Source organism: Lepidochelys kempii, chromosome 1 (assembly GCF_965140265.1).
Source record: "Lepidochelys kempii isolate rLepKem1 chromosome 1, rLepKem1.hap2, whole genome shotgun sequence".
Taxonomy (NCBI): Eukaryota; Metazoa; Chordata; order Testudines; family Cheloniidae; genus Lepidochelys; species Lepidochelys kempii.
Window position 1 is genome coordinate 211,759,873 of NC_133256.1, and position 288,358 is coordinate 212,048,230.

Sequence of the window (288,358 nt, forward strand, 5' to 3'; positions counted from 1 at the left end):
GGGGGAGAAGTGGGGACTCTGCAATGTGGGAGGGAAAATGGGGATCACAGAAAGTTCTGGGCATGAGGACAAGAATTTCAGGGATTCCCTGAAATAGGGAAGAATGGGAGGGTGGCCCTGAGCTTGCCTACATCAGTTTTTATGTGTGCACCCCCTCTGGTGTCTATCAGTGCAGAAGCAGCCCTACAGAGCAGAGCCATATAAAACCCTTCGCTGGGGAAAGGCCCCAGAGATGGGGATGTGGTTAGTCTGGTGCACGGCTGCCCTGTGCTTCTTGGGAGCAAGTAAGTCTTTGGTGTAGCCATGAAATCCCCTTTCTGGTGTCTGCAGGTTACAGCTCCTTTGTTTAACTGTGTTTGTGTCTTTTGTTTTGTCTCACAGGACATACAGATGCTAAAATCACCCAGACACCAAGTCTGGTACTGAAGAAAGGACAGACAGCCCAGCTGACATGCAAACAAACTGATAAACATGACTATATGTACTGGTATCAGCAGCAGCAGGGGAAGGGGCTGCAGCTGATCTATTACTCTCTTGGTAAAGATAACCAGGAAGATGGTGACAGTGACATTAAAAATGATTTCACAGTCTCCCGGCCACAGATCAAAGTCTTTGACTTGAACATCACCTCTGTGAAGATGGAGCACTTGGCTGTGTATTTCTGTGCCAGCAGTTTAGACACAGCGCTTCAGAGTCACCTCCTCCTTCTACAAAAACCTCCCCCCTCCAAGAGATCTTCTCCTCCCATCTCCACATAACAGGGAGATCAGGCTGCTCTCATGCAGACAGGAACAGCCTATTATGCAAAGAAATACCAGCAAAGTGCTGCTGGGGGAGAAGGGAATCAAAGGCAGAGCAGCTCCCTTAAGTATGGGTTATTTCCCAAACCATATCCCCCCTTGGTGTTCAACTGGCTAGTCCCTTCTTCAAGATGTCACAGTTGCAATCATGCAGTTCCCATCATGCAGGCATGAGACAGGGCAAATAGAAATCATAACTTTGTATTCCAAAAACCCAATACTCTCCCTAGAGCCGTTCTCATAGCCAACAGAGCAGAGGTACCCAAACTTTTCTTATTGTGTACCCCCTTACACACAGAGGTGGATTAACATTTTGTGGGGCCCTGGGCCACAGCAAGTGGGGGCCCCTCCCCACCCCTTCCACCTACAGTCCCTCCTCCATTCCCCCCCGGTGCTCCTGCTGGGAAGCGGGGTCGGGGTGCGGGGACTTGCCTTGCTCTGCCCACCCGGCACTCCTGTAGGGAGCAGGGGAATCCACAGTGCCCTGACCCTGTGTTCTTCTTAACACCACTTGTCTTAAGCCATCTGTCGTTATTTCACTGTTATGTACAGAGATACTTATAGTGCAATGTACGCAATTGAAAAAACCTCAACAACCCTGACTAAGTTCTGTGCTCAGTTAGACCAGACAATTGCTAGGCAACTGAACCTGCGCTGTACAGTGATTGGAGGGGAGGGCACTATACATCAGTGTTCCTGTGTATCTGAATTATCGCTGGTGCATCTTGAAGTAAATTAATTACCATATTTTATATAACAAATTCCTACAGAGTTTTAAAGCTTCGTCTGAGTAGCCTATTATGAAAATGCAATAAATAAAAGAAATAAAATCTACCATTACACAGATTCTCCCATGTATCCCCCGGGGATGTCTCACCCGCAGGGATATGCATTCCACAGTTTGGGAACTCCTGCAATAATGGGTAACAAAGTGAATGATAAAAGGTTACAGGTCCGAAACAGCTTGTCCAGTAGGGACAGTGACAGCCATCTATGGACACCTACATGTCAGAATGTTACAAGTCAAGGCAATCTCAGGACATACATTCTGCACAGCACTTTGAAAGTTCACCCCAACCAGGAAGAGTTCAATAGACATGGGAAATTAGAGAACAACCACAAAACTCATTAAGTTGTCTTCAGGCAAGATGTTATAGCAGGAAAGCTGAAAAGAACTAAATATGTGTAAGTCACCCTTAGCACAACCTTAACTCCACCTCCCTGGAGTTGGCAATAGCCGCTGGGAATGATCTGCATGTGCTCCAGCTACAGCCACTGGGTTAGGGTTAGCCGTAATGAACGGTAGAGGGATTAATTGGAGCAGCTTGGCAGAGCTGTGTTTGTGAGATGAGGGTATCTAGGGGGAAGCTGTGCTGCTTGGGGGAGAGCCCCTCTCCCTGACCCCCGTGTGTGTGATCAAAGGAAAGTGGTGCACACGTACCTTGAGAGATCCAGAATGCCTTGGTTCAGCACTGTGTAGGTCATGTCAGCTGTGGGGCACAGGGGTCTTCTTGCCATGGGGACTGTCAGCAGTTAGGTGGGAGTCAGGAGATGAGTGTGTGCTGTGGGTTTAATGAAAGGTCAGTGAAAGCAGAGTGGTAGATGGCATCTTGTGTATAACAGTGAAGGGGTCGTAAAAGGGGTTGTAAAATTTAGCAGTCCTGGCATTCTGTCTATGTGTGTACACTAATCATTCGAGTGTAGGACAGGTGTGTGGAGCTCCTGTTCAATGCAATGCAAAGGCAGGGTGGTGAGTATATGTCATGGTGCTTTGGGAAGAGGACAGAGTTAAGGTTACATTTACCTTAACTTTTCCTTTCCTGGTTTTCAAAAGTTTGTGTTTTGTGGCACTCAATGTTCCTGAAGGGCACAAAATGTCCTAGTTTATTTTGTTTTTTTTTTAACAGCAAGAGAAAAGTAGGAGTTAGTGGTCATTTATGTTTCTGTGGTTATCATGCAGGTATGCAGCTGAGATGCTACTGTGGCCAGGTAATGAGATTAATAACTAGCTCTGACATAGTGCTTTTCATCAGTACATCTCAAAGAACTTTACCAAGGAGGGAAACATCATTATCCCTCTTGTATAAATGGGGAAGCTGAAGCAAAGCAAGTTGAAATGACTTAGCCAAAGCCATTTAGCAGGCCCATGGCAGAGCCAGGAACAGAGCCCAGACTGTCTGAGTCTCAGTCTACTGTTACCCCACGAGGCCACACAGCTGCTATGTGATTGCTAAGTGTCGCTCCCCCCCGCCCTGCCCCCTTTGTTATTGTAGAATGGGGGTAATGGTCTGGCTTTGAAATGTTTGGAGTGTGTCGTTTCTTACAAGGTTGGTGAGAGAAAACTCACGTATGGTCTCCATCCCCAAAACTTGACTGTTTTTTTACATGGGCGTGATAGTCACTTTAAGCATAAGAGAAAAGACTGGTGTATCTCTCACCATCTCCACCTCCACCCTCACCATCCCCCACAACATATAGCTTCACACCATCATTTCCAGCTCACCTTCCCCTTCCCATTCCATTAAGCCATTAGTACTTTAAAAGCCCAGTCTGCAATCAAAAAGTTTGTAAAAGCTGTGAACTTTAAGAAAAACTGTTTTTTCAGGGTCTGTATCTTGGTCAAATGACTGTAAATTTGGATCACTAATCCTACCCCACACTCCTATGAGGCACACCAAATTTCAAGCACTTCAAAGCATCATCCTTTAATGAGCAAGTGACTCTTAACCTTAATTGACACTCTGCTATAATCCTAAAATCACAGAATCCATAGAACTGGAAGGGACCTTGAAAGGTCATCTAGTCCAGTCCCCTGCACTTGTGGCAGGACTAATTATTATGTAGCCCACCCCTGACAGGTGTTTGTCTAACCTGTTTTTAAAAATCTCCAATGATGGAGATTCCACAACCTCCCCAGGCAATTTATTCCAGTGCTTAACCACACTGAAATTTTTCCTAATATCCACCCTAAATCTCCCTTGCTGCAATTTAAGCCCATTGTTTCTTGTCCTATCCTCAGAGGTGAAGAAAAGCAATTTTTCTTCCTCCTCCTTGTAACAAACTTTTTATGTACTTGAAAACTGTTATCATGTCCCTCTTAGTCTTCTCTTTTCTAGACTAAACAAACCCAATTTTTTCAATCTTCCCTCATAGACCATGATTTCTAGACTTTTAGTCATTTTTTGTCACTCTTCTCTGAACTCTCTCCAGTTTGTCCACATCCTTCCTCAAATGTGATGCCCAGAACTGGACACAATACTCCACTTGAGGCCTATTCAGTGCAGAGTAGAGCGGAAGAATTACTTCTCGTGTCTTGCTTACAACACTCCAGCTAATACATCTCAGAAGGAGGTTCACTTTTTTTGCAACCGTGTTACACTGTTGATTCATATTTAGCTTGTGGTCCACTATGACCTCCCCTCCTCCCTGCCACCCCAGATCCCTTTCTGCAGTACTCCTTCCTAGGCAGTCATTTCCCATTTTGTATGTATGCAACTGATTGTTCCTTCCTAAATGGAGTGCATTTGTCCTTATTGAATTCCATCCTATTTACTTCAGACCATTTTTCCAGTTTGTCCAGATCATTTTGAATTTTAATCCTATCCTCCAAAGCACTTGCAATCCCTCCCAGCTTGGTATCATCCTCAAGCTTTATATGTGTACTCTCTATGCCATTATCTAAATAATTGATGAAGATATTGAACAGAACCGGACCCAGAATTGATCCCTGCGGGACCCCACTCATTATGCTTTTCCAGAATGACTATGAGCCACTGATAACTAGTCTCTGGGACCAGTTTTCCAATGCTAAAGACAAAGAAACAAAGGGTGAAACAAACAAGATGCATATGTAATTATATGCATACCATGATCTCTCACTGCTGGAATTCTCATTCCCCTTTGTCCCCACCAAAATGCCTTCCATACCTCAAGAGCTATCATAAATTTTCAGTGTAAGAGGTAGATTATAGCACCCTTGCGTAGTACCATGTTTCACAAATAGTGCCATTGACTTCAGTGGTATTATTCATGGTATAAAGTACTCTTTGATGTTAGGGAGCCAAAAAAAAATGGCCCAAAATGGCTGCAAAATAAGAAAGCACAAAAATAAAGTCTCCATAAGAGAGTATGGTGTGTGTGTCACCTGTGGAACATGCTGCATTTGAATTAAACACAAAGAAGCACCTGGCTGCAGCAAACTGTAGATTTCTGGAAAGACAAAGGTGCAGTACATGGAAAACAAAATCCTAACAGTTATAGACATGTATACAGCACTTTCAGATTGTTTGCTTATTGTCATCCCTTGCTGAATTCTGTCTAATTAAATTGTGAGATCTTAAGTCAATGTTTTCATGCCATAAAGAATCATACACCTATGGTGCTGTTTCATATATACATAGTAATAATGACATTGAGCTACAAGGGAAAATTTCAGGCTGGATAACTAGGAAATATTCCCTCACAGTGAGAAAATGTATTATCCTGTGCTCTAGTTCCCCAGGGGAAAGGTGGAAGCCCTGTTACTTAGATATTTAAAACTAGCCCAGAGGCAGCCCTGGAGAACAGAGAGTAGGGAACAATCCTGCAGTGACTGTGAGGAAAGAGTGGGTGCTGAGGCAATATGCAATCAGCAGTTCTCTTTCAATCCCTCATGCTTGTCATTCAAAAGAGACCCAGAAAAATCTTGTTTTTCTCATTTTTGAAAACAGGTCAGTAACCTACAAACACCCCCTAGTTTGTCGTGTGACACATCAGGAGCAACGGCTGCTCCTGCAAACACCCGCTGCAGCCTTCTGTGCAGCAAGATTATGTGATAACACAAGGCGGCAAAACCACCAGCCTAGCTGGGACAGATAGACACTGCGATTTCAGTCTAACATGTGCCTCAGAGTGAGGTGCGGGGGGTGCTGTGGAAAGAGGTGATGATGAGTTACAGAAACGGTTTCACAAGCAAATGTTAAACCGCATCCTGTTATGTATAAAACTCAACTGCTATTCTCGTAAATGAACAATATCAAGGTTGGTTAGGCTCATAATTTGAGCCATTCCCTTTCCTCTCTTAATCTGCATACGAGGCCTTTTGAAATGTTCTATTCCATCCCATGCTGAGCTCTCCAGCTCCATCTCACCCTTGAACTGCAGCACCCGCTACTATTGCAGCCCTGGGCTCCCCACAGAGCCCTGCCAATGCCCCTCAGTCCTGCCCTAGAACCCCCCTGCTAGTCCAGTACTGGCCTCCCCACACAGCTCTATCACTGCCCCTCAATCCTGCCCTGCAGCCCCCTGCTATTCCTGTCCTGGGCTAATCACACAACTCTGCTAATGCCCCTCAGTTCTGCTCTGTAGCTCCCCTACCATTCCAATTCTGGGGTCCCAACGCAGTTTTGCCAAGGCCCTCCAACCTGCCCTGCAGCCCTCTGCTAGTCCAGTGCTGCACTCCCTACACAGCCCTGCCAATGCCCTTCAGTCTTGCCCTGCAGCCCCCCTGCTATTCCAAACCCTGCTATTCACCTTCCTTTTTTAGGAGAGATTACTGATAATACTGAAGTGCACAAATGGGGATTAGGGTGATTTTAACCAAGCCTGTCTAGGCAGCTTTGAACATTTTTGGACCCTAGTAATCATTTTCCCTTAGCCTTTTTGCAGCTGTCCTTAGATCTGTATTGCATTGAAGTCCTTCAACAATAATGATTGAACTCTTTAAAAAGATATGGAAGTCATGGCTCTATAAGTAAGAATTTATCCTCCCAAGGGGGAGTACTGCCATCTGAATCCCTGCTCATTACCACAAACATAGCAATGATATTGTTCCATTACTAGATGGAAAAGATAGAATTATTAATAATAATGCAGAAAAGACAGAAGTGTTTAATGAATATTTCTGTTCTGTATTTGGGGAAGAAACAGATGATGCAGTCTAATCATATAGGTTTCAGAGTAGCAGCCGTGTTAGTCTGTATTCGCAAAAAGAAAAGGAGTACTTGTGACACCTTAGAGACTAACCAATTTATTTGAGCATAAGCTTTCGTGGGCTACAGCTCACTTCATCGGATGCTTATGCTCAAATAAATTGGTTAGGCCCTAAGGTATCACAAGTACTCCTTTTGTTTTTTCTAATCATATAGTGATAACACTCTTGCCATTCCACCAGTATCTCTGGCAGATATTAAACAGAATGTACTAAAGTTCAATATTTTTAAATAGCAAGTCCAGATAACTTGCATGCAAGAGTTTGAAAAGATCTCACTGAAGAGCTCTTAGTGGACCATTAATATTGATTTTGAATAGATCTTGTAGCTCTCGGGAAGTTCCAGAAGACTGGAAGAAAACTAATAAATTTTTAAAAAAGGGTAAATGGGATGACCTGGGTAATTACAGACCAGTGAGTTTGACATCGATCCTGGGCAAGATAATGGACAAGCTGATACAGGACTTGATTAATAAAGAATTAAATGTGAGTAATGTAGTTAATGCAAATCACCATGGGTTTTTGGGAAATAGATCCTGTCAAACTAACTTGATATCTTTTTTTGATTACTGGTTCTGTGGATGAAGGGAAAGCAGTGGATGTATTGTTTCTTGACTTTAGCAAAGCTTTTGACACGGTCTCCCACAGTATTCTTGTCAGCAAGTTAAGGAAGTATGGGCTGGATGAATGCACTATAAGGTGGGTAGAAAGCTGGCTAAATTGTCGGGCTCAACGGGTAGTGATCAATGGCTCCATGTCTAGTTGGCAGCCGGTATCAAGTGGAGTGCCCCAAGGGTCGGTCCTGGGGCCGGTTTTATTCAATATCTTCATAAATGATCTGGAGGATGGTGTGGATTGCACTCTCAGCAAATTTGCAGATGATACTAAACTGGGAGGAGTGGTAGATACGCTGGAGGGGAGGGATAGGATACAGAAGGACCTAGACCAATTGGAAGATTGGGCCAAAAGGAATCTGATGAGGTTCAATAAGGATAAGTGCAGGGTCCTGCACTTAGGACGGAAGAACCCAATGCACAGCTACAGACTAGGGACCGAATGGCTAGGCAGCAGTTCTGCGGAAAAGGACCTAGGGGTGACAGTGGACGAGAAGCTGGATATGAGTCAGCAGTGTGCCCTTGTTGCCAAGAAGGCCAATGGCATTTTGGGATGTATAAGTAGGGGCATAGCGAGCAGATCGAGGGACGTGATCGTTCCCCTCTATTCGACATTGGTGAGGCCTCATCTGGAGTACTGTGTCCAGTTTTGGGCCCCACACTTCAAGAAGGATGTGGATAAATTGGAGAGAGTCCAGCGAAGGGCAACAAAAATGATTAGGGGACTGGAACACATGAGTTATGAGGAGAGGCTGAGGGAGCTGGGATTGTTTAGTCTGCAGAAGAGAAGAATGAGGGGGGATTTGATAGCTGCTTTCAACTACCTGAAAGGGGGTTCCAAAGAGGATGGCTCTAGACTGTTCTCAATGGTAGCAGATGACAGAACGAGGAGTAATGGTCTCAAGTTGCAGTGGGGGAGGTTTAGATTGGATATTAGGAAAAACTTTTTCACTAAGAGGGTGGTGAAACACTGGAATGCGTTACCTAGGGAGGTGGTAGAATCTCCTTCCTTAGAGGTTTTTAAGGTCAGGCTTGACAAAGCCCTGGCTGGGATGATTTAACTGGGAATTGGTCCTGCTTTGAGCAGGGGGTTGGACTAGATGACCTTCTGGGGTCCCTTCCAACCCTGATATTCTATGATTCTATGATTCTATGATGAGATTACAAGTTTTTGATAAAGGTAATAGGATGACATAATATATTTAGATTTCTTTAATGTGTTTAACTTGGCAATGCCTAACATTTTGATTAAAAGACTAGAATGATGTATTAAAAACTGGCAAATGGATAGGTCTCAAAATGAGAGAGATCAGGTGGGTGAGGTAATATTTTTTATTAGACCAAATTGTGTTGGTGAGGGAGACAAGCTTTCAAGCTACACAGAGTTCTTTTTCAGGCCTGAGAAAGGAACTCCCAGCATCACAGCAAAATGCAGAGTGGAACAGATTGTTTAGCATAAGTAGTTAGCACATATTGTAAGGGATCATTCAAGGTAGAGTGGCCTAAAGCTTGTCTCTCTCCCCAACAAAAGTTAGTCCAATAAAAGATATTACCTCACCCATCTTGTCTCCTGACTACCTAATATTCTGGGTCCAACACAGCTACAACTACACTGCATAGATTTCAAAATGTAATTGTAACCCGGGAATAGTCATTGAGTGGATGTGTTTCCAGTGGGGTCACATGGGATCAGTTCTTGGCCCTATGCTATTTATCATTTTTATCAATGACCAGAAAGAAAATATAACATCATCATTGATAAAGTTTGCAGATGATACAAAAATTGCAGACGATACAAAAATAGCAAAGACAACAGGTTGAGAACAATGTGAATTGCTTGCTAAACTGTGCACAAGCAAACAATATGTGTTTTAATATGACTAAATGAAAATGTATACATCTGGGAACAAAGACTGTAAATGTATATATCTGGGAATAAAGAATTTACATAATGGGAGACTATCCTGGGAAGCAGTGACTCTGAAACAGATTTGGGGGCATTGGGGATAATCAGCAGAATATGAGCTCCCAGTGTGACTCTGTGGCCAAAAAAGCTAATGCGATCTGTGTTGTATAAACAGGAGAATCTCGAATAGGAGCAGAGAAATTATTTTATCTCTGTATTTGGTACTTTTGCGACTGCTGCTGGAATACGGTGTGCATTTCTGGTGTCCACAGTTCAAGAAGTATGTTGATAAATAGGAAAGGGTTAAGAGAAGTGCCACCAGAATGATTAAAGAAAACCTTCTTTATAGTGATAGATGCAATAGGCTCAATCTATTTAGCTTCAAACAGAGAAGTTTAAGGGGTAATTTGATTACAGTCTATAAGTATCTATGTGGGGAACAAATATTTAATAATGGGATCTTTAATCTAGCAGAGAAAGGTATAACATGATCCAATGGCTGGAAGTTCGATCTAGACAAATTCAGACCGGAAATAGGCGTAAATTTTTAACAGTGAGAGTAATTAACCCATTGGACCAATTTACCAAAGATTGTGGTGGATTCTCCATCACTGATAATTTTTAAATCAAAATTAAATGTTTTTTTCTAAAATATCTGCTCTATGAATTATTTTTGGGAAGTTCTATGGCCTGGGTTATACAGAATTTTGGACTAGATGATCACAATAGTCCTTTCAAGCCTTGGAATTTATGAATCTATGAAAACATAAAACTAGAGATGGGCATGAGTCACAAAATTTGTGTCTGGATTTGAACTTCCAGAATCTGGGGGTGTTTGGATCCTGGGCTTTGGCTAGGACACATCTCTACATAAAAGATGTCCCTGCTTCCCTTCACCGTGCCTCGGGATTGAGTGAGCTGCCTCTGAATCACTCCGTATTTAACCTGAGGCACTCACTGCCAAAGGATATTAATTTAGTAAGAGTAAAAAAAAAAGATTAGACAATCTTATGAATAAGGATATCTGTAGAGACACTGTCTGGGGTTATCAGTTCTCATGATTCACTGTCTGTGATTAGGAAGAAACACCTCTTATTGTACAATATTGTACCATTTATGATGGTTTCCACTACTAATCCCCATTCAAAACCAAGAAATGTATGAAACAGAACAACTTGTGTTATCTATTTTTCAAGCTTAAAATAGCACTGGCTGCTGAGCAGTGTGTGACTCCCATTTGTCACTATTGTCTCTTCCCCTCCCTTAGTTCCACACCACTATAATGATAAATGGCTGGAAACGAAATGTGCCATTACTAGCTTTTATGAGAGCCCTTCTAGTGGTAGCAGTGCTACTTTACATATGGTGCAACTCAAAATGCTACATGGTAAAAGAAGAACAGGAGGACTAGTGGCACCTTAGAGACTAACCAATTTATTTGAGCATGAGCTTTCGTGAGCTACAGCTCAAGAAGTGAGCAAACATGGCTGCCTCTTCACTACAAAACTCACCATAGCCTGGTGTCATTATTTGTTGTGTTATCTTCCAAATTTTGCCTATGTCTACCGCAGCATAGCCTCCTTGTGTAGACATAGCCCATACCAACAGGAGTTTTTCTGTCCATGTAGGAACACCACCTCCCTCAACTATGTTAGCTATGTCAACAGAAACAATCTTCTATAGGCATAGCTGCAACTACACTGGGTATTTTGTCTGCATAGATATGTTGGTTTGGGCTTTGGTTTTTTCACATCCCTGACTGACGTAACTATGCTGATATAACTTTTTAAGTATAGATCAAGCCTGAGAGTGTAAGCGCCTGGTGTCAGGACGCTTTTCTTTTTACCTGTAGAGTGCCATGTACTCCTGTGGGTTTGTGTAGAGATACTTAAGATAGATATTTAGATAGCTGGACAAAACGGGGGAGGGAGAGTTAAGCTTTCATTTGAAGCATGTGATATTTTCCATTATCAAAAACAGGATGGGATGAGATGGAACAGTGTTTTTTTCCAATACAGCAAGAAGTAAGATACTAGTGTAGATGGATGCATGGCTCTCTCCTGGTAAACTAGTAGACAGGATGACACTGGACTAGACGGTCCAATGCTTTGATCCACTGTAACAGGAAGGAGAAAAACTGACTAGTGGGAACACTGAGTTTCTTTCGGTAAAGCAGGAGGTGGGTTCCTCTTGGCAAAGCAGAGGGTGCGATACAAGAGTAGGTGCACAGTGGGATGACATCGCATGGAGACTCCCTATTGCAATGAACTCATATACCGCAGCCAGTACAATTGCTACATAATTCACACATAGAGACCCCTTGGGAGATTGGACTACAATTCTAGCTCTTCAGCTCAAGAAACACAGGCCTCTTCCGTTTACACTACGAGCGACAACCCAACCCCACTCCCCCACTTAGCTGAAACAGTAGCATTAGGTCCCTTATCCTTTCTGTGGCCTGACATCATTCACTTATGTATTCACAAACAAAGCCAGTCTAATACACTATGTTCTCTAAGTTCTGTGAATGTTACAGGCATTTTTGTTTCGTACTTCAGCGGCTGACAAAAAAAATGCAGAAAACCTCATTAAGGATTCCATAAGTGTTTATTAAAAGCTGCTGTTTCAAACAAGCAAATATAGCTAGACAACCCCTAATTGCGGTCTTTGTACATTTATTGTAACAAAAGCCTAAGTGCTGTGCTGATTTCTGAAACAAATCAGGACTTGTAAAACGAATGCAGCTGCAGCTCCTTCTTTCGCCAGGCAGCTGTGCCATCCGCCTCAGGCCAGCTTCTTCTACTGCACTTTCTGTGGGAGGGAAGGGAATAGAACTGGAGATTAGTCATGGGCCACCGCTAACCAGAACCAAGCAATGATCATCCTGTGATTGAAACACCAGGGGGAGGAGCAAACAGTCAAGTTTTCCATAATGCAGCTTGTTCATGCACAGCCATCCCCATCTCCATTCTGGTTCATAAATTAAGGATCTAGATAGATTAATTGATGAGGAGACATTAAAGGAACTAAAAATGTACTGGGTACCTAACTGAGAGAAGGTTGATCAAATTATATCAATATTTTAGTAGATAGATAGATAGATAGATAGATCAGCTGTTTCTCCTTTCACTGATGCTGGTGTAAATCAGGGATAACTCCATTTACATTAATGGGATTACACCAACATAATACTGGTTTAAGGGCTGGTCTACACTAGAAAATTAGGTCAGTATAACTATGTTGCTCAGGGATGTAAAAAATCCACACCCCCGAGTGACAGAGTTAAACTGACCTAACCCCTGGTGTAGACAGCACTAGGTCAACAGAAGAATTTTCCCATTGACATAGCTACCACCTCTCAGGAGAACCACTCTCACCAGTGTAGGTAGTGTCTTCTGAAGAGCTGCAGCGTTTTAAGTGTAGACAAACCCTTAGTAACAGAAAAATCAGGGTCACTGTGTTTGAATGGTGTACACCTCAAGGATAGACACAAATTGAGTCCCTGGGACTAGACCTCAGGGAACAACCCTCTATTGGTTGGTGAGGGGGAAGAAAATGGCAAATTGTGACCAAATGTATCTTTTTATCTGTAATTTCTCAGATTCCCACTGCCACCAGCCAGTGCTCTAGCTGGAGGGGATTCACTGCTATTTTACAGTTGGTGCTTCCTGTTAAGTAGTGGTCAGGGGCATATCTGACGGGTGAAACCTTACATTGAATTTTCCCATGCAGTCACTAAGGCTATGAAAGTTTCTGCACAACAGAAACAGTGTGGTTTTGCTTGACTATGCTGAAGGCCTCATGTGTGATTGGAAAAGAGTCAGCTCAGAAGGTCTCAAGATATTTCCGATAAGCACTGTTAAAAACGAGAAAGAATGGATGACTACAAGCACACCACTAGATAAACAAACTTTCTTAACTCACTCTCTCTTTCATTTTTTATTCTTTCTCTCCACATATCTATTTATCTCTCTTTTTCTTTCTTTCCCTCACATCTTTTCTGATTCTCTCTCTGTTCTCTCATTTTTCCTGTTGTTTCTCTCTCGTCTTTCTTCCTCTTCTCTCAGTTTTCTCTCATTCCCCATCCTTTGTCTATGTCACATTTCACTCTTCCTCTTCCTTCTTTTGTTTCTCTCTTGCATTCTCTCTCTCCCCTTCTCTCTCAACACTTGCACTCTCTCCATCACTCTAGCTTACTCTCTTGCAAACCAAGAGGTGCAGAGACATGGGGAAAAAGAAAAAACACTTCACTGAACTTTTTTGCATCTTAAAAGTTGTGGAGATTTCTTTTTGTGTGTGTGTGTGTGTGGGGAAGATAGAGGTTCATGGCTGGTTCTCACTTCGTCCAAGCTAGTCCCCTCCCCACCCACCACCTCTCTTCTAGTTAGAAAGCACCTGGCCCAGTGTGCATAGAATAAGAAAACACCTCTTACCTTGTTCCTTAGCATTAGCCCCATCACAAAGACCCCATACAAGGCACTCTTGAAAATGAGCAGAACATACACACTCTTGCCTGCCATGGCACTTCTCAGATATGACTCTAAAAAGCAAGGGGGGAAATAATACATCAAAGCTAACAGATAAGTGAAAATTTCTTTGGAGAATTTATCCAACCCAGGGGGGTTCTTTTAATCCTGTAGATTAGCAGAAGATGGTGCAACGCTTATCTGTAAAATCCACTTACTGTCCATTTGGCTGCCTATGGCTGTACCACCAAGGAGGGCTGGATCTCCAAAGCTAAAGATTGTCAGCCCTGGCCAGCAATTGGTTTGGAGACTGCTAAGGAAAACCTAAGAGTTTGAAGAAGTGGTGGTGACGCTGAAGGTGGCAGCCTTCCCCCAGAGATAACATTGATCCCAATACATCAGTGTGGTGCTAGGGGGTGCTGTGCTGCAGAGAGCGGGGTAGGTGACTCAGTAGGGGGTACTCTCCCTTCTAAGTCAGTACTGACCCTAATGACCCAGTGTGGTCTGATGAAGTGAGCTGTAGCTCACGAAAGCTCATGCTCAAATAAATTGGTTAGTCTCTAAGGTGCCACAAGTACTCCTTTTCTTTTTGCGAATACAGACTAACACGGCTGTTCCTCTGAAAAGTGTGGTCTTAGGGTCTCTGTGCTGCTGAAGGTGATATCTTTAGCATGAGATCTAAAGCTGAGGTCCTGGCCACTGGTGGTTAGAACAAGTCCCACAGAAATTTTTGTGCGTTCAGGGGTGTGAGTCCCAGTGTGTGTGCCTACGCACATACTCACACGTGCACACCCACGTCTCTGTGAAACAAGAAATATGTACACGCATGTGCACCCACACATACAAATATGCACATAAGCACATGCACACCCGCGCCTGACAGCATGAATACACATACCCCCATGCACACCCCCCCCAGCAGTACCTCAGGGTACACATACCCCCATGCACACACCCCCTCAGCAGTACCTCAGGGTACACATACCCCCATGCACACACACCCCCAGCAGTACCTCAGGGTACACATACCCCCATGCACACACCCACCCAGCAGTACCTCAGGGTGCACATACCCCCATGCACACACACCCCCCCGCAGTACCTCAGGGTACACATACCCCCATGCACACCCCCCCAGCAGTACCTCAGGGTACACATACCCCCATGCACACACACCCCCAGCAGTACCTCAGGGTACACATACCCCCATGCACACACACCCCCCCGCAGTACCTCAGGGTACACATACCCCCATGCACACACCCCCACAGCAGTACCTCAGGGTACACATACCCCCATGCACACACCCCCACAGCAGTACCTCAGGGTACACATACCCCCATGCACACACACCCCCCCGCAGTACCTCAGGGTACACATACCCCCATGCACACACACCCCCAGCAGTACCTCAGGGTACACATACCCCCATGCACACACACCCCCAGCAGTACCTCAGGGTGCACATACCCCCATGCACACACCCCCCCAGCAGTACCTCAGGGTGCACATACCCCCATGCACACACCCCCCCACAGCAGTACCTCAGGGTGCACATACCCCCATGCACACCCCCCACAGCAGTACCTCAGGGTACACATACCCCCATGCACACACCCCCACAGCAGTACCTCAGGGTACACATACCCCCATGCACACACACCCCCAGCAGTACCTCAGGGTACACATACCCCCATGCACACCCCCCCAGCAGTACCTCAGGGTACACATACCCCCATGCACACACCCCCCCTAGCAGTACCTCAGGGTACACATACCCCCATGCACACCCCCCCCCCTAGCAGTACCTCAGGGTACACATACCCCCATGCACACACACCCCTAGCAGTACCTCAGGGTACACATACCCCCATGCACACACCCCCCCAGCAGTACCTCAGGGTACACATACCCCCATGCACACACACCCCCAGCAGTACCTCAGGGTACACATACCCCCATGCACACACCCCCCCAGCAGTACCTCAGGGTACACATACCCCCATGCACACCCCCCCCCTAGCAGTACCTCAGGGTACACATACCCCCATGCACACACACCCCCAGCAGTACCTCAGGGTACACATACCCCCATGCACACCCCCCCACAGCAGTACCTCAGGGTACACATACCCCCATGCACACACACCCCCAGCAGTACCTCAGGGTGCACATACCCCCATGCACACACCCCCCCAGCAGTACCTCAGGGTGCACATACCCCCATGCACACACCCCCCCACAGCAGTACCTCAGGGTGCACATACCCCCATGCACACCCCCCACAGCAGTACCTCAGGGTACACATACCCCCATGCACACACCCCCACAGCAGTACCTCAGGGTACACATACCCCCATGCACACACACCCCCAGCAGTACCTCAGGGTACACATACCCCCATGCACACCCCCCCAGCAGTACCTCAGGGTACACATACCCCCATGCACACACCCCCCCTAGCAGTACCTCAGGGTACACATACCCCCATGCACACCCCCCCCCTAGCAGTACCTCAGGGTACACATACCCCCATGCACACACACCCCTAGCAGTACCTCAGGGTACACATACCCCCATGCACACACCCCCCCAGCAGTACCTCAGGGTACACATACCCCCATGCACACACACCCCCAGCAGTACCTCAGGGTACACATACCCCCATGCACACACCCCCCCAGCAGTACCTCAGGGTACACATACCCCCATGCACACCCCCCCCCTAGCAGTACCTCAGGGTACACATACCCCCATGCACACACACCCCCAGCAGTACCTCAGGGTACACATACCCCCATGCACACACCCCCCCAGCAGTACCTCAGGGTACACATACCCCCATGCACACACACCCCCAGCAGTACCTCAGGGTACACATACCCCCATGCACACCCCCCCACAGCAGTACCTCAGGGTACACATACCCCCATGCACACACACCCCCAGCAGTACCTCAGGGTGCACATACCCCCATGCACACACCCCCCCAGCAGTACCTCAGGGTGCACATACCCCCATGCACACACCCCCCCACAGCAGTACCTCAGGGTGCACATACCCCCATGCACACCCCCCACAGCAGTACCTCAGGGTACACATACCCCCATGCACACACCCCCACAGCAGTACCTCAGGGTACACATACCCCCATGCACACACACCCCCAGCAGTACCTCAGGGTACACATACCCCCATGCACACCCCCCCAGCAGTACCTCAGGGTACACATACCCCCATGCACACACCCCCCCTAGCAGTACCTCAGGGTACACATACCCCCATGCACACCCCCCCCCCTAGCAGTACCTCAGGGTACACATACCCCCATGCACACACACCCCTAGCAGTACCTCAGGGTACACATACCCCCATGCACACACCCCCCCAGCAGTACCTCAGGGTACACATACCCCCATGCACACACACCCCCAGCAGTACCTCAGGGTACACATACCCCCATGCACACACCCCCCCAGCAGTACCTCAGGGTACACATACCCCCATGCACACCCCCCCCCTAGCAGTACCTCAGGGTACACATACCCCCATGCACACACACCCCCAGCAGTACCTCAGGGTACACATACCCCCATGCACACCCCCCCACAGCAGTACCTCAGGGTACACATACCCCCATGCACACACACCCCCAGCAGTACCTCAGGGTACACATACCCCCATGCACACGCCCCCCCAGCAGTACCTCAGGGTACACATACCCCCATGCACACACCCCCACAGCAGTACCTCAGGGTACACATACCCCCATGCACACACCCCCACAGCAGTACCTCAGGGTACACATACCCCCATGCACACACACCCCCAGCAGTACCTCAGGGTACACATACCCCCATGCACACACACCCCCAGCAGTACCTCAGGGTACACATACCCCCATGCACACCCCCCACAGCAGTACCTCAGGGTACACATACCCCCATGCACACCCCCCACAGCAGTACCTCAGGGTACACATACCCACATGCACACCTGAACATTCATGTGCACATGCACACAGGTGTACAGTACAGAGGAACAAAGGGCTTTAACTGACCTTCTGAGACACTGCAACCTGAAAGGAGAAACAAGCAGAAGTTAGTATCTGAGCCCAGCGATCTGTGCTTTTTACAAGGAACTCCCAGTTTCCCACAATTAATTGGGTTGGGGAAGGGCGGAAGGGAGAATTATGTGTCTATTCACTAGCTTGTAGGAGAGCAGATTTGGATTCCAGTCCTGGTCTCAGATCCCAAGGGCTGGCAGAGGCTGGAGTGTGGCATACAGTGGTCTTGGTGCCCCAGGGTTTAGCAAATTGCTCTGCTTTGCAGAACTCTGAGGTGACAATTCCCACTCTTGGACTATCTCTTGGGACAGCAGTGATTTAAGTGGTGATGCCCTGATGTGCTGGGCAGGAGCCCTGCCTTCCTTTCCAACTCCTAATCCCAGAGGTGGGAATGCTGCAGAGGCCAGACCCCAGCACCCTAGGGCTTTTGTGCTCAGTACTCACCAGCTGCACCATGGATGACTTCATCATATCTTTGCGTGTTATTCCCGTAGAACTCAACAAAGCACTGGAATCTATTCTTGGAGTTGGAAAATTCCTGGTGTGAGATCCTCAGACGGCTGGTCAGTGAGTATTTTTTTGAGGTTTTGTCCATGATAGATTCATCTGTCCTCACCCCCTCTTTCCTCTCAACATCGTTCACCCGCCAAACCAGCTTGATGTGGTCAGGGTAGAAATCTGTGACCAGGCACACCAGGGTGGCCTTCCTCTTCTCTTTGATCTCCTGCTTTGACGGGGGAAAGATGGCCACTTCGGGGGCGGTGATAGTGAATCCATCCTCTGGAACAGAAATCAAGATGACACAGAGAGCCCTACACAAAGCTTCTCCTGCCTTGTGACAACAACCCCTCCCAGATCCATGTATTTGACTCTGTATGTGTTGTGTGAGGAGGGAGATGCTTCTAGAGGCAAATTCAATGCCCTCTTTAGAAATCTACACAGGAGGCCCATCATTTTAAACCAAAAGAGAAAATTATATTTTTTGACTATACTGTACTCGAGTCTGAATCAGTAGCTACTGTATATGTACCACTTCCACTGAATAGAAAGTGTTGGCTGCAGAATCTGGCCCCAATATTTAAAAAAGACAGCTACAGAGTAAATGTAAAGTCTCTATATCCAGTCATTCATTGAGGCCTGTTTCTCTTTAATTCTTTACTGCACTGGGGTGCCCTGTGTTTCACCTCAGAAAAAGATGCTGAAGACTGCACCCTCCTTTTGCTAACCCAAACTTTCCAATCTCTCAGCAAGCTCTCCTTGCTTTTTCTCCTGCAATTTTAAAAAGGACAAAAGAAATAAAAAATCCAGCCCACAAATATCCAAAGAGAAGCTTGAGACAGAAGCCCAAGACTGTGAATGTTTTGTTATTTAGCAAACAAACAAACAAACAAACCAAGAAACCCTTCCTTACCCAGGACAGTCAGCTTGGTTCCTGTGCCAAAATACTGTTCATATCCAGAGCACAGAGACAAAGGGCAGTAGTAAAACTCAGCAAAGTAGCAACTTACGGTTCAAGGGCTTGACTCTACACACTCCTCACACAGGCTGAACTCTCACTGAAGTCAATGGAAGTTTAGCCTGAATAGGGACTGCAGGGCTAGGCCTGTGGTGTCTCTCTATAGAGACAAAGTGAAAACCTGGATTTGTGCAGGAAATAGCCCAACTTGATTGTCATGCACATTGTGTAAAGAGTTGTCACTTTGGATGGGCTATCACCAGCAGGAGAGTGAATTTGTGTGGGGGGGTGGAGGATGAGAAAACCTGGATTTGTGCTGGAAATGGCCCACCTGATGATCACTTTAGATAAGCTATTACCAGCAGGACAGTGGGGTGGGAGGAGGTATTGGTTCATATTCTCTGTGTATATATAAAGTCTGCTGCAGTTTCCACGATATGCATCTGATGAAGTGAGCTGTAGCTCACGAAAGCTTATGCTCTAATAAATTGGTTAGTCTCTAAGGTGCCACAAGTACTCCTTTTCTTTTTACATGTGAGTACAAACCTATATGACCATGAAATGAGCACATAGGGAGGATCTCTGCTGTTGATGTACTTCCCACTTTCACAGGACTCATCAGCTCCATTCCTGCCACTACAGTTTTCTTTATCCTGCTCTTAACTTTGCAGTGGCAGAGGGGATCCTTCACCCACTCCACGAGGGGAGTCCATTCCATGGCCCACTTCCTCTGGCTCGTAATAAATTTTTCCTATTGTTTAATACTAGCTTTTCCTTACTGGACCTTAGGTTTTCCATCTTTGTCCTGCCATCTTTTGAAAGAGATCCCCATTCTTCCTCCACATATATTATTTCTTCAAGGGAATGATGTCTAGACAGTGCCTTACTGGAGAGAGGAGGCAGTGTGTTGCAATGAGCAGAGCACCAGACTCTGTGGGCCAGATTTTCAAAAGAGCTCAACTCGCATTTATGCAGCAAACTAGGAGGCCAGATTTTCAAAGGCTCAGCATATTGGGTGGAGAGCTCTTTTGAAAATCAGGCCATGAATAAGGAGGCTTGGGTTCTGTTCCCAACTAGGCCACACTTGTTATGTAACCTTGGGCAAGTCACTTAACTGCTCTGTGCCTCAGTTTCCCACGCTGTAAAATGAAGCTTGTAATGTCCACCCATCCTAGTGAAGTGCTTTGAAATCTATGGATGAAAAATACTAAATATTATTATGAAGAGTTTCAGAGTAGCAGCTGTGTTAGACTGTATTTGCAAAAAGAAAAGGAGTACTTGTGGCACCTTAGAGACTAACCAATTTATTTGAGCATAAGCTTTCGTGAGCTACAGCTTCCTAGTATATATTATTAAATTAACATGTTATCTGTGGACCTCTATGAATATAGCCTAAAAATCAAGCTATTAATTATGGATGGTTGAAATTGTTTTTATTTCTAATTGTTTTATCAAAAAATTGGAAACATTCTATAGAAATGTCGACTGAAATATTTTTTTTTGTTTCCTTCAACATTTTTCTGAGAAAAGAATTCCTATTTTTAACTAGTGCTCCTATTCATCCAACCATCTCTGTGTCTCTTCTACCAGCACTACAGAGGGATTGTATGGGCTACTCTAATATATTGCAGAACCAGGAGCACATGGGAAAGAATTGTGAATAGAAAAAATAAGGCTGACCACTCCATTTCCTCATGGTGAGGGTCTATTAAGCTGTGTCTGCAGATAAGTGTGTCTGAGTGAGCAGAATCCCAGCCCTTAGACGTGGAGAAAAGACTTGTTTCATTACACCTACTGTACCCTCTCTTCTCAAGCAGAGTAAGGCTACTCCTTACAGCAGTGGCTCTCAACCTCTCCAGACTATTATACCCCTTTCAGGAGGTTGATTTGTCTTGCGTACCCCCAAGTTTCACCTCACTTTAAAACTACTTGCTTACAAAATCAGACATAAAAATACAAAAGTGTCACAGCACACTAGTACTGAAAAATTGCTCACTTTCTCATTTTTACCATGTAATTATAAACTAAATCATGAGCACCAGTTTGAGAAACACTGATATAGTATATAGCGCAGTATAAACAAGTAATTGTCTGTATGAAATTTTAGTTTGTACTGACTTTGCTAGAGACTTTCATGTAGCCTGTTGTAAAACTAGGCAAATATCTAGCTGAGTTGACATACCCCCTGGAAGACCTCTGTGTACTCCCAGGGGTATGTGTACCCCTTGTTGTGAACCACTGCCTTACAGTACACTCTCAAGGGGCTTTGACCATTTCCCTTTGGAGACTATTTCAAGATCTCTTCCCCCCCTACTCTAGAAATTATTCCTGATACATTATGTGAAGGATTTCTCTTTAATTCAGTTCCAGCCCCTTTATCCCTAGCTATTCCCTCACGGACTACACTAAAAAAAAATCATCTTCCTCCTTAGTATTTCATCCTTCCCTGTCTTTCTCTCTTGTGTGTCTTCTTTGTCTGTTTCCCTTTTTATTCCTTTTTTCCCGTCACCTTTTTATTACAAATCCAGCATACTCTTCTTAAATATGCTCTCCAGACATGTCCCAGGCAGATCACATAATGTTAGGCACAGAATTATCTTCTTTCTGACATAGGTTGGTACAATCACATACCAGCCAGAAAAAATCTCTGGGGGTGAAATCCTGGCCTTATTAAAGTCAGTGGGAGTTTTGCCATTGACTCCAGGGGAGCTGCGATTTCACGCAAGTGTTTTCCTTTTGCGGATCCTATCTTCCCAAAATGAAGATGCCTTTTATTGTCTATGGGTTTCTTAGGAAACGTACAGATCCCACTGGGTTGCTAGAGACAGATCATGAGATGATAAAAGTATTTATTTTTCTTACCTAGAACTGTGAGTCTGGTCCCGTCACCAAAATATTGCACCAAGCCAGAACCAGAACACAGCGTTTTCCTCCCATGCTACAAATGCCCTGGAACCGGGACTCGTTTCTACTTACCTGTGTTTCATTATTTTATGTTTATCTGCTTTGTCCCTCACTGTCTGTCTTAATCTCTGTCTGTCTGTTTCTCTGTCCCTCTTTTCTCTAGATTAACCCCGTTAGAGACAAGTTCATCAATTTGGCTGCCACCAGAAATGCTTCTAAAAACTGGGTTTTATTCCAGTCTCTTTGCCTGCTATTTTCTTTCTTTCTTTCTTTGCTTCCACTCACCCAGAACTGTCAGCTGTGTCCCTGCTCCAAAGTACTGCGTTCCAGTTCACAGCCTCTTGGAGCTGAACCAAAACCATCCCTCCCAATCCTCCTCCCCATCCAAACCCCACCAAAACCACTCTACACTCCTTAGGGACTGGGCAGAACAGGGCTGCTTTGGTGGGGCTAGGGAATGCTGCCATCTCCATAAAGTGCCCTTAGATTGTATTTAGTCTATTTTCTCCTAGCCAGTGAAGAATTGTTCTCTATATTCTATTCTCCTAGACTTTGTCCTGCCCTAGCTTTAAATAACTCAAGCAATGAGATATCCTACAGTTCACTTGCGGAGAATATTTTACATTCTGCTATCCACCCCAAAGGCTTCCCTCTTCATTCAGTTTCACCGATTCATGCTTCAAGAATCCTGCCCCTTTCACACTCCCAAACCCAGTCCTCTCCCAGCATGGGGTGTAGGTTATGTTATTTTGCCGTCATTTTCACTCACCCAGAACTGTCAGTCGAGTTCCAGCTCCAAAATACTGGATGTCTGTGGAGCACAGCTTTGCATTGCAACACCAAAACTACTCACTACCCAGTCCTGGGCTGATCCCCATAAGATGCCATTGTTAACCCTTAAAATGCTGGACTCTTCCAGAATCGTAGCCAAAGGCATGCTCAGGAGAAAGTATATGCACTAGCCATCTAGCTGTGCTGTCTCAGCAGCATTTAGAAGACTAATATCTTGTATGTGCTCCCCAGTGATGATTTGGATATTTCAAAAGATCCCTCATTTCCCTTTCCACAGTAAAGTACCTCATCCTCTGCTTCTGAACCTCAGCATCGCCACACACTCCCAGGGTCAGTGTTTATCCTTCAAGCTCCTTCTCCCGCCTTCCCACCCCCCCTGCTTTATACCCTCATCCAATCTCTCTGTTTGTTCTCCCAACTGCTGCAGGATAGTCCTATTATTAATGAATGTCTGGCTTCTGACCTCAGTCTTCTTCACCTCACCCCCTTTTCAGGGACAGATGCTCCCTTAGATATTGCAATGGGAAGACAGAGTCATCCCAGGGATTATACTGGATCGCAGTGGGGGAGGGGGCAGATGCACCACCTCTGAATAGGTGTAGTCTAATTTTGGGGTGCTGGCACTGCATGGGCTTCATTTCTAAGAGAATCCAACCAGCACCCTAAGTGGGCACTGAGCAGGGCTTCCCGGAGTTTCCACCAGATTTATATTGCAATCTAGATATAGAATACTACTCTAGGGGCCCGTGTGCTCTCCCTTCTTTCTCTGATTAGATTTGAGATCTCCTCCTATTCCAGACTTGAAGGAGATGCTCCAGACATTAACCACGAAATTAAAACACTTTCTTTCTTTCTTTCTTTCTTTCTTTCTTTCTTTCTTTCTTTCTTTCTTTCTTTCTTTCTTTCTTTCTTTCTTTCTTTCTTTCTTTCTTTCTTTCTTCCTTAGCATGGCAAGAAAATGTTGGCAAAGTTAACACTGCAGTTGTCTGTGCCCAGGACAAATTTAATAGCAGTAATGGGTTTGTTCTTTTCCCCAGTCATCAACTGCTTTCCTTTCCCTCTGTCTCTCTCAGTGTCTTTCCCAAAACCCTTTTCTTGGTGTATTTGCCAGCCTATGACCTGCTGGCTGTGGCCCAGACACAACTGCTGGTATCTCTTACCTAGAACTGTGAGCCGTGTTCCCTCTCCGAAGTACAGTATATTTGTAGAACACAGCCTGACACCCCTGTCAGAAAAGTCCTCTCTGGAGAGGGGAAGGGAGGGAAGGAGGCGGTGGGCTGCAGTAATGGAGAAGTTCTCTTCCTCCTCTTATCTGTCAATGAAAGAGCCTGAAATCTCCCATCTCTCCTCCCCCAGGAGAGCAATTCTTGGCCTCTGGGTGATGAGGGAATCTGCCTGTTTGGGAGTGCTGAACACAGCATTGTGGTCCTAGAATCAGGTCACATTCCATCCAGATTTAACCCTTTCCAGCTTTCCACCTTCTTTCCACCCACTCCTCCAAGCCCACACAGGAGGGCTTCTCCTTGCATAAGGAGTGGGAATTACTCCCAATGGGAGTTACTTGTACCCTGTTTGTATTGTGCTTTATGGAATCCTAGCCTTCATTGTCCTAAGCAATTCCCACTTCTCGTGGGCCACTCCCCATCCCATATCATGCCATTGCACAGCCTGACAGATCTTCTGATCTGCCTGTTAAGACATACTCACCCCTTTGCAGCCCGGCATTCCCCCCTTTTCCTCAGTTTCATCCTGTTGACCCTACATTTACCCCCTTGGAGCACCCTTAATAATTCCTCCCCCTGCCTACCCTTCCCATGTATGTAGAATGCTTAGCTGGCATTTAGTCAAGTGAAACATATTTTATCTTAATCTTTTCCCATCCTTCAGTCCCTCCTGCTCTGTCAATATCTTTCTGGCATTGAGGGACCCAGAAATGAATGCAGTTTTCAAGGTACGTTCTCAGCGGAGCTGTAGAAAGGGGGTCTATACCATGCATAGCATTCTCAGTAGGGTCCGAGCACCACTGACTGGTAAATACTGGTCTGTGTCTATCTGTGTGGAAGATGACAATGTGTCACCATAGAAGCCTCTCCCAGGGCCAGTGGGAGACAATTGTTAGATCCCTGCAGTTTTTCTGGCTGCCTCCACTTACCTAAGACAGTCACTTGGGTCCCTTGGCCAAAGTTCAGTGGGGAATTGTAAGAACACAGCGTGAAACTGTTATAATCAAAGTGAACATCTTCAAAGGCAGAGGCAGCCCAAAGTGTAAAGCCCAAGGGAGCCTTGATCTTGTCTCATCCAGCAGTTGCTGGAGGCTAGTAAACACTAGTCATAGGAGTATCCCAGCGGGGGGTGAGGGGTGAACCTGTACATTTTGTGTTCTCAGGGCATAAGCTGCTCACTGGCTTGTGCCAGCAGGTAATTGTCCCCCATGCCATGTAACACTAACACAGAAATATCTGTTCACAGCCTGCCCTAAACCCTTCCAACCGTTGCTTCAGGCAGCTGCCTCCTGTTTTTTCTGTCTCCAGATCTGTAGATAATTCCCTGTTCCTTTGGAGGGATCTACAGACTCTGATCAAGTCCCACCACCACCTTGAGCCAGCTCTCCCCTGGGTTACATACACTGAGCTCCCTCAGTCTCTCTTGAAACACTCAGATCATATCATAAAGGTTTATTGCCTTGCTATCTATATTATCTCCAACTTTGTTATTTTTAGTTCAAGTAGCGAGATGTTTCGGGGAATTCTCATCCCTTCTTCAAATGGCTTTCAGATTCACATTCTCCGACTCCACATGTCTCTTTGCCTCTGTCCCTGCCTGGGTTCTTCTGTGTGTTTTCCTTGTTCTCTCCATGTCTTTGTTTAGTTAAATGACCAAGGACCACTTTTCATCCTGCCACCCACTGAAACCAGTGCAACTGTGGGAAACATTAACTACTAAGGTAAAATTGAAATGATAAGGTAGAATATCCACCTTTCTCATGGTTACATTTTAGACGCTGATCTTAACAGGGTTAAAGGGAAAATGCCCACTCTCCCTGCAATGTGTCTAACCAAAAAATAAATAGTTATATGGGGACAAATTCCCCCAGACAGGAATTGTAGATTTTGCTAAGTTTGGTTCAGAGATACTTTGGAAGATGCATTTTCTTACCTAGAACTGTGAGCCTGGTCCCCTCTCCAAAATATACCGGCTGTGTGTTTACACAGACAATTTGCTCACTGCTAAAACCTCCAGGCAGCAGCCCAAATGGCAGTGATTATTACCCTGAAACTTCTGCTAAGGTGAAGAAGACATTAAACCAGGCTTCCTCTAACCTCTAATTGGAGCACCCAGTGCTGGCATAGCATCAGTGCTATGGGAAAGAGAGGATGATGCCTCCTTGGAAGGCACATTAAACTGCTTTGGAGGACATATTAAACTGAGTTCCCTTCTGCTCAGCCCTCATGGGCTGTTCCAGGTGGAGATTTGAGACCCACAGGGCGCTTATTGGAAAGAGATCCTGTCCAGACAACATTTCTTCTCTTTCAGCTAAAACACATTGTAATACCGGAGGCTACATACCAGCGATAGTTGAGTTCAGAACATCAGCTACATTTGTTTGCACAATATTCAATGTGCTGCACTTAAAGTGCTTTAGGGAGACAAGGAACGTGACAAGCTTTGAGAGAAAAAAAATCCTTCTTTAGATCTTCCCATGGCCTCTTTGCCCACCTGCCTCCCAACACTGAGCCATTTCAAGCTATGCACTAGAGGAGATATTCCAGGACACCCCTGATTCTCCCCAAACTGATCCCTTCCAAAATTTGCCAGTGCCTTTACAGTGGTGACTTTTAATCTGCTTGGATTTCACTTACCTAGCACTGTAAGCCTGGTGCCCTCGCCGAAGTTAGCTTCAGCATAGTTACACAGTGATAGACCCACAGCCTAGAAAAACCAGTGTCCCCCAAGGGGCTGCCATTTCTCAGGTGGACTCTATTCTCTGCTCCTTTTACCCTTCCTTGAATACTGAATTTACCTGATGAAATGTCAGCCTGTTGCCTATTTGCAAACCTCTGGGAATTTGGGTATTTGAGTCACATCATAGAAGTTAGAGATGGCAAAGACTTACCTTCCTTCCCCAATCCCATAGCCAGGGCAGGATTACCCCCTACAGTGCAGTCTCTAGGTCTTTGTCGCAGTACTCACTTTAAATGGTCCTGGAGATGGGGCCTCCTTTCCCTCTTTGCACCCTTCTAAATGGTTCTCATACCTTCCGTTAGCCACCTTTATCCAAGCTATTACATTCATTTATTCCTGTCTAGTAAATTAACCCCTTACTGCTGTCAGTTGCTCTTATCAGACATCTCTTCACTAATGGACTGTGTTTGGGATAATAGACAGAATGGCCACAAAGAAACTTACCCAACACTGTCAGCCTGGTACCCTGGCCAAAGTACTGTGGTGTGTTTACACAGTGTTATGAAGGGGTACAGGAATCACCTGCCTTCAGCTATGGGAATAAGGCAGCCTCAGGGAAGTTACCAGTTGGGGGAGGGGGTGTGGATTATCCAAGGAGACACAACAGATTTAGGTAATCTTATATAAAATAATGTGTCTGCCGCTCCCCCCACCCAACCTCCAAGCACTGAGTACAGTGTTAGAAAATGCTGTGTTTATGGAAGACAGATTTGATGAAAAACCCCTGTATTCACTTGGAATATCATCTAATCTATCTATCTATCTATCTATCTAACTATCTATCTCCACAATCTCAACCCCACCCTGCAACTGAGTCCAGTCTGAGACTCCTGTTCTCGTGTAATTTTAGAAGCAGTGACCCTTTCCTGCGGTCAAAGGGCAGTGGTGGTGGTGTGCATGGGGAAGGGAATTCTTCTGGATTTCACCCACCCCATGCTGCAACCTGTTCCTTCAGACCCTGTTCTGGACAAATTTGCACACATGACTTTTTCATTTACTCTTGAAAAAGGTATTTCATTGTCACCAATTATTTAATGCCTGAGCTTCTTTTCCTTACCTAATACAGTCACTCGTGTCCCGGAACCAAACTGTGCTGGAGATGAATCACAGCACTACAGAGACCATCTCAAAATACACCGCTCCCCAGAGCAAAGGTAGGGACAGGGAACTGTGATAATCATCTTGTAATACCCTGGGAGGAGAGGAAACAGACCCTGTTTGGGATAATAGACAGAATGGCCCAAAGGAAAGTTACCAAACACTGACAGCCTGGTCCCCTGGCCAAAGTATGGCTGGCTGTGTTAGGAAATAACTGTGGGATGGTCTCCCAAAGGGAAGTGGTGGAAGCCCCTCATGTAAGACATTGAAAACTGGTCTGGACAGAATCCTGGAGAATCTCCTGTAGGGTATACTCTCACCTGGGAGAGTTGGGGTAGGAGGATGGAGAAGATGGGAGGTGATAGGCTTTTTTAGATCCCTAATTCCTAGAAGTCACTTACCTAAGACAGTGAGTCTGGTCCCCTCTCCAAAGTACACGGCGCTGCCAGAACACAGTGTTGGTAGGCCTGGCGAAATCAACCACAGTTTTCCCTAGCCACCTTGGGGTGGGATTCCAGCGACACTGGCCCCTCTGGGAAAGATACTTTGAGACACTGATGGAAGGTGCAGAAAAGTGGCATGTGGAGGAACGTGGCTGCCATGTGTCTTGATTTTCAAAGGCAACCACCCGCATTTTATTCCTCTACAGAGGATGCCCATCTGGTAGAGACTGTCCTATCCTGGGGGGTCCCATAGATAGAAGAGCTATTGGGTGAGCCAAAGGGAATCTCCTCCCACCGGGGTCTGCTGTGTGGTCTTGGTTAGGAGTCATTCTTTGTGGCCCAGGAACACGTCAGGGTTAGGATGAACAAAACCTTGAAAATGTGCAGGCAGCTCCTAGTGGAGCCTTGGGTGTCAAGAAGTGCACATACCCCAGGGGGCCTTGCATCCTATCCACTACATGAGGGAGGTTTTTGTAAAGGCCTCCCTAGGGAATGTATCACCGTGGCCCTGCTGTCCCCACAATCGTTCAACCTCATGCAAAAACATCTCCTCCCTCAGCCCCGCCCCAGAGTCACCCAGCAGAGGCAGGGCCTGGGGAAATGGCAGGGTCTGTGCTTATACTGAATAAACAAGGGAAAACGGATGATGTTGCTGGGGGTGATCATACCAAACAGACACCTGGCCGGATAGAGGGGTTCCTAGGTTTTTCTAAGCAGGAACTTGCTATGCTCCCTCCCCACTACCCCTCACTAAGCCAAACTGGTATTTATAGCTTACGAGAGGGAGAGGGGAGCTGTGAGAGGCAGGAAACCACACAGAGGTACCCAGCCTAGACACACACGTACAGACAGCTGCACAGATACACATAGATTGTAGGCAGTGTTGTTGTAGTCATGTTGGTCCCAGGATATTATATGTAGCTATGACGCTTTAAGTAACTTTCCCAGCCCCAAAGAACAGCTCTGTGTAGCTGGAAAACTTGTCTCTCTCACCCAAAGAAGTTGGATCACCTCACCCACCTGATCTCTCAAATACACATAGAGACATGAATACAAGCACAAACACATGATACAAATGACACATCATACCGAGTGGTTACACAGGCACAGGCAGACATATACACACAGAAAATGTGCCGACACACCCCCAAGAACATGCAGAGAATAGCAAAGGCACAAATACACTGCAGAAGGATATGTGCTGTCACACACACTCAGAGGCAGGTATGGAGAGTCACATGAATGGCCTCTCCCTCTCCCCATAGAATCATATGTATAGATGCAGATGTAGAGTCACAAACAAACATGCACATACCTAGTCAGACTCGCCCCCACAGAGAAATTAACTGAGCTGGTCAGAAAATGTTCATCGGGAATTTTATCTGATAAATCTTTGAATAAAAATGTTTCCTGGGTTTTTATTAGCTCTAGAAATTCAGCACAGCTACAGATGTATGCATTCCCACCCAGAAGCCCATGGACTGACACACTCAATCCCAGCAGACCAGGAGATTATTCATACAGGATCCATGAGATCAGGTGAGAATACTGGGAAGACACTATGGCTTTGTTATTCTTTGATCATGAAATCAGACTCTCAGCACTTAGTTTAATGGAATAAGTCAGGAATGGGGAGAGCCAGGTCAGAAGAAATAAAAAGCCACCCACTGAGCCGATGTAGAGGTTTAACAACTGTGTGTGTGTGTGTGTGTGTGTGTGTATGCAGAGCATGGTTTCCTACCCTTGCTCATTTCATCCCAAGAAGCCTGTCTCTCTCTTACTCATGCGGTTCCTCCATCCACTTGTATAAGCACTATGGCCTATCTCCTCAAATCTAATTACCTTTGAGGATCTGGGCCCACATGACTGAGAGACCAGCATTCCTATAGTGTCTTTGAACCCAGAGATTCACAAAGTGCTTTACAGACAATACACAGGGGCCATTCACTTGGAAGGACACTGCACAACATTAGCACAGAGAGAGAGGAGTTAATGCCATATCCCCTGATGCTGCAAGGGAAATCTGAGGTCAGAGGAATATAGTGCACCTGCTGGAATTTTTCCAGGAAACAGGTAACCATAAAACCTTAACTCTTGCAAAAATTGCTTTGGGACCTTTAAGCATCATGAGTGGCCCTGGGCTTTAGCTCTTATATTGCTTCCAAATAATGGCATCTCCAGCAGCAGAGCACCCCTTAGCATCACACTGGGGCATTGGGAGCCGTACTGACTAAAGGGGAAGAAGTCACTGATCCCACTCCCTGCTTAGCCTTGGTTTTGCTTGGAAGGCTCCCATTCATATGCTGATCAGGGCTAATCCTGCTTGGTGTATGAGTTCTGAACAGATCACAGCCACCCAAGGTAGTATATCTGTGAGTCCCAAGGTCAGTTTTTGTCTGGCAGCTTCAGGGTTTTGCAATAGTGTGTGACTGGTGGCACAAAAATACAGGGCAGCTATTTTGGGGTGTGAGTTGGGGGCATGTATTTGGTCCTTACCTTTTGAACTTTCCTCAGTGGCAGCCATAATCTGTTACCTTGAAACTTCTCTCTACAAGGTTTATAATATCTTCAGTTTTCTTAGCCAGTTCTTCCAGATCCAGCTTCCCTTTTCATTTCCTTCCAGCCTTTCTCAGAAAGGTCAGTTACCCCAATTTCTAGGACTTTTTATGACCCCTCATCCCAGTTCAGAGCAGTGCCAGGCATTGCAGAACTGTGAGTTTATTCCCTAGTTAACTAAGATCAAAACATCACCTCTTTCTTTCTAATCACAGATGACGACTGAAGCGGTTTAGTGAGTCCACTGATTGGTTTTAAGGCTACAGTGAATTTGGTGCTGGGAAAAGATGCTGGACTGACATTCTTTGGATCCTGAAGTCCACCCAACAGGGACAGCATGGGCCGTGGCTGGTGTAGGCTTCTTCACACACTGCTCTGTCAGCATGTCCCATCCCTGACTTGCAGTGACCACCTCCATGAGTGAAAGGGGTGTTCAGTCTCCATGACCCATTTACTCCACGGCTTCTCTGCTGAGAATGGCAGCAAGGAGACCAAATAATAGCACCTGTAGGGGGTGGGGTTTGTGATGCATGCCTGGTATATAGATTGCAGGGTTTTGCATGACCCTGGTGAGAGCGATGCTGGGTCGACACCCTGTTTATTATCTGTAAACCACAGACAGAACAATGCTCGGAAGCGTGGCCCACAGAACAGTACCACCTGCGCTGTGACCTCTTGGCAATGCTTTGTATCATTGTCATCTCAGTGTTGCATGTGGTTTTGAGAATAAGACCTACATTGGCTGACAGGTGGAATGGAATGGTGACTCACCAATCACTTGTGACTCCGAGCGTTTAACCACATGCAGAGACCAAACCCCCAGGGCCTTGTTATTGAAACTTCTGCTGCCTTTTCAATTCTGCACTGACACAATATGAACAGCTCCTCCCCTCATCTGCTATGCTCTCTACCTTCACCACATCCTCCCAGCTCTCTGCTGCTCCCCACCACACATCTTCTTGGCTCCCTTCCCCCATCTTCAGGCTAACTGACTTGGGCTAAGATTGTGTCAGGTTTCTCATGCTAGGAAGGGTCAGTACTTAGACAGAAGACTTTCAAGGAAAAAGCAATTGGTACAGGGAGTGGTTTGGGTGACTCAGTAAGGGGCCTTTTCTCCTGTAAGTCAGCATTGACCCAAAGGTCCCTGCATGGTGCTAAGGGGTGCAGGGCTGCAAGAAAGGGTGTGGGTGACTCAGGAGGTGACTTTCTCCCATGTAAGTCAACACTGACCCCAGTGTCCCACCATATTGCTGGGTAAAACAGTGTGGCTAGAGCTGAGTGGTAAAGTGAAGATACTAATTATTTCTAATAATTGGAGGTCCCATGCTGTGGCAACTTTAGGGCTATGTAACCTGTGCAGTTGCATTGGCCCACATACTTCTGTGTCCCATGGCACATTCACACACCAGACAGTGTCACTCCAAGTTTCATGTGTGTTTTTGTGGCACCCACAGGCCATGGTACCGGTGCATTTCCATCCTCACTCCCTCCTTGGTTAGTTGCCCTTCCTCTCCACCTCTTGGCTTGTACACACCATGAGGTTTTGAGGAATAGCCATGGGCTTCCTAGTACAGGGCCCCATTCCCGCTTGCTAGCGTTGGAGGCAGAGTACCCTGTCCCAGTTGGCTCCCTAGACAAAAGCAGAGACTTACCCCATAGTAACAATCCAAAACACTGAATGTAGCCAAACACGTTCATGAGCTACTTGGTGGACGATGACAAAACCACACATGTAAGCAGGGTTACTAGACAGTGGCTGTTAAGTAGTTATCCTGTACATAGTCCCCCTGGCCCAGTGATGTATCCTGGAGAGATTACATCAAATAATTGCACAAGGGATGTCCAGTCACAATAGAACAAGGAGAGCACTGTCTGTTTGGCTGTCTGTCTGCCCTTAGTGGTCTTGAAGGATGCTTGGGTGAGGTGTCACCTTTTTGCAGGAAGTTCAGATCGTGGCTGGCTCACTAGCTAGAAATTTGCTTCTGAGTCCTTTGGTTGGCTTGCACTGTCTATACAGCTGGAAGTCAGGCATCTTGCGTGGGTCTTACTGGAGCACAGAATGGAGACTAAAGTACAGTAACTCCTCGCTTAATGTTGTAGTTATGTTCCTGAAAAATGCTACTTTAAGCGAAACAGTGTTAAACAAATCCAATTTCCCCATAAGAATTAATGTAAATAGAGGGGGTTAAGTTCCAGGGAAATTTTTTTCACCAGACAAAAGACTATATTTTATATAATATAAGTTTTAAACAATTTAATACTGTACACAGTAATGATGATTGTGAAGCTTGGTTGAGGTGGTGGAGCCAGAGGGTGGAAGAGGGTGGGATATGAATGTCTTACTGCTAAATGATGACCTAGCACTTGGCTGAGCCCTCAAGGGTTAAGACATTGTTATTAATGTAGCCTCACACTCTACAAGGCAGCACGAATGGAGGGAGCGGAGACAGCGCGGCAGAGAGAGACAGAGACACACACCGCACCGTGTGTAAGAGAGAGACGTGAACGCTGGCCTCACTCTAAGTACAGTGCCTGTTTAAGTAGATCAGCAAGTTGAGACAGCAGCTGCTGCCAGGTCCTGAGCCCTGTCGTGTCCTGCTCTGTGTATGGGGTAAAGGAGCGGGGGGAAGGAGCAGGGGGAGAGGGATACCCTGACATTAGCACCCCTTCCCCCCCTCCCTTGCACAGCAAGCAGGAGGTTCCCTGGAGCAGCACACGGCAGTGGGGGGAGGGACAGCTGGACTGCCGGGCAATTGATAGCCTGCTGGGTGGCTGCCGCACAGGGAGCTTAGGGAAACTGATAGTGGGGCTACCGGCCCACCCTGGTTCCAAGCCCCGCTCCAACGGGCTGCTTTTTCTGCAAGCCGTGGACAAAGCAGGCGGCTGCCCAACAACGTTATAAGGGAGCACTGACCAACTTTAAACGAGCATGTTCCCTAATTGATCAGCAACGTAACAATGAAACAACATTAATCGGGATGACTTTAAGTGAGGAGTTACTGTACCTGCTTCAGCTGTCTCCCAGCTTGTCCCTTTTTACTATTCCAGCTCTCTGATCTACTTTCACCCCTTGGTCCTGGCATCCACAGGCTAGTTTCTGTGCCTGCCCTTATGCCATCCATGGCTGGGCCTGGCCTAAAATACAAAAGGCACAGAAGTGGTGTAAAGCCATCTTTTTCCCCTTCCCCTTGTTCCCTATGCTCAGCTCATATCTGGTGCAAGGGAGAACTGGGCCCAAGATGTTCCTACCCTGATCCACCTGAGGCCATCCATTCCTTTGCTCATATAGAACAAAGCAGAAGAGAAGAAAAAAAGCACAGTCTTCAAATAGGACATTTTCCATAGTTTTTCAGTAGGTAAGTGAAAGTAGGCGCCTAAAGACCTCTGAGGGTCTTGGTCTTTGTATAGCTTCCCCAACTGCAAAGCCCTGGGAAAATGCCATCTAGGCATACAATGACCCTCTCGTCTGCTATCCTGTCTCTGATAGGGTAAATGCTGAAAGCTTCAAAGGAAACTGCAATACATCTCATTATTATTATTTTTTACTTTGTCCAAACTATGTAAGGTACCTTGCCAAATAGAAAGATATAATCCATGCCCAGGAGAGCTAACAGTCTAATCTTAGATATAAATAATAAAGCACCTAATGATACAGTATTCAAGGCCCTTCATTTTTGCTATTTATTGATTTTCGCTGAAAAATTCCCAGGTGTGCAAAAAGCCAGTATTTTGGTTTTACTGATTTTCACTCAGATTTTGGCTTTTTCACACCTGGCATTGCTTTGGAGACGCTCCTCTCATGATACTAGCCCTTCAGCATGGCCCAGGGCACACAGCCCCATCCACTTCCCCTGCTGGACAGAGCCTGTGCAGGGCAACCGGATGGGGTTGTGCTGAAGGGTTGGGGTCAGCAGGGGGCTCTGTCCAGCAGAGGGATCCGTACTTATAGGGGTGCAGCCTCCTGATCCCCTCCTGATCCTGGCACTTCTGCGCAGCCCCAACTGCTTCCTCTCCACAGTAGGAGAGTGAGAGGGGCAGGGAGCTGGGTCCCAGAAGCTGAGACCACCTGACCGCAGCAAGGAGTGGAAGGCTTCCTAGGGTAAGTACCCTCCCCCACACCCTGCCCACTGCACCCTGTGAGTACCAGGCACCCCTCCCCTCCCCTCCATGTGAGTATTGAGCACTCTTCCCCTACTCACCCACTGCCCTTCATTTTTGGTTTTTACTGATTTTCTCATGTTTTTTTAAATTTTTGAATAAACACAAATACATTCCCAGGAAATTAAAAAACAAAACCAAAGCTGAAAAAGAAGGACCTTGACAATATTATACCACTTTATTCCAGGAAGGAGGTCAGCAAGGACTGTGGGTGGAACTTCAGTGTATATCCGGATGCATGAGAACTCGAAGACCCCTGTATTTTCCTAACTGCAGATGAGATACTTTTCTAATCCCGGTCAATGAATGCAGATTAACGTGGGCTCTGCATGATGATGTGTGTCATTGCATGCTGTAGTGTGTAGACTCCAGCCCTGTAGCTATCAGAGAAAAGACACAAACTCAGGTTTTTCAAATGAAAAGAAACCAAGACTTTATTACGGCTTCAGGGGGCAGCCCCCTCAGTCTCTCACAATGAGTAGCTATCTAGCTTTTAAAGCTCTGGGGGAAGGGGGAGCCATCAGTGACTACTGAGAGAGATGGATAGAGAGGAACTACTCGACCCATCAAACCCCTCCAAGGAATGGAATATAGGCAGGGTGCAGGCAGAAGCAAAATCCTTCTCCCTGGAGGATTCGGGGCAGTAGATAAATTTAGCTGTGTTCCTCCTGAGGTGCTGGAGACGAGTCCCAGTTTATTCTCTGCTCAGCTTGTCACCAGCCTAAACAGAAGAAAGAAAAACACAAACAAAAGTGACCACCCTATAGAAACAATGGTCCAGATTCACAAGGTGCTGTGCATCACAGAGCAATTCAAAACAGTCAGTGCATCATCTGGCCCAGTGCACTTCCCCTGTTTGTTTTCAGTAGAGTCTTCACTGCCTTACATCTGGTGTCACTGCCATTCTGATTTGGTAGAGTTTTACACCCAACTTTTCACAAGTTGTCACGGTTCCACAGGTCTGGTGCTCTCAAACAGATCTGGAACAGTCCCTGGGAGGATCCCTTCAGTGTGTCAGCCCCCTTAGGGTCACACTCTCTTACTGGGGTAAGCCACTCGGCTTTATCGCCTCCTGGGACCCAACCTCAGAGCCTTCAGCACCCCTGCTTCATGCCGTGAGCTCCCTTCAGTGAGTCCACCTGAGTTGGACACATGAGGGAGACTTACACACCCAAAGGGAGCAATGCACCCCCAACTTCCCGACTCTGCTGTGACTCTCAGCCAGCATAGAAAGTCCTTAGTTAGCACAGAGAATGGAAATTTACAGCAAAGTCCATCTGGGTCAGTCTAGAACCCAGAGCCCTCTGACCCCTCTTTAGTCCCAGTCCAGAAGCTTCCCTCTGACTCCAGCAGCCCACACAATACAACCCCCCTGGTCCCTCCCCAGTCCTTTGTTCTCCAGTTGGTCACACCCAGCTGGCTTCCTAAGGAGGGTGGCTGATCCATGGTCGTTTGTTGCAAGGTACCAAATGTCTGAGTGAGTGGAGCGGCCAGTGTCTTCTGGGATAATCCATGGGCATGGGGACAGGGGACCTAGGCAGCTTGGCATCAGTTACACCTATATCTCTGGGTCTCTGCAACAAGTAACTACACTTTTCCTCCCACCTATTTAAACATGCCCCACATACGGGAAACTGAGCCACATACAAAAGTCGTCCAAAATGCTGTGAAAAAGTCCAGTGCCATCACACAAGTGTATTATTATTTTTTATTGTTTGTATTGCCATTGTGCCTAAGAGCCCCAGTCATGGACCAGGAACCCACTATGCTAGGCACTGTACAAACACAGAACAATGACTCAATACATTGTGCCCATCTGTCTATAACTCCCTGGATCAGTCCATAAGGTCTATGTTCTAGTGCTTTGTCCAACCTGAGGTTTAAATGAGTCATGTAATGGTGCTTCCACCACACCCCTCAGGGAGATCATTCAACCGAACATCATTCAACAGTCAAAACTCCCCCCTGTATTCAAATTCATCCCATTAACCCCAGGATCTCCTCAGAAACCACTTAGCTATTCCTCTTCAGGTGCACTCTTTCCAATACACGTAGAATGTTAACATGGCCACCTTAGTCATACTCTGGAGAAGCTATAGTTAATTCTTTTGAGCTTTCCTCATGTGTTAACAAGTACCCTGAAAAGGAATATTTGTGTTGGGTATCAGGAAACGTTTCCTAACAGCAAGTTTCTATTAGACTGTGAAAGGGAAGTGGTGGAAACCTCATTGTTTGGGACATTATACTAGACTGGACAAAGCCCTGCAGAATATATGGAAAACAACCTTGCAATGGCTGGGAGAAGGAAGGATAAGATTGTAGGTCTTTGCCCATTGCTAGCATTCTCTGCATCCAATGTCCCTGTTGCATCCTTGAACCTCTGATTTTGCCAACCCAAACAAAAACCAATGGCCAGCCTACCTTGACTCTCCACACCAGAGTGCTCGCCAGCAAGGCGTAGAGCATGGCTTTCCACAAGAGCACCAGGTAGGTGAGCTTTGTAGAGTTGCCAGATCGCATGTAGGAGTCTGTAAATCAAACACTGATTATTTATGGAATTATATAATCTGGGGAATCTGCATCTAGAGTATCAACAGTCGAATAAGAAATCCACAGCGAGGAATAGAAGGTCTTACTATACATCACTGAAAAACTGGGCTGGATATCTGATTACACCAGGCACTCAAAGCTGAATAGCATGGCATTTGTATTTATATTCCTGATATTCACTGGCTCTTTAATGCTTTTAATGACTCACGGAGCCATTGGGAAAATACCTGTTTCATAGATGGGCCTTCTATGAGTAATGACTAAGCCGGTAACTTTCCAATCTGAAGATATCTGCTGTTCATAATTATACTGAAGGAGAGGGAAGACCGAGGGAGCAAATCTGATTGGATGACGAAGGTCCCATGATCCCTTTTGTGAAATTTACAAAGGGAGCCCCCGCAGGTGGCAATCTCAGTGCACTGTCTCTCACATGCAGGTTTTTCTTTTGTACTTTTTAGTTATCTTTTCTTCATATACTATACCGGACATTTTAGGCTGGAAGTTCTTGCTTCTCTCTTAGCGCAGAGAAACATAACACATTTCCTCCACGTACTAGTCTAGTCTCCTGTGGGCTGTAGTACTTTGGTCTAATTTTGGTTGTTGGCTTTAGTGTGGCGGTGTTGGGTGGTGTTGGTGGCCTGTGATATTCATAAATAGATGATCCGGTGGTCCCTTGTGGCCTTAAACCCTTCCTGACACACCCTGTACATAGTGTCTGCTAGTAAGGGAGTTTAAACTCCTGGAGAGATAGAGGCAGTGAGAGGAAATGCCTACCTTCAGTGATGCCACATCCTGAAAGGCAAAGAAAGGATTGTAAGTCACAGCTTTCCTCAGAGCTGACAGAATACAGGCTTCAGAGTTTCTGGGATGTTACATACTGATGGTATTAGTGGTACTTACTCATATTATTTAGATTATAGACTCTTCCGAGTGTTTCTTAGCTAAATTCTATAGAGAGCTATGAAAATGTACTTGACTATATACACGTATAAAAAGACTATGCACATGCAAATATGTATCCCTGTGAACATACACATATAGTCCTGGCACATACTCATACATGTACATGTATATGTGTGTCCATGAACCTGCACATTTGCAGATGACACTGTCTTTCTCTTTGTATTTCTGTCAGGATTATTTTCTCTCTCTTTCATCTCCTTTTGCTTTTGTTTCCACTTTGATTGTTTTCCATTTCATACGATAACGTAATGCTCAGTTGCTACTCACCATCTCCACCTCTGATCACTTTATACTGGATCTCATCCAGGTGGAACTTCACAGCACACCGGAAACTGTTCTTGGAGTTGAACCACTCTTTGGTTGAGATCCTCAGGCGGCTGGTCAGTGAGTATGATTTTGATGTTTTATGCCAAGTGGAAAACTCATCTGTCCTCACCCCATCTTCCCTCTCAGCATCATTCACCTGCCAGACCAGCTTGATGTGGTCGGGGTAGAACTTTGTGGCCAGACACACCAGAGTGGCCTTCCCCTTCTCTTTGATCTCCTGCTTTGATGGAGGAAAGATGGCCACTTCGGGGGAGGTGATAGTGAGCTCATCCTCTGGAACAGAAAGCAATATGGCACAGACAGCCCTGCACAAACCCTCTCCTGCCTTGTGCCAACAATCCCTCAGGGTACTGATTGTGTCTTTGCTCTCTATACAACATTGACAATGCAAGGAAACCACACAGACACAGCTGGATCCCAAGGCACCATGTTTACTAACTAGATCAGAACATAACAGGCCTAGCTACATACAAACTATGGCTGAGACAGAGTTCTGGTGCCTTCTGCAACAGAAAACTGGGAGGCACACTAGGGGACTCCAAATTCCCAAATTATTTAAAGGGATACTACCAAACCCATTCCTCCATCCTGACAGGGAAAAGTATCCATGGGTATTATCAGACAAAACATGCAGGGTGTTCCTTGTGGGCAGTGTGCTGCGTCGTAAGACACAAGAAGCAATATGTTCTTGGCAATTACAGAGTGTTTTGGGGAGGTGTAATAAGACACAATAGTGTATTACTCAGAATTATACTACAGTGTGATCGGTTCACAGGCCCCATTCAGGCATTGGCGGGAAAGGGGTTAACCTTCCCCCGTTGGCTGGAGGAAGGCTCTCCAGGAAGAGCCCTGGAGCTGAGCTGAGAGATGGACCCTCACCAAAGTGATCAACTCCTGATCATTGCTTTAGCCTTAACTGGCACAGCCTTACATCTTGACTTTCAGTTTTGGCTGTTGTATGTGTGCTTGGCCCTTAAAGGGGCATCACATTCCTTACAGAAGCTTCTCTGTTTTATTACAAAGGTGCCAAACTCCTGCTAGAGATGTAGAATCTTTTCCTGACTTGGCTGGCCTGTTGTGGCAAACCCTCAAGGAATAGAGTGGAGACATGGAAACAGATAGAGGCATACAGACAGAGAACACCCCTTTGGGAACGTGGCATTCTGAGATGCAACATGCCCTGAGTTACTGATGATAAGCTCACATCATCTTATTCTCCCCTTAAAATGTTAGCATTAGTTTTGAAGCCACAGTATCTAGTATTTCCTCTTCCTTGTAGGCACCTCTCTGCCATATGAGAAAACCCATAAGATGAGAAATTCCACATTGCCCAAGGAGTGAGAGAAATTGTTCAAGGACACCTGAGGTGAATAGCTAGGAGCAATGGGATGAAAATGAGCAAAATGAAATGTTTCCTGAATGGCAGGAAACATGACCTGATACCAAGGTTCTGGAATAGCATGAAATAGTCTACCCCAGGGAAGAAATGCTGGAAGCCTCATTACTTAAATCATGTAAAACTGGGATTGGACAAACCCCAAGGGAACGATTCTGCATTGGTGAAAATGTGGGGGGAATGAACTAGGGGATGGACAAGATGTGACCTAGATATGATTTCCATCTCTACTTTTTTAAATTCTTCACCCTAAATTAGCTTTATCCTCCCATTTATATCCTCCCTGAAATAAGAATATCCTTCTTGTAGATTTGGGGACAAGAGTGATGAGGACATACAACTTTGTCTTTGGTCTACTTGCTCAATAACATTTAGTCTATAGGATAAGAGACTTCAGTAGAAGTCAGCTGGGATTTTATGTATTTTATTTGGGGCACAGAAGTTGCCATATCAATGGTCTGTGCAGTCTGGTCTCCAACACTGGCCAAGTCAGGCATCAGAGGAAGACTTAACCACTTCATCATGCATAAACACACACATACATTTGCACAAGCATGCATAGGCACACTTCGTTCAGTACTTTACACTTACTTAAGATTTGTGTATTGTTTTGAAAATATTGTATAAGTGACAAATTTAGGCAGGGAGCATTTCTAAAGCACCCACCATTATAGTACTAAGTTTCTCCCTGTTGGAACCCTTGCAGTGAAGAGTTGTGTAGCAAAATCAAACAAATCACTGATCTTTTTGCAGCTCCAATATAATTACTGAGAACATGAAAATGCACACTGCATTTTTTCATGTTCTCTGTATATACATGTATCTTCCTACTGTATTTTCCACTGCATGCATCTGATGAAGTAGGCTTTAGCCCATGAAAGCTTATGCTCAAATAAATTTGTTAATCTCTAAGGTGCCACAAGTACTCCTTGTTCTTTCTGCTGATACAGACTAACACAGCTACCACTCAGAAAACTACAATTACTGTTATCCCCTAATGAAATGGGTTCCATTATGAATGCTTTCCAAGATCCCTGGAAGCACCATACTGAATGAAAGGCAATAGGTTAAGCATATCCTACGGGGATATGTCCATTTCAGAGAGCTAGCATATCACGCAGCTCATTGGGTCTGACTGGCTCCTGTAGAGGAACCATTTCTAGGGTGCGTGAAAGTCAGTGGAGGTTTTTATCTGACGTGGAACCTGACTTGGAAGTTTTAATTTGGATTCCAAATCCTGGTGCTTTATTTCAGCAATTAATATTAACCACGACAGTCAGTGCTCACCTAGTACAGTGAGATGGGCTCCCTCCGCAAAATTTAGTGTGCTGGCTGCAGAGCACAGTAGTAGGGGTCTGGTAGGAAACTGAGCAGCTGCCTCCCCTTCCCCATAACCAATACTGTGACTATGGGGGAGCTATGATCCCTTTTCCTGTTCCCACCATCATAATTAGTGTTTTGTTTTACAAACTGTTCTCAGTTGCCTTCAAAGCCTCTCTGGCATACGTAAATGCTCAGCGTGCTTATAGATCCTGCCCTCAAGGAATAGAGAGTGGAGGAGACATGGAAACAGAGAGAGAAACAAAGACAAAGAGACAGACAGAAAAAAAGAAGGACAAAGAGAGAGGGATGGAGAGAAAGAGAGAGAGAAAGAAAGGCAAAGAAAGAGACAGAGCTAGAGAAGGACAAAACACAAAAAGACAAGGTAGGTGAGCTAATATCTTTTATTGGAACAACTTCTGTTGGTGAGAGAGACAAGCTTTCAAGCTCCATAGAGCTCTTCTTCAGGCCTGGAACCAGACTTCTCTCACCAACAGAAGTTGGTCCAATAAAAGATATTAACTCTCCCCTCTTGTCTGGGACCAACACAGCTGCAACAACACTGCAAAACACACAGAAAACATAGAAGGCCAGAGAAATGGGTGGACTAGGAATGAAACAGAGAGATTGAGACATACAGGCAGACACATAGAGAGAATCTGAAAGAAATCTATTGATACAGTAGCCTAGGAATAGTCTATTTTATATACCCACTTGCCAAAGTCAATGTTTTTTGATGGGTGAGTACACGATCATTGTTTTTTTCCCCCTTATTTTCACAGCAAGAACAATTGGGTAGAGACTGTGCCTTGAATAATTGTCTTGCCAGTTTTCCCTCACTTCCACTTGTGTGAATGCTACATGTCACTAGCATAAGCGAAACTTTTAAGCGTCCTTCAGGGGAGTGAGGAGATAAATCATGACCTCTTACCTGTAACAGTGAGCATAGTGCCAGCTCCGAAGATAAGGGGAGAGGTATTAGAACACAGCTGTAAGCTGTCAGAATAAAACCCACAACAGCTAAAGCCTGGCCCAGCCCCCACTGCTCCCCAACTCAGGAAACTTTGTAGCAATCATGGCTAGATTGCATTATTGGAGACTGCAATCAGACTATTCTCCGGCATTTGAGAGCAAAAGACAGGAGGCAAAGAGGAGCGTATGATTCTACAACGTCCTTCCTATGTTATCTATCTCAAAACAGCCCTCAGAGAGGGTGAAAGAGAGGGACAAGAGAGAGGAACTGTGTGTGGGAGACACAGGGAGACAAAGAGAGAGAGAGGGAATAAGAACATTACAGAGAGAGGAAAATCAAGAAAAAGATAGAGTGACAGACAGGCAGTCGGACATTTTACTGGGGTCAGTGAGAGAAGAATGTAGTGGAGCGCAACCGTCCCAGAGATGCCATCAGGCTATGCTCTCCCTAACTACCCTCCCCCCCATGGCCCACAGCCCAGGAGCCAGTAGCCCGTTACTTACCCAACACCGTTAGCCTGGTCCCGTCTCCAAAGTACTGCTCACGGTTGTTACACAGTGAGGCAGGAGAGTTGCAAAAACCACATGGACTGGGGACGAGTCCCCCATCCCCAACCTCCTTACTCCCTTCAGAAATGGCTGGAGAGAGCTGTTACTTCTTCCTTTCTCCTGTCATAGGACTCCCAGTGAGTGTTCATGTTATAATACACCTCAGCCCAGGGAGGACACGAGAAGTGAGTCACTGCAACCCCCCAACCATCTCATTTTATCTTTTTTGGCCCTATGTAATTGCTCTGTAGAGTGAGGAGATTGACCTAGTCCCATGGCTGAATCCAAAATGAATTAGACACATATATGGCTCAGAATACAACATGCAATAACACCAGCTAGGGTAAAAACACCAAAACTATCAATCCACAGGTTCCAAGGCTTGTGTTGGCCATTGCTTGGTGTCAAGCCTGCCACTATGATACCAGATGGCACTAGCAGCTACTTTATGGATGGGGTGGGGGTCACACATGCCTCTGCAGCATCTAGTATTAGCTGTGGGTCACTGGACTAGATGGACCAGAGGCCTGTTCCAGTAAGTGGGACATAGGACTAGGTGAAGCACTGGTCAGGTCTCCAATGGCAATACCTCAATAATATCACAAACAACACACAACTCAGGCCTCTCTCTTACCTAGGACAGTGAGTTTGGTGCCATCGCCGAAGTATTGTCTTTCAGAGTTCACACCATTATGCAGCTGCAGGAAAACCTACCTCCAAACTCACTCTGCTGAATCACCCTGCAATCTATCCCCCTCCTCGCCATGCACCAAAAGAAGGAGAAACCAAAGGCACAGCAAATTATAATGCCATTGAAATAACAGATGGAAACCAGCTGTTAGGTCACACCAAATCCATCCCTGCTGTGGGGCAGCGCAGGACAGGTCCCTGCAGTGTCTTCTTCAGGGCTCTATCTACTCCAGGTTTAAATGACTCAACTGATGGGAGACACAGTCAGACTCACTGTAGGAAATACTTTCTAATATCCATCCAGAATCCTTCCCTTTGCTCATGGTCATCTCTCTCTCCCCTCTCCCCCATCTAAGTTTTATCTCACTTAATGTTTATGCTCTGTTAAAACAAATATTGATTCATTTAAGGTTGGCGGGGGCCTTCCAGATCATTCCCCTCCATCGTGGCAGGACTGAGTTCACTGTCCCTAAACCATCCCCAATAGTTGGGCTTCTAGTGTCTGCCTTGATCTCCAGAGATAGTGATTCCACATCATTCCTTAGCAGCTTGTCCCATCCCCCAGGCTGTTCAGAGTTTCCTGAACACAGTAAGAATAATGGTTCCTCAGCAAGCACCGGGGGGAGACCCTCTCTGCTCCATTAGTTTTTCTTCCCTGTCTTGACCAGAAATCTTCAAAGTGCACCTTGCAACTTTGTTGGCTGCAGTCAATCTGGGTCCTACACCTTGAATTCCTTGAGGCCAGGTACCTGAGACTTACTCACATCTCATAAAGATTTATTAATCACTGAAAAATTACTATAGGACTCTTTGTGACTGTCCCTGTTGTGGAAATCACCATCAATAACCTGTAATCCTTCTATATCCTCATTACAAGGGGGCTGGTGCAATCAAAAAACTGTTGTTAGTAAGTACATTGACCCTGGGGAGAACTGTGTGCCAGTGACAACACAATGGCCATTTTTCAGGATTATGAAGGCAACCTTGTTTTGTCTATCAAAGTTGGGGACTCCAAATCCAAACAGAGGGCCTACATGGGAGTATCCCCCAAAAGCGTTTTATTGTGTTTGAACCACATGCATTAGACCTGGTTTTCTATTGTCAGTAAGCAGCATCTTCTTCTGGGATTTTTGGATTCTCATTGGACTAAGCTTTCCCATTGGTTAAATGATCCCTTTTCCTAGGATAGCTGTGCCAAGAAGTCTGCCCCATTTGGTCTGTTGTTAGGGGCCCTGTGTCCCAATGGATGGAAAAAGAGCAACTGGGAATTAGAGCACAAGGCATCTGGGAGCACAGCTTGGGATAAAACGGATCGTTTGTTTGTTGTTCTATTTTGTCTGTTAAAAATATCATGCATATTTGTTTGTTACCTTGTCATCCCAGACAAAACATGTGTATGTTCAATCCCAAAGAGACCAGAGTTACTGAAGTTAATGGACTCTGGTTTGATCCCTACACACTATTGTTTGTGCTATCTAAAACATGATTGTAACTCAGTCCCCTCTGGATAGATGTGCTGATGCATGTGTTGGTTTTTAATGTTCTGTAGCCCCAGAATAACTAGCTCTCTAGGGGAATACTTACACCTTTGTGGATCAGAGAGATTTTTCAGAGGTTGTTATATTAATGCAAATTTAGGATACACAAATATATCACAGCCCCTCACCCTTCCTAATTCTTTGCCAGGGCAGCCCCATTGTCCACATATATTACATTCATTCAGCAACCCACAAGGAATTTTATGTCCTTACCTAGAACAGTGAGTTTAGTCCCTTCTCCGAAGTAGGCTGGGTAATTGGCACACTGGGAAAACACCAGCTCAATAACCAAAGGGGGACGTGGATGGGGGGGTTATTCCCAAAAGGGGAAGATCTGGGATTTCAAAGGATTATAAAGAAAAATGGGATTTTCTTACCTAACACAGTGAGTTTTGTGCCTGCGCCAAAATAGACTTTATCGTTGGTCACGGTGACAAGGGGCTGCATCATAAGCAGAAGAAAGGGACATGCTGCAGGTGATGTGGACAGACATAGGAGGTGTTTACTCTATCTAAAATCCCAGAGATGTGAGGGCCACTCAGCCCCGGTTTAGTGACCATTGGCATAAAAACAGTTCACATTGCTTATGTGCAACACTTAGCATTCACTAGAGCACTGTTCATTATTTATTGATCCTCTTATTGTTTTATTTATATTTCACACTCCAATTGCTTTATAGACATTATCTAAATCAGTAGTTCTCAAACTTTTGTACTGGTGACCCCTTTAACATAGCAAGCCTCTGAGTGCGACCCCCCCCCTTATAAATTAAAAACACTTTTTTATATATTTAACACCATTATAAATGCAGGATACAAAGCGGGGTTTGGGGTGGAGACTGACAGCTCGCAACCCCCCATGTAGTAGCCTCGTGACCCCCTGAGGGGTCCCAACCCCCAGTTTGAGAACCCCTGATCTAAACAGTCCTCACCTACCCCTGTGAGATCAATACATATTGTCCCCATTTTATAGATGGGGAAACTGATGTGCCCAAGGTTATCAAGCAAGTCAGTGACAGTGCCAAGAACAGAACCTCCTGGTGACTAGTAGCTCCAGATTCCCAGTCCTGTGCTCCAAGGAGTAGGCAGCCATTCGCTCTGTAACTAGTGGGTGTACAATGGTCAATGAAGTAGTTACTTAATGGAACCTAGGAATAACTATAAACAGGTGCTTGCAAAGAGTGTGATGTTTTCACCTTTTTATCCCTGAATTAAAGCAAAGAGCTCCTGATTTCATCTCCTCTACTGTCAGAGTGCCAAAGTCCTAGGAAGACCCTGATAGAACACTATGGGGTTTCCTAATAGATTAAAGAAATCAATCCAAAGCCCCAAAGACAGTCCAGGAGGTTCAGTCACTGAGAGTCTAACTTCTGCCATCCCTGAGTTAATAATGAGGAGGGTCAAAGAGAAGCCTTGAGCCTGTCACTATGATCAGCCAAGCCCAAAGGAAGCTGAACTGGAGAGTGAAAGATCCAACAGAGTTTTACACTTACATCGCTACTGCCTCTGTGTTTTGCATCCGACACAGCAAGTCATGTTTCTATCAGGTCTCTGTTATGTTTTGGATTGTCTTTTTCTGGGAGGGTTTTCACATGAATAAAGGGACACTTATTGCAAGACTTTATCACATCAGCAAAAGTCTCTCCCACTTGCACTGACATGCGTTTTAGGTATACCCCAGCTGAATCAGTTTGGTTCACATATGTTTTAGCTCCAACCCAGGACTGGCTGTCCTACCAAACATAAATACTTCTCCGGTAGAATATGCAGGCAGAGCTGCTGATCTTTCTGTTGCCTCCCCGCTGGAGTGGAGCCAAATGCTCTCGATACATCCCAGACAGAACCCATGCTGTGCTGCAGTCTTCTAGGCATATCAGGCCCAGGTGGAGAGTCCCTGCTGCGCGGTAGAATGGTTTAAGTATGCCCCAGATGCAATCCACCTGCCTCGCTGCCGCACACGCGAGGCACAGCCCAGGGAGCATGTGCCTGCCCTGCTGCAGACTGCGCTATTGCTGTCCTGGTACACTCTCAAACGGGAAACCCACCGGGAGGTTTTTGTAAAGGCCCCCCTAGGGAATGTATCACCGTGGGCCCCCTGTCCCCACGACGTTACAATCTCATACAAAAACAATCCCACCCAAGGCTCCACCCCTCCAGGACTTCAGCCAATCACTGTCAGAGAGCTTCTCCGAAACCACAATCTATTTCCTCAGCTGCTCCGTTACTGCATTTGTGGAGGAAAGTGTGTGTGTGTGTGTGTGTGTGTGTGTGTGTGTGTGTGTATAAAGGAAGGATTACGTCTAACTGTAGCCATCTCTTCATAACACATATTTTTAGCAGAAGCCTTATTGCATGGCTAGAATAAGTCAGTGGCAAGCTTTTTCGTTAGTGAGCTGTTTTCAGAGACAGCTATTTTCTACCTCCACAGCATTCTGTGTGTTCCTGTTGCACCCCCTTCTCCCTCTGCCTTTCCCATTCCCTGTGAGATTGGCAACCCATGTTCAAATCTACCATAGATCTGATAGCACTGAGCCATGAGGCCCTGTGCACGCCTGCCAGATGGGAGCCTTTGTTCACAGCTTTTCCAGAGCCTTGATATTTTCTCTGAAAACCTGGGCTGTGTTGTATGTGTTTATGCCCAGAGTGTGAGCGCAGTGCTAGAGAGATGCGCTAGATTGACCGTCCCTGGAGTCTCAGGCTTCTGTTTACCCTCGGAGTGGCAAACCTCGGAGTGGCATACCACAGGCAGTGGCAATGCAGGTTTCTTTCACTCCCTGTGTGTTGCAGTCCCTACCCTGAAGAGATCTCATCTGGGAACATGAAGAAAGCTGAGCCGCCGTGGCCCATTCAGTCCTTCACTTTTTTCCTGAGACGATCAGTAATGTGGTCAAGCAACAGAGATGATGATCGATTCTGTGAAGCACCACCGTTATATAGACGTTCTGAGTGGGCATGAGGTCAGGTCACATGACATCCCGTTTACCTACATCACACATAAAATAGCCTTTGGAAGTGAGCCCTTCCCCAGAGGCTCATTTACAGGGGACTTGTGGTGCATCCCAGGAAGGAAGATGTCATGTCAGCTAAGTCTAAAACCTGCACACACTGAGCCAGCCAAGGGAAGGGGTGGACACATAAAAAAGCTGTAACAGAATCATCCAGTAGGGGGCATACCCCCCACCCCCAAGCCAGTCCAGCCCTCTTACCTATTGGACCAGCTCTTCTCAGGCAGCCAGAACTAGGAAGCGATACACACACAAGAAACCCTGACATAGCCTATTCAGCAGGGAGCAGCCGGTAAGGCCTCAGCAGGTGTGCAGAGGAGAGAGGGGCTAGCAGCAGTACTTAGCATCAGGGCAGGGGGATCCAGCTGGGCATTTGGGATGCTGGTGAAATGCAGTGCTTAAAGAGTGTGTGTGTGTGTGTGTGTGTGTGCGTGTGCACACGGGTGTCGCAAGGGGGTCACAGATTTGCCCTCCATAAATAAATAGAGCTGGGTTGTTAAGGGGCACACCTTAACAGTCTTACCAAAGCCGCCATTCCCACATTGTGATAGAGACACACTTTTTTCAGACCAATTTAAGCACTGGCTCGATGAGCGCTACATGTGCGTCTCTGCAGTAACGAAGGGTTTTCAGCACTAGTGAAATGTGAGCATCTCTGCAGCAGCAAATGTTCTGCACCACCAAAGCTACATGCTTCTGCACAAGTGGGGGCCACTAGCCTGTGGGAACAATTGTGTGTGTTTGCCTTGTCAAAGTGGATTACATTAAAAAACTACTGTTTGGGGACATTATCGAACAGTCCATTTGTCACTGTCTCGTCTCTGGACAGTGACGAGACAGTGTCTTATCTGTCTTTGCCTTTCTGTCTCTCTAGCTATTAATACAGGGACCATTATCACAACAGCGAAGTCTCTATAACACTATGCTTTGATTTGACCTTCTCTGGACTACTACTGCTACTTTATTAATAATAATAACAACAACTATTATTCTTATTATTATATAAAGAGGCATTTGCATTATTTGTATTCAGAGCCCCAGTCATGCACCAGGACTGCATTGTGCCAGGTGCTGCACAAACACAGAACAAAAAGACCCTAAGGAGCTTACAATCTAAGTGTAAACCAAGAGAAAACAGATGGCTACAGTAAGTACAAGGAAACTATAAAACAATATTGGTCAGCATGACAGGCTGTGGTTTCTACACAGCAGCAGCGTAACCGTTGTCAAGTTTTTTGTAGTCAGGGAAAAGGACAGTTTTCAGGATAATAATGAAGTGACTTTGTGGCTGTTAATGTCCTTAATGTCACTAATGAGCCCCAGCCCACAAGCTACGTGTCCTCTGAGTTGGAGATCTTTTGGCCAATCACTTTGCTCCCTTTGTTTCAATTTAACTTTGTATCATGAGTTCCTGTGGATGATGTTGGCGCTTCACTTGGATATTAACTTTAAGAGGTAATTCTCCAGAGCACCAGCAGAGGGAAACCTTCCTCCACTTTGGGTTTGAAATTGTCAAGGTTTCAGATTGTATGTGTGACAGTCAGAGGTACAGGAGTGAAAGTGTATCCATAGGCGCGGGAACTAGGGGTGCGGGACCTGCTGCAGCACGCCCAGGTTTTGTTCTGGGTCCCAGCCACTGGCATCATGCCCAGGGTCCCGGTGCTGCCAGCCCTGCACCTGGGGCTCTGCTCCTGGCCATGCACCTGGGGTCCTGCTGCTGGTCCCTCTCCCAGCCTCAGTCTCCTTACTCCTGTCGAGGCCCTCCACTCCCGGAGCCATGGCCGGGTTCTGGCCTCAGCTCTGGGGAGAGGAGACATGGACAGGGGCAAGGGGGGTGGGACATAAAAAGTTTGGGGACCACTGGCTTTCAGCACCCCCAGTGTAAAAAGTGTTCCAGCACCACTGAGTGTATCCTGCATGAATTCAAAGAGGAGACAGGGAGAGAGACATAAAAGGATGAGGTGGAAGAGAGGGCTTCAGATATGTTTTGTGTACCTTTAGGGGAACTGCTGCAGGCAAGACATCTTAAATGTATTTCAATTAGGAGAAGGGACCACAAGTACACAAATAAATGGTACAAAACTGAGCAAAGGGGAGACATTTCTGGAAATATTTTCTAACAGATCTGTTAGATTGTGGAATGGTGTCCCAGGGACATGGTGGCCCCATCACTCAGGTCATTTAGAACAGCACTGGACTCAGCACTAGAGAATACATTTTATAGGACAATCCTGCATTGTCTGGAGGGAGTGGGGAGGGGAAGAGAGAGAGAGAGAGAAGAGAGAGAGGCCTGTTCTGTTTCTGTCTGTGTTTTGCCTCCTATTGTGGATCAGTCTTTAGGGCTAACAGTCACCACTTTGCTCAACTACTAAATCTCATTTTAAAAGACTCAGGAACCATTTTGTATGTTTAAGAGAAGTCCTGGCCATAGTCCATCCTGAATAAATGCAGGCTCCCTAAATTTCCCCCAGCAGGTACAACTGGATCCACTATCCTGCCTCACTTCCTGAGCTAGTTTGTCATGCACAGTATTGCTGTGTGCTGTGCTTCACTCAAATATGGATGACTTCAGTGCTGGGACAGTGATTCCATTATGCACCATCTATATGGCACTATGGGAATGAGAGATGCTAGGGAACAGTAAGGTGTTGTTATGAAAAACCCTGAGGAAAAAAACACTGGCACCAAGAAAGCACTTGCTACACCTAATATATCTTTTTATTTGTGCTATGTACTTTTCAAAGATGAATTAAAGGGGGAGGGAAGGAAATGTCACCAGGAAACCAGCAGGAGATGGATGTCTCAGTTGGCAGCAATGGTATCCTCGATCCAGTCAACATAGTTGCAGACCTTGGTGTAGACTCCAGGGTAACCCTGCAGAGCACACCCAATCCCCCAGGACACAATTCCTTGGAGCTCACCGTTGCACACAACTGGGCCACCAGAATCGCCCTGTGAGGGAAAGGATTTGGGTGTTACAGACATGAGCTAATTCAGGCAGAGGAATCTATTCAGCTCATCAGGAAAGGTTTCAACTAGCTGCAGGTGAATCTTGAAAGCACTAGGTAAGAGCAGCAGAGTCCATATGCTCTGATATGTCTGATGGGCAGGGAATAGGGGATAGCTCAAAATTCCCAGTTTCCTCTGTTGACCATCACGCACCTAACACACATCAGCAGTACCTGGAACTAAAATGCTAACTGTGGTAAAAGCCTAATATATCCAAATCTGCTGATCTGAGACTGGATTGGAAGCAGACACCTGTCTCTGTCCTTGTTTTGTCCATCCTGTTCATCCCCACCCTCAATCAGAGACTGAACTGCATTTATAATCCAGAGGTGAAATGCCCTGTAGTTCACAGCTTGATCCCTTGAGCCATCCAGTTTACACCCCCAACACACACCCTCCAAACTCTTGAGCACATTCTTTTCCTCATCACATCTTGTGATTAATTCTTCGCAGGTTTTCAGAGTTCTGGCACTTAGGCTAGAACAGGAGGGACAAGAGCAGCTGAGCCCCGTCTCTGCAGAACAAGAGAAAATGAAAGGCAGCTCACCTGGCAGGAGTCTTTGCCACCCTCGGGGAATCCCACGCAGATCATGTTTTCAGTGATTTCCCCTGGGTAAGCAGCACTGCACACAGCGTCAGTCAGGACTGGAGCATCCAGACACTGGAGAAGCTCGGGGTAGTTAGCTGCCAACAGAGAGAGGAGAACACTAAGATTCATCTGAGAAAGCAGACAGGCCAATTAATACAAAGACTTATAGTTTTCCGGGCTAGAGAATCCAATAAAGAAGAGGCCAGTAAGAACTACTGCACCATCTCTGAGGAGGACCTCAATGACTAGAATAGAATAACGGGGGTTATTTCAGGGCAGGTCTGAGGGGCATTGGCAGAGCTGTGTGGGGAGCCCAGCACTGGAATAGCAGGGGGTGCTGCTAGTAAGGAGTGAGGGTAATTGGCACAGCTGAGCGTGTGGACCCAAAGACTGCAAGAGCAAAAAGAGCTGCAGGTCAAGACTGGGATATATCTGGGTCCCATATCTGTAATAATAAGATAAGGGTGCTGTGTGTCATGTGTGAGGCACATTCATACTTACAGCCACTACTGAGGGTGTTTCCCCACCCAGAAATCAGACACTGAGTCCCAGCAGCCACACAAGCAGAGGGAAGAGGGATGGTTGCGACACGGGAGTTCAAGTTAGCTTGGGTTGCCAGCTTGATCAGCATAATGTCATTATCCAGGATCCATGAATTGTATTTGGGGTGGCGAATTATTTTAACGGCTCTGATGAACTGCTCGTCCCCTTCCAACACATCGATGTTGTGTTCCCCGAGCCTCACCTCGATGAGACTGCAAAATCAACCAGGCAACATGGAGGGCAGTTAACCACAAATATCATGATGAGATGTGACCACTAGGTGGCACTACATAGTTCAGTGCACTGTGCAGTGATGACATTCAAATTCTGTCATAGATCACAAGTGAAATAATTGTGACTGGCTTTCATAATAGTCTTCGTATTGAACTCAAACCAATGGGCCATTGAGTTTGGTATCCCACCTGCATCAGGGGCACAAGCTAGATGCTTCCGAGTAAAGTCTTAAATCCTTCTATTGAGCCTAATTGTGTAAGAGCATACCAGGAAGAGGAATTTTGATGCTGATCCCAAATAGTGAGTGACAGATGTCCAGAAGCAGGAGGACTGATTCTTGCTCTGGTTGAATATTTGTTTACATTACACAGTAACAGTGAAATTCATGAGCTCTGTCAGTTCTAATAATAAAAGATAGAGATGGGAAATCCTTACCTGTCCAGTAGATCTCCAGCTATGGCCCAGGGTGAAAAGAAAGAAAGGTTCTGAGAACCCATTGGTGGGGTGTGTACAGGAGAGGACCCTTCACTTGTGAAATGCTCTGCAGAATGAGTATGCTGGAGAATGCCTGATTTAGACCATCCCCCAGAGTCAGCTCAGGATGGTTCTTACAGCACGCAACCAGCTAAGCTCTCCGGATCCTTCCTGAACCCAGGAATGGTGACTGGTTTAGTTTCTTTAGTGTTGTGGATGTAGCAATAACATATTACATTTCACTAGCAAACTTTTATCCCAAGATCAAATATGTCCCTGAAGGTGGATCCAGTTCTGTCCTCAGCCAGTATGAGCTGCAATGGCAATTGCATCTGGATACTCAAGGGCAGAACTAGGCTCTGTATAGAAAGTATACATAGGGATCACGTCACCCCCTCCACAGATGTATAGCCATCTCAGGGAAGCATGGGGCAGCTGTCTAGCAATACCTAGCAGCGTTACTTAACACTTTAGGTCAGGAAATAAAGAAGAAGAATGGGTCCAACTGAAAATTCTGGGAGAAATAAAGGAGAACAGAAATTAATTAACAATTTTGGAAACTGGCCTGAACAGATGGACTGTCAACCCTACTACAGAGAAAAGTGTCTTGGGAACTTTCATGGTGGTCAGAAACACCTCCTGACACCATGCTTGGGCACTGGGAAGTCACTCTGCAACATGGATTTTCCTTTATTTTTCTGCTGTCCACGTACTGGGCAGGTCTGATTAGATCTGACAAGATCTCAGGCAGAGGCTGCATGGCCACAGGCAATACATAATGTTTTAACCTTCACTCACGATTTGTAGCAGTGAGCAGCTGACACGACCCATTGGTTGTTGATGAGGGAGCCCCCGCAGAAGTGGTATCCAGAGTTCAGGGACACCTGGTAGGGGACAGAGCAGGTGTAGCCCCCCACGATTTTGTCATCATCATCAACAGGGACAGCAGCTGAGGGAAATGGGGAAATCAGGTGTTAAAAAAATAACTTGGAACCCAGTGACTTGAAATGCACCAGCAGCTAATGAGCAGCAAATTATTTAACCATACCCTTAAAAGCTTTGGTTTACAGGAGTCTTCTCCACATCCCTAAAGCCCTTCCCTCCTCAAATTTTCCATGTTTCATGCCCAACACCCTCTAAGGCAGGGGTGGGCAAACTTTTTGTCCTGAGGGACACATCTGGGTGGGGAAATTGTAAGCTGAGTAAGTATCCGAGTGTGTGTTTGCTGGGAGGGCAGTGTGAAAGCCTGAGCGAGTGCCTGATTGGGTGGTAGCCTGCAGGGGGAGGGCATTGGGGCTGTCTGTTTGTTTGTTTCAGGGAAGCCTGGCTGTTTAAAAATAGCCAGAGCTCCGCGAACCAGCTGAGCGGCGGCGAACTAGCTGAGCAGCGGGGAACAGCAGAGCAGCTCACAGCAGGAGTTTGCCTGGAGTGAGCCCAGTGAGGCTTACATCTTGCCAGCTTCTCTGAGGAAGCTCATAGTAGGAAGGGGATATGGAAGGGGGGGGTTCAGCTATTGTGACCTGCACTGGATGTGCCATGTTTGTCTTTCTTCCACAGGACAGAAGCGACTTTGTCTGTACAAAGTGCAAGCTGGTCTCCATATTGGAAGACAAGGTTCAAGGTCTGGAGCAACAGATAATGACCCTGCGTTGCATACGAGAAACTGAGGATTTTCTGGACAAAACTCAGGATAGGCTTCTAGGGGCACAAAGCTCTACAGATATAGAGCAGGTTGCACAGAGAAGCCAAGAGGCCAGTGAAGAAGCTTGGCAACATGTGACCTCCAGAAGAACAAGGGGGAATGTCCGGGTTCCAGCAACGCGGACACAGGTAACTAACCGCTTTCATGTTCTCTCCACAGGTACCACTGCGGAGAGTGGACCAAATGAGACGTCTGGGGGGAGAAAGCAGAAGGAGACTCCGCTAGTTGGAAGGCATGAGATGCACTGTCCTGAGGTTGGGGGTTCCACGACCACCACTCCCAAGAGAAGGAGGCGGGTGGTGGTGGTCGGGGAATCTCTCCTCGGGGGGAATGAGTCATCTATCTGCCACCCTGACAGGGAAAACCGGGAAGTCTGCTGCTTGCCAGGGGCTAAGATTCACGATGTGACGGAGAGACTGCCGAGACTCATCAAGCCCTCGGATCGCTACCCCTTCCTGCTTCTCCACGTGGGCACCAATGATACTGCCAAGAATGACCTTGAGCAGATCACTGCGGACTACGTGGCTCTGGGAACAAGGATAAAGGAGTTTGAGGTACAAGTGGTGTTCTCGTCCATCCTCCCCGTGAAAGGAAAAGGCCTGGGTAGGGACCGTCGAATCGTGGAAGTCAACGAATGGCTATGCAGGTGGTGTCGGAGAGAAGGCTTTGGATTCTTTGACCATGGGATGGTGTTCCACGAAGGAGGAGTGCTGGGCAGAGACGGGCTCCATCTTACGAAGAGAGGGAAGAGCATCTTTGCAAGCAGGCTGGCTAACCTAGTGAGGAGGGCTTTAAACTAGGTTCACCGGGGGAAGGAGACCAAAGCCCTGAGGTAAGTGGGAAAGCAGGATACCGGGAGGAAGCACAGGCAGGAACGTCTGTGAGGGGAGGGCTCCTGCCTCATACTGAGAATGAGGGGCGATCAGCAGATTATCTCAAGTGCTTATATACAAATGCACAAAGCCTTGGAAACAAGCAGGGAGAACTGGAGGTCCTGGTGATGTCAAGGAATTATGATGTGATTGGAATAACAGGGACTTGGTGGGATAACTCACATGACTGGAGTACTGTCATGGATGGTTATAAACTGTTCAGGAAGGACAGGCAGGGCAGAAAAGGTGGGGGAGTAGCACTGTATGTAAGGGGGCAGTATGACTGCTCAGAGCTCCGGTACGAAACTGCAGAAAAACCTGAGTGTCTCTGAATTAAGTTTAGAAGTGTGAGCAACAAGAGTGCTGTCGTGGTGGGAGTCTGCTATAGACCACGGGACCAGGGCGATGAGGTGGATGAGGCTTTCTTCCGGCAACTCGCAGAAGCTACTAGATCGCACGCCCTGGTTCTCATGGGTGACTTTAATTTTCCTGATACCTGCTGGGAGAGCAATACAGCGGTGCATAGACAACCCAGGAAGCTTTTGGAAAATATAGGGGACAGTTTCCTGGTGCAAGTGCTAGAGGAGCCAACTGGGGGGGGGGGCGCTTTTCTTGACCTGCTGCTCACAAACTGGGAAGAATTAGTGGGGGAAGCAAAAGTGGATGGGAATCTGGGAGGCAGTGACCATGAGTTGGTTGAGTTCAGGATCCTGACACCGGGAAAAGAGGTAAGCAGCAGGATACGGACCCTGGACTTCAGGAAAGCAGACTTCGACTCCCTCAGGGAACGGATGGGTAGGATCCCTTGGGGGACTAACATGAAGGGGAAAGGAGTCCAGGAGAGCTGGCTGTATTTCAAGGAATCCCTGTTGAGGTTACAGGGACAAACCATCCCGATGTGTCGAAAGAATAGTAAATATGGCAGGCAACCAGCTTGGCTTAACGGTGAAATCCTAGCAGATCTTAAACATAAAAAAGAAGCTTACAAGAAGTGGAAGGTTGGACACATGACCAGGGAAGAGTATAAAAATATTGCTCGGGCATGTAGGAATGAAATCAGGAGGGCCAAATCGCACCTGGAGCTGCAGCTAGCAAGAGATGTCAAGAGTAACAAGAAGGGTTTCTTCAGGTATGTTGGCAACAAGAAGAAAGCCAAGAAAAGTGTGGGCCCCTTACTGAATGAGGGAGGCAACCTAGTGACAGAGGATGTGGAAAAAGCTAATGTACTCAATGCTTTTTTTGCCTCTGTTTTCACTAACAAGGTTAGCTCCCAGACTGCTGCACTGGGCATCACAAAATGGGGAAGAGATGGCCAGCCCTCTGTGGAGAAAGAGATGGTTACGGACTATTTAGAAAAGCTGGACGTGCACAAGTCCATGGGGCCGGACGCGTTGCATCCGAGAGTGCTAAAGGAATTGGCTGCTGTGATTGCAGAGCCATTGGCCATTATCTTTGAAAACTCGTGGCGAACGGGGGAAGTCCCAGATGGCTGGAAAAAGGCTAATGTAGTGCCAATCTTTAAAAAGGGGAAGAAGGAGGACCTGGGAACTACAGGCCAGTCAGCCTCACCTCAGTACCCCGAAAAATCATGGAGCAGGTCCTCAGGAAATCAATCCTGAAGCACTTACATGAGAGGAAAGTGATCAGGAACAGTTAGCATGGATTCACCAAGGGAAGGTCATGCTTGACTAATCTAATCACTTTCTATGATGAGATTACTGGTTCTGTGAATGAAGGGAAAGCAGTGGATGTATTGTTTCTTGACTTTAGCAAAGCTTTTGACACGGTCTCCCACAGTATTCTTGTCAGCAAGTTAAAGAAGTATGGGCTGGATGAATGCACTATAAGGTGGGTAGAAAGTTGGCTAGATTGTCGGGCTCAACGGGTAGTGATCAATGGCTCCATGTCTAGTTGGCAGCCGGTGTCAAGTGGAGTGCCCCAAGGGTCGGTCCTGGGGCCAGTTTTGTTCAATATCTTCATAAATGATCTGGAGGATGGTGTGGATTGCACTCTCCGCAAATTTGCGGATGATACTAAACTAGGGGGAGAGGTAGATACGCTGGAGGGCAGGGATAGGATACAGAGGGACCTAGACAAATTGGAGGATTGGGCCAAAAGAAATCTGATGAGGTTCAATAAGGATAAGTGCAGGGTCCTGCACTTAGGACAGAAGAACCCAATGCACCGCTACAGACTAGGGACCTAATGGCTAGGCAGCAGTTCTGCAGAAAAGGATCTAGGGGTGACAGTGGACGAGAAGCTGGATATGAGTCAGCAGTGTGCCCTTGTTGCCAAGAAGGCCAACGGCATTTTGGGATGTATAAGTAGAGGCATAGCGAGCAGATCGAGGGACGGGATCGTCCCCCTCTATTTGACACTGGTGAGGCCTCATCTGGAGTACTGTGTCCAGTTTTGGGCCCCACACTACAAGAAGGATGTGGATAAATTGGAGAGAGTCCAGCGAAGGGTAACAAAAATTATTAGGGGTCTGGAACACATGACTTATGAGGAGAGGCTGAGGGAACTGGGATTGTTTAGTCTGCGGAAGAGAAGAATGAGGGGGGATTTGATAGCTGCTTTCAACTACCTGAGAGGTGGTTCCAGAGAGGATGGTTCTAGACTATTCTCAATGGTAGAAGAGGACAGGACAAGGAGTAATGGTCTCAAGTTGCAGTGAGGGAGGTTTAGGTTGGATATTAGGAAAAACTTTTTCACTAGGAGGGTGGTGAAACACTGGAATGCGTTACCTAGGGAGGTGGTAGAATCTTCTTCCTTAGAAGTTTTTAAGGTCAGGCTTGACAAAGCCCTTGCTGGGATGATTTAATTGGGGATTGGTCCTGCTTTGAGCAGGGGGTTGCACTAGATGACCTCCTGAGGTCCCTTCCGACTGATATTCTATGATTCTATGATTCTAAGCAGGGCCACGAATGTAGGGCTGGGGCAGGGGGTTGCAGTGCAGGAGGGAGTGTGGGATGTGTGGGGGGGTGCGGTGTGCAGGAAAGGGTTCTGGGCAAGGGGTTGGGATGCAGGAGACGTGCAGGAGGGGGATCAGGGTAGGGGTTGGGGTGTAGGAGGAGTATGGGGTGTGGCAGGGGGCTCAGGGCAGGGGCTTGGGGTACGGGGTGCAGGAGGGGTTTGGGGTGTGGGCTCCAGCCCAGTGCAGCTTACCTTGAGCGGCTCCGGGGTGGCAACAGCATGCAGTGGGGCTAATTCGGGCTCCCTGCCTGGCCTGGCCCCACGCCACTCCCAGAAGTGGCCAGCATGTCTGGCAGCGGCTCCTGGGGGTAGGATGGGGCAGGCAGCTATGCTGCGCATGGCCCTCGCCTGCAGTACCACCCTGAAGCTCCCATTGGGTGCGATTCCCTGTTCCCAGCCAATGCAAGCTGCGGGGGCAGTGCCTGCCGGCGAGGGCTTTGCGCAGATCCCTCCACTCCCCGCTACCCCAGGGGCTGCAGGGACGTGGTGCTGGCCGCTTCTGGAAGTGGCGCGGGGCCAGGGCAAGCAGGGAGCCTGCCTTAGTCCCACTGGGCCATAGGGCTGGCAATCCCACCTGCTAGATTGAAAGCCCTGACAGGCCGGATCTGTCCCGCGGGCCATAGTTTGCCCTCCCCTGCTCTAAAGCATGAAGCTGTAACAACTATCCTGGTTCTGGAAGAAAACAAGTTTGGGCTCACCAATTCTGCTCCTTCATTGCCCAGTAAAATAATGATGGGGATTTCTCTCATATCTCCAACCCTGAAAGACCTCAAAGTGTTTTACAAACTATATATATATGGGAATTACTGCACCCACCACTAAAGGACTGCCATGGAACATGATAGCTGTTTAACAGTGAACAGAAACAATAAACATCAGTTTAGGGCAAGAAATGAAGAAGAATGTCAAGACCAATTGAAACTGCCAATGGAATTTTTTGTTTCATTGCAAGGAGACAGAAGTACAAAGAGAGAAGACAGAGGGAGAGAAAGAGAGAGAGAGAGAGAAACAGTGTGGCAGAGAGGGAGCAGAAATTTAGAAGTCTGAAGGGGGCAGGAAAAGGGAGAAAAGCGGAAAGGGAGACAGAAGGGACAGACTGAAAGAGAGACAGAGAGATAGGGAAATCTAAAGAAAAGAGGAAAGCATTAGGTTTGTGGAAGAGCACCAATGGTCCCTGGAGAGAATCAGAGGATCAAGAGAATTAAACTGCTTTGGAAGACTCACCTGCTGCTCCTAGGCAGGCAAGAATCAGGAGAAACTTCATGGTGTCGCTGTTAGTGAGCACTGTCAGCTGTGACAGGTTTTGCTGAAGAAATCTCCCCCTTTATACCTCCCAGAGGGTGTTATCTCCCCAACCCAAAGTCCTATCAGGTTTCCACTTCCCAAGGTCTTACATCAGTTCAGACAAATATAGTTACCTTATCAATCTAAAAAGGTAATAAAGTGACTGCGGTGCCACAGAGATCGAAACAAGCATTTCATGAAATTAAAAGAGAAAATGTCCAACTCTATACAGCACTGCTGATGTGCCTTAGTCCTGCCTTGCACACGCCTGCTATTTCAGTCCTGGGCTCCCCACACAGCTCTGCCAATTCCCCACAGTCCTGCTCTGCAACCCCATGCTATGCCAGTCCTGGGCTCCTGTGATGAATGTGGAAATTGTTGGCAATATTTTTATGTCCATAGGTGTAGCTTGGTTTCCCTGTGAGCTTTGTATTGCCATACACTGAGTGTAAAGGGAAGCAATGGGTGTTTGAGTCACTTTAGCTGCATGGATGGAGACGAGAATCATTAACATGAACTACATATGACCTGCAAATGTAAATGGTGGATCCGGAGGAGACAAAGGAAGAGCCGGTGACCAGAATTTTAGCACCTAGCAACTGAGAGTCCAAGGCTGGTTGGCCATGTGAACTCAGTGTGGCTTGCAGCAGGAGGACACTAGACAAAAGGTATAAGGAGCCTGGGCTAAGAAGAGGGTTCACAGACAAACAGTGGGAAATTTGGGACAGGCACAGGGACAAAGGTCTGCGGGAGAGTGAAGATGGAGCTCAGGAAGAAGGAGAGCATGGCAAAGCCCTGGCTTCCACTGCCATGAACTCTGTCCTAAGCCAGCCTCTCTCATGCTAACATGAAGACTTTTGGTGCTGTATTCCAGGTGACTAAAAAGGTTATGTTATTATCAAAAGAGTGCCTGGTGTTGCTGCAGATACTTACTGAAGAGCATTGCACCCTGAAGGAGCGGAAAAGGCTCTCACAGGAGTCTGGCTCAGCTGGACTTGCTCCAGAGAGACAGAGAGAGACAGGGCTTGCTGGCACCTGAAGGCCCAGTTTCAGAGTCATGGAGGCTATGGGCCTGCCCTTGTGGAACACTGTGGATCTTGGGATCCAGATCACTAAAGGGGTTACTCCCAGGAGACTGGTTAAAAACCATGGCATAGTGCAGAACCTTTGAGTACATTGCAGTTCCCCACACCATTCTGCCAATGACCCTCAGTCCTACCCTGCAGGACCTCTTGCCATCTAAGTCATGGGGCTTGTAGCAACCTGCATGGTACTTGGAGGGAGGAGCACAAGTTGTCAGGAAGTCAGTCTATGTGCACATGACTGGAATGCTAGCTGCAGCTGCAGCATCTCTGTAAATAGTTCTCTTAATAAAGAGCCCATTTAGTTTTACAAGCATGGAGTCCTTTCATGTTTTTGCCCAGCACATGGGACATGAAACAGGGTCCCCCACAACTCCTTTGAAGCATCTGAATTCTGACCTGCAGCACCATCTGTTAACTTAATTATCACTTGCAGTGTGTTTGGCTATTTCAGTCACGTGAACCTTCAGAACTCTGCTAAAGCCACTCTGTGCTGACCCCTGCTCTTTGAAACCCATCTTGGGCCTCTATTGAACAGTCACTACAAAATCCTGTGGTAGAGCTTTTGTGATATTCACAAATGAGAGACATGTATGAGACTCAACAAGCTCAATTAATTTGTAATCTCAGATACCATGTGAAGTATCATCCCAACAGGAAAATATGCAGTGAATGGTTCCCATTTGTCTCCCCACTGGCATCCGGAAAGGACCTAAAGTCCACAGTGATTAGTTTTGCATGAGTCAAGCAATGTTACCTTGTTGGAGTAGGAGATTGGGAGTCAGTCACTATTCCCAGCTCTGTCACTGAATTGCTGTGTGTTTTTGGTCAGATTTGTCTGTGCCTCCAATTTCCTCCTTTCTAATAATGCCCATCTCAGAGGTGTGTTCTAAGGCTTAATTAATGCATGTAGAGCAGTTTGAGAAAGGTGATTTCTAAATGGAAGAGTTAACCTTGGATAAAGCCAGGTAGGGCAAATGAGGTGAGGGAAAATTTCATTACACCAAACCTGGCTTTCCATATTAAAGTACAAACTAAACAGCAAGGTCAGAGATTAATTGACATTTCTTCTGACGAGCACAAGGGAGATGTGAACTTGAATAACTATCTTTCCAGCACTTCCAGATTCTCCCTTGCTGGACTTCACCCCCCAACCTCCAATAGCACTGTGACGGTGCACCCCATAAATGGAAATATACTTTTGAATGTATATATATGACATAACTGGAATATGTTTTATGCTACATATGCCATATAACATATCTATGTAAAGGTTATGATACACTGAATATATTCATCCTATTTGTATGCATGTGTCATTGTTGTATTAGAAGTTATGAATATTGGCTGTATACTTGTTTGATTTTAAATAGCCTTAGTAAGGCATTTGGTCAGCTTCTTTAGAAAGGAATTTGCAAGTTAAGTGCCCAATCAAGAAGCACATAATGGACAATGGATCTTGGAAGGCTCCAATCCACATAAGAAGTCTACATGAGAACATTCAAGGTAGCATGTGAACCATGGCTGCTACCTGTAAGTTCTGAGCCATGCATGGACATGTGACTTGCCCATGTGACTCCAAAACTCCATCTTGTAGCTGGAATTCCACACAGGGGGAGGGAGGGGTATCCATCCACAAGAGAAAGTCTATTTAAACCCCTGGGAGACCTCTCCATTTTGTCTTCAGCTGGCTCAAGAGATAACCTCTCCACCCCAAAGGATACCTGAAAGAAATTGGAACAAAGGACATTAACTACAGGGGGTGTGAGTGATTGCTGGACCCAGACCAGAAGGAGACTAGTCTGTAAAAGGAAGCTTACTGGAACACCTCTGAGGGTGAGGTTTTATCTGTATTCAGTTTTCTTACTGTATTAGACATATACCTGTGTGTTCTATTTTATTTTGCTTGGTAATTCACTTTGTTCTGACTGCTATTACTTGGAACCACTTAAATCCTACTTTCTGTATTTAATAAAATCTCTTTTTACTTATTAATTAACCCAGAGTATGTATTAATACCTGGGGTGGGGGCACGAACAGCTGTGCATATCTCTCTATCAGTGTTATAGAGGGTGAACAATTTATGAGTTTACCCTGTATAAGCTTTATACAAGGTAAAATGGATTTATTTGGGGTTTGGACCCCATTGGGAGTTGGGCATCTGAGTGTTAAAGACAGGAACACTTCCTAATCTGCTTTCAGTTAAGCCTACAGCTGTTAGGGGACGTGGTTCAGACCTGGGTCTGGATTTGCAGCTGGCTAGTGGGTCTGGCTCAAACCAGGCAGGGCATTGAAGTCCCCAGCTGGGAGGGCAGGAAAGCAGGGGCAGAAGTAGTCTTGGCACATCAGTTGGCAGCCCCAAGGGGGTTTCTGTGATCCAACCTGTCACAAGCACCATTATGTCCTTGGGGGTCAATGTGCAGGCACAGGAGCAAAAGCCACCCTCCTCTTAAGTGACAGGTCTTCAGCACTCCCCAAGCCTGGTGAGATGGGGTTCGTAGCAGCATCATTTGCACACCTCTGATCAACATTGGTCCTGCCCCTTCTGTCTCCTACCTCCCTCTGCCTCATTTCCATGCACAAAGAGTGAAATGTACCATTTGTAAAGCTCTTAGATTCTGTGGAGATGAGAGCTGTAGGAAAGCCCATGAAGAAATTCAGAATTCTGTTTTCAGTGCAGGCTTTGATAAAAAAGGCAGGTGTTACTTAATGAATGATGAACATAAAAAGAAAAGTTGAACAGCTGCCTCATTCCCTGAGCACCATCCATTCTGTGGCAGGTGTTGTGTGGAAAAATAGCATGTGATCATGTAATCATTGCATCACACTATATGATAGTGCATACGTACAAGGGGTTGAATTGAGGCTGCACTGGCAACTGTAATTCAAGGATTTCTCAGCTTTAGAATTTTTAACATGTTTTGTAGAAAATTATATAAATAATTTCATATCTTATTCTCCATGGAGTTGGCCAACACTACCACATGGATGTAATGGTGTCCATGAGAGATAAAGCACCTGGATGAGATACAGCTGACTGAAATTCAACACAGGTGAGCTGGAAGTGAAGCTGGAAAACAATTTGAGGAGCCTGCAAAACCCATAATTGGGCCCTTCATTGAGGGCATCTGCTTAAAGGCTAGTCTTGTCCCTCTTCTTTGGGAACCAGGTGGTCCAGGAACAACTCTCCCCCTGTGGAGAGACAGGAGATTACACCCATTGCTTGAGGAGCAGGGATCTATCAACCCTGTTCCTCATGTTGGTCTAGTCACGGCTGGAAAACTGTAACACCTTTTACCTGGAGTTATCAGTGTAGGTCACAGAGAAACTTAGGCTTGTCCAGCTCTGCCCTTGAGCCTGAGAGATGCTAAGCACTGATTTCCATAGGAGTTGGGTATATGGTGTATCTACCTATTGTGACAGGGCAAGGCCAGATGGCTATAGGAAAGTAGTGAGAAACAGGTATGTAAACCCCAGGCTAAACAAATCCCTGTTACCATGGTAACCAAATGGCAGTTGCTCCAGGTTAATCAAGACACCTGGGGCTAATTGGGATCCTTCCAAAAAGCAGTGGAGACAGCTAGGTTGGTTGGGACACATGAAGCCAATCAGGGGCTGGCTGAAACTAGTTAAAAACCTCCCAGTTAGTCAGGTGGGAGGATGCATGTCAGGAGCTGTAGGAGGAAGTTGTGCTGTTGGAAAGACTGAGCAGTACACACCATATCAGGCACAAGGAAGGTGGCCCTGAGGTAAGGGTGAGGTGGATCTTGAGGAAGGGGGGGCTGCTGTGGGGAAGTAGCCCAGGGAATTGTACGCATCCTGTTTCTAAAAAGTCAGCTACCATAGCTGATACTATTAGGGTCCCTGGGCTGGAACCCAGAGTAGAGGGTGGGCCCGGGCTCCCCCCTTTGCCCCCTGATTAATCACTTAGACTGGGAGACCACAGAGACTGTGCAAGGGAGGATAGCTTCTCCTCACCTCCCTCACTTGCTTATGATGAAAATAGCTCAGTAGGCTGTGACCCTTGCCTTTAGAGAGAGAAGGGCTACATAAAGGGTCACAGTGAGCCTCTAAGGCTAGCAAAATCTGCAAGGAAATATGGGACCCATGGAGACAATGACAGAGCTTTGTCACAACTGATGTCAGGAGTGGAATAATCATTCACAGCGTGGCGAAAGAAAGAGGTTAAAAAAAAGTGCACTGGGGTTTTGGATTTTTTTTTGTTTTGTATTGTTTGTTTGCTTTGTACCACAGTGGAGGAGGTGGTAAGAGCTCTGGTACAAGGCACGGCAGCCAAGCAGGAGGCCACCCGGGTTCAGGCAATGGCACAACAGGAGTCTATGTGGCTACAGCAGGAAACCAATCAATTACTGATGGGCCAGGTGACCTAAGATCATGCCCTCTTGCGAGAGATAGTGGACCAGCTGAAGATCCTCACCACCCAGGCCCGGGGTTCTGACGGGACGCGAACCCTGAGGTCCACTGGTTGTCTGTCAAAGATGATATCAGAAGATGGCATAGAGGCATATCTCCTCTCTTTTGAGAGGACTGCTCAGTGTGAAGTGTGGCCCCAGGAGCAGTGGGCCAGCATTCTCGCCCATTTTTTTGTGTGGAGAGTCCCAGAAGGCCTACTTTGACCTGCCTTCCCTGAACACCATTGACTATCTCCGGCTAAAGGCAGAGATCCTAGCACTGTCAGGGGTGATGGCTGCTGTACTGGCCCAGAAGTTCCATGAGTGGAAGTACAAGGAGAAGAAAACCCCAAGGTCCCAGCTATTCAACCTCATACACCTCACGCAGAAGTGGGTACAGCCCAAGGCATGCAGCCCGGACGAGATTTTGGAGACCCTGGTCATGGACCATTACATGTGAGGACTGCTGCCAGATCTCCGCAAATGGGTAGGCCAAAACGATCCGTCCACCTACAACAAGATGATCACGTTGCTAGAAAGATGGATGACAGCCAGGGAATTGACCCAACTACCCAAGGAAGGCCCCTTTTGGAGCAAGCACTCGAACCCAACCCTGGAAGGTTGGGCAACCAAACCCCCAGGCAGTCTTAGGTGGAAGAAGGGGTGGGCTGAAAACCAGAGGGGACCCCAGAAGGAAGGGATTGGCCTAAGTGGGGGGAACCCTGGGACTAAACCCCCTAACTCCTGTGATAGGGGAGTGATCAGAAGCAATTATAGATGTTATGCATGGGGGAAGTGGGGACACATAGCAGCACAGTGTCCCAGCATAGAGGAGCCTATGCAATGTAACTTGGGGGATTGGGAGATCCCGTGCTCCCTTATCCACCTTGCAGGGGTTGCATTAACCCCGCATAACTACACCAGGCTGGTGAAGATAAATGGAGTAGAGACTACAGCGCTTGTGGACTCTGGGAGTGCTATCACCCTCATATTGAGTAAGATGGTAAAAAGTAGCCAGCTGCTACAAGCCAAATGCATAGCCGTGACATGTATGCATGGGGCCATGAGCCATTACCCCACCACCCCGGTGGAGATAGAGGTTCAGGGGAACCCCGTTGAGGTGACAGTGGGTGTAGTTCCTAAACTTCGACAATGTCCCTCACCAGAGGCTCTTATGTAAATTAAGTTGTCATGGGATAAGAGGGAAGATCCTTTCATGGATTGAGAACTGGTTAAAAGACAGGGAACAAAGGGTAGGAATAAATGGTAAATTTGTAGAATGGAGAGGGGTAACTAGGGGTGTTCCCCAAGGGTCAGTCCTAGGACCAATCCTATTCAACTTATTCATAAATTATCTGGAGAAAAGGGTAAACAGTGAGGTGGCAAAGTTTGCAGATGATACTAAACTGCTCAAGATAGTTAAGACCAAAGCAGACTGTGAAGAACTTCAAAAAGATCTCACAAAACTAAGTGATTGGGCAACAAAATGGCAAAGGAAATTTAATGTGGATAAATGTAAAGTAATGCACATTGGAAAAAATAACCCCCACTATGCATACAATATGATGGGGGCTAATTTAGCTACAACTAAGCAGGAGAAAGATCTTGGGGTCATTGTGGATAGTTCTCTGAAGACGTCCACACAGTGTTCAGTGGCAGTCAAAAAAGCAAATGGGATGTTAGCAATAATTAAAGGGATAGAGAATAAGACGGAGAATATCTTATTGCCCTTACATAAATCCATGGTACGTCCACATCTTGAATACTGCATACAGATGTGGTCCCCTCATCTCAAAAAAGATATACTGGCATTAGAAAAGGTTCAGAGAAGGGCAACTAAAATGATTAGGGGTTTGGAACAGGTCCCAGATATGAGGAAAGATTAAAAAGACTGGGACTTTTCAGCTTGGAAAAGAGGAGACTAAGGGGGGATATGATAGAGGTATATAAAATCATGAGTGGTGTGGAGAACGTGAATAAGGAAAAGTTATTTACTTGTTCCCATTATATACGAACTAGGGGCCACCAAATGAAATTAATGGGCAGCAGGTTTAAAACAAATAAAAGGAAGTTCTTCTTCACACAGTGCACAGTCAACCTGTGGAACTCCTTGCCTGAGGAGGTTGTGAAGTCTAGGACTATAACAGGGTTTAAAAGAGAACTGGATAAATTCATGGAGGTTAAGTCCATTAATGGCTATTAGCCAGGATGGGTAAGGAATGGTGTCCCTAGCCTCTGTTTGTCAGAGGGTGGAGATGAATGGCAGGAGAGAGATCACTTGATCATTACCTGTTAGGTTCACTCCTTCTGGGGCACCTGGCATTGGCCACTGTCAGAAAACAGGATACTGGGCTGGATGGACCTTTGGTCTGACCTAGTATGGCCATTCTTATGTTCTTATGTTCTCCCATATGTAGCCATTGGGACTATCCAGGGTGTTTGATAATTTACTCCCCATGGAGAGGCTGGAGGGAGGTGGGGACCCTGAAGGAAGCAACACATCGCCAGGGGAATGTCAACTCCCGACGTTCGCTGAGATTTCTCAGGATCTGTTCTCAGCCCCCCAAAGGACCCGGAAGACCAAAAAGAGAAGAAGGCCGCGAAAGTCTTGGGTACCCGGATCCTGACCCAGAGCCAGAAGACCACCCTAGTAGGCAGATGGACATGAGCAGCCAACAGAGAAACTACCACCACAGAAGGTGAGCCAGAGGCCGGCCCTAGCCGTGACGGCAGCGAGACGTTGGAAGAAGCAGAAGTGGGCCCCTGGGAGCTTGGGCAGGTTAGTCCCGGGAGAGAGACTTTTGGGAGGGACCAGGCAGGGGACCCCAGATATGATAATGCCAGGAAAGAGGTGGCCAAGATAGACAGGATACCTGTGGATGGGAAGGACCCGGGTCCAGGACCTTACTTTATAGTAAAGAAAGATCTCCTGTACCAGGTGGTGCAAATACAGGAGCAAGAGATACAACAACTTCTGGTGCCATGAAAACATCAAAAAGCAATATTGAGCCTCACCCACAGTAACCTGTTTGGAGGACACCTAGGGTTAGAGAAAACCCAGGCACGGATCCCATAATATAAGAACTCAGTAGGCTGTGACCCTTGCCTCTAGAGAGAGAAGGGCTGCATGAAGGGTCACAGTGAGCCTCTGAGGCTAGTGAAATCCACCAGGAAATGGGGGACCCGCGGAGACAAGGACAGAGCTTTGTCACACTATGACAGAGCTTTGTCACACACTGTTATGCCACTGTTTTTTGTGTATTGCACCTTTAAAATTCTAAGGATGATGATATCAGAGAAATAGCCATTTTGTGTTTCATGCTCAGACTATCATTGTGGTGATACACAAACACAATGTGCACTCTCGCTTTGTCCCATAGAGACTTTATTTTGTTCTTTGTTTTGTTTTTTTACTTAATCTAAAGTAAAGGTGAGTCTGACTGACAGAATAAGGTTTATGTCTGAAAAAAATCCATAACAAGAATTCTAGCAATGAGGATGGGATCTAAAACAGCAGAGAGCCTAGAGCAAGTGAACTAGCAGGGGAAAGGTCTCCTGGATAAACATAAGAGATTAGAAAACAAAGATAGAAAGGTAAGCAATGGAAGGTTTCCAGTTTAACGAAGTGAGGAACGTTATTTAATATATGTGCAGAGAGTTGGTCAGTATTGATGTAGATGCTATTGAAAACAGTGGCATAAAAAGGTCAGCACTGGGCGGGGGAAAATGACATTTGCTGAGCATGGAAAGCAAAGCTAAATACATGTTCACCGCCATTAGCATTAGGATTGGTATTTGGTCCATATCAATAGTGATCATAAGTTGCTAACACCTGATGGCTTTTTGGTCAGGATGAACTGCCTTGGTAGTTCTTACTCCAGCTCCTCGTGGGACTGGTGCCCATACTAGCACCATCTGGCCTCCTCTTTGGTTATCTTTACAGGCCTAGCAATGGAAATATTCAACAAGGGGGTAGAGGGGAAGCTATACATTTGAACACCATTGAAATACAGTAGAGTGAGAGAGCTTTCTGCAGGCACTGACACCTGATACACATGGTAAGCTGTCTAATTATAAAGGCTAGGCAGGTGGCCTGCTCGTGAGTCATTAACATCTCCTCTTCACTTAGCTTATGTTAAAAATAAAACAAATCACAATGAAGCCTCCAAATTGTAGATTTAGCTAATCTATGCAACCATATGTTTCTATTATTTTCACGTGCGTCATTTTAATGACAATACAGAAAATATGGATCTTATTAATAACAATAACGCTATAGATATCTACACATAGGCCAGAAGCTTGGCATAACTTAGACATAAGCCTTTAAAATATGTCAAACAACAGATGCTATTTCTGTGATTCACACAAAGGAGATGTAGGTTGAGTAACTACAACAGGGGGCGAGAGAAAACCTTTTGTAGTGATAAACACCCATTTTTTCATGGTCTGTGTGTATAAAAACTTCCTCACTGTATTTTCCACTTTATGCATCTGATGAAGTGAGCTGTAGCTCAAGAAAGCTTATGCTCAAATAAATTGGTTAGTCGCTAAAGTGCCACAAGTCCTCCTTTTCTTTTTACAACAGCTAACTAGCTAGATTTAATCACAAACTTACTAAAGTGTGAAGTAACTTCCTCTTTCATAGTTTTCTTCTGTTTTATATGCCATATTCCTATAAGTTTGTAATAGAGATACAGTAGAACAATCTATACTATTTGATGAAGTACCATAAAGTATAATTTTATTATTAAATAAAACAAATCAAAGAGATTGAAGAACTTAAATCTTCTGCTATTGTTTATCAAGAACCATTCTGTAACACGCCCTGTCAATTTGAGGAAGTTTTGCTGCCAAGGCAACCCAAACATAACTTTTTGCAACTATCACCCTATGCAGTCTATTTTAAATAGAAATGGATCAATAAGAAATAGATAACTGATGTTTAACGAAGGTCTATATAAAACATATTTGCTTTGTATTAAATTAGCTGATACATTCAAATGGTATGTTGAGAAGCCAATGTGAACTATAAATCTTTATGGCTAACCGACCAAAATGTCATAAGACTGTAAAGCCTGATTATCTGTATGGTTGACTGTGGCGCAGAGAGGTTTGCATATGCAGCAATCCTACTGATCTTATCCCTGAAGGCTATAATAATAATATTATTCCCTGAAGGGAATAATAAAATAGTGGCACAGAGGTGTATACAAGTTTTTTGTGTTATTTCATTAATCATTATTTCTTACTGGTGATGTATGAAACTCTGATGCTGTATGATTGAAGATGACCATTTGCTATCAATGTTGCACAATTGCACTAAATTTGATACAAAGTATATCATGTAAGGTGTCAATGGAAAAGTTACAATCCCTCAATTACGATTATCCTGGTTAAATCTGTTTCATCACTGTATCTGAAGTTTGAATATTGACTATGTATCTGTGTCTCAGATATGTATGTTTTTGGGTGACACCACAAAGTCATTTACATCCAGCCTCACCAGCCCATTGTGAATGGACTATTCAAGCTCGATGGGCCATTAAAAGAATCAACTCTCTGGATAGCTCTTTCTGAGAAAGCCTCAGACAGCAAGGAGTCAATGGCTACCCCTGTGATTCAGAAAAGCATGTAAGAACATGTGATGTGGACACATGACATTGGACTCCATCTTTGTCAGTAACTTTCCATATAAAGTGGCTGTGGTTGTTGTTTGGGATAGTAAATTTCCATGCACATGGCAGAGGATATAAAAGACACACAAGACATCTCCATTTTGCCTCATTCCTGTTCCAATTCTCTGGACTAATTTACAACTAAAAGGAGTATTTTGAACAATGTACTGAGGATCTCCCAGTCCTTTGGAAGTTACCAGAGAGACTTTTGCAAGCCAGCAGACTATTGCATCACTGCTACAAACCTGATCTGAGGACTTTGCAGTTATTACAGGGGATTTCAGTGGATGAGAAGCTGGATATGAGTCAGCAGTGTGCCCTTGTTGCTAGGAAGGCTAATGACATATTGGGCTGCATTAGTAGGAGCATTGCCAGCAGATGGAGGGAAGTGATTATTCCCCTCTGTTCGGCACTGGTGAGACCACATCTGGAGTATTGCATCCAGTTTTGGGCCCCACACTACAGAAAGGATGTGGACAAATTGGAGAGAGTCCAGTGGAGGGCAACAAAAATTATTAGGGGGCATGTTAAGAGGAGAGGCTGAGGGTACTGGGCTTGTTTAGTCTGCAGAAGAGAAGAGTGAGGGGGATTTTGATAGCAGCCTTCAACTACCTGAAGGGGGGTTGCAAAGAGGATGGAGCTCGGCTGTTCTCAGTGGTGGCAGATGACAGAACAATGAGCAATGGTCTCAGGTTGCAGTGGGGGAGGTCTATGTTTGATACTAAGAAACATTATTTCACTAGGAGGGTGGTGAAGCATTGGAATGGGTTACCTAGGGAAGTGGTGGAATTTCCATCCTTAGAAGTTTTTATGGCCCAGCTTGAGAAAGCCCTGGCTGGGATGATTTAGTTGGTGTTGGTCCTGCTTCGAGCAGGGGGTTGGACTAGATGGCCTCCAGAGGTTTCTTCCAACCCTAATCTTCTATGATTAGTATGTATATGATCTTTTCATCATTTATAACTATTCTTTTGTTTTATTAATCAATTCTTAGTTAGTTTACTAAGGATTGGCTGACAGCATGATATTTGGGTGAGATCTGAGATACATATTGACCTGGGGGTAAGTGTCTAATCCTTTGGAATTGGTAGGACCTCATATATGTTGAATTGAGTTTTCAGTAACCTCTCACTATATTAAACTAATTTGTCTGCTGGGAACCAAGAACTGGAATGTCTAAAGGGGACTGTGTTTGCCTTCTTGTTAATCAGTGTGCTGCTATAGAAGCTCTTTTTTTACTGGTTTGGTGAATCTAATTATAGAATAAACCAGCTGTTTTGGAGGATTGTCTGCCCTGTTTCTTACAGTCTGCCCTGAATGTGACATTTTCATAGTGGTCCATCCCAGGCACCTGGTCACAGAGGAAAATGAGTCGAAGATTTTATATTGCTGCATGATGAGCAAACAAAGACAGAACCATCCAGGAGTGTGAAGACACTGTACATAAAGACTTTGCTCTAACTTCAGTATAGATGTTTCTGCATAAAGCTAAAAGTGCTGATGCAAAGATCATGGAGTTGGGCAAAGTTGGCCAAAGGGCCTGTCAAGCTTCCTTCCCCACTCTGAACTCTAGGGTACAGATATGGGGATCTGCATGAAAGACCCCCTAAGCTTTTTCTTACCAGCTTAGGTTAAAAACTTCCTCAAGGTACAAACTTTGCCTTGTCCTCGAACCCTATGCTGCCACTACCAAGCGTGTTAAACAAAGAACTGGGAAAGAGCCCACTTGGAGACATCTTCCCCCCCAAGCCCTACACCCCCTTTCCTGGGGAAGGCTTGATAAAAATCCTCACCAATTTGCATAGGCGAACACAGACCCAAACGCTTGGATCTTAAGAACAATGAAAAATCAATCAGGTTCTTAAAAGAAGAATTTTAATTAAAGAAAAAGTAAAAGAATCACCTCTGTAAAATCAGGATGGTAAATTCCTTACAGGGTAATCAGATTCAAAACATAGAGAATCCCTCTAGGCAATGTTAGGGGGCTTATTCCTTCACCCACTCACTTCCCTGGTCCTTCTTGCATGAACAGAGAGCAACAATACCCGAAGTCCGAAGGTGCAAACAATTCGATGTTTATTGGGGTGAACTTCCAGCAAGCTTAAATACAAGTTCCTTTTTTCCTTATTTTCGAATCCCAACTTACTTCCTGTTTGCCCCTAATTTATATAGTAATATTCTTAGCTATACCTTAACCAATCATTCTACTAAAATTTAACTAACCAATCCTAACATGGATTAGCTAACCAATTATATCCCACCACCTTAATTAGTTTACACCCAGCAAAATTAATTATACAGCAGACAGAAGCAATCACAGAACCAGACAGAGACCATGCCAATAAACAATAGCAAAGTGGGAACTATAATGACAAAACAATACAGAAGTGAGGATTTCACAACTACATCTGTAAAGACATAAGAGTTTCCCAGCTGTGTCTATTGATAAGTGAGTTCTTACCAGACAGAAAACTATCAACCTCAATTTCCTTTTACAGCTTCTAGGCACTTCCCTTTCTCTGGAGGTGATAGGCACTATAAGGACAGGATTAAATTCCTAACAGCCCAATAGCACCTTATTTCAATGTGACTAGTTTGGAATGTGAGGATGTGACCATTCACTTCCCAGCTTATGGCTGCCTCTGTCGCTTAGCCAAAGGCCTTAGCCTAAGAACAGGGCCTCAGACTGTCACAGTAAGAGAAGGCCCTTACACTGGCAGACAGTGATTTTGATTCTTTCTTTTATACCTCTAACTAGCCAAGTGATAGGAATACACCTAAATTCTTAGAGTATAGGCCTTTACAGACAGGCCTGAATATCTATATCCTAACAGGCAAAACCTTAAGTTACAAAAAGACACAAAAACAGGAATATACATTCAATTCAGCACAACCTATTTTACCAGCCATTTAACAAAAGGAAATCTAACGTATTTCTAGCTAGGTTGCTTACTAACTTTTTACAGAAGTTCTGAAGAGCATTCCTGATCTGTTCCGGGCAAAAGCATCACACAGACAGACAGACCTTTTGTCCCCCCCCCTCCAGCTTTGAAAGTATCTTGTCTCCTCATTGGTCATTTTGGTCAAGTGCCAGCGAGGTTATCTTAGCCTCTTAACCCTTTACAGGTGAAAGGGTTTTGCCTCTGGCCAGGAGGGATTTTATAGTTCTGTATACAGAAGGTGGTTACCCTTCTCTTTATATTTATGACAGGGCCTCACTGAAAAAGGGTTCATAGAATGTAACTTGTGGAAGTAGGTTTCTGAACAGAGTTGAGTCAGCAGGTGTTCAACGTATGGCCCAACATTCCTTACACAAACTGGTAAAGCAGAAGATGTTTTGCACTTAGATACAAGTACTGGAATTTTCCAGATGAAAATTGCAAGAAGCTATACAAGGAGATTGTGATGGGTCCCCCGTGGGGGTACCACCTAGAACTGGGGTACCACTGAGCCCTCTAACTCACAAGCCTGGGCTCCCTCTCACATTCTGCTGCTGTGACCAGCCTACCAAGCCCCCTCCAGCACACATACAGGTAGGGACACACCCAGCAGCAGCTATATACAGACGCTGAGATCAGCTCTGCATAGGAAGGCATCAGCTAAGGAACTGCCCAGCTACTTAAGTGCACATCACCCTCAGGAGGATAAAGCCAAAATTATACCATCTTGCTCTGCACAGGGAACTGTACAGCATAAGTTCATGAAACTCACCTCCTTCTCTCGGACACATCTTCCTATGCCCCCTAGAGTGAGGTGTGTCCCCTGCTTAACTGTAAGCTGCTAGCAGTCAGCAACCTGGACAGTTTTCTCACTGGTAGGCCACATGCTCCCCTCCCCTCTGGAGTAAATGCTGCCTTTAGCCAGGGGGTGGTAGGAGCTGGTGTCAACCACACCCACCCCTGGGAGCAGCCTGTTTTCCCTGCTGCAAAGGAATTAAAGAGACACTCTCCCATTCTTTCTGAAGTTCCTGGGACTTCACCCTTTCCCTCTTGGATCCCAGCATATTATTCCTCCTTGCTGCAGAGAGACCCCTTGACAGCCCAAGCCACATTGAAAAAATCATTTCCAATTCACAATTGTGTTGGCTTACTATGTACTGCTGCCACAGTTAATTCAGCTTCCAAAAAAGATCTCTCCTGAACACAGAAATTTCTGCACCTATATCCCTCCACCCAAGGAGTTCCTTGCCATTAATGTTGACAGCCTTTATGTGCTTCCTGCCTGGCTGTGCAGAGGCTGCTTTTACAAACCCTGTATGATAAGTGGCAATTGCCTGAGGTGACTCTGTGTTCTGGGTAGCAGCATTTCCATGAGCTGCTTGCGGCTTGTTTCCACTTAGCACCTTCTGGGCTCTTCTGCTTTTACGGGAGATTTAGGACGAGGCCTAGAGGAATGGACTTGTTTAGGTTGGTGTCCAGTCTCCCCTCCACCCTCCTTCTTCTCAGGAGTAAAATGGTTCAGAGTATTCATATGGAGCTTTGAACCTCTAGGATAGTATTTCCAGCTGCTGATGAGAAGAGAAAGGGATCAGATGGTCTGGAAAAGTATCTGAGTGTCTGTTGCGGGGACCATGTGCTTGATTGATTGTTTGAAAAGTGTGAATTGGGAGTGCTTTGTTCCAGGTGAGCCTTGAGTGGGCCTGACTGTTATAAAAAGCCAGTCAGGTGTGAACCAGCTGAGCAGTGAATAGCAGAGAGGCTAACAGAGGGAGTTTGACTGGCAGTTTGCCTGGGGAGAGCCCACTGAGGCTTACATTTTGCCGGCTTCTCTGAGGAGTTACTACAACTCCTGAGGAAGCTCATAGAAGGAAGGTAATATGGATGGGGAGCATTCAGCTGTTGTGACCTGCACATGTTTGTCTTTCTTCCACAGGACAGAAGCAACTTTGTACAAAGTGCAAGCTGGTCTCCATATTGGAAGAGAAGGTTCAAGGTCTGGAGAAACAAGTATCGATCCTGCTTTGGTTAAGAGAAACTGAAGATTTCCTGGACAGACATCAGGATATGCTACTACAGAAACCACATTCTGAAGAATCAGAGCAGGCTGCGCAGCAGGGACAGAAGGAAGGTGAAGAAATTTGCCAGCATGTGACCTCCAGAAGAAGAAAGGAGAGCATTCATATACCAGCAATGCAGATAGAGGTAAGCAACCGTTTTCATGTTCTCTCCACAGGTACTTATGAGGAGAGTGGACTACATGATACATTTGATGGAAGGGAACAGAAGGAGACTCCGATTGGAAGGCATGAGATGCACTGTCCTAGGAATGGGGGTTCCACGACCACTGCTCCCAAGAGAAGGAGGCGGGTGGTGGTGGTCGGGGACTCTCCTCAAGGGGACTGAGTCATCTATCTGCCGCCCTGACCAGGAAAACCAAGAAGTTTGCTGCTTGACAGGAGCTAGGATTCACGATGTGACAGAGAGACTGCCGAGACTCATCAAGCCCTTGGATCGCTACCCCTTCCTGCTTCTCCACGTGGGCACCAATGATACTGCCAAGAATGACCTTGAGTGAATCACTGTAGACTACGTGGCTCTGGGAAGAAGGATAAAGGAGTTTGAGGCACAAGTGATCTTCTCGTCCATCCTCCACGTGGAAGGAAAAGGCCTGAGTAGAGACCGTAGAATTGTGGAAGTCAACGAATGGCTACGCAGTGGTGTCGGAGAGAAGGCTTTGGATTCTTTGACCATGGGATGGTGTTCCAAGAAGGAGGAGTGCTGGGCAGAAACAGGCTCCACCTAACGAAGAGACAGAAGAGCATCGTCGCAAGCAGGCTGGCTAACCTAGCGAGGAGGGCTTTAAACTAGGTTCACTGGGGGAAGGAGACCAAAGCCCTGAGGTAAGTGGGATACTGGGAGGAAGCACAAGCAGGAGAGCATGAGAGAGGAGGGCTCCTGCCTCATACTGAGAAAGAGGGATGATCAGCAAGTTATCTCAAGTGCCTATACACAAATGCAAGAAGCCTGGGAAAGAAGCAGGGAGAACTGGAAGTCTTGGCACAATCAAGGAATTATGATGTGATTGGAATAACAGAGACTTGGTGGGATAACTCACATGACTGGAATACTGTTATGGATGGATATAAACTGTTCAGGAAGGACAGGCAGGGCAGAAGAGGTGGGGGAATTGCACTGTATGTAAGGGAGCAGTATGACTGCTCAGAACTCCAGTATGAAACTGCAGAAAAACCTGAGAGTCTCTGGATTAAGTTTAGAAGTGTGAGCAACAAGGGTGATGTTGTGGTGGGAGTCTGCTATAGACCACCGGACCAGGGGGATAAGGTAGACAAGGCTTTCTTCAAGCAACTAACAGAAGTTACTAGATTGCAGGCCCTGGTTCTCATGGGGGACTTCAATCACCCTGATATCTGCTGGGAGAGCAATACAACGGTGCACAGACAATCCAGGAAGTTTTTGGAAAGTGTAGGGGACAATTTCCTGGTGCAAGTGCTGGAGGAACCAACTAGGGGGCAGAGCTCTTCTTGACCTGCTGCTCACAAACATCGAAGAATTAGTAGGGGAAGCAAAAGTGGATGGGAACCTGGGAGGCAGTGACCATGAGATGGTCAAGTTCAGGATCCTGACACAGGGAAGAAAGGAGACCAGCCAAATACGGACCCTAGACTTGAGAAAAGCAGACTTTGACTCCCTCAGGGAACTGATGGGCAGGATCCCCTGGGAGAATAACATGAAGGGGAAAGGAGTCCATGGGAGCTGGTTGTATTTTAAAGAATCCTTATTGAGGTTACAGGGACAAACCATCCCGATGTGTCAAAAGAATAGTAAATATGGCAGGTGACCAGCTTGGCTTGACGGTGAAATCCTTGCTGATCTTAAACACAAAAAAGCAGCTTACAAGAAGTGGAAGATTGGACAAATGACCAGGGAAGAGAATAAAAATATTGCTCAGGCATGCAGGAGTGAAATCAGGAAGGCCAAATCAAACTTGGAGTTGCAACTAGGAAGAGATGTTAAGAGGAACAAGAAGGGTTTCTTCAGGTATATTAGCAACAAGAAGAAAGTCAAGGGAAGTTTGGGCCCCTTACTGAATGAGGGAGGCGACCTAGTGACAGAGGATGTGGAAAAAGCTAATGTACTCAATGCTTTTTTTGCCTCTGTCATCACGAACAAGGTCAGCTCCCAGACTTCTCCACTGGGCAGCACAGTATGGGGAGGAGGCGACCCGTCCTCTGTGGAGAAAGAAGTGGTTCAGGACTATTTAGAAAAGCTGGACGAGCAGAAGTGCATGGGGCCGGATGCTAAAGGGTGCTAAAGGAGTTGACCGATGTGATTTTAGAGCCATTGGCCGTTATCTTTGAAAACTCATGGTGATCAGGGGAGGTCCTGGGTGACTGGAAAAAGGCTAATGTAGTGTCCATCTTCAAAAAAGGGAAGAAGGAGAATCTGGGAAACTACAGGCCTGTCAGTCTCACCTCAGTCCCTGGAAAAATCATGGAGCAGGTCCTCAAGGAATCAATTCTGAAGCACTTAGCGCAGTGGAAAGTGATCAAGAATAGTCAACATGGATTCACCAAGGGCAAGTCATGTCTGACTAATCTAATTGATTTCTATGACAAGATTACTGGCTCTGTAGATGAGGGGAAAGCAGTGGACGTATTATTCCTGGTCTCCCACAGTATTCTTGCCCTCAAGTTAAAGATGTATGGGCTGGATGAATGGACTATAAGGTGGAAAGAAAGCTGGCTAGTTCGTCGCGCTCAATGGGTAGTGATCAATGGCTCCATGTCTGGTTGGCAGCCAGTATCAAGCGGAATGCCCCAAGGGTCGGTCCCGGCGCCAGTTTTGTTCAATATCTTCATTAATGATCTGGAGGATTGCATAGATTGCACCCTCAGCAAGTTTGGAGATGACACTAAACTGGGAGGATTGGTATATATGCTGGAAGGTAGGGATAGGATACAGAGGGACCTAGACAAATTGGAGGATTGGGCCAAAAGAAATCTGATGAGGTTCAACAAGGACAAGTGCAGAGTCCTGCACTTAAGACGGAAGAATCCAATGCACCGCTATGGACTAGGGACCGAATGGCTCGGCAGCAGTTCTGCAGAAAAGATCTAGGGGTTACAGTGGACGAGAAGTTGGATATTAGTCAACAGTGTGCCATTGTTTCCAAGAAGGCTAATGGCATTTTGGGCTGTAAAAGTAGGAGCATTACCAGCAGATTGAGGGACGTGACCATTCCCATCTATCTGGCATTGATGAGGCCTCATCTGGAGTACTGTGTCCAGTTTTGGGCCCCACACTACAAGAAGGATGTGGAAAAATTGGAAAACATCCAGCGGAGGGCAACAAAAATGATTATGGGGCTGGAGCACATGACTTATGAGGAGAAGCTGAGGGAACTGGGATTATTTAGTCTGCAGAAGAGAAGAATGAGGGGGGATTTGATAGTTGCTTTCAACTACCTGAAAGGCGGTTCCAAAGAGGATGGCTCTAGACTGTTCTCAGTTGTAGCTGATGACAGAATAAGGAGTAATGGTCTCAGGTTGCAGTGGGGGAGGTCTAAGTTGGATATTAGGAAATCCTACATCTCTATGAGGGTGGGGAAGCACTGGAAGGGAGGTGTTTGAAACTCCATCCTTAGAGGTTTTTAAGGTCAGGCTTAACAAAGTCCTAGCTGGGATGATTTAGTTGGGGATTGGTCCTGCTTTGAGCAGGGGGTTGGACTAGATGACCTCCTGAGGTCCCTTCCAACCCTGATATTCTATGATTCTATTAAGGTATTGTATTGTATAGACATATTTTATTCATGTATTGATATGTTGCATAGTACTGATGTATTTAATGTATGTATTCTATTGATTATTATATTGATGTATTGATGTATTCATAATGCATTTTGTTATATTGAAGTATTGTGTTGTATGGTATTGATGGATTGTATTGAGGTATTGTTTAATTGTACTGATGGATTGATATGTTTCATTGATGTATTCTATTGGATTTGACTAATTATTCATGTATGCTATTCATAGAAACATAGGACTGGATGGGACCTTTTCCAGTCCAATCCCCTGTGCTCAAGGCAGAACTAAGTATTATGAAGACCATCCCTGACAGGTGTTTGTCTAACCTGCTCTTAGAAATCTCCAATGACAGAGATTCCACAATGTCCCTAGGCAATTTATTCAAGTGCTTAACCACCATGACAGTTAGGAAGTTTTTCCTAATGTCCAACCTAAACTCTCCTAGCTGCAATTTAAGCCCATAGCTTCTTGTCCTATCCTCAAAGGTTAAAGAGAACATATTTTCTCCCTCCTCCTTGTAACAACCTTTTATGTACTTGAAAACTGTTTTTCTTCTCCAGGCTAAACAAACCCAATGTTTTCAATATTCCCTCATAGGGCATGTTTTCTAGACCTTTAGTCATTTTTGTTGCTCTTCTCTGGACTTTCTCCAGGTTATCTTTCCTGAAATGTGGATAATACTCCAGTTTTCTGAGCGGTAGCCGTGCTAGTCTGTATCAGCAAAACAACCAGGAGTCCTCTGGCACCTTAGAGACTAACAAATTTATTTGGGCATAAGCTTTCGTAGGCTAAAACTCACTTCATCAGATGCATAGAGTGAAAAAAAGAAGTGGGTTTTAGCCCATAAAAGCTTATGTCCAAATAAATTTGTTGTCTCTGGGGTATGTCTACACTACGAAATTAGGTCGAATTTATAGAAGTCGGTTTTGTAGAAAGCGTTTTTATACAGTTGATTGTGTATGTCCCCACACAAATGCTCTAAGTGCATGTAGTCTATGGAGTGTGTCCACAGTACCGAGGCAACTGTCAACTTCCAGAGCGTTGGACTGTGGGTGGCTATCCCACAGTTCCCGCAGACTCCATCGCCCATTTGAATTCTGGGTAGAAATCCCAGTGCCTGATGGGGCTAAAACATTGTTGCGGGTGGTTCTGGGTACATAGAATCATAGAATATCAGGGTTGGAAGGGACCCCAGAAGGTCATCTAGTCCAACCCCCTGCTCAAAGCAGGACCAATTCCCAGTTAAATCATCCCAGCCAGGGCTTTGTCAAGCCTGACCTTAAAAACCTCTAAGGAAGGAGATTCTACCACCTCCCTAGGTAACGCATTCCAGTGTTTCACCACCCTCTTAGTGAAAAAGTTTTTCCTAATATCCAATCTAAACCTCCCCCACTGCAACTTGAGACCATTACTCCTCGTTCTGTCATCTGCTACCATTGAGAACAGTCTAGAGCCATCCTCTTTGGAACCCCCTTTCAGGTAGTTGAAAGCAGCTATCAAATCCCCCCTCATTCTTTTCTTCTGCAGACTAAACAATCCCAGCTCCCTCAGCCTCTCCTCATAACTCATGTGTTCCAGTCCCCTAATCATTTTTGTTGCCCTTCGCTGGACTCTCTCCAATTTATCCACATCCTTCTTGAAGTGTGGGGCCCAAAACTGGACACAGTACTCCAGATGAGGCCTCACCAATGTCGAATAGAGGGGAACGATCACGTCCCTCGATCTGCTCGCTATGCCCCTACTTATACATCCCAAAATGCCATTGGCCTTCTTGGCAACAAGGGCACACTGCTGACTCATATCCAGCTTCTCGTCCACTGTCACCCCTAGGTCCTTTTCCGCAGAACTGCTGCCTAGCCATTCGGTCCCTAGTCCGTAGCTGTGCATTGGGTTCTTCCGTCCTAAGTGCAGGACCCTGCACTTATCCTTATTGAACCTCATCAGATTCCTTTTGGCCCAATCTTCCAATTGGTCTAGGTCCTTCTGTATCCTATCCCTCCCCTCCAGCATATCTACCACTCCTCCCAGTTTAGTATCATCCACAAATTTGCTGAGAGTGCAATCCACACCATCCTCCAGATCATTTATGAAGATATTGAATAAAACCGGCCCCAGGACCGACCCTTGGGGCACTCCACTTGATACCGGCTGCCAACTAGACATGGAGCCATTGATCACTACCCGTTGAGCCCGACAATCTAGCCAGCTTTCTACCCACCTTATAGTGCATTCATCCAGCCCATACTTCCTTAACTTGCTGACAAGAATACTATTGGAGACCGTGTCAAAAGCTTTGCTAAAGTCAAGAAACAATACATCCACTGCTTTCCTTTCATCCACAGAACCAGTAATCTCATCGTAAAAGGCGATTAGATTAGTCAGGCATGACCTTCCCTTGGTGAATCCATGCTGGCTGTTCCTGATCACTTTCCTCTCATGCAAGTGCTTCAGGATTGATTCTTTGAGGACCTGCTCCATGATTTTTCCAGGGATTGAGGTGAGGCTGACTGGCCTGTAGTTCCCAGGATCTTCCTTCTTCCCTTTTTTAAAGATTGGCACTACATTAGCCTTTTTCCAGTCATCCGGGACTTCCCCGGTTCGCCACGAGTTTTCAAAGATAATGGCCAGTGGCTCTGCAATCACAGCCGCCAATTCCTTCAGCACTCTCGGATGCAACTCGTCCGGCCCCATGGACTTGTGCACGTCCAGCTTTTCTAAATAGTCCCTAACCACCTCTATCTCCACAGAGGGCTGGCCATCTCTTCCGCATTTTGTGATGCCCAGCGCAGCAGTCTGGGAGCTGACCTTGTTAGTGAAAACAGAGGCAAAAAAAAAACATATCGTCATGCCCCTGTTCCCTCCCTCCCTCCGTGAAAGCAAGGGCAGACAATCATTTTGCGCCTTTTTTCTTGAGTTACCTGTGCAGACACCATACCACGGCAAGCATGGAGCCCGCCCAGATCACTTTGGCAATTAGGAGCACATTAAACACCACGCGCATTATCCAGCAGTATATGCAGCACCAGAACCTGGCAAAGCGATACCGGGCGAGTAGGCGACGTCAGCGTGGTGACGTGAGTGATGGGGACATGGACACAGACTTCTCTCAAAGCATGGGCCCTGGCAATGTGGCCATCATGGTGCTAATGGGGCAGGTTCATGCGCTGGAATGCCGATTCTGGGCTCGGGAAACAAGCACAGACTGGTGAGACCTCATAGTGTTGCAGGTCTGGGACGATTCCCAGTGGTTGCGAAACTTTCGCATGCGTAAGGGCACTTTCATGGAATTTTCTGACTTGCTTTCCCCTGCCCTGAGGCGCAAGAATACCAAGATGAGAGCAGCCCTCACAGTTGAGAAGCGAGTGGCAATAGCCCTGTGGAAGCTTGCAACGCCAGACAACTACCGGTCGGTTCGGAATCAATTTGGAGTGGGCAAATCTACTGTGGGGGCTGCTGTGATGCAAGTAGCCAACGCAGTCAAAGATCTGCTGATATCAAGGGTAGTGACCCTGGGAAATGTGTAGGTCATAGTGAATTTCTTTGCTGCAATGGGATTCCCTAACTGTGGTGGGGCTATAGACGGAACCCATATCCCTATCTTGGCACCGGAGCACCAAGCCGGCGAGTACATAAACCGCAAGGGTACTTTTCAAAAGTGCTGCAAGCACTGGTGGATCACAAGGGACGTTTCACCAACATCAACGTGGGATGACCGGGAAAGGTACATGACGCTCGCATCTTCAGGAACTCTGGTCTGTTTCAAAAGCTGCAGGAAGAGACTTTATTCCCAGACCAGAAAATAACCGTTGGGGATGTTGAAATGCCTATAGCTATCCTTGGGGACCCAGCCTACCCCTTAATGCCATGGCTCATGAAGCCGTACACAGACAGCCTGGACAGTAGTCAGGAGCTGTTCAACTACAGGCTGAGCAAGTGCAGAATGGTGGTAGAATGTGCATTTGGAAGTTTAAAAGCGCCCTGGCGCAGTTTACTGACTCGGTTAGACCTCATCAAAACCAATATTCTTACTGTTATTACTGCTTGCTGTGCACGCCACAATATCTGTGAGAGTAAGAGGGAGACCTTTATGGCGGGGTGGGAAGTTGAGGAAAATCGCCTGGCTGCTGGTTTTGCACAGCCAGAAACCAGGGCGGTTAGAAGAGCACAGGAGGGCGCGGTGCGCATCAGAGAAGCTTTGAAAAACAGTTTCATGACTGGCCAGGCTACGGTGTGAAAGTTCTGTTTGTTTCTCCTTGATGAAACCCCGTGCCCCTTGGTTCACTCTACTTTCCTGTAAGCTAACCACCCTCCCCTCCTCCCTTCGATCACCGCTTGCAGAGGCAATAAAGTCATTGTTGCTTCACATTCATGCACTCTTTATTAATTCATCACAGAAATAGAGGGATAACTACCAAGGTAGTCCGGGGTGGGGTGGGGGTGTGGAGGAGAGAAGTACCAGGAGGGGTGGTGGAGGAGGGAAGGACAAGGCCACACAGAAGTTTAAAAATTTAAAACTTTAAAACTTATTGAATGCCAGCCTTCTGTTTCTTGGGCAATCCTCTGGGGTGGAGTGGCCAGGTGGCTGGAGGCCCCCGCCCCCCACTGTGTTCTTGGGCGTCTGGGTGAGGAGGCTATGGAACTTGGGGCGGAGGGTGGTTGGTTACACAGGGGCTGTAGCGGCGGTCTGTGCTCCTGCTGCCTTTCCTGCAGCTCAACCATACGGTGAAGCATATTGGTTTGATCCTCCAGCAGCCTCAGCATTCAATCCTGCCTCCTCTCATCACTCTGCCGCCACCTTTCAGCTTCAGCCCTCTCTTCAGCCCACCACTTACTCTCTTCAGCCTGCCACCTGTCCTCCCAGTCATCTTGTGCTTTCCTGCACTCTGACATTGCCTGCCTCCACGCATTTGTCTGTGCTCTGTCAGTGTGGGAGGACAGCATGAGCTCAGAGAACATTTCATCATGAGTGTGGTTTTTTCGCCTTCTAATCTTTGTTAGCCTGTTGGAAGGAGAAGATCCTGTGATCCTTGAAACACATGCAGCTGGTGGAGAAAAAAAAAGGGACAGTGGTATTTAAAAAGACACATTTTAGAGAACAATGGGTACACTCTTTCACGGTAAACCTTGCTGTTAACATTACATACACAGCACATGTGTTTTCATTCCAAGGTCGCATTTTGCCTCCCCCAACCACGTGGCTAGCCCCTCCCCGTGGCTAACAGCGGGGAACACTTCTGTTCAGCCACAGGCAAACAGCCCAGCAGGAACGGGCACCTCTGAATGTCCCCTTAAGAAAAGCACCCTATTTCAACCAGGTGACCATGAATGATATCACTCTCCTGAGGATAACATAGAGAGATAAAGAACGGATGTTGTTTGAATGCCAGCAAACATACACTGCAATGCTTTGTTCTACAATGATTCCCGAGTACGTGCTACTGGCCTGGTGTGGTAAAGTGTCCTACCATGATGGACGGAATAAGGCTGCCCTCCCCAGAAACCTTTTGCAAAGGCTTTGGGAGTACATCCAGGAGAGCCACGAATGCCAGGGAAAATTAATCATTAAACATGCTTGCTTTTAAACCATGTATAGTATTTTAAAAGGTACACTCACCAGAGGTCCCTTCTCCACCTGGCAGGTCCGGGAGGCAGCCTTGGGTGGATTCGGAGGGGACTGCCTCCAGGTCCAGGGTGAGAAACAGTTCCTGGATGTCGGGAAAACCGATTTCTCTGCTTGCTTGCTGTGAGCTATCTACAACTTCATCATCATCATCATCATCATCATCATCATCATCTTCCTCGTCCTCAAAACCTGCTTCTGTGTTGCCTCCATCTCCATTGAAGGAGTCAAACAACATGGCTGGGGTAGTGGTGGCTGAACCCCTTAAAATGGCATGTAGCTCATCATAGAAGCAGCATGTTTGGGGCTCTGACCCGGAGCGGCCGTTTGCCTCTCTGGTTTTCTGGTAGTCTTGCCTCAGCTCCTTAAGTTTCATGCGGCATTGCTTCGGGTCCCTGTTATGGCCTCTGTCCTTCATGCCCTAGGAGATTTTGATAAAGGTTTTGGCATTTTGAAAACTGGAACGGAGTTCTAATAGCATGGATTCCTCTCCCCATACAGCGATCAGATCCCGTACCTCCTGTTCGGTCCATGCTGGAGCTCTTTTGCGATTCTGGGACTCCATCATGGTCACCTCTGCTGATGAGCTCTGGCCAACGTGGCAAGATGCAGGTGACCATGCAAACAGGAAATTGAAATTCAAAAGTTTGCGGGCCTTTTCCTGTCTACCTGGCAGTGCATCTGAGTTGAGAGTGCTGTCCAGAGCGGTCACAATAGAGCACTCTGGGATAGCTCCCGGAGGCCAATACCATCTAAGTGTGTCCACAGTACCCCAAATTTGATTCAGCAAGGCTGATTTAAGCGCTAATCCACTTGTCAGGGGTGGAGTAAGGAAATCAATTTTAAGAGCCCTTTAAGTCGAAAAAAAGGGCTTCATCGTGTGGACGGGTGCAGGTTTACATTGATTTAATGCTGCTAAATTTGACCTAAACTCCTAGTGTAGACCAGGGCTAAGGTGCTACAAGGACTCCTGGTTGTTTTTGCTAATACTCCAGATGAAGCCTAATCATTGCGGAGTAGAGCAGAAGAATTACTTCTTGTGTCTTCCTTATACCACTGCTGCTAATACATCCCAGAATGATATTTGCTTTTTCTGCAACAGTGTTACATTTTTGTCTCATATTTAGCTTGTGATCCACTATGACCCCCAGATCCCTTTCCTCAGTACTTCTTCCAAGGCAGTCATTTCCCATTTTGTATGTGTGCAACTGATTGTTCCTTCCTAAGTGGAGTACTTTGCATTTGTCCTTATTGAATTTCATCCTATTTACTTCACACCTTTTCTCTACTTTGTCCAGATCATTTTGAATTTTAATCCTGTCCTCCAAAGCACTTGCAAACCTTCTCAGTTTGGTATCATCCACAAACCTTTTAAGTGTACTCTCTATGCCATTATCTAAATCATTAATGAAGACATTGAACAGAACTGGACCCAGAACTGATCCCTGCAGGACCCCACTTGATATGCCCTTCCAGCTTGACTGTTAATCACTGATAACTATGCTCTGGGAATGGTTTTCAACCAGTTATGCACCCACCTCATAGTAGCTCCATCTAGGTTGTATTTCCCTAGTACTGTCATGTGAGATGGTATCAAAAGCAGGGGTGATGGAGCCATCCCAAAAGTCTGTGTGTGTGGGAGGGGGGGCAGGGGCCCTGTTCCCTCTGTGGCCCCACCCCTGCCCTGCCTCTTCTCCACAAGGCCTTGCCCCTGGCCAAGCCAAAAGCTGAAGCAGGGCCAGAGAGACCAGGCTTCTACACCTTCCCTGGGTGGGGGGTCGAGAGCAGCCTCCAGGCTGTGTCTCTGCCCTCTAGGCCTGCCACCCAGAGCAGGTGGAGAATCTCACCCTGACCTGGCTCTGGCTAGGGGGCGGGACCTTGGAGCCACAGCCCAGCCATATAAGGGCTGCCCAGGTAGCTGTGGGGAGCCATGGGCCCTCCACCCACCCTGAGAGGGAGGTCCAGAGGGCGGGGACATGGGCCAGGGGCTGCTCTCAGGCCCTTCCACCCCATTAATGCTGAGGGTCCGCAACTCCCCACAGCTGCATGGGCTCCCCAGCTGGGCTCCAACTGCTGGCCTTGCCAGGGGGTGGGACCTCATGTGGAAGAGGAGGGGTAGGGTGGGGCTCCTGGTGAAAAGTCAACAGGCCGGGCCTGTCCACTTTCAAAAAGTGGGAGGACCATGGCCCCTGGCCCCTTGCTCGGGTACCCCTGATCAAAAGCCTTACTAAAGTGAAGATATACCACATCTACTGCTTCCCCCCAAAGTACTGATGTATTCTGTTGTATTGTACTGATGTACTGTAGCATTTGTATTTTATTGATTTATTGATTAATTATATAGACTTATTGATTTTTGTGAATGCATTTTATTGATATAGAAAATTGTATTGATAATGTATTGAAGTGCTGTATTGTGTTGATTGATCATGGATTCTATTAAGTTATTGAAGAATTGCATTATAGTGATGTATTGTATTGTTAATGTTTTCATATAATGAATTGCATTTCTGTATTACACTGATATACTGAAATATACTATTGTATTAATGTATTGTGTTGATATATAGTATTGTGTTGATGTATACTGTTATATTATATTAACGTATTAATATATTGTGTTGTGTGATATTGATTAATTGGTCTATTGCATGTTCTTGATGTATAATATTGTCATATATTTATCAATTATTTTGTATAAATGTATTAATGTTTTGTCTTGATGTATTCTACTGTATTGCACTAATGTATTGAACTGACATATTATATTGCATTGGTTATTGCATTGTACTCGTGTATTTTATTGAAATAGTCTATTGTACTGATGTATTGTATTATACTGATGTTTTGTACTGAAGGACTGATATATTGTATTGGTGTATACAATAGTTTTATAGCACTGTATGGTATTCATATATTGATGCATTGTACTGTCTCATGTGATGTATTGATGTATTGTAAGGATTTACCAATGCATTACACTGATTATTTGATCTGATATATTGATTTATTTTATGGATGGACTAATGTATTGAATTGATTGATTGTATCGCTGGATTGTATTGTAATGACATATTGCACTGATGTATCAGTCTTGTGCTCCTAACCTCCCTGCTTCTCACAAAGCCTGCCAGGCAGGCTGCCCACTTGACCAGCTCCCTGGGCTATCTGGACCCTGGTGTGTGGGTGGGCAGCCAGGCTCCCCAGGGTAACCATTTACAGATGGGCAGGCTGACCAGTTCCCCAGGCTGACTGGCTAACTGGCCGGCTTGCCAGCTGAGGAGTCAGGGTCCAGACAAAAAATTTCAAAAAAATTCCATGTTGTTTTTCTGAAACCAAGCATGTTGGAATTTTTGGAACATTTCTGTTCTGTGGAAAACTTGGCATTTCCAACATTTTGTTCCAATTTGGAAAATATGTTTTTCAGAAATGAGTCTTGCAATATTTTATTTTTTACCTTAAGCTCCAGCTCCCAGAGTCCTGTGATTATGAGAGAATCTCAGCTTTCATTGAAAAAAAAACAAATTTCTCACTGTGATGATTTGGGGAATCTGTCTATATACTGTTTATGGATACCAGTTTGAGATTATGAATTCTTTCTATATGTAACCCTTCTGCCAGTTGTAGTCAGCAGCAACAAGGGCGTGATTCAATATATAGGGGTTCCTTTTCAACAATACAACACAAAACTGGCTTGAGCCCCCACGCACTAACCTGGGGAAATTATGCACCACCCCCGGTCACCTCTCAGAGGCAATACTTCCCCTCTCGCAAGCACAGAGTTTGAGCATAGAGAAGAAACTTTTAATAAAAGGAGGGAAGTAACCCAACATAAACTGGGAAAACATCACAAGCAGGATTCATAAATATAAACCCATGAACAAGACCCCCACTCCAGAGTTAGTTGGGCAGTGTCCTTTTGCCTCAGGTTCTTAAGTCCAGCAAGAAGGCACCTTGCTTGTCCTGCTGTCTGAGTGCTTGCTCATTGCTCCACTTTGCTAGACACCCTGCTGGCCACTCTCTCCAATCTGTTGGGGGCTCCAGGATGTCTTGAGGTTCTGCCACTTAACACAGCTCTGAGTGACTTCAGCTGTTAGTGTGGGAACCTCACTGTTAATGCACACTGGTAAGCCTCTTGCATCAGAGGCACTGTCCCAAAGCAGATCTAATGCTTAGACCCCGTTATCAGTGAGTTCAACTCTGTGGTGTGTAACAAGGCTCTCAATTGACTCTTTATCAGCTCTTTTACTACACAGTGGAGAAAGGAAGGGTCAAATGGTGTCTAGGACCTTAAGCAAAGCACACCCCACCCAGAACAAGTACCTGTCTCCACCCTCTCTCAACTCCACTGGGCTTTGGCACTCATGTTCCCTGCCTAATGAGTGCAGTTTATTTGGGGGTCAGTCCCTCAATCAGGGTATGGTAAGCACAGTTCTGCTGCATTTGATTCACAGAACAAGGATAACAACCCTTTAGTTTCACTGCCCCAAAAGTAAAGTGACTTGTGATCCAAAACCAGCCAAAAACTATCGTTTGAGCCAAACAGTCCAATCATGCTGAGCACCTAGGCAGAGTGGGTGAGCCCATGACAACAAGGTCAGCTCCTGAAATCCTCTTAGAATCACAGAATCATAGAAGATTAGAGTTGGAAGAGACCTCAGGAGGTCATCTAGTCCAACCCCCTGCTCAAACCAGGACCAACCCTAACTAGATCATCCCAGCCAGGGCTTTGTCAAGGTGGGCAAAACACAAACACCAAATCTGATACTGGCAACAGGACAGACAGCTCATCTGACATGTGAGCACACTGATGAGCATTACATTATGTATTGGTACCAGCTACAGCAAGGGAAGGGTCTGCAGTTGATCTATTCTTCTGTAATAAACTCCGTGCAGTCAGAGGGTGATGATAGCACAGAGAGATTCATAGCCTCCAGCCCTGAGATTGCACTCTTTACTTGACTAACTCCCCTGTGGCAGAGAATCATTCTGCTGTGTATTTCTGCACCAACAGCAGACCTACAGCAGAGCTACACAGTGCTCCAGAATCACCTCCTCCCTGTACAAATTCCTCCATCTCCCAGGAGAGAGGCCAGTGCCCCCAGCACAGGAAGTGGGAGTCTCTCAGCATGAACAGATGCAGGTCACCTCTGTATTGACAATGGAGCGGTGAATAAAGGGTTGAGGACTATGTTTAAATATAAAGATATACTTTAGAATTTTCCTAAGTGACCACTGATGTTGGGTGCTTCCATTTTTGCATGCAAAAGCTGTGGCCACTATGACCCTGGGTGCCTGGGGTAGCCCTCACTGAAAATGCCAAGGTCAGACAGACTGCAAAAGGGAGAGCTGATAACCACCAGTTCTGGGAGTAACACTGAAGTTAGATTCACCGACCAGTCACAGACTGTGCTTTTGATCCCCCACACTGGTTACTGAGAAGCTGAAAAAAGAAATCACACAGCCCCCTTTATTGCATTCCAGTTCTCTGGCTCCCAATCAGCACCTAGGTCCAGTACAGTGAGAAGTTATTTAAAATCTCTGCTCACATATATAAAATGTTCTTCTGAACCGCAGAGGTCCAGTCACATTGCCAGGTCAATACTAGCTTGGATCTTACTCAAAATACCACACTACCAGCCAATTCTTTAGTGTCTAAAACTAGAGGTTTATTACAAAGAAAAAAGAAAGTACAAGAAGAGTTGTTAAATGGTAAAGCAATCAGATACATACAGAGACTTCAAAGTCCATTATCAGGTTCTTAGCAGTAGAGGTGAATTTGCTGGCTTGAAAGTCCCCCTGGAATAATCCAAAACTTGGATGGCTCATTCAGTCCTTTGTTCAGTGTTTCAGTTTGTAGAAAAGTTACTCCAGAGGTAAGAAACAGGGTTGAAGACAAAATGGAGATGATGCAGCTTCTTTTACACCTTTTGCCATGTGGCTTGTCCATAGGCATGCCCCTACAAGTCCTGCTGACTCATAAGGTGTAGCCCCTGGCTTTTTTCAGTGGGTCCATTCTACAGCTGATGTCCTTTGATGCCATCAAGCAGGCTTAGTACTGATGCCACTTTGTTTGGGGATGTCACCAAGAAATATAGCACAAGTTTTGAAATATAGAAATATCATACATATCTTCAACTCACAATACAAAGGTAATACAAACATATAAGCAAGTTTATAATACTTGGCAAATAACATTTTCACTGACACCTTACACAGCAAATTTGGCACCATTCACTGCAATTTTATAATATTGGTATTAATAATAATATAAAGTGTCTTACAATTCCATACAGCATCACAGCCATTTTAGGCTGTGTCTACATTTAAAATGTTACAAAGGCACAGAGGCACACAAGGGATCCATGTAGTCCTGTATTGTGTCTACAACACTGGCCAGTACCAGATGCTTCAGATAAAGGTGTAGGAAGCCTGCAGTAGGCAGATGGGGAATAATCTGCTTCCTAGACTATTTATCATCCTGATCACTAATATTAGAGATTGGTTTAAGCCTCGGGCACAAGGTTCAGTATAGGCTGTGTGGGGAGCCCTGGACTGGAATAGCAGAGGAGATCTGAGGGGTATTGACAGAGTTGTGTGGGGAATCGATGATTAGAATAGCAGGACAGTTGCAGGGCAGGGCTGGGGGGCATTGGCAGGGCTGTGTGGGGAGCCCAGGAATGGAATAGCAGGGGGAAAGTGGGTTGCAGCATAGGGAAGGCTAATCAGCAGAGTTGTTAAGTGGATTTTTGCTTTTTCCTTTCCTGGAAATGCTATCATTATTGCCTCCTAAACCTGATAGAGGAACTAACTTTGTCCTTGCTCATGCAGTGCCCTGGGAAATGGGAGCCAGGTGGGTCTGGGGTTGGGGAGATAACACCTTCTGGGAGGTATAAAGTGGGGTGATTTCTCCAGCAAATCCTATCACAGACAACAGTGCTCACTGAATTCAACACTATGAAGTTCCTCCTGATTCTTGCCTGCCTGGGAGCATCTGGTGAGGTTTCCAAAGGCTTTTATCTCTCCGATCTTCCTCAGGGCTTAGTGGTATAAAGGCACAAGGCTATTGCTTTCCCTTATGTTGGTGTAGGTGCTTGTCTCTGCCTCTGTCACTTTGTTTTCCTCTTAGAATCATAGAATATCAGGGTTGGAAGAGACTTCAGGAGGTCATCTAGTCCTGCCCTGCTCAAAGCAGGACTAATCCCCAACTAAATCATCCCAGCCAGGGCTTTGTCAAGCCTGACCTTAAAAATCTCAAAGGAAGAAGATTCCACCACCTCCCTAGGTAACACATTCCAGTGCTTTCCCACCCTCCTTGTCAAAAAGTTTTTCCTAATATCCAACCTAAACCTCCCCCACTGCAACTTGAGACCATTACTCTTCGTTCTGTCATCTGCTACCACTGAGAAAAGTCTAGATCCATCCTCTTTGGAAACCCTTTCAGGTAGTTGAAAGCAGCTATCAAATCCCCCCTCATTCTTCTCTTCCGCAGACTAAATAATCCCAGTTCCCTCAGCTTCTCATAAGTCATGTGTTCCAGTCCCCTAATCATTTTTGTTCCCCTTCGCTGGATGATTTCCAATTTTTCCACATCCTTCTTGTAGTGTGGGGCCCAAAACTGGACACAGTACTCCAGATGAAGCCTCATCAATGCCAAATAGAGGGGAATGGTCACGTCCCTCAAACTGCTGGCAATGCTCATGCTTACATAGCCCAAAATGCTGTTAGCCTTCCTGGCAACAAGGGCACACTGTTGACTCATATCGAGCTTCTTGTCCACTGTAACCCCTAGGTCCTTTTCTGTAGAACTGCTGCCTAGCAACTCGGTGCCTAGTCTGTAGCAATGCATGGGATTCTTCCTTCCTAAGTGCAGGACTCTGCACTTGTGCTTGTTGAACCTCATCAGATTTCCTTTGGCCCAATCCTCCAATTTATCTAGGTCCCTCTGTATCCTATCCCTACCTTCCAGCATATCTACCACTCCTCCCAGTTTAGTGTCATCTGCAAACTTGCTGATGGTGCAATCCAAGCAATCCTCCAGATCATTAATGAAGATATTGAACAAAACCAGCCGCAGGACCGACCCTTGGGGCACTGCACTTGATACCGGCTGCCAACTAGACATGGAGCCATTCATCACTACGTGTTGAACCCGATGATCTAGCCAGATTTCCATCCACCTTATAGTCCATTTATCCAGCCCACACATCTTTAACTTGCGAGCAAGAATACTGTGGGAGACCATATCAAAAGTTTTGCTAAAGTCCAGAAATAACACGTCCACTGCTTTCCCCTCATCTACAGAGCCAGTTATCTCATCATAGAAGGCAATTAGGTTGGTCAGGCATGACTTGGCCTTGATGAATCCATGCTTACTGTTCCTGATCACTTTCCCCTCCTCTAAGTGCTTCAGAATTGATTCCTTGAGAACCTGCTCCATGATTTTTCCAGGGACTGAGGTGAGGCTGACTGGCCTGTAGTTCCCAGGATCCTCCTTCTTCCCTTTTTTAAAGATGGGCACGACATTAGCCTTTTTCCAGTCATCCAGGACCTCCCCGATCACCATGAGTTTTCAAAGATAATGGCCAATCGCTCTGCATTCACATCAGCCAACTCCTTTAGCACCCTCGGATGCAGTGCCTCTGGCCCTATGGATTTGTGCTCATCCCAGCTTTTCTAAATACAATCATAGAATACTAGGGTTGGAAGGGACCTCAGAAGGTCATCTCGTCCAACCTCCTGCTCAAATCAAGACCAATCCCCAATTTTTGCCCCAGATCCCTAAATGGCCCCCTCAGTGATTGAACTCACAACCCTGGGTTTAGCAGGCCAATGCTCAAACCACTGAGCTATTCCCCCGACTGCTTCTTTCTCCACAGAAGGCTGGTCACCTCCTCTCCATACTGTGCTGCCCTGTGCAGTAGTCTGGGAGTTGATCTTGTTCGTGACGACAGAGGCAAAAAAAGCATTGAGTACATTCGCTTTTTCCACATCCTCTGTCACTAGGTCGCCTCCCTCATTCACTAAGGGGCCCAAACTTCCCTTGACTTTCTTCTTGTTGCTAACACACCTGAAGAAACCCTTCTTGTTATTCTTAACATCTCTTGCTAGCTACAACTCCAAGAGTGATTTGGCCTTCCTGATTTCGCTTCTGCTTGCCTGAGCAATATTTTTATACTCCTCCCTGGTCATTTGCCCAAGCTTCCTCTTCTTATAAGCTTCTTTTTTGGCTTTAAGATCAGCAAGGATTTCACCGTTAAGCCAAGCTGGTCGCCTGCCATATTTACTATTCTTTCTACACATCGGGATGGTTTGTTCCTGTACCCTCAATAAGGATTCTTTAAAATACAGCCAGCTCCCATGGACTCCTTTCCCACTCATGTTATTCTCCCATGGGATCCTGCCAATCAGTTCCCTGAGGGAGTCAAAGTCTGCTTTTCTGAAGTCTAGGGTCCGTATTCGGCTGGTCTCCTTTCTTCCCTGTGTCAGGATCCTGAACTTGACCATCTTATGGTTACTGCCTCCCAAGTTCCCATCCTCTTTTGCTTCCCCTACTAATTCTTCCATGTTTGTGAGCAGCAGGTCAAGAAGAGCTCTGCCCCCTAGTTGGTTCCTCCAGCACTTGCACCAGGAAATTGTCCCCTACACTTTCCAAAAAGTTCCTGGATTGTCTGTGCACCACTGTATTGCCCTCCCAGCAGATATCAGGGTGATTGAAGTCACAACTCTTCATTGAGTTTCAATGAAGTCACACAAATGGGGGTCATTCTTGTTAGTTGCCAGCTTGTGCAGATCATGGGTGACTGGTTCACATTCTTTTCCAGGTGCATGAGAACCAAGGCCTGTGATCTAGTAACTTCTGTTAGTTGCCAGAAGAAAGCGTTGCCCATCTCATCCCCCTGGTCTTGTGGTCTATAGCAGACTCCCACCATGACATCACCCTTGTTGCTCACACTTCTAAACTTAGTCCAGAGACTCTCAGGTTTTTCTGCAGTTTCATACCGCAGCTCTGAGCAGTCATAGTGCTCTCTTACATACAATGCAACTCCCGCATCTTTTCTGCCCTGCCTGTCCTTCCTGAACAGTTTATATCCATCCACCCATGACAGTACTCCAGTATGTGAGTTATCCCACCAAGTTTCTGTTATTCCAATCACATCATAATTCCTTGACTGTGCCAGGACTTCCAGTTCTCCCTGCTTCTTTCCCAGGCTTCTTGTCTTTGTGTCTAGGCACTTAAGATAACTCGCTGATCATTCTGCTTTCTCAGTATGATGGAGGAGTCCTTCCCTCTTTTGCTTCCTCCTGGTATCCCACTTCCCCACTTACCTCAGGGCTTTGGTCTCCTTCCCCCGGTGAACCGAGTTTAAAGCCCTCCTCACTTGGTTAGCCAGCCTGCTTGCGACAATGTTCTTCTGTCTCTTCGTTAGGTGGAGCCCATTTCTGCCTAGCACTCCTCCTTCTTGGAACACCATCCCACGGTCAAAGAATCCAAAGCCTTCTGTCTGACACCTCCTCGTAGCCACTCATAGACTTCCAGGATTCGACAGTCTCTACCCAGGCCTTTTCCTTCCACAGGAAGAATGGACGAGAAGACCACTTGCGCCTCAAACTCCTTTATCCTTCTTCCCAGAGCCACGTAGTATGCAGTGGTCTGCTCAAGGTCATTCTTGGCAGTATCATTGGTGCCCACGTGAAAAAGCAGGAAGGGGTAGCGGTCCGAGGGCTTGATGAGTCTCTGCAGTTTCTCTGTCACATCATGAATCCTAGCTCTTGGCAAGCAGCAGACTTCTCGGTTTTCCCGGTCGGGTCAGCAGATAGATGACTCAGGAAAGGAGAGGAAAGTGATCAGGAACAGCCAGCATGGATTCACCAAGGGAAGGTCATGCCTAACTAATCTAATCGCCTTTTATGATGACATTACTGGTTCTGTGGATGAAGGGAAAGCAGTGGATGTATTGTTTCTTGACTTTAGCAAAGCTTTTGACACGGTCTCCCACAGTATTCTTGTCAGCAAGTTAAGGAAGTATGGGCTGGATGAATGCACTATAAGGTGGGTAGAAAGCTGGCTAGATTGTCGGGCTCAACGGGTAGTGATCAATGGCTCCATGTCTAGTTGGCAGCCGGTATCAAGTGGAGTGCCCCAAGGGTCGGTCCTGGGGCCGGTTTTGTTCAGTATCTTCATAAATGATCTGGAGGATGGTGTGGATTGCACTCTCAGGAAATTTGCGGATGATACTAAACTGGGAGGAGTGGTAGATACGCTGGAGGGGAGGGATAGGATACAGAAGGACCTAGACAAATTGGAGGATTGGGCCAAAAGAAATCTGATGAGGTTCAATAAGGATAAGTGCACTTAGGATGGAAGAATCCAATGCACCGCTACAGACTAGGGACCGAATGGCTAGGCAGCAGTTCTGCGGAAAAGGACCTAGGGGTGACAGTGGACGAGAAGCTGGATATGAGTCAGCAGTGTGCCCTTGTTGCCAAGAAGGCCAATGGCATTTTGGGATGTATAAGTAGGGGCACAGCGAGCAGATCGAGGGATGTGATCGTTCCCCTCTATTCGACATTGGTGAGGCCTCATCTGGAGTACTGTTTCCAGTTTTGGGCCCCACACTTCAAGAAGGATGTGGATAAATTGGAGAGAGTCCAGCGAAGGGCAACAAAAATGATTAGGGGTCTAGAACACATGACTTATGAGGAGAGGCTGAGGGAGCTGGGATTGTTCAGCCTGCAGAAGAGAAGAATGAGGGGGGATTTGATAGCTGCTTTCAACTACCTAAAAGGGGGTTCCAAAGAGGATGGCTCTAGACTGTTCTCAATGGTAGCAGATGACAGAACGAGGAGTAATGGTCTCAAGTTGCAGTGGGGGAGGTTTAGATTGGATATTAGGAAAAACTTTTTCACTAAGAGGGTGGTGAAACACTGGAATGCGTTACCTAGGGAGGTGGTAGAATCTCCTTCCTTAGAGGTTTTTAAGGTCAGGCTTGACAAAGCCCTGGCTGGGATGATTTAACTGGGAATTGGTCCTGCTTCGAGCAGGGAGTTGGACTAGATGACCTTCTGGGGTCCCTTCCAACCCTGATATTCTATGATTCTATGATTCTATGACTCAGTCCCCCTTAGGAGGGAGTCCCCGAACACCAACACCCACCTCCTTCCCTTTTGGAGCGGTGGTCATGGAACCATCGTCCCTAGGACAGTGCATCTCATGCCTTCCAATCGGCAAAGTCTCCTTCTGCACCCTTCCCTCAGATGTATCATCTAGTCCACTCTCGGCACTAGTACCCGTGGAGAGAACATGAAAATGGTTGCTCACCTGTATCAGCATTGCTGGTACATGGATGCTCCTCTTTCTTCTTCTGGAGGTCACATGCTGGCAAATTTCTTGACTGTCCTTCTGTCCCTGCTGCGCAGCCTGCTCTCAATCTTCAGAACATTGTGACCATAGAAGCATATCTTGATATCTGTCTAGGAAATCTTCATTTTCTCTTATGCAATGCAGGGTTGATACTTGTTTCTCCAGACCTTGAACCTTCTCTTCCAATATGGAGACCAGCTTGCACTTTGTACAGACAAAGTCACTTCTGTCCTGTAGAAGAAAGACAAACATGGCACATCCTGTGCAGGTCAGAACAGCTGATTGCTCACCATCCATATTACCTTCCTTCTATGAGCTTCCTCAGCTGTTGAAGTGACTACTGAGAGAAGCCTGCAAGATGAAAGCCTCAGGGGGCTCTCCCCAGGTGAACTCCCAGTCTAACTCTCTCCGTTCGCCACTCAGCTGGTTCGCAAGTGGCTGCCTTTTTATGACAATCAGGCCCACTCAAGGCCCACCTGAACAAAGCACTCCCAATTCACACTTTTCAAACAATCAAGCACACGGTCAAACTGACAAACTGTCCCCGGAATGGACACTTAGATACTCACCAACACAGCCCTCCTAATGCAGTACTTAACATACCTCCTCTCGGACAGATCCCATAGGATGCACCCATACATCATTACAATACAATAATCAATGCAATATAATACAATAATCAATTCTATACAATACAGGAAAGCATTTAATCAATGAATACATTAACAGGATACAATATATCAATGGTCTCAACAATATATCAACACAATACATTAATGCATCAATAAGTAGATACTCAATACATATACATCAATATAATTAATCTATACCATACATCAATACTATAAGTTTTATAGTATGGGGGGGGAGGGATAGCTCAGTGGTTTGAGCATTGGCCTGCTAAACCCAGGGTTGTGAGTTCAATCCTTGAGGGGGCCATTTAGGGATCTGGGGCAAAAATTGGGGATTGGTCCTGCTTCAAGCAGGGGGTTGGACTAGATGACCTCCTAAGGTCCCTTCCAATCCTAACCATCTATGAATCTATAAGTTATAGGCTAGATTCAGAAAATGGCTTAGTTGCCTAATCCCAGAATCAGGCCCCAATGGAATTCACAAAATCCCTGCTTGGCAGCCACCGAACACCATAGGCACTTAACCTTGACCAGCAGCTAAATTTTTGCAGTAGCAGTTCCTTCAGTGACTATGTGCATGCACACTCTTGCCCTACACCAGGCATCCAGCTGCCTAAGCCCCCGAGATATGCAAGACCTAGGGAAGAAAGGTATTCCTTTGCCTAACTTGCCAGCAAGGCCTGATCCAGTAAATGTGCTCAGAATTCACTTACCAGCTCAGGCACTTATAGGCAAGCTTATAGCGGGTGGGTGAGAAGAAAGACTTCCCTCATCCCTTTTAGCCCACTGGTTGGAATGTGGGAGACTCCTGGTTCAAACCCTCCTCCACCGAGCAGGAAGAAGGAATTTGCTACCTGTTGGGTGAATGCCCTAGTCACTGGACAACAGGATATTCTGGTTTGGAGTTTCCCTCATGCCTTCCTGTTAAAGCTGCTCCATTGTGAATAATAATTCTGAAAAGTCATTGGAGTCGGGGGACTAGGTCATTCACTTCCCAAGTGCTCTAATCGCCAGGCTACTGAGTTATGCTCTCTTGTTATCTGGACCAGTGGTTCTTTGATTATTTATCCAAAGTGTGACATTTTCAAAAGGAGAGAGTGAGGCAGTACCTGTATAAGACTATCCCATACCTCAGTGGCACGGGCACTCACCTGACACATGGCAGAGCCCTGTTCAAATCCTTTCTTCCCTTGAAGTGAAGGAACGTCTTGTACAGGGGGCCGCCACATCCCAGGGGAGTACCCTAACCACTGACAATGCCACATCTAAGTTTCTTTAGCTCTCCATTAATATACATCAATATAAAGTATCAATATGTTAATATATCTATAAACTACAATACCTATATACATCTGCAATATAATACAACTAGAATTCATCATTACAATAATCAATGTACTATAATGCAATACATCAATACAATAAATTACTACATATGAATATGATAATACAAATCTATAGAATTCATTAATACAATACCATACAATGAAATACATGCAAACACCAGTACAATATTATACCTGAGTATAATAAGTCAATGCAATACAGCACATTAGTAAAATACATCAATACAAAACAATCCATCAACACAATACTTCAATACACCAATACAATTAATCATGCAGTATATCAATACATGAATAACATTCATGGTAGAATACAAAACAATCCATCAGTTCATCACTTCAGTATGCTACAACAATCCACCAATACAGCATAAAACAATGCGATACAATATATCAATAGATTACATTAATGTAATATAATACAATACAATAGAATAATCTATGTAATACACCAGTACTATACAATAATAAATGCAAGACTTTGATACATTAATACATCAGCCCAATACAATACATGCACTCATCAATAAAATATGTCAGTACAGCACAATACATCAATGCAATACATGTAATTCAACACATAAATACATATATTTATTTCAATAAAGCTATATATCAGTAGAATGTTATACATCTATAAAATACAATAAACAATGCAATACAAAATTATTAGTATAATAATCAGTGTAATATAATACAATAATCCGATGAAGTGAGCTGTAGCTCACGAAAGCTTATGCTCCAATAAATTTGTTAGTCTCTAAGGTGCCACAAGTACTCCTTTTCTTTTTACAATAATTAATGTGATACACCAATACAATACAATAATTCAATACACCAGGACAGTTTAACAATACAATACATAATTATATCAATATAATGCAACAGATGAATCAATATATATCTTTAATGCAATACATGAATACATCTAGACAAGACATATCAGTTCAATACGATACTAGTTATGGGGGGAGGGATAGCTCAGTGGTTTGATCATTGGCCTGCTAAACCCAGGGTTGTGAGTTCAATCCTTGAGGGGGTCATTTGGGATCTGGGGCAAAAATTGGGGATTGGTCCTGCTTTGAGCAAGGGGTTGGACTAGATGACCTCCTGAGGTCCCTTCCAACCCTGATATTCTATGATTCTATAATACATTATTTCAATGCAATATAATTCAATAATCTACACTCTAGAATACATCAATACAAGAGACTACAGCAATACATCAATACAACACATCAGTTAAATATATCAGTATATCACTACAATACACTCCATCAACTTAATCCATTTAATAGAATATCAGGGTTGGAAGGGACCTCAGGAGGTCATCTAGTCCAACCCCCTGCTCAAAGCAGGACCGATCCCCGACTAAATCATCCCAGCCAGGTCTTTGTCAAGCCTGACTTTAAAAACTTCTAGGGAGGGAGATTCGACCACCTCCTTAGGTAACGCATTCCAGTGTTTCATCACACTCCTAGTGAAAAAGTTTTTCCTAATATCCAACCTAAATCTCTCCCACTGCAACTTGAGATCATTACTCCTTGTTCTGTTTCAGAAAGCTTATGCTCAAATAAATTGGTTAGTCTCTAAGGTGCCACAAGTACTCCTTTTCTTTTTACTCCTTGTTCTGTCATCTGCTACCACTGAGAACAGTCTAGAGCCATCCTCTTTGGAACCCTCTTTCAGGTAGTTGAAAGCAGCTATCAAATCCCCCCTCATTCTTCTCTTCTGAAGACTAAACATCCCCAGTTCCCTCAGCCTATCCTCATAAGTAATGTGTTCCAGTCCCCTAATCATTTTTGTTGCCCTCTGCTGGACTCTTTCCAATTTTTCACATCCTTCTTGTAGTGTGGGGCCCAAAACTGGACACAGTACTCCAGATGAGGCCTCACCAGTGTCGAATAGAGGGGAACGATCACATCCCTCAATCTGCTGGCAATGCCCCTACTTATACATTCCAAAATGCCATTGGCCTTCTTGGCAACAAGGGCACACTGTTGACTCATATCCAGCTTCTCGTCCACTGTCACCCCTAGGTCCTTTTCTGCAGAACTGCTGCTGAGCCATTCGGTCCCTAGTCTGTAGCGGTGCATTGGATTCTTCCATCCTAAGTGCAGGACTCTGCACTTGTCCTTGTTGAACCTCATCAGATTTCTTTTGGCCCAATCCTCCAATTTGTCTAGGTCCCTCTGTATCCTATCCCTACCCTCCAGCGTATCTACCTCTCCTCCCAGTTTAGTGTCATCTGCAAACTTGCTGAGGGTGCAATCCACACCATCCTCCAGATCATTTATGAAGATATTGAACAAAACTGGCCCCAGGACTGACCCCTGGGGCACTCCACTTGATACCGGCTACCAACTAGACATGGAGCCATTGATCACTATCCGTTGAGCCCGACAATCTAGCCAGCTTTCTACCCACCTTATAGTCCATTCATCCAGCCCATACTTCTTTAACTTGCTGGCAAGAATACTGTGGGAGACCGTGTCAAAAGCTTTGCTAAAGTCAAGGAACAACACGTCCACTGCTTTCCCTTCATCCACAGAGCCAGTTATCTCATCATAGAAGGCAATTAGATTAGTCAGACATGACTTGCCCTTGGTGAATCCATGCTGACTGTTCCTGTTCACTTTCCTCTCCTCTAAGTGCTTCAGAATTGATTCCTTGAGGACCTGCTCCATGATTTTTCCAGGGACTGAGGTGAGGCTGACTGGCCTGTAGTTCCCAGGATCCTCCTTCTTCCCTTTTTTAAAGATGGGCACTACGTTAGCCTTTTTCCAGTCATCTGGGACCTCCCCTGATCGCCATGAGTTTTCAAAGATAATGGCCAATGGCTCTGCAATCACATCCGCCAACTCCTTTATCACTCTCGGATGCAACGCATCCGGCCCCATGGACTTGTGCTCATCCAGCTTTTCTAAATAGTCCCGAACCACTTCTTTCTCCACAGAGGGCTGATCACCTTCTTCCCATGCTGTGCTGCTCAGTGCAGCAGTCTGGGAGCTGACCTTGTTCGTGAAGACAGAGGCAAAAAAAGCATTGAGTACATTAGCTTTTTCCACATCCTCTGTCACTAGGTTGCCTCCCCCATTCCGTAAGGGGCCCACACTTTCCTTGACTTTCTTCTTGTTGCTAACACACCTGAAGAAACCCTTCTTGTTACTCTTAACATCTCTTGCTAGCTGCAACTCCAGGTGTGATTTGGCCTTCCTGATTTCAGTCCTGCAAGCCCACGCAATATTTTTATACTCATCCCTGGTCATTTGTCCAATCTTCCACTTCTTGTAAGCTTTTTATTTATTTATTTAAGAGCAGCAAGGATTTCACTGTTAAGACAAGCTGGTTGTCTGCCATATTTACTATTCTTTCTACACATCAGGATGGTTTGTCTCTGTAACCTCAATAAGGATTCTTTAAAATATTCTTTAAAATTTATCCAAATCAATCCATCAGTATATAAATACACTATATGGAGGAAGTATATTATTACATGAATACAATCCACCAAGACAAGCCAATATTCTAGAACTTCAGTACATCACAGTATATTAACCCATCAATATGTCAATAATCAGCACAATATAATACACCCATAAAATACATTGATGGAATGTTTCAGAGCAGCAGTCGTGTTAGTTCATATTCTCAAAAAGAACAGGAATACGTGTGGCATCTTAGAGACTAAGCAATTTAATGGAGCATAAGTTTTCGTGAGCTACAGCTCACTTCATCGGATGGAATGTAATACTCCAGTACATCAATATAATACATCAGTACAATAATTCTACATAATAAAATACAATATTAACCATCATTACAATACAATAAATGCAACATGGAAAGTGTAATCAATGGAATAGAATACACCAGTACATCAATAATCAATACAATATATCAGTATATTACATACAATACGTCTATACAATATATAGTTAAAATATCAATACAGAATACAACATCAATAAAATACATTGATACATTAATAAAATGACATACATCGATAGACTACTTTTATACAATACATAAATACAATCAATACATTAATATAGCAATAAAAACAGTACATATATGCATCAATATAATATTACACATCACTACAATATAAAAATTAATGCAATGCAATATATCCTTACAATAATCTATGCAATATTATATGATAATCAATGCAATGGACTACATCAAAACAATAATACATCAATATATACATCAGTATATGAATACCATAAAATACATCTATACAATACTATACATCAGTATATCAATACAACACAATCTAAACTTTAGTACAGTATTGTATAGCAATATAATAATCTATGCAATGCATCATTACAATATAATAATCAATAAAATACAACAAATCAATAGAATATATCAATATACCAATACAATAAAGAATACAATATATCAGTACCAAACAACACATCAGTACATTTGATCTGTGATGTCATAGCCATCTGTGATGCACATGGTCACCAGATTTTATATATAGAAACCAGGGCAACTAAGTGTTGTCACAGAGCTGTGGGAGAGAGCAACAAAAGGGAGAAAAAAATGGTGTTTGGGCATGTGTGTGATGGAATGAGGATGATGTGAGGGGTGTGGGAGTGTTTTGGTGATGGAATGATGTAGTAGGGTCCTTGGTGAGCTGTTTGGCCTAGTGGTTAGTGTCCAGTCAGTTGTGGGATAGTAGTAGGGGAGCCCAGGCCCACCCACTCCACCAGCCTCTGACCCAGAGCCCTAGGAGGGTCAGCAGCATTCACCCTGGACCCTCTGAGTTACCCTCCCTGGGTCGCTTCCTACCACTGCCCCCTGCGCTTCTGACCCCAGATAAGGAAAAATAAAAAGGAAATCCAACCATCAGCCCCAACTGGGCTCAGCATACAGTCCTGATACTTCAGCGAGGTGTCTCTAGCTCCTTTTGTCATGAGCCTTCAGGATAGGTCTGTATTCCTCCCCAGCCTCCAGCCTTCTGAGCGGGGCTGTTCCCTTTTCAAACCTGCTTCCAGCTGGAACATGTTCTGCAGGGTTGGAGGGGCAAGGCTAGCTGGGCCCAGTATTGTCCTTTAACCCCTTCCGTTTCGATACCCCACTACAAATTAGATAAAATGAGGGGCATATCTCTTGAGGGATGGGCTTTTTTCTGGGGGGATCGTGGGAGGAGCAGGAAGATTAGGTGAAGGGTATTCACCACTGTAGGGCCCAGTGGTAAGGATGCGTGGCCACACTCCCTTTGATGACCTTTGATACTCATGGTGGAATGTCCTACAGGATCTTGGCCTCATTCAGTGCACAGGATGGACCTATTCTGGGGATGAATCAAGGTTGTGGAGTAGGTGAACCTGTTGTCTGCCTCATTTGTTGCAGAAACAAGAATGTGTGTAGTGAATGAGGACAGGGATTGCAAGAAGGAAAGGACAGTCTAATGATTAAGGAACTTAAATGCTACCCTGGTGCACTGGATTCATCCCAGCTTCTGCCACAGAGTTCCTCTGTGATGCTGGGTAAGTCACTTAAACCAGGCTTCCCTATTTTCAGAATGCCCGACTTGAGAATCTGGGTTCTGATTTGCAGAGGTGCAGAGCAATCACAGATGCAACGAAGCCTAAGGGAACTATGCTTGAACATATGAAGTGCTACAACATGCTAAGTAGGGGGGAGGGATAGTTCAGTGGTTTGAGCATTGGCCTGCTAAACCCAGGGTTGTAAGTTCAGTTCTTGAGGGAGCCATCTAGGGATCTGGGGCAAAAATTGGGGATTGGTCCTGCTTTGAGCAGGGGGTTGGACTAGACGACCTCCTGAGGGCCCTTCCAACCCTGATATTCTAAGTACTCTGAAAAATCAGGAGCTAGGCATTTCAAACTGCCCCTCCCCCCCAATTAGTGAAAAGTTTTTACCTTAATCTCTCTGGGTCTCAGACTTCTGATCTATAAAATGGAGATAATACTCCCTCTCCTCACAGGGCTCTTGTGGAAATAAATCAGTCAATGTGAAGCACTCAGGTGCTGTAGTGATGAGCACCCTAGGAAAAAACATGAAGAAATTTAAAATCCTTTCTTCAGAACAAGGTTTGAACAATGTGCAGAAAATAAGGCCTGGGGCCATACATGGAACAATGATGAGAAAAAACATACATACACATACTGAGTGAATTTTCGTTGTACAGGGTTTGTCAGATCTGCTCTCTCCATAAGTTTTTATGTGATTGTATGTTACTATTTTTTAATGAAAAGAAAACAAAGTTCTGGTGTGTGTCATTTTTCTCTTGTGCACCTGGCACTTTATCAAATCCACCCTCAGAAATGGTGCCTAATGACATTTAGAAGACATCCAGCTGGTGGAGAAAGGAACAGTATGCTCTTTAAGAGGTGTGTAATGAGGCAGAGCGACCTATCTTCTTCTGCACTTGAGAATGAGGGACCACTACACTCCCCCTGTAGGGTGGAGTTGAACCGGCCTCACCAGAAGTACCAGGTTGGGACAGGAAGTAGAAAGGGAGGGCTCTGCAGCTCAGTTGAATGGGAGCCAAGTTAAGAGACAGATGTCTCACTTTGCTGCAGAACCCTGGAGCTGAATCTGTGCTTTGCAGTGTCCTGCCCCTGAAGGAGACTGTCCCTGGAAAGGAGTCACCAGGATGGCTGTCCATTGTGTACCCAGAGGACCTTTGGACCTCAGACTTCCCCACCCAGACTGTGGTAGGAAGTAGCCCAGGGTAACCAGACTGTAGTCCGGTTTTGTTGCCAGAGCATGAGTTAGCGGGTTTTGTATGGATCCTCCCCCCGACCTAGTGGCAGACCACTCCACCACTGTTAGGGCCCTGGGCTGGGATATGGTGGAGACGGGTGTCCCCCATACCGTCTGCCACCCCAACAGGCCTACCTTTGACTGCGGTCTGCCTGAATTAATATGCCAAATCTCTTGTTGCTCTGCCCTGTCTGAGTGCCAGGGCGTGCTAGACTCTTAAGTGTTGTCAGCCCCAGCTGGAGCCTGTGGGCTAAAGACTGCTCATGCTCTGCCCTGTGTACAGGGCTAGAGCCCTATACTGTGTGTTTGCTGGCTGCCTAAGCCAGGATGCTTAGACTAAAGACTGTTCAGTGCTCTGCCCCGCCAAAGAGGGGTGAGGGCATCAGATGGTTACTGCTTGTTTTGCCTCTGCTAGGCAGCCACAGACCTATAGACTGCTTATGGCTTGGCCCCACCAGTGAGACTCAACCCCAAGTGTTGTTGCCTGATACAGCGAGGCGGGGTGGCCTCCCTCCCCACTTGGTAGCGGGGACCCCTACAAGGTGGTTAAGGGGAGGTTCAAGCTGGGAGTAAAGGTTTGAGATGTCTGTTAGGAGGGCTGAGTAAGGGTTAACCAGCTGGGGCTGCCTCGGGGGCTTCTTAGGGGAGATGAGATAGGGCTTGTCAACTGAGGTCTTGTTTAGATCAGGATTAAAAGGTGTGAAGTTGAGTCCAGTTACCTAGCTCAGTCTAATTAACACCTCCTAAAACTCAAGACAGGACAAAGCGATTGTACTTTAACATATGTTAAACTGATGGAGTTTATGAGCCTGGGCTGGATCTGATAAAACTGAACTAGAAGCATTAAACTGTGCTTGCACTGGAATTAAGTGGGATTTCTGTGGAGTGCAGCTAGCTGATTGCACTAATACAACTGGAAAAAAAAACCTCACCTTTTCCCCAGGTGTAGACAAGGCCTGGTTGTTACTGGTAGTTAAGTGAGGATTCAGTGTCTGGAAGAAATGAAGACCAGAAGTAAAGAAGGCATTGTAAGCAGCTTCAGCACTTTGGAGCAGGGATTTGGGTGCTTGGCATTGAGGGGCCTGTGCAGGAGTAGACAGCTGGTGGAGACATGGCAGGGAGTGCTTTGGGAGCACTGTGTAAGTGTAACCCTCCTGAGGTCCCGGGTTCAATCCTGCCCACTGGGGTCTGTCAGTGTTACATAAGCAACTTGACTTATCTGCAGTTGCAACTTACTTGTTTTAAAGGTTAATCTAGAGCATAGCCAGTGTCACTTCCAGCCCTGTTCGTGTGCAGGGCTGGTGAGATAGAGCTGCTCTCCCAAAGAAGGGAGGAGAAGTTCTACTACACAGGAGGAAGCTCTTAAAGTGCTATATGTCTATATGTTGGTATAGAAACACACAGCTGAGTCATTCACTTTGTTAGAGACGGATTTGACTGAAAGAACCGGATGTCCCAGTGAGCATCTGCAAATCCCACTGGAACACCACATTTCTCTACATATTCTATGGTCTCAGACCAGGAGGTGAATTGCAGAGCCCTTCACAGAGGCTGCTAGTACCAGGTAGACTATCATACCTATCATTTAGTTTCCAAGACAGATGGCCTCACTGTTCTCTCTCCATTGCCAGACTCCCTATGTGTCCTGAGAAGGGAAAAAGACAAAATACAAGAGATGTACTCAGTCAAGCAAATGGCTCATGGCAGTAGAGTTGTATCCTGCGAACACAAGGATGAGGTTTGATATCTCAGCAGGTGACATATATGTTCCCAAGCAGGGTCATCCCGAGCTATTCTGGGGCCCTACACAGCCACCCCCCCCCCCCCCGTGGGGTGTGTGTGGGGCCCCAGGCCTCCACTGGGGGGCTGGCTTGGGGAACAGGGGGGAACCACCCCCCAGCACTCACTGGTGGTGTGGCTGGGGCCAGGCCACTGCACTTCCTGCTGCACTCCTCAGGGGTGTGGGGCAGGGCTGGGAAGGGGCGGGGGTGGGAGGAGCAGGGGGAGGGGCTTTGGGGAAGGGGTGGGGGTGGGTCGGAGCAGGGGCAGGGGCCCTGGGGAAGAGCAGGGGCTGGAGCAGCACGGAGCTGCGCAGGGCACCAGTGCCCTACGCAGCTGCATACTTTGCGTATGGGTAAGGACAGCCCTGTTCCCAAGAGACGAATGGCCATGCTTTAATTTCACTAACTTGGGTAGTTAAGCTGCATCCATGTGAGTTTCAGTACAAACCCGCCCAGAACCCTGGGTAATTACTGGTGGGGCTAGCCCACATCGAAGCTTGCACTAGTGCAGCTTCACTGCCCCAGGACCTAAACTAGCTAGATTAAAGGTCACTCGAGTATGTCATCTTGAGCTGCAATCACACCTTGTAATTTCAGTCAAGACGTACCCTGAGTGGTTATTTGGGGGAAAGATGGGGTGAGGCTTTGGCTACGGGGAATGAACAAAGGGGATCAGGATCACAGTGGTGCTAGGGTGGACTTAGTATTGGATTTGGCAGTTTGTGTCGGGGTTTGTGGTGCTTGAAAAAGTAGAGGACTGTCACAATGGGAGCTGGAGATCTCTGGGGAATGCACCATCTTATGTAATAATAGGAAGTTTACTCATCTCTGGAGCTCTTAATATAGACCAGGAGCTATTTTCCTCTGTGTGGCAGCACACCTCCCTACTCTGTGGGAGATGGGGAGATGGCGTTCCTCTTTCTGAAGTGGTGTTCAGGAAGGGGAGGTGGTTTTTTGTAGAGGGAGGAGGTGACTCTGAAGCACTGTGTCTAAGCTGCTGGAGCAGAAATACACAGCCGAGTCCTCTGGCTTCACAGGTGAGATTTTCAGCTGAAAGAGCTGAGTTTGTGGCCGGACAGCTGTGAATCTCTCAGAAATATTTCCTGGCTCTACTTGAGCTGTATCATAGGAATAATAGATCAGGTGCAATCCTTTGCCCTGATGCTGCTGGTACCAGTACATGTAATCATGATTAATATTTTGTTCACAGTGTAGGTCCGCTATTTTTCCTCTCTCCAGTACCAGACTCAGTGTCTGATTGAAGCGGACATCTGCACCTTCTGTGGGAAGGAGACAAAACACATGAGAGAGACACAGTGAAACCAGTGGCTCATGGGGATACCTCCACAGCTGCACCCTGCAAACTCCAGGACAAGGATTTCATGACTTAGCCAAAAACTTACTTGCTCCTAAGAGACAAATGGCCATGCACCAGACTATCTGCATTTCCATCTTTAGAGGTGTTCCCCAGCACTGACATTTATATGGCTCTTCTATCAGCACACAGAGGCGGGACCTGTTGTCATTGTCACCACCATTGGCTCCTGCACAGGCAGACCCAAGGGAGACTTCTGAGAAGGTTCAGGCTTATTCTGCTGGGCCCTCTTGAGAGGTGATCTCGATTCCCAGCTCTGAGATGGAACCCATTATTTGGATGAGCTGATTGTGAAATCAGCTCAATGCGCATTCTAGTATAGACTCTGCGTAGACACTGCAGAGGCCATTCTGCTGAGCATCAGCTCACAGCAACCTCAGGCTTATAACCTATTTTAAGGAGGCTCGGTCTACATTTAATACTTATACCGGCATAGCTATGTCAGTCAGGGGTGTGATAAAAGCAGCCCCCAGTGCCATAGCTATGCTGGCTAAACCCCAGTGAGATGCAGCTATGCAGACAGAAGCACGCTTTCGTCAGCATAGTTAATCTCATTCAGGGAGAGGGAGTTCCTACACTGGCAGAAAAGCTCCTGCTGTCAGAGTATGTCAGAGTATGCTGTGTCTACACCAGGGGGCTCTGTCAGTATAGCTATACCTACATAGCTAGGCCAGCATAGGCTCTGTAGTGTAGATACAGCCTGAAGGACTGGGGTTATCCCCCATCTCCTTAAGAAAAGATCTGGGGAATTTTAACGTCTGTCCAGACAGCCCACCAGAGCCACAGAAGGGGAGTTTGGGTTAATGTATCTTCTGAAAGGACAAAACTCTAACAATGCATCTTTCCTCTGTCCCAAGTACCCCATTAACTTAATGTAGTGAATCACCTACCTACTGAATGAAGTTGATTATTATTATAAACTGACATACAGATTTTCCAAAATACCCAGTGATATATCTAATGTATACTTAACTTAAAACAGTGTAAAGGAGTCTGATTTTCAGAAAGTCTTAAGTACCTTTCTTTTGAAAACCAATCCTTTGAAATCCTCTTTAAGATGTCTCATGGTGGTCACAGAGAAACTCAAACACACAATCGAAGGCTATGTCTACACTGTGCACCTTACAGCGGCACAGCTGTGCCACTATAGCCATGCCGCTGTAAGGTACGCAGTGTTGCCGCTCTTTGTTGGCAAGAGAGAGCTGTCCACCCCTGAGTGACAAAAGTTTTACTGACAAAAGTGCAATGTAGACATGGCCGTAGCCATTGGGTCCAAAAATGTGCTATGCACTTTACAGACAAATAAAACAGACACGGCACCTGCCCCAAGGACCTTTCAATCTAAATATTTGAAAAGTAAACTGTTAGTTACAACTCTTAGTTTACTAACTAAGGAACTAAGATACAGTTTTAGTTTTTCATTTGGAAGGGGTGGTATGGAAAGTCAGTGAGAACAAGGAACATGAGAGGGACAAGGATGAAAGGGTGCTGACAAACATGGAGAGAACAAAGGAGATGGAAGTGTGTTACTCCCCACAGAGAAAAATGTTCTTGTGCACTCAGCACTGATGGAAAATCCAAAGGCAGAGGGCTCCTGATCAAACACCATGCAGCCGTTCTTCCGCTCCCATGACTGCTCTGCTATGAGACTCTGTCTTCTAGGGTACTAAGGACTGTGTACAGGACCACATGCCCCATGATGCATTTTTTATCTGTATGTGCTGATGCCCCCTACTGGGTGGGATGTGCCAAACCTTCTGTTTCTATCAGTTCCCACCGAGGGCAGAGCAAGTGGTTGAACTCTGCTCACTCGGCAGACTGAGGCCTGCTCTTTTCGAGTGGGAGAGTGTGGGTTCTGCTCCCAGATGCTGCACACCACTGGTTAGTTAAGGATTTGGGGGGCAGATGTATCTATGGACACAGGGCCAGGACACAGTGGCAGATTATATTAGTGCTGAGCCTGTGTGTCCTGCATGGATCTCCCAGGGGAGCTGTCCTATCCCATTTCCTTTTACCCAGAAGAGTGTGCCTTAATCCCCTCCTCATTCCTGTAGGTACCCATATAGTGTTGACATAGATTGAGACTTCCTCCTCTTCTCCTCCCTCTTACGGCACTGGTTGTGGGTAGAGATGCAGGGGGAAGCCCCTCTTTGGGAAGGGAGCTGCAGTAGCAAGGGGAGGAGGTTTTTGCAGGGGAAGGAGGTGACTCTGAAGCACTGTGTTAGACTGCTGGCACAGAAATACACAGCTGAGTCCTCTGGCTTCACGGGTGAAATGTTCAAGCTAAGGCGCTCAGGCTGCAGCTTTTTAGCTTGGAATCGATCAGTGACATTGCCTTTGTCTGTTAGCTCTTCATGAACAAAGAGGAAGAGCAGCTGCAAGTCCTGTCCTGGGTCCTGCCGGTACCAGAACATGTTGTTATGCCCATAGGTTTGTTTACATATGAGCTGGGCTTGGTGTCCCTTTTCTAGGACCAGACTCTGGGTTTGGTTGATCTGACCACCTGAGCATCCTGTGAGGGAAAGAGACAAAACACGTGAGATGGTGACAAAAGAAATGTCACACAGGGAAATGTTCAGAGCTGTGTCCTGCAAACACAGGGATGGGGATTCACCTTTCAGCCAATGACTTACTTGCTGCCATGAAACAGATGGACACGTACCAGACTATTTGCATCCCCATCTCTGCCTCACTAGCAGGGATGTTCCCCCAGCACTGCTCTGTAGGGCTGGTTCCTCTCCTACACCTGGAGACAACAGAAGGGGTCTGTTTGTGGTTTGGCTCCAGGCTCTGACACTCACAGACACAACAGCTGAACCAGAGAGGCCTGTGGATATTCCTCCCTCCCTGGGAGCGGTGATCTTGATTCCCAGCTGAGACACAGATCACCTGCAAGTCAATAGGCCTATGTGGCATGACTACAGGGGTGACTTCACAATGACACCTTAAACGATCATCTCAGCAGAGAGATCGACCACTAAAAAGGGCTTTTTGAATGAGCTCTGACTCCACCCTCTTGAGTGAGGTACATTAGTGAGGAGGTGGTGGGTGGATGTGCCAAGTATAGATGAAGCCTGTGCTTGTGCTGCCTGCTTTTTCATTCCTGTTTCAGGCCTGTACTCTTCCACAATGTTACTCTTTGCCTGTGCATAGGGAATAATACAGAAAAATGATCAACTGCCTCAAATGATCAACTGCCACCACTCCCAGCAGGAATACGTAGGATAGTGGTGGTTGGTGACTCTCTTCTGAGGAGGATGGAAGTACCCATCTTTCGCCCTGACATGGCATCCTGGGAGGTATGCTGCCTGCCAGGGGCCCATATCTGAGACCTTACGGAGGGATTATCGAGGATCATCCGGCCCTCTGACTACTACCCCATGCTACTCATCCATGTGGGCACTAATGATACTGCAAGGTATGACTCTCAGCAGATCAGAAGTGACTACAGGGCTCTGGGAGTATGGGTGAAGGAGTTGGGTGCACAGGTGGTGTTCTCTTTGATCCTTCCGGTCGAGGGTATTGTCCTAGGCAGAGACAGATGCATCCTGGAGGTGAATGCCTGACTGCGAGGGTGGTGTTTCCAGGAGGGCTTTGTCTTCCTTGTCCTCGGGATGCCGTTCCAGGAAGAAGGACTGCTAAGCAGAGATAGGGTCCACCTATCAAGGAAGGGGAAGAACCTATTTGGATACAGACTGGCTAACTTAGTGAGGAGGGCTTTAAACTAGGTTTGAAGGGGGCAGGTGACCAAAGGCCAAAGGTAAGTCAAAAACATGGAGACTTGGAAGAAGGGTCGGAATTTGGGGGAAGCATGGGGTGTTATAGCAGGGATAAGGGAGAGACAAGACAGAACTGGAAATGCAAGTAAATAAAGACCACTATGACATAGTTGGCATTACAGAGACTTGGTGGGATAATATGCATGACTGGAATATTGGTATAGAAGGGTACAGCTTGCTCAGAAAGGACAGACAGGGAAAAAAGGGAGGAGGTGTTGCCTTATATATTAAAAATGTATGCACTTGGACTGAGGTTGAAATGGAAAGTCTCCAGGTAAGGATAAAAGGGGTAAAAAACAAGGGTGATGTCACGGTAGGGGTCTACTACAGACCACCTAACCAGGAAGAAGAGGTGGATGAGGCTTTTTTTAAACCACTAACAAAATTATCCGAAGCGCAGGACTTGGTGGTGATGGGGGACTTCAACTACTCTGTTGGGAAAATAACACAGCAGAGCACAGATTATCCAACAAGTTCTTGGAATGTATTGGAGACCATTTTTTTTTATTTCAGAAGGTAGAAAAAGCTACTAGGGGAGAGGCTGTTCTAGAATTTGATTTTGACAAATAGGGAGGAACTGGTTAAGAATTTGAAAGTGGAAGGCAACTTGGATGAAAGTGATCATGAAATGGTAGAGTTCATGATCCTAAGGAATGGTAGGAGGGAGAACAGCAAAATAAAGACAATGGATTTCAAGAAGGCAGACTTTAGCACAGGGAGTTGGTAGGTAGGATCCCATGAGAAGCAAGTCTAAGGGGAAAAACAATGGAAGACAATTGGCAGTTTTTCAAAGCAACATTATTAAGGGCACAAAAGCAAACTATCCCACTGCATAGGAAAGATCAGAAGTATGGCAAGAGACTACGCTGGCTGAACCAGGAGATCTTCAATGATCTAAAAATCAAAAGAGTCCTACAAAAAGTGGAAACTTGGTCAAATTACAAAGGATGAATATAAACAAATAATACAAGTATGTAGGGGAAAAAATTAGAAAGGCCAAGGCACAAAATGAGATCAAGCTAGCTAGAGACATAAAGGGTAACAAGAAAACATTCTACAAATACATTAGAAGCAGAGGAAGACCAAAGGCAGGATAGGTCCATTACTCAATAAGGGGGAAAAAACAATAACAGAAAATGTGGAAATGGCAGAGGTGCTTAATGACTTCTTTGTTTTGCTTTTCACCAAGAAGGTTGGTGGTGGTTGGATGTTTAACACAGTGAATGCCAATGAAAATGAGGTAGGATCAGAAGAGGCTAAAATAGAGAAAGAACAAGTTAAAAATTACTTAGACAAGTTGGATGTCTTCAGATCACCAGGGCCTGATGAAATGCATCCTAGAACACTTAAGGAGCTGACTGAGGAGATACCTGAGCCATTAGCAATTATCTTTAAAAAGTCATGGAAGACAGGAGAGATTCCAGAAGACTGGAAAAGGGAAAATATAGTGCCAATCTACAAAAAGGGAAGTAAGGACAACCTGGGGAATTACAGACCAGTCAGCTTAACTTCTGTATCCGTAAAGATAATGGCGCAAATAATTAAGCACTCTGTTTGCAAACATCTAGAAGATAAGGTGACAAATAACAGTCAACATGGATTTGTCAAGAACGAATCATGTCAAACCAACCTGATTACTTTCTTTGACAGGGTAACAAGCCATGTGGAATATGGGGGAAGTGATCGACGTGGTATATCTTGACTTTAGTAAATCTTTTGGTACTGTCTCTCATAACCTTCACTTAAACAAATTTGGGAAATACAATGTAGATGGAGCTACTATAAGGTGGATGCATAACTGGCTGGAAAACCGTTCCCAGAGAGTTGTTATCAGTGGTTCAGTCATGCTGGAGTGGGGTCCTCCAGGGATCAGTTCTGGCTCCAGTTCTGTTCAATATCTTCATCAATGATATAGATAATGCATAGAGAGTACACTTATAAAGTTTGCTCATGATACCAAGCTGGGAGGGGTGGCAGGTGCTTTGGAGGATAGGATTAAAATTGAAAAAGATGTGGACAAACTGGAAAAATGGTCTGAAGTAAATAGGATGAAGTTCAATAAGGACAGTATTCCACTTAGGAATGAACAATCAGTTGCACACATACAAAATGGGAAATGACTGCCTAGGAAGGAGTACTGAGGAAAGGGATCTGGGGAGTCATAGTAGACCACAAGCTAAATATGAGTCAACAGTGTAACAGCATTGCAAGGAAAGCAGACATCATTCTGGGATGTATTAGCAGGAGTGTTGTAGGCAAGACACGAGAAGTGATTCTTCCGCTCTGCTCCATGCTGGTGTAACCATTCTGCCCATCAGAGTTGGCAGCAACAAGGGCCGGGTTCAGTATCTAGGGGTTCCATTCCAATAACACAATGCAAACCGGCTCGAGCCCCCACCCAGTGACCTGGGACAAATATATACCACCCCCTCAGGCGCCTCTAAGAGGCAATACTTCCCCTCTCGCAAGCACAGAGTCTGAGTGTAGCAAAAGCCTTTTCATAAGAGAGAGAAACAATGTGACATCATCTTGGGGAAACACCACCAACAGAATTCATAACACAAACCATGAGCAAAAACCCACCCCAAGCAAATTGGGCCATGTCCTTTCCCTTTGATTCTTGAGTCCAGCAACACAAAAGTCACCCAAAGTCCCAAAAGTCCAAGAACCCTAAAGTCCAGCAACCCAAAAGTCTCTGTTTCTGGTGAGTCCAGAGTTCAAAAGTTCATCTGTAGAGTTTTAACCCCTCCAGCCTGTGTGGAAATGCAGGGGAGGGGGAAAAAGAGTAAAGGGGCACCTTACATGCTCCAACAGCTGACTGTCCCACCTCTCTGTGGGTTTCTGCTGCAGCCTTCACCCCCAGCTGCTCCTGCAAGCCACTTACCAATATATCTTCAGGCCCCCTACTACTTAACACAGTACTCAGTGATTTCAGCTTACAGTAGGGGAGCCCCAGTGCTGGTGCACCATTAGCCCAAAGTGGATTGAGCTCTGCAATCTGTAACCAGACTCCCAGTAGAATCAACATTAGCTCTGTTATTACACAATAGAGAGAGGCAGTGACGCAGTTGGCATTTATGGCCTTCAAAAGGCACCTATACGACAAGATACAAATGCCTAGCCACAACCTCTCTCCATTCACTGAGTTTTGGAACCCATGTCCCTTGCCTAGTGAGTGCTACTTAGTTGATGGCAAGTCCCTCCATCATAACAAAAAGCCAAGTACAGTTCCACTGTCCTTGATTCACATAATCAGGATAATAACACTTGGGTTTGTTTAGTCTGGAAAAGAGAACACTGAGAGGAGACATGATAACATCTTTCAAGTACATAAAACGTTGTTACAAGGAGGAGGGAGAAGAATTGTTCTTCTTAACCTCTGAGGATAGGACAAGAAGCATTGGGCTTAAATTGCAGCAAGGGAGGTTTAGGTTGGACATTAGGAAAAACTTTCTAACTGGCAGGGTGGTTAAGCACTGGAATAAATTGCCTAGGGTGATTGTGGAATTTCCATCACTGGAGGTTTTTAAGAGCAGGTTAAACAAATACCTATCAGGGATAGTCTAGATAATACTTAGTCCTGCCAGGAGTGCAGGGGACTGGACGAGATCACCTCTTGAGGTCCCTTCCAGTCCGATGATTCTATGCAGATCCAATGCTAGTGCCACTGTCAAGGCTGCTATTTTTCATAGTTTGAAAATTATGAGTCTTTGATGCCAGGTGCTGTTGCAGGTCTCAGCATCTCTCTCTCTTTCTTCCTCCCCTCCTCTTCTCCTTAGTTGCTCCCTCTCTCTCTCAGGGGAGGGCAGGTTTGTGTTTGAGTTCTGGATCCCCTCACCACACTGCGTGCTCACAGGCAGCACAGAAATAGGTAGCTGCATCCTGAGATAGCATCTTCTTTTCAGTTACAGCAGACAGCCCTTCTTCTTCTCTTCTGTTCAGAAACTTGCTCTCCTTGTAGCCCTTCATACAGAAGGGTGGTGATGCAATGATATCAGTAGCTATTTACTTCAGCCCTTCTCCCTGGGTTTGCTGGTACCAGACATGTTTGTCTGGGCAGTGTCGTTCTGGTAACAGCTCATGGTCACATCCTCCCCAGGTTTCTGGATTGCTGCTCTTAGCCATTGCGAGATGCGATCTCCAGCCCTAGCACCTATGAGAGCAAGAGGTAAAAGAAGAGAAGTATATTAGACAGGCACCAAAGGGTCCTCCACCTCCTCTGTCCATACTCAGGGTCATGGGCAGCGAGTATCATAGGTGGGGTAGGCTGTGTCTTACCAAATAGCCTAGTGTGCCCTGCCCATGCTCCGCCCCAGGGCCAGGTCCCCTCCTGCGGTTCCCAGCACTCTGCCGTGGCTGGCCCCAGGGAGTCAGGGCGGCTGGGGCTGCACCAGCCAGTAAACTGGGGCTGCCCGTGCTGCCTGGCAGCCCGGAGCCCCAGGGCCAGTAGTGCTGCTGCCCGGTGAACAGGGGCTGACCACGCTGCCCGGAGCACTGGGGCTGGGGCCTTGCTCCCAGGCTGCCCAGTGCTGGGGCCGGGGGCTGTGGTGGGTGTGCTATGGGCTCCTGCAGGGAAGTGTGGGCAGATGGAGGGGCGGATGGGAAGGGATGGAGTCTTTGGCACAAGGGGAGGGGCCGGGGCCTAGCCTCCCCCGACAGCCAGGTCTCCAGCTGACCATGCTCAGGGTGTTCATTAGCTGCAGAAAAACAACTGTGCTGCTTTCCCCCCAGGGCAGCCTGGGATTTATGGGGCCTTACCAGACATTGGAAGGAGCAGAATTTTCAGGATTTCTAACAACAGATGTTCCTTAACAGTCAGAATATACTAAGGTAACAGGAAATGGTTGGAGGCCAATTCACCACGCACTGCTGTGACATTCCAGCCCATGTTTCACCACTCAGTCACTATGAGTGGTTACTGAAGCCCAATTTAATTAAAGAAAGGGTTCTTCTGATCTATAAGGTGGATAGAAAGCTGGCTGAATCGTCTGTCTCAACAGGGAGTGCTCAACGGCTTGATGTCTAGATGGCAGCTGGTATCAAGTGGAGTGCCCCAGGGTTCGGTCCTGGGGCCAGTTTTGTTCAACAACTTCATTAATGACCTGGATGATGGGATGGATTGCACCCTCAGCAAGTTTGCAGATGACACTAAAATGGCGGGAGAGGAAGGTAGGGATAGGGCCCAGAGTGACCTAGACAAATTGGAGGATTGGGCCACAAGAAATCTGATGAGGTTCAACAAGGACAAGTGCAGAGTCCTGCACTTAGCATGGAAGAATCCCATGCACTGCTACAGGCTGGGGACTGACTTGCTAAGCAGCAGTTCTGCAGAAAAGGACTTGGGGATTACAGTGGATGAGAAGCTGGGTATGAGTCAACAGTGTGGCCTTGTTGCCAAGAAGGCTAACAGCATATTGGGCTGCATTAGTAAGAACATTGCCAGCAGATCAAAGGAAGTGATTATTTCCCTCTATTTGGCACTGGTGAGGCCACATCTGGAGTATTGCGTCCAGTTTTGCCCTCCCCTTCCCCCCCTCCCCCAAAAGGATGTGGACAAATGGGAGAGAGTCCAGCGGAGGACAAAGAAAATGATTAAGGGGCTGGGGCACATGACTTATGAGGAGAGGCTGAGGAAACTGGGATTATTTAGTCTGCAGAAGAGACGAGTGAGGGGGGATTTGATAGCAGCCTTCAACTACCTGAAGGGCAGGTTCCAAAGAGGATGGAGCTAGGTTGTTCTCAGTGATGGCAGATGCCAGATCAAAGAGTAATGGTCTCAAGTTGCAGTGGGGGAGGTCTAGGTTGGATATCAGGAAAAACTTTTTCACTAGGAGGGTGGTGAATCACTGAAATGGGTTACCTAGGGAGGTGGTGAAATCTCCATCCTTAGAGGTTTTTAAGGCCCAGCTTGATAAAGCTCTGGCTGGGATGATTTAGTTGGGGTTGGTCCTGCTTTGAACAGGGGGTTGGACTAGATGGCCTCCAGAGGTTTCTTTGAACCCTAATCTTCTATGATTCTATGATCTCAAGAGATCAGAGCCAGGTCAATTTTTAACTCAGATCTTACCCAATAATCATGCTGCTGCCAATCCTTTAGTAATTAAAATCTAAAGGTTTATTCATAAGAGAAAGGAAGAAGAGAGTTAACATGGTTAAGAAAATAATTTACATACAAGAGACTGCAAAGTTCTTATATCAGGTTTGAAGCAGTGATGCAATAAACTACTACTGTGCAAAAGTCTCTCTGGAAATTACCCAAAGAGTCTGGGGGTCATCAGTCCTTGTTTAGATCTTCCTTGTTAGAAATCCAGCCCAGAGAAATGAAGGAGGAAATGAAGACAACATGGTGATGTTTCCAGATGTTATACCCTCTCCCATGTGGATGGAATTTTACTGTCCCAAACAAATCTCTATCTCAGTTTGTGGAAAATTACAGGCCCAAGATAGAGTCCAGCGTCAAAAAAGAAGTCACATGCCCTTACATGGCTTGTTGATTCACAGGAGCAGCCATTGCCCATATTCTTTCTAAATCATCCTCAGGAAGGCTCACCGGACATGGATAAGCTTCTTCTCTGGCTCATTGTGAGAGTCAATTGCCCTTCATGGGCCATCAATACAAAGCTGTTGGGCTTCAATGTAAATTATACCTTCTGTGTACTACCCCAGAAATAAACATATTTGGTATATAGATCTATATAGCCAATATTCATATTCAGGTACAGTGATGACACACAGATATACACACAATAAACATACTTAGTAAATCATAACTTTTCCATTGACACCTTACATGATATACTTTGTACAAGATTTGTTGCAATTCTATAACAGTGGTAGCAACAATGATATCCAATGGTCATATTTCAGCCATACAACTAAGGCTATATACACACTAGCACTATTGTTGGTAAAACTTTTGTTGATAAGGGTTGTGAAAAAAAATCCAGTTGACCGACATAAGTTTCACTGACAGAAGCACCCCCTTCTCCCCTAACCTTGCACTGCCCTCCTGCTTCCTCTTTTCCACTAACCTTGCACTCCATTCCTTCTCCACTTCTCCCCTAACCCTGCACTCCCCACCTTTGACCCTTCTCCTCTAACCCTACGCTCCTCTCCTATACCCACATCTCCCTAACCCTGCACTCCCCTTCTGCTTCCTCTTCTTCCCTAACCCTGCACTCCCCTCCTGCGACCCTTCTCCTGTATGGAAAAACTTTGGCAAACCAATAAAGTGCCTGAAACCACTATTGCTTATTGCTAATAGGAGCCAAGTCAGCAGGCCGTAAATTGGCCATGTAGTGGCCTTAGCTTAACCAAAGCAGGAGGAAAGGGGGTACTGCGTGCCACAGAAAGGGCAGCTTGACCCCGTGTCCTTCCTGCTAAGAATGTTAAAATTGCTGATATATGTATTTAAAAAAACCAGAAAGCTTGTCTATTTTTGCCTTCAAGAATGTGTCTGTCAGAGCCTCAAGGCATAAACACTCTAAAAAAACATATCTGGTTAATTAGCGGTCATAAAAAAACCTCTTGCTTAACATTTAAAAACTGCTTGCTTAGCAAGTTTTCTTTAAGTAATATGTTGTATTACTAATGTATAAATAAGGGGAAAAAGTTTAAGGTAGCTGAACTCTTCGGGAAGGTTTCTTCAGGAACACTCCCTCTGGACACATCTTGGGGTCCCCACCGGCAGAAGGAAGTTTGGCCGACGGAAGCCTGTCGCTGTGCCACTCGAAAGCTACACTCAGCTTCGGTAATTATCGAGGGTTGGGGGTGTTTTACTAACCTGTTCCAGATGTGTGTAAGTGCTTAAGACTAAGTAAAGTTTAGCTTTAAGTAAAAGCACTCTTGTGTTGTCCTGTTTGTGCCAGCCATCTATCAGTTGGATGGCTGGGTCTCTCTTAATTTATTTCCTAACACCACCTCGCAGAAAGTAAAAGTTACCAAGAGCTTTGGGTTAAAAAAAACCCTGGGTAACACTCCTCTAACCCTGCACACCCCTCCTGCGTCCCCTTCTCCCCTAACTCCTGCACTTCCCTCCTGCGCCCCCTTCTCCCCTAACTCCTGCACTTCCCTCCTGCACCCTCTTCTCCCCAACCCTGCACTCCCCTCCTGCACCCCTTCTCCCCAAATGCTGCACTCCCCTCCTGCAGCCCTTTCTCCCCTAACGCTGTGTAACCCTTCTGCCAGTCAGAGTTGGCGGCAGCAAGGGCCTGCTTCAGTATCTAGGGGTTCCTTTTCAACAATGCAACACAAAACTGGCTTGAGCCCCCACCCAGTGACCTGGGACAATTACACACTACCCCCCAGGCACCTCTAAGAGGCAATTCTTCACCTCTCGCCAGCACAGAGTTTGAATGTAGCAAAAAACTTTTTAATAAAAGGAGGGAAATAATGCAGCATTAATTTGGGGAAACACCGCAAACAGGATTCATAAACATAAACCATATGCAAAAGACCCACCACCAAGTAAGTTGGGCAGTGTCCTTTTCCTCTCAGGTTCTTAAGTCCAGCAACTCAAAAGTCCCTTTAACGTGCCCATCCCTTCTCTGCACCCCACTCACAGTTGCTGTCTTGGGACAATGGAAACCCAGAGTTCAGAAGTGCATCTGCAGAGTTCACCTCCCACCCTGGATGTGAGGGAAAGGAGGCAGCTTATTTGCTCCACTACTCAGGCTCTCACTCACGGTCCCTTTCTGTGGGGCTCTGCTCTGTCACTCTGCCGCAGCAGCCACCCTGCTGGCTGCTCACCAAGCCACTCCAGCAGCCACCCTTATCTAGGTGCCAGTGATTTCAGCTCTGCAGCACATAACAAGACCCTTAATTAAGTCTAAATTAGCTTTATTATGACACAGTGGAAAAAGAGAGTGTCTAATGGTGTCTAGAACCCTTGGGCAAGGCCTATGCTGCTATGTACAATCACTCATCCCTACCCTCACTCAACTTACTGGGCTTTGGAACCCCTATCCCCTGACTAGTGAGTGCTGTGAGTTGAGGGTGAGTCCCTCAGTCAGGAAATGTCAAGTACAGTTCTGCTGTCCTTGATTCACACAACAAGGATAACAGCGCTTTATTACTCCTGCCCCAGTAACAAGGAGACTGGGGATTTCACACCAGCCAAAAGTGATCATTTGGACAAGCAATCCCATCATACTGATCACCTAGGCAGGGTGGGTGTGCCCATGCAAAGGAGATCAGCTCCTGAAGTCTTTTTCCACAGATCACCACTAGATGTCAGGGGAGAGCTCATTCAGACTCTGATTACACCTGCATTCCCTCCTTTGCCCCCTTCTCAGTGAACCCTGCACTCCCCTCCTGCACCACCTTCTCCCCTAACCCTGCACTTTCCCCCGCAGGCACTCTATGCAGCTGGCCTCCTACCTCCAGTGGTTGCCCATAGCTCGCTTAAAACCAGCCTTCTGCCCTTCCCACCAGATGGGACTCAAAGACCTGCCTGCCTATCTGTCCTACTGCCAGGGAGAGCCTGCTTCACTGTGGTGAATGGACCCACAAGCTTGCGGGGCACAGGGCACTGAGCACCCTGGGCTCTGGCTGATACCACTGGGCAGCCCCATTTTTACGCCCCCACCAGCTTTACACCCTGGGCGGCTGCCTCTCTCCCCCGTCCTGGTCATTCTGCATGACTAAAACTAATGGATGTTGGGCTGGAGATCAGGCTTCATGATGCTCCTGCATCATGGGGTTTCACACCCTAATGTCTACACTGTTAACTCCTGTAGGTTTTTTTTTGCTCTGGTGACATACCCTAAGTGACATCTCTGTCCACTGTCACACCATTTCTGTGTGTAGTTGGGCCTGAGGTATATGTGTAGGAAAGTACATGAGGTGAGCAGCACTGGCAAGTTATTGCACAGGTGTGAGGCACAAAGTTCTCACCGTGCTTTACTTGCTGCACAGAAATACACTGCAGTGTCTTTAACCATCCCCAGATTGATCGTCAGGGACGTGTTCAGCGTTGCTGGCCGTGCCACACTGTATCTGGTTTGGAACTGATCTTCTATTATTGCTGGATTCCCATCTACAGAGAAGGCTACCAATTGCAACTGCCTTTCTGAATCCTTCTTTTGCTGACACCACAGGACAGTATAGTAGGAGCTGTCGTCATGTTCACATGGGAAACTTCCCTTGCTCCCATTCTGGATGACTATAAACTTCTCCTTCTGTGTCACCATCACCCCATTGCAAAGACCTGCAAAGGAGAGTGGAGGGGGCAGGGTGAATGAAGGCCAGGGCGGATGGAACATACCTCACTTGGTCTCTGCGCATTTCAGGATTCACCTTCAAAACTCCTGCCTTTATTTTCAACTAGGGTGACCAGATGTCCCAACTTTACAGGGACAGTCCCGATTTTTGGGTTTTTTTTCTTATATAGGCTCCTATTATCCCCCACCCCCATCCCAATTTTTCACACTTGCTGTCTGTTCACCCTATTTTCAACCCCTCCACGGACTGGTCTAATCACCTCACTGACCTTGTGTTTGTTCTGCTTCCTCTTCACTTCTATCAATGGTCTCTCTTCATACAACCTTACCACAGTCAGTACATAAGCCCTCTCCCATGCACTTCCTGCCATCTGGAAGTGGTCCTTTCTAGTTTCCTCCACTCATCTAGCAAAGGCCCCTTCACTTTGTCCTACACACTCTTGCCAATTTGGTAATAGGGCCTTCTCCTCTGTGATTTCTCTCATATTCAGCAAACATGTTACCGCTAATGCTGCATCTGATTTCAGATGCTAAAGAAAGTAAAACTGCACCATCTTGTAGTCAGCAAAGTATATCAGAGACAGTTTCTTACCGGCCAGCAGCTGGAAGCCAAGGGAGACACCAATGCCCTCCACATGGCATCTGCAGCAAAGACAAGACAGAGTGATGATTCTCAATAATTGAACAAGGCGCAGCATGCCTTTCAGGGGGAGGAGCTCTGTAAAACCACTCAAGGGGAGGAATTGGTGATCATGAGGCAGGGCACTTATTGGAGGGGGCGAAGCACCCAGAACAAGTTGGCAGCCATGTTGTGTTCCATTTATGATAGAACTTAAAACCCTGATCCGCACACCCCAGAATTGTAGTGGTTAGATATTCATATGCAAAGTGTGCACCTTGAGCCCATCTCCCACTACAGAAAGCCTGCTGATGCTTCACATTGAAGAGTGTCAATATTTCGACATTAGGATTTCATGGTCTTGACCGTGAGCATTCTGGGAAATGTCAGTTTTCTGCTCCGTCAGTGTGCTGGCCAAGTGGTGATTTCTTTCTGCCTCTTTAAATCCCCTTTGCAGTTCCAGTGGGAGAAGTCACATGACCTGTTTGTAGCATTACTGGCAAAGGACAGCTGCCATGTTCTATCCCTGTATTGGCTACATTTTGGTGATAGGTGACAATTTCCTAATTAGAATGCACAGGTGCCAGAGAAATGTGGGAGTTTTTAGTAATTTGCATCTGCAAATGCTTGAGGTTTACAATAAGTCAAGGACACCCTACTCTATGGCTCTCCCCATCTCTCCTGTGTCCAGACATTCTCACCCAAACCAGGTCATTGGCTATGTGTTACACGGGTGAAGCTAGAGACAAAATAGACATAGCCAGGAAGATTGTTGACTCTTTTTCTGGTTTTGCTCTTTGCTGCTTTGTTTTGTTAGCACTATGTTGCCCTCCAGTGGCCATAGCCAAGAAGGTTAATAGAAGATAGTTCTGGTAGTCTAGCTTCTTTCTTCTTCTCCTTTCCTGGAAATCCAAAGCATTGTACCCACCGGGGAGTTGGTTAAATGCCAGCAGTGCAGGCAAAGACAGGGTGCACTGTCTGTGAGAGTGGCTAGTGCTTAAAAGCAGGACCAATCCCCAATTTTTGCCCCAGATCCCTAAATGGCCCCCTCAAGGACTGACCTCAAAACCCTGGGTTTAGCAGGCCAATGCGCAAACCACTGAGCTATCCCCCCCCCCCCCCCCGCCCAATACTATATATGAAATGGAGATGCGTTTGTGTGGAGGGACAATAATTTATTAAATATTATTTCAGTCCCCAGGTCCTGAACAGCTTATGCCCTGAGTAGGAGCATCAATGGCCCTGATAACTGTTACTCTCTGTCTGTCTAGCACCAATCTCAGTGCTACTTGAATGCTTAGATGCAGATCCATAGCTAGAGTCACTATCAAGGCTGCTATTGTTCCTAGTTTTGAAGGCTGTGAGTCATTGATCTCAGCTGCAAGCTGATCTCTTGCATCTTTCTCATACACTCCCCCCACCCCCGCCATGCCCCTCTGAACTGTCTCCTTAAGGGGAGAGCAAGTTTTTGCTTGAGTCACTGATCCGCTCACAGCAGTGTGTGCTCACTATCAGCACAGAAATAGGTGGCTGCATCCCTGGCGGTCACTTTCTTCACAGTCATGACAGACAGCTTCTGTTGTTCTCTGCTGATCATGAACTTGCTCTCATCGAAGTCTTTCTCATAAGAGGGACTTGACCCAATATAAGTAATGACTATTAACTTCAGAACTTCTCCCTGGGGTTGCTGGTACCAGAGCATGGTACCAGTATCGTTCTGGTAACAGCTCATGGTCACAGCCTCCCCTGGTTTCTGGATTGCTGCTCTTGGCCACTGCAAGATGAGGTCTCCAAGCCCAGTACCTGTGTGAGCGAGGGGGAAAGGAGCAGAGATACATTAGCCCGGCACAAAAGGGGCCTCTGTCCAATGCCATCCCTGTCTGTGGCTAGCCATGCTGCTGTATCCCCATTGCAGGATGGGAGTTCTGGCTTCTTACCAGGCATCAGAAGGAGAAGAATTTTCAACATCTCTAGCAACAAATGTGACAGGATTGGTTCTTGTAGCACTTGAATTTTGCTAAGGCAACAGGAAGTGAGAGGAATGCAATACCCCTCCCACTGCTGCCACTTGGCTCTGAAAAGTGTGTCAGGGAAGAAAGAAATGACACTTTGTCTCAGATATTTACCTCTATATTACAGACTTCCCAATCAGCCTTTTAACCCAAGGCCTGAGCATTCATGGTGGTTAAAGATCCCAGAGCATTCTATCTACTGCCGTGTTTGCCTCCAGCAGACCCCTGGACAATTCCAACAGGGTTAAAAGTTTTGGTGTGTTCTCAAAATCACCCCTGCAATTTCATGCTATACAGTATTCAACGTGATTTCCCATCCTATGCCAAAGTCATGTATTGTACTTGCCAGAATGTCAGCAAGCAGCGAACAGCAGAGCGGCTAACAGAGGGAGTTAGCCTGGGAGTTCGCCTGGGGAGAGCCCGCTTAGACTTACATCTTGCCAGCTTCTCTGAGTAGTTACTACAACTCGGTCCCTAGTCTGTAACTGTGCATGGGATTATTCCATCCTAAGTGCAGGACTCTGCACTTGTCCTTGTTGAACCTCATCAGATTCTTTTGGCCCAATCCTCTAATTTGTCTAGGTTCCTATCCCTACCCTCCAGCATATCTATCTCTCCTCCCAGTTTGGTGTAATCTGCAAACTTGCTGAGGGTGAAATCCACACCATCCTCCAGATCCTTAATGAAGATATTGAACAAAACCAGCCCCAGGACCGACCCTTGGGACACTCCACTTGATACCAGCTGCCAACTAGACATGGAGCCATTGATCACTACCCGTTGAGCCTGACAATCTAGCCAATTTTCTATCCACCTTATAGTCCATTCATCCAGCCCATACTTCTTTAACTTGCTGGCAAGAATACTATGGGAGATCGTGTCAAAAGTTTTGCTAAATTCAAGGAACAACACGTCCACTGCTTTCCCTTCATCCACAGAGCCAGTTATCTCATCATAGAAGGCAATTAGATTAGTCAGGCATGACTTGCCCTTGGTGAATCCATGCTGACTGTTCCTGATCACTTTCCTCTCCTCTAAGTGCTTCAAAATTGATTCCTTGAGGACCTGCTGTATGATTTTTCCAGGGACTGGGGTGAGGCTGACTGGCCTGTAGTTCCCAGGATCCTCCTTCTCCCCTTTTTTAAAGATGGGCACTACATTAGCCTTTTTCCAGTCGTCCGGGACTTCCCCTGATTGCCATTAGTTTTCAAAGATAATGGCCAATGGCTCTGCAATCACATCCGCCAACTCCTTTAGCACTCTCGGATGCAGCGCATCCGGCTCCATGCACTTGTGCTCGTCCAGCTTTTCTAAATAGTCCCGAACCACTTCTTTCTCCACAGAGGGCTGGTCACCTCCTCCCCATGCTGTGCTGCCTATTGCAGTAGTCTGGGAGCTGACCTTGTTCGTGAAGACAGTGGCAAAAAAAGCATTGAGTACATTAGCTTTTTCCACATCCTCTGTCACTAGGTTGCCTCCCTTATTCAGTAAGGGGCCCACACTTTCCTTGGCTTTCTTCTTGTTGCCAACATACCTGAAGAAACCCTTCTTGTTACTCTTAACATCTCTTGCTAGCTGCAACTCTAAGTGTGATTTGGCCTTCCTGATTTCACTCCTGCATGCCTGAGCAAAATTTTTATACTCCTCCCTGGTCAGTTGTCCAAGCTTCCTCTTCGTATAAGCTTCTTTTTTTGTATTTAAGATCAGCAAGGATTTCACCATTAAGCCAAGCTGGTTGCCTGCCATATTTGCTATTCTTTCTACACATAGGTATGGTTTGTCCCTGTAACCTCCATAAGGATTCTTTAAAATACAGCCAGCTCTCCTGGATTCCTTTCCCCCTCATAAAAAGAAAAGGAGTACTTGTGGCATCTTAGAGACTTACAAATTTATTTGAGCATAAGGTTTCCTGAGCTACAGCTCACTTCATCGGATGCATGTAGTCCAACCCCCTGCTCAAAGCAGGACCAATCCCCAACTAAATCAACTAAATCACCAGCCAGAGCTTTATCAATCCAGGTCTTAAAAACCTCTAAGGATGGAGATTCCACCACCTCCCTAGTAAGCCATTCCAGGGCTTCACCACCCTCCTAGTGAAATAGTGTTTCCTAATATCCAACCTAAACCTCCCACACTGCAACTTGAGACCATTGCTCCTTGTTCTGTCATCTGCCACCACTGAGAACAGCTGAGCTCCATCCTCTTTGGAACCCTGTTTCAGGTAGTTGAAGGCTGCTATCAACCCCCCCTCACTCTTCTGTTCTGCAAACTAAATAAGCACAGTTCCCTCAGCCTCTCCTTATAAATCACGTGCCCCAGCCCCCTAATCATTTTTGTTGCCCTCCACTGGGCTCTCTCCAATTTGTCCACATCCTTTCTGTGGTGGGGGCCCAAACCTGGACGCAATACTCCAGATGTGGCCTCACCAATGTTGAATAGAGGGGAATAGTCACTTCCCTTGATCTGCTGGCAATGCTCCTACTAATGCAGCCCAGGATATGCTATTAGCCTTCTTGGCAACAAGGGCACACTGTTGACTCATATCCAGCTTCTCATCCACTGTAATCCCAAGGTCCTTTTCTGCAGAAATGCTGCTTAGCCAGTCTGTCCCCACCATCAAGTGATCCATCCCGTCGCCCATTCCCAGCTTCTGGCAAACAGAGTCTAGGGACACCATCCCTGCCCATCCTGGCTAATAGCCATTGATGGACCTATCCTCCATGAATTTGTCTAGTTCCTTTTTGAACCCTGTTATAATATTTATAGTAATTGAAACACAAAACTCACAAAGTAACAAAAAACTAAGCTGTTCCCCTGAACAATACAGGCTACAAGTGCCCAGAGGTCTTTCACTTTGCATGCCCGTGTCTGCTGCAAAAAGTCTGTTTCTCTGGGAAGCCAACAATGCCTCTGTGGGTTTGAGGCCAGGTGTGCATCATCTCTCTCTCTCTCTCTCTCTCTTACATTATTGTCAGCTCTATCTCATTTGGGTGTAAGGTTTCTGATTGAGTTGCTGATCTCCTCACAGCACTGTGTACTCAGTGGCAGCACAGAAGTAGCTGGCTGAATCCTGGGTTCTCAGATCCACAATGCTCATGGAAGAGATCCTGGTATTGGGTCTAGTGATTGGAAACTTGGGTGCATTATACCCCTCCTCATAACTAGCATTGGACCCATACACACTTTGGGCTATTAACCTTGGACCATCTCCCTGGAGCTGCTTGTACCAGTACATGTAAGAGTAGCTGGTTTCATTCTGGACACACTTTATCTTCATGGTTTCTCCAGGTCTCTGGGTTGCATTTCTAGGGAATTGAGAGATGAGAACTCCCAGTCCAGAGCCTGTGTGAGAGAAACAGAGCCAAAGCCCTAGAAATTAGCAATGAAAAGTCCAATGAAACCACATTAAAAATGCCTGCCACTCTCCCAGCCAATGTAGGATTGCTCCTATAGCATAATCTCCATGGCATCACCAATTCAGGCTCTAATTATTTCAGCGGCACTGTTTCTGCCTCTTCCCTTGGGAGACTATTGCACAGCCTAGTCCATCCTCATTGTTAGGAAGCATTTCCTAGTTTCTAGACTAACGTTTCCCCCTTTTACACAGTTTCACCCCATTTACCTCTAGTTACATCACCTTTTCCTACCCAAAACAATTCTCCTTCCTCCTTGATATGTAACACTCCAGATATTGTTGTCATAGTACCTAGTTCTCTTCTCACTAGCAGTTTGGCTGAGCTGAATATGTTTAATTCCATTAACCCTTCTTCAATGGATAGTCCCTAGGTGCCCCCAACACTTTCACTGATATTTTCAGAACTCTCTCCAGTTTGTTGACATCACTTCTGCATCCAATTCCCAGAACTCTGGAAAGATCCATATTAATGTCCTGGCCTGTATGTATCTGTAGGGAAGCTGTGCTCTTCTTGAACATCTGGCTGGATCCCGTCTTTCGTAGGGGTCAGGGAAGAATTTCTGGGTTCTTACCAGGCACCAGAAGCAGCAGGAAACTCAGCATTTTTGCCAATGAATTTTATTCTTCTCTTTTTTTACTTCTTGGTTTTTATGAAGGTGACAGGAAGTGGTGAGGAGACCAGAGCCCCTCCTTTGCCTCTGGCTTCCTTTTGAAAACCTGGGGAGGAGAGAAACCTGTATAATGAATGATAAATAAAGTTCTTATAAATGAGATATAAAACTGATTTCCTGAGTATTTGTGGTCAGAAAAGATCCTTTAGCACTTTAGACAAGAGAAGCAGGAGTCATTACCCTGGGCAAATCCCATCTCATGGTATTCCATTCTGTCCTCCAGCAGTGTAGAAGATGTTATTCTGCACTTTCTTTCCTGAAAGACTGAGCCATGTGCTGAATATATTACAGTTTTATTGGTGCATCACCAGGGCCATGGAAATGTTTCTAGTTTTCTAGAATTTTCTCCTCAGAATCTGTGGAATATTTTGGAAAATGGGGATACTTTGAAAACAAATTCAATCAAAACACAAATGGTAACACCCAGTTGTTCAGTAAATTCATTTTAAATTCATTAGTAGATTTTTATACGATTCACTTTCATTCTGGCTTCTCTTTCAGAATGTTTTAACACATCTGCCCCTTTCACCCAGAGATCTTTTTTTACCTTCCTTGAGATCTTTCTGCCTAGCTCTTTCACTTCCCTCAGTCTCCCCATCCCCTCACTGTGGAAATCTTCTCCCATCTCCTCCCTTCCTGCAAGAGAGAGAGAATCCAAATCTGTCATGTAACTGCATGTTGGTGTTCAGTAGATGAACAATCTACAATCAGCTGTGGGGTTCTTGGGACTGGGTGCTGCAGGGAAGAGACAGGAAGGGGGAAAGATCAGAGGAGCCATCCCATTGTTCATGGGTGGGGAGGCAGGGGTGATACCACACTGAGCTGCTGGTCTCTTTGTTCCCACCTTTGTTCCCAAAGGTGTTGGCTGCTGGTGGCAAGAGGCTCTTTGTCTGCTTCCTGCAGAAGCTGTGGTTGGCTGCCCTTCCCCAAGAGGCAGGGCACTGGGGAAGTCAGCCAATCAGAGGGGGCTTTCCCCCCAGGAAGGGCTGAAATTTGCCAGAGGGTTGGAGCTTCTCCCATCATCACAGTCTGGAATGTCAATGTGTATTAGCATCTATCTATCCTCTACAAACCCCTCTATGTCTCTCCAGTGCCAAGGAGGCAAAATGAAATGACAGGGCAACCAGCCATGACAGATTGCAACTACACCAGGGTTAAAGCCCCTGCTATTACCAACTCCAAGAGGAGAAGTATACTCTGCACACATAGGACAGGTGTGACCCAAACCCCACTTAAAGAAAGCACAGCCCCAAAACCAACTTCCTGTAAGTGTGTTCCATGTTGCCATGTGGAATGTGCTAACACAGAAAGGGACTGGGTACAAGACAGCTCTTGTCAAAGAACTCACCCATTATGAGATCACAATCACTGGCATCACAGAGGCCTGTCTGACACATCTAGTTACTGTGGAAGGAGCAGCCTTCCTTCACACTGGTGGTCCACTGCAAACCCAAGGTATGGCACTTGTTATTAGACAACCTTTAGCACAGAGTATAATCACAGGGAACCCCATCTCTCCACACTTATGGTATGCTAGGCTCCAATATCATTATGGACACTTACTGTCATTTTGGCTTATGGACCAACAGAAGATGCATCACTTGCAGAAAAGCATGCTTTCTACCAACAGCTAGCAGCAAAAATCCAGTCAACTCTGCCACAGGACACATTGCTAGTGCTCAAAGATTTCAGTGCCATGACTGACTGTGATTGAACTGGGTATGAAACCTGGTGTTTGACATTGTGTGCCGCCAAGGCCTTGTTTGTTATGGGCTCCTCATTTAGGCACTTTAACAACCATTGCTGGACCTGGTTTTCAAACAGTGGATGTGCCATGAAGGAAATTGACCACATCCTCATTAGAAATCATTCTATAGTGAAATCTCACTGGGTTTTCAGAAGCAGAAGCCAACTCAGACCATAGACTAGTTGTCACTCATCTTTCACTATTTTCTTCCAACTCCTCACAAGCCAGATGTCCAAGAACAGTACAATGACCAACGTCTTTCTGAGGATCTTGTTAAAGCCATGAAATACGCACAAGCCATCAAGGGTCACAGACATACCTTTGGTACCCTCTCAGATTATGTGGAGATTGTCTGGAGTGGTGTACATAACGCTATATCACATGCTGCCACTGCAGCAATCACAGAATCATAGAATCATAGAATATCAGGGTTGGAAGGGACCCCAGAAGGTCATCTAGTCCAACCCCCTGCTCGAAGCAGGACCAATTCCCAGTTAAATCATCCCAGCCAGGGCTTTGTCAAGCCTGACCTTAAAAACCTCTAAGGAAGGAGATTCTACCACCTCCCTAGGTAACGCATTCCAGTGTTTCACCACCCTCTTAGTGAAAAAGTTTTTCCTAATATCCAATCTAAACCTCCCCCACTGCAACTTGAGACCATTACTCCTCGTTCTGTCATCTGCTACCATTGAGAACAGTCTAGAGCCATCCTCTTTGGAACCCCCTTTCAGGTAGTTGAAAGCAGCTATCAAATCCCCCCTCATTCTTCTCTTCTGCAGGCTAAACAATCCCAGCTCCCTCAGCCTCTCCTCATAAGTCATGTGTTCCAGACCCCTAATCATTTTTGTTGCCCTTCGCTGGACTCTCTCCAATTTATCCACATCCTTCTTGTAGTGTGGGGCCCAAAACTGGACACAGTACTCCAGATGAGGCCTCACCAATGTCGAATAGAGGGGAACGATCACGTCCCTCGATCTGCTGGCTATGCCCCTACTTATACATCCCAAAATGCCGTTGGCCTTCTTGGCAACAAGGGCACACTGTTGACTCATATCCAGCTTCTCGTCCACTGTCACCCCTAGGTCCTTTTCCGCAGAACTGCTGCCTAGCCATTCGGTCCCTAGTCTGTAGCGGTGCATTGGATTCTTCCGTCCTAAGTGCAGGACCCTGCACTTATCCTTATTGAACCTCATCAGATTTCTTTTGGCCCAATCCTCCAATTTGTCTAGGTTCTTCTGTATCCTATCCCTCCCCTCCAGCGTATCTACCACTCCTCCCAGTTTAGTATCATCCGCAAATTTGCTGAGAGTGCAATCCACACCATCCTCCAGATCATTTATGAAGATATTGAACAAAACCGGCCCCAGGACCGACCCTTGGGGCACTCCACGTGATACCGGCTGCCAACTAGACATGGAGCCATTGATCACTACCCGTTGAGCCCGACAATCTAGCCAGCTTTCTACCCACCTTATAGTGCATTCATCCAGCCCATACTTCCTTAACTTGCTGACAAGAATACTGTGGGAGACCGTGTCAAAAGCTTTGCTAAAGTCAAGAAACAATACATCCACTGCTTTCCCTTCATCCACAGAACCATCATAATCGCCATCATAAAAGGCGATTAGATTAGTTAGGCATGACCTTCCCTTGGTGAATCCATGCTGGCTGTTCCTGATCACTTTCCTCTCATGTAAAGTGCTTCAGGATTGATTCTTTGAGGACCTGCTCCATGATTTTTCCAGGGACTGAGGTGAGGCTGACTGGCCTGTAGTTCCCAGGATCCTCCTTCTTCCCTTTTTAAAAGATTGGCACTACATTAGCCTTTTTCCAGTCATCCGGGACTTCCCCGGTTCGCCACGAGTTTTCAAAGATAATGGCCAATGGCTCTGCAATCACAGCCGCCAATTCCTTTAGCACTCTCGGATGCAACTCGTCCGGCCCCATGGACTTGTGCACGTCCAGCTTTTCTAAATAGTCCCGAACCACCTCTATCTCCACTGAGGGCTGGCCATCTCTTCCCCATTTTGTGATGTCCAGCGCAGCAGTCTGGGAGCTGACCTTGTTAGTGAAAACAGAGGCAAAAAAAGCATTGAGTACATTAGCTTTTTCCACATCCTCTGTCACTAGGTTGCCTCCCTCATTCAGTAAGGGGCCCACACTTTCCTTGGCTTTCTTCTTGTTGCCAACATACCTGAAGAAACCCTTCTTGTTACTCTTGACATCTCTTGCTAGCTGCAGGTGCAGGTGCGATTTGGCCCTCCTGATATCATTCCTACATGCCCGAGCAATATTTTTATACTCTTCCCTGGTCATATGTCCAACCTTCCACTTCTTGTAAGCTTCTTTTTTATGTTTAAGATCCGCTAGGATCTTAAATCATCTTCACATGGTTATGCAAGAAACCTCAGCTTTCTGAAGAGGCCTTTGATATATTAGCAAAAATGGCAGAAGCACATAAGCAAGGAGATGTCCAAGAATGTAAATATCTGAAAGGCATTTTCCAGGTCATGGCAAAATTTGTCTGTGAGATCTATGTCAGATCCCTGGCTGACGAAGCAGATAGACTAAAAAACAATAATCTTCCTCCTGCCTACAGTGCCATTATGCACCTGGCTGGCAGCAATAAACAGTCTTCTATCATCCGCCTTATGAAACCAGATAGTTCTGCCTGCTCATTGTCAGACGAGGTTCTGGACAGATGGAAAACACATTATGAAAGCACACTGACCCACAGCCCTGCTAATGACTGTCTAGAGCTATGTGACCTGGTGAACCACAGAGTTGCAGAGCCAGGGATGAACACTAATCCTCTGTCATTCGAGGAATTATGAAAAGTCATCCAAAAATTACAGAATGGACATGTTGGTATTCCACCTGAACTGCTCATAGGTGCCTTGGAAATATGAACGTCAGCCTACGTCAACTGTTCAACGAGCGTGGGCATCAGGCAAAGTACCAGCAGAATGGAAAGATGGCATCATAGTGTCCCTGTGCAAGGGCAAAGCATCTTACACCACGTGTGGCAACTACAGGCCAATCTCATTGTTATCCATCCCTGGAAATGTCTTTGCTTACATTTCTTCTTAGTAGGATGCAGCTGCTCCTTAACAGATACCGTTGTCCACAGCAATCAGGTTTCACTGCAGGGCAGTCAACAATGGATGCTGCCCTTACTCTTCAGCTTCTGGATGAGCCACAGTGAGAATTTAACCACCAGCTTCACATAGTATATATTGACATCAAAGCTGGTTTTGATTTGGTAGACAGGTCAACACTTTGGTTTGCACTGAAAGGAGTGGGTATTCCACATGCTCTGCTAAATCTGGTGCATGATCTTCCCACCAGTACTGGTGTGAGAGAGCATGTGTGTTCACAGCTTTTACCATGTTTCTACCCAACCTCAAGTGTGGAGCAGGGATGAAATCTTGCCCTGGCACTATTCTGTTGAGCTATTGACTAGATATTAGGACTTGCTCTTCTACATGTCAGAATCAAGTTTGGTCAAGAAGAGTTTGCCAACCAAGATTACATCAATGATGCTGTCTTGCTTACAGAGAAGTCATAGAATATCAGGGTTGGAAGGGACCTCAGGAGGTCATCTAGTCCAACCCCCTGCTCAGAGCAGGACCAATCTCCAATTTTTGCCCCAGATCCCTAAATGGCCCCCTCAAGGATTGAACTCACAACACTGGGTTTAGCAGGCTAATGCTCAAACCACTGAGCTATCCCTCCCCCTCTGTCTTGTTTACAGAGAAGTGTGTTTGGTTTTATTTTGCTTGTTAACTTACTTTATTCTGTATGTGATTACTTGAAACCACTTAAATCCTACTTTTTATACTTAATAAAATCACTTTTGTTTATTAATTAACCCAGAGTAAGTAATTAATACCTGGGGGAGCAAACAACTGTGCATATCTCTCCATCAGTGTTATAGAGGTGGGACAATTTATGAGTTTACCCTGAAGAAGCTTTATACAGAGTAAAACAGATTTATTTGGGGTTTGGATCCCATTGGGACTTGGGTGTCTGGGTGCTGAAGACTGGAGTACTTGCTGAGCTGTTAACAGTGAAGTCTGCAGCTTTGGGGGCGTCGTTCAGACACTGGGTCTGTGTTGCAGCAGGCTAGCATGTCTGGCTCAACAAGGCAGGGTTCTGGAGTCCCAAGCTGGCAAGGAAAATGGGCTCAGAGGTAGTTTCAGCACATCGGGTGACAGTCCCAAGGGGGTCTCTGTGACTGAACCTGTCACCATTGGGGACTTCATTAGATAATGTCTGGTGTGATGACATCAACTGTGGTCACTCTGGCTATGATCACTAAATGAACAGCCTACAAATGAACAATTTACTATCAGCTGTGGGTTTTTTGTGGCTGGGAATATTTATAGGAATAGTTTATTAGCATCTATCTATCATTGCCTGATATGGATCCTGTAGTTCTATGGTGATTTTGGATAATAAGGGAAAAGAATACTTTAGAGAGAGCTTGGGAAATAAAGCAGAACAAGGGCACTGTTGGAAGTTGCTGGGTGTATCAGGAGAACTCTTAGCCACGGGGATGTCATTTTAGTGCTTGTGGCTAAATATGGGTGTTTGTGCAAATTCTGCTACAGGCATCAATATCAACAGGTGTTACTGACACCCAATCTGTGTCTATAACATTCACTAGGAACCAGAGAGACTTGTCTGTGATGGAAAATAAAAAACAATTTCATACTCACAGAGAGAGGCAGAGCATGAAAGCAGAGGAGAGGAGCCCAATGACATCAATGTATGGCCTCTAGTGCTCCTCCTTGGCATTGCACCTTGAAATATTGTTTTGATATAAGTTCCACTTTGAAACTGACCTAAAATATTTCTGTGAGAGACTAGAAATGGCCAAGAAATCTGCAGAATGGGATCTGGAGCTTTTCATCTCTAGGACCTAGTGTGATGCTGTATGGAATCTGGGGGACACGCGAAGATATTATGAATATTAATATTGTAAAATTGTAATGAGTTATTTCAGATATGCCATGTAATGTATCTGCAAAAATGTTATAATTTGTCAGATATAATAATCTCACTTATGTGTTTGTATCACCTTTGTATTATGAGTTATAGATATGTATGTCCATATTTCAAACTTGTGCTATGCTTCTGGGTGTCAGCCCCAGATTGTTCGGCAACAGCACTGCCTTGCCTGATTGATGGCCCATTGAGAACCATCAATTATACAACTGACCCATTAAGAGAAGGCAGATACAACTTATGACTCAGCAAGGCATGCAGGGGCATGCCTATGGACAGGACTCTAAGGTTTTTCAGGCTGTGTGCTGGACAGCTTGTGTTTGAAACAAAGGAAGCTCAGGCCGCATGGCAAGAGACTATAAAAGGCAGCTGCATCTTCTCCATTTTGTCTTCAGTCCTGCTTCTTACCTCTGGAGGAACTTTGCTACAAACTGAAGCTCCGAACAAAGGACTGAATGACCCATCCAAGCCATGGATGCATTCCAGAGGGACTTTCAAGCCAGCAAACTCACCAATAGTGCTAGGAACTTGATATATGGATTTTGAAGTCTTTGTATGTATGTGACTGCTTTACCACTTAACACCTCTCTTGTTCTTTCTTTATAATATATATTTAGTTTTAGATACTAAAGGATTGGCTGGCAGCATGGTATTTTGAGTAAGATCCTAATCTATACTGACCTGGTGACTTGGCTGACCCTTTGGGGTCAGAAGAATATTTTGTATATGTCAGCAGAGTTTAAAATAACTTCTCACTGTACTGGACGTAGATGCTGATTGGGAGCCAGAGACTGGAATGCAATAAAGGGGGCTGTGCGGTTTTTTTTTTTTGGTTTTTTTTTTTGCTTCTTGATAACCGGTGTGGGGGATCAGAAGCACAGTTTGCGACTGGTTGGGAGGTTTAACTTCAGTGTTACCCACCAGTTTGGGGAGTATCTGCTTTCCCTTTTGCAGCCTGCCCTGACCTTGACATTTCCAGTGAGGGCTGCCCCGGGCACCCCCGGTCACACCTAGGTTCTGATCCATTTATTGTTTTAGGGAATTTTAATGCTCTGTTAGTTACTTTAAAGTTACTGCATTGACAGTCCTTGGGGTAAAGTTTTTCCAGTTCATAAAATCCAGTTCAATGCTCTTTCAATCTAAGCGATTATTTTACTTTAGTCTAAGAAAAAGAGAAACAAAGAAAGATGAAATATAAAGTGACTTTCCTGATTCAGATCTCAGAAGCAGACATGAAGACTTTTTTGAAGAAGCACATTCTGTAAAAAACAGAAGTTAAAACACGAGGGACAAGGAAGAAGAGTGATGCACTTGGGAGTTCATAAAGACAATATAAGGGGTTAACAAGGCAGACTAACCTGAAGGAGTATTTAGCTGATTCCAAACCTTTATCAGGTAGTGTTTTGACCACAAAGGACTGGATCCACAAAGGTACATAAACACCTAAATCTGGGAATTGGGTGCCTAACTCCCATTTTTAGGTACTACTGTGATGCACAAAACTTTTTCTTGGCTGCTGCCTATCCCTAAACTCACTTGGCACCTACGTTTTCAGAGTAAACCTTCCCTAGGTGCCTATGTTTCTCTGCCTCTAGGCATACCCACTTCTGCCTTGCTTTAGGTGCCTAAACACCTAAGGCCCAGAACGATCCAGGGTATGATAGGTGTTTGGCCACCTGTCACTCCTGCAGGGCCTGAGCCAGTAGGCATGTTCTGAGGACGCCTCGCTTCACACAAAATGATTGGGTTGGAAGGAGGAGAACGACAACCTCCTTCATAACCTTTGGCCAGTGGTTAAGGTACTCAACTGGGATTTTGGAGACACACCAAGGTCAAGTCTCCCCTCTGTCAGATGCGGGGAAGGGATCTGAACAGGGATCTTTAACCCCCCAGGTGAGTGCCCTAAACACTGGACAACAGACCAATTCTTGTTCTCTTGTCTCTTCTTCCCCTTTTTCTGGCTAGCTGGTCACATGTTGCTGGATCAGTCTTTTCCAGGCTTCCCTGTCCAGTGCTCGTCCCATGCCCACTCCATACTCCCATATATAGTCTATCCACCATTTTCTTGGCCATCCTCTTGTTCTCCACCCATGAATTCTAGTCTTTAGTGCCTCCCTAACATGCCCATACCATTGCAGCCTCCTTTTCAGCAACTTCTCTCTAATACTGCAGGTCTCACTCCTGAAGACACCTTTCTGCATGTGGTCAAGCATTGTCACCCTCTCTCACTGGCCTCAGACATCTCATTTAAATGGCTTCAAGTCTTCTCAAGTGCTTCTCTTTGATTGCCCATGTCTCTGATCCCCCTCCAGTGACCATCACCAGGAAGGCTAATAGAAGATATTTACATAAGAACATAAGAATGGCCATACTGGGTCAGACCAAAGGTCCATCTATTCTAGTATCCTGTCTTCTGACAGTGGCCAATGCCAGGTGTCCTAGAGGGAATGAACATTCCTGATAGTCTAGATCAGCGGTTCTCAAACTGTGGGTCGGGACCTCAAGTGGTCATGACCGCATTTTAATGGGGTCACCAAGACTGGTGTTACACTTGGTGGGTACTGGGGCTGAAGCCAAACCCCAAGCTCCACTGCCCAGGGCCAAAGCCTGAGCCCCACTGCCAAGGGCCAAAACTGATCCGAAGCCCCACAACCCAGGGCTGAAGCTGAAGGCCAAGGGCTTTAGCCTGGGTGGCAGGGCTCAGGTTACAGGCCTCCGGCCTGGGGCTAAAGCCCTTGGGCTTTGGCTTTGTCCCCCTCTCCCCCATCTGGGGTGACAGGACTCGGGTGGGCTCAGGCTTCGGTCCCCCGTCCTGGGGTCATGGAGTAAGTTTTGTTGTGAGAAGGGGGCCATGGAGCAATGAAGTTTGAGGACCCCTCGGACAATGTATTTCAATGAGTACTCATATATGCCTCTGACTGGAAGTGCTATGGCTGCGCTGTGATGATCAGTTGGCAGGTCACTTGGCCACCAGAAGACCTCCTTCCTCGTTGCCTGTTTTTTCTCATGAGTTTACAAGCAGGCTGAGGTCCAAACATATATGGACTCCTATGAATGCTATACATGTACCAAGACACCCTGAAGCAGACCCCTTGGCACATTAGTACCTCTGAAGACTCTGGCTAGGCCTTGCTCTGCCATCAGCCCAGACTTTATTGTAGAACTCACAGCAGGGAGTTTGTGTTTTCTCGGTGGCTCTTCCAGGGGAGCACTCCTAACCCATTTCCTCTTACCCAGAGGTGTGGGCCTCATTCCCCTCGTTCTCATAGGTGGAATACAGAGTGGAAATAGACTATGACTTTCTCCTGTGCTCTTCCCTCTTCCTGCATCAGTTGTGAGCAGAGATCCAGGGAGAATCTCCGCTCTGGGAAGGGAGATGCAGTAGCAGGGGGAGGAGATTTTTACAGGGAGAGGAGGTGACTCTGAAGCGCTGTGTCTAGACTGCTGGAACAGAAATACACAGCCGAGTCCTCTGGCTCCATGGGTGCAATGTCCAAGTGAAGGAGCTCAGTCTGCGGCCTTTTAGCTTGGAATCGATCAGTGACATTGCCTTTTTCTGTTAGTTCTTTGTCACAGGAGAAAATGAGTAGATGCAGGCCCTGTCCCAGAGTCTGTCTGTACCAGAACATGTAATTGTGCCCAGAGGTTTGTTCACATGTGAGCTAGGCTTGGTGTCCCTTCTATGACATCAGACTCTGGTTTGGTTGATCCGAGCACCTGAGCATCTTGTGAGAAAAAGAGATAAAACACACGTTACAGAGACACACGGCTCTGTGAGAAATGTCCAGAGTTATGTCCTGTAAACACAGGGATGGAGATTCATGTCTCAGCCAATGACTTACTTGCTACCATGAAACAAATGTCCATGTACCAAAGTATGTGCATCCCCATCTCTGTCTCACTGAGCAGGGACATTCCCTTGCATTGGGTTTTACACAGCTCTGGAGACAATAGACTGGATCCATTTGTGATTTGTCTCCAGGTTCCTACACTCACAGATGCAGCAGCTGTGCCAGAGGGACCTGTGCACCTTCCTCCCTGCCCTTGCGAGCAGTGATTTGGTTTCCCTGCAAAGAGACAGATCACCTGCAAGTCAGTGGGTCTATGTGACATAAATACAGGGGTGACTTCACAGTGACAGGCCTAAATGATCATCTGAGCAGAGAGCACAAGAACTGAATTGCGCACAATGGCTCTGGTTCCCCCGCTTCAGGGGCTTCTTAAACAAAGTCCATACCCCAAGTCCTAAGGTAATTTAAAACATTCCCCTCCTGGGGTCCAATTTATTCAGTCCTCTGGGTACACACTGGCCCTTCAGGCCCCAACCCCTGTTCAGTGTCTCTGTGCTTGGTAGGGAGTCCCCAGCACTGGGAGATCACCAAGTCAATCACCACTCCCAGCCTGACTGGACCTCAGACTTCTCCAAACTGCCTAGGTTTCAGGGTCTTCCTCCTGCCACAGCAGGCTACTGCCAGCCCTCCTAGCTGGGGCAACTGCCGTGATCTCACCGTCTTCCCTGAAGGAGCCTTTCCTCAGTCTCTGCCACAGCTTCCGGAGCACATCCAGTGCCCTGCAGTGTCCTGCCACTCTTTACAGAGAAGTCACCCGATCTCCCAGGTGTGGATCATTCAGTAGCCAGTGATGGCTAGCTCCAGGCTCTCTACCCCTTTTGGGTCAAGCAACCCAGTTACATTGTTCTTGGCATTATTTATTTCCTGGAATCTATTCAAGTTCTTCCACTGGTGTTTCTCTGTGGAGGAGCTACCAGTGGATGCTATGCAGGGTGGGCACATACTGGGGCAAAGATCCTTGGGGGCAGAGAGGTTGAGAATGGTTTACAGAACCTTTCACCTCTAGCTCACAGTTCCTACCTGTACCCACATAAATCATGATTCAAGTTATTACAGTCTGTCAGACTGTGTGAAACCATTTGATGGCTCTCAGCCTCGTTCCAGCTGGGACAGGTGTCAGTTAAACAAAGTCCCACAGACTGAATTTACTCCTACTGTCACTGCTAATGAACACTTATCAGATTTCATCTCCAAGCACTTTCCAAAGGCAGGTGAGCATCATTTGTTCTGTTTTACAAGGAGAATCGGAGGCACGGGGAGGGTAAGTGACCTGCTCAAGGTCATGGGGCAAGTCAGTGGTAGATGTGGGAGCAAAGCCCCGGTGTCTGGAGTCCCTGTCCATTGGACTGACTCCCTGGCAAATGACACTCTCCCTTGCAGCTGTGGTGCCCTCAGAGCAGCGACCAAGCAGCACGTTCATGTGGGGGTATGTGTGTGGGGAAAGGAAGCGTGCACTGCTCTGCCTCTGGCTAAATAAAGGGCTTGGCTTCCAGAGCTGGAGGCTAGGTACCCCTCATGGTTCTTAAGTGTTAAATGACATCTCTGTCCCCTGTCACACCATTTCTGTGTGTGGCTGGGCCTGAGGTGTGTCGGTTGCGAGGGATGAGCAGCACTGGCGGGTTATTGAACAGCTGTGAGGTATGAAGCTCTCACTGTGCTTTACTAACTGCACAGAAATACACTGCAGTGTCTTCAACCATCCCGGGGTTGATTGTCAGGGAGGTGTTCACAATATCTGGCCGTGCCACACTGTATCTGTTTTTGAACTCTTTTTCCATGTCTGATGAATCCGCACCTATGGAGGTGGCTACTAACTGCAGCTGCCTTTCTGTAGCCTTCTGCTGATACCACAGGACAGTGATGTAAGAGCTGTCATTATGTTTACATGGGATTCTTGCCTTGCTCCCATTCTGGATGGCTATAAACTTCTCCTTCTGTGTCACTGTCACCCCACTGCAAAGACCTGCAAAGGAGAGTGAAGGGGACAGGGTGAATGAGGGCCATGGAGGGTGGAACACGCCTCACCTGGTCTCTATGCATTTCAGGATCTAGTTCCAAAACTCCTCCTTTGATTTTCAGCGCCTCCATGGAGAGTGAGGTTTAATTACCTCACTGACTTTATATTTGTATTGCTCTCTCCTCACTTCTATCAATGGCCTGACCTCAGTCTCTTCCCACAACCTTACCAAAGTCAGTACATAAGCCCACTCCTGCCCAGTTCCTGCCATCTGGAAGCAGCTCCTCCGTATTCCTCCCTGCTTCTGCCATTCATCTAGCAAAGGTTTCCTCCCTTTGTCCCTTCACACGTTCTTGTCAGTTTGGTACTGGAGCCTTCTCCTATGAAGCTTCCATCATCTGCAGCAAACACCCTCCTCCCCACATTCTGCTTCTCATCTCAGACGCTAAAGTAAAGCTGTAGCATCCTGGAGTCAAAACATTTATCAAAGACAGTTTCTTACCTGCCAGCAGCTGGAAGCCAAGGAAGAGACCCAATGCCCTCCACATTGCGTCTGCAGCAAAGACAAGCCAGAGTGATCATTTCCATTGAACAAAGTTCTGTGTGCCTTTAGCAGGCGGAGCTCTGTAAAACCACAAAAGGGAGCAGAACTGATGATCATGAGGCAGTGCAAATATGAGAGGTAGTAAAGCAGGGTCCAGATGTGGATTTGAAGTGTGCAACTGCCTCTCATTCCATTATGGATAAAACTCCAAGCCCAGATCTGCACACGTCGGAATTGTGGTGGTTAGACATTCTGATGCAAAATGTGTGACTTCGGCCCCTCTCCCTCTACACAAAGCCTGTTGCTGCTTCACATTGATCAGTGAAAATATTTTTACATTAGGGTTGTGTGATCCTGACAGTGAGCATTCTGGGATATGTCTGTTTCCTGCTCAGTCAGTGTCCTGGCCAAATCTTGATCTCTTTCTGCCTCTCTAGATCCCCCTGGCAGTTCCAAAGGGAAAAGTCACATGACACTGCAGCAGTACTGGCAAAGGACAGCTGCCATATTCCATCCCTGTCTTGGCTATATTTTAGTGGTGGGTGAGAATTTCCTACTGTTAGAATGCAGCATGCTTTAGGATCTCTCAGGAAGATGGGTGACACCAGAGAAATGTTGGTGCTTTAAATAATCTCTGCATCTGCAAACTCTCAGACAAGGACACCCTCCCCTCTGACTCTCCCCATCTCTCCTGTGTTCAGATATTCTCCTCCACACTTTATAATTGACTGTATATTACAGGGGTGAAGCTATAGACTCAGTCAGGAAGATTGTTGACTCTTCTTCTGGTTTTGCTCTTGGATGTTTTGTTTTGTTAGCTCTACACTGCCCTCAAGTGGCCAGTGTGGGGAAGGCTAATATTAAACCATTTTGATAGTCTAGCTACTCTGCAAACAGAAAAGGAGGACTTGTGACTCCTTAGAGACTAACAAATTTATTTGACCATAAAGTGAGCTGTAGCTCACGGAAGCTTATGCTCAAATAAATTTGTTAGTCTCAAGGTGCCACAAATACTCCTGTTCTGTTTGCGGATACAGACTAACAATGCTGCTTCTCTGAAATCTAGCTACTCTCTTCTCCTTTCCCAGGAATTCAATGCACTGTAGGCAATGGGGAGTTAGTTAAATTCCAGCAGCAGAGGCAGAGATAGGGTGGACTGTCTGTGAGAGTAGCCAGTGTTTAAAGGAAGATGTTATCTCCCCCATAACTAACCTCTTTGCACAATACTGTACATGGACCAGAGACACAGGTGTGTGGAGGAACAATTATTTGTTAAATATTAATATTATTTCTGTCCTCAGGTCCTGAACAGTTTATGCAGGAGGACTGCTGCCCCTGTTAGTTGTTACTCTCTGTCTAGTACCCAATCTCACGGGTATCTGAGTGCCTAGATTCAGTTCCATAATTAGTGTCAGTGTCAATGCTGCTGTTGTTTATAGTTTTGAAGTGTGATCTCAGGTGCATCTCTCAGCATCTCTCTCACTCAGGGGAGGGCAAGTTTTTGCTTGAGTCACTGATCCACTCACAGCTGTGTGTGCTCACTGGCAGCACAGAAATAGGTAGCTGCATCCCTGGCTGTCATAGAATATCAAGGTTAGAAGGGACCTCAGGAGGTCATCTAGTCCAACCCCCTGCTCAAAAGCAGGACTAATCCCCAATTTTTGGCCCAGATCCCTAAATGACCCCCTCAAGGATTGAACTGACAACCCTGGGTTTAGTAGGCCAATGCTCAAATCACTGAGCTATCCCCCCATTCTCATGTTCTTCACAGTCATGGCAGATAGCCTTTTGTGTTCTCTGCTGACTGGGAACTTGCTCTCATCGAAGTCTTTCTCATAAAAGGGATTTGACGCTGTATAAATAATGGCTATTATCTTCAGACATTCTCTCTGGCGTTGCTGGTACCAAATATGTTTGTGTGGGCATTGTTGTTCTGGTAACAGCTCATGTTCACAGCTTCCCCTGGTTCCTCGATTACTGCTCTTGGCCACTGCAAGATGAAGTCTTCAGTCTCAGCACCTCTGTGAACAAGGGGGCAAGGAGCAGAGATACATTAGCCCGGCACAAAAGGGGCCTCTGTCCAATGCCATCCCTGTCTGTGCCTAGCCATGCTGCTGTATCCCCATTGCAGGATGGGAGTTCTGGCTTCTTACCAGGCATCAGAAGGAGAAGAATTTTCAACATCTCTAGCAACAAATGTGACAGGATTGGTTCTTGTAGCACTTGAATTTTGCTAAGGCAACAGGAAGTGAGAGGAATGCAATACCCCTCCCACTGCTGCCACTTGGCTCTGAAAAGTGTGTCAGGGAAGAAAGAAATGACACTTTGTCTCAGATATTTACCTCTATATTACAGACTTCCCAATCAGCCTTTTAACCCAAGGCCTGAGCATTCATGGTGGTTAAAGATCCCAGAGCATTCTATCTACTGCCGTGTTTGCCTCCAGCAGACCCCTGGACAATTCCAACAGGGTTAAAAGTTTTGGTGTGTTCTCAAAATCACCCCTGCAATTTCATGCTATACAGTATTCAACGTGATTTCCCATCCTATGCCAAAGTCATGTATTGTACTTGCCAGAATGTCAGGCCTGTTCCTCCCCAAGAAGTGAGTGAATGGTACCAGTATTCAGAGCCTGTATGTAACCCTTCTGCCTGTCAGAGTTGGCAGCAACAAGGGCCAGGTTCAGTATCTAGGGGTTCCATTCCAATAACACAATGCAAAATAGGCTCGAGCCCCCATCCGGTGACCTGGGACAAATATATACCACCCCCGCTGGGCGCCTCCAAGAGGCAATACTTCCCCTCTCGCAAGCACATAGTCTGAGTGTAGCAAAAAGCCTTTTAATAACAGAGAGAAACAATGTGGCATTATGTTGGGGAAACACCACAAAGAGGATTCATAACACAACCCATGAGCAAAAAACCCACCCCAAGCAAATTGGAGCATGCCCTTTCCCTTTGGTTCTTGAGCCCAGCAACCCAAATCACCCAAAGTCCCAAAAGTCCAACGACCCAAAAGTCTCTGTCCCTGGTCAGGGCAGCCCCAGAGTTCAAAAGTTTAACTGCAGAGTTTTACCTCCCAACCTGGGTGGAGATTGGGGGGCGGGGGGGGGGGAAGGGAGGTAAGGGGCACCTTACGTGGTCCAAAGCTGATGGCCCCACCTCTCCACGGGACTCCGCTCTGCCAGCCACCCTATGGGCTGCTCTAGGCATCCAACAAACTGCTCTGCTCCACCAGCCGCTCCACTCACCGTCCCGCAAACTGCTCTACCATATATCTTCAGGCTCCCCTACTGCTTAACACAACACTCAGTGATTTCAGCTCTTAGTAAGTTTAGCTCTTTTGTGATTTCAGCTTGTAGTAGGGGAACCTCAGTGCTAGTGCATCATTAGCCCAAAGTGAATTCAGCTCAGCAGCCTGTAACTAGACTCCTAATAGAATCAAAATTAGCTCTGATATTCCACAGTGGAGAGAGGAGGAAGTACAATTAGCATGCAAGGCCCTCACCGGGGGGGCATATCACCAAGTATTAATACCTTTCCCCAACCTCTCTCAAGTCACAGAGTTTTGGAACCCATGTCCCTTGCCTAGCGAGTGCTACTTAGTTGATGGCAAGTCCCTCCATCATAACAAAAGGCCAAGTGCAGTTCCACTGTCCTTAATTCCCATAATCAGGGTAATAACAATTTATTCTTCCTGCCCCAATAACAGAGACACTGGGGATCCCACAGCAGCCAAAGTGACCATTTGGGCAGCTATGGGCTCATGGTGGGTGGGGTGGGTGTGCCTATGCAAATGAGATCAGCCCCTGAAGTTCTTTTCCACAACTTGCCACACCTCACCACCAGATGTCAGGGTGGAGCTCATCCTGAGTCTGCTTACATGTAGAAGATCCTTTGGGATAGGAATTCATATGGGTATGAAAGTGATGCACATTCTGTCTATCTAAGTGTGAATGAGCTGGTCAAATGAAGCAAAAACAATATTCATGAATATTCATTCATCCAGTATTCTGAATGCCTCTTTGGTTTAACCATTTTTGTGCTACTTTTTAGTGATCAGTGAACATTCAGGCAGAAGAGCTTTAGTTTGTATCAGTGTTTTGTGGTGGCTGTGCTGAATAAATGCAGTTACATCCATAGTTGCACGCTTAGGTTTATGCAATAAGCCACTGGTTCTCAAAGCCAGTCGGCCGCTTGTTCAGGGAAAGCCCCTGGCGGGCCAGACCGGTTTGTTTACCTGCTGCATCCACAGGTTCTGCCGATCATCGCTCCCACTGGCCGCGGTTCGCAGCTCCAGGTCAGTGGGGGCTGTGGGAAGGGAGGCCAGTATGTCTCTTGGCTTGCGCCGCTTCCCACATCCCCCATTAGCCTGCAGCAGTGAACTGCGGCCAGTGGGAGCCAAGATTGGCCAAACCTGCAGACGCAAAAGGTAAACAAACCGGTCTGGCCTGCCAGGGGCTTTCCCTGAACAAATGGCCGACTGGCTTTGAGAACCACTGCAATAAGCAGTTTGTGTGTGTTCTATTTAACAATGTTCAGTCATGCTATCTGAATAACCGTTATGAGCCATAATTACAAATACAGGAGGCAGCTCAATTACAGTTCACTAATATGTTTTTTAATTATACACATGTCTGACATACTGTTTGCATGTTGTAGGAGAGAGAGCCATTTCCAGAGAGGTGAAGGAGAACTGTGTTGAGGTCTCATCAAATGTCAATGGAAGCAAAGGGATGTATGTATGCTCTGGTTAAAGATTATGGTTCAGTTTCTGGGAGCTGTCATGTCTAGCACCTTTCCCTGGCACCAAGATTCACCAGTAAAAGAAAAGCTTTTTGTTATTGTGTATTTAACATGACAACTGACGATGAAAAATAATGGAGCATTGTTATTTCCAGAACTTTACAACGGAGAAAACACCCTGATGGCTGTAACATGAGCCACTTATAGTCTAGAAAAGAAAAGGAAACATTTTTTTCCAGCCCATCCTGTGCATTGTTAGACACGTACTAAAATCATAGAAATTAGAGTTGGGGAAAACTCACATCCTGCTAATCCCACCCTAAGACAGAACAGGGTTTTTCCCTACAGTATATTTTCTTGGACTTTATCTACTACTTTTAAATTATAGGGCTTCCACCATCTCCCTGGGATACATTATTCCACAGCCCATTAAGACCTCAATCTGAGGAAATGTTTCCTAATTGTCTAGCCTAAATTATTCCTTTCCATCCAATTTAATCTCATTCCCTCCAAGTTATGGCCCCTTTGTATCCCTCCAAAGTAATTCCTCTTTACCCTAGGTGTTCAGATCTTTCAGATGTGTGTAGCTGGTTTTCATATTCACCCTTGAGATCCTAAATTTTTGAACATTTGAGTCACCTAAGACAAAATGAAATGGGCAGTTAGAGAACACATCAAATTTTCTGCTCAGGGATGCATCTTGCACAGCCCCACAAGCAGCCACTCACCTGGCCCTTGTTAGTGACATCACCTGTTAAACCTAAATTCACCTTCCTCCATCAGTCCTAGTTTCTTCTAGCAGCTGCCTAGCGCTGAACCCATGATTTAGTTCCTGCAAATTATTGCCTGGTGAAATCACAAACTTTCTAGACTGTAGAAAAGAAGTAAATGAATCAGAGAAGACAGAGCCGGGAACAGCCCTTACAGACTATTGAGTAACGCTTTGTCTGGCCCAGTGTTTGATGTCTCAAGTAATGGGGCCCCCACTACATTCCTTGGGGAGACAGTTGCACACTCCAATAGACCACTATGGTTAGCTCTAGACCAAAGATGTAAGGATTAACCCAAACTTCCTATTAGGTCTCAAAAAGGTTTCATTAATTATTTTTCTCACAGCAGTTTTCTCCTATTTCTGCAGTGGCCTCAGAACTTATGTCTTCTGGCTGGGAGCTGGAGTACCGTAACTGGCATGAGAGAAAGTCTGATCTTATTATATTCACCAGTTGATGGGAACCAAGAACGACTGTCCCATTCCCATTCTTCAAGCCAAAGAGGATATTGGATGCCCGTCCCAGAATAAACTGTACCATGTAGAGAACCTCCAACTCTCATGATAGAGAAAGTGCCACATGCCTGTTCCCTCTCACTGTATCCTTTCTACCAGCTCTCCAAGATAGTCAGGGATATGGAGGAGGTTGTGTCAAGGACTCCTGCCCCCTCTCAGCCATGGGAGGAGAAGGAAGCCATGCAGGCCAGTCCTCCTCTCGGGCTTCTGTTTCTCCCCTCACCCTTTGTCTGTCTTGTCTGTTCAGATTTTGAGCTTGTAAAGCAGGGACCAGTCTCTTACTATGGGTTTGTACAAGGCCTGGCACAGTGGGGCTTTGATCTTGAGGCCTTTATGTGTTTCTGTAATAAAAAAATAAGAATAAATGATTTTAGTGCCAAGATCAAACTTGGATGTCAGTGTGAACAATTGTGCTTCTGCGACAGGGAGATTTACCAGGAAATGTTACTGGCCTCCAATCCATAGGTAACATAAACTAGGATTCATAGAGTCACTTGAACCTTACAAAAGTGAAAAACAGTTGCATGCACAAACACAGACACATTCACAAAGAGAGAAAGAGAGCGGAGCCCATCATACCTCAAGATTAATCCCGGGTGGTGGCCCCTAGCATTGTACTCAATAATATTTTATTGGTTTGTAGAAATGCTGGCCTGAAAGTCTAGGAGCGACTAACGCCTAAATATCTTTCAGGTCTTTTTTCAGTTTATTAATTCAAACAGAAAACTCAGAGAATAACACAAAACAAAGCTGTTCCCCTGAACAATACAGGCTACAGTAGGCCTTTTACTTGGCATGCCACTGACAGCTGCAAAATATCCGTTTTTATGGGAAACCAACAATGCCTCTGTGGTTTTGAAGTCAGGTGTGCTTTGGCCTGTCAGCATCTCTCTCTCTTTCTCTCTCTCTCCCATTGTTGTCAGCTCTCTCTCTCATTTATGGGGCAAGTTTCTGAATGAGTTGCTGATCTCCTCACAGCACTATGTGCTCACTGGCAGCACAGAAGTAGTTGGCTGAATCCTGGGTTCTCAGATCCACAATGCTCATGAAAGAAATCTTGGTATTGGGTCTAGTGATTGGAAACTTGGATGCATTATACTCCTTCTCATGAGTGGTACTAGACACATCCACACTTTGGGCTATTAACCTTGGTCTTTCTCCCTGGAGCTGTTTGTACCAGTACATGTAAGTATAGCTGGTTTTATTCTGAACACAGGTTATCTTTATGGTTTCTCCACGTCTCTGGGGTGCTGTTCTTGGGAACTGAGAGATGAGGACTCCCAGCCCAGAGCCTGTGTGAGAGAAGCAAAGACAAAAACCCTAGAAATTAGAGATGTAAAAACCCTTTAAAATCACATTCTAAATGCCTCCCTCTCCCTCAGCCAGTGTAGGATTGCTCCCTATAGCATCATCTCCATGGACTCATCAGACCAGTTTCCAAGTACCAAATCCATGTTTTTTCTTCCTCTTCCCTTAGGAGACTGTTGCACAGCCTAGCACAGCCTCATTGTTAGGAAGGTTTTCGTGGGGTCTAGACAGACATTTCCCGCTTTTACACAGTTTCACCCCATTTACCCTTAGTTACATCACCTTGTCCCACCCAAAACAATTCTTCTTCCTCCTTGACAGACATGTAACCCTCCAAATAGTTGTGTCATAGTACCTAGTTCTCGTCTCACTAGCAGTTTGGCTGAGCTGTACAGATTAAATTCCATTAACCCTTCTTCAATAGGTAGTCCCTAGGTGCTCTCAACACTTTCACTGATATTCTCAGAGCTCTCTCCAGTTTGTTGATGTATCTTCTACATCAGGTTCCCAGAACACTGCAAACATTCTCATTGATCTCCCGGCCTATGTGTGTCTGTAGGGAAGCTGTGCTCCACCTGTGCACCAGGCTTGGGGAAGAATTTCTAGGTTCTTACCAGGCACCAGAAGCAGCAGCAATCTCAACATTTTTGCCAGTGAATTTTATTCTTCTCTCTTGTTTACCTCTTCGTTTTTATGAAGGTGACAGGAAGTGATGAGGAGGCCAGAGGCCCTCCCTCTCCTATGACTTCCCCTGTGAAAACCGGGTAGGGGAGAAATTGGAATGGTGTATAATGTTCTTCTAGATGACATCCAAAACGGTCTTCTGAGCAGTCATGGTCACAAACATTTCTTCAGCACTTTATAGAAGAGATTCAGAGGTATTAACCCTGGCTCCCGAGCAAATCCTAACTCATGTTATTGCATTCTGCCCCCAGGAGTGTAGTAGAAGTCATTCTTTCCTTCCATTCCTGAAAGACTCGGCCTTGTGCTGAGCGTATTGAAATTTTATTGTTGCAGTACCAGGGCTATGGAAATGTTTCTTGTTTTCCACAATTTTCTCCTCAGAATCTGTGGAATATTTTGGAAATCCAGGGATATTTTTAAAACAAATTCAATCAAAACTCAAATGGTAACACCCAGTTATTTAGTAATTTAGTTTTAAATTCATTAGTAGTTTTTTATATATTGATTCATTGTCACTCAGGCTTCTCTTTGAGTACATTTGAACAAAAACTCCCCTCCCACTGAGAGATCTTTCTTTATTTTTCTTGAGATCTTCCTGCCTAGATCTTTCACTTCCTTCTGTTTCCCCATCCCCTCCCTGTAGCAATTATCTTCCTTCACCTCCCTACCTGCAAAGGTGAGAAAATCCAAATCTTATGTGTAACTGCTTTTTGGAGATCGCTAGATGAACAATCTACAGTCAGCTGTGGAGTTCTCAAAGCTGGGAGGCGTTATGGGGATTTCATTGTTTATTAGCATCTGTCTAGCATTGCCTGATATGGATTCTGTAGTTCAGTGGTGCTGAGACTTCCGGCTCAGAGGGAAGAGAACACTATAGGAAGCTCTTTGGAAATAGAGCAGAGCAAGGGCACTATTGGATGTAGCTGGGTGTGTCAGGAGAACTCTTATACATGAGAAGGTTGTTTCAGTGCTGATGGCTAACTATGGGTGTTTGTGCAAATTCTGCTGCAGGCATCAACATCAGCAGGTATTACTGACACCCAGTCTATGTCTACCCAGTCTATCACTTGACCTCTAATGCTTCTCCATGGCATTGCACCCTGAAATATTGTTGTGGTATTGTAAGCAGGGTCTGAATGAGCTCTCCCCTGACAGCTAGTTGGGGATGGGGAGAGACTTCAGGTGCAGACTGTATTTACGTGAACAAACCTACTCTGCTTAGATATCCAGCAGACAGAGTGGTGTTGCTCAAAGTGATCAACTTTGGCTGGTGTTGGGTTACAAACCACTTTAATACTGTGGGGTAGTGAAATGTTGTTATCAATGTTTTTATCTTTATTGTATGAGTAAAGGGGAGCAGAACTGTGCTTAACCTGTCATGAATGAGGGGGTCACCCTCAGCTGAAAGGAACTCACTAAGCCAGGGGCTCAAATGTCAGAGCCCTGTGACAGTAAGAGGGGTGGGGACAAGTATCTCAGCTAGGAGGTGTGGGTTCTCCCTAAGGGTCTCTGATCTGGTTTAACCTGTTCCTCCCTACTGTTCAAAGATTGAGCTAAATAGGTTTTATTCGGAGTCTTTTGTTATTTTAATGCTCAGTAGAGCTGAAATCACTTGTGGTGGGATGGCATTTCCTCCCAGCCTGCTTCAGGTTCCCCAACTAAGAGCTGACAATCACTAAGAGCTAAAAATTACTAAGCGCTGACAATCACTAAGTGTTGGTTAGAATCTTAAGAGACTGACCTGCAGAGGTCACAGCAGAGAGGCAGGTGGCTACTGGGAACAGCCGGAGGAAGCAGACAGCTGGTGGGACGGCCTGCAGATTGGAACGAGCAGCTGGTGGGGCAGCCAGTGGAGTGGGAGAGCGGCTGGCAGGCAGCCAGGTGACGAGGAACAGTGGCTGGCGGGCCAGCCATCCAGAGCAAGTGCTCAGATGGCGGAGCAAGCAAAGTGCATTCTTCCCTGGATGGGAGGTGAACTCACAAAATGCACCCTGAACCCTGGGTTGTACTCCTAACTCACCAAGGACAACCACTGTGCGTAGGGTATGGAGAGGGAGCCAAGGGAGACATGGAAAAAGGAACTGTTGGTTGTAGTACTCAAGAACATTAGGGGAAACTCTGCCCCACACACTCTGGGGTTGGTGTCCTGCTCACAGTTTTATGCTTATGAATCCTGCTCGTGGCATTTTCCCTAATCAATGTCAGGTAACTTCCCTCCTTTCATTAAAAGTTTATTTTCTATACTCAGACTCTGTGCTTGCGAGTGGGGAATTATTGCCTCTCAGAGGCACCCAGGGGTGGTGTCTAATTTTCCCAGGTTACTGGATGGGGCTTGAGCTGGTTCTGTATTGTACTGTTGAAAAGAAACCTCTAGGTATTGGTGAAAAGGAAACCCTAGATATCCTAGTTGCTGACAGCTCCACCTGGAAGAAGGGTTACATTATAAATGCCACTTTGAAACTGAACTAAAATGTTTCTGCAAGACATCAAAATGGGTCAAGGATAGTGCAGAATGGGATCTGGACCTTTTCATCTATAGAACCTGAGTTCTGATCCATTTATTCTTTTAGGGAATTTTACTGCTCTTGAAAGTTGTTGGACTGACAGCATTCAGGGTTAGATTTTTCCAGGTCACAAAATCTAGTCTAATGCTCTTTTGATTATTTTACAAAACAAAAATGAATGAACAAATATGAAGCCAAATATAAAGTCACTTCTCTGATTCAGATCTCAGAGGGAGACTGGAAGGAATTGGTTGGAGAAGCATATTTTCTAAAAGAGGAAAGTTAAAACCAAAGGGAGAAGGCAGAGGCACACGAGAGTCTATAAAGACAATATGAAGAGTTATCAAGGCAGATTGACTTGAAGGAATGTATTGCTTATTCCAGAGTTTTATCAGATAGAGTTTCAGGCAAAAAGGCCTGGATACATAGGCACCTAAATCCTAGATTTAGACACTACTGCAATGCTTGGCTGCTGCCTAACCCTGTAAATGCCTAAAGTTTTGAGAGTAAAAGTTCCCCTGGTGTCTATTTTTCTGCCTCTGGGTGTGCACACTGCCGCCTCACTCAAGGGTCCCATACGTCTTAGCTCCAGAATGATTCACGAACTGAGGTAAGACAGGTATCTATCTGCCTATCTTGTCTGTGGGCCCAATCTGGTAGATGTGGTCTGAGGCTGCCTATCTCCACACAAATGGCTGGAGGAGGACAACCTCCTTCATAACTGTCCAGTGGTTAGGGTACTCACCTGGGATGCGGAGGACACCCTATGTCAAGTCTCCCCTCTGACTGATAGTGAGAAGGGATTTGAACAGGGATCTTTAACCCCCCAAGTGAGTGCCCTAAACACTGGATTACAAATCAATTCTTGCTCTTCCTCTTCTTCTTTTCCTCTCTTTTCCCAGCTAGCTGGGGTCAGGTCACTGGATCAGTCTTTTCCTGGCTTGCTGGTGGAAGGCTCACTCCCTGCCACTACCATACGCAGTCCACCACCATTTTCTTGGCCATCCTCTTGTTCTCTGCCCACGAACTCTAGTCTCAAGTGCCTCCCTCACATGATTTCCTTCATCCATCCTTAGTAGATGTCCATACCATCTCAGCCTCCTTTCTTGCAACTTCTCTCTGACACTCCAGATCTGGGTCTCACTCCTGATGACATCATTCCACGTGTGTCACCCTTCTCACTGCCCTCTGACATCTCATTTAGGTCTTCTCAGGTGTTTCTCTTTGGTTTCCCGTGTCTCTGATCCCCCTCCAGTGGCCATTACCAGGAAGGCTAATAGAAAATATTTCTGATAGCCTGTTTCCTTTCTTCTTCTGCTTTTCTGGGAATCCACTGTAGTTACTAGGGAGTTAGTTAAATGCCAGCAGCACAGGTGAACATGGGGTGGACTATCTGTGACATTGCCCTGTGCCGAGAAGGTGTCGTGTCCCCCACAGTGAACTTGTTTGCACACTAACATGCATACATAGAGTGTATGCATGTATGTATGTATCTATCTATGAATGAGCTGGCCTAATGCAGCCAAAACAGCATTCGTATATATTAATTTACCCACTATTCTGAATAGCTCTTCGGGTTTAACCATTTCTGAAACTTATTTGCTCTCAGAGAACACTCAGTCAGAACACTCAGTCCCTCACTACGGAGGTGGCTACTAACTGCAGCTGCCTTTCTGTAGCCTTCTGTTGATACCACAGGACAGTATAGTAGGAGCTGACATCATGTTCACATAGGATACTTCCCTTGCTCCCATTCTCGATGGCTATAAACTTCTCCTTCTGTGTCACTGTCACCCCACTGCAAAGATCTGCAAAGGAGAGTGGAGGAGACAGGGTGAATGAGGGCTATGGAGGGTGGAACACGCCTCACCAGGTCTCTGTGCATTTCAGGATCCAGTTCCAAAACTCCTCCTTTGATTTTCAATGCCTCCATGGAGAGTGAGGTCTAGTCACCTCACTGACCTTATGTTTGTATTACTCTCTCCTCACTTCTATCAATGGCCTGACCTCAGTCTCTTCCCACAACCTTACCACAGTCAGTACATAAGCCCACTCCTGCCCAGTTCCTGCCATCTGGAAGCAGCTCCTCCGTATTCCTCCCTGCTTCCGCCATTCATCTAGCAAAGGTTTCCTCCCTTTGTCCCTTCACACGTTCTTGTCAGTTTGGTACTGGAGCCTTCTCCTGTGAAGCTTCCATCATCTGCAGCAAACACCCTCCTCCCCACATTCTGCTTCTCATCTCAGACGCTAAAGTAAAGCTGTAGCATCCTGGAGTCAAAACATTTATCAAAGACAGTTTCTTACCTGCCAGCAGCTGGAAGCCAAGGAAGAGACCCAATGCCCTCCACATTGCGTCTGCAGCAAAGACAAGCCAGAGTGATCATTTCCATTGAACAAAGTTCTGGTGCCTTTAGCAGGCGGAGCTCTGTAAAACCACAAAAGGGAGCAGAACTGATGATCATGAGGCAGTGCAAATATGAGAGGTAGTAAAGCAGGGTCCAGATGTGGATTTGAAGTGTGCAACTGCCTCTCATTCCATTATGGATAAAACTCCAAGCCCAGATCTGCACACGTCGGAATTGTGGTGGTTAGACATTCTGATGCAAAATGTGTGACTTCGGCCCCTCTCCCTCTACACAAAGCCTGTTGCTGCTTCACATTGATCAGTGAAAATATTTTTACATTAGGGTTGTGTGATCCTGACAGTGAGCATTCTGGGATATGTCTGTTTCCTGCTCAGTCAGTGTCCTGGCCAAATCTTGATCTCTTTCTGCCTCTCTAGATCCCCCTGGCAGTTCCAAAGGGAAAAGTCACATGACACTGCAGCAGTACTGGCAAAGGACAGCTGCCATATTCCATCCCTGTCTTGGCTACATTTCAGTGGTGGGTGAGAATTTCCTACTGTTAGAATGCAGCATACTTTAGGATCTGTCAGGAAGATGGAAGACACCAGATAAATGTTGGTGCTTTAAATAATCTCTGCATCTGCAAACTCTCAGACAAGGACACCCTCCCCTCTGACTCTCCCCATCTCTCCTGTGTTCAGATATTCTCCTCCACACTTGATAACTGGCTGTATGTTACAGGGGTGAAGCTATAGACTCAGTCAGGAAGATTGTTGACTTCTTTTCTGGTTTTGCTCTTGGATGCTTTGGTTTGTTAGCTCTACACTGCCCTCAAGTGGCCAGAGTGGGGAAGGCTAATATTAGACCATTCTGATAATCTAGCTACTTTCTTCTTCTCCTTTCCCAGGAAGCAACGCACTGTAGGCAATGGGGAGTTAGTTAAATTCCAGCAGCACAGGCAGAGATAGGGTGGACTGTCTGTGAGAGTGGCCACTACTTAAAGGAAGATGTTAACTCCCCCACAACTATTTGCACAATACTGTAAATGGAACAGAGACACAGGTGTGTGGAGGGGCAATTATTTGTTAAATATTAATATTATTTCTGTCCTCAGGTCCTGAACAGTTTATGCAGGAGGACTGATGCCCCTGTTAGTTGTTACTCTCAGTCTAGCACCAATCTCAGGGGTATCTGAGTGCCTAGATGCGGCTCCATAGCTAGTGTCACTGCCAATGCTGCTGTTGTTCATGGTTATGAAGGCCATAAGTCTGTGATCTCAGGTACAGGTTGATTAGTCAGCATCTCTCTCACTCTCTCCACTGCGGCCCCAAGATCGGAGAAGCTCTGTCTCCCCTCCCACCACCATGGACCCAGGCCGCATTCATAGAATCATAGAATATCAGGGTTGGAAGGGACCTCAGGAGGTCATCTAGTCCAACCCCCTGCTCAAAGCAGGACCAATCCCCGACTAAATCATCCCCGCCAGGGCTTTCTCAAGGCTGACCTTAAAAATATCTAAGGAAGGAGATTCCACCACCTCCCTGGGTAATGCATTCTAGTGCTTCACCACCCTCCTAGTGAAATTTTTTTCCTAATATCCAACCTAAACCTCCCCCACTGCAACTTGAGACCATTACTCCTTGTCCTGTCATCAGCTACCACTGAGAACAGTCTAGATCCATCCTCTTTGGAACCCCCTTTCAGGTAGTTGAAAGCAGCTATCAAATCCCCCCTCATTCTTCTCTTCCGCAGACTAAACAAGCCCAGTTCCCTCAGCCTCTCCTCATAAGTCATGTGTTCCAGTCCCCTAATCATTTTTGTTGCCCTCCGCTGGACTCTTTCCAATTTTTTACATCCTTCTTGTAGTGTGGGCCCAAAACTGGACACAGTACTCCAGATAAGGCCTCACCAATGTCAAATAGAGGGGAACGATCACATCCCTCGATCTGCTGGCAATGCCCCCACATATCCATCCCAAAATGCCATTGGCCTTCTTGGCAACAAGGGCACGCTGTTGACTCATATCCAGCTTCTCGTCCATCGTAACCCCTATGTCCTTTTCTGCAGAACTGCAGCCGAGCCATTCGGTCCCTAGTCTGTAGTGATGCATGGGATTCTTCCGTCCTAAGTGCAGGACTCTGCACTTGTCCTTGTTGAAACTTATCAGATTTCTTTTGGCCCAATCCTCTAATTTGTGTAGGTCCCTCTGTATCCTATCCCTACCCTCCAGCGTATCTACCTCTCCTCCTAGTTTAGTGTCATCTGCAAACTTGCTGAGAGTGCAATTCACACCATCCTCCAGATCATTTATGAAGATATTGAACAAAACCGGCCCCAGGACCAACCCTTGGGGCACTCCACTTGATACCGGCTGCCAACTAGACATGGAGCCATTGATCACTACCCATTGAGCCCGACAATCTGGCCAACTTTCTATCCACCTTATAGTCCATTCGTCCAGCCCATACTTGTTTAACTTGCTGGCAAGAATGCTGTAGGAGACCGTGTCAAAAGCTTTGCTAAAGTCAAGGAACAACATGTCCACCACTTTCCCCTCATCCACAGAGCCAGTTATCTCATCATAGAAGGCAATTAGATTAGTCAGGCATGACTTGCCCTTGGTGAATCCATGCTGACTGTTCCTGATCACTTTCCTCTCCTCTAAGTGCTTCAGAATTGATTCCTTGAGGACCTGCTCCATGATTTTTCCGGGGACTGAGGTGAGGCTGACTGGCCTGTAGTTCCCCGGATCCTCCTTCTTCCCTTTTTTAAAGATGGGCACTACATTAGCCTTTCTCCAGTCGTCCGGGACTTCCCCCGATTGCCATGAGTTTTCAAAGATAATGGCCAATGGCTCTGCAATCACATCCGCCAACTCCTTTAGCACTCTCGGATGCAGCGCATCCGGTCCCATAGACTTGTGCTCGTCCAGCTTTTCTAAATAGTCCCGAACCACTTCTTTCTCCACAGAGGGCTGGTCACCTCCTCCCCATTGCTGTGCTGCCCAGTGCAGTAGTCTGGGAGCTGACCTTGTTCGTGAAGACAGAGGCAAAAAAAGCATTGAGTACATTAGCTTTTTCCACATCCCCTGTCACTAGGTTGCTTCCCTCATTCAGTAAGGGGCCCACACTTTCCTTGAATTTCTTCTTGTTGCCAACATACCTGAAGAAACCCTTCTTGTTCCTCTTAACATCTCTTACTAGCTGCAACTCCAGGTGTGATTTGGCCTTCCTGATTTCACTCCTGCATGCCCGAGCAATATTTTTATACTCTTCCCTGGTCATATGTCCAATCTTCCACTTCTTGTAAGTTTCTTTTTTGTGTTTAATATCAGCAAGGATTTCACTGTTAAGCCAAGCTGGTCGCCTGCCATATTTACTATTCTTTCTACACAACGGGATGGTTTTCCCTGTAACCTCAATAAGGATTCTTTAAAATACAGCCAGCTCTCCTGGACTCCTTTCCCCCTCATGTTATTCTCCCAGGGGATCCTGCCCATCAGTTCCCTGAGGGAGTCAAAGTCTGCTTTTCTGAAGTCCAGGGTCTGTATTCTGTTGCTCTCCTTTCTTCCCTGTGTCAGGATCCTGAACTTGACCATCTCATGGTCACTGCCTCCCAGGTTCCCATCCATTTTAGCTTCCCCTACTAATTCTTCCCCGTTTGTGAGCAGCAGGTCAAGAAGAGCTCTGCCCCTAGTTGGTTCCTCCAGCACTTGCACCAGGAAATTGTCCCCTACGCTTTCCAAAAACTTCCTGGATTGTCTGTAGAGCTGTAGAGGAAACAGGCCAACACTAGAACCCAGGAGGTGGCCTCCAGCTGCTGAGGCTGGACCCAGAGTGCAGGGGAAAAGCTGCTCTGTCCTGCTGCTGGGCCCGAAACATGCTGGGGAGCAGGGCTGGGGCACGGAGCTCCTGGGCATAGACCCCGTCAGCCCAGTGGTTAATCTGCCACTGCTTCCTGGGATTGCTGATACCAGACATGTTTGTGCAGGCAGTGTTGTTCTAGTAACAGCTCATGGTCACAGCCTTCCCTGGTTTCTGGATTGCTGCTCTTGGCCACTATGAGATGAGGACTCCAAACCCAGCACCTGTGTGAGCGAGGGGGAAAGGAGCAGAGATACATTAGCCCGGCACCAAAGGGTCCTCTGCCCAACACCACCCCTGTCTGTGCTCAGCCATGCCACAGTACGCCCACTGCAGGTTGGGAGTTCTGGGTTATTCCCAGGCACCAGAAGGAGAATAATTTTCAACATTTCTACCAATAAATGTTACAGGATTGGTTCTTATAGCATTTGGATTTTGCTAAGACAGGGGTTATCAAACTTCATTGTACCATGGACCCCCTTTTGATAACAAAAATTACTACAAGACTGCAGGAGGGGGGACCGAAGCCTGATCCCCGCCACCCCTGGGGGCCAAATTCGAACCCCAAGGGCTTCAGCCCAGGGGAGAGGGGGCTGTAACCTGAGCCCTGCCGCCCAGGGCTGAAGCCGTTGGGCTTTGGCCCCAAGCAGTGGTGCTCAGTCCTTGGCTTTGGCCCTGGGACCCAGCAAGTCCAACACCAACCCTGGTGACCCCATTCAAATGAGGTTGCAACCCACTTTGGGGTCCCAACCCACAGTTTGAGAACCACTGTGCTAAGGCAACAGGAAGTGAGAGGAGTGCAGTACCCCTCCCATTGCTGCCAGTTGTCTTTGAAAAGAGTGTCAGGGAAGAAGGAAATGACACTTTGTCTCAGATATTTACCTCTATATTACAGTCTTCCCAATGAGCCTTTAAAACTAAGACCTGAGCATTAATGGTAGTTAAAGATCCCAGAGCCTTCTATCTACTGCGGTGTTTACCTCCAACAGACCTGGACTGAGAATTCCAACAAGGTTAAAGGTTTTTGTGTGTTCTCAAAATCACCCCTGCTATAAAGTATTCAATTTGATTTCCCATCCTATGCTAATGTCATGTACTGCACTGGCCAGAATGGCAGGCCGGTTCCTGTCCGGAAGTGGGGGAATGTTCCCTGTATTCAGAGTTTGCAGATTGTTGTGAAATCGTTTGGGGTAGGAATTTATATAGGTATGGAAATGGTCAATCTAGTCTAATCTGTCTAATCTATCTATCTATCTATCTACCTATCCATCTCTGTGAATGAGCTCATCAAATGCAGACAAAACAGTATTTATGAATATTCATTCATCCAATATTTTGAATGGCTCTTCAGTTTAACCATTTTTCTGCAACTTATTTGCTATAAATGAACATTCAAGCGGAAGAGCTTTAGTCTGGTTGGGGGGTTACTATGATGAATACATGTTGTTAAATAAATAGCCGCATGCTTAGGTGTATGGAAGCAGGAGTTTTTGTGTGTGAATGGTACTATTTACTTGTTTTTCTCACTCTTATTATTCTTCATCCTTATTCTTTATTGTTCTTTTTAAAAATGTTCAGTCATTCAATTGATGATCAGCTATATGCCAGGAATATAAATACAGGAGGAGGGCTGCAGGATTGTGCATTAATATATCTACTGAATTATACCTATGTGTCTGACAATTTGTTTGGGTGTTGTACGAGAGAGCAAGAGAGAGAGAGAGAGAGAGAGACTTTTCCAGAGAGGTGGAGGAGAAATCTGTTGAGATCTCATCAAATCTCAACTGAAGCAAACAAATGCATGTGTCCTCTGGTTAAAGATTAGGGAGCTGTCATATCTCGTACCTTTTGCTGACACCAAGATACACCAGTAAAAGAAAAGCTTCTGTTACTATGACAACTAGAAATGGAAAACAATGAAGCACTGTTATTTCCAGAACTTTAGAAAATACCCCAATGGCTGTAACATGAGCCACTTGGAGTCTATCCAGGAAAACTCAGCTGTTTTTTCCAGCCCATCCTGTGCATTGTAAGACACGAACTAAAGTCGTAGAAATTAGAGTTGGGGAAAATTCATATCTTGCTCATCCCACCCCAAGACAGAACAGGATTTTTTGCAACAGTATATTTTCTTGGACTTTATCTACTCCTACTTTTAAATTATGTGGCTTCCACCATTTTCCTGGAGTACATTATTCCACAGCCCTGTAAGACCTCAATCTGAGAAAATGTTTCCTGATTAGACTAAATTTTTCCCTTCTGTCCAATTTAATCTCATTCCCTCCAGATTATGTCCCCTGTGTGCCATCCAAAATAATTCCTCTCCCCCCTTGGTGTTCAGACCTTACAAACATTTGTAGCTGGTTTCCATATTCACCTTTGAGATCCTAAATTTTGGAACATTTGAGTCACCTAACACCAGTGGTTCTCAAACTTTTGTACTGGTGACCCTTTTCACTTAGCAAGCCTCTGAGTGCGACCCCTCTAATAAATTAAAAATACTTTTAAATATATTTGACACCATTATAAAAGCTGGAGACAAAGCGGGGTTTGTGGGTGCCAGGTGACAGCTCACGACACCCCAGGTAATAACCTCACAACCCCTTGAGGGGTCTCAACCCCCAGTTTGAAAACCCCTGCCTAAGACAAATAGAATCATAGAATATCAGGGTTGGAAGGGATCTCAGGAGGTCATCTAGTCCAACCCCCTGCTCAAAGCAGGACCAACACCAACTAAATCATCCCAGCCAGAGCTTTCTCAAGCCTGACCTTAAAAACCTCAAAGGAAGGAGATTCCACCACCTTCCTAGGTAACGCATTCAAGTGTTTCAAATGGAAATGGGCAGTTAGAGAACACATCCGATTTTCTGCTCGGGGATACATCTTGCACAGCCCCACAAGCAGCCGCCCACATGGCCCTTGTTAGTGACGTCACCTGTTGAAACCTAAATTCTCCATCAGTCCTAGTTTCTTCTAGCAGCTGCCTGGTGCTGAACCCATGATTTACTTCCTGCAAATTACTGCCTGGTGAAATCACAAACTGAGTAGACGGTAGAAAAGAAGCAAACCAATCAGAAAAGCCAGAGTTGGGAAAGGCCCTTGCAGACTATAGAGCAATGCTTTGTCTGGCCCAGTGTTCGATGTCTCAAGTAATGGGGCTTCCACTACAACCCTTGAAGAGACAGTTGCACACTCCAATAGACCACTATGGTTAGCTCTAGAGCCAAGATGTGGATATAATAAGAATAGACCCAAAACTATTATGTCTCAAAAACTTTTTGTTAACTCTTGTTCTCACTGGAGTTTTCCCCTGCTTCTGCAGTGGCCTCAGCACCAGTGTGTCCTGGCTAGGAGCTGGAGCACCGCAATTGCCGTGATAGAAAGTCTGATCTTATTAGATTCACGAGCTGACGGGAACCAGGAAGGACTATCCCATTCCCATTCTCGAAGCCATAGAGGATATGGGATGCCAGTTGCAGACTAACCCACCAGACTGTACCATGTAGAGAATGTGCTATATGCCTATTCCCTCTCATGGTATCCTTTCTACCAGCTCTACAAGATAGTCAGGGATGTGGAGGAGTTTGGGCCAAGTGCTCCTGCCCATTCCCAGCCATGGGAGGAGAAGGAGGCCAAGGAGGACAGTCCCCCTATCTGTGCCTCTGTTTCTCCCCCAACCCTTTGTCTGTCTTCTCTGTTTAGATGTTGAACTTTCAGACAGGGACCAGACTCTTATTATGGAGTTGTAGAGGGCTTGGCACAGTGAGGCCTTGATCTTGGTTGAGGCCTATATGTGCTTCTGTAATAAAAAATAAAAATATATTATTCTAGTGCCAAGATCAAACTTAAGTGTCAGTGTGAACAATTCTGCTTCTGTGACAGGGAACTTTGCTAGGAAGTGTTATGAGCACCTTGCCCATAGTTAACATAAACTAGGATTCATACAGTCACTTGATCGTTACAATAGTAAAAACAGTTGCATGCACATATGCAAAGACACACACACATACATTCTCAAAGAGGGACAGAGAGAGAGAAGGCCATTCTAATACTTGACCCCCAGTGGTCATCCCTGGTATCGCACAGTGCAATATTTGTATGCAACTGGAGGCATGCTGACCTGTTTTTCCCAGTCAGGAAAGTCTAATGCCATGTCTCAGTTTCTTTTAGGCCTTTTCCTCACGACACAGTTTATTATTTCAAGCACAAAGCGAACCACAACACAGATTTTCACAAGAGGCCTTTCGCTTTAAATGCCAGTGTCTGTTCCATTCAGCAGCAAAAAAGTCTGTTTCCCATGGAAATGAACAATTCCTCTGTGGTTTTGATTCTTTGAAGTCAGGTATGCTTTTAGCCTCTCAGCAGCTACACTTCAGTAAAAGACCCGCAGCTGGCCAGGGCCAGCTGACTCAGGCTTGCGGGTCTCAGCTTGCAGGGTTAAAAAATCATTGTGTAGACATTTGGACTCAGGCTGGACTCAGGCAGGAGGCTCTGAGATCCAGTGAGGAGGGAAGTTTGTACATATCTCTAGGGAAGTTGTGCTCTGCTAGTGCACTTGGATGGACTCTGTTTTTTGTAGGGCTTGGGCAGGATTTCTAGGTTCTTACCAGGCACCAGAAGTAGCAGGAATCTCAATATTTTTACCAGCGAATTTTATTCTTCTCTTTTTACCTCTTGGTTCTTATGAAGGTGACAGGAAGTGATGAGGAGGTTAGAGCCCCTCCCCCTGCTATGACTTCACCTTTAAAGACCTAAGGAGGGGGAAAACCTTCATGATGAATGATGTATAATATTCTTCCAGATGAAATATAAAACTGATCTCCTCCGCACTCATAGTCACAAAAAATTCTTCAGTACTTTTTACAAGAGATGCAGAGGTGTTAACCCCCAGCTCCTGGGTAAATCCCAACTCATGTAATTTCATTTTTCTTGCTTCCCATGTTAGTAGAAGTTATTCTTCACTACCTTTCTTGGAAGACTGAACCATATGCTGACTGTATTGCAGTCTCAGTGGCGCATCAGCAGTGCCATGGAAATGTTTCCAGTTTTCTCAGAATCTGCGGAACACATTGGATAGCCAGGGATACTTTAAAAAAATACAGTCAAAACATAAATGGAAATACACAGTTGTTTAATAAATTAGTTTTAAATTTGTTAGTAGTTTTTTATATATTGATTCATTGTCATTCAGGCTTCTCTTTGAGTACATTTGAACAAATTTTCCTACTGAGATATCTTTCTTTGCTTTCCTTGAGATCTTCCTGCCTAGATATTTCACTTCCTTCTGTTTCCTCATCCCCTCCCTGTAGAAATTGTCTTCCTTCACTTCCCTACCTGCAATTGTGTAACTGCATTTTGCAGATTGCTAGATGAACAATCTACAGTCAGCTGTGAAGTTCTCGAGACCGGGAGGCACTGTGGGGATTTCAGTGTTTATTTGCATCTGTCTAGCATTGCCTGATATGGATCCTGTAGTTCAGTGATGCTCAGACTTCAGGCAAACAGTGAAGAGAACATTATAGGGAGCTCTTTGGAAATAAAGCAGAGCAAGGGAACTATTGGAAGGAGCTGCATGTATCAGGAGAACAATTACTCATCATTTGAGTGCTGGTAGCTAAATAGGGGTGTTTGTGCAAATTCTGCTGCAGGCATCAACATTAGCAGGTGTTACTGACACCCAGTCTGTGTGTCTAAAATTAACTCGGGTTCAGAGAGACTTATCTGTGTTAGGAAATAAAAGCCAGTTTCATGCTCCCAGAAAGGGAGAGAGGCAGAGAGTGAAAATGGGTGAAAGGAGCCCAGTGAAGTCAATGCACGATAGAAGTGAGGAGGGAGCTGTACAAACACAAGGTCAGTGAGGTGATTAGATCTGTCCGTGGAGAAGTTTAAAATCAAGCAGGGAATTTTGGAACTGGATCCTGAAATGCACATAGACCAGGTGAGATGGGTTCCATCTCCATGGCCCCACACTCTGCCCCTTTTCCCACTGCAGTTCCCAGGAGAACCCTGCGGTTCGGAAAATCTGTCTTTCCAGTAGAGTGTATTAGCAATAAATGTCTTAATAGTATGGTGTACTTGACCATACCCGCTTACTTACACCACTGGTCTGAAGCAAGCACACACTGACACACAACACAGAGCACACAGAGGAGCCTCAGGCCCAGTTTCCTAAAGTTTTTCATAGATATTTAGGTCAGAAGGGACCATTATGATCATCTAGTCTGACCTCCTGCACAATGCAGGCCACAGAACTTCACCCACCACTCCAAAAAAAGACCTCACACCTATATCTGTGCTATTGAAGTCCTCAAATTGTAGTTTGAAGACCTCAAGGAGCAGAGAATCCTCCAGCAAGTGACCCATGCCCCATGCTACAGAGGAAGGCGAAAAACCTCCAGGGCCTTCCAATCTGCCCTGGAGGAAAATTCCTTCCCGACCCCAAATATGGCGATCAGCTAAACCCTGAGCATATGGGCAAGATTCATCAGCCAGATACTACAGAAAATTCTTTCCCGGGTAACTTGGATCTTACCCCATCTAAAAACCCATCACAGGCCATTGGGCCTATTTACCATGAATATTTAATTACCAAAACCATGTTATCCCATCATACCATCTCCTCCATAAACTTATCGAGTTTAATCTTAAAGCAAGATAGATCTTTTGCCCCCACTACTTCCCTCGGAAGGCTATTCCAAAACTTCACTCCTCTGATGGTTAGAAACCTTCGTCTAATTTCTAATCTAAATTTCCTAGTGGCCAGTTTATATCCATTTGTTCTTGTGTCCACATTGGTACTGAGTTTAAATAATTCCTCTCCCTCTCTGGTATTTATCCCTCTGATATATTTATAGAGAGCAATCATATCTCCCCTCAACCTTCTTTTAGTTAGGCTAAACAAGCCAAGCTCCCTGAGTCTCCTTTCATAAGACAAGTTTTCCATTCCTCGGATCATCCTAGTAGCCCTTCTCTGTACCTGTTCCAGTTTGAATTCATCCTTCTTAAACATGGGAGACCAGAACTGCACACAGTATTCCAGGTGAGGTCTCACCAGTGCCTTATATAACGGTACTAAAACCTCCTTATCCCTACTGGAAATACCTCTCCTGATGCATCCCAAGACGACATTAGCTTTTTTCACAGCCATATCACATTGGCAGCTCATAGTCAACCTATGATCAACCAATACTCCAAGGTCCTTTTCCTCCTCCGTTACTTCTAGTTGATGCGTCCCTAGCTTATAACTAAAATTCTTGTTATTAATCCCTAAATGCATGACCTTACACTTCTCACTATTAAATTTCATCCTATTCCTATTACTCCAGTTTACAAGGTCATCCAGATCCTCCTGTAGGGTATCCCTGTCCTTCTCTAAATTAGCAATACCTCCCAGCTTTGTATCATCTGCAAACTTTATTAGCACACTCCCACTTTTTGTGCCCAGGTCAGTAATAAAAAGATTAAATAAGATTGGTCCCAAAACTGATCCTTGAGGAACTCCACTGGTAACCTCCCTCCAACTTGACAGTTCACCTTTCAGTAGGACCCGTTGTAGTCTCCCCTTTAACCAATTCCCTATCCACCTTTCAATTTTCCTATTGATGCCCATCTTATCCAATTTAACTAATAATTCCCCATGTGGCACAGTATCAAACGCCTTACTAAAATCTAAATAAATTAGATCCACTGCATTTCCTTTATCTAAAAAATCTGTTACTCTCTCAAAGAAGGAAATCAGGTTGGTTTGGCACGATCTACCTTTTGTAAAACCATGTTGTATTTTGTCCCATTTACCATTGACTTCAATGTCCTTAACTACCTTCTCCTTCAAAATTTTTTCCAAGACCTTGCATACTACAGATGTCAAACTAACAGGCCTATAATTACTTGGATCACTTTTTTTCCCTTTCTTAAAAATAGGAACTATGTTAGCAATTCTCCAATCATATGGTACAACCCCTGAATTTACAGATTCATTAAAAATTCTTGCTAATGGGCTTGCAATTTCTTGTGCCAATTCTTTTAATATTCTTGGATGAAGATTATCTGGGCCCCCCGATTTAGCCCCATTAAGCTGTTTGAGTTTCGCTTCTACCTCAGATATGGTAATGTCTACCTCCATATCCTCATTCCCATTTATCATGCTACCATTATCCCTAAGATCCTCTTTAGTCTTATTAAAGACTGAGGCAAAGTATTTGTTTAGATATTGGGCCATGCCTAGATTATCCTTGACCTCCACTCCATCCTCAGTTTTTAGCGGTCCCACTTCTTCTTTCTTTGTTTTCTTCCTATTTATATGACTATAGAACCTTTTACTATTGGTTTTAATTCCCTTTGCAAGGTCCAACTCTACTTGACTTTTAGCCTGTCTCGCTTTATCCCTACATATTCTGACCTCAATAAGGTAGCTTTCCTTACTGATCCCTCCCTTCTTCCACTCCCTATATGCTTTCTGCTTTTTCTTAATTACCTCTCTAAGATGCTTGCTCATCCAGCTTGGTCTACAACTCCTGCCTATGAATTTTTTCCCCTTTCTTGGGATGCAGGCTTCCGATAGCTTCTGCAGCTTTAATTTAAAATAATCCCAGGCCTCCTCTACCTTTAAACCCATAAATTCTTCAGTCCAATCCACTTCCCTAACTAATTTCCTTAATTTTTGAAAGTCAGCCCTTTTGAAATCAAAAACCCTAGTTGCAGATTTATTTTTGTTAATCCTTCCATTCAGTTTGAACTGAATTAGCTCATGATCACTTGAGCCAAGATTATCCCCTACAACCATTTCCTCTATGAGATCCTCATTACTCACCAAGACCAAATCTAAAATGGCATCCCCTCTAGTCGGTTCAGCAACTACTTGTTGAAGGAATCCATCAGCTATCGCATCTAGGAAAATCTGAGCCCTATTATTATTACTAGCACTCATCCTCCAGTCTATATCTGGGAAGTTAAAGTCTCCCATGATCACACAGTTTCCATTAGTATTTACTTTATTAAAAACATTAAAAAGGGCTCTATCCATATCCAAATTAGATCCCGGCCGTCTATAGCACACCCCAAGCACTATCCCAGGGGAGGCTCTAATAGCTTTCTTCCCCAATTTAATTATTGCCCAGACAGACTCAGTCATATCCATTTCATCGCTTCTTATTTCTTTACATTCTATCTCATCATTGATATACAGTGCTACTCCACCACCTTTACCTTTATTTCGATCTTTCCTAAACAGCACATACCCTTCAATACCTGTAGCCCAGTCATGACTACTATTCCACCAGGTCTCTGTTATACCTATAATATCTGGTTTCACTTCCTGCACCAGTAACTCTAGTTCCTCCATTTTGTTACCTAGGCTCCTTGCATTAGTGTACAAACAGCTTAATTTTTGCTGTTTGGCCTCACTCACATTCTGTACCCTATTAGGCACGGTTATTTTACTACCAGTATAACCTATTAGACTTGTATCTACACTGCCCTTCCTCCTACCTACAGCTGTATCCACTCTTACTTCATTTTCTTTCCACTCTATGCTAAATTCTGGCGTGGAGATTACCTGGACATCTCCCAACCATCTCCCCCAAATTCCTAGTTTAAAGCTCTCTTAATCAGTTGTGCTGATTAAGTTGTGTAAAAAGCCGCAAGGACTATCTTGAACAACCTCATCCTGGGCCAGTGAACAGGAGGGGGGCTACATATGCAAGTTCCAGTTCTGCTTGGCTTAGGGCAATTCTTTTCCCCTAAACTTTCTGACTTCCAAGATGTAGCTGTCCTTGAGATCCATCCCATCTTCCATTCATTGTAGGCTTTATGCTTTCTCTTAACAACCTGTTTGAAATAGTTGTTCATCCAGTTTGGTTTGCAACCCTTCCCTATGAATTTTTCCCCTTGCTTGGGATGCTGGCTTCAGAGAACTTCCACCACTTTGATTTAAAGTAATTCCAAGCATCCTGCAAATTTATATCCAGAGTTCTTCAGTTCAGTACACTTCCCTAACTGCTTCCCTTAATCCATCCTTTTAGTTTAAATTGTATTAACAACAATTAAATTGTATTGTGGATAAATTGGAGAGAGTCCAGCGAAGGGCAACAAAAATGATTAGGGGTCTAGAACACATGACTTATGAGGAGAGGCTGAAGGAGCTGGGATTGTTTAGCCTGCAGAAGAGAAGAATGAGGGGGGATTTGATAGCTGCTTTCAACTACCTGAAAGGGGGTTCCAAAGAGGATGGCTCTAGACTGTTCTCAATGGTAGCAGATGACAGAACGAGGAGTAATAGTCTCAAGTTGCAGTGGGGGAGGTTTAGATTGGATATTAGGAAAAACTTTTTCACTAAGGGGGTGGTGAAACACTGGAATGAGTTACCTAGGGAGGTGGTAGAATCTCCTTCCTTAGAGGTTTTTAAGGTCAGGCTTGACAAAGCCCTGGCTGGGATGATTTAGTTGGGGATTGGTCCTGCTTTGAGCAGGGGGTTGGACTAGATGACCTTCTGGGGTCCTTTCCAATCCTGATATTCTATGATTCTATGATTCTAACTCATAATCACTCAAACCAAGTGTGACATTCCCCAGGACACAAGCTGCACTGTTGAATTACTGTGTCCCCTTAACTTTCCAGCCCAGGGTGCTTTTTATACTGCTTTGCTGGTGAACATCAAACCCCTCCAGGCTCTGCTCACACACAGCCACTAGCCTGCAAAGTCATACCCAGCTAAATACATGAATACTCTCCCAACCACTCATGGACTACATACAGGGCAACACCCACAAATTCCCTAGCCCCAGCCTTGCACCCAGAAACGTGTGTCTTGTACTGTCCAGTGGCCTACTGGACTATACAAGCTCATAGTTTGTCATTCCATCAAAGGGTAATGATTATGCACCAGCCCTTGCTAACCGGAGTAGAGATTCCCCAGCTCATCAATTAAAACACACTGGTTTAGACAAAACAATAAAACAACTTTATTTACTAGAGAAAAATAGATTTTAAGTGATTTACAAGTGGTAAGGCATAAAGGTCAGAATTGGTTACAAAAGAAAAAAAAGAGATAAAATTGCACTCTAATTCCTAAGCTTTACCAAGTTAAATAAGATTTGAAAGCAAAAAGGTATCTCTCACTCAAAAACTTTCAGCAGTCCATGCTCCCTTGAAAGCCTTCCAGTTAGGTCCACTCCCCCCAGTTCAATGATGTTTTTTTGTCTTTCAAACAATCTTGCTGCCATGAGTGGAGATGTGGGAGGAGAAGTAATCTGTGTGTTGTGTGTTGTTCATTCTTATACCCCAGCCCCTTGTGCTGTAAAAATTCTTGCTGGATCATGGGGTCAGGCAGTTCCATGGTGTACGTGAGCTGCCAACTGTCCTTCAGGTGAATTGTAAATTTCTTCCTTACAACTCCCCTGCTGGTAAATCTGCCACTACTACAGCAGCAGCTGGTGCCCCAGACCCTTTTAAATCACTGCCGGAGCCCTAAGCGGCAGGGGCCAGAAAGTGTAGATGGGCTGGCTGGTTGAGGCTGACCCCCAAACCCCGCCCCTTCCTCCTGAGGTCCTGCCCCTTCTGGGGGCCAGAGCCGGCCCCCGTACCGGTAAGAATTTAATATTACTTTCACCCCTGGCCCCAGCTAGGAGGGCTCGGAATAGCCTGCTATGGCAGGAGGACGACCCTCACACCAAGGCAGTTTGGAGGGGGCTGTGGTCCAGCCAGGCTGGGAGTGGTGATTGATCTGGGACTCAGCTCTGGGGAGGAGGGCTGGGAACTCCCTACCAAAGCAAAGAGAGATACTGAACAAGGGTTGGGGCCTGCAGGGCCAATGTGTACCCAGAGGACTGAGTAAATAGAACCAGAATGGGAAGGTTTTAAATTACCTGAGGGCTGAGGGTGTAGATTTTGTTTAAGAAGCCCCTAAGCAGGGGAACCAGAGCCATGTGCCCAATTCAGTCCTTGTTCTCCCTGCTCAGATGATCATTTAGGCCTGTCACTCTGAAGTCACCCCTGTATTTATGTCACACTGGCACATCGCCTCACATCTGATCTGTCTCTCTGCTAAGAATCCATATCACTGCTCTCAAGAGCAGGGGGAGGAACATGCAGAGGCCCTTTTGGCATAGCTGCTGCATTTGTGGGTGTAGGAGCCTGGAGACAAACCACAAACTGATCCCGTCTATTTTAGGAGGAATCAGCCCTACAGAGCAGAGCAGTGTAAAACCCAATGCAAGGTAGTGTCCCTGCTCAGTGAGGCAGAGATGGGGATGCACATACTTTGGTACATGGCCATTTGTCTCAGGGTAGTAAGTAAATCATTGGCTGAGACGTGAATCCCCATCCCTGTGTTTACAGTACATGGTTCTGGATGTTTTTCACAGAGCCATGTGTTTCACTGTTTCTCTATCATGTGTTTTATCTCTTTTTCTTCACAGGATGCTGAGGTGCTGAAGTAAGAATTGTGAACTCCTTGAGCACTATAATACCATTAACATGGAGTCACGCTTGGGCACTCCAGTTTATCTTGACACCCAGGCAAGCCTGCCTTTGTGATAGATGGTCCCTTACACCAAAAATCACAACAATATTCAGGTTACTCCCAGTCCCAAAAGACCAGTCACTTAAACCAGACCAATTGCACTTTAGATTTTATACTGAAGACAACACTTGTAGCCAATCTTATATTCACTAACCAAAGATTTATTAACTAAGAAATGAAAGTTATTTACAAGATTAAAGCAGGTAAACATACATGCACAAATGAGTTACAGTCTTAGGTTCCAAAAGGTAATAGAAGCTGCTGTATTATGCAAACATTCTGTGTCCTTTAGCACTAACTCAAGCTAAGCAGCTTGGAGATCCCTTGGTTATGCTTAGAAATATTGCCCTCTCCAAATTCCAGGAAGCACAGTGAAAACAATTCCTTCTCTAAATGGATTTTTATTCCCTTCCCACATCATTCAAGCTGTGATGGGATGAGTGCTTGTGCACACCCCCTCTTCATGAGCAAGAGGGAAGCAGTCAACAAAGTCTTTTGTTCACTGATGTTCCACAAAGGTTTGTCAGGTCCTGTAGGCCTTCTTTTGTTGGAGAGGAGTTTCACCTCTTGTGGTAAACTAATATTTCACACTTGGTAATGCTTCTTTCCTGTGTGTATGGGTGTGGCAAACTGCCAGCACTACTATGATGGGTCTCGCGCTTTCTCTTCTTGGGTGGGGGTTCAGAGCACAGTTTCTTGCCCCTGAACTGGGGTATTAACCTGCCCCACTAGTGTCCTAGAGGAGGGGAGTGGAGAGGGAGGGATCCGGTTCCGCCCTCTACTCCGGGTCCCAGCCCAGAGGCCCTAGAGTAAACCACTAGAACTGGTGGTTCCTTCCCTGGGCTACTTCCCTCTCCTGGTCTTCAGTTTGTGGGGCTTCCTGCCCTACCTCTGAACAAACCAGGTGCCCCTTTACCTAGGGTCTTAGTCTTCTTAGCCCACCACAGCACTTCTCCAAACTGTCCTCTGCTTCCCTCCAAACTGCTCTCTACTCCAACACAAATCCACTCTGCTTCAACTCCTCCAAACTGCTCTCCACTCCGACACCAATCCACTCTGCCTCAACTCCTCCTTTTGTCTGATTGAAGCAGGGGTTTTTTATCATGTGACTGGCTTCAGGTGCTTTAATTGGCTTCAGGTGCTTGAATTAATTTATAGCAAACTTTCTTCCCTCTACAGGGAATAAGGCTCCCTTCTAACACTCTCCTGCTTGTCGGGCACTCTCAGGAGGGGAATAATCGGTGACACTGGGCGTGGCACTAGGTAACTCGAGGGGGTGGAAGACCATGAGTGTCGAGGAAGCCCCTCGGCTCTGGGCCCAGGCTAGCCTGAACACTTCTCCCTCCGGAAGGCTGCTGTGTTATACCTTGTGTTTGCTTTGGTTTGTTGCATAGTTTTGCTTTATCCTTTTTGGTGATTCTTTGTAAGTGTTACACAAATAAAATTCTTTCAGCTTCAAAAAAAAAACACTCTCCTGCTTGTCGGGCACTCTCAGGAGAGGAATAATCGGTGACACTGGGCGTGGCACTAGGTAACTCGAGGGGGTGGAAGACCATGAGTGTCGAGGAAGCCCCTCGGCTCTGGGCCCAGGCTAGCCTGAACGCTTCTCCCTCCTGAAGGCTGCTGTGTTATACCTTGTGTTTGCTTTGGTTTGTTGCATAGTTTTGCTTTATCCTTTTTGGTGATTCTTTGTAAGTGTTACACAAATAAAATTATTTTTGCTTCAAAAAAAAAAAAACCCACTCTCCTGCTGCCCTCTGGCCATGCTGTATCACAAGGGGCTTAGAGTTTTAGAAACAATTGTATACTTAGAGAGCACGTAAATATTATCTTACAACATGGGATACAGATATTATCATCTGGAGTACTGTGTCCAGTTTTGGGCCCCACACTACAAGAAGGATGTGGATAAATTGGAGAGAGTCCAGCGAAGGGCAACAAAAATGATTAGGGGTCTGGAACACATGACTTATGAGGAGAGGCTGAGGGAACTGGGATTGTTTAGTCTGCAGAAGAGAAGAATGAGGGGGGATTTGATAGCTGCTTTCAACTACCTGAGAGGTGGTTCCAGAGAGGATGGTTCTAGACTATTCTCAGTGGTAGAAGAGGACAGGACAAGGAGTAATGGTCTCAAGTTGCAGTGGGGGAGGTTTAGGTTGGATATTAGCAAAAACTTTCACTAGGAGGGTGGTGAAACACTGGAATGCGTTACCTAGGGAGGTGGTAGAATCTCCTTCCTTAGAAGTTTTTAAGGTCAGGCTTGACAAAGCCCTGGCTGGGATGATTTAATTGGGGATTTGTCCTGCTTTGAGCAGGGGGTTGGACTAGATGACCTTCTGGGGTCCCTTTCAACCCTGATATTCTATGATTCTATAAGTAAGATTAATACATGCAGCATCATACAAGCCCCATTTCAAAAAGTCTAAACACTAAACACATCCTTATAAATCTAATACCTATTTTAGCAATGCTAATGCACAGGTGAGCCAGATTGGTTTCCAGCTATGCATTTGTAAGTGTTCACTGAGGCCTATGGGTGTTGGCTTGAGCTGGAACCTGGTCTGCCAGCATCACAGTGAAGACCTCATAGAAGGACTGGTTGTAGGGGACAACCTTTGCGTGACATCATGTACACCATGTAAAACCCTGTATACCATATTCACCACTTGTATATGATTATATTATATTTTATACAAAGTATGCCTTGTGAGATATCATTTGAAAACTCAATCCGATGAACACCACTGTACTATTATTATGTGTGTAACAACACTACATATGAAACTGTGAGATTTTACTTGTATTGTTACTAAAATGGTTCCGGGGAACACCCACAGACTAGCTCTTCAGAGACAACAAAAGGACGGAGCACAGATGTTGAGAAACTATTAACTGCTTAATCAGAGATTTACCAGCACGGGAGCTGTAAGCAAGAAATTTACAATTCACCTGAAGGACAGTTGGCAGCTCACGTACACCATGGAACTGTTTGACCCCATGATCTGGCAAGAATTTTTCCAGCAAAAGGGGCTGGAGTATAAGAACGAACAACACACAACTCACAAAAGGCACTGCGGTAGCACTTTAACGTCATTGACCCTTTTGCCTCCCCTATCGTCGGCCGTGCCGATAAGATCCCTACCAGCAGGGCCGCCGACAGGGAAGGGGCTGCGTACAGGACACTACCGACTTCTTACCGGTACGCCATACCGGCCCACTTTCACCCCTGCCTGGGGCAACTCCCCATATTTCAGAGTTTTCCCTGCAGCAGCCTTTCCTCAGTCTCTGCCACAACTTTCCTGAGCACCCCCATTCCCTGCAGTGTCCTTCTGCTCTTTACAGGGAAATCATCCAATCTCCTTGGTTGTGGCTCATTCAGTAGCCAAGGGTGACTAGCTCCAGTCTCTCCAGCCCTTCAGAAGCAAGCGACCCTGTTACATTGCTCTTGGCATTATTTATTTCCTGGAATATAGCAAAGCTGTTCCAATGGTATGTCCCTGTGGTAGTGTTTGGAGGAGCTGCTGATGGTTGTGATGCAAGGCAGGCACATACTGGGGCAAAGATCTTTGGGGGCAGACAGACTGAGAAAGGTTTACAGAACCTTTCACCTCTAGGTCACTAATTTCTACCTGCACCCATGTCAGTTGTCACTTACATCATTACAGTCTGTCAGACTGTGTGAAACCATTTGCTGGCTTTCAGCCCAGTTCCAGATGGGACAGGTGTCCATAAAGTGGAGTCCTTTTCACTAGTTGGCCAAAGACTGAATGTCCCATAGACTGAATTTACTCCTACTGTCACTGCTAATGAACACTTACCAGATTTAATCTCTAAGCACTTTCCAAAGGTAGGTGAGCATCATTTGTTCTGTTTTACAAGGGGAATCAGAGGCACAAGGAGGGTAAGTGACCTGCCCAAGGTCATAGGGCAAGTGAGTGGTAGATGTGTCCATTGGACTACACTGAATCCCTGGCAGATGACACTCTCCCTTGTAGCTGTGGTGCCCTCAGAGCAGCTACTAAGCAGAACATTCATGTGAGGATATGTGTGTGGGGAAAGGAAGCTTGCACTGCTCCGCCTCTGGCTAACTAAAGGGCTTGGCTTCCATGATTGGTGACTAGGTACCCCTCACTGTTGTTGAGTGCTAAGTGACATATCTTTCTCCCGTCACACCATTTCTGTGTGTGGCTGGGCCCGAGGTGTGTGGGTTGTGAGGGACATGGGGTAAACAGCACTGGTGGGTTATTGCACAAATGTGAGGCACAAAGTTCTCATTTTGCTTTACTAGCTGTACAGAAATACACTGCAGTGTCTTCAACCATCCCTATGCTGAGGTTGTCAGTGTTGCTGTCTACATCAAGTTCTATCAGGTTTTGAACTGTTCTTCTAGTTCTCCTGCATTCCCACCTATGGAAGTGGCTACAAACTGAAGCTGCCCTTCTGCACTTTTCTCCTGATACCACCGGACAGTATAGTAGGAGCTGTCACTTGGGATTCTTGCTTTGCTCCCATTCTGGGTGGCTATAAACTTCTCCTTCTGCATCACCATCACCCCACTACAAAGACATGCAAAGGAGAGTGGAGGGGACAGGTTGAATGAGGGCCATAGAGGATGGAACAGACTCACCTGGTCTATGTGCATTTCAGGATCCAGTTCCAAAACTCCTTCTTTCATTTTAAAAGCCTCCATGGACTGGTCTAATCACCTCACTGACCTTATGTTTGTACTGCTCTCTCCTCACTTCTATCAGTGGCCTGACCTCTGTCTCTTCACACAACCTTACCACAGTCGGTACATAAGCCCACTTATGATGGTGACAAACTTGAGTACTTCCTCCTCTGCAAGCTGATAAGAAGAAGACTAAAGGAGGACTTTGAGAAGTACCAAAATTAAAGGCTCTTAAAGATGGCTGAAGATCACAGAAGCCTCAAAAAATGAAAAAGGAAACTGATGCTGTACAGGTCAACAATAATGACACTGAAGAACAAGGCTGGAAAAGCAATAATTGACAGAACAGGGATGGAAGCCGTCTACAAAGATTGCTACACAGAACTGTTTGCGTCTCAGATAAATGTGCCAGTACCAACCCTTCAACAGACCAATGAGCGTGTACTCCTAGTCCTTGTCAGCAAAGTTTGACATGCATTTTACCAAATGAAGGAAGGAAAAGTCCCAGGAAAAGATGGACTGATAACTGAAATGATAAGAGCTGGATGGCAGGACCTCTGGGAAACCTTTGCTCAGAGGTTTAGCCATTACTTGGAAATGCAGAAGATACCATCTAGCTGGAAGAAGCCCAACACCATTTTGCTGTACAAGAAGGGCTATCATGAAGATCCAAAGAAGTATTGTCCAATATGCCTGTTCTCACACGTCTACAAGCTGTTCACCAAAATAATAACAAACTGACTCTCACAGAGTGTGGACGAGCAGCAGCCAAGAGAGCAGGCAGGTTTTCAAAGGAATTTCAGCACAATGGACAATGTTTTCACTATAAACTAATTATTTCCTTTATGCATTGCCTTCGTCGACTATGAAAAAGCATTTGACAGCGTAGAGATCGATGCCATGTTGAAAGCTCTTGCAAAGCAGGGCATTGACACAAACTACATCAAACTACTAAAGGCAGCAAATTCAACCTGCACTACAGACATAACTCTGTTTGATACTCCCCTTTGCATCCCAGTTAAAAAAGGTGTGAAACAAGGAGACACAGTTTTATCAAAACTTTTCACAGCCTGCCTCGAAATGGTAATGAGGCAGATGAATTGTAGGGATGGAATCAGCATCAAAGAATAGCAATTAAACCATCTCAAATTTGTGGACAATATTGTACTGATTGCCAAAAATACTATCAAATTACAGAAAATGCTGCAAGAACTCAACACAAAAACAGCCAAGTCGGACTGAAAATGAACTGGCTCCAAAACGAAATTTATGCTGTCTGATGCCTTGCCAAAAGCCCAGATAACAGTCAAGGGAGAACAAATGGACGAAGTCAAGTAATACATCTATTTGGGCCAAAAAAATTAACATTTGCCACAATCAGGAAGGTGAACTCTCACAGAGAAAGAAAGCTGGTTGGTGTGCATTCAGTTCTATCAAGGATGTCTTCCAAGGAAAAATCAAATGCAACACACGCCAACCTCTTCAACTCAACAGCACTGCTGGCAACGTTGTATGGCAGCAAAACATGGGTGCTGATGAAGCTAGAGGAGCAGCAACTGTCTGTCATGGAGAGGGCGATGGAAAGAAGAATTCTGGGGATTTCAATCCGCAACCAAGTCCCTAATGAAGTGATCAGACAGGAGAGTGGCATGCAGGTTGTCGTTGTTGAAAGCAGGTATAGTAAAATGTGGTGTGCTGGGCATATAGCAAGGCTCACTGACAATCAATGGACTGCCAGCTGTCGCTGAGTGCTACCCACAGGAACTGAAACAACCACTCAGTTGACCTCCAAAGAGATGGGAAGATTTCATCATGAAAAGACATGGGATGGTCGCACATGGAGAAGGAAGGCAAGGGTAAGATGTGTAGTGATCAGCGCAATCTAGATGAGGGTTGAGGGACCGATTGATCAAGGTGATAATAATTAAAATTTACAGATAGGCAAAGTGAGAAAAATGCTGCTTGAGAATATATTAGAGTTTGATTTAGGATATTTACACTGTATGTTTTGACATGTGATCTTGACAATTTGAGTTTTAATGAGTAGAAAGCATTAATGTTTGAATCTCAGCATCAACTCTCATTAAAATATTATTGTCTGACCCCGCCATAATTTTCCACAACTGTAAAAATTTAAATCAGTAAAAATCGTTAAATATGCTTTAAAATAAACATCAATTTTATCCATCAAAATTATATTAAAATCAAAATTTTCCAAGACTATATAAATGCCAATTTGAAACTGACCTAAAATTCTTCTGCAAGAGAAGACACTAGGACAAAGAGAATGCAGAATGGGATATACCCTTCCATCTCTACTCTAATAAGGAATTTTAGTGTTCTTGAGAGTTGCTGGATATACAGCCCTTGGAGTTGAATTTTTCCAGTTCACAAAGTCCAGTCCAATTTCAATATGAGTGATTTTTTTTCACTTTAGATTAAAAAAAAACAATAACAAAGAAAGAACAAATATAATTTCACTCTCCTGATTCGGATCTCTGTAGGAGACCCCAAAGAGTTGATTGGAGAAGCACAGTCTCAAAATGAGGAAAGTTAGAACGCAGGCCAGAAGGAAGAGGAGTGATTCACTTGAGCATTTATAAAGATACTCTAAGGAGTTATCAAGGCAGACTGATCTGAAGGGATATTTGGCTTATTTCAAACCAGTATAAGGTAAGGCTTCAGCCACAAGGAGCAAAACTTATCCAAGTCAAAGAAGTTGAACTTACACCAAGGGTGAGTTTGGTCCAATGTACACAAGTAGTTTCCTCCTTCCCAGTTCCCCCAACACCTTTTCTACTGGAGCAGTTCTTTAGTGCAGGAGACACCCAATACAAAATAAGAGCCTCCCTGAAACAGAGCAGTTTTCCATCTCGTCCAGCATCCTGTTCCTGTGCCAATGCCTCTTGTTTCAGTGGGAAGGGAATAAAGCCTCCCAAATGGATCAAACTGGACAATATTATACTTTCCTTTCCCAACTGCCTCAGCACCTACCCTGCCTGATGATGAGCATGGACCTTGCAGCATGAGATTGGATGGCTCGGGTAATTTTTAGCATGGCTACTGTTGATACAGAACCTTTTCTTTTTTAATAAAACATTCTCATCCTTTTCTGTTTGTTTAGATTTAAAAAGTGCTCATAGGGAACCCCTTGCAGAGGTACAAATTTACAACCTTACACAATTAATCCAAAACATAGGATGAGCTCATCTTGGACCAGCCATCCATCTGGACAATGAAGTTGTGCTCCTAACTCGCTTTAGGGGCTTATGAATATTCCCCCGTAAACTCCCCTCCCTCCCAAATACCTTCCCCAGACCAGGTCTCTCAGCGCTGACTAGAAGACTAAGAGTAAAGCAGAACTATCAGTGTCCTATGAAAATTCAGAGTGTGGCCAGGTATACAACCACCTGGGATTATCCTGAGCTAACAACCACCTGTTGTCATCCCATGGTAGTCAGACACTAACTCAGTATAGTTGGCAGCTGCGTGAACACTTTCATCTTTGGTGGCCAGTGTCCTTGCAGAAATGAGCTCTCACCTCAGCCAGGGATTTGGGGGTCTTATTATTACCTATACACCCTACTAAATCCATTTAAGCACATGCTGATTCTCAAGTGATACACTGACCAAGACTTTCAAAAATGGTCACAAAGTTTAACCTTCCAAATCCATACTTAGGTATCTAGATTAGTGACCTGGTTTTCAAAAGTGCAGCAGCTCCCACTGATATCAATGGGACTACTCACATAGTAAGATATTACTCAAAGGGTATTAAGGTGGCAGCACTGGGCCCTAACCCATGTGTTTCAAGAATACATTGCAATAGAAAGTTACACAGGTTAATTATTTTAAAAATACCTTTTATCAATTTAAAAGGCATTGCCTTCAGTTTCCCTTCTGTGCTGTGTGGTGGATCTGATTGACCTTCCCTACTCATTCATAAATTTATCACTATCATAATTATATTGGGAGTTCTATATTTTTATTGGAATGTTACATTTCTATGGAACATGCCAAAATTAAACAAAACAAAACAAAAAACAAACAAACCTGAGATGCAGTACTTGGCTAGATTGATGAGTCCAGGGAGATTTATTAGAGTGAAGAATTGTCTCCCAAGTGAAGTTGTGAAAGCCACATAATTTGGGTCATTTACCATTAGAAGTGGGAAAATCACCACCACCACCACAGGGACAGTATATTAGAATAGAACCACAGAGTTACGAACACCTAGGGAATGGAGGCTGTTCGTAACTCTGAAATGTTCGTAACTCTGAACAAAATGTTATGGCTCTTTCAAAAGTTTGAACATTGATTTAATACAGCTTTAAACTTTACTATACAGAAGAAAAAATGCTGCTTTTGACCATCTTAATTTAAATGAAACAAACACAAAACCAGTTACCTTATCTTGTCAAATCTTTTTTTTTAAACTTTCCCTTTTTCTAAAATAGCTTACATTTAACGGAGTACTGTATAGTATTTGCTTTTTTATTTGTCTCTGCTGCCTAATTGAGTACTTCTGGTTCCAAATGAGGTGTGTGGTTGACCAGTCAGTTTGTAACTCTGGTGTTCATAAATCTGAGGTTCTACTATATAAAAATAAACCTGCATTGACCAGAAAGAGGACATGGACAAGAGACAACCTAATAAAAGGTCTTCTCCAACTCTGATTTATAGGATCTTAAACCCCACATGGAGAAATTTTAACTACTGGAAAGAAAATGTACATTGTAGAAAGGCAGAGGAATCTGAAAAGGTTTCGAGCTTTGATCTGGGTAAATAGTGCACTAACAAAACCTGGAATAAAATCAAAGAAAAATTGTCCAAAGCTCCCATTTTATTTTTAAATTGAAGGCTGACTTTTTAAATCATTTTAAAAATAGCTGTGCAATTGAGGAAAAGTTTATGATTAACTCTGGGTTTTTTTGTTTTTGTTTTTTTACTTTTTTGCTACCTGTGACTGATAAACGCCTAAATTTGGGTTTTCGAACTTTCCATTGTGTATTTTCCTTTGGTGAAATCCTTGGGCTCGTGATAAGGCCAGTTCAGGAAGATAAATACCCAGCAATTCCCTCCTCTAGTTTACAGAGTTGTGTTGGAATCCATAGGAAGACCATGTGTCAAGGTTCCTTCCCCACTCTGAACGCTAGGGTACAGATGTGAGAACCTGCATGAAAACCTCCTAAACTTACTTTCACCAGCTTAGGTTAAAACTTCCCCAAGGTACAAACTATTTTACCCTTTGCCCTTGAATTTTCGCTGCCACTACCAAACATCTAACACAGGTATTATTATTATTAGGAAACAGTTCGTTTGGAAACGTCTTTCCCCAAAAAATCCTCCCAAAAATTACCCCCTTTTTTCTGGGGAAGGTTTGATAAAAATCCTCCCCAATTTGCATAGGTGACCACAGACCCAAACCCTTGGATCTTAAGAACAATGAAAAAACATTCAGGTTCTTAAAAGAAGAATAGAAGAAAAAGTAAAAAAGAATCACCTCTGTAAAATCAGGATGGTAAATACCTTACAGGGTAATTAGATTCAAAACATAGAGAATCATAGAATCATAGAATCATAGAATATCAGGGTTGGAAGGGACCTCAGGAGGTCATCTAGTCAACCCCTTGCTTAAAGCAGGACCAATCCCCAATTAAATCATCCCAGCCAGGGCTTTGTCAAGCCTGACCTTAAAAACTTCTATGGAAGGAGATTCCACCACCTCCCTAGGTAACACATTCCAGTGTTTCACCACCCTCATAGTGAAAAAGTTTTTCCTAATATCCAGCCTAAATATCCCCCACTGCAACTTGAGACCATTACTCCTTGTTCTGTCAATCCCTCTAGGCAAAACCTTAAGTTACAAAATTACACAAAAACAGGAATATCCATTCCTTTCAGCACATCTTATTTTCTCAGCCATTTAAAAGAAATCAGAATCTAACACATATCTAGCTAGATTACTTACTAAGTTCTAAGACTCCATTCCTGTTCTGACCCCGGCAAAAGCATCACACAGACAGACCCAGACCCTTTGTTTCTCCCCCCCTCCAGCTTTGAAAGTATCTTGTCTTCTCATTGGTCATTGTGGTCAGGTGCCAGCGAGGTTATCCTAGCTTCTTAACCCTTTACAGGTGAAAGGGTTTTTCCTCTGGCCAGGAGGGATTTTAAAGGTGTTTACCCTTCCTTTATATTTATGACACCATGAAATACATCCTGGTTGTAGCCTTTCTGGGAGCAGCTGGTAAGTTCATTTTTTATTTTACTTTACAGTGAAGTTTAGATGTGATGAAAAGGGCCAGGTTCTGTAGTGCTGGAGGGTGAAGTCCCGTTTTATCCCCGAAATTGTCAAGGCAACACTAGTGCAATATTCCTTGACCTCCAAACATGCATACATCCTGACCTCCCTGCTGAGACTATCAGCCACTGGCTAATTGTCACAGTGTTTCATTGTGATATGGACACATGGCACTGGAAGCTGGACTGATTGAGTCCCACAGCCTGATTTCAGAGAGCAACCAACAAAGAGCCATCAGCTGTGGAGACCTTTTGGCTACCACCAGCTTGAGCTTGAAGCAAAGTCAGCATCCTACAAGTGAGAGGTTTCATATCCCATTCCCAATCCCCTCATCCAGACTGGCTCCATGATCCCCATGATGGATATTAATTTATTTCTTCTTCTTTCACCCATTTGCCTTCCCCATTGATGACACTGATGATGACAAGATCGTGGGAGGCTACACATGCCCAAAGAACTTTTTGCTCTACCAGGCATCCCTGAACATCGGGTACCATTTCTGTGGAGGTGCCCTCATTAACAGCAGATGGGTTGTCTCAGCCGCTCACTGCTACAAATCGTGAGTAGAAAATATTTGTGCTGTTAAACTACTGCTTCCCCTGCAGCCCTAATGCCCCTGTTGGCTCTGAGAGTGTCACATCTGATTAACTAAGCATGGGTCAGGAGAGGAATGCCTCAGTCCTTCAAGAAGTGGAGAGAGGCTCTGGAGAGGCTCTGGAGAGGCTCAGGAGAGGCTCTGGTTTCTGTGTCAGTACTGACTGCAGTGCTCCAGCAGCCTGGCACAATTGCCCTGCTGCATGAGGTGATGATTCGGTTCTGGGTGACCCTTTTTCTGCGTTAGTACTGAATCTTCCCTAGCATGAGGCACCTGTCGTGGTGACCATCGATGGATATGTCTACACTTTGAGCTGGAGGCGTGATTCCCAACTCAAGGAGATGTACATGCTGAAAATAGAGTGAGGCAGTAGCAGTGTGAGTGGTAGGAAGGGTTAGCCACCCCCAAGCACTTACCCACCCGAGCCCATAGGCACATACTTGGGGCTGCTAGTGCCTTCCACAACTTGCACCACCATGGCTTCACTCTTACTTTTAGCATGCTTGCTCAATTAGAGCTAGCACAAGAATGTCTCCCTGAGCTTGGAATCACCCCTCCAGATCAAAGTGCCCTACAGTGGTCTAGTAGTTTCTGGGAGTCTCTTTTTTGCCTTAGGGAGGAAACTGGCTTTGTAAGAGTTGGATCATGAAGCAAAGTTGCAAAAAGTGGAATGATGGACTTACAAAGAATGAATGAATGAATAGCAAAGCAGAGCAAAATGGGCACCCCGTGTGTTGACCATAGGGTGACCAGATGTCCCGATAAAATCCGGACTGGCCTGATTTTTAGTTCTTTGTCCCGCATCCCAATATTGCGGCTTTGGCAGCTCCAGTGTTTTTTTTTTGTTTGTTTGTTTGTTTGTTTGTTTTTGCATCCCCTATGTGTCCCGATATTTTGTCCATTTCATCTGGTCACTCTAGCTGACCATCACTAGTTCTGTGACATGTGTAGAGAGGCGTAGGCCAACCAGAATATCACCCAGGTCTCCTCTCCCTGCTCCCCATGTTGTGCTTCAGCCAAAGCAGTACTCCCAGGACTTCCCTGCACTGTGGATTGGGTATTAAGCTAAATCCTGGTGTGTGAACTCGACGCCAGAGAGCTGCCCACTGAACTAGAGCAACGGAGACCTTAGTGCTGGTGTTGACAGCAACTGTAGTTGTGGTAATATCCATAGTGATGGTGAGGGTTGTTATGATAATGATGATGAATAACGATGGTGACAGTGCTGGTGAGGATGCTGTTATTCCGTTCTCTTTTTCAGCTCTATCCAGGTGAGGCTTGGAGAACACAACCTGGCAGTCAGAGAAGGCACTGAACAGTTCATTAATTCAGCCAAAGTCATCCGTCACCAGAATTACAGCCCCTAGACGCTGGACAATGACATCATGCTCATCAAGCTGGCCAGTGCAGCTACCCTCAAACCCTACATCAACACAATTGCCCTGCTGACCAGCTGTGTGGCCACTGGCACCCAGTGCCTGATCTCTGGCTGGGGCAACACCCTCAGCAGTGGCAGTAAGTGCTCTTTGGGAGTGTAGAGCTTCTCTAGGACACTGGAGACATTTATTGACCCAGTGGTGGGCCCCAGGGAAGAGAGTATGGGGAAGGGAGAGCACTTGTAGGGGAGGTGGTTTGAAGAGAGAGCCCATGTGGGGAATTATGGCTCAAAGGGAAAAGCCTGTGGAGAGCAGGGGCCTTTTATCTGATTTAAATATGTTCTCTTCTAATATCCTTGATTTTCTCTTGTTCTTTGTTATTGGCATGGGGCAGGCTGAAGCACCAAACACATTCTTCTATGATATTCAGGAGGAAGTCCTCCATCCCCATTATTTGAGACATTCAATGGGCTAGATCCTGAGAGTTGCTGAGCACCCACAGTTCCCCCTGAGATCAGTGAACTCAATGGGTTATCCACACCTCTAAGGATGGAGGAAAATATTTTATTTCAAATTTAAGTTTATTACATTAGAACTCCATTTTTACAATATAACTCCTGCACTAGCCTAGGGAGCAGGAACAGGGATCATAGAATCATAGAATATTAGGGTTGGAAGGGACCTCAGGAGGTCATCTAGTCCAACCCCCTGCTCAAAGCAGGATCAATCCCCAATTAAATCATCCCAGCCAGGGCTTTGTCAAGCCTGACCTTAAAAACTTCTAAGGAAGGAGATTCTACCACCTCCCTAGGTAACGCATTCCAGTGTTTCACCACCCTCCTAGTGAAAAAGTTTTTCCTAATATCCAACCTAAACCTCCACCACTGCAACTTGAGACCATTACTCCTTGTCCTGTCCTCTTCTACCACTGAGAATAGTCTAAAACCATCCTCTCTGGAACCACCTCTCAGGTAGCTGAAAGCAGCTATCAAATCCCCCCTCATTCTTCTCTTCTGCAGACTAAACAATCCCAGTTCCCTCAGCCTCTCAGAATGAGCCAAATCCACTTGGGGTATCCGGCTACTGATCCATAGGCTACACACCACCCATGACTCCAGTGCAGAAGCTGGCTCAGAGTGATCCAACTGGTCTTTTCCATTTACTGGTTTCCTCTGATCTTTGGGATGCTCTTTTCTAAGTCCAATTGGCTGCCCATTTTCTGGAACCCAGAGATTAACTGTGCAATGGATCAGGCTGAACAAATCCCCAGTTGTGGATTCTGATCCCTCTGGAGGAAGGGAATCCCTACGCAATGATAACGATCCTGTGGGAAAGCTGGGAGCTGCTGGAGAAAAAGCCAAGGGGATAGAAATGCTACTTAGAGAGAGGGCACTATTCCAGTTATTGAAAGGGCAGCTGTAATTTCACAGTGAATTCAAGGATTTCCATTATTAATTTTCTCCCATTTCTTGTTGCTAACTACCCTGACCTCCTGCAGTGCCTGAAAGTTCCTGTCCTGTCCCCCAGCAAGTGCAGCGGTGCCTATCCAGGACAAATCACTAGTAACATGATCTGTATCGGATACCTGGAGGGGGGCAAAGATTCCTGTCAGGTAAAATAGCTCCCCCACACCTCTCACTTGTCTCTACCCTCCACCCCCACTCAACCCTCTGCAAAATAGGCATCACACATGGTTCGTTATTGCCTGAAGGACTGAAATATGTTGGTGGCTGATATGGTGCTGACTCTTGGTCTGTTTCCTAGTTGGAAACTTGTCCTCACCTCATAATGAACCATTTTTAGTGGTGCTTCTTGGCCTCATTCTTGGCAGTCTCAGCAGAGGCCAAGGACTGATTTTTATTTAGTTAGACTAAAATTTTCAATGTTAGTCATGGATTTTGAATGCCTCCATTTTTTGATGCCAGACTTGAGACTCCTTGGCCCTGGATTTCAGAGGCGGTGAACACCTGCTGCTCCAACTCAAGCCCTTAAAAGATGCAGATGCTTAACATATGTTAAAATCAGTATCAAGGTGTCTTGAGGTGGGTTCCCAAAGTGGAGATATCCAAATCAATGCCCACTTTAGAAATGTTGGCTCTGCAGGTTGTTCTGAGGGACGTATCATCATGTATATTTAAGCCCGACAGAACACATGAATGGATTGATCCTCAGAATTCATATGTACTGATGGGACACTGAAACACAGGATGATTCGATAGCCCAATTTTCAGCTCAACTTATCTTGGGGTCAATGGGAGCTTGCAAATCAGTATGTGGATGACTAACCTGCAGATTGTCCTTTGTCTCTAACCCATGAAAAACAAATTCCCTTTTGGCACTTAGATATGGTGTCTCCAGGCCACAGCACATTAATATGAGACAGGGTGGATTTGTGTGAAGCTGTCTGTGCCATACTTCCCCTCTGAATAAACAGAGCATTCCCATCCTGTGGGGTTTTCATCTAGCACCTTTCACTTAAAATGTGATATCAAGGCTGACATGAGATCAGCACTATCAAACTGCCCCTCTCATTACTAGACTTTCTCATAAGCCACCAAAAGGACTTAGTATCTCTGTTGCTTTGTCAAAAAGGCAGAATCCCCTCTTGATTGTAATGCCTGCTAAACACCATTTTACAATCTTTGTTGCAGGGGGATTCCGGTGTCCTAGTAGTCTGCAATGGGAGACTCCAAGGGATTGTCTTCTGGGGAATTGGTTGTGCACAGAAAGGCTACCCCGGGGTCTACACTAAAGCGTGCAACTATGTCTCCTGGATCCAAAATACCATCGCTACCAACTGAGATTCTCTCATGTCATGTGACCAGTACTATCTTCCACACGCCATTTCCTCAGCCATATATGAGACTTTCCAACTCTATGGAATAAATAGAGTTTGATGCAACATTGTGTTTGTATAAATGGTCTTTGGCTGTTTTTCTGCTTGGGTATACTACATGGGAACTGGTAACCTTACTGAAAACAAAAGTAATCACATATTTTTGTAGTGCCTTCCAGATGGAAGGGTCTCAAAACGCTTTACTGTCTGTATTTCTAGGATTCACTCAGCCAGTATTGAAGTGCAACCACTTCTGGAGTGGAATGCAGAAGCAGTTTAATAGCACTCAGTCAAATTAATGCGGCACAACTGTTTCAGAGAACAGCTGAAGAAGAAAACTTTATCCAAGTGAAAATAGATGTGGCAAGGCACCTCTTCTGCTTCACCAGACTTAGCGCTCCCTCCTCTGGCAGGAACCGGGCCTGGGGTAAATCAGCCCCCACTCTAGAGCGTGTCTGTCTTCCCTGTTCAGGGTTTGTTTCTCAGAGCCTTCCTGGTAGGCCTCAGAGCAGGCCTGAGGAGTGCTCCTCTGCCAAACAGAGGGAAAAAGTCTAGAACGCATCAAAACAAAAGGGGAATACCCCTTGGAAGGGGTTGTCCTGTCACTGGCCCCGAGGTGTCAGTCCTTCCCCTAAACAGGCACTGGATTTTGGGTGTCTCCCCTATGGGGAGGAGCGCAGTCTCTCACACTGGAGAAGCCTATCTTCCTGCTGCCTCCAGCCTTGCAGCAGTTTGTCCCCCCACCGGCACCAGCTCCGGCACCGGCACCAGCACCAGGAGAGAGATTTTAACAGGTTTCAGGCAGCCCTTAATTGGACTCAGCTGTCCTTAATTGTCCTGAAGTAACTGTTAGAGAGCTTATTCCTTTATTCTCCCACTTCCCTGGTCTTTCTCGCATGAACAGAGAGCAACAATACCCGAAGTCTGAAGGTGCAAACAGTTTGATGTTTATTGGGGTGAACTTCCAGCAAGTTTAAATCCAAGTTCCTTTTTCCTTATTTTTGAATCCCAACTTACTTCCTGTTTGCCCCTCATTTATATAATAATATTCTTAGCTATACCTTAACCAATCATTCTACTGAAATTTAACTAACCAATCCGCTAACCAATTATATCCCACCACCTTAACTAGTTTATACCCAGCAAAATTAATTATACAGCAGACAAAAACAATCACAGAACCAGACAGAGACCATACAAATAATAGCAAAGTGGGAACTATAATGACAAAACAATACAGAAGCGACAATTTCACCACCACATCTATAAAGACATAAGGGTTTCCCAGCTGTGTCTATTGATAAGTGAGTTCTTACCAAACAGAAAACTATCAACCTAAATTTCCTTTTACATTTTCTAGGCTCTTCCCTTTCTCTGGAGGTGATAGATCAGATCACCTTCCTAACAGCCCCATACTGACTAGTTCGGGATGTGAGGATGTGACCGTTCGCTTCCCAGCTTATGGCTGCCTCTGCTGCTTAGCCAAAGGCATTGGCCTAAGAACAGGGCCTCAGACTGTCACAGTGAGAGAAGGCCCTTACACAGATTCTTTCTTGTATACCTCTATTACTAGCTAAATGATAAACATATACCTACATTCTTAGAGTACAGGCCTTTACAGACAGGCCTGAATATCTATATCCTAACAGTAACCCTCACCAACCTGTAGGAAAAGCATTTAGCATTATTGGGCTAACATACCTGTTTTCCCAGACCCTCCGGCAGCTATCCAGCCTGACTTTGCCACATAGAGCAGGCATCATACAGTGGTAAAAGGGACCTATCTGAGTTGGAATATATCCAGCTCTCCAGGGCTAATCCCCCTCTGGTTATGAAAGGTGCTGTGGGATTTCTTATGACTCTGAATGCTCAGAGCTTTGGTTTTATGTCTTATCTGAAAGTAGTAGCCCCTATAGCATTGTACTCACTAGTATCATGCTCGAATACAGGGTCAGTGCTGACTCTGAGGCAAGAGCTCCCCCTACTGACTCTCCCTCAACACTCCCTGCAGCACAGTATGGATGAGGGAAGAGTGCCATCACTTGAGTGTACAATACTAACACCACCTATTGCTCATGGCTCTCCAACCTCTTGACAGATGCAATGAGACGCGACAAAGTCAGTCCATCAGTAGGGCTCAGCAATGGTATGGGAAAAGAGCCCGATGCGTGAGTGGCAAACCTTCCCACCTGCCCACTCGCCAGACGGAAGTTGAAGCTCTGCTTCCCCGCTCGCCTGTGACCCTCAGCCTGGCTCTCTGATGGCTCTCCATGGTGACTGCACCAGTCTTAACTCAGCTTCTCCAGACTGAATGATTGTGTGCAGCATTTTTCCAGTGGTCAGTGGGAGTGCTGCATTTCTTGAGGCCTTGCTTGACCTTGTCATTGTATCGGAGGTTTGGCCTTCCTCTGCATGGCAGCCAGGTTGGCCATAGTGCACAGCCTTTGGCAGACAGTCTTGAGGCATGCGTTCCACGTGTCCCAACCAGTGAAGCCTGTGAACATGCAGCAAAGTCTGCATAGACTGTAGGCCAGTTCTCTCAAGGATCTCATTATTGGTGATCTGTTGGGCCCAAGTAACAAGGATTTTTCTAAGGCAGTGGAGGTGGAAACTGTTCAATCTCTGGTCCTGCTTGGAGTATGTAACCCAGCTTTCACAACTCTAAAGAAGGGTACTAAGGACACAAGCTGGATAAACAAGACACCTTTGTGTTCAGGGTTAGCAACTTGTTATTCCAAATATGTGAAGTAAGTTTGCCAAAGGGAACAGAAGCTTTGCCGATTCTAGCATTAACTTCCCTATCAAGGTTAAGTGAGCTGGTGATAATTGAGACAAAATATCAGAAGTGATCCATGTTGTCCAGAACTTCATTATTGACATAGATTTTAGGTGGAATATTGGTACCTTGTGACATGACAACTGTTTTCTTCGTACTGATTACTATGCAAAATTTGGTGCATGCACTGGAAAACTTGTTCATCATGACCTGAAGTTCATCAGGTGAATTAGAGATGAATGAAGCATCATCTGCAAAAAGCAGATCCTGAATAGTGAGCTGGGTAATATGCCTTCTGCTCTGGAATTGTCTGATGTTAAGCTGCCGTCCATCCTCGATTCAGTTAGTATGCCAGATTGATCATTTCCAAAGGCATACTTAAAAAGAGCAGAGAAGAAGACGCCAAAGCCACTGTGCACTAAGATGCAGCCTTGCTTCATACCAGTATCAATACTAAAGTCAGATGATGTTTCGTTTTCATACTGGATGTTGCCTTCACTCCCTTGTGGAACTTTTTGAATAGGGAGAGCACCTTTTGTGGTCAGCCAGTTTTCAACACGACTTTATAGATGCCATTCCTACACTAACCATGTTGAAGACCTTTTGTAGGTCAACAAATGCTACATACATAGGTGCCTGTTGTTCAGGGCTTTTTTTCTTGCAACAAGTATAATGTGAAGGACATATCAGTCATGGAGCATCCAGATCTGAACCCACATTGGCTCTCAGGATAGACTCTCTCAGCAAGGACTTGGAATATTTTCAACAGGACCATTGCAAGCACTTTGCCGACCATGCTGAGCAAAGATATCCCACAATAGTTGTTGCAGTCTGCTCTGCCCCTTGTGGGGAAATCTATATGTAAGTAGTGTCAGGATGAGCTCCACCCTGACATCTGGTGGTGAGGTGTGGCAAGTTGTGGAAAAGAACTTCAGGGGCTGATCTCATTTGCATAGGCACACCCACCCCGCCTAGAATGAGGCCATAGCTGCCCAAATGGTCACTTTGGCTGCTGTGGGATCCCCAGTGTCTCTGTTATTGGGGCAGGAAGAATAAATTGTTATTACCCTGATTATGGGAACTGTGCTTGGAACTGTACTTGGCCTTTTGTTATGATGGAGGGACTCACCATCAACTAAGTAGCACTCACTAGGCAAGGGTCATGGGTTTTAAAACTCTGTGACTGGACAGAGGCTGGGGACAAGTATTAATACTTAGTGGCATGGGCCCCTTGGTGAGGGCCTTACATGCTAATTGCATTTCCTCCTCTCTCCACTGTGGAATATCAGAGCTAATTTTGATTCCATTAGGAGTCTAGTTACAGGCTGCTGAGCTCACTTTGGGCTAATAGTGCACCAGCACTGAGGCTCCCCTACTGCAAGCTGAATTCACCAGAGAGCTGAACTGACTAAGAGCTGAAATCACTGAGTGTTGTGTTAAGTAGTGGGGGAGCCTGAAGATATATTGTGGAGCAGTTTGTGGGATGGCTGGAGTGCCTTGTGGACAGGCTGGTGGAGCAGTTTGTAGGACGGTGGGAGCTGCTTGTGGGACGCGGAGCAGTTTGTGGACCGGCTGGTGGAGCAGTTCGTGGGACGGCGGGAGCTGCTTGTGGGCCACGGAGTGGAGCTGAGCGAAGGAGTTCGTGGAGCGGATGGTAGAGCGGAGCGAAGCAAAGGCCTATGGAGCTGTGGGGCGGTCAGCTTCAGATCATGTAAGGTGCCTCTTACCCCCGTCCCATCTCCACCCAGGTTGGGAGGTAAAGCTCCGCAGATAAACTTTCGAACTCTGGGGCTGCCCTAACCAGGGACAGAGACTTTTGGGTCATTGGACTTTTGGGACTTTGGGTGATTTGGAGTTGCTGGACTCAAGAACCAAAGGGAAAGGGGCATGCCCCAATTTTCTTGGGGTGGGTTTTTTTGCTCATGGGTTGTGTTATGAATCCGGTTGGTGGTGTTTCCCCAACATAATGCCACATTGTTTCTCTCTGTTATTAAAAGGCTTTTTGCTACACTCAGACTATGTGCTTGCGAGAGGGGAAGTATTGCCTCTTGGAGGCGCCCAGCGGGGGTGGTATATATTTGTCCCAGGTCACCGGATGGGGGCTCGAGCCGGTTTGCATTGTGTTATTGGAATGGATCCCCTAGATATTGAACCTGACCCTTGTTGCTGCCAACTCTGACGGGCAGAAGGGTTACATATATTTACACACACACACATGATGTTTTCCACTTCCCCCCACCAATATCTCACAGCGGCAAGAATGGGACCCCTATTATGCTTCTTCCCCATGTGCATGCATGATGAAGAGCAGAGATGAGAGCTGGACCAGGAGATCAGGCTGGAATGGCCTTCATGGCACACAAGACCAGGCTAGCCACCAGGTACCAGGGAGGAGTCCCGGTCCAGCCTTTTCCTGCCTTCCAGCCACTACATGTCCCAGGAATGAAACTGTATAAAAAGCCAGTCAGGTGTGAACCAGCTGAGCAGCGAACAGCAGAGCGGCTAACAGAGGGAGTTTGCCTGGGAGTTTGCCTGGGGAGAGCCTGCTTAGGCTTACACCTTGCCGGCTTCTCTGAGTGGTTACTACAACTCCTGAGGAAGCTCGTAGAAGGAAGGCAATGTGGACGGGGGGTGTTCAGCGGTTGTGACCTACACTGGATGTGCCATGTTTGTCTTTCTTCCACAGGACAGAGGCGACTTTCTCTGTACAAAGTGCAAGCTGGTCTCCATATTGGAAGAGAAGGTTCAAGGTCTGGAGCAACAGGTATCGACCGTGCGTTGCATAAGAGAAACTGAAGATTTCCTGGACAGACGTCAGGATATGCTTCTACGGGCATAACATTCTGAAGCTTCAGAGCAGGCTGCACAGCAGGGATAGGAGGACGGGGAAGAAATTTGGCAGCACGTGACCTCCAGAAGAAGAAAGGGGAGCGTCCATGTACCAGCAACGCAGATACAGGTAAGTAACCGTTTTCATGTTCTCTCCACAGGTACGAATACGGCGAGTGGACTAGATGAGACATCTAAGGGAAGGGAACTGAAGGAGACTCCTCCGATTGGAAGGCATGAGATGCACTGTTCTAGGGTTGGGAGTTCCACGACCACTGCTCCCAAGAGAAGGAGCCGGGTGGTGGTGGTCAGGGACTCTCTCCTCAGGGGGACTGAGTCATCTATCTGCTGCCCCGACCGGGAAAACCGAGAAGTCTGCTGCTTGCCAGGAGCTAGGATTCACGATGTGACGGAGAGACTGCCGAAACTCATCAAGCCCTCGGACCACTACCCCTTCCTGCTTCTCCATGTGGGCACCAATGATACTGCCAAAAATGACCTTGAGTGGATCACTGCAGACTACGTGGCTCTGGGAGGAAGGATAAAGGAGTTTGAGGCGCAAGTGGTGTTCTCGTCCATCCTCCCTGTGGAAGGAAAAGGCCTGGATAGAGACCATCGAATCGTGGAAGTCAACGAATGGCTACGCAGGTGGTGTCGGAGAGAAGGCTTTGGATTCTTTGACCATGGGATGGTGTTCCAAGAAGGAGGAGTGCTAGGCAGAGACGGGCTCCACCTAACAAAGAGAGGGAAGAGCATCTTCGCAAGCTGGCTAACCTAGTGAGGAGGCCTTTAAACTGGGTTCACCAGGGGAAGGAGACCAAAGCCCTGAAGTAAGTGGGGAAGTGGGATACCAGGAGGAAGCAAAAGAAGGAAGGACTCCTCCATCATACTGAGAAAGCAGAATGATCAGCGAGTTATCTTAAGTACCTATACACAAATGCAAGAAGCCTGGGAAAGAAGCAGGGAGAACTGGAAGTCCTGGCACAGTCAAGGAATTATGATGTGATTGGAATAACAGAAACTTGGTGGTATAACTCACATGACTGGAGTACTATCATAGATGGATGGATATAAACTGTTCAGGAAGGACAGGCAGGGCAGAAAAGGTGGGGGAGTTGCACTGTATGTAAGGGAGCAGTATGACTGCTCAGAGCTCAAGTATGAAACTGAAGAAAAACCTGAGTGTCTCTGGATTCAGTTTAGAAGTGTGAGCAACAAGGGTGATGTCATGGTGGGAGTCTACTATAGACCACCGGACCAGGGTGATGAGGTGGACGAGGCTTTCTTCCGGCAACACACAGAAGTTACTAGATCACAGGCCCTGGTTCTCATGGGAGACTTCAATCATCCTGATATCTGCTGGGAGAGCAATACAGCGGTGCACAGAAAATCCAGGAACTGTTTGGAAAGTGTAGGGGACAATTTCCTGGTGCAAGTGCTGGAGGAACCAACTAGGGGCAGAGCTCTTTTTGACCTGCTGCTCACAAACATCGAAGAATTAGTAGGGGAAGGTAAAGTGGATGAGAACTTGGGAGGCAGTGACCATGAGATGGTCGAGTTCAGGATCCTGACACAGGGAAGAAAGAAGCGCAGCAGAATACGGACCCTGGACTTCAGAAAAGCAGACTTTGACTCCCTCGGTATCCCCTGGGAGAATAACATGAGGGGGAAAGGAGACCAGGAGAGCTGGGTTTATTTTAAAGAATCCTTATTGAGGTTACAGGGACAAACCATCCCGTTGTGTAGAAAGAATAGTAAATATGGCAGGCAACCAGCTTGGCTTAACAGTGATTTCACCTTGCTGATCTTGAACACAAAAAAGAATCTTACAAGAAGTGGAAGACTGGACAAATGACCAGGGAAGAGTATAAAAATATTGCTCGGGCATGCAGGAGTGAAATCAGGAAGGCCAAATCACACCTGGAGTTGCAGCTACCAAGAGATGTTAAGAGTAACAAGAAGGGTTTCTTCAGGTATGATAGCAACAAGAAGAAAGTCAAGGAAAGTGTGGGCCCCTTACTGAATGAGGGAGGCAACCTAGTGACAGGGGATGTGGAAAAAGCTAATGTACTCAATGCTTTTTTTGCCTCTGTCTTCACGAACAAGGTCAGCTCCCAGACTACTGCAATGGGCAGCACAGCATGGGGAGGAGTTGACCAGCCCTCTGTGGAGAAAGAAATGTTTTGGGACTATTTAGAAAAGCTGGATGAGCACAAGTGCATGGGGCTGGATGTGCTGCATCCGAGAGTGCTAAAGGAGTTGGTGGATGTGATTTTAGAGCCATTGGCCATTATCTTTGAAAACTCATGGTGATTTGGGGAAGTCCCAGATGACTGGAAAAAGGCTAATGTAGTGCCCATCTTTAAAAAAGGGAAGAAGGAGGATCCTGGGAACTACAGGCCAGTCAGCCTCACCTCAGTCCCTGGAAAAATCATGGAGCAGGTCCTCAAGGAATCAATTCTGAAGCACTTAGAGGAGAGGAAAGTGATCAGGAACAGTCAGCATGGATTCACCAAGGGCAAGTCATGCCTGACTAATCTAATTGCCTTCTATGACAAGATAATTGGCTCTGTGGATGAGGGGAAAGTGGTGGACATGTTGTTCCTTGACTATAGCAAAGCTTTTGACATGGTCTCCTACAGCATTCTTGCCAGCAAGTTAAACAAGTATGGGCTGGACGAATGGACTATAAGGTGGATAGAAAGTTGGCCAGATTGTCGGGCTCAACGGGTAGGTATCAATGGCTCCATGTCTAGTTGGCAGCCGGTATCAAGTGGAGTGCCCCAAGGGTCGGTCCTGGGGCCGGTTTTGTTCAATATCTTCATTAATGATCTGGAGGATGGTGTGGATTGCACCCTCAGCAAGTTTGCAGATGACACTAAACTAGGAGGAGAGGTAGATACTCTGGAGGGTAGGGATAGGATACAGAGGGCCCTAGACAAATTAGAGGCTTGGGCCAAAAGAAATCTGATGAGGTTCAACAAGGACAAGTGCAGAGTCCTGCAATTAGGGCAGCAGAATCCCATGCACGGCTACAGACTAGGGACCGAATGCCTCGGCAGCAGTTTGGCAGAAAAGGACCTAGGGGTTACAGTGGATGAGAAGCTGGATATGAGTCAACAGTGTGCCCTTGTTGCCAAGAAGGCCAATGGAATTTTGCGATGTATATGTGGGGGCATTGCCAGCAGATGGAGGGACGTGATCGTTCCCCTCTATTTGACATTGGTGAGGCCTCATCTGGAGTACTGTGTCCAGTTTTGGGCCCCACACTACAAGAAGGATCTGGAAAAATTGGAAAGAGTCCAGTGGAGGGCAACAAAAATGATTAGGGGACTGGAACACATGACTTATGAGGAGAGGCTGAGGGAACTGGGCTTGTTTAATCTGCAGAAGAGAAGAATGAGGGGGGATTTGATAGCTGCTTTCAACTACCTGAAAGGGGGTTCCAAAGAGGATGGATCTAGACTGTTCTCAGTGGTAGAAGAGGACAGGACAAGGAGTAATGGTCTCAAGTTGCAGTGGGGGAGATTTAGGTTGGATATTAGGAAAACCTTTTTCACTAGGAGGGTGGTGAAACACTGGAATGCGTTACCCAGGGGGGTGGTGGAATCTCCTTCCTTAGATATTTTTAAGGTCAGGCTTGATAAAGCCCTGGCTGGGATGATTTAGTTGGGGATTGGTCCTGCTTTGAGCAGGGGGTTGGACTAGATGACCTTCTGGGGTCCCTTCCAACCCTGATAGTCTATGATTCTATGAAGGAGCAGGAGCATGTGCACCAGCAGTCAGGGTCGGGTAGAGGATGGGACAGGGTACCAGCACCTGGGTGCAGGGCAGATGGACATTGGTGCTCAGCACACCAGCTGTCAAGGAAGGTGGGGCACAGGGTGCCAGACACTAGCTGCCGAGGGGGGGCGTCCACAGGGCACCAGCTGCCAAAGAACTGCCAAAAGAATGGCGCTAGGAACTACCAGGATGCTGCTTCCCAGCCTGATGCCCCCCACCCCCATACCTCTACAAGTTTCAGTAGTTCCTTTTACTCCCCCTGCTATTCCTCTGCCCTCCCCCAATTCACAGAAATCTCTCCATGGCCCATTCATTATTTGACAGCATATTGAGACTGCTAATGGGGCAGTGTTTGTGCTGGTGATTTGAGTGATGGGAACACCTGCTCTAACAGAAGAAGCAAGAGGTCACCAAACTCCTTTCTCACAGGCTACCAAACAGCCATTGATAGAAACAACTTTCAATAACTCCCAGCCTGGGTGAAATCTGTGACCTGGGGGTGAAAGGCTGTGGGCCCCATTCCTGGTCCCCATAAGCAAGCCAGTCTCAGCAGGAGTATAGGGGTTATTTTGATGGTTGAACCCATTTTGTACTTTGGCTTGTGCACCTGTACACCACTGCCCCCTCCTGCAAGAGATATGTCATAGCTAAGGCTAAGATTTTGTCATGGTTATTTTTAGTAAAAGTCATGGACAGATCACAGGCAACAGATAAAAGTTCACAGAAGCTGTGACCTGTCAATGACTTTTGTGGCGGTGGCTCCATTGTTTCCCCCACCACCGTGGTGGCTGGGAGCTGCAGAGTCCCTGCCACCCCACCCCCACCCCACCCCCACCCCACCCCCACCCCATGCAAGGCTGTTGCCCTTTGCTGGAACCTGTAGGAGGGCCCCCTGAGGAGGCTGTCACTGAACCTTGCAGGGGGATCCTGAAGAGGCTGTTGCCTCTCATTGGAACCCTGCTGGGGCCCCGCTGGCTGCCAGCTCCAGTCCTGCAGCTCCGAGGGCTGAAGCAGAAATGTCACAGAGGTCTCTGGAAGTCACAGATTCCATGACTTCCATGACCTCTGTGACATAAACGTAGCCTTAGTCGTAGCTGCTCAGGTATGTACAAGTTTCCTCTGCAAAAGTAATGTCAAAAACCGCTACTGACATATTTTGCTACCAGTAGCAGTTACTGGCCTCTATGGATGTTCTTTTTCTGCCCTGTCCCAATTTTCTACCTCTCCACCTTTCCCATCCTTTGGTCCAGTGTAACACACTCTTGACAGAAAGTCAACCACATGTCACAATTTGTTACCCCTGGAGCAGAGTATGAGAAAGGTGAGAGGTGGCAAATATGCCCATCCATTACAATTTGCTACCTCTGCCCTTTCTTGCCCTCTGCTCCAGGGGTAGCTAGTGGTGACAGACTGGATTGTTCCTGTCACAATTTACTAGAATTTTGTAATCTCTATTTTAAATGTGGACACAAATAAAAAGAGATATTTTTCAAAATTTGGAAACTTTATTATTGTAGTATAATATATTGTAAAATTAGCTTACTTTACATTTCAAGTTTTTTTTTCAAAAACAAGCATCTAAACATATTTTTAGATACAGAGTTAAGATTTTTTTCTTGACTGAAATGTACATTACAATTAAACTTCTCTATTACTCATTTATATTCCAGCTGTGCAATTCCAAGAAAACCAAAATATTTCTCCTAAAACCCAGTCATCCAAATTAGTCACCTCATGCTTAGAAAAGACTTCTTGATGCTTCTCTAGCAAAACACTTAACTTAGCCACCCATGCAGGAATCAGCCCTTGGGGCTCCACTTGAACTGGAACTGGAAGTTTTCCACCACGTCTTTCTTGAAAAGAGGTAATTTCTCCCTTCTCTTTACTCACAGCTCATCTCCATTCTCTTCCAATTTCCAAAAGCCTCATCTCACTGAGGGCTGTAAAATCAATTCCCAATTGATGTAATTCTCTATCAATTATGTCTGTTTTCTGAAGTTCATAGTCTTTCAGTTCAAGTCCAGTTAACATAATGCAAATGTTTCCACAAGTTGAGAGCCTGGAAAGAAGACGGTAGAAGGATGCTTTTTTAACCCATCTTTTCTAGAAACTTCCCCAGATTGGAGCAAACAGGCCACCCCTAACTAGGGCTGCTTAGACATCCAAGTTCCTGCCAAGTACCTGAGTCCCTCCCCACCAGAACGAGCAATGATCCCATGTTCTAGGTGTTCCTAACCTCTGACTGCCAAAAGCTGGGAGTAGGTGACAAGGGATCATTCGATGACTGCCTGTGCTGTTCATTCCCTCTGGGGCACCTGGCACTGGCCACTGTCGGCAGACAGGACACTGGGCTAGATGGGCCATTGGTCTGACCCAGTAAGGCCATTCTTATGTTCAGTAAAAATTACAGTATATTTTTGCCTTTATTATGAGATAGTATACTTCCCTTAGTGAATACTTTGGAACCAAGTTCTACATACCAGCCATGCCATGTGACCTCTGCACAATGTTGACAAAGGTAAATGATGAAGTGCTAAAACTAATAAGAATAATCAATAAATATTTTAAAAAGTAAACAAGGAGCAAGACGATTTTTAAAATGGATTGCAAGAAAGGGAGTGCAATTCAGGGAATCACAGCAGCAGCAAAGACAAATTTGTGAACTACTAGGAGACTTTATGCAGGTGTATCAACTGATAAGGGAATCTTTAAAATACTCAAAATGTGTGCCACACAGGTTTTCTTGGGAAGGGGGCGTAAAATATTTCACTGAATCAGATCTCCTTTAGCGCCTCAGGACATTATATCAGAAAGGGAAGAGCTGCTATGTCTAGGCACTAGGATGCCTTTAAGGACCCAACCCTGGGAAGCAGGTGCTGAGACGTACCGTCTTGTGAGAGGGGAAATAAAAAAGCCCCTCTGCCCTCCACCCTATATCTGTAAACATGGAAGGTGGCTCATCCCACCAGGGTAACTCTGTGCCTCCTTGTGCCAGGGCTTTGCCCTCTGCCACCACCTGGTAGTGCCTAGGATTGCCAACTTTCTAATTGCACAATCCAAACACCCCTGCCCTGCCCCACCCCCACCCCTTCCCCGAATCCCCGCCCCTGCCCCATCCCTTCTCCAAGGCCCTGCCCCTGCTCACTCCATGCTCCCTCCCTCCATCACTTGCTCTCCCCTCCGTGCACTCACTTTCACCTGTCTGGGGCAGGGGGTCAGAGTGCAGGAGGGGGATGAGGACTCCAGCTGGGGGTGCGGGCTCTGGGATGGGACCGGGGATGAGGGTTTTGGGGTGCAGGAGAGGTCTCCGGGCTGTGGCAGGGGGTCAGGGTGCGGGAGGGGGATGAGGACTCCAGCTGGGGGTGCGGGCTCTGGGGTGGGGCCAGGGATAAAGGTTTGGGGGTGCAGAAGGAGAATCTGGGCTGGGGCTGAGGGGTTTGGAGTGTGGGAGGGGGCATGGGGTGCAGGGTCCCAGCAGCTCTTACCACAGCTCCTAGGAAGCAGCTGCCCGGTCCCTGCAGCCCCTAGATGCATGGGCAGCCAGGGAGGCTCTGTGCGCTGCCCTCACACCCAAAAGCGCCACCCCCGCAGCTCCCATTGGTTGCAGTTCCCGGCCAATGTAAGCTGTGGAGCTAGGGGCTGCAGGGACCTGGTGGTCGCTTTCAGGAGCTGTGTGGAACTAGGGCAGGCAGGGAGCCTGCCTTAGCCCCGGGCCCCCGCTGCGCCGCTGACCGGACTTTTAACGGCCCAGTCGACAATGCCAACTAGAGCTGCCAGGGTCCCTTTTTGACCGGGTGTTCCAGTTGAAAACCAGATGCCTGGCAACCCTAGCAGTGCCTCACCCCGGGCCTTAACCCCAGCTCCTACCCCACTCCCTGATTTTTCCCCTCGCCTCTCTCCTGCCCCTGCCTCCAGCTGTTTGAGCCCCCTGCACAGTCCGTTTCTGCCTCCTGCACAGACTTTGCCCATCCCCCTGCTCCAATTTGCCCCTCTTTGCCCCCTTTTAACCCCTGTAAACAGCAGGCAGCAGATTTTACTTACAAGAGAAGGCAGAACAAGGGCAATGGCTTCAAAATATGTTACTGAGCATGCTTAGTCCATATGTGCTTGCTCAGTGCAAGCCAAGCAGCAAATTATGTCTGGTAGCAGTTTTTGATATTACAGCTGTTTCCTGTGCCTACTGAGCTATGGCTCTCAGCAGAGCAGAAATCGGTGGTGCTGTCCCTGGGGCTGGAATTGTGCTCTGAGGAACAGTGGCCTTAGGGGTGTGCAGTTGTTCCAACCAGGGCCTTAATGTGTAAAGGAGAAAAAAGAAAAGTGGGGAATGAGAGAGGTGAGGTGAAGAGAGGAAAGGGGTAAAAGAGGGGAAATGAGAGGAATGAGCAGCGAGGGGAGAAAGCAGAAGAGTACAGAAGGGAGAAATTAGTCCTACATCCAGCCTGAAATGACTCCCATTGTTCAATTTCATCCCATTGAAGGAGGAGGAAGAGAGGAGGGAATGAAAGAAGAAATTATGGAACAGAAAAGGGAGAGGGGAGTATGGAGAAAAGAATGAGTAAACTGAGGGAAGAGGAGAGAAGAGACATGAAAAGTAAAAGAATAGAATAGAGAAAGGAAGGACGAAAAAACTCAGTGAGGGTGAAGAGAGATGAGAAGGAGAGAGGAACAGAAAAACAGAGGAAGATGCAGAAGAGATAAGGAGGGATAGAGGAGAGGTGCTGAAAAACAGGAGAAAGGAGACAAGTGAGGAGGATAGAGAGGGAAATGAGTGGAGTAGAGATGAAGCTGTTAGAGTAGGAAGGAGTGTTTCTGATTCAAGATGCAAAGGTGTGTGTGCGTGTGGGGGAAGGGAAGTCCTTTCCCTTTGCTGGGAGGTTTATACTAAGAACTTTCGGCAGTTGAGTCACTGTGTGATCTTGCTTAGCACAGTAATATATGCCTGAGTCTTGCACCTGAGCTGTCTCTGCAGACAGAGACAGGACATTGTTTTTTGTCCCACTGCTCTGGAAGTGACCTTCAAATGGCTTCTCAACATTTGCACTGGAACCTTCTGTAGAAAACATCACCAGCTGCAGCCTTGAGTCCTTCCCCACAGCCTGCTTGTACCAGTACATGGTCGTGATTTGGGTTGTTGATAGAGAGCAGTTCAGTGTCAGTGGCTGTCCCTGACTGACCACCATGTTTAGGGGTTGACGGATGGCCCATCCTGTGAGGAAATGGAAATTAAATTAGATGAGGGTTTAATGTGATTTCTGGCTAGAGATCAGGAAACATTTCCAAAGGTGAGGGGTCTACCACGGGGTGGAAGATTCATTACCGCCTTCATTTTATAACCTCACTGCAGACATCCTTAGAAAACATAACATTGGAAACCACACCACAGGAGCTGGGGACTGTGCGCAATGGGAAAAATGCCCAATAAAAGTTGTCCCATCTCTACTGTCTCTGATAAGCAAACAGATCTGTACACGCGTTTATGAGCTGTTGGTTAATTTAATGGATTTCAGTGGTGTTCACTTACCCCAAGGGGACAGGACAACCATGAAGAGCAAACAGGGAACCATTGGGTACCTGTACGTCTGGCTGCGGATCTGTCTGAGACAGCTGCATAGACACACACAGCCTGAGCCTGAATCAGAACTTCCAACCTCTGGCAGAGCTGGCAGAGACTGCGAGACAGGAAGTGACGGGGAGGGGGTGGGGAGGCAGAGTGAGAATAGTCAGTGAGATAGCAGCTGAATCACTGTAATACATGTTAGCAGGAGATACGACCCATACACAGCTGTGTGTATGATCCTAATTGCTACTGTGGGGGTATTTGTGTGGAGGAGTAGGGGTGTTTGTTTTCAGTTCAGTAACAGAACTGGGAGCTGGAGGAAAGAGCCACCATGAGAGCCAAGCAGCTTTTTCTCTCCTCCTCACTCTTCTCTCGAGACTCCCATTAAACACGCAAGCTACAGAGAGATCACACAGCATACTTTCGAGTTTGTTGTATGGGCTCATCACATTTTTCATGCCCCTGAGATCTGCCCATTCATATCACACAAGATCTGAACAGTCAGCAGCTAGGAATCGCTTCGTTCTCTACCAGAGCTGGACTGGAATCTGCTGTGTTATTCTCCACATGCACACAAGAAGAACTGGTGTTAAACAAATAAATGCCTTCATTAATGACTTTACATTCACCTGACAGCACCGTGCCTGCTCTCAGCAACTTTCTGATCACAGCAGCCTTCCAGTTCCAAGTTATCTCGACATTTCTCTGTGACGGTGAGACTTTGAACTCTCCAACAACACCCTACGCTCTGTCACAACTATAGCTGCTGCTCCACACACCTGTGGCCTAGCGTCTTGAGGTCTAATATTGTCTGCAACTATTCACTGCATTTGCAACACCGTGTGCACCAATGGGAATGTTGCCGGCACCCAGAGCTGGAGGGAAGCAACAGTAGGGGTTCGTTGCCCAGTGTGCGTCACCCAATAAACACAATGGGGTGGAGAAGCAGAAAAGTTTATTTGGAGCTCCAAAGAAGGTACAGGGAGAATAGAATCTCAAATCCTGCACATTGAGCAGGCAGGGTCACATACCTTTATACTTCTTATCTCTATTGCATTACACATCAGCCAAGTAAAACTGCTTTGCCTTATATGGGTACAACAATACTTTTTCCGGCAACCTTTAACGAGCATTTTAGCAATTCAAAACAACAGCACAGCCTGCTTAGCCTTGCGATTAATGAGGCAAATAAGCGGTTATGGCCTTGTAGCTGATTCCTGCCATTATCATAGAATCATAGAATCATAGAATATCAGGGTTGGAAGGGACCCCAGAAGGTCATCTAGTCCAACCCCCTGCTCAAAGCAGGACCAATTCCCAGTTAAATCATCCCAGCCAGGGCTTTGTCAAGCCTGACCCTAAAAACCTCTAAGGAAGGAGATTCTACCACCTCCATAGGTAACGCATTCCAGTGTTTCACCACCCTCTTAGTGAAAAAGTTTTTCCTAATATCCAATCTAAACCTCCCCCACTGCAACTTGAGACTATTACTCCTCGTTCTGTCATCTGCTACCATTGAGAACAGTCTAGAGCCATCCTCTTTGGAACCCCCTTTCAGGTAGTTGAAAGCAGCTATCAAATCCCCCCTCATTCTTCTCTTCTGCAGGCTAAACAATCCCAGCACCCTCAGCCTCTCCTCATAACTCATGTGTTCCAGTCCCCTAATCATTTTTGTTGCCCTTCGCTGGACTCTCTCCAATTTATCCACATCCTTCTTGAAGTGTGGGGCCCAAAACTGGACACAGTACTCCAGATGAGGCCTCACCAATGTCGAATAGAGATCACGTCCCTCGATCTGCTCGCTATGCCCCTACTTATACATCCCAAAATGCCATTGGCCTTCTTGGCAACAAGGGCACACTGCTGACTCATATCCAGCTTCTCATCCACTGTCACCCCTAGGTCCTTTTCCGCAGAACTGCTGCCTAGCCATTCGGTCCCTAGTCTGTAGCGGTGCATTGGATTCTTCCGTCCTAAGTGCAGGACCCTGCACTTATCCATATTGAACCTCATCAGATTTCTTTTGGCCCAATCCTCCAATTTGTCTAGGTCCTTCTGTATCCTATCCCTCCCCTCCAGCGTATCTACCACTCCTCCCAGTTTAGTATCATCCGCAAATTTGGTGAGAGTGCAATCCACACCATCCTCCAGATCATTTATGAAGATATTGAACAAAACTGGCCCCAGGACTGACCCTTGGGGTACTCCACTTGATTATCCTAACATGGCGCCAGCAAAACTTACACAAAACAGCTCTATCAGCAGCTGCAGCATTACTTTGGGAGTACAAGGGCTTTCTCAGGCCAGCCAGGACTGAATTCTGTGAAGGGGGGTTGAGCAAAGAGACATCCTCGACACTCGTGGCCTTCCATCCCCTCAACTTACCTAGTGGCCATGCCCTGGGACCCGAACAGGAAGACACCGTTACTGAGCTCACAAGGACGGACTGCTATAGCATAAATAACACTATAGGCAGTTCTCTCATATGCGGTACACAGCAGTGGTGTTTGTGCGCACTCATCCCCAAGTCAGCTGACCATTTCTTTTCTTAAACTTATGATTCAGCTCAATTGTTAAGGGATCTTAACTCCACTGGAGTTCAGGATGGCACTGCCTTTAGCCAGCCATCCTCCACGCTCACTGTGTCTGTCTATGAGCTGGTGACTGTGACACTGACAGTCTGATGTGTCAGGGTCCCCTGAAGCTCTTGATGAAAATACCCTTGTAGGCTCAGTTTCAACACTCGCTCTCCCTTATATGGAACTTCCTCTCCACTGACACCACTCTCATTTGCTGCTGGTCACATTGCAGATTTGTTAGATGGACAGAGGCCTCATTAGGGCATAGAAGAAGGGTGCCACCAAATCTGTTCCTCTCCCTCCACAGTGATGCCAAGCAGGAGGAAAAGGCACCCACCAGGGACTGGGATGGGGAGCTGCTCTCTCTCTATGTAGATACCTATCCCTCTCTTTCTCTCCATTTCCTTTTGCTGCACATCTCTGGAGCTCTTATTCACTGCCCTCCTCGGCTGCAGGCCCTGCAACACAGGGCTATGTGATGTAAGTGCAATTGGGAATCACAAGGATGAAGGGCTTTGTTGTGTTCCTCTTGATTGTGTAGTTATCTGGGGTCATATGTGATGTGTTGTCTGCACCTCTTAGGGAATGAAGAGGACTTCCAGCATCCCTTCCAGTGCCTGTCTCTTCTAATATATGAAGTCATACATACTGTCCACCGGACGAGAGGGGACACCCAGAAACCCATGGAGTTGCGAAGACAGCTCCACAGACTGCAGCCACCCCCCTGCAACACACTAGAGCACTTGTCTCAGCCACTGTAGGCAGGACAGGAGGTCAGGGAGGGCCAGAACGGGATAGCATTGCAGGGGAGTGCGAATGGGCTTAATGACTGGATTGGGGAAAAGAAAGAAAGAAAGAAAGAAAGAAAGAAAGAAAGAAAGAAAGAAAGAAAGAAAGAAAGAAAGAAAGAAAGAAAGAAAGAAAGAATAGTAGAGAGGACAGGGACTAAGAGAAAATCATTTGGAAAGAAAAAGGAGGGCAGGAGAGAAAGAGTCATATCCTGAGATGTATGGCATGACAGTTCTTGGGGATCTTTACAGCCCATCTGGAGACACCATATTTATCCTAGACAATTTGACTAGGAACCATGGCCCTGCAATAACCTTCTGATTCATAGGTGTGTGCACTCCCTCTGTTTCCTCCCATCTCTCTGGGTTTTTGCTGGCTGTCTCAGGGCTCTGTGTCACTGTGCAGTGCTGCACGCACAGTAATACACAGCCGAGTCTGACAGTGAAAGGCTTCTCCATGTTAGGTCCCATTTTGTGTTGCTCCTCAGGGCTGCCATGGGCTCAGCTGTGAAGTTGGTGCCAGGTCCACTTCCTAGAGAGTTGAAGAGTCCCTCCAGCTCCCTGCCTTCCCGTCGCCTATACCAGTACATCCAGTTGCAGCTGGTTTGTTTCAATGTACACTGCAGGGTTTTCGGATTCTCCTGAGCCCCTGTGAGAAAGGGCTGCTGCTCCACATAGGCTGACCCCATACCTGGAAAAGAAGCATTAAAAAAACTTGACAGAAATATGAGGGACGCGTGAATGCAGAAAATGGGGAGGTGGAGGAGGGAGAGAAAAAAAGTTTGAAAGAGAGAAACACAGAGAGAAAAATGAGAAGGAGAAAAAGACAGAAAATGGAAAAGACCCTGCCTGTGCAAACAAACAGGGATCTTTGTGCAATATTCTTGGCTGAGATTTGCCTGCCCTGTGGACTGAATTGACTGGACGTACATTAGGAGTCTCCCATCTGGGATTCACTCTTGGTTCTGACAGTCTCAGGTGGGTGTATTTTAACTCATATATCTCTGGTCCTTGGTGATTCTCTCCATTCCTCCCAGCAGCTCAAAGCAGATGAGAGACGTGATCTCCAAATATCCCCTCATACCTGTCTCAGTGACGAGAATGTGTCCCTCAACTTGGGACCAACTTGGGACTCTGGGCCTGCCTGCCCCACCCCATTCCTTTGGTCACTCAGACTGTACCTGGGACCCAGAGGAGCAGTGCTGAGAGCACGAGATATTGCCACATGCTGGTAACTTTCCTCTGCTTTGTCTCCACCACACTCTGGGTTTCCTCCTCTCTGAACCTCAAGTTGAAAGCGAGCTGAAGAGCAAATATGCTCCTCAGTGGGAGGAGAAACAAAGTGGTGTCCTTTTATGGAGAGAGTTATGGCTGCCTATGTCCTCTTCTCTCTCTGCTTCCTGGACAGCCAGTTTCATGAATCCCTTGGAGGGACTATTGTCTTGTTCCCTTTGCCTGGATGATGGCTTCTTGCCACTAACACAGAGATGAGAATTTCTCCTCAGGAATGATGAGGGAGAAGATGCTATCACAGGAGAGGACTTGTGCCATGTAGCAAGCCACATATCCTAGAAGATGTGGACAGGAGCTCCTGACAGGTGACTAGAGTGACCCCTTGAGGCTTAATGGGTTTCAGGTACTGAGGCTGGATTATTCACAGAAGGACAGAATGTGAATTATATTTATTGCTTAATACAGTCTTGTGATAATCAGAAGGATAGGTTTATATTATCTCTCTATGAATGTGTATTAGTACTAGAGTCCTTTGGTCTGTTTTCTGGAAATTAGGATAAAGCACGAAGAAGAAGATCATCTCTAAGGTTTTGTCAGAAGTTATTCCAGAATAAAGTAGAGTGTGAATTTGAAGGGCAATAGCTATCCTGGAATAAGAGTCTCCTCACGGGGAGCTATTCTGGAATAGCTCTTCCAGTAAGTTTCCCAGAATCCCTAAATAAAAACCTAGCTTGTTCAAGGTTATTACTCTGAGCAAATTATCCATCAAGTGATGAGGATACTAAGAAGTCTGGGGCATGTCAGTGTAACACATGGGTTAATGCATGTGATCATGGCTCCCTCTAGCGACTGGCTGGCAGAGCTGATGAGAGGGTGAGGGAGATATGGGAGAGCACACCTGACTGGTGTCCTGTGTGTGCCTGTGAGGGAGCTCTCTGATCACAGCTAACTACCAAGGATAACTACCAAGGATAACTACTAAGGTAGCCCAGGAGGGGTGGCGGAGGAGGGAAGGACAAGGTGACACAACACTTCAAAAATTTAAAACTTTACAACTTATTGAATGCCAGCCTTCTGTTGCTTATGCAATCCTCTGGGGTGGAGTGGCTGGGTGGCCAGAGGCCCCCCCACCGCATTCTTGGGCATCTGGGTGAGGAGACTATGGAACTTGGGGAGGAGGGCAGTTGGTTACACAGGGTCTGTAGAGGCAGTCTGTGCTCCTGCTTCCTTTCCTGCAGCTCAACCATATGCTGGAGCATATTAGTTTGATCCTCCAGCAGCCTCAGCATTGAGTCCTGCCTCCTCTCATCATGCTGCCACCACCTTTCAGCTTCAATCCTCCCTTCAGCCCGCCACTTACTCTCTTCAGCCTGCCACCTCTCCTCCCCGTCATTTTGTGCTTTCCAGCCAGGTCAGACTTGACAAAGCCCTGGCTGGGATGATTTAGCTGGGGCTTGGTCCTGCTTTGAGCAGGGGGTTGGACTAGATGACCTCTTGAGGTCCCTTCCAACCCTGATATTCTATGATTCTATGATTGTCTGCCTCACACATTCGTCTGTGCTCTGTCAGTGTGGAAGGACAGCATGAGCTCAGAAAACATTTAATCGAGAGTGCGTTTTTTTCGCCTTCTGATCTTCGTTAGCCTCTGGGAAGGAGAAGATCCCGTGATACTTGAAACACAAGCAGCTGGTGGAGAAAAAAAAAAGGGACAGTGGTATTTTAAAAGACACATTTTAGAGAACAATGGGTGCACTCTTTCATGGTATACCTTGCTGTTAACATTACATACATAGCACATGTGCTTTCGTTCCAAAGTCGCATTTTGCCTCCCCCAGTGCATGGCTAACACCTCCCCCCTCCCCATGACTAACAGCGGGAAACATTTCTGTTCAGCCACAGGTAAACAGCCCAGCAGGAAAGGGCACCTCTGAATGTCCCCTTAAGAAAAGAACCCTATTTCGACCAGGTGACCATGAATGATATCACTCTCCGGAGGATAACACAGAGAGATAAAGAACAGATGTTGTTTGAATGCCAGCAAACATACACTGCAATGCTTTGTTCTACAATGATTCCCGAGTACGTACTACTGGCCTGGAGTGGTAAAGTGTCCTACCATGGTGGATGGAATAAGGCTGCCCTCCCCAGAAACCTTTTGCAAAGGCTTTGGGAGTACATCCAGGAGAGCCGCAAATGCCAGGGCAAATTCATCATTAAACATGCTTGCTTTTAAACCACGTATAGTATTTTAAAAGGTACACTCACCAGAGGTCCCTTCTCCGCCTGGCGGGTCCAGTAGGCAGCCTTGGGTGGGTTCGGGGGGTACTGGCTCCAGGTCCAGGGTGAGAAACAGTTCCTGGCTGTCAGGAAAACCAGTTTCTCCGCTTGCTTGCTGTGAGCTATCTACAACCTCATCATCATCATCTTCCTCGTCCCCAAAACCTGCTTCCGTGTTGCCTCCATTTCCATTGAAGGAGTCAAACAACACGGCTGGGGTAGTGGTGGCTGAACTCCCTAAAATAGCATGCAGCTCATCATAGAAGCGGCATGTTTGGGGCTCTGACCCGGAGTGGCTGTTCGCCTCTCTTGTTTTCTGGTAGGCTTGCCTCAGCTCCTTAAGTTTCACGCGGCACTGCTTTGGGTCCCTGTTATGGACTCGGTCCTTCATGCCCTGGGAGATTTTGATAAATGTTTTGGCATTTCGAAAACTGGAATGTAGTTCTGATAGCACGGATCATGATCACACCTCTGCTGATGAGCTCTGCATGGTCACCTGCAGCTTGCCACGCTGGCGAAACAGGAAATTGAAATTCAAAAGTTCGCGGGCCTTCTCCTGTCTACCTGGCCAGTGCAACTGAGTTGAGAGTAATGTCCAGAGCGGTCACAATGGAGCACTCTGGGATAGCTCCCGGAGGCCAATACCGTCTAATTGTGTCCACAGTACCCCAAATTCGACCCAGCAAGGCCGATTTCAGTGCTAATCCCCTTGTCGGGGGTGGAGTAAGAAAATCGATTTTAAGAGCCCTTTAAGTCAAAAAAAAGGGCTTCGTCGTGTGGACGGGTGCAAGATTAAATCGATTTAACGCTGCTAAATTCGACCTCAACTCGTAGTGTAGACCAGGGCTAAATGAAGGTGACTCTGTGGACTGTCTAACCCTATCACACCCTATCACAACAGTAGCTACTGCTCCACACACCTGTGGCCTAGGCTCTCTCTGCATGAGGGCAATTTGCAGAGGTGTTGCTACACTGATGCAATGACACTGATGCACATCCCTAATACAGAGTGCTGTGCTGATGCAAAACAAGGGTTACAGTGGTAAATCTTACTGTAATATGTTTAACTTGGTTACTCCCGTATGTACTTCCTTAACGTAAGCAGGGCCTGAGATGTGAAATGTTGCTTGGTCCAGTTCTTAATTCGCAGAGCTAACTGCTGTGATGAACATAATTTGTTGTGGTTGTGCAACATGAAATGAGAAATAGTTCTTCCATCTTAGTTTAACCTAGAAATGGGACAAATCCTGCAGAGTTTGGATCTACATTTGGATCGGAACTTCCCGAAACTTCCATTGTGTTCAGATTCAGTGATGGAGTTTGGGTCTTTCAAAGAGGCAGACCTGACACACGAAGGTGGGGGGATTTGCTATTCATGTGCTGATTTGAGTCTCGGCTAGTGGTTGGGGCCCATCTCCAGCACATTATGCCATTTGCAGCAGGAGTCTTCCTCCTCCCGGATAACTGTCCTGCTCCCTGAGGAGTGGCTGTGTGAACAGAGAAATAAGGGAGAGATACTGAGGGAGGAACATAAGAATGGCCTTACTGGGTCAGACCAAAGGTTCATCTAGCCCACTGTCCAGTCTTCCGACAGTGGCCAGTGCCAGGTGCCCCAGAGGGAATGAACAGAACAGGTAATCATCAAGTGATCCATCCCCTGTTGCTCATTCCCAGCTTCTGGCAAACAGAAGCTAGGTACACCATTCCTGCCCATTCTGGCTAATAGCCATAGATGGACCTATCCTCCATGAATTTATCTAGCTCTTTTTTGAACCCTTTTATGGTCTTGGCCTTCACAACATCCTCTGGCAAGTAGTTCCACAGATTGACTGTGCATTGTGTGAAGACATACTTCCTTTTATTTGTTTTAAACCTGCTGCCTATTCATTTCATTCGGTGACCTCTTGTTCTTGTGTTATGAGAAGGAGTAAACAACACTTCCTGATTTACTCTCTCTACACCAGTCATGATTTTATAGACCTCAATCATATCTGCCCTTAGCCATCTCTTTTCCAAGCTGAAAACCCCCAGTCTTATTAATCTCTCCTCATACAGAAGCCGTTCCATACCCCTAATAATTTTTCTTGCTCTTTTCTGAACCTTTTCCAATTCCAATATATCTTTTTTGAGATGGGGTGACCACATCTGCACACAGTATGCAAGATGTGGGCGTACCATGGATTTATATAGAGGCAACATGATATTTTCTGTCTATTATCTATCCCTTTCTTAATCATTCCCAGCATTCTGTTCACTTTTTTGACTGCCACTGCACATTGAGTGGATGTTTTCAGAGAACTATCCACAGTGACTCTAAGATCTCTTTTGTGAGTGGTAACAGCTATTTTAGACTCTATCATTTTATATGTATAGTTGGGATTATGCTTTCCATAATCCAGTGGGATTATGCTTTTCCAGTTATATGTATAGTTGGGATTATGCTTTTCATTTATCAACATTACATTTCGTCTGCCATTTGGTTGCCCAGTCATCCAGTTTTGAGAAATCCTTTTGTAACACTTTGCAGTCTGCCTGGTCTTAACTATCTTTACAGGTTTCAGAGTAACAGCCGTGTTAGTCTGTATTCGCAAAAAGAAAAGGAGTACTTGTGGCACCTTAGAGACTAACCAATTTATTTGAGCATAAGCTTTCAATGGGTGTTTATCACTACAAAAGGTTTTCTCTCCCCCCACCCTACTCTTCTGCTGGTAATAGCTTATCAAAAGTGATCACTCTCCTTACAGTGTGTATGATAATCAAGGTGGGCCATTTCCAGCACAAATCCAGGTCCCCCCCCCCACACACAAACGCAGTCCTTGCCTACAGACAGCCCCCCAACCTGAAGCGAATACTCACCAGCAACCAAACCTGGATTTGTGCTGGAAATGGCCCACCTTGATTATCGTACACATTATCATACACATACATTTTCTTTTAACTATCTTTAGTAATTTTGTATCATTAGCAAATTTTGACACCTCACTGTTTACCCCTTTTTCCAGATCATTTATGAATATGTAGAATAGGATTTGTCCCAGAACAGACCCCTGGGGGATACCACTATTTACCTCTCTGCATTCTGAAAACTGACCTACCCTTTGTTTCCTATCTTTTAACCAGTTACCAATCCATGAGAGCACCTTCCCTCTTATCCCGTGGCAGCTTACTTTGAATAAGAGCATTTGATTAGGTACCTTGTCAAAGGCTTTCTGAAATTCTAAGTACCCTATATCCACTGGGTACCCTTGGTCCACATGCTTGTTGACCCCCTGAAAGAATTCTAGTAGATTGGTGAAGCATGATTTACCTTTACTAAAACCATGTTGTTCCTTAACAAATTATGTTCATCTCTATGTCTGACAATATTATTCTTTATTATAGTTTCAACCAGTTTGCCCGGTTATTGAAGTCAGGCTTACAGGCTGGTAATTGCTGGGATCACCTCTGGAGCCCCTTTTAAAAATTGGTGTCATATTAGCTATCTTCCAGTCATCTGGTGCAGAAGCTGATTTAAACAATAGATTACAGACTACAGTAATAGTTCTGCAATTTTACATTTGAGCTTCTCAGAACTCTTGGGTGAATACCAGCTGGTCCTGCTGACTTATTGCTGTTTAATTTATCAATTTGTTCCAAAACCTCCTCTAATGATACCTCAGTCTGGGACAGTTCCTCAGATCTGTAACCTAAAAAGAATGGCTCAGGTTTGGGAATCTCTCTCACATCCTCAGCCATGAAGACTGATGCAAAGAATTCATTTAGTTTCTCCGCAAAGGCCTTCTCATCCTTGAGTGTTCCTTTAGCACCTCAATCGTCCAGTGGTCCCACTGGTTGTTTAGCAGGCTTCCTGCTTCTGATGTACTTCAAAAAAAAATTGCTATTACTTTTTGAATCTTTGGCTAACTGTTCTTCACATTCCTTTTTGGCCTTCCTACTTGTATTTTTACACTTCAGTTGCCAGTGTTTATGCTTCTTTCTATTTTCCTCACTAGAATTTAACTTCCACTTTTAAAGGATATCTTTTTGCCTCTCACTGCTTCTTTTACTTTGTTGTTTAGCCACGGTGGCACTTTTTTGGTTCCCTTACTATGTTTTTTTTAATTTGGGGTACACATTTAAGTTGAGCCTCTATTTTGGTGTCTTTAAAAAGTTTCCAAGCAGCTTCCAGAGATTTCACTTTTGGCGCTGTGCCTTTTAATTCCTGTTTAATTAACCTCCTCAATTAACTACATTTTTGTGTAGTTCCCCTTTCTGACATTAAATGCTACAGTGTTGGGCCGCTGTGGTGTTTTTCCTGCCACAGGGATATTAAATTTAATTCTATTATGGTCACTATTTACAAAGCGGTCCAGCAATATTCACCTCTTGGACCAGATTCTGTGCTCCACTTAGGACTCAATCAAGAATTGCCTCCCCTCTGGTGGGTTCCAGGACCAGCTGCTCCAAGAAGCAGTCATTTAAGGTGTCAAGAAACTTTATCTCTGCATCCCATCCTAAGGTGACATGTACCCAGTCAATATGGGATAATTGAAATCCTCCATTATTATTATTGAGTTTTTTATTCAATCTATTTTTATTCAAACTATCACCATCCTGGTCAGGTGGTCAGTAATATATCCCAGCCTCTATATTTTTATTATTAGAACAGAGAATTTCTATCCATAGAGATTCTATGGTGAAGTCTGATTCATTTACGATTTTTACTTCATTTGATTCTACACTTTCTTTCACATATAGTGCCACTCCGCCATCAGCAGGACCTGTTCTGTCCTTCCGATATACTTTGTACCCTGGTATTACTGTATCACATTGATTATCCTCATTCCACCAAGTTTCTGTGATGCCTGTTGTATCAATATGCTCATTTAATAAGAGGCACTCTAGTTCACCCATTTTATTATTTAGACTTCTAGCACCGGTATATAAGCACTTTAAAAACTTGTCTCCTTTTAGCTGTCTGCTATTACATGATGTGATTGAATGGGACTCTTTTTTATTTGACTGTTTCTGATCAGACCCTGCCTGTATTTTATCATTTTCCATCCTCCCTACACCATCATCTCATCAACACATTGAGACTCTGCAGTTCTGCCTGTCTAACTGGCCCTGCGTGTGGAACGGGAGCATCTCAGAGAATGCCACCATGGAGGTCCTGGACTTCAATCTCTTACCTAGCAGCCTAAATTTTGGCCTCCAGGACCTCTCTCCTATCCTTCCCTATATTCTTGGTACCTACATGGACCACGACCACCGGCTCCTCCTGAGCACTGCACATAAATCTATCTAGATGTCTCTAGAGATCCTCAAACTTCGCACCAGGCAGGTAAGTCACCATGCGGTTCTTCTGGTCATCGCAAACCCAGTTATCTATGTTTCTAGTGATCAAATCATCCATTAGTAATACCTGTCTCTTCCTAATAACTGGAGTTCCCTCCCCCGGAATGGTATCCTCAGTGCAAAAGGATACCACAACATCATCTGGAAGGAGGGTACCTACTATGGGATTGTTTCCCCCTCCTCCAGTTAGATGCTCTCCTTCCCTGGGACTTTCATCCTCCTCAACAGCACAGAGGCTGTCAGACCGGGGATGGGACTGTTCTACTGTGTCCTGGAAAGTCTCATCTATGTACCCCTCTGTCTCCTTCAGCTCCTCCAGTTCAGCCACTCTGGTCTCCAAAGCCCATACACGGTGTCTGAGGGCCAGGAGCGCCTGGCACCGAATGCACGCATACCTCTCGATTGTGTAGTTATCTGGGGGGTCACATGTGTTTGACTGCATATCTGAGTTAATATCAGCATGATCCCCACTGCCAGACAGTCACAGTAGATGAAATAATATGCTGTGTTCTTCAGGAGGCAGGGGATGCCCCAGAATACCCCGGCAATGAGAAGGAGTGGGTATGGGATCAGATACGAGGGAATGGGAGAGGCACTCAGCTCCAGAGACAGCAGCCATCCCCCTACAACACACCAGGGCACTTGTCGCAGCCACTGCAGCCAAGAGAGAAGGTCAAATAGGGCCAGCGTGTGATTGCAGGGGAGTGGAATAGGCTCAGTGACTCGATAGGGGAATAAATCTGAAGGAATAAAGAAAAAGAGGAAGGAAAATAACAGAGAGCACTGAGACAGAGAGAAGGGAGAGAAAGTCATTGGGAAAGGAAAAAGAGGGAAATGGAGAGAAACCCCAGAACCTTGAAACCAACTGTGTGAATGAGCCAGTGCTTTGATATGGCAGTTCTTGGGATTCTCAACAGACCTTCTGGAGACAACCCAGATATTCCGGTCACTTCATCTGGGAACCACGGCTTCTCAATAGCCTTCTGACTCCTAGGCACACACATGTGCTCTATCTCCACCCCCTCTGCCTCTCTGGGTTTTTGGTGGTTGTCTCAGGGCTCTGTGTCACTGTGCAGTGCTGCAGGCGCAGTAATACACAGCAGAGTCAGACTGTGAAAGGCTTTTCCATGTAAGGTCCCATTTTTTGTCGCTTCTCAAGGCTGTCATAGGTTTGGCTGTGAAATTGGTTCCTGGTCCATCTTCTAGAGAGTAGAAGAGCCCCTCCAGCTCCCTTCCTCCCTGCTGCCGGTACCAGTACATGTACTGGCAGCTGGTTTGTTTCAAGGTACACAGCAGGGTTGAGGATTCTCCTAAGCCCCCCACGAAGAAGGGCAGCTGCTCCACGTAGGCTGAGCCCACACCTGGAAAAAATGTGAATTGTTTTTTACAAAAACACAAGGGGACAAGTGAGGGGTGGAGGAAGAGAGAGAGAAAACTTGAGATGCAGTAAAAGACACCAAATGGACAAGACAGTCACTTTGTCTGTGCAAATAAACAGGGACCTTTGCGTGTTATTCTTGGCTGAGATTTCCCTACCCTGTGGAGAGAATTGACAGGATAAGTACTAGGAGTCTCCCATCTGGGATTCACTCTGGGATGGGACAGTCTCAGGTGGGTGTATTTTTACCCACAAGTCCCTGGTTCTTGGTGATTCTCTTGGTTCCTCCAAGGGTCTTGAAGCGGATCAGACAATGTCTAGAGATCCCCTAATACCTCAATCTCAGTCATAAGAATGTGTCCCCTCAACTTGGGACTCTGGCCCTCCCTGCCCCACCCCCATCCTCATGGTTACTCAGATGTACCTGGGACCCAAAGGAGCAGTGCTGAGAGCAGATGTCTCCACATGACGGAAACTTTCCCCTGCTCTGTCTCCTCCACACTGTAGGCTTCCTCCTGTCTGTGCCTTGAGGGGAGCGAGAGGGGAAGGGTAACTACACTCCGCAGTGGGAGGAGAAACACTGTGGTGTCACTTTAGAGGAGAGACTTACTTCTGCCTCTGTCATCCTCTCCTTTGCCTCCTAGATGGCCAGTTTCATGAACGCTTTGGAGATTGTTTTCTGGTTCCCTTCTCCTGGGTGATGCCTTCCTCTCACTAACATGGGAATAAGAATTTATCCTGAGGAATAGTAATGGGGAAGACAGCAGCTGAGGGGAGGACACGTGTGCCGTGTTGCAGGCACCAGATTCTAAGTCTGGACAGAGGCTCCTGACACTCAACTAGAGGCACCCTGGTCTAGGGTTCAGGGTCTAGGCGATTACTGACACTGGATTATTTACAGAATGGCTGAATATGGGTTACATGTATTGCTTAATACAGTTTTCTCGTATTCAGAAGGACAGTGTTATGCTATCTCTCTGTGAATGTCTACTAATGCCAGAGTTTGTCTGTCTGCCTGTTTTTTTGGAAAGTAGAAAATAGAAAGCAGAAGAAACATCATCTCTAAGGGTTTGTCTGAAGTTATTCCACAGTAAAGTAGGGTCTGAATTTGAAGCAGAACAGCAGTTCCAGAATAAGAGTGTCTACACGGCAAGCTATTGCAGAAGAATTATTCTGCTCAATTTCTGAGTATCCTTAAATAAAAACCTAGCTGGTTCAAGGTTATTGCTCTGAGCAAATTATCCATCAAGTGATGAGGATACTAAGAAGTCTGTGGCATGTCAGCGTACAATCCGGTTAGTGCTTGTGATCATGGCTCCCTCTAGCGACTGGCTGGCAGAGCTGATGAGAGGGTGAGGGAGATAGGGGAGAGCACTTCTGACTAGTGTGTGCCTGTGAGGGAGCTCTCTGATCACAGCAACATTCCAAGCTCTGCACTGCTAAGTGAAGTTTACTCTCTATGAACTTTCCAACCACAACCCACTCCCTGCCATGACCACAGCTGCTGAGCCACACCTGTGGCCTAGGCTCTCCCAGCATGAGAGTAATTTGCAGTGGTGTTGCTACACTGATATAGTGACACACACCCCTCATACAAAAGTGCTGTACTGATGCAAATCAGGGCTTATAGTGGTGAATCTTACTCTGGTATGTTCAATGTGGCTACTCCATGGTGAACTTCCTTAATGTAGGCTGGGCCTGAGATGTGAAATGTTGCAAGTCATCAAAGGGTCTCAATATCACGCTCTGTCTCTGGGGTTTTGCTGGCTGTCTCAGGGCTCTGTGTCACTGTGCAGTGCTGTAGGTGCAGTAATACACAGCTGAGTCAGACTGTGAAAGGTTTGTCCATTTTAGGTCCTATTTTTTGTTCCTCCTCAGGGCTGTCCTGGGCTCAGCTGTGAAGTTCACCAAATGGTCTTCATAAGAATAGAAGAGCCACTCCAGCTCCCTGCCTCCCTGTTGCCAATACCAGTATATCTTGTCAGAGTTGGATTGTTGCAGTGTACATTGCAGGGTTGGGGTGTTTCCTGAGTACCCTGTGAGGAAAGAGGGCTGCTCCACATAGGCTGAGCTCACAGCTGGAAGGAAATGGGAAACAACATCAGGAAAATGAGAGGACAGAGGTAGAGATATAGGGAGTGAGAAAAGAAGGAAACACAAAGTCAGAAGCAAATAAAATGTGAAAGGAAAGGAAAAGAGTTGCCTTCTCTCAGCGAACCATTTGATCTCTCCTGAATGAGTCCTGTCTGTGAACTGAGTTGAGTCTGCCATGCACTAAACTAGTGGGAGCTGCACTAAGCATGTCCTGTCTGGGAATCACTCTCCACAGGTCTCACAGTCTACGGAGAGATGATTTTTTCCCCAAATTATCCTGTTCTGTGATGATTGTCTCCCAAGATTTCAAAGCAGATGAGACATGAGTTCCAGACATCCCCTTCCTCTCAGTCTCAGAGATGAGTGAGTCTCCTGGACAAGGGACTCTGCACCTGCTTTTCCCATCCCAGGTCTTTGCATCGCTAGGCTGGTACCTGGGTCCCAGATGATCAGGACAGGGAAGAGGAGATGTCTCCACATCCCAGAAGTAGTTTCCACCACTTCTATTTCCTCCATGCTGTGAGTTGCCATCTGTCTGTGCTTTAGGGGGAGTGCAGGAGATGGGCTTATACATTCCACAAGGAGAGGAGCTGCAAACCCTGGAGCCCCCGACTTGCGATTCCATTTGTGAGTTTCTGTCTGTATGTTTCTGGTTTTCTCTCTTTATGGGACTCTGTGTCTCTGCTGTCAATCAGGAGTAGCCCTACTGAGGTCAGTTCCAGATGTGTACAGCCAGTGCAAGTGAAAGCAGAGCCATGTACAATGTGTCTCTGTTTCTAGATCTGTCTGTGTCCATCCCCTGGTCTGCATCAGAAAAAAAAAAAAACATCTAAGAGAGTGATTCGTTGTAGTGTGTTCAGAAAACCACACAGGGATATGACCAAAGCCCCACGTGGCCTCCAGAGTGAAAGTATTGGCAACTGTGGAATGCAGGAGAGGAAATTAGAAGAAATGGGAGAGAGGGAGGGAGGGAGACAGGCTATGGGTGGTACAGGACATGATGATTAGGGAGCTGGAGCAAATGACTTATGAGGAGAGGCTGAGGGAACTGGGATTATTTAGCCTGCAGAAGAGAAGAAGGAGGGGGGATTGGATAGCTGCTTTCAACTACGAGAAAGGGGGTTCCAAAGAAGATGGATCTGGACTGTTCTCAGTGGTAGCAGATGACAGAACAAGGAGTAATGGTCCCAAGTTGCAGTGGGGGAGGTTTAGGTTGGATATTAGGAAAAACGTTTTCACTAGGAGGGGGTGAAGCAGTGAAATGGGTAACCTAGGGAGGTGGTGGAATCTCCTTCCTAAGAGGCTTTTAGTTGGGGATTGGTCCTGCTTTGAGCAGGGGGTTGGACTAGATGACCTCCTGAGGTTCCTTCCAACCCTGATAATCTATGAATCTATGTATCTATAGTGCAGATGTTGCCTGGGACAGGCTGAGAAAGGAAGAAGAGAGCACGATGTTCAGAGGACAGGGGGATGGGGTGAGTAGCACGTGAGGTGGCTGATGCTGACATTTATGAGCACATCATGTTTATTACAGTAGAAATATCAAGTCTTTCACCAGATTTTACATCAGGCTCTTTTCCTTTCCCAGGTAGCTGTTTTTGGGGAAGCTAATTAGTTTGCCTGGGCTCAGACTGCCCACGGCTTGATTTGCAATGAAAGAGGTGCCAGAGATCAAGCAATTAGGTGGTGGGGCTCAAGCAATTTTTTTTACTTTCATAACAGACTTGGCAAGCCCAGAGGTGCCGGAGCTATGAACTGCCAAGCCTAGAGGTGCTGGGGCTCAGCCCTGGCAAGCCCCAGCACAAATTAAGCACTGAGGCTGCCAGTCTGTTGGTAAGAGCAGTGCTGGACCAGGAGAAATGGCAGCAGAGGGGAAGGGAGGGTTAGTTGTTATATGCACTCTGCTCTCTCACTGTGCCCTGTGCTGCAGGTGAAGTAGATGGCCTCGGACTGAATCACATTCTTCATCTCCAACCTGAGGTTTGTGCCACTGACCCCCTCAGACATGTAGGATGTTCCCACCCAAGGTATTTTGTCCGAGTCACCCTTGGTTCCTGATTGCACCAGGAAGTGCAGATGGCCTTGGACATCCTGCAGGTACCAGCTCATCCAGGGGTCAGTCATGTCCTTCAAGGTGCAGGTCACTGACTGTGACCCTCCCAGCCTTACCATGAAATATGGAGGTGACTACTTCACAAATCTGCCCCCTGTACCTGAAAAACAAAGGGGGATGCCCCATGAGGTGATGAACTTCTTCAAAGGATCCTGAGTCCACCCGGGTGGCTGCTGCTGGGAGCCCGGGCCTCACCTAAGAAGGCAGTGGCCAGCAGCCCCATTAGCAGAGAGAGGAGCTGCAACATCCCCATGTCCCTCTCAGTATCTGCACAGGGAGGTGTCTGTAGGGGGGTTGCAGAGTCCAAGGGAGGAAATGAGACTCACACATCCCTTGTATGTAGTGAATAGGTTTGTGCCAGAGGTAACAGTGTTCATACATGTATTAAGCTCTGTGTGCCTCCCGTACTGAGGGGAGGATCTCTGCCCACCTGGACAGTAGAGGGAATTGCTCAACCTTGAGGAACTCAGGCACATTCCAACTCCTAGAAAACAGTGCCAATTTCTTGTGCACACACCACACATGCACACACACACACACTCCTGTGTTCCCCCAGGCTACCTTATGCAGTCTGGGCCTAGCGACAGTCAATCTGCAGACAGCCATCTTAGAGTAAAGTGGGGGAAGTTGTGTCTCTCTGTCTTTTGGGAGCAGCCTGTTTTATTTCTCTCTGTTTTTGGGTTCTTGTGTGTTATGGTTCTGAATTCTAAGAAATAAAGCACTGTTATGGCCAATCAACCAACAAGAATATTTTTGTATTTATTTAATTTCTCTGTGTTTTTGCTATGACCATAACAATAATATAACATGTGGATTCCCTATATTTGTCGCGCTCACCCTTGGCTGATAGAATAACCTGTCTGAACATTGGAGATGGCCTTCATTACAGGTTTGCCTCTGAATGGGTCATCTTTCCGCTATGAAAATGGTTTGCGTTCGTTAAATGTGGTACTAAAGGTTTTTGATCGACTGTTATTGTTCACTTCATTTCCAGCATCCTGAGCACTAGTGGGAAGACATCATTCCTGACATTCCTCACAAAGATTCCTCAGAAATCTTCTCTCAATGTAGGTATTTACTGATTGTGATCAAATTACTCCTTCACCTTTCCTTGGATAAATTAAATAGAACGAGCTTTAGGCTACATCTACATTATGAGATAGGGGTGTGATTCCCCCACTCACATGCACATACTTGCGCTAACTTTCCTCAAGCTAGCATGGATGTAAATAGCAGTGTAGCTGTGGTAACACAGGTAGCCAGAGTTCTGGCAGTACAAACCCACCTGAACCTCATGGGTCCATACTCGGTACAGCTAAGATATGCCTCCACTCCACTATCCTGGCTACCGCAGGTACACGGCTTTTTATACTCACCGTAGTACAATGGGAAAGAGTGTGAGTATGAGTAGCCAAGCAGGAGAATCACACCGCTAGCTCATAGTGTAGACGTAGCGTTAGTCTGTCTTTTCAGGCAGGTTTTCCAGACCCTGAATTGTTTTTGTAGCTCTTTTCTGGACCTTTTGTTATATTCCAACACCTTTTCTGAAATGTGGACACCAGAACCAGACTCAGTATTCCAGTAATGGTTTATCCAATGCCATATACAGAGGTAATACTATCTACCTGCTCCTACCTCATATTCCCCTGTCTAACATCCATGGCTCAGCAAGCATGTGAATAAGGCCACTGGAGTCAGATAAGGACAGTCTCAGAAACACAGTCAGACTGAACTACAGGGGAGCGAGGGCTGGGTCACTGGTTGGATTTTTGTGTTTAATCTGAACAAATAGAAAAAATGAAGAGAAAAAAAGGGAAAGTGAGGGAGACGGAGAAAAGGAAATAGAATGAGAGAGAATAGGAAAGGAACAGAAGGAAGTGGGGAAGCAAGAAAGAAAAGTACAAGTAGTAGAAAGATGTGTCCAATTTTGAGAGACCAACAGTGAAATCCTGTAGCACAAGCCCCATGAGACTCACTGCCATAAGGTTTTGTTTGGGTTTTTTTGCAGTGTAGAATCATAGAATCATAGAATATCAGGGTTGGAAGGGACCCCAGAAGGTCATCTAGTCCAACCCCCTGCTCAAAGCAGGACCAATTCCCAGTTAAATCATCCCAGCCAGGGCTTTGTCAAGCCTGACCTTAAAAACCTCTAAGGAAGGAGATTCTACCACCTCCCTAGGTAACGCATTCCAGTGTTTCACCACCCTCTTAGTGAAAAAGTTTTTCCTAATATCCAATCTAAACCTCCCCCTACACCATGGGGTGTAGACACGCCCCATGAAAGAACCAGGTGGTGCCAAGTCAGGGCACAAACTGAGATGAAAGAGAGAGATAGAGCAACAGAAAGGAAGGAAGAAAAAAGAAGGAAAGGGTAAAGGAGAGAAAGCAGGAATGAAAAATTGAGAAGTGGAGATAAAGAGAGAAAAAATAAAACAGGACAGTCACCTTCCCTCTGCAAAACACTGGAGTCATCGTATGATATTTTGGGTTGAGATCTCGCTTCCTTATTAACTGAACTGACACGACATGCACTGAAGGTCTTACATCTAGGAATTACTCAATCGTTCAAGATCCAACATCTCAGGTGAAGACATTTTTACCCACAAGTCCTTGCTCCTCACTGGTTCTCTGACCGTCCCAGAGACTCAAAGCTCATGAGACGTGGAGTCCAGAGATCCTCTCATACCTCAGTCTCAGTGATGAGAGTGTGCGTGCTCAGCTTGGGATTCTGGGCCTGCCTGCCCCACCCCATCCCCATGGTCATTCAGACAGTACCTGGGGCCCAGAAGAGCAGTGCTGAGAGCAGGAGATGTCTGCACATGGTGGCAGCTTTCCCCTGCTCTAGCTCCTCTATGCTCTGTGTTTTCTTCTCTCTCTGCCTCAAGGGGAGTGAGAGGGAAGAGCAAATACACTTCTCAGTGGGAGGGGAAACTCTATGGTGTCATTTCACAGGAGAGACTTACCAGTTTCCCACATTGATCCTCACTGTACTTTCTTCCTGGCCAGTTTCATGAATGTCCTTGACACTGGTGTCTGTGCCCCCTTCTCCTGGATGACACCTTCCTGACATTAACACAGGAATGAGAATTCCTCCTGAGGAATGATGATGGGGAAGGCAGCATCAGAGGAGAGGACACTTCGTATTTACATAGCATGCCACAGATCTTAGGTATGAAAAGGGTGAATACTATATCTGTTATTTAAATTACATTTCCCCATAGCAGTTCATTGTTGTGATGTTATCTCTCTCTCTGTATGTATCTGTGTGAGTGCAGGTGTATGTCTGGCTCTTTCCTGAACAAGAAAAAGAAACCAGAAAAAATACAGTTTCTAAATTAAAACTGTAGCTGGTTTAAGGTTACAGCTCTGAGCATATTACCCCTCATGTGCGGAGAGCACTGAACAATCTGGGGAGTGTCAGTGTAACACACCGGTTTGTGCGTTTTATAGAATCATAGAATAGAATCATAGAAGATTAGGGTTGGAAGAGACCTCAGGAGGTCATCTAGTCCAACCCCCTGCTCAAAGCAGGACCAACACCACCTAAATCATCCCAGCCAGGGCTTTGTTAAGCCTGACCATAAAAACCTCTAAGGATGGAGATTCCACCACCTCCCTAGGTAACCCAATCCAGTTCTTATCCTGGCTCCCTCTAGTGACCGGCTGGCAGAGCTGATCAAAGTGTGTGGGAAACAGAATAGAGCACACATAACCAGAGGGCAGGTGTGTCCTGTGTGTGGGGAACCATAGGTGCTGGAACTGGGCGTGCTGCTACACCTCCTGAATTGAAGTGGTTTCCATCATATACAGGGTTTAAAGTTTGGTTCAGAGGCTTTCAGCACCTCCACTATACAAACTGTTCCAGCACCCCTGAGGGGACCTAAAGGAGAGAGTTAGCAGCATGTTCAGAGTGGGCTGCTGTTGATGTAAATGATAACAGTGCCCCTGACCTTGAGAAAGGGTCTCCCTTGACGAATCTCTGCACAGTTGGTGTTACTGCATCTCCTTCCTGCTGGATAACTAATCAGTTCCCCTGCAGCCTCTTTGTTTCAGACTCTGGGTGCTGGGCTGTGGTTCCCCCATCTCTGAACTAGGGGAGGTTTTTGTCACCATCTCCACTCTAACCTCTCACTGTGCCCTTACTGCAGGTGCAGTAGATGGTCTGCGACTGAGTCACATTCTGCATCTCCAACCTGAGCTCTGTGTTACTGACCCGCTCATACCGATAGGATGTTCCCTCCTGGATTATTTCCTCCTTGTCACCCTTGGTTCCTGATTGCACCAGGAAGTGCAGATGGCCTTGGGCATCCTGCCAGTACCAGCTCATCCAGAGGTAGGTCGTGTCCTTTAAGGTGCAGGTCACTGACTGTGACACTTCTGGCCTCACCATGAAAGAGGGGGGTGACTGCTCCACTAATCTGCCCGTTGCACCTGGAAGACAAAGGGGTCACAACCAATAGGTGAGAAACCTCCCCAGGGAACCTGATCTTCCCGGGTGGTTATTGCACGGAGCCCTGGTCTCACCTGAGAGGGCAGTGGCCAACAGCCCTATAAGCAGAGAGAGGAGCTGCAGCAGCTCCATGTCCTGTCAGCATCCTCACTGGGAGGTGTCTGGGAGGAAGGGGGTTGCAGAGCCTGGGGGAGGGGAGAGGACGAGTGTAGTAGTAAATAGGCGTGACCAGAGGTAACACTATTGATAAATGTGCTAGCTCAGTGTGTCTGCTGTTTGTGTGTGACACTCCCATACTGAGAGGAACTGCTCTGCCCCCTGGACAGTAGAAGGAATCGCTAAACCTTGAGGAACTCAGGCGCATGCCGTCTCCCAGAATACAGTGAGAATTTCATGTGAACACAGTACACCGATGCACCTTGTCCAGTCTATCCTGTCTTGCAGTGCTGCACTGAAGAATCCACCTTGACCCCTGGTAAATTGTTCCAAGGGTTAATTACTCTCACTGTTAAAAAATTATTCCTTAATTCCAGTCAGAGTTTATGTAACTTCAACTTCCAGCCACTGGATCAGGTTATGCCTTTCTCTGCTAGAATGAAGAGACCAATATCAAATATTTTCCCCATTATAGGTATATATAGACTGTAATCCAGTCACCGTTTAACCTTCTTTTTAAGATTGAGCTCTTTGAATCTATCATTATAAGGCAGGTTTTCTAATCCTTTAATCATTCTCGTGGCTCTTCTCTGAATCATCACCAATTTATCATCATCCTTATTGAATTGTGGGCACCAGACTAGGCAGGAAATTCCAGTAATGGTCTCAACTCTGTATACAGCATTGCTAATACCACCTCCCTGCTCTTACTCCATATTCCCCTGCCTAGACATCTATGGCTCAGCAATCATGTGAATAAGGCATTACAGTCAGGTCAGAACAGTCCCCAGAGACACAGTGAGACCAAACCACAGGGAGAGGGTTGGGGTCAGCAGCTGGATTTTGGGGTTTAATTTAAAGAAATAGAAAAAATGAAGAGAAAGAAATGGAAAGTGAGAGAGCTGGAGCAAAGGGAATAGTGAGAGAGAATGAGAGAGAATAGGAAAGAAATGGAAGGAAATGTCAAGGAAGAAAGAAAAGTGTTAGCAATAGTGATTAAAGTCCAATTTCAAGAGACCAACAATGAAATCCTGGTCCCATTAGGGCAAAACTCCCATTGCTATTAATAGAGCCAATTACATCTCAAGTGTGCAACATGGTCACTGATCTGCTGTGGGGGTTCCTGATGATCCTTACACTCCTTCTGGAGACAATGTATGTTCCCGACACTTCATCTTGGAAGTAAACCCCTGCATTGTCCTTCCAACGTCTAAGCACACACAGCTCCCTCTATTTCCTCCCCTCTCTCTGGGATTTTGCTGGCTGTCTCAGGGCTTTGTGTCACTGTGCAGTGCTGCAGGCGCAGTAATACACAGCTGAGTCTGACCGTGAAAGTTTGGTCCATTTTAGTTCCCAGTTTTTGTTGCTCATCTGGGCGGTCAAGAGCTCGGCTGTGAAGTTCACCAATTGGTCTCCATAAGAGTAGAAGAGCCCCTCCAGCTCCCTGCTTCCCCGCTGCCGATACCAGAACATACTGTCACAGTTGGACTGTTTGAGTGTACACTGCAGAACTAGGGAGTGTCCTTGGCTCCCAGTAAGGAAGGGCAGCTGCTCCACGTACGCTGAACCCACACCTGGAAGGAAATCGGAAACTACATGACAGAACCGTGAGGGCAGAGAGTGAGAGGACAGAAAGAGAGAGAGAGAGAGAGAGCAAGTGAGAAAAGAATGAAGGGAAACCCAGAGGGAATGATGAGCAGAGAAAATGGGAAGGAAACAAAAACAATGAGCAAACACATGGATCTGCCCTGAGCCAGTCCTGTCTGGGAGTTCAGGCTCTCATGCACTAAATCAGTAGGAGATATGCTAAGGGTCCCCCAACTGGGAGGGGTATTTTTGCTTTAGATCCCCCACTCCTTAGTTATGCTCTCTATTCCTCCCAGGGTCTCAGAGCAGATAAAATGTGGGGAGCAGACATCCCCTCCACCCTCAGTCTCAGAGAAGAGAGTGTGTGCCCTGGACATGGGACTCTGCCCCTCTTTACCTTAACCCCATTCCTTGTGTTTCTCGGCCCGTACCTGGGACCCAGATGAGCAGTACAGGGAGGAGATGTCTCCACATCCCTGCAGTAGTGTCTCCCAGTTGTGTTTCCTCCATGATGTGAGTTACCATCTGTCTGTCCCTTAGGGGGAGAAAAGGGGATGGGCTAATACACTCTACAAGTGATCTCCAGCTGCCAACAGGGCTACAAATCGTCCAGCCCCACCCATTTGGGTTTCCATTTGTGTCTCTCTCTGCATGTTTCTGGTTTTCTCTCTCTTTAGGTCTTATTCTATTCTCACTGTCCCCAATGTAAGTGAGGAGTAACCCCACTGAAGTCAAATCAAGTCTACAGAAGTACAGCCAGTCAAGTGAAAGCAGAGTGCCTTGTGTGTCTCTGTTTCTAGGGCTCTTTGTGTCCATCACCAAGCCTGGATCAGAAATAACACAATTTTTTAGAGAGTGATTCATTGCACTGCACTCAGAAACCTACACCTGGGATATGACCAAAAACCAAAATAGCCTCAGAGTCAGTAACTCCCAGCCTGGGGTGAAAGGCTGCGTGTCCTATTCTTGGTCCCCATAAGCCCGACAGTATCAGCAGAGAGTACGGGGGGTTATTGTTGTCACTGAACCCTGCAGAATCCATCTGGTCATGGCCTGGCTTTTGTGTCTATACACCACTGCCCCCTGCTGGGAGGAGTATGTCAGAGCTGCTAAAGCATGTACTAGCTTCCTCTGCTGGCTGTTAATGGTGGAGTGGCACAATCCAACAGTCTAACAAGGTCATTGTCAGAAAATTATGCTGCTTTCTAATCTGAAATACATGTCCCCAGCTCAGTATTGGCCATAATGAAGAGAGAAAGGATTGAAAGGAGGAGTCTCTGACCAAGAGGGCTGGCAGACTGGGGGTCATATTGTGGCCCTGTTGTCTCCTGCACTGTGGCTCACTGCAAGGCAGAAGTCAGTGGTGCTGTCCCTGGGGCTGGGATTGTTGTACTCCAGGGAAAAACTAATTTTGGGGTTCACAGATGTCACCGGGAAACAGCCTTAAGACCGGGCCCTTAATTTGTAAAGGGGGAGAGATTCTGGGGAATGAGAGGAGAGGTGTAGAAATAAGGTGGGGAAGTGAGGAATGAGAGAAAATAGGAGAAGTGAGGGGAGGGAATGGAGGGGAGAAGGAAGAAGAGCACAGAAGGATGGAAAGGTCTCCTTCATCCAGCTTGAAATGGCTCCCATTCATAGAATCATAGAATAACAGGGTTGGAAGGGACCTCAGGAGGTCATCTAGTCCAACCCCCTGCTCAAAGCAGGACCAATCCCCAATTTAATTGTTAGAGAGCTTATTTCTTCACTCTCCCACTTCCCTGGTCCTTCTCGCATGAACAGAGAGCAACAATACCTGAAGTCCGAAGGTGCAAACAATTCGATGTTTATTGGGGTGAACTTCCAGCAAGCTTAAATACAAGTTCCTTTTTCCTTATTTTCGAATCCCAACATACTTCCTGTTTGCCCCTAATTTATATAGTAATATTCTTAGCTATACCTTAACCAATCATTCTACTGAAATTTAACTAACCAATCCTAACATATTGTAACATGACAGGTTTCAGAGTAACAGCCGTGTTAGTCTGTATTCGCAAAAAGATGTATTGCATCCGATGAAGTGAGCTGTAGCTCACGAAAGCTCATGCTTAAATAAATTGGTTAGTCTCTAAGGCGCCACAAGTACTCCTTTTCATATTGTAACATGATTAGCTAACCAATTATATCCCACCACCTTAATTAGATTACACCCAGCAAAATTAATTATACAGCAGACAGAAACAATCACAGAACCGGACAGAGATTATACAGACAAAAATAGCAAAGTGGGAACTATAATGACAAAATAATACAAAAGTGAGGATTTCACATCCCAGCTATTGATAAGTGAGTTCTTGCCTGACAGGATGCTATCAAACTAAGTTTCCTTTTACATTTTCTAGGCACTTCCCTTTCTCTGGAGGTGAGAGGAATACAATCCTGTCCTGATAGTGCCTGACAGCCCAATAGCACCTTATTTTAACGTGACTAGTTTGGAATGTGAGGATGTGACTGTTCGCTTCCTAGCTTATGGCTGCCTCTGCTGCTTAGCCAAAGGCCTTAGCCTAAGAACAGGGCCTCAGACTGTCACAGTAAGAGAAGGCTCTTACACTGGCAGACAGTGATTTTGATTCTTTCTTTTATACCTCTAACTAGCCAAGTGATAAGAATAAACCTACATTCTTAAAGTACAGGCCTTTACAGACAGGCCTGAATATCTATATCCTAACATAAATCATCCCAGCCAGGGCTTTGTCAATCCTGACCTTAAAAACTTCTAAGGAAGGAGATTCTACCACCTCCTTAGGTAACGCATTCCAGTGTTTCACCACCCTCCTAGTGAAAAAGGTGTTCCTAATATCCAACCTAAACCTCCCCCACTGCAACTTGAGACCATTACTCCTTGCCTGTCCTCTTCTACCACTGAGAATAGTCTAAAACCATCCTCTCTGGAACCACCTCTCAGGTAGTTGAAAGCAGCTATCAAATCCCCCCTCATTCTTCTCTTCTGCAGACTAAACAAGCCCAGTTCCCTCAGCCTCTCCTCATAAGTCATGTGTTCCAGACCCCTAATCATTTTTTCTGCCCTTCGCTGGACTCTCTCCAATTTATCCACATCCTTCTTGTAGTGTGGGGCCCAAAACTGGACACAGTACTCCAGATGAGGCCTCACCAATGTTGAATAGAGGGGAACGATCACGTCCCTCAATCCGCTGGCTATGCCCCTACTTATACATTCCAAAATGCCATTGGCCTTCTTGGAAACAAGGGCACGCTGCTGACTCATATCCAGCTTCTCATCCACTGTCACCCCTAGGTCCTTTTCCGCAGAACTGCTGCCTAGCCATTCAGTCCATAGTCTGTAGCTGTGCATTGGGTTCTTCCGTCCTAAGTGCAGGACCCTGCACTTATCCTTATTGAACCTCATCAGATTTCTTTTGGCTCAATCCTCCAATTTGTCTAGGTCCCTCTGTATCCTATCCCTGCCCTCCAGCGTATCTACCACTCCTCCCAGTTTAGTATCATCCGCAAATTTGCGGAGAGTGCAATCCACACCATCCTCCAGATCGTTTATGAAGATATTGAACAAAACCGGCCCCAGGACCGACCCCTGGGGCACTCCACTTGACATCGGCTGCCAACTAGACATGGAGCCATTGATCACTGCCCGTTGAGCCCGACAATCTAGCCAACTTTCTACCCACCTTATAGTGCATTCATCCAGCCCATACTTCTTTAACTTGCTGACAAGAATACTGTGGGAAATTGCCCAATTTCATTCCATTGAAGGGAGGAGAAAGAGAGGGAGGAGTGAATGAGGAGACAGGGAGAATGGGGAAAGGAAGGTGTGAGAGAAGAGCAGGGAAATGCGGGAAAGAGAAAGAAATGAAAAGTGAGGGTATGGGATAGAGACAAGAAGGAGAAAAGAACACCAGGAGGGTGAAGAGAGAGAAGAAGGAGAAAGGACCGGAAGAACAGAAAAAGATTTAGGGGACAGTGTTACGGAATCACAGGTCGTGCCTACTCTTGGCCCCTTCAGTGTGACAGCCCTTCTCTGGGGTCCACTGTCTCTTGGGGGTTAAGCCCCACCACCTCCTGGAACCACATCTCTCTGAGCCTTAGCACGCCTATCTCTCGTCATGGGCCCCCTCAGGGAGTTCACTTGCTCTGGACCCCCGGGGCCTCCACTCCCAGAGGGAATAATGCAACCCTGTTCTCTAGACTGGAGTGACTCTAGCCAGCGTAAAACCCTCAGGCCTGGCCTCCCTGAGCACAGTACATCTAAGTCTCCCCTGTATCGAGGTAGGCTCTGCCTACTCTCTCTCTCTCCAGTCCCGAGACCCTGCACTTTTCAGCTGGGCATCCAATATCACCGTCCCCAACTGTTCCTCCCCTGTTCTTTGTCTTTTATCCTAGGTAAACCTGTCGCTGGGTCCCTCTCTCCTCTGTCCTTTGTTCCCCTCTGGCTGGAACGGATTGGTCAGGTCACCGGGGTCCTCTCTTCTCAGCCCATTGTCCTCCCATTGGCCAAAACCAGCTGACGGCCAAGCTGGCGTGGGCCTCTTAGTCACCAGGTCACCAGTTGTTCGGGTTCCGCATCTCCAGGCTGCTGTCCGGGGGTCCCGGCTGTTAGGCAAGGTCACAGCTGGTCCTCTGCAACAACAAACCCTCTCCCACCACTTTGTTAAACATGCAGCACACAGGGAAACTGAGGCATGCACACACTATTCATGTAAAACACTACAAAACTCCCCAACTTTGTCATCCACGGCTACACTAGAGAGTTTACGGCAGCACAGCTCCACCGATGCAGCTGAGCCACTGTAAACTCTCTAATGTAGCCTCTCTAAGCCGACCAGGAGAGAGCTCTCCCATCAGTTTAACTACTCCAGTCTCAGAAAGCGGTCGTCCACGCCGGCACTGATGGCAGTGTAACTTATGTTGCTCAGAGAGGTGATTTACTCAGCCCCCTGAGAGACATAAGTTACGCTGACATAAGCTATAGTGTAGACATAGCCTTAGTAGGAGAGAAGAAGGAAAGAGGAAAGGTTCAGAAAAAGAGGAGGAGAGAGGCAGAAGAGAAGATAGGGAAGGGAGAGGAGGATATGAAGGGTTCATGTAGCGTTCATGCACCTGGAAACAGTCAGGGCACACCCTGACTGTTGTGTAGGAGCAATGCACACATTGCTCTGTTCTGTCCAAGGACATGGACCATGAAAACATGGACCATCTGGGAAGTCAAAATAAGGACATCAACCGTGGGAAGCTTCCTCGGCCTAAGCTCAAGGCCTGAGAACAAAGATTGTAGTAGATAGAGGCTAGTAAATAGGAATATTAATCAAAGTCATATTATTTTCTTTGTTGATGCCTTTTGCGGTCAGTTGGGGTATGTAATGCGCAGGGGGGAGAGAAATAAAAGAGAGGTGGAAAAGCTGACAGGGGCGATCCTGTCAGCAGACCAGCCTGCTTGCTTGCCTAAAGCCATGTCCTGTCTTGTATTGAACTGCCACAAGGATACATAGGGATTGCGGTGGGAGGTGTTAGAGCAAGATGGAGTGCATCTTATGCAGGAGGCAGGGCTGTACATGGGTGTGGGGGAAGGGAAGTCCTTTCCCTTTGCAGGGAGGTTTATTCTAAGCACTTTTGGCAGTTGAGTCAGTGTGTAATCTTGCTTAGCACAGTAATATGTGCCTGAGTCTTGCAACTGGGCTCTCTCTGCAGACAGAGACAGGACATTGTTTTTTGTCCCACTGCTCTGGAAGTGACCTTCAAATGGCTTCTCAAAATTTGCACTAGAGCCTTCTGTAGAAAACAGCACCAGCTGCAGCCTTGCGTCCTTCCCCATGGCCTGTTTGCACCAGTACATGGTCATGAATTGGGTTGTTGATAGAGAGCAGTTCAGTGTGAGTGGCTGTCCCTGACTGACCACCATGTCTAGGGGAGATGGATGGCACATCCTGTGAGGAAATGGAAATGAAATTAGATGAGGGTTTAAGTTTTTAAGGTCAGGCTTGACAAAGCCCTGGCTGGGATGAATTAATTGGGGATTGGTCCTGCTTTGAGCAGGGGGTTGGACTAGATGACCTCCTGAGGTCCCTTCCAACCCTGATATTCTATGATTCTATGAGACACCGAACGTAACCTAGACAATTCAGCTAGGAACCATGGCCCTGCAATAAACTTCTGACTCATAGATGCCTGCACTCCCTCTGTTTCCTCCCATCTCTCTGGGTTTTTGCTGGCTGTCTCAGGGCTCTGTGTCACTGTGCAGTGCTGCACGCACAGTAATACACAGCCGAGTCTGACAGTGAAAGGCTTCTCCATGTTAGGTCCCATTTTATGTTGCTTCTCAGGGCTGTCATGGGCTCAGCTGTGAAGTTGGTGCCAGGTCCATCTCCTCCAGAGTTGAAAAGTCCCTCCAGCTCCCTGCCTTCCCGTTGCCTATACCAGTACATCCAGTTGTAGCTGGTTTGTTTCAATGTACACTGTAGGGTTTTCGGATTCTCCTGAGCCCCTGTGAGAAAGGGCTGCTGCTCCACATAGGCTGATTCCATACCTGGAAAAGAAGCATTAAAAAAACTTGACAGAAATATGAGGGACGCGTGAATGCAGAAAATGGGGAGGTGGGGGAGGGAGAGAAATAAAGTTTGAAAGAGAGAAACACAGAGAGAAAAATGAGAAGGAGAAAAAGACAGAAAATGGAAAAGACCCTGCCTGTGCAAACAAACAGGGATCTTTGTGCAATATTCTTGGCTGAGATTTGCCTTCCCTGTGGACTGAATTGACTTTACGTGCATTAGGAGTCTCCCATTTGGGATTCACTCTTGGTTCTGACAGTCTCAGGTGGGTGTATTTTAACTCATAAATCTCTGGTCCTTGGTGATTCTCTCCATTCCTCCCAGCATCTCAAAGCAGATGAGACATGGTCTCCAAATATCCCCTCATACCTCAGTCTCAGTGACGAGAATGTGTCCCTCAACTTGGGACCAACTTGGAACTCTGGGCCTGCCTGCCCCACCCCATTCCTTTGGTCATTCAGACTGTACCTGGGACCCAGAGGAGCAGTGCTGAGAGCACGAGATATTGCCACATGCTGGTAACTTTCCTCTGCTTTGTCTCCACCACACTCTGGGTTTCCTCCTCTCTGAACCTCAAGTTGAAAGCGAGCTGAAGAGTAAATATGCTCCTCAGTGGGAGGAGAAACAAAGTGGTGTCCCTTTATGGAGAGAGTTATGGCTGCCTATGTCCTCTTCTCTCTCTGCTTCCTGGACAGCCAGTTTCATGAATCCCTTGGAGACTATTGTCTTGTTCCCTTTGCCTGGATGATGGCTTCTTGCCACTAACACAGAGATGAGAATTTCTCCTCAGGAATGATGAGGGAGAAGAGGCTATCACAGGAGAGGACTTGTGCCATGTAGCAAGCCACGTATCCTAGAAGATGTGGACAGGAGCTCCTGACAGGTGACTAGAGTGACTCCTTGAGGCTTAATGGGTTTCAGGTACTGAGGCTGGATTATTCACAGAAGGACAGAATGTGAATTATATTTATTGCTTAATACAGTCTTGTGATAATCAGAAGGATAGGTTTACATTATCTATGAATGTGTGTTAGTACTAGAGTCCTTTGGTCTGTTTTCTGGAAATTAGGATAAAGCATGAAGAAGAAAATCATCTCTAAGGTTTTGTCAGAAGTTATTCCAGAATAAAGTAGAATGTGGATTTGAAGGGCAATAGCTATCCTGGAATAAGAGTCTCCTCACGGGGCACTATTCTGGAATAGCTATTCCAGTCAGTTTCCCAGAATCCCTAAATAAAAACCTAGCTCGTTCAAGGTTATTGCTCTGAGCAAATTATCCATCAAGTGATGAGGATACTAAGAAGCCTGGGGCATGTCAGTGTAACACATCGGGTAATGCATGTGATCATGTCTCCCTCTAGCGACTGGCTGGCAGAGCTGATGAAAGGGTGAGGGAGATAGGAGAGAGCACACCTGGCTAGTGTCCTGTGTGTGGGGAGCCTATGAGGGAGCTCTCTGATCACAGCAAGATTCCAAGCCTTGCATTGCTAAATAAAGGTGATTCTTTGAACTATCTAACCTCATTCTACACCCTACCACAACAGTAGCTGCTGCTCCACACACCTGTAGCCTAGGCTCTCTCTTCATGAGGGCAATTTGCAGACGTGTTGCTACATGATATAATGACACTGATGTACACCCCTAATACAGAGTGCTGTGCTGATGCAAAACAGGGATTTCAGTGTTAAATCTTACTGTAATATGTTTAACTTGGTTACTCCCGCATGTACTTCCTTAATGTAAGCAGGGCCTGAGATGTGAAATGTTTTGAGTCTGGGCTAGTGGTTGTGGCCCATCTCCAGCACATTATGCCATTTGCAGCAGGAGTCTTCCTCTCCCCGGATAACTGTCCTGCTCCCTGAGTAGTGGCTGTGTGAACAAAGAAATAAGGGAGAGATACTGAGGGAGGAACATAAGAACATAAGAATGGCCTTACTGGGTCAGACCAAAGGTTCATCTAGCCCACTATCCAGTCTTCTGACAGTGGCCAGTGCCAGGTGCCCCAGAGGGAATGAACAGAACAGGTAATCATCAAGTGATCCATCCCCTGTCACTCATTCTCAGCTTCTGGCAAACGAAGGCTAGGGACACCATTCCTGCCCATCCTGGCTAGTAGCCATTGATGGACCTGTCCTCCATGAATTTATCTAGCTCTTTTTTGAAGCCTTTTATGGTCTTGGCCTTCACAACATCCTCTGGCAAGTAGTTCCACAGGTTGACTGTTTGTTGTGTGAAGAAATACTTCCTTTTATTTGTTTTAAACCTGTTTTAAACCTTCATTTGGTGACCTCTAGTTCTTGTGTTATGAGAAGTAGTAAACACTTCTTTATCTACTTTCTCTACACCAGTCATGATTTTATAGACCTCAATCATATCTCCCCTTAGCTGTCTTTTTTCCAAGCTGAAAACCCTCAGTCTTATTAATCGTTCCTTATACAGAAGCCATTCCATACCCCTAATCATTTTTGTTGCTCTTTTCTGAACCTTTTCCAATTCCAATATATCTAGGATATATTGGAGGATGCTACCATAGAGGTCCTGGACTTCAATCTCTTACCTAGCACACAGTATTCAAGATGTGGGCAAACCATGGATTTAGATAGAGGGAACATGATATTTTCTTTCCTATTATCTATCCCTTTCTTAATTATTCCCAGCATTCTGATCACTTTTTTGACTGCTGCTGCACATTGAGTGAATGTTTTCAGAGAACTATTCACAGTGACTCCAAGATCTCTTTCTTGAGTGGTAACAGCTCATTAGACTCCATCATTTTATATGTGCTTTCCAATGTGAATTACTTTGCATTTATCAACATTAAATTTCATCTGCCATTTGGTTGTCCAGTCAGTCAGTTTTGAGAGAACCTTTTGTAGCTCTTTGCAGTCTGCCTGGGTCTTAACTATCTTTATTTATTTTGTATCATCGGCAAATTTTGCCACCTCACTGTTTACCCCTTTTTCCAGATCATTTATGAATATGTAGAATAGGACTTGACCCAGAATAGACCCCTGGGGGACACCACTATTTACCTCTCTGCATTCTGAAAACTGTCCTACCCTTTGTTTCCTATCTTTTAACTAGTTACCAATCCAGGAGAGGAAATTCCCTCTTATCCCATGGCAGCTTACTTTGAGTAAGAGACTTTGATGAGAACCTTGTCAAAGGCTTTCTGAAAATCTAAGTACACTATATCCACTGGATCCCCTTGGTCCACATACTAGTTGACCCCCTGAAAGAATTCTAGTAGATTGGTGAAGCATGATTTACCTTTACTAAAACCATGTTGTTCCTTAACAAATTATGTTCATCTCTATGTCTGACAATATTATTCTTTATTATAGTTTCAACTAGTTTGCCCGTTATTAAAGTCAGTCTTACAGGCCTGTAATTACTGGGATCACCTCTGGAGTCCTTTTTAAAAATTATCGTCATCTTTGCTATTCTCCAGTCATCTGGTACAAAAGCTGATTTAAATGATAGATTACAGACTACAGTTAGTAGTTCTGTAATTTCACATTTGAGTTCCTCAGAACTCTTGGGTGAATACCAGCTGGTCCTGCTGACTTATTGCTGTTTAATTTATCAATTTGTTCCAAAACCTCCTGTAATGATACCTCAATCTGGGACAGTTCCTCAGATCTGTCACCTAAAAAGAATGGCTCTGGTTTGGGAATCTCCCTCACATCCTCAGCCATGAAGACTGATGCAAAGAATTCATTTAGTTTCTCCGCAAAGGCCTTCTCATCCTTGAGTGTTCCTTTAGCACCTCGATCGTCCAGTGGCCCCACTGGTTGTTTAGCAGGCTTCCTGCTTCTGATGTACTTCAAAAAAAAAATTGCTATTACTTTTTGAGTCTTTGGCTAACTGTTGTTCACATTCTTTTTTGGCCTTCCTACTTGTATGTTTACACTTCATTTGCCAGTGTTTATGCTCCTTTCTATTTTCCTCACTAGGATTTAATTTCCACTTTTTAAAGGATGCCTTTTTGTCTCTCACGGCTTCTTTTACTTTGTTGTTTAGCCACAGTGGTTCTTTTTCGGTTCTTTTACTATGTTTTTTTAATTTGGGGTACACATTTAAGTTGAGACTCTATTTTGGTGTCTTTAAAAAGTTTCCAAGCAGTTTCCAGAGATTTCACTTTTGCCACTGGACCCTTTAATTTCTGTTTAATTAACCTCCTCATTTTTGTGTAGTTCCCCTTTCTGACATTAAATGCTACAGTGTTGGGCTGCTGTGGTGTTTTTCCTGCCACAGAACCTTGAAACCAACTGTGTGAATGAGCCAGTGCTTTGATATGGCAGTTCTTGGGGTTCTCAACAGACCTTCTGGAGACAACCCAGATATTCCGGTCACTTCATCTGGGAACCACGGCTTCTCAATAGCCTTCTGACTCCTAGGCACACACATGTGCTCTATCTCCACCCCCTCTGCCTCTCTGGGTTTTTGGTGGTTGTCTCAGGGCTCTGTGTCACTGTGCAGTGCTGCAGGCGCAGTAATACACAGCAGAGTCAGACTGTGAAAGGCTTTTCCATGTAAGGTCCCATTTTTTGTTGCTTCTCAAGGCTGTCATAGGTTTGGCTGTGAAATTGGTTCCTGGTCCATCTTCTAGAGAGTAGAAGAGCCCCTCCAGCTCCCTTCCTCCCTGCTGCCGGTACCAGTACATGTACTGGCAGCTGGTTTGTTTCAAGGTACACAGCAGGGTTGAGGATTCTCCTAAGCCCCCCACGAAGAAGGGCAGCTGCTCCACGTAGGCTGAGCCCACACCTGGAAAAAATGTGAATTGTTTTTTACAAAAACACAAGGGGACAAGTGAGGGGTGGAGGAAGAGAGAGAAAACTTGAGATGCAGTAAAAGACACAAAATGGACAAGACAGTCACTTTGTCTGTGCAAATAAACAGGGGCCTTTGTGTGTTATTCTTGGCTGAGATTTCCCTACCCTGTGGAGAGAATTGACAGGATAAGTACTAGGAGTCTCCCATCTGGGATTCACTCTGGGATGGGACAGTCTCAGGTGGGTGTATTTTTACCCACAACTCCCTGATTCTTGGTGATTCTCTTGGTTCCTCCAAGGGTCTTGAAGCGGATCAGACAATGTCTAGAGATCCCCTAATACCTCAATCTCAGTCATAAGAATGTGTCCCCTCAACTGGCCCTCCCTGCCCCACCCCCATCCTCATGGTGACCAGCAGGAGAGTGAATTTGTGTGGGGGGGTGGAGGGTGAGAAAACCTGGATTTGTGCTGGAAATCACTTTAGATAAGCTATTACCAGCAGGACAGTGGGGTGGGAATAGGTATTGTTTCATATTCTCTGTGTATATATAAAGCCTGCTGCAGTTTCCACGATATGCATCTGAGGAAGTGAGCTGTAGCTCACGAAAGCTTATGCTCTAATAAATTGGTTAGTCTCTAAGGTGCCACAAGTCCTCCTTTTCTTTTTGCGAATACAGACTAACACGGCTGTTACTCTGAAACCTATCCTGGAATAAGAGTATCCTCACAGGGAGCTATTCCAGTCAGTTTCTGAGTATCCTTAAATTAAAACCTAGCTGATTCAAGGTTATTGCTCTGAGCAAATTATCCATCAAGTTATGAGGATACTAAGAAGTCTGGGGCATGTCAGTGTAACACTTCGGTTAGTGCATGTGATTATGGCTCCCTCTAGCGATTGGCTGGCAGAGCTGATGAGAGGGTGAGGGAGATAGGGGGGAGCACACCTGACTGGTGTCCTGTGTGTGCCTGTGAGGGAGCTCTCTGATCACAGCAACATTCCAAGCTCTGCACTTCTAAGTGAAGTTTACTCTCTATGAACTTTCCAACCACAACCCACTCCCTGCCATGACCACAGCTGCTGAGCCACACCTGTGGCCTAGGCTCTCCCAGCATGAGAGTAATTTGCAGTAGTGTTGCTACACTGATATAGTGACACACACACCCTAATACAAAAATGCTGCACTGATGCAAATCAGGGCTTATAGTGGTGAATCTGACTCTGGTATGTTCAATGTGGCTACTCCAGTGTGTACTTCCTTAATGTAGGCAGGGCCTGAGATGTGAAATGCTGCGTGGCCTGGTCCTTAATTCCCAGAGCTAACTTCTGTGATGAGCATATTTTGTTGTGCTTGTGCAACATCAAATGAGAATTAGCCCTTGCATCTTGATTTATCCTAGAAATGGGACCAAGCTGGAGAATTTGGATCTCCATTTGGATTGGAACTTCCCCAAGGTTCCAGCGTGTTTGGATTCAGTGATGCAGCTGGGCCTTTTATAGAGACAGGCCTGAGTCAGGAAGTTGCAAAGTGATTTGGTCCTCATGTGCTGATTCAGATCTGAACTAGAGATTGGGGCCAATCTCCAGCACATTAAGCTATTTTCACGAGGACCCTTCCTCCCCCTGGGTAACTATCCTGCTCCCTAGGGAGGGGCTGTGGGAACAGGGAAATAAGGGACAGATGGGGACAGAGGAAAGAGGGATAAGGAAAGGAGTGACAAAAGGAGGCAGGACTGAAGAAAGGGAGGGAGAGACAGCAGATAAACAAAAAGAAAGAGTAGGAAACTGAAGAAGAAAGGAGGAGAGAGGAGGCAGAATTTTCTCCCCTGGAGTAGAGGGAGTGTTGTCTAGCAATTACTGCAGGGTCTGGAGATTCAGAATCCTGGGTTCTAGTCCTACCTCTGCTTCTCATTCTCAATGTGACCTCAGTAAGCCACTTAAAGTATCCATGCCTCAGTTTCCCCATCTGAAAAACAGTGACAATACTATGAACCACAAAGAGGTTTTAATAAACTGTTTGGGGATACTCCAGTGAAAAATACTACAAGAGGTAAAACTTTGTTCTTCCAGCACTATTAGGAATGGATACAATAACACTAGCTGAAAGTGATTCACTAGGATGGGTGGAATGGCCTTCTACAGGGCATTCCAGGGAAGTGAGGGAGCCAGAGGCTGCAATTGTTTTTTTAATGTAAGAAGGAAAGAAAAAAGTGAAAGAAGTGGAGAAAAGGAGAAGGAGATCGCTGGCTAAAAGAAAGACAACAAATAGCAAAAAATAAACTGAAAAGAGAATAAGAAAAAGGAAGAAATAAAAAATGAAAGTACTGTAGAAAATCCTCCCTACTGCAACTGTATGTAGAAAATATTCAGTGAATCTGCATTGCGGTCACTGGACTGGGATTCATTTGGAGCCACCCTAGTCTCCTAGATCCTTCTGTGACACTGCGCTTCATATTCTTCACAGATATATTATTATGATGAGTATGACATAATCATAATGTATTTTATGTAAGATAAGTCATGTGAGGTGTCATTGGAAAGGTTATGATTTACTGAATATGATTATCCTATTTGTATACATGTATCATTTTTGTATCTGAAGTTAGGAATATTGACTATGTATCTGTATTACAAATGTGTTTACACCTGGGGAACGCCCATTAGGTAAAAGGGTCTCTGTCTAGACGACTGGCTGGGAAGGGCCCATTCAGGTTAATGAGCCTGTCATAAATATAAAGGGAAGGGTAAACCCCTTTGAAATCCCTCCTGGCCAGGGGAAAGCTCCTCTCACCTGTAAAGGGTTAAGAAGCTAAAGGTAACCTCGCTGGCACCTGACCAAAATGACCAATGAGGAGACAAGATACTTTCAAAAGCTGGGAGGAGGGAGAGAAACAAAGGGTCTGTGTGTCTGTCTATATTCTGTCTTTGCTGGGGATAGACCAGGAATGGAGTCTTAGAACTTTTAGTAAGTAATCTAGCTAGGTACGTGTTAGATTATGATTTCTTTAAATGGCTGAGAAAAGAACTGTGCTGAATAGAATAACTATTTCTGTCTGTGTATCTTTTTTGTAACTTAAGGTTTTGCCTAGAGGGGTTCTCTATGTTTTGAATCTAATTACCCTGTAAGGTATCTACCATCCTGATTTTACAGGGGGGATTTCTTTATTTCTATTTACTTCTATTTTTATTAAAAGTCTTCTTGTAAGAAAACTGAATGCTTTTTCATTGTTCTCAGATCCAATAGTTTGGGTCTGTGGTCACCTATGCAAATTGCTGAGGCTTTTTATCCAACATTTCCCAGGAAAGAGGGGGGGGGGGGTGCAAGTGTTGGGAGGATTGTTCATTGTTTTTAAGATCCAAGGGTCTTGGTCTGTAGTCACCTAGGCAAATTGGTGAGGCTTTTCACCAAACCTTGTCCAGGAAGTGGGGTGCAAGGCTTTGGGAAGTATTTTGGGGGGAAAGATGTGTCCAAACAGCTCTTTCCCAGTAACCAGTATTAGTTTGGTGGTGGTAGCGGCCAATCCAAGGACAAAGGGTGGAATATTTTGTACCTTGGGGAAGTTTTGACCTAAGCTGGTAAAGATAAGCTTAGGAGGTTTTTCATGCAGGTCCCCACATCTGTACCCTAGAGTTCAGAGTGGGGGAGGAACCTTGACAGAGCCATTAGGATAAAACAATCATCCTTAGAAGAAGCCTATCTCCACCTGGGGCGGGGGGCTTCCTGAGGATGCTGCAGACAGCATCCAACTCCTGGCTGCTGTGACACTACAGGGACATGTGCAGTGGTGAGCCGGAGCTGGTTCGCACTGGTTTGCGCGAACCGGTTGTTAAATTTTGAAGCAGTTTTAGAACCGGTTGTTAACCTGCTTCCCTGCAGGGGATGCTGAGGCTTTGATGGGTTCTGGACGGGAAGTGATGTAATTCCTCCTCCGGCGGCGCTGCACTGCGGGAGCCATGTGGGCTGCCACCTGGCCCTGGGCACGAGCCCTGATGCTGCTGCTGCTCCCCTGGCCCTGGGGCTCCCGCTGCTGCCTGGTGGGTCCCCGGCTGCTCTGCTGGGCCTGGGCTGCGTCCTGCTGCTCGGGCTGCTCCCAGCCGCTCTCACCATGAGTACCCACCACCATGCCTCCAGCCACCCCCTGCCTCCAGCCATCCCCGCACCCCCTGCCCACAGCCAGCCCCCGCAGCCAGCCCCTGCCGCACCCCCTCCCCTGCCCGCAGCCAGCCCCTGCCGCACCCCCTCCCCTGCCCGCAGCCAGCCCCTGCTGCATCCCCTGCCCGCAGCCAGCCCCTGCTGCACACACCCCCTGCCCTGTCTCCAGCCAACCCTGCACCCTCCTGCCTGCAGCCAGCCCCGCACTCCCTGCCTCCAGCTAGCCCTGCCCCACACCCCTGTCTGCAGCTGGCCCCATGTCCACTGGTGCCCTGCAGTTCCCAGGGCAGTAACCCTGCACACCTGCTTCAATGAGGGGGGGGCAGGGAGCAGCTGAGACCCACACATGTGCACACCCTAGGGTGACCAGACAGCAAGTGTGAAAAATTGGGATGGGGGTGGTGGGTAATAGGAGCCTATATAAGAAAAAGACCCCAAAATCGGGACTGCCCCTATAAAATTGGGACATCTGGTCACCCGAGCACACCCCCAGGGAGTGGCGGAGACCCACACATGTGAAACAGAGCTCATTCTAGTTCAGGCCCATCTTTTTAAAAAAGAACTTTAGGCAGGGTTAACATACACCCGTATTTTCCCGGCCATGTCGGTTTTTTGGTTCTTAAATCGCCGTCCGGAGGAATTTTTAAATTTTATGTTGCATTCTGAGTACCTTTGTCAGATCTTAAGATGAGCTCTGTGGAGCTCAACAGCTTGTCTCTCTTGTCTATACTTGGCAAAATCATGCAAGGTATGTAGATATGAGCATTTGAGAAAGGACATGAGTTACACAAAGTAAAGAGACCATGTTACTTTTCTGCCATAGCACAGCTAGGACATAATGCTGTGCACAAAGATTGCTCTTTTTTAACATCTTGTAGAAGTTTGGTAATGGCCCACCAGTGTGTGGTATGGGTTTGGCTGAATTGAAAATGATATCCCATAGGACCAGTATACTAAAGGGAACAGGCAGCTTTCCTTGGTTCATAGTTGCTCCGTACATGGGACCACAGCAGATATTGGTGCTGATGGGGACTGCCACAGGACTATCAGTGATTCCTGTAATTGTGGTATATTTAAACTGTTTAAAGTTGTAAGCTATCATTTTAAATTTCAGGGAGGTTTCCTGGTCCTGCTTGCAGGCTGTGGTGCTCTGTAGGGAAGCATGTGATCTGGGCCTAGCAGCCATCAATCTGTAGCCAGCCAGCCTAGAATAAAGTAGGGGAAGTTGTGTCTCTCTGTCTTTAGGGAGCAGCCTGCTTTCTTTCTCTCTGTTTTGGGGTTCTTGTGTGTTATGGTTCTGAATTCTAAGAAATAAAGCACTGTTATGGCCAATCAACCAGCAAGAATTTTTTTTGTATTTATTTAATTTCTCTGTGTTTAGGCTATGAACATAACAGTTATATAACATGTGGATTCCCTATATTTGTCACACTCACCCTTGGCTGATAGAATAACCTGTCTGAACATTGGAGATGGCCTTCATTACAGGTTTGCTTCTGAATGGGTCAGCTTTCCGCTATGAAAATGGTTTGCGTTCGTTAAATGTGGTACTAAAGGTTTTTGATCGACTGTTATTGTTCACTTCATTTCCAGCATCCTGAGCACTAGTGGGAAGACATCATTCCTGACATTCCTCACAAAGATTCCTCAAATCTTCTCTCGATGTAGGTATTTACTGATTGTGATCAAATTACTCCTTCACCTTTCCTTGGATAAATTAAATAGAACGAGCTTTAGGCTACATCTACATTATGAGATAGGGGTGTGATTCCCCCACTCACATGCACATACTTGCGCTAACTTTCCTCAAGCTAGCATGGATGTAAATAGCAGTGTAGCCGTGGTAACACAGGTAGCCAGAGTTCTGGCAGTACAAACCCACCTGAACCTCATGGGTCCATACTCGGTACAGCTAAGATATGCCTCCACTCCACTATCCTGGCTACCGCAGGTACACGGCTTTTTATACTCACCGTAGTACAATGGGAAAGAGTGTGAGTATGAGTAGCCAAGTAGGAGAATCACACTGCTAGCTCATAGTGTAGACGTAGCCTTAGTCTGTCTTTTCAGGCAGGTTTTTCAGACCCTGAATTGTTTCTGGGGTAGCAGCCGTGTTAGTCTGTCTTCGCAAAAAGAAAAGGCGTACTAGTGGCATCTTAGAGACTAACCATTTTATTTGAGCATAAGTTTTTGTGAGGAAGTGAGCTGTAGCTCACGGAAGCTTATGCTCAGATAAATTGGTTAGTCTCTAAGGTGCCACTAGTACTGAACTGTTTTTGTAGCTCTTTTCTGGACCTTTTGTTATATTCCAACACCTTTTTTGAAATGTGGACACCAGAACCAGACTCAGTATTTCAGTAATGGTTTATCCAATGCCATATAAAGAGATAATACTATCTCCCTGCTCCTACCCCATATTCCCCTACTTAGGCATCCATGGCTCAGCAATCATGTGAATAAGGCCATTAGAGTCAGATCAGGACAGTTCCAGAAACACAGTCAGACCGAACTACAGAGGAGCAAGGGCTGGGTCACTGATTGGATTTGTGTGTTTAATCTAAACGAATAGAAAAAAATGAAGAGAAAAAAAGGGAAAGGGAGGGAGACAGAGAAAAGGAAATAGAATGAGAGAGAATAGGAAAGGAATAGAAGAAAGTGGGGAAGCAAGAAAGAAAAGTACAAGTAGTAGAAAGATGTGTCCAATTTTGAGAGACCAACAGTGAAATCCTAGCGCCATTGGAATCAATGTCTTAACTCCCATTGTTATTAATAGAGCCAGAGTCACTCCCTAAGTGTCCTTCTGACTCCTAAGCATGCACAGCTCCCTCCATCTCCTCCCCTGTCTTTGTCCCTGGGTTTCTGCTGGCTGTCGCAGGGCTCTGTGTCACTGTGCAGTGCTGCAGGTGCGGTAATACACAGCTGAGTCCGACTGTGAAAGGCTTGTCCATGTTCGCTGCCAATTGTTGTTTCTCTTCAGCATGAGGTTGTTCCCATGTCCTTCCCTCCAGAGTAGAAGAGCCCCTCCAGCTCCCTGCCTCCCCGCTGCCAGTACCAGTACATATGGTAATATTCAGACTTTTTAAATTGGGGAGTCTCCTGGAAACACTGTGAAGAAGAGTGGCTGATCTATGTAGATGGAACCCACACGTGGAAGGAAACAAGAAACAGCATGGGTACATCTACACAACAAATAAATAACAAAATAAATAAAAAATAACCTTGGCAGTGAGTCTCAAAGCCTGGTTCAACTGGCTCAGGCTTGTGGGGCTAATGGTATAGAGCTAAAAACTTCCTAGATGTAGATGTTCCCGCTCAGGCTGGAACCTGGACTCCAAAATCCAGCTGGAGCCTGAACATCTACACTGCTATTTTTATCCCTGTAGCACAAGCCCTATGAGCCCAAGTCAGTTGCCACCAACTCTGAGACTTGCTGCCATGAGGGTTTTTTTTTTTTTGCAGTGTAGACATACCCCATGAAAGAACCAGTTGGTGCCAACTCAGGGCAAAACTTGAGATGAAAGAGAGAGAGAGAGAGAGCAACAGGAAGGAAGGAAGGAAAGGGTAAAGGAGAGAAAGCGGTAATGAAAAATTGAGAAGTGGAGATAAAGAGAGAAAAAATAAAACAGGACAGTCACCTTCCCTCTGCAAAACACTGGAGTCATCGGATGATATTTTGGGTTGAGATCTCGCTTCCTTATTAACTGAACTGACACAACATGCACTGAAGGTCTTTCAATCTGTTAGTCTTTAAGGTGCCACAAGTACTCCTTTTCTTTTTACATCTGGGAATTACTCAATTGTTCAAGATTCAACAATCTCAGGTGGAGACATTTTTACCCACAACTCCTTGATCCTCACTGGTTGTCTCTGTCCATCTGAGAGACTCAAAACTGATGAGACATGGTCTCCAGAGATCCTCTCATACATCAGTCTCGGTGATGAGAGTGTGCTTTCTCAGCTTGGGATTCTGGGCCTGCCTGCCCCACCCCATCCCCATGGTCACTCAGACAGTACCTGGGGCCCACAGGAGCAGTGCTGAGAGCAGGAGATGTCCGCACATGGTGGCAGGTTTCCCCTCTCTGGCTCCTCTATGCTCTGTTTTTTCTCTCTCTCTGCCTCAAGGGAAGTGAGAGGGAAGAGCAAATACACTTCTCAGTGGGATGGGAAACTCTATGGTGTCATTTCACAGGAGAGACTTACCAGTTTCTCACACTGACCCTTACTGTGCTTTCTTCCTGGCCAGTTTCATGAATGGCCTTGACACTGGTGTCTGTGCCTCCTTCTCCTGGATGACACCTTCCTGACATTAACACAGGAATGGGAATTCCTCCTGAGGAATGATGATGGGGAAGACAGCATCAGAGGAGAGGACACTTGAATTTACATAGCACGCCACAGATCTTAGGTTTGAACAGGGTGGATAATATATGTGTTATTTAAATTACATTTCCCTACAGCAGTTCATTGTGATGTTATCTCTCTCTCTGTATGTATCTGTGTGAGTGCAGGTGTATGTCTGGCTCTTCCCTGAACAAGAAAAAGAAACCAGAAAAAACACAGTTTCTAAATTAAAACGCTTGCAGGTTTAAGGTTACAGCTCTGAGCATATTACCCCTCATGTGTGGAGAGCACTGAGCAATCTGTAGAGTGTCAGTGTAACACACCAGTTTGTGCATGAAAGTGTGTGGGAAACAGAATAGAGCACACATAACCAGAGGGCAGGTGTGTCCTGTGTGTGGGGAACCATAGGTGCTGGAACTGTGGGTGCTGCTACACCTCCTGAATTGAAGTGGTTTCCATCATATACAGGGTTTAAAGTTTGGTTCAGAGGCTTTCAGCACCCCCACTATACAAACTGTTCCAGCACCCCTGAGGGGACCTAAAGGAGAGAGTTAGCAGCATGTTCAGAGTGGGCTGCTGTTGATGTAAATGATAACAGTGCCCCTGTCATTGAGAAAGGGTCTCCCTTGACGAGTCTCTGCACAGTTGGTGTTATTGCATCTCCTTCCTGCTGGATAACTAATCAGTTCCCCTGCAGCCTCTTTGTTTCAGACTCTGGGTGCTGGGCTGTGGTTCCCCCATGTCTGAACTAGGGGAGGTTTTTGTCACCATCTCCACTCTAATCTCTCAGTGTGCCCTTACTGCAGGTGCAGTAGATGGTCTGCGACTGAGTCACATTCTGCATCTCCAACCTGAGCTTGGGCATGGGCAACCTGCCAGTACCAGCTCATCCAAAGGTAGGTCATGTCCTTCAAGGTGCAGGTCACTGAGACACTTCTGGGCTCACCATGAAATAGGGGGGTGACTGCTCCACTAATCTGCCCTTTGCACCTGGAAGACAAAGGGGTCACAACCAATAGGTGAGAAACCTCCCCAGGGAACCTGATCCTACAGGATGGCTACTGCAAGGAGCCCTGACCTTACCTAGGAGGGCAGTGGCCAACAGCCCCATTTGCAGAGAAAGGAGCTGTAGCAACTCCACGGCCCCTTCAGCATCTGCACTGGGAGGTATCTGGGAGGAAGGGGGTTGCAGATCCTGGGGGAGGGGAGAGGACGAGTGTAGTAGTAAATAGGCATGGCCAGAGGTAACACTATTGATAAATGTGCTAGCTCAGTGTGTCTGTTGTTTGTGTGTGACACTCCCATACTGAGAGGAACTGCTCTGCCCCCTGGACAGTAGAAGGAATTGCTAAACCTTGAGGAACTCAGGCGCATGCCGTCTCCCAGAATACAGTGAGAATTTCATGTGAACACAGTACACCAATGCACCTTGTCCAGTCTATCCTGTCTTGCAGTGCTGCACTGAAGAATCCACCATGGCCCCTGGTAAATTGTTCCAAGGGTTAATTACTTTCACTGTTAAAAAAGTATGCCTTAATTCCAGTCAGAGTTTATGTAACTTCAACTTCCAGCCACTGGATCAGGTTATGCCTATCTCTGCTAGATTGAAGAGACCATTGTTACAGGTTGGATCACTGAAACCCCCTTGGGGCTGCCAACTGATGTACCAAAACTACTTCTGCCCCTGCTTTCCCTGCCAGCTTGGGACTCCAGCACCCTGTCTTGCTGAGCCAGACACGCCAGTCTGCTCCAACACAGACCCAGGGTCTGAACCACATGCCTCAAAGCTGCAGACTTAACTGAAAGCAATTTAAGAGGTGTTCCTGTGTTTAACACTCAGATGCCCAACTCCCAATGGGGTCCAAACCCCAAATAAATCTGTTTTATCCTGTATAAAGCTTATACAGGGTGAACTCATAAATTGTTCGCCCTCTATAACGTTGATAGAGAGATATGCACAGTTGTTTGCCCCTCCCCCATGTATTAATACATACTCCCATTAATTAATAAGTAAAAAGTGATGTTATTAAATACAGAAGGTAGGATTTAAGTGGTTCCAAGTAGTAACAGACAGAACAAAGTGAATTAACAAGCAAAACAAAATAGAACCTGCAAGTCTATGTCTAAGAGAACTGAATACAGATAGAAACCTCACTCTTAGAGAAATTCCAGTAAGCTTCCTTTTACAGACTAGTCTCCTTCTAGTCTGAGTCCAGCAATCACTCACACCCCGTGTAGTTACTGTCCTTTGTTTCAGTTTCTCTCAGGTATCCTTGGGGGTGGAGAGGCTATCTATTGAGCCGGCTGAAAACAAAATGGAGGTGTCTCCCCAGGGTTTAAATAGACTTTCTCTTGTGGGTTGATACCCCTCCCTCCCCCTGTGTAGAAGTCCAGCTACAAGATAGACTTTTGGAGTCACCTGGGCAAGTCACATGTCCATTCATGACTCAGAACTTACAGGTAGCAGCCATGGTTCACATGCTTTCTTGAACATCCTCAGGTAGACTTCTTATGTGGATTGGAGCCTTCCAAGATCCACTATTCATTAAGTGCTTCTTGATTGGGCACTTAATTTGAAAATTCCTTTCTCAAGAAACTGACCAAATGCTTCACAAAGGTTACTTAAAAATCAAGTCAGTACACAGCCAATATTCCTAATTTCGAATACAAAATGATACATGGATACAAATAGGATTAATAGCTTCAGTAGATCATAACCTTTACAGAGATATGTTACATTGTGCATGTAGCATAAAATATATTCCAGTTATGTCATATATATTCATAAGCATATTTCCATAAGGCCTTAGGGGGACACCGTCACAATCATTATCAAATATTTTCCCCATTATAGGTACTTATAGAATATAATCAATTCACCACTTAACCTTCTTTTGTTAACATTTAGCTACTTGGGCCTATCATTATAAAGCAGGTTTTCTAATTCTTTAATCATTCTCGTGGCTCTTCTCTGAACCCTCACCAATTTATCATCATACTTGTTGAATTGTGGGCACCAGATTAAGCAGGTAATTCCACTAATGGTCTCATCTCTGTATACAGCATAGCTAATACCACCTCTCTGCTCTTACTCCATATTCCCCTGCTTAGACATCCATGGCTCAGCAATCATGTGAATAAGGCATTACATTCAGGTCAGAACAGTCCCCAGAGACACAGTGAGACCAAACCACAGGGTGAGAGCTGGGGTCAGCAACTGGATCTGAGGGTTTAATTTAAAGAAAAAGAAAAAATGAAGAGAAATAAATGGAAAGTGAGAGAGATGGAGCAAAGGAACTAGTGAGAGAGAATCAGAAAGAAATGGAAGAAAATGTTAAGGAAGACAGAAAAGTGTTCTCAATAATGATCAATGTCCAATTTCAAGAGACCAACAGTGAAATCCTGGTCCCATTAGGGCAAAACTCCCATTGCTATTAATAGAGCCAATTACATCTCAAGTGTGCAACATGGTCACTGATCTGGTGTGGCGGTTCCTGATGATCCTTACACTCCTTCTGGACTGTTTGAGTCTACACTGCAGAACTAGGGAGTGTCCTTGGCTCCCAGTAAGGAAGGGCAGCTGCTCCACATACGCTGAACCCACACCTGGAAGGAAATGGGAAACTACGTGACAGAACCATGCAGAGAGTGAGAGGAGAGAAAGAGAGAACAAGTGAGAAAAGAATGAAGGGAAACCCAGAGGGAATGACAAGCAGAGAAAATGGGAAGGAAATAAAAACAGTGACTTCTGTGAGCAAACAAATGGATCTGCCTTGAGCCAGTCCTGTCTGGGAATTCAGGCTCTCATACACTGAATCAGTAGGAGCTATGCTAAGGGTGTCCCAACTTGCTTTAGTTCCCCCACTCCTTAGTTATGCTCTCTATTCCTCCCAGGGTCTTAGTGCAGATAAAATGTGGGGAGCAGACATCCCCTCCACCCTCAGTCTCAGAGAAGAGAGTGTGTCCCCTAGACATGGGACTCTGCCCCTCTTTACCTTAACCCCATTCCTTGTGTTTCTCGGCCCATACCTGGGACCCAGATGAGCAGTACAGGGAGGAGATGTCTCCACATCCCTGCAGTAGTGTCTCCTAGTTCTGTTTTCTCTATGATGTGAGTTACCATCTCTGTCCCTTAGGGGGAGTGAAAGGGATGGGCTAATACACTCTACAAGTGATCTCCAGCTGCCAAGAGGGCTACAAATCCTCCAGCCCCACCCATTTGGGTTTCCATTTGTGTCTCTCTCTGCATGTTTCTGTTTTTCTCTCTCTTTAGGTCTTATTCTGTTCTCACTGTCCCCAATGTAAGTGAGGAGTAACCCCATTGAAGTCAAATCAAGTCTACAGAAGTACAGCCAGTCAAGTGAAAGCAGAGTGCCTTGTGTGTCTCTGTTTCTAGGGCTCTTTGTGTCCATCACCAAGCCTGGATCAGAAATAACACAATTTTTTAGAGAGTGATTCATTGCACTGCACTCAGAAACCAACACATGGGATATGACCAAAGTCCAGAATAGCCTCAGAGTCAGTAACTCCCAGCCTGGGTGAAATCAGTCCTATAAACTGGGGTGAAAGGCTGCATGTCCTATTCTTGGTTCCCATAAGCCGTACAGTATCAGCAGAGAGTACGGGGGGTTATTGTTGTCACTGAACCCTGCAGAATCCATCTGGTCATGGCCTGGCTTTTGAGTATATACACCACTGCCCCCTGCTGGGAGGAGTATGTCAGAGCTGCTAAAGCATGTACTAGCTTCCTCTGCTGGCTGTTAATGGTGGAGTGGCACAATCCAACAGTCTAACAAGGTCATTGTTAGAAAATTATGCTGCTTTCCAATCTGAAATACATGTCCCCAGCTCAGTATTGGCCATAATGAAGAGAGAGAGGATTGAAAGGAGGAGTCTCTGACAAAGCGGGCTGGCAGGCCAGGGGTCATATTGTGGCCCTGTTGTCTTCTGCACTATGGCTCACTGCAAGGCAGAAGTCAGTGGTGCTGTCCCTGGGGCTGGAATTGTTGTACTCCAGGGAAAAACTAATTTTGGGGTTCACAGATGTTGCCGGGAAACAGCCTTGAGACCAGGCCCTTAATTTGTAAAGGGGGAGAGATTCTGGTGAATGAGAGAGGAGAGGTGTAGAAATCAGGAGGGGAAGTGAGGAATGGGATAAAAGAGGGGAAGTGAGGTGAGGGAATGGAGGGGAGAAGGCAGAAGAGCACAGAGGGATGGAAAGGTCTCCTACATCCAGCTTGAAATGGCTCCCATTGCCCAATTTTATTCCACTGAAGGGAGGAGAAAGAGAGGGAGGAGTGAATGAGGGGACAGGGAGAATGGGGAAGGGAAGGTGTGAGAGAAGAGGAGTGAAAAAGGGAGAAAGAGAAAGAAATGAAAAGTGAGGTTATGGGATTGAGACAAGAAGGAGAAAAGAACACCTGGAGGGTGAAGAGAGAGAAGGAGAGAGGACCAGAAGAACAAAAGAAGATTTAGGGCACGGTGTCACGGACTCACAGGTTGTTCCCACTCTTGGCCCCATACGGTCCCTGGGGGGAACCCCCTTCATTGTGAGAGCCCTTCTCGGGGGTGCACTCTCCCTTGGGGGTTAAGCCCTTCCACCTCCTGAAACCGCACCTCTCTGAGCCTTAGCATGCCTCTCTCTCGCCATGTGCCACCTCAGGGAGCTCACTCGCTCTAGACCCCTGGGCTCTCCACTCCCTGAGGGAATAATGGAACCCTGTTCTCTAAACCAGAGCAACTCTAGCCAGCGTAAAACAGGACGGTTTATTGAGCATCTGAACGCAGCACAGAAATTCTCAGTTCCCTCAGGCCTGGCCTCCCTCAGCACAGTACATCTAAGTCTCCCCTGCATCCAGGTGGGCTCTTCCTGCTCCCTCTCTCTCCATTCAGGGGACCCTGCTCTTTCCAGCTGATCATACTCCCCCCAACAGCTCCTCCCCACTCCTTTGTCTTCCGTCCCAGGTAAACAGGTGGCTCGGGCCCTCTCCAATCAGTCCTTTGTTATCCTCTGGCTGGAACTGGTTGGTCAGGTCACCGGGGTTCTCTCTCCTCAGCCCATTTTCCTCCCACAGGCCAGAACCAGCTGATGGCCAAGCTGGAGAGGACCTCTTAGTCACCAGGTCACCAGTTTTTAGTTTACCCCATCTCCAGGCCATTGTCTGTGGGTCTCGGCTGCTAGGCAAGCTCACAGCTGGTCCTCTGCAACAACAAACCCTCTCCCACCACTTTGTCAAACATGCAGCACACAGGGAAACTGAGGCACGCACACACTATTCATGTAAAACCCTACAAAAATCCCCAACTTCGTCATCCACGGCTACACTAGAGAGTTTACAGTGGCCCAGCTGCACCTATGCACCTGTGCCATTCTAAACTCTCTAATGTTGCCTCTCTTAGCCCACCAGGAGAGAGCTCTCCCATCAGTTTAACTACTCTAGTCTCAGAAAGCAGTTGTCCACGCTGGCACTGACGGCAGTGTAACTTATGTTGCTCAGGGAGGTGATTTACTCAGCCCCCTGAGAGACATAAGTTACGCTGACATAAGCTATAGTGTAGACATAGCCTTAGTAGGAGAGAAGAAGGAAAAAGGAAAGATTCAGAAAAAGAGGAGAAGAGAGGCAGAAGAGAAGTTACGGAAGGGAGAGGAGGATACATGGGAACAGGGGTGGGAGGTGTTAGAGCAAGATGGAGTGCATCTTATGCAGGAGGCAGGGCTGTACACGGGTGTGGGGAAAGGGATGTCCTTTCCCTTTGCAGGGAGGTTTATGCTAAGCACTTTTGGCAGTTGAGTCACTGTGTGATCTTGCTTAGCACAGTAATATGTGCCTGAGTCTTGCACCTGGGCTCTCTCTGCAGACAGAGACAGGACATTGTTTTTTGTCCCATTGCTCTCAAAGTGACCTTCAAATGGCTTCTCAACAGTTCCACCAAAGCCTTCCATAGAAAACAACACCAGCTGTAGCCTTGCGTCCTTCCCCACGGCCTGTTTGTACCAGTACATGTTGGTGTAACTGGTTGATATTTGGGAGCAGTTCAGTGTCAGTGGCTGTCCCTGACTGACCACCATGTATGGGAGCTGCTGGATGGCCCATCCTGTGAGGAAACAGAAATTAAATGAGATGAGGGTTTAATGGGATTAAATTGGAGAAATGGGGGAATTTCAGGCTCGTGATCAGGAAACATTCCCAAAGGTGAGGGCAATCGCCGCATGGAAAGGGATGGAAGCCTTATTGCTGCCTTCACTTTATAATCTCACTGTCAAAAGTGTTGGAGAATATAACACTGGAAACCACCCCACAGGGGCTAGGGATGGGGGAAATGGGAAAGATGGTCTGTCCCATCTCTACTGTCTCTAAAAATGAACAGATCCATAGACTCATTCATGTGCTTTTGCTTAATTTAAAAGATTTCACTTACCCAAGGGAGACAGGCCAACAATAAAGAGCAAATGGGGAACCATTGGGTACCTGCTCATCTGGCTGGCCATCTTTCCGAGACAGCTGCATAGATGCACACAGCCTGAGCCTGAGTCAGAACTTCCAGCCACTGGCCAACCAGGGAGCAGACACGTGTGAGACAGGAAATGGTATGACAGAGAGAGAGAGAGAGAGAGAGAGAGAGAGAGAGAGAGAGAAGAAGAAAAAAACACCTGGCTAGAAGGAGGAAAAAAGAATGAGAGAATGTTGTACTGAGGGGGGCAAGGCAGAATGAGGATATTAAATGGCACAACAGTTGAGCTGAAAGGGAGCTTTTGAACAGTGAGAGAATTGTAATTAGCAGCAGATATGGCCCTTGTGCAGCTGTGTGTGGGATATTACTTTATCTCCAACGTGAGCTCCATGATACTGACTCACTCAGACCTGTAGGATGTTTCCATCAAGGATATTTCCTCAGTGAAAGGTGAAAGATAGGTGCTTTTTTTTTTTTCAGTTTAGTGAGTGAACTGAAAGCTGGAGAAAAGAGGCATCATTAGAACCAAACAGTGAGATACTTAGATTCAGTTTTTTGTCTCCTCTTCAGAGTAACACTCTCCTCTCGATACTCCCACTGTACACACAAACGTGTGTGGTCATCACTTTTTGTGCCACTGAGTTCAGCCCATTCATTTCACACAGGTACTGAAACGTCAACAGATAGGAATGGCTTTACTGTCTGCCAGACTGGACTGGAACCTATTGTGTTGTTCTCCACATGAACACGAGAAAAACCTGTGCTTAACAAATATGTTCCTTCACTTACAACTTTACCTTCACCTGACAGCACAGACCAGGGCCTGCTCTTAGATGGAGCAGTCAGCTCTCTGATCACAGCAATATGACATACTGCATTGCTATGTGAAGGTGACTCTTTGAATTCTCCAACCACACCCCATACCCTGTCACAACTATAGCTGCTGCTCCACACACCTGTGGCCTAAGGTTGCAGGGTTTTTGATTCTCTGTAACTGGTCATTGTATTTCCAGCACCATGTGCCCCAATGGAAAGACACCATTCCTGAGCTCACATGGACCTACTGTTACAGCAGAAATAACACTGTCTGGGCAGCTCTCTCAGACGTGGTACACAGCCGTGGTGTTTGTGCACATTCATCCCCAAGTCACCTGAGCACTTCATAGAATCATGGAATCACAGAAAATTAGGGTTGGAAGAGACCTCAGGAGCAGAGGTGGATTTATAGTAAAACACAGAGTTCCCTGGCACGCGGCCCCCAGGGCCTTGCACATGGAATCTGACCAAGGCCCTGAATAGCCCCCAGAGTCAGTAACTCCCAGCCTGTGTGAAATCAAACCTGTGCCCCGGGGTGAAAGCGCCTGTCCTATTCTTGATCCCCATAAGCCCAACAGTATCAGCAGAGAGTACAGGGGGTTATTTTTATTACTGAACCCTGCAGAACCCATCTGGTCATGGCCTGGCTTGTGTGTCTATACACCACTGCCCCCTGCTGGGAGGAATATGTCAGAGCTGCTAAGGCATGTACTAGCTACCTCTGCTGGCTGTTGAAGGTGGAGTGGCACAATCCAACAGTCTAACAAGCTCATTGTTAGAAAATTATGCTGCTTTCTAATCTGAAATATTTGTTCCCAGCTCAGTATTGGCCATAATGAAGAGAGAGAGGATTGAAAGCAGGAGTCTCTGAGCAAGCAGGCTGGCAGGCCAGGGGTCATATTGTGGCCCTGTTGTCTCCTGCACTATGGCACCTACAAGGCAGAAGCCAGTGGTGCTGTCCCTGGGGCTGGAATTGTTGTACTCCAGGGAAAAACTAATTTTGGGGTTCACAGATGTCACGGGGAAACAGCCATAGAATCATAGAATATCAGGGTTGGAAGGGACCTCAGGAGGTCATCTAGTCCAACCCCCTTGCTCAAAGCAGGACCAAGCCCTTGAGACCAGGCCCTTAATTTGTAAAGCAGGAGAGATTCTGGGGAATGAGAGAGGAGAGGTGTAGAAATTAGGAGGGTAAGTGAAGAATGGGATAAAAGAGGGGAAGTGAGGTGAGGGAATGGAGGGGAGAAGGCAGAAGAGCACAGAGGGATGGAAAGGTCTCCTACATCCAGCTTGAAATGGCTCCCATTGCCCAATTTTATTGCACTGAAGGGAGGAGAAAGAGAGGGAGGAGTGAATGAGGGGACAGGGAGAATGGGGAATGGAAGGTGTGAGAGGAGAGAAAAGGGCGGGAGAGAAAGTAATAAAAAGTGAGTTTATGGGATAGAGACAATAAGGAAAAAAGAACACCGGGAGGGTGAAGAGAGAGAAGAAGTAGTGAGGACCGGAAGAAGGGGAAAAGATTTAGGGCACAGTGTTACGGACTCACAGGTCGTGCCCACTCTTGGCCCTGGACAGTCCCTGGGGGGAACCCACTTCAGTGTGACAGCCCTTCTCGGGGGTCCACTCTCTCTCTGCGGTTTAGCTCCTCCACCTCCTGGAACCGTACCTCTCTGAGCCTTAGCACGCCTGTCTCTCACCATGGGCCCCCTCAGGGAGTTCACTCGCTCTAGACCTCTGGGGCCTCCACTCCCAGAGGGAACAGTGCAACCCTGTTCTCTAGACCGCTGCGATTCTCAGCCAGCATAAAACAGGAGGATTTACTGAGCATCTGAACACAGGACAGTAAATTCTCAGGTCCCTCAGGCCTGGCCTCCCTCAGCACAGTACATCTAAGTCTCCCCTGCATCCAGGTAGTCTCTCCCTGTTCTGTCTCTCCAGTGCAGGGACCCAGCGCTTTGTAGCTAGGCATCTGATATCACCGCCCGAACAGCTCCTCCCCTATTGTTTGTCTTCCATCCCAGGTAAACAGGTCGCTGGGGCCCTTCTCTTTCATCCTTTGTTCCCCTCTGGCTGGAACTGTTTGGTCAGGTCACCAGGGTCCTCTCTCCTCAGCCTATTGTTCTCCCATTGGCCAAAACCAGCTGACGGCCAAACTGGGGTGAGCCTCTTAGTCACCAGGTCACCAGTTTTTAGTTTACCCCATCTCCAGGCTGTTGTCCGGGGTCCCGGCTGCTAGGCAAGCTCACAGCTGGTCCTCTGCAACAACAAACCCTCTCCCACCACTTTGTCAAACATGCAGCACACAGGGAAACTGAGGCACGCACACACTATTCATGTAAAACCCAACAAAAATCCCCAACTTCGTCATCCACGGCTACACTAGAGAGTTTACAGTGGCCCAGCTGCACCTATGCACCTGTGCCATTCTAAACTCTCTAATGTTGCCTCTCTTAGCCCACCAGGAGAGAGCTCTCCCATCAGTTTAACTACTCTAGTCTCAGAAAGCAGTTGTCCACGCTGGCACTGACGGCAGTGTAACTTATGTTGCTCAGGGAGGTGATTTACTCAGCCCCCTGAGAGACATAAGTTACGCTGACATAAGCTATAGTGTAGACATAGCCTTAGTAGGAGAGAAGAAGGAAAAAGGAAAGGTTCAGAAAAAGAGGAGAAGAGAGGCAGAAGAGAAGTTACGGAAGGGAGAGGAGGATACATGGGAACAGGGGTGGGAGGTGTTAGAGCAAGATGGAGTGCATCTTATGCAGGAGGCAGGGCTGTACACGGGTGTGGGGAAAGGGATGTCCTTTCCCTTTGCAGGGAGGTTTATGCTAAGCACTTTTGGCAGTTGAGTCACTGTGTGATCTTGCTTAGCACAGTAATATGTGCCTGAGTCTTGCAACTGGGCTCTCTCTGCAGACAGAGACAGGACATAGTTTTTTGTTCCACTGCTCTGGAAGTGACTTTCAAATGGCTTCTCAACTGTTCCACCAGAGTCTTCTATAGAAAACAGCACCAGCTGCAGCCTTGCATCCTTCCCCACAGCCTGTTTGTACCAGTACATGTAGTTGAAACTGGTTGATTTTTGGGAGCAGTTCAGTGTCAGTGGCTGTCCCTGACTGACCACCATGTATGGGGGCTGACGGATGGCCCATCCTGTGAGGAAACAGAAATTAAATGAGATGAAGGTTTAATGGGATTAAATTGGAGAAATGGGGAATTTCAGGCTCGTGATCAGGAAACATTCCCGAAGGTGAGGGCAATCGCCACATGGAAAGGGATGGAAGCCTTATTGCTGCCTTCACTTTATAATCTCACTGTCAAAAGTGTTGGAGAATATAACACTGGAAACCACCCCACAGGGGCTAAGGATGGGGGAAATGGGAAAGATGGTCTGTCCCATCTCTACTGTCTCTAAAAATGAACAGATCCATAGACTCATTCATGTGCTTTTGCTTAATTTAAAAGATTTCACTTACCCAAGGGAGACAGGCCAACAATAAAGAGCAAATGGGGAACCACTGTGTACCTGCTCATCTGGCTGGCCATCTTTCCAAGACAGCTGCATAGACACACACAGCCTGAGCCTGAGTCAGAACTTCCAGCCACTGGCCAACCAGGGAGCAGAGACATGTGAGACAGGAAATGATATGAGAGAGAGAGAGAGAGAGAGAGAAGAAAGAAAACCACCTGGCTAGAAGGAGGAAAAAAGAATGAGAGAGAATGTTGTACTAAGGGGGGCTAGGCAGAATGAGGATATTAAATGGCACAACAGTTGAGCTGGAAGGGAGTTATTGAACAGAGAGAAAATTGTAATTAGCAGCAGATATGGCCCTTGTGCAGCTGTGTGTGGGATATTTCTTTATCTCCAGCCTGAGCTGCATGATACAGACCCACTCAGACCTGTAGGATGTTTCCATCAAGGATATTTCCTCAGGGCCACCCTTGGTGAAAGGTGAAAGATAGGTGCATTTTGTGTCTTTTTTTTTTCAATTCAGTGATTGAACTGAAAGCTGGAGAAAAGAGGCATCATTAGAACCAAACAGTGAGATACTTAGATTCAGTTTTTTGTCTCCTCTTCAGAGTAACACTCTCCTCTCGATACTCCCACTGTACACACAAACGTGTGGTCATCACTTTTTGTGCCACTGAGTTCAGCCCATTCATTTCACACAGGTACTGAAACGTCAACAGATAGGAATGGCTTTACTGTCTGCCAGACTGGACTGGAACCTATTGTGTTGTTCTCCACATGAACACGAGAAAAACCTGTGCTTAACAAATATGTTCCTTCACTTACAACTTTACCTTCACCTGACAGCACAGACCAGGGCCTGCTCTTAGATGGAGCAGTCAGCTCTCTGATCACAGCAATATGACATACTGCATTGCTATGTGAAGGTGACTCTTTGAATTCTCCAACCACACCCCATACCCTGTCACAACTATAGCTGCTGCTCCACACACCTGTGGCCTAAGGTTGCAGGGTTTTTGATTCTCTGTAACTGGTCATTGTTTTTCCAGCACCATGTGCCCCAATGGAAAGACACCATTCCTGAGCTCACATGGACCTACTGTTACAGCAGAAATAACACTGTCTGGGCAGCTCTCTCAGACGTGGTACACAGCCGTGGTGTTTGTGCACATTCATCCCCAAGTCACCTGAGCACTTCATAGAATCATGGAATCACAGAAAATTAGGGTTGGAAGAGACCTCAGGAGCAGAGGTGGATTTATAGTAAAACACAGAGTTCCCTGGCACGCGGCCCCCAGGGCCTTGCACATGGAATCTGACCAAGGCCCTGAATAGCCCCCAGAGTCAGTAACTCCCAGCCTGTGTGAAATCAAACCTGTGCCCCGGGGTGAAAGCGCCTGTCCTATTCTTGATCCCCATAAGCCCAACAGTATCAGCAGAGAGTACGGGGGGTTATTTTTATTACTGAACCCTGCAGAACCCATCTGGTCATGGCCTGGCTTGTGTGTCTATACACCACTGCCCCCTGCCGGGAGGAATATATCAGAGCTGCTAAGGCATGTACTAGCTACCTCTGCTGGCTGTTGAAGGTGGAGTTGCACAATCCAACAGTCTAACAAGCTCATTGTTAGAAAATTATGCTGCTTTCTAATCTGAAATATTTGTTCCCAGCTCAGTATTGGCCATAATGAAGAGAGAGAGGATTGAAAGCAGGAGTCTCTGAGCAAGCAGGCTGGCAGGCCAGGGGTCATATTGTGGCCCTGTTGTCTCCTGCACTATGGCACCTACAAGGCAGAAGCCAGTGGTGCTGTCCCTGGGGCTGGAATTGTTGTACTCCATGGAAAAACTGACTTTGGGGTTCACAGATGTCACCGGGAAACAGCCTTGAGACCAGGCCCTTAATTTGTAAAGGGGGAGAGATTCTGGTGAATGAGAGAGGAGAGGTGTAGAAATAAGGAAGGGAAGTGAGGAATGGGATAAAAGAGGGGAAGTGAGGTGAGGGAACGGAAGGGGAGAAGGCAGAAGAGCACAGAGGAATGGAAATGTCTCCTACATCCAGCTTGAAATGGTTCCCATTGCCCAATTTCATTCCATTGAAGGGAGGAGAAAGAGAGGGAGGAGTAAATGAGGTGACAGGGAGAATGGAGAAGGGAAGGTGTGAGAGAAGGAGAGAGTAAAGGGGGAAAGAAAAAGAAATGAAAAGTGAGGGTATGGGATAGAGACAAGAAGGAGAAAAGAACACCGGGAGGGTGAAGAGAGAGAAGGAGTGAGAACCGGAAGAACAGAAAAAGATTTAGGGCACGGGGTTATGGACTCACATGTTGTGCCCACTTGTGGCCCCAGACAGTCCCTGCGGGGAACCTCCTTCAGTGTGACAGCCCTTCTTGGGGGTCCACTCTCTCTTTGGGGTTAAGCCCCTCCACCTCCTGGAACTGTACCTCTCTGAGCCTTAGCACGCCTGTCTCTCACCATGGGCCACCTCAGGGAGTCCACTCACTCTGGACCCCTGGAGCCTCCACTCCCAGAGGGAACAATGCAACCCTGTTCTCTACACCGGTATGACTCTCAGGATTTATTGAGCATCTGAACACAGCACAGGAAACTCTCAGGTCCCGCAGAGCTGGCCTCCCTCAGCACAGTACATCTAAGTCTCCCCTCATCCAGGTGGGCTCTGCCTGCTCTCTCTCTCCAGTCCAAGGACCCTGCGCTTTCTTGCTGGGCATCCGATATTACTGGCCCCAACAGTTCCTCCCCTGTTTGTCTTCCTTCCCAGGTAAACGGTCGCTTGGGCCCTCTCTCTTTCATTGTTTATTCCCCTCTTGCTGGAACTGGTTGGTCAGGTCACCAGGGTCCTCTCTCCTCAGCCCATTGTGCTCCCATTGGCCAGAACCAGCTGACTGCCAAGCTGGGGTGAGCCTCTTAGTCACCAGGTCACCAGTTTTTAGGGTACCCCATCTCCAGGCCATCGTCCGTGGGTCCTGGCTGCAAGGCGAGGTCACAGCTGGTCCTCTGCAACAACAAACCCTCTCCCACCACTTTGTTAAACATGGAACACACACACACTGTTCATGTAAAACACTACAAAAATCCCCAACTTTGTCATCCACGGCTACACTAGAGAGTCTACAGTGGCCCAGCTTCACCGGTGCACCTGTGCCACTGTAAACTCTTTAATGTAGCCTTCTAAGCCCACCAGGAGAGAGCTCTCCTGTCAGCTTAACTGCTCTAGTCTCAGAAAGCAGTTGTCCACGCCAGCACTTACGGCAATTTAACTTATGTTGCTCAGGGAGGTGATTTACTCAGCCCCTTGAGAGACATAAGTTACGCTGACATAAGCTATAGCGTAGACATAGCCTTAGTAGGAGAGGAGAAGGAAAAAGGAAAGGTTCAGAAAAAGAGGAGAAGAGAGGCAGAAGAGAAGATAGGAAAGGGAGAGGAGGATACATAGGAACAGGGGTGGGAGGTGTTAGAGCAAGATGGAGTGCATCTTATGCAGGAGGCAGGGCTGTACATGGGTGTGGGGGAAGGGAAGTCCTTTCCCTTTGCAGGGAGGTTTATGCTAAGCACTTTTGGCAGTTGAGTCACTGTGTGATCTTGCTTAGCACAGTAATATGTGCCTGAGTCTTGCACCTGGGCTCTCTTTGCAGACAGAGACAGGACATAGTTTTTTGTTCCACTGCTCTGGAAGTGACCTTCAAATGGCTTCTCAACAGTTGCATCAAAGCTTTCTATAGAAAACAACACCAGCTGCAGCCTTGCATCCTTCCCCACGGCCTGTTTATACCAGTACATGCCGGTGTAACTGGTTGATTTTTGGGAGCAGTTCAGTGTCAGTGGCTGTCCCTGACTGATCACCATGTATGGGGGCTGATGGACGGCCCATCCTGTGAGGAAACAGAAATAAAATGAGATGAGAGTTTAATGGGATTAAATTGGAGAAATGGGGGAATTTCAGGCTCGTGATCAGGAAACATTCCCAAAGGTGAGGGCGATCGCTGCATGGAAAGGGGTCGAAGTCTTATTGCTGCCTTCACTTTATAATCTCACTGTCGAAAGTGTTGGAGAATATAACACTGGAAACCACCCCACAAGGGCTAGGGATGGGGGAAATGGGAAAGATAGTCTGTCCCATCTCTACTGTCTCTAAAAATGAACAGATCCATAGACTCATTCATGTGCTTTTGCTTAATTTAAAAGATTTCACTTACCCAAGGGAGACAGGCCAACAATAAAGAGCAAATGGAGAGCCATTGGGTACCTGCTCATCTGGCTGGGGATCTGTCCGAGACAGCTGCGTAGACACACAGCCTGAGCCTGAGTCAGAACTTCCAGCCACTGGCCAACCAGGGAGCAGAAACATGTGAGACAGGAAATGGTATGACCGAGAGAGAGAAGAAAAGAAAAAAACCTTGGTAGGAGAAAGAAAGAATGAGAGAGAATGTTGTACTAAGGGGGGCTAGGCAGAATGAGGATATTAAATGGCACAACAGTTGAGCTGGAAGGGAATTATTGAACAGTGAGAGAATTGTAATTAGCAGAAGATATGGCCCTTGTGCCGCTGTGCATGGGATATTACTTGTAAGTGTGGGATGTATTTCTGAAGGGTAGGTGCATTTTGTGTCTTTTTTTTTCAATTCAGTAAGTGACATACTTAGATTCAGTTTTTTCTGTCCTCCTCATAGTAACACTCTCCTCTCGATACTCCCACTGTACACACAAACGTGTGTAGTCATCACTTTTTGTGCCACTGAGTTCAGCCCATTCATTTCACACAGGTTCTGAATCGTCAGCAGATAGGAATGGCTTTACTCTCTGCCAGAGCTGAACTGGAACCTGTTTTCTTGTTCTCCACATGAACTCAAGAAAAACTTGTGCTAAACAAATATATTCCTTCACTTACAACTTTACCTTCACCTGACAGCACAGACCAGGGCCAGCTCTTAGATGGAGCAGTCAGCTCTCTGATCACAGCAGTATGACATACTGCATTGCTATATGAAGGTGACTCTTTGAATTCTCCAACCACACCCCATACCCTGTCACAACTATAGCTGCTGCTCCACACTCCTGTGGCCTAGGGTTGCATGGTTTTTGATTGTCTGTAACTGGTCATTGTATTTCCAGCACCATGTGCCCCAATGGAAAGACACCATTCCTGAGCTCACAAGGATGTACTATTACAGCAGAAATAATACTGTCTGGGCAGCTCTCTCAGATGTGGTACACAGCCATGGTGTTTGTGCACATTCATCCCCAAGTCACCTGTGCATTTCTTCTCATACACCTCTGATTAAACCTAAGTATGAGGGGATTTTATCTCCATTGGAATGCCAGACAGCATTGCCTTTAGCCAGCCATTTTCCACACTTATCATGTCTCTCTATCTACTTCTTATCATGCAATCTTGCGCCCCTTCTCTGTACTCTGTATAATGGAGTTTACACACTTGTGATACTGACAGTCTGATGTGTCAGGGTCTCCTGAAGCCCCAGGTGAAGGTACATTTGCAAGCTCAGAACCAACACTCGCTCTCCCTTGTATAGAATGTCCCCCCACTGACACTACCCTCATTTGCTGCTGGTCACACTGGAGATTTGTTCAATGGACAGTGTCCTCATTATGGCATTCGAAGGAGCATCAGCCAGATCTTTTCTTCTCCCTCTCTGCCCCTAGTGGTACTCAGCAGAAGGAAAGGGCACCTGCCAGGGACTGGGATGGTGAGCTGCTCTGACTCCCTCATTCCCCCAGTTATTTTGGTGCCACCACTCTGCAGCTCTCTCACACTGTCCTGCTTGGCTGCAAGCCCAGAAACACAAGGCTGTGTGATTTGACTGGAGGTGAGGAATCACCAGGACTAATGGGAATGAGCTCAGTGACGGAATTTTGGAATAAGTCTCAAGGAAGAAAGAAAAGGGGGGAGGAAATATAAAAGTACAGAGACAGAGAGACAGGAAAGAAAGGAGGTCAATGAAGAGAAACCTCCTAACCCAGAGACTAATGGTGTGAATGGACCAGGGATCTGGTATGGCAGCTCCTAGAAATGTTTACAGCCCCTTTGGAGACATCCCAAATGTCTGGGAACCCTGGCCCTGCCATAGCCTTCTGATTCCTAGGCAAAGACAGCTCCCTCTACTTCCTCCCCTGCCTCTGTCTCTGGGATTTTGCTGGCTGTCTCTGGGCTCCATGTCACTGTGCAGTGCTGCAGGCGCAGTAATACACAGCTGAGTCCAACCATGAAAGGTTTGTCCATTTTAGGTCCCAGTTTTTGTTGCTCCTCAGAGCTGTCATGGGCTTGGCTGTGAAGTTGGTCCCGGATACATTCACGGTAGAGTAGAAGAGTCCCTCCAGCTCCTTGTCTCCCCACTGCTGGTACCAGTACACCCACTTGCAGAGGAAGGGCAGCTGCTCCACGTCGAGTAGGGTGACCAGACAGCAAATGTGAAAAATCGGTTACGGGGGTGGGGGGCAATAGGACCCTATATAAGAAAAAGACCCAAAAATCAGGACTGTCCCTATAAAATCGGGACATCTGGTCACCCTAACATAGAGGGAGCCAAACCCTGGAGAAAAATGGGCAAAAACTGACAAAATCATAAGGGAGCAAACGAGAGTAGAACATGAAGAGAGAGAGGGAAAGAAGGGAAAGTTTAAATGAAGGAAAAGAAAAAAATTGGAAAGAGTGATGAAAGAGGGAGAGAAACACTGAGAAGCAGAAAAAGACAGAAAACAGAAAGGACAGCCACCTTTCTTGTGGCAGATTCCTGGCTGAGATTTGATGTCCCTGTAGACTGAACAGACAGGGCATGCACTAGGAGTCTCTCATCTGGGATTCACTCTTGGGTCTCACAGTCTCAGGTGGCTGCATTTTACCCACAAGTCCCTGCTGCTTGGTGATTCACTCCATTCCCCCCGTGTCTCAAAGCAGATGAGATGTTTCAGAATCTCCTGGAGACAGGTGTCCAGGTCCCTTTCTACTGGATGATGCTTTCCTGCCACTAACATGGGAATGAGATTTGCTCCTGAGGGATGATGAGGAACACACCATCAGGACAGGATACGTGTCTCTACATAGCAGGCCACAGATCCTAGGTACAGATATGGGACTGACACTCAGTAAATACACACAATTACAATCACTCTGGTGCAGGCCTCATATGCATTTAATTTAGATTTTCATATTGTAGCTGATTTCTATGGTATTATTTTTCTCTCAGTGTATGTGTGTGAGTGCAGGTGTTTGTCTGTCTATTTTCTGGGAAGAAGGACAAAGAAACCAGAAAATACACCATGTCTTATTTTAATAAACCTAACTGGTTGAAGGTTATAGCTCTGAGCAAATAATCCAACATGTGCAGAGGGCACTGAGCAGCCTGGGGCGTGTCAGTGTAACACATAGGTTCGTGTGTGTGATCATGGCTCCCCCTAGTGATGGGTTGGCAGAGCTGATGAGAGTCAGTAGGAAAAGGAGAGAACACACATGACAGGAGTGCAGGTGTGTCCTGTGGGGAGGGGTGCGTATGAAGGAGACTGTTAGCAGCGTGTGCAGCGGTGAGAGACATGTGATGGGGGCTGCTGCTGATAGGAAGAATAACGGTGTCCCTGACTGACAAGGGGGGTTTCCCTTGAGGGGTCTCTGCACTGTTGATTTTAGCCCATCTCCCTGCCCCGCACTGGATAACTAACCAGTTCCCCCCAGAGCCTCTTGGTTTCAGACTCCTGGTGCTGGGCTATGGTTCCCCCATTGGAAGAGACATCTCTGAACCAGGGGAGGTTTTTGTGGCCATCTCCGCTCTGCTCTCTCACTGTGCCCTGTGCTGCAGGTGCAGTAGATGGTCTGGGACTGAGTCACATTCTTTATCTCCAACCTGAGCTCCGTGTTACTGACCCGCTCAGACGTGTAGGATGTTTCCATCAAGGATATTTCCTCAGGGTCACCCTTGATTCCTGATTGCACCAGAAAGTGCAGCTGGCTTTGGACATCCTGCAGATACTAACTCATCCAGGGGTAGGTTGTGTCCTTCAAGGTGCAGGTCACTGACCCTGGTGCTCCCAACCGCACCATTAAATATGGGGATGACTGCTCCACTAATCTGCCCTCTGCACCTGAAAGACAAATGGGGTTACCCCATGGAGTGATGAACCTCTTCAAGGAGCCTGACCCCACCTGGGTGGCTGCAGCAGGGATTCCCAGTCACACCTGAGAGGGCAGTGGCCAGCAGCCCCATTAGCAGAGAGAGGAGCTGCAGCAGCTCCATGTCTCCATCAGAATCTGCATAGGAAAGTGTATGTGGGGCGTTTTCAGAGCCCAGGGGAGAGGCGGGGATGAGACTCTCATGTCCCTTGTTTGTAATGAATAGGTTTGGCCAGAGGTGTCAGTGTTGACAAATGCATAAGCCCAGATCATCTGCTCTATCTGTGTGACATTCCCAGACTAAGGGGAGCAGCTCTGTCCACCTGGGCAGTAAAGGGAACTGAGAAAATTTGAGGAGTTCAGGCACATCCTTCCCCTCGAGAACAGTGGCAGGTTTATGGGTGCGCACCCCCTCACACACACACAGGCACCCCTGCATTCCTCCATGCCACCTTGTCCAGCCTGTTCTGTCAGGCAGTGCTGCACTGCAGGCGCAAGGGAGTCTGTATACATGGGAGCTCTATTATCCCATCATGTGCATGAAGCATATATGGTAAAAGCATGGAGAGCAGATGGGATCATTTTTAAAAGAGCTCAAGTTTGAGCTAAAAAAGAGAACACTTGATTATCCTTAAGTAGCAGAGCTGGGACATGTTGAGTGCATGGGGATTGCTCACTTTTTTTAGGAAAAAGTTAATTTTGGCAATGCCCCCCTAAATGACATGTAGGTTGGGCCAAATTGAACATGATTCCCTACAAGAGCAGCAGACAAAAGGGAACAGGTAGCCTTTCCTTGGATCTTAATTGCTTCATACATGAGACCACAGCAGATATTGGCATTAGCTGGGACTCTTGGGGGATGTACCAATGATTTCTATAATTGTGCTTTATTTAAAACTGTGTTTAAAATAGTAAGTTATTACTTTAAATTTTGGGAGGTTTTCCTGGTCCTGTTAGTGGGCTCTGTAGGGAAAAGTGTAATCTGGACCTAGCAACATTCAGTCAGCAGCCAGCCAGCCTAAAGTAAGGTGGGGTAATGAAATTTTGTTATTTTATGACTAAAGGGAAGCAGAACTGTATTTAGCCTGTCCTGACTGAGGGGGTCACCCACCCTCAACTGAACTGCACTCGCTAAGGTTTGGATGCCAGAGCCCAGTGGAGAGAGAAAGACATTGGGGACAGGTGTTTCTGTCTAGCGGTGTGGGCTTTGCCTAAGAGCCACAGGCACTATCTGACCTGCTCCTCTCCAGATGGAGCTAATTAGGATCCATTGAGAGTCTTTTGGTTTGTTAAGTTTCAGAGGAACAGCCGTGTTAGTCTGTATTCGCAAAAAGAAAAGGAGTACTTGTGGCACCTTAGAGACTAACCAGTGACCACTAGAGCTGAAATCATTGATTATCAGGTCTAAGTGCTTAGATCTGCTGTGGGACAGTGGGGAAGAGACAACCCAGCCTGCACTAGTAATCCCCCACTGAGAGCTAAAATCACTGATTGCCGGGTGGAATCTCAAGAGACCTACTCACAGAGGTCGCAGTAAAGAGGTGGGTGGCAGCAGAAGGTGATGGCTCAGGGCCATCAGCAACGGAGCAGACCACAGCACAGTGGAGTGAATGGTGGCACTATGAATGACGTCAGCAGATTGAATAGCGGCAACTGTGAGCCACTTTCAGCGGCAGCAGCAGCAAAGACATTGGTCAATATCTCTTCCCCCCTCCCCACCTGGGTGGGAGGTGAACTCATGTGAATCTACCGCTGAACTCTGGGTCTCTGCTGACCAAGACAGCAACTGTGAGTGGGGTGCAGTGGAGGGAGAGGAGAGTGGTGTGTTAAAGAGACATTTGTTTTTTGGACTTTCATACCACAGAGCAGGGCTTTAACTAGTGCGGGGCGAGCGGGGCTGCCACCCAGGGCACAGAGCCAAGGGGGGCAGAAAAATGGGGTGGTGCACAGAATCGGGCCCAGCAGCATCACCCCCTTCCTGCAGGATTGGGTCCGACTGAATGCTCTGCACCCTCTTCCCAGGGCTCTGTTCTTAAAGGCACAGGCAACCCAATGACAACACAAGGCATCTCTTCTCTATCTGATATAACCTACAGGAGACTTGATTCAGTGAAATATTTTACATATCCCCCCCTCCCCCGCCAAAAATTATGTGTCACACATTTTGAGTATTTAAAAGATTCCCTTATCAGTTTATATGCCTGCATAAAGTCTCTTAGCAGTTCACAAATTTGTCTTTGCTGCTGCTGTGATTCCCTGAATTGCACTCCCTTTCTTATAATCCATTCTAAATATAGTTTTGCTCCTTCTAATGGTTTACTTTTTTAAAATGTGATTTTTATAACTCTTATTACTCTGAGCACTTCATCGTTTATCTTTGTCAACATTGTAGGGCAGATGGATGTCACTGTGCTATTTAATTTATATTTTAATAGCAGATAATCATTGAAACTATTTATAAGTACACAGTTGCTAGTAGCTTTAGCAATGACATCTGTGTTTCTATTATAGCACTTCCTATGTTTTTACAGTGATTTTTAATTTGGAATTTTTTATTCTAAATTTTTCTTTTTATAGCACAAGTTGACTTCCAGTCTGACTGATTTCCTGGCCTGGTGTCAAAACATCTTCATTTTCATTTGATCCACCAATAGGGATTGCCTTTCTCAACTGTTATTTTGCCTCTCAATCCAACCCTTGGTGCTTTTTCACATGTCACAGCTTGTGAGAACTTGGTTCCCAGATATTCACTAAGGGCAGTATACTATCTCATATTAAATCCTCCTCAAAGGCAAAATCTACTGTAATTTTTACTGAATGGCCATACTGGGTCAGTAATGGTCCATCAAGTCCAGCATCCTGTCTTTGGACAGTGGACAGTGCCAGGTGCTTCAGAGGGAATGAACAGAACAGGCAGTCATCGAGTGATCCTGCCACCAACTCCCAGCTTCTGGCAGTAGGAGGCTAGAGACATGGACACCCAGAGCATGGGATTTCATTCCTGATCATCTTGGCTAATAGTCAATTGATGGACTTATCCTCCAGGAATTTATCTAATTCTATTTTCAATACAGTTATAGTTTTGGCCTTCACAACATAATGAAACCACATCTACAACCCGAGATTGCTTGACAACAAGAATTCAAAAATAATGAGTTATACAACCCCAAATCATGACAGTCAAAAAGAGAAATAAATGATACTGAGGGTTTTGGTTTTTTTTGGAGCCCTTTTGTTCCTGAGCCTTTAGGGTACAGGAGGCCCAGATCCACAAAAGTAGGAGTCTAAACCCCTGAATGAGTCTTGGCCTAGCCTCATAGTTTTGCTGTTACCTCTCCCAAATAATTCATATACCTATGGCCACATCTACACTACAAATCTATGTTAGGTCAAGTTATATCAGCATACAGTCGCCACAGTTAGTATGTCACTTGTGCATGTGCCTACTTGGTTCCTTGTGTCTGTGGTGAGTGTACTCACCAGGAGTGCTTGTATTGATTCAGAGTGCGGTGCACCATGGATCTGTATCAACCATCCATCACAACTGCTACGTCTTACCTTTGTCATCCTCTGATTTAGTGGTAGCAAATTTGATGGGATGGTTGATGTCCTGTCACAATTTGCTATTCCTGGACCAGAGGATGGGGAAGGTGAGAGGTTGCAAATTGTGGCTGTTGTATTCCATACATCACAATTTGTTATCACTGAAACAATGATAAAGGAAAGTGGTAGCAAATTGTGACAACGTAGCAAAAGAGAACACCCACAGATATCAGTAGCTGCTACAGGTAGCAAAAATCTATCAGAAGCAGTTTTTGCCTGGCTCCTGGCAGGCAGCAACAGTTTTCAAATTGTGGTGCACGTCCCCCTAGAAAGGCGGACCCCAGAGTTTGAAAACCTCTGTGCTAAATGGAAAGCAGAAATCTGAGGGGTGCACATGACCCTGCATGATCCCCCATGTGTTGCCTATAGGGGGCGCAAATATGCTTGCTTGCCCCAGGTGTTAAAATGCTTAAGTTATGGCTCTGCCACAAGGTGAGAAATGGAGGCAAAGGACTCTGCTCAGTGTACTCCGGTTAGTGTGTGTGTGATCATGGCTCCCTCTAGAGACGGGCTGGCACAGCTGATGAGAGTGAGTAGGAAAGGAAGAGAACACACATAACCGGAGTGCAGGTGTGTCCTGTTTGTGGGGAGCCTGTGAGGGAGAGAGTTAGCAGTGTGTACAGTGGGGAGAGATGTATGATGGGAAGGATAACAGTTTCCCTGACTGACAAGGGGTCTCCCTTGAAGGGTCTCTGCACTATTGGTGTTAGCTCATCTCCCTCCTGCTGGATAACTGACCAGTTCCCCCGGAGCCTCTTGGTTTCAGACTCCTGGTGCTGGGCTTAAATTCCCCCAGTGGGATAGATATCCCTGAATGAAGGAAGGTTTTTGTCACCATCTCTGCTCTGTTCTCTCACTGTGCTCTTTGCTGCAGGTGCAGTAGATGATCTGGGACTGAGTCACATTCTTCATCTCCAGCCTGAGCTCTGTATCACTGACCCGTTTCGTCTGATAGGATGTTCCCATCCTGGATGTGTTACCAGTATCACCTTTGCTTCTTAAAGATTCCAGGAAGTGCATCTGGCCTTGGGCATCCTGCAGGTACCAGCTCATCCAGGGGTAGGTTGTGTCTTTCAAGGTGCAGGACACTGACTCTGATGCTCCCAACCGCACCATTAAATATGGGGGTGACTGCTCCACTAATCTGCCCTCTGCACCTGAAAGACAAAGGGGAATGCCCCATAGGATGATGAACTTCTCCAGAGAGCCTGACCCCACCCAGGTGGCTACTGCAGGGAGCCCCAGTCTCACCTGAGGGGGCAGTGACCAGCAGCCCCATTAGCAGAGAGAGGAGCTGCAGAATCCCCATGACCCTCTCAGTATCTGCACAGGAAAGCATTTGTGGGATGTTTGCAGAGCCTGGGAGAGGGGAGGGGCAGGGTAGGGTGGGGTGGGGATACAATTTACACATCCCTTGTGTGTGGTAAATAGGCGTGGCCAGAGGTATCAGTGTTGATAAATGTATTAAGCCCAGCCCAGAGCACCTGCTCTTTCGGTGTGACACTGCCAGATTAAGAGGAGCAGCTCTTCCCACCTGGACAGTAGAGGGAACTAAGAAAACTTGAAGAGCTCAGGCACATGCCCTCCCCTAGGGAACAGTGACAACTTCATTTGCACTCATGCACACTCACAATGCATTCTCACAGGCCACCTTGTCTGTCCTGTCCATAGGATATCAGGACTGGAAGGGACCTCAGGAGGTCATCTTGTCCAACCCCCTGCTCAAAGCAGGGCCAATCCCCAATTTTTTGCACCAGACCCCTAGATCGCCCCCTCAAGGATTGAACTCACAATGTTGGGTTTAGCAGGCCAATGCTCAAACCACTGAGCTATCCCTCCCCCCAGTGCATATAGATTCCCTCGGCTCCTGCAGTGCTGCACAGCAGGAGCCAGTGGAATCTATATGCACACACATCTATTATGTCATTATGCGTATGGTGCAAACTTGGCAAAAGTATGGAGGATAGATGAGTCATTGCAAAAGCATGTGAGTTACACAAGAAAAAGAGCCCACCAACTGGGACACAATGGACTGAATGGGGGATGCTCAGTTTTTGTGCATGCTGTAGAACTGTACCATGGCCTCCATAATGACGTGTGATCTGAGCTGAATTAAACACGATTCCCCACCAGGGCAGCAGATAAAAGGGAAAAGGCAGCTTCCCTTGGACCACAGCAGATATTGGTGCTGGTGGGGATTCTTAGTGGATGTGCTGGTGACTCCTGTAGTATCACACTCAATTGCCACGTGGATGCCCTACACCTCTTACGCTTGCACCAGTCGTGTAGATGGACCTTCCTGAGAATAGGTCCTTGTCTTCTTTCTAGGTTTGTTTCCGAATGGATCAGCTGCTCTGTGCTATGGGGATGATTTCTGTTCATTTTGATTGACTCTACCTATTTACTACATCTCCAGCACCATGTGCACCAATGGGAAGACAACATTGCTGAGCTTATAAGGATATACTGCTACAGCAGAAATAACACTGTCTGGGCAGCTCTCTCAGACATGGTATACACCAGTGGCATTTATGCACACTCATATCCAAGTCCACTGAGCATTTCTTCTCTTAACCCCTGATTTGCATTAAATGTCAAGGGTCATTCCCTGTCTGAAATTCAGAGCCACATTCTCCTTATGCACCTATCTTCCACCCTCGTGGTTTCTGTCTCTCTGCTTTAGCTGATACCATCAACTGCCACTTCCCTGCTCTATGAATAATGGAGCTTTACAAGTTGTGGTTCCTGTCATCAACAAGCCGTCTCCTGTTTCCAAAGTCTTCAAGAGCCCTTCTGGGTAAATCTTGACTCTTCATGATATAGAATGGCCTCCCTTCTTGAAATCATCCTCACTACAAGCTGATTGGATGCCAAATTTGAGTATTAATTTCAGAAATTCTTAATAGTAGTTCAGTGCCCTCTACAGAGAATGGAGAGATGTTGCAGACAGCCCTGTTCGTCTATCTCTCAGGGGATCCACACTCAGAGGGAATGGCAGCTGCAGGGGACTGGGTTAGGTTGGGGACCTCCGCTCTTTTCTCCCCTCTCTATCTCATTTTTCTTGCACATCCTCACAGCTCCTTCACATTGTGATTTGCTGCAGGCACAGAAATGCATGGCTGAATGATGCAGTCTCAGCTGGGGAATTCAGACAAAGTACTTCATGGAAGTTCTAATCACCATGTAGACTAGATCCATGTATGGTGTGATTGTCTCTTTGTCTGAGGAAAGGAAGAGAGCTTCTAGCTCATTGCCTCCCTCTGCCTGATGGTACCACTCCATGGCAGAGTGCATGGTGTCTTTCATTTGGCAGGGGATGCTCAAAGATGACCCCTGCTGGCCACGCAGTTTTAAAGGTTGATCCATAAACTGCAGGCATCCACCTGCTACACATAGCAGCACAGGCATCTCATATATTCACAGATACATATATTTTAAGACCAACGAGGAACCATTATTATCGTCTAATCTGACCTCCCAAATAGCACAGGCCAGAGAATTGCATCTACTAATTCCTGCACCTAACCTACAGCATCTGGCTCAGTTAAAGCATATCAAGATAGACAATCCTGCTTTGTGGGTTCCAGATGTTGAAGAATCCACCACATCCCAAGGGAAGTTGTTTCAGTGGGTAATTATGCTCACTGTTAAAAAGTTGTATCTTATTTTTAGTGTGAATTAGTCTAAATTCAGATTGTAACCATTGGATCTCATTATGCCTTTATGCCATAGAATGAAGAGCAGTCCATGATCAGAAATCTTCTTCCCATGTAAGTACTTACAGATTGTAGTCAAGTTACCTCTTCACCTACCCTTGGATAATTAAACAGATTAAACTTTTGTGTTTCACTGTAAAGCAGGATTTCCAGGTGACAAATTATTCTTTTCTGAACCCTTTATAATATTTCAACATCTTTTTTGAATTGTGGGCCCCAGAACTGGACAGGGTATTCCAGGAATCCCGTATACAGAAATAGCACCCCCTAATCACTTCTACTCCATATGTTCCTGCTCAGATATCTGTGGCTCAGCAGTCATGTGAATAAGACCACATCAGAACAGTCCCCAGAGACTCAGTCAGACCAAACCACAAGGGAATGAGGGCTGGGATCTGCAATTGGATTTGGGTGTTTGATTTAAAGAAACAGAAAAAGTGAAGAGAAAAGAATGGAAATTGAGGGAGCTGGAACAAAGGAAATAGTAGGAGAATGAGAGACTATAGAGAAGGAATGGAAGGAATTGGGAAGACAAGAGAGAGAAGTTCAAGCAGTAAAGAGCAATGTCTGATTTTGAAAGCCCAACAGTGAAGTCCTGGCCCCATTGAAATCAAGTGGCAAAACTCCCATTGTTATTAGTAGAGCCCAAGTCACATCTCAAGTGTGTGACCAGGTCAGTGATCTAGGATGGGGGCCCCAGGGGCTCTTTGCACCCCTTTGGGAGATGTTCTGTATATCCCAGACACTTCATCTGGGAACCACTGCCCTACAGTGTCCTTTCAACTCCTAGGCGCACACAGCTTCCCTATCTCCTCCCCTGTCTCTGTCTCTCTGGGTTTTTGCTGGCTGTCTCAGGGCTCTGTGTCACTGTGCAGTGCTGCAGGCGCAGTAATACACAGCTGAGTCTGACTGTGAAAGGCTTTTCCATTGTAGATGCCAATTGTTGTTCTTCCTCCAGGCTGACATGGGCTTAGCTGTGAAGTTGGTCCCAGATCCATCTCCTGAAGAATAGAAGAGCTGCCCTAGCTCCTCTGCCTCCTGCTGCAAGTACCAGTACATCCAGTAGTGGCTGGTTTCTTTCAATGTACACTGCAGAGTTTGGGATTCTCCTGGAACCCCTGTGAGGAAGGGCAGCTGCTCCACATAGGCCGAGCCTACACCTGGAAGGAAATAGGAAACAATATGATAGAACAGATGGTGACAAGTTGATGAAAAAGTGCAACAGGGAGGGAGGAAGGAAGGGAAAGAGGGAAAGTCAGAAGGAGAGAAAGAGGGTAAAAAAAATTGAGAAGCAGAATAAAAGCTAAAATGAAAAACAGGACAGTTATCTTCACTGTTCAGCCAAACAGGAGTCATTGTGGGAGATTCTTGGCTGAGAGCTGACTTCCCTATACAGTGAATTCATGGGATATGCGCTAAGTGTGTCCTATCTAGGATTCACTCTTGGGTCAGACACTCTGAGTTGGGTGTTTTACCCACAAGTCCTTGTTCCTGGGTGGTTCTCTCTGTTCCTCCCAGCATTTCTAAGCAGATGCAGTCTCCAGAGATCCCCTCACACCTTAGTCTCAATGACGAGAATGTGTCCCTTCAACTTGAGATTCTGAGCCTGCCTGCCCCACCCCATCCCCGTGGCCACTCAAACAGTACCTGGGGCCCAGAGAAGCAGTGCAGAGAGCAGGAGATATCTCAACATGATGTCAGCTTTACTCTGCTCTGTCTCCTCCATGCTCTGGGTTTCCTTCTCTCTGTGCTTCAAGGGAAGTGAGAAGGGACAGACACATACATTCTTCAGTAGGAGGAGTCAAGTCAACATGGTGTCACTGCAGAGGAAAGGTTCATCTCATTCTGCTTTCTGAAAGGCCAGTTTCATGAATGTCCTGGAGACTCATGTCTGGTCCCCTTCTCCCGGATGATGCTTTCCTGCTGCTAATGCAGGAGTGAGAATTTCTCTTGAGAAATGTTGTTGGGGAAGATGCCATCAGAGTAGATGTCACATGTGATCATGTAGCAGATCACAAATTCTAACTATGAACATAGACTCCTGAAACATGACTAGAGTCACCCTGGCTCAGGCTCTAGGGGCTTCAGATACCAAGGTGTCACAATGCACAGAATGTGGATTATACTCATTGCTTAGTATAGTTTTTTATATTCAAAATGATTGTTTTTTATGTTATCTCTCTTTAAGAACGTATGCCAGTGCAAGTGTCTCTATGTCTGTATTCTGCATAGTAGAATAAAGACACAAGAAGAACCATCGTCTCTGGGGCTTTGTCAGAGAAGTTAGTCTGGATAGCTATTGCTGTCAATTTCCCCATAAATGCATCTGGCTAAAGGTTCCAGTTCTGAGCAAATTACGCATCGTGTGCTGAGGGCACTGACCAGCCTGGGGAGTGTCAGTGTAACACACCAGTTTGTGCGTTTGATTGTGGCTCCATCTAGTGACCAGCTGTCAGAACTGATTAGCATGTGTGGAAAACAGAAGAGAGTACACACAATGAAGTGCAGGTGTATCCTGTGTGTGGGAAGCCTGTGAGAGAGTGCGGTAGTGGTGTGTTCAGAGTGGGAGATGTGATGGGGCTACTGCTGATGGGAAAGATAATGGTGCCCCTAACATAGACTAAGGGGAGTCTACCTTGACGGGTCTCCCCACTACTGGTGTTAGTCCATCTGCTCTTGCTGTTTAACTGACTGCTCCACTAATCTGCCCTATGCACCTGAAAGACAAAGCTGGACATCTTGTGGAGTGATGAAACCTCTCCAGGGAGCCTGACCCCACCCAGGTGGCTGCTGTAGGGCACCCTAGGCTCACTTGAGAGGTCAGTGACCAGTAGCCCCATTAGCAGAGAGAGGAGCTGCTGCATCCTCATGTCCCTCTCAGTATCTGCACAGGGAGGTGCCTTTGGGGGGTTGTAGAGCCTGTGGGAGGAGAGGGGATGAAACTCACACATCCCTGGTGTGTAACATAGATGTGTGACCACAGGTATCAGTGTGTGCTCTCTCTTGCCTTCCCCTCCCATCAATACTGGATGTAGTTGCTCTACCACCTCTGGCCAAAGGGATAATGCAAGAGCACTTGGGGTGGTCTGAAACATACTTACCATTAGTGAGCTGTTTTGCAAACCTGCATGTAAGGAGATACATTGCTGTTAACTGGGAGATAGTTACACTTATGAAGAGAGGATAGATAAATACCCATCTGTAATCCAAACCATCTCTGAAGAAGCAATTCCACTGAGCTAGCAAAGGAAAATTGACACAGGTGTTTGTATGATATAGCCCAGGAGGCAGGTGGCACTGCCTGTTCATTGAAATGTGTGGAGTGTGGATATCAGGCAATTCTCTGCAGGTACTAAATACATAAAGGAATTTTTCCAGCTCCTGAATTCAGTCTACGATGTTGCTACATCTTTGCAAGAAAAGTATGTGGTCACAAAGTAGCAACATTATTCCAGAAATCTTTTCTATAGCAGTGTAGGATTTGGATAGGATGTCTCACTCGTGCAGAAGGTTGGCTGGCTGGCCTGGCTTTGTGCAATGTTGAATACTCAGTGTTCTGCAACACATTATAATGTAACACAATGCAATACCATACATTTCATTGTAATATCATCCCGTGTAGTATAATATAGTACCATGCAAAACATTGCAATGAGACACAACACAGTATGCAAAAAGAAAAGGAGTACTTGTGGCACCTTAGAGACTAACCAATTTATTTGAGCATGAGCTTTTGTGAGCTACAGCTCACAAAGCTCATGCTCAGATAAATTGGTTAGTCTCCAAGGTGCCACAAGTACTCCTTTTCTTTTTGCGAATACAGACCAACACGGCTGTTACTCTGAAACAACACAGTATAATGCAATACAACACCATGCAATGCAATAAAATACAATGCATGTATATGCAGTTTCCTCCATACCCAATAACACAAACTATCTTCCAGGGAGAAGGAATGTTAAGTGAAAAACAAGTGAAGAACATCAGGGTGCATAACAAAGGAGAGCTGGGACTGAGGGCATTCATGCAAGGGGAGCAGAGGGAAAGGCACAGCTTTATTTAGAGGGAGCAATGGGAGACAGATTGGGCTGCATGGGGCAGCAAGTGGATATAAGATCAGGTGAGTTGGGAGAAGATCTGAAAACCAAAGTCTGATTTTGAATTGAATTCAGAGACAGCCAGGAAATGTGAATGTTGGTGAGGATGCTCCAGACATAAAACATGTTGTAGCAAAGACATCTCCCGCAGGCAACATTTACCCTTATTCTGTTCAGGTAACTCTTCTGCATCTGTATCCTATGGCTGGGATAGCCTGAGCTGTCATAAGCCATCCTGCAAGTCACAGTTCTGTTTCACCCTGAGCTCTGACATGTTCTCCTGAGAGCTTGTTCCACCTTTGACCTCTTCCCCTCTCATCTAACATCCTTTTCCCTCAAAAATACAACCTTTGACTTGACCTGATTTGACTCTCCATGCCCGAGTTGGTTCCCTCTGTCTAGTCCTGCATTTCTGACTGTTTCCAAAATCTCTTCCTGAACAGCGTGCTAGTCCCTCATTCTTAATATGGCTAAAACTGAATTCCTTATTCTTCCTCCTAACCCTTCTCATCTTAACTTACTCTCCTTTGCTTTTGACAGCGTCACCCTCCCTCTCACCCAAACTTGAACCCTGGGCAACGTCTTTGACTACTCTCGTCCCAGTTGTGTCCAAATCTTCCCGCTTCTTCCTCCACAACTTATCAGTTACCTGACCCTTCTCTCTGCCCAGACAACCAAAACATATTTTCAGGCCCTGAGCATTCCCCATATTGACTGCTTTTACCTCCTCCTCCTCTCTGGTCTCATTGATACCCATTTTGCAACCACTCTGCTGTATCCAAAATGCAGCTATAACATATTTGTGTGGGCCAGAAAAACAATTTTTCAACCATAGCCCAAATGTAACTGACAAGCTTTTATAGGTATGTCTTCACAATATGGAGCACATACTGACGGCATCACGTGTTCCTCTGCTGCCATTTGAGAAGCAGAAGGATGGTGTAAGGAGGTTGTGATGCTGGTAAACCAAGTGCCAACTCTGGCCAAGGCCATATGCATTAGCTAAGAACTGACAAACTCATAGCTGGAAACCAAACCAGCTCACCTGTATGCTAGTTTTCTTCAAAACAGTCCGATAAGAATGTATTTAGAGTTTAGACTCTATAAAAGGCTTGTAAGTTGTTGTGTGCATTAATCTCACTTGTAATGTCTGTATTCCATGCTACGGTAAATGGTAAAATATACGTTTGTTTTGTAATTGTGCAAATGCCTGCTCTGAATTTGTGAACTCAAATGGGAAGAGTGACTCCCCCGCCCATCCAGAAGGACTATCAAAATTAAGTGGGCCATCATAGGACAAAAGCTTTGTTAATCGGTCCATCAATCCATGGAGAAGTACATACATAAGGCCTTATTCCATAGATTTCAGTGCTGTTTGGACTCTCACAAGAGCTGGAGCTAAGAAACAAAAAGCAGAGGGCCCCAAGGTCAACCTGAGTTAAGCCCTAAAAAGACATTTAGTGGTGACTGATTACTACATCTCTGTCACCTTTTGAATCACAGACTGAAGCTCATTTGTGCATATACGTTTGCTTGCTTTAAACTGTAAATAACTCTCATTTATTTTTCTTTGTTAATAAAGCTCTAGCTAATTCATTACAAGACTGGCTACAAGTGTTGACTTCGTTGTGACTTCTAAGGTACAAATTGATGTTGGATAAGTGACTGGTTTCTTGGGACTGGAAGGAACCTGAATATTTTGTGATTTTTGGTGTAACTAACCATTTATCACTGAGTCCATCTTGCCTGGGTGCCAAGAAACACTGGAGTGCCCAAGGGGACAGTCTGTGACTCCATGGTAAGACTGTTACAGTGATCCAGGAGTTCACACCTGTCACTGCGTTAATTAAATCTGATTATGGAACATACCACCGGTTTGGGGTGTCTCCTGTGTTACACAGATCCTCAAGGCTGCTATTGTGTTGCTGGCCTTATGGATTTGAGCCTCCTCCTTTCACTCCACACCTAGCTCTTATGCTGTTTTAGTCTTCTAAAGGTGTTTTTTTAAATCTCATTTAGCTCCTCTTTCATTTCATAATCTCACTCGGCATGTTTCTCATTATCAGTTTTCATGGTATGTTCCTGGATATATCTCCCACGCCAGTCACCACTGTTATGGAGACAGGGAGTCTTGCCCAAATCCTCCTCCTTAAAAGAAACCATGCAACTCTAATCTCTGTCACACAGCTACAATATCTCCTCCTGTAATCCCTAGATAGTTGCCTCTTCCAGCAACGTCTCAGGTGCATCCCCTTATTTTACATCCTCTCCATGTGATGCAGAGATTCTCTGCTTTTCCTTTGCAAAAGAAAGTGAACATGAGTTTAGAATCCATGACGATGAAAACCAAAGTAGGGGCTGGCCAGTGATAGGCAGAGCAGGAGCTGTTCTGTACATACCCCCACACTCCCACATATCCTTTGTTGATGACTCTCAGTCCTGTCCTGCAGCAACCCCTGCTATCCTGGTCCTGGATTTCACACTCAGCTCTGCCAATGCCCGTCAATCCTGACATGCACCCCCTGCTCTTTCAGTCCTGAGCTCTCCCCACAGCTCTGCCAATGCAACCTCAATCCTGACATGCAGCATCATGTGGTATCCTATTCTTGAAATCCTCACACAGCTCTGCCTGCACCTCTCTCTTACCTGCCATACCCACAGAAATGTGCCTGGCTCTCTCTTGAGCAGAAGACAGAAATTGTGCTGTATTGTGCAATGGTTTAGATTTGTTTGCAAAAAGAGGCTAGGAAGCAACACACACACATTCACTGACTTCAGCAAGACTGTCAGCAAAACAACCTTGGATCCAAGAATAATGTGTGGAACCTGATCCATTTAAATCTTGTCCCTGAGAATCTGATTAGATGCCCTTCCTTCTCTGTTCTCTATCTGTTTTGGGAGTGCCAGTCCCAGCAGATTAACATGCAAGGCTGCTCTGGGCATTTCTAGCAGGTATAAAGAGAACGAACGACCCCCTGACACATACCCACAGGTGTGAGTTGTGGCTCACAGGGTGAGGGAACAGATCGCAGTGGTTTATATAACTGAACAGATTGGCGTTGACACAAAGCAACGGAGGAAAAACAAGCCACTCCCTGCAGAACCGGTTGTATGGTCACTGGGTTGCTGGGGCCTGCCACTGTTGATATTATTACTGCACACTGATAATGTCTCTGGGAGGGTTAGAGTGTTTTGATAGTGTTCCAGTCTCCCAATCAAGGGGCAATGCATGGGACAAGGGTGTTTCTGTAATTCATATCCCCTTCTGTACTATTCAAATCCCCCTTCTTTAGCTATTGTAACAATGACCTCAAGTCCCTGCTCTTCAGAATCTGCCCCACCGCATCCAGTACTAAAAAGCATGGCCATGCATCACCCCCTTGCCTCAGACAACTACCCTACCTGCTCAGGCATTGCAGGAACGAACTGAAAATAGCTCTCTTGTGATTTGAAACATGCCTTCAGCCTGCCTCAGGGATGTGGCTTCTCATTACAATGCACCTCAGCAACTCTGCTCAAGGACCACAGCACTTGCCTCCTCTATGTCCTTTCCCCAAATGTCACCTGGTGTGAGAGCCTTCTCTCTGCAGCTCCAGCCACCCAGAACAGACTCTCTCTTTCTCTCTGTCTCATGGACTGTCTTTGTATTATTTCAGAACCCGGGGGGAACTTTTTGCCTTTATATTATTATTATTGTTGTGGTAGTGCCTAGAGGTGAATCAGGCCAGGGTCCCATCGTGCTGGGTGCTGTATAAACATAGAATCATAGATTTTAGGCCAGAAGGAACCATTCTGATCATCTAGTTTGACTTCTTGTATAACACAGGCCAGAGGATTTCACCCAATAATGCCTGCATCAAAGCCTGTGACTTCCGGTTCAGCTACAGCGTATCTTTTAAAAAGACAGCTAGTCTTGATTTTAAAACATCAAGTGATGGAGATCTATTGTAACATATGGTAAATGAAAGTCTCTGCCCCAAACAGCTTACAGTCTAAAAGACAAGACATAAGAAATGGATGACAAAATCAGGTGGGCAAGGATACAGGGTGGGGGAGATGGGTTAAAAATATTAGGACATTGGGCACTTTTTAATCTCTCTCTCCCTCTTTCACTGTCATTACATTCTGTACACTACTCTGAGTGCTATCATTTGGACAAAGGCTATTACTTGTGATAGACCCAATTCCATGAGGGGAAAGCAGTCTCCAGTCTCACGGTCTCTTTCCTGACACTGACACAGGGGTGCCCCAACTGATGGTGCTTTTTCTGATGCAGACTCTCCTCCCATGAGGAATGGACTGAGATTCACCAACATATTGCTTCTGAATGGCCTCACAGCTAATGACTATATGATACTAATGAATGATTGGTGCTCACTCCAGCCTTTCCAAGACAGGGGCGAGCTGATGAGAGGACTCCTTAAAAGAAATCCTCTCTCTTTGTGAATGAGGTAACATGCTGGCTCTCAGAATACCAGTTTGGATGGGAATGCCGAGTCCCCTCCTGCATCCAGATAGGTCCAAAGAGCTGTTCAATATCTTGTGACACTAGCACATAGGGTCCCTAGTACCTGTCTCTCCCAGGCATTGCACCAAGGTGTATTACGTAAAGTGTTGACTTTGCGCCATCTATTTAATCAGATGTAGAAGAATAAGTTGCTGCCCCTCCTCTCTGGCACCAGGCCCAGCCTTGCCAGACATCCATATAAGCTGGACCCCTTACCTCAGAGCATCCTGCCCAGGGGATCAGCACGAGAGAGAGGCTACCCTGATCCTGATGAAGAAGATAAGCCTCCTGTGGACCAAGAGCCTTCTCTTCATCCTGTCCATCCCATGCCTCTGCTCCAGCCAGCCCTCACCTCCCCTGTTGCATTTCTCTGCTTTCCTGGACCACTCAAACATGGTCTTCATGCCCTGGGGCCATGATGAAGAGGAGATGATAAACTTTGAGCTCCAGGTCCACACTGTTGGCTAGGTGGCATTTGGATTCAGCCCTCATGGAGAGTTTCCTGGGTCCGACATTGTGATCGGGGGCATTTTCCCCAAGAGCAGCATCTATTTCTCTGTAAGTTGAAAACATTTCCCCTCCTTTCCCCTTTTCAGAGGGTCATGCTTTACACATACTGAATTCAAGGCAGGATTCTGTGTGGGTTGAGTTCACAAGCAGGAAGATTTAGATAGATTTGGGTCATTCCATCTACTATCAGGTCAGTGGATGCTTCCAGAAGCAGTACAGTCCTGCTAACACATGGCCGATGCACCAGCACACATGCAGTCAACATGGAGCTAGGTTCACAACCATATCCCTCACCACTATACATGCTCATGCAGACATACCTGCTACCTGCCTTCACCTAGATACATACCTGAAAACACTGCATGCTTCTGGTTACTAACATGCCCATGCTCTAATGAAAGTTTGGTCCACCAGTTCAATGACCCGCTATGACTAGAGATAGGGGAAATCATGTATGGTTTATTTCCTTGGTTCTCAACCAGGGTACACATATCCCTGGTGGTATGCAGAGGTCTTCCAGGGGGTAAATCAACTCATCTAGAAATTTGCCTAGTTTTACAACAGGCTACATAAAAAGCACTAGTGAAGTCAGCACAAACTAAAATTTCATACAGACAATGACTTCTTTATACTGCTCTAATACTATACACTGAAATGTACAGTATTTATATTCCAATTGATTTATTTGACAATTACATGGTAAAAATGAGAACGTAAGCAACTTTTCAGTACTAGTGTGCTGTGACACTTTTGTATTTTTATGTCTGATTTTGTAAGCAAGTAGTTTTTAAGTGAGGTGAAACTTGGGGGTATGCAAGACAAATCAGACTCCTATAAAGGACACAGTAGTCTGGAAAGGTTGAGAACCATTGGTTTATTTTATGTGGATTCTGATGACATTTGTTTTGTCAGTTTCACTTCCTGTGGTTTCACTTGCCTTGAGTTTTGCTATGTCTTTTTTCCCATTCAGACAAAAAGATGAGTTAAATCCCTACCACTCTAACTTCTCCCAATCCTTGAAAGGCCAGATAAAATGTAACCTGTAGCCAAACCATTCCTCATTCTGAATTTGCAGAACCAAAGCTCAGCTGATTAGGTTTTGCAAAATCCAAGCCACACCAGTTTGCCCATTATGGAACACAGGTCAAACTCAGTATAGTATGGTAAACATGTGAGTCTAACCAAACCAACGAGTTCTGTGAAGACTTGGGTGTTACTTGCAAAACATTTACCATGTATTTAGTTATCACCAAGCCCCTTAGAAAACCAAAGAGCTTAATCTCCAAATAGTTCTGTTTATCCAGAGGCTTTTTTTTCCTGAACATTGATGAAACTTTGCAGTGTCAAAATATATCTATTCTGCTCATCTGGTTCCATTTCCATTTCATGTATGAACCTGAAACTAAATTAGTTTTGCATGTTTTCATTGGTTGGTTGTGAAATTCTGGTCACAATGACCAGAATTTTCAAAATGATTCGGGAATGCTTTAATTTTTTAAGGGATCTCATGATGTCCTCCTAATAGTGAGGCACCCCAAATCATTAGCTGATGTAACTTCAAGATTGTGGCTAGCATGGGACCTCTGATGGTTGGGAAACCACAGGTGAGGGGCAAAGAGGTTCCAATAGTCTTGGCAGATCCAGAAAGGTGTATAAGAATATAGGCAAGCATGCTCACGCACACATGAATACACACATCTACACCCCATATTGGCACTCACCTATTAGCTGAACCAGTAGTACAAACAATAGGTAAATTCAGGGGGAGGAGGGGAATGTAGTTAAGTGTAGATGTAGTATGTGTGTATGTTTACACTGCTCTCTCTCTCTCTCTCTCAAATCATTCTTCTCTTTCTCAAGAGTGAGAGATTTTTCCAAATACATCTCAGGGATAAGAAATGTCTAGTGAATGATTTTACTTCTAGTTTTTAATACTTATTGTGTATTGGTTTTTGTGTAACTCATTTTGGGACGGTTCATCTTTGCTTTTTTAGCTTAATAACGTAATACAAAGGGGAATTTCAAAGAATAGAAAACAAAGGAGGTATTTTCTAACTCCCCTCTGTAATGTGATTCCCAGCTTGGTGAAGGAATGGTTTAGAGGGATTCGAGAAGCTACAATTAGAGGCAATGGAGGTGAAATTGAGCAGAAAAAAAAGGATGTCAGGCTGGGTATCAGGAAATGCAGGGAAGGTGATACGAGGTTTTGGATAGTCACCCCAAGGAGCAGAGATGTGCTACCAATATATTCACAAGGGGCTCCTATAAAAATGTTCCCTCTTAGCTCATAATAACCTCCTGTCCCAGGGACATTTAAATGCTTTCACAATCATGATTGATAGAGGGGACTCCACTTGGCAAAGAAACTTATATTAAGTGCACTTAATTGGAAAAAAATGTACTTTGTACCAGAAAAATACTCTGAGCACATAAATAGTTTAGCAAAGTGTTCTGCTTGTTCATTTGAAATGGGATGGGTCGATGGAAGTGAGGTGGTGATCTTATAGGGGGATATAGGATCTCCTGTCCTAGGAAATTTTGTTTCTTGTCCATTCCAAAGGGGGGAAATTCTGCAAGCTCTTTCATAGTGTATGGACTATATTTCAGTCATAGAGCTTATCTTTTCGGCACCACCTTTCTCAGTTGCGATTGAGGGCCACCTCCCATCATATTCACAATTACATTGATCACCTCCCTTCCCATTCATAATCACATAACATTCCTATGGCAACTGCTTCAACCGCTTACACAGATAAGTAGCATTAGAAAGGTAGCTGATGAATGTGTAGAGGTCATTTAATGCAATTTAGAAGCTGGAAATAAGGAGAAAAACACCAGCTGTTTGTGCACCACCAGCAAGTGCTGTGCAGACCACTACTGATCCATGGACAACAGTCTGAAACTAGACAAAACTCAGGAGAATACATTGTGGGGGTGGATCTCTTGTCTATCAGCCCAGTGCCATTCTGTACTGTCTTCAAGCAGAATTCTGTGTCGAGTCCTTAATGATCAGAAATTAGGGGTGAATTTGCTTGGATGTGATAACATGCTGTGAATCTTGTTTTGGAGTCATTTCATTTATACAATCATCTCCATCTTCCTTGGGTCAGTTGAACTTTTTTTCTCACTATGTATTTGTCCTACATGACTAATCTCATTCAGCCCATCCTGGTTCCTGTTTACTTTAAATTCCTTTTCTGTGGCAGGCTGTGGAACATTATCCAATCCCTCATTTTTTGCTCTAAATCAGATCCTCAGTGATTCTACCCTATTCACTTCTGGTCTCAAGATATAGGATTTCATGCTTTGTTGCACCCCTCTGATGCTGAGGCAGTCCTGGAGGGAAGTCACTTAAACATGTTTCCCAAAAGAAGAGTTGAAGGTGTACATTTTTGCATTTCCTGTAGTGAGTCAACTTGCCAAAACCCTTGACTTGCAGCAGTACAGAAAATGCTCTTGTATTTTGAAGTCTAGGCATGACAGGCCACATTTGTAAAGGTATTTAGGCACCTAGAGATTCAGATAGGCACCTATTAGGATTTTCAAAAGCACTAGGTGCCTAATTCTCATTGAAATCAATGTGAACTGGGCACCTAGGCACTTTTGAAAATCCCACTACCTCCTTATCTGTATCTTTAGGCATCTAAATATCTTATAAAATCTGGCCTTACATCTTCTCTTGTTCTCATAGGGTAGCACTCACCTTTGATGACCTCATTCAATCCCTTTCTGTGTGTGTGTGTATATATATATATATATATACACATATATATACACACACACACATATACACACACTAAACATAATTTGGTTTTCTTACAGTGACTGTACTGATAAAGCAGTCTGTTAGGCAGAATATTCAGAAGGGTTCATCACCCATAACCAGGGCCCATTTTTCAAAGGCTGGGTGCTGATCTCTTTTGAAAATCTGCCCTAAGTGTTACAATGGGAGGTGCTGGGTGCACAGCTCTTTTAATCATCTGCTCTATTGATTTCTTCACTTGCTCCATTTTTGCTAAAGATTCAGATTAGTTTACTTCTGAAAAGCAGTGGATGTATTGTTTCTTGACTTTAGCAAAGCATTTGACATGGTCTCCCACAGTATTTTTGTCAGCAAGTTAGAGAAGTATGGGCTGGATGAATGCACTATAAGGTGGGTAGAATGTTGGCTAGATTGTCGGGCTCAACGGGTAGTGATCAATGGCTCCATGTCTAGTTGGCAGCTGGTATCAAGTGGAGTGCCCCAAGGGTCGGTCCTGGGGCCGGTTTTGTTCAATATCTTCATAAATGATCTGGAGGATGGTGTGGATTGCACTCTCAGCAAATTTGCAGATGATACTAAACTAGGAGGAGTGGTAGATATGGTGGCAGGTAGGGATAGGATACAGAGAGACCTAGACAAATTGGAGGATTGGGCCAAAAGAAATCTGATGATGTTCAACAAGGATAAGTGCAGGGTCC

At 46.0% G+C, this 288,358-nt stretch overlaps 2 protein-coding genes and 2 gene segments (V, D, J or C); 1 reads left to right on the plus strand and 3 right to left on the minus strand.

Annotated features, from left to right (window-relative positions):
* Positions 1-11,876: 11,876 nt before the first annotated feature.
* Positions 11,877-143,834, minus strand: LOC140898634 (T-cell receptor beta-2 chain C region-like). The segment is given in 10 exon segments: positions 11,877-12,099; positions 13,722-13,828; positions 17,815-17,832; positions 18,265-18,600; positions 27,380-27,413; positions 110,041-110,060; positions 123,667-123,831; positions 135,827-135,839; positions 143,143-143,270; positions 143,767-143,834. Coding segments are annotated over 10 exon segments (879 nt in total).
* Positions 32,801-42,717, minus strand: LOC140898651 (T-cell receptor beta-1 chain C region-like). The segment is given in 7 exon segments: positions 32,801-33,098; positions 34,038-34,167; positions 35,349-35,911; positions 37,612-37,718; positions 38,515-38,532; positions 38,971-39,303; positions 42,678-42,717. Coding segments are annotated over 5 exon segments (501 nt in total).
* On the minus strand, positions 51,236-60,167 carry LOC140898636 (anionic trypsin-like). 2 transcript variants are annotated; one of them, XM_073312756.1, is made up of 5 exons: positions 60,123-60,167; positions 54,147-54,297; positions 52,599-52,852; positions 52,056-52,192; positions 51,236-51,451 (listed from the first exon to the last, which is right to left on the minus strand). In XM_073312756.1, the coding sequence occupies exons 1-5, from the start codon at positions 60,160-60,162 to the stop codon at positions 51,302-51,304; spliced, it is 732 nt and encodes a 243-aa protein (XP_073168857.1). In that variant the 5' UTR covers positions 60,163-60,167; the 3' UTR covers positions 51,236-51,301. The 2 variants fall into 2 exon arrangements, with proteins under 2 accessions (XP_073168857.1, XP_073168867.1); XM_073312766.1 differs by lacking the exon at positions 60,123-60,167 and having other exon boundaries at positions 52,599-52,842; positions 54,147-54,179.
* Positions 143,835-183,935: 40,101 nt separating the features above from the next.
* LOC140898644 (trypsin I-P38-like) lies at positions 183,936-188,801 on the plus strand. The gene is given in 5 exon segments (XM_073312779.1): positions 183,936-183,975; positions 184,423-184,588; positions 185,886-186,137; positions 187,474-187,612; positions 188,652-188,801. Coding segments are annotated over 5 exon segments (747 nt in total).
* The last annotated feature ends 99,557 nt before the right edge of the window (positions 188,802-288,358 follow it).

Bases quoted from the DNA above. Each gene is read 5' to 3' on its own strand.
- LOC140898636 (XM_073312756.1), bottom strand. From the start codon at position 60,162: ATGAAGTTTCTCCTGATTCTTGCCTGCCTAGGAGCAGCAG. The intron at 52,853-54,146 runs GTGAGTGAAGGT...TTGATTTTGCAG, and splicing joins GCTGCTCACTGCTACAAATC to TCTCATCGAGGTGAGGCTCG. The intron at 52,193-52,598 runs GTAAGTATGAAT...CTCTGTTGGCAG, and splicing joins AAACACCCTCAGTAGTGGCT to CTAACTACCCCGAGCTTCTC.